This window comes from Boleophthalmus pectinirostris, unplaced genomic scaffold (genome assembly GCF_026225935.1).
Source record: "Boleophthalmus pectinirostris isolate CB_2022bp ecotype Guang Dong unplaced genomic scaffold, ASM2622593v1 HiC_scaffold_21, whole genome shotgun sequence".
Lineage (NCBI taxonomy): Eukaryota > Metazoa > Chordata > Actinopteri > Gobiiformes > Gobiidae > Boleophthalmus > Boleophthalmus pectinirostris.
The window spans coordinates 9531175-9819532 of NW_026571175.1; the positions used below are offsets into that span (position 1 = coordinate 9531175).

Consider the following 288358-nt stretch of genomic DNA (forward strand, 5'->3'; position numbering starts at 1 on the left):
ATTTGCCTCCCCGTCTGCCATCTCTGCTTTGTAATCTCTCCGAATTCTTCAAGAAAAACAAAAATAGTGCATAAATAAAGTCATTGTCCGTTGCTGTCCGCTGCGCGCTGCCTCTATCTCCGAAGCAGGCAGCTCAAACTGTTAGTGTGATGACGGAAACTATGCTAGCCATCCCGGGCCACAGCGCCGATCGTCTTTCCCTGACACGGGTCACCCCTCTGGGCTTAGGTTTCATCATACAGCTGGTAATAGAAGGTAAACAGGGCACTGGACCAGACGGTGCTAAGAGCGGTATTAGGAAGTGCAAAGATACTCCATTAAACTCCACATAAAACTTAATTATTAACACCAATTAAACAAGTGTGTATATATAGTGTGTGTGTAAGTCTATCTATAGGATGTTATTCATAGGCTTTGGGGGTTGTCTTCAGGCTCATTCATAAACGTAGCTGGTCTCATGCACGCAGAGGTTAAATGGAGGATCAGACTCTGTTAGCACTGTCACCACGGATGTTAAAATCAGCAAACAGCTCTACAGCTTTACAGTAACAGTATCTTAACAAAGACTTAATTCATGTGTACAAATAGTTTATTAAAGGGTCCATAATATGCTCTTTTCTACACCTGGAGTTGTGTTTTTTCATTCACAACAAACAAATCCTGCATATTTAGGAGTTAGGGTAGATTCCTAATCAAATTCTCGGATGACACAGTCCTGGTGTCACTATGTTCAGGATCTGAGGTAAATCATATCCCTGCGCTGAGGCAGTTTGTCCAGTGATTTGAGGACAACTACCTTGATTTGAACGTTGCTAAAACTAAGAACATGGTGATTGATTTTAGACGTGCACCTTCCCACAGTGTTAGTGTCATCCATTGTGATGATGTTGAAATTGTCGATAGTTACAAATATCTGGGGACCGTGAAGGACAATAAATTGAAATTTGACTTAAACACTGAAAGCATTGTCAAATGACTGAGGGCAGCAAAGAGTGTATCTGTTGAGAAAACTGAACTCTTTTAATGTAAACAAAACGATTCTCAACAATTTTTAATGTTCTTTTATCAAAAGTCTGCTTAATGTTCTTTTATATGCTAGTTTCAATCCTCGTCCTTGATGGATAAAAACAAACTGCAGAACCTGCTCAAAAATCACAGGGGTCAAACTGAGGGAGCTGCATTCTCTGTGGGAGGAGCGAGTGCTGAGCAAAGCCAAGTGTCCCCTGGCTCAGCCCCTCCATCCTCTGGCTCCTGACTTTATCATGATGCTTTCAGGGTGTCAGTTTTATGCTCCGGTTCTCGAATTCTTTTGTGCTGTCTGCTATTAAATTGCTTAATTCTAAGGGTAGAGTTTTCTGAATGTTTTGCACTGTAATATGTACATTGTTATTGAGTTTCATTTGTGGTCTGTAATGGACTGACACACTGTGTGTGTTTGTGAACATGTGAGAAGTGAGAACTGCTCTGAGAATGCTGCAAATGAATTACATTATTCATATTATTCATTATTGACTGAAACATGACTGAAAGCTCAAATGAATAAATTTTGCAAACAGCCTCTAACAAAGAGCAAATGGTTCATTAAGGATTTTTCAGACTTAGTAATGATATAAAGGTGCACTGTGTAACTTTTCTGTTACTGTATGGCCTGTATGCATTAATTATTCTATTTTCCATTTATTCAAAAAATAGGAGAAGCACAGTTACATAGTGCACTTTTAATTAAGGAGTTAGAGCTAGGGTATTTATTAAATATTTACTAATCCTGAATCACACTTAATAAGCCATCAGTTCATTATTCATTAAGTCTGTATTAAGATCAACTAAGAATAAATTATATTGTAATGTTTTTGACAGTTTTTTTTGTCTTTTTGCAATGTTAACATTAAGTTTGAACTACAGTATATACTGAGCCTTGTGGATGTATGTTTGTTACAGGAAGGTTTTTATTTTCTAATGTAAATGTATTGGAACTGTTTTGTATTGTGTTTTTCCAGCCTGCTAGGGGGCGCTAGTTGCGATTTTGATAATATATTTAGCCAGTAGGTGACCAGAAGAAAAACAACTAGCTTGATAATGTCAATCAATCCACATGTGTTTTATTGTTCTATTTGAAGCCATCTCCTCATTTCCAGCCCTTTGAGCGGCAATATGAGTAAGTTTATGTTAAAAATGAATGTTAACCAGTATATTTGGAGCACTTTGTTAAAGTTTGTGGCAATTTATAGACATATTTTGAGATGTAGTGGTTACTTTTCAGATAGCATTAACCATTTGGTTCTCTGGATAGTAGCTTTGATGTACAGAATTTATTTTACAGCCTTCTGAATACTTTTTTTGTATTTTGTTACAGTTTAACACTTTTTTGCATTAAATCCTGGTCAAAGACAACACCTGCCTGTTCCTTGGAGGAAGTGATGCAAGAGAGAGTTTAGCTGGCTGCAGTGTTGAGAAGGTGACTTTTAAAATGTATTCCCCTACAGATTACAGATTACAGATTACATACCCCAAAATGTAGTTTGTAATGGAATCCATTAAAGTACTTAAGGTGAGTAATGTAATCTGAATACTTTGGATTACTTGATTTGCTGTAGAGAAGCAAAGACTAGGATATCGTAACATAAGATGTTTTGTCTGCTAAAAGAAAATAAAAAGCCCAGACTTTACTTAACCAAATTAAAAATATTATTGATAGAAGAGGAGGAGACACGGTCCACACAGCATGGTTTAGCCCTGTTAAATCCTGTTTTAGTCCTGGTTTAGTCCTGGTTTAGTCCTATTTTAGTCCTGGTTTAGTCCTGTTTAGTCCTGGTTTAGTCCTATTTTAGACCTGTTTTAGACCTGGTTTAATCCTGGTTTAGTCCTGGTTTAGAGCTGGTATAGATCTAGTTTAGACCTGGTTTAGTTTCCGGCAATGAGTGGAATTACCAAAAAAGAAAAAAAGGGGGGGGGGGGGGGGGGGGTTAGTATAGCCCAAATGTGAAAACAGGAAAATACCGCCGTGTAATCCATTTATTTCAACAAAGTAACTGTAATCCAATTACCACTCACTGAAACAGTAACTGTGAATACAGTTACCCATAATTTGTACTCTGATTACATAACTCCGGTACATGTAATCTGTTATTTCCCAACACTGGCTGGCTGTGAATCTCAGTTAGGACAAGGGGTCACGTTGAGTGTAACAGTACAGTAAATATACGGAATAAAGAGTGCCAATAATCAGATTTGCCACCAGACATCTGCCTGTATTCCACCATTCACATTTCTTTATTTTAGTGACTCAGTGGAAAGAATAAAATCAAACTTGATAAAGCATTGATTTTGGTTTGACCAGGCAAAGGAAAAAGAATAGTGTTGGACCTATTTGCGTTTTTTGTTTAGGGCTAGTTATGTTTATTCCTACGTCACATTATTTAACTTTCACTTTATTATAAATATGTTAAAATTATTTGCACATCATCCCCATTTGATCTCCGCTTTCATATTGACGTTTGGCATATATACAGCCTCTGACTCTGCATGTTGTAAATAATGTGTCCGAAGTGTTATTTAATACGGAAGAGAAACCTGCAGCTCAGAATCTGATATGTGCCTCTTACGTGCTCACGGATTATGTTTCACCAGATCAAGTGGACCATTCACTCACTCACCCACACTGACTATGGGGAAATGAACACAGCTTATCTCCATAACAGGTTTTCATGTTTTGTCCAAAATTTGACTTAGTTGGTGAATATTTATCATAGTTTTGCATCAGTCCAATGGTAGTTTGCGAAGAAAAAATAAAATAAAAAGTTGAAGTGCCCATATTTTTTTTTTTGATCTATGTTATAATGTTGTTTCCTCATCTACTTACGCAGAGTTGTGTTTTGTTTTATTTCATTCAGAGAAATTCTACATATTTTGGCTGAGTTCTTTTCTAAAACATGTGATAATACAGGAGGTGCTCCACTGTGTCCCTCGAGTCCCAAGTCGCAAGTCAAAGACAGCCAATCCAAGTCGAGTCTCGAGTCACAGGCCCATAAGTTCAAGTCAAGTCCAAGTCGTCTGCTTTGAGCTTCAAGTCATTTCAAGTCTTTAAACCAAAATACCAAATATAGCTTAGATTTTTGCAATTTATATCAATTTTAAGATAAATTGTACTTAAAAAGTCATAGTATATTTATATATGAGTATTTATAGAGTATATAAGAGTTGAAGAAATGCATTTTATTCCTTTTTAAATGTCTTGACCAAACATTTCACAGTCAGAATAGAACAAATTCAGATTTAAAAAGTGCCTCTCATGTCTTCTCAAGTCTTCTCAAATTTCTAAGTCCCGAGTCACTGACCTTCAAGTCCAAGTCGAGTCCCAAGTCTTAGTCCATTTTATCAAATCAAGTCTCAAGTCCTAAAAATAGTGAACCAAGTCTGACTCGAGTCCAAGACTTGCAAGTCCCACCTCTGCCAAACGCCTTCACTAGAACTGCAGAACTGGAATTGTTAATCTCTAAATCTCTTGTCAAAGTAAAAGGAGATGTAGACAGTCTAATGATAAAACATTACTCCAACATGTGTGAATGAAACAAACCACAAATCCTGGTCTGTTTTTGAAGAGGGAACAATGTTATAACAAGAATTTTACACAATATAGGACCTTAAAACTTTGTGCTGAAGTAGAGTATTTTTTGTGTACGTGTTATTTTTTATGGATCAAATGCAGAGGACAAATATTCCTACAGGGGCAACAGTGTGTACCTTCCCTTCCCTCAGTTGCTGTGTGTTCGAGGTGGATGAGGCGGTGTTATCTGGAGGCAGCAGACGACATAAATAGAGTTGGCTCAGATCGAGGCTCGCAGCTGCTGGTTGTTCGTCATTGACAGGAAACAGGAAGTGGACTTCTGCTGCAGCCATGGCAGCCAAGTCTTTTTGCCCCAGGGCTGCTGTGCCTACATAGGTCATGTGTCAGCAGGGAACTATACTGCCCGACAAAGTCAGAACGCTGTAACATCATGTTTGGTCAAAACTAAGTTAATGTAATTTTCTTTGTATTTGAGACCTCCTTTATCATGTGAATAAATATTGTGAAAAAATATATAAAATATTAAGCACAAAATTAACCTTTGACACTTATTTGGCAGATCCTGTCCTCTGCCTTTGTATCATGAGTCAAAAATAAGGAGTCGTGCAAAGGCAAAAGGCAGTAACAGTGTACAGTGTTTTGTTTGTGTTTTAGTTGAATATATGAAGGTAATGAATAAAATTTTGTTTTAAAATCCAACCTCTCACCTCCTTTTTGTTGCAGCTTTGGCACAGGTTCTTAACACTTTAAATAAATATACTTTTGTTTTCAATTATACTTAAATTATCTTTAATGTGACAGTATTTTGTGTATTTATTCATGCTGTACACACTATACTGCAAAGTCACTTGTCGGTCCAGCTGTTTAGTTTAGTTTTGCTGCACGATCACGATCCCAATCAGCACTAAACAGGAAATCCAAAGCTCTTCTATATCATTTCAAACAAACACCATGATGACTCGAACTTGGTGAGGTGTTCTTATAATGGATGGAAGTTTGGTGAAAAACAAGCACATCATGATCATGTCAGTTTCTGCCTTTTGCTTTTGCACGACTCCTTATTTTTGACTCATGGTACAAAAGTCAAAGGTCAATTTTGAGCTCAATATTTTTCGCATACAAATATTTCTTCATTAGCAGCTAGTTGTCAAATTTTGAGAGCCTTGCATATTATACTTTAGTCTGCACAAAACAGAAACTTTGAAGTAATTTTTTTTTTCAGTTTCACACTCTGGCGAGTTAACGTCTTTTGCCTTTGTAGGGCAGTGTATGTAAGAAAGAGCAGGGGTTCATAATCTTCAGAAATCAAAAAAATATTCACATCGAAAGGCTAAAATTCAAACCTCTTTTATTTTTGTTATGAAGAGGACTTATCTGTTTTTACAAATTAAGTATTGTTCACTAAAGCAACATGATGTAAGTTTCTGGAAGTGGCATCTCACCTGTGTAGTTCCATGGAAATAGAAAGTAAAAACCATACTTTTAGAACGTTCTCCATTATGACAAAAGGAATAACATTTCCATGGAACCCAGCAGAAGAAGGTCCTACTCCAGGCCAGGTTTATGGAGATGCTAAGCCCTCTCACGGAATACATGTTTTTTCTACATTTTCAGCGCAAAAAACATCAACATACAGTGCTGGTCAACAATTCTAGAACACCCTAATTTTTCCAGTTATTTATTGCAATTCCACTCATGCAAGTCCAGTGAAGAGCTTAAAATGGTACAAAGGTAAGAACTGAACAGCCAGAGGTTAAAAAAAGATCCAAGCTCTGCCAAAACTACCTCAGGAAAAAAGAACAGGATGTGAGCTTGAAAACATGGAGTGTCCAGCACAGTCTCCAGACTGAAACTCCATTGAGCTGGTTTGGGATGAACTGGACAGAAGAGTGAAGAAATCCACAAGTGCCACACATTTATGGGAACTTCTGCAACAGACTTGGGAAGAACTTTTATAGAATATTTGATTTCTATTGTTAAAAGAAAGAGCCACGAGTGTGTTCAGCTGTTTTATCTGCCAAAGGTGGACACTTTCATGAATCAAAAAGTTTAGAATATGTTTTGGTCAACAGTAAACAGTAAGAAACTAAAACTAAACTAAAACTTTTGACCGGTAGTGTACATTCATTTTTGCTTTCTTTGACTAAAAAGTTGCACACAGTCTCTTTAAAGACCCACTATTTTTGTCCAAAAAATAAAAGCATGTTTTTATAGTCCTCGAGAAACATGCATCCTTACTGTGAGCTGGCCCTTACTTGGCCTGGAGGAGGGCCTCATGGAAATGTTGTTCCTTTGACTAGAACAATGAAGAATGTTCCAGAAGTGTGGTTTTAACTTTAACTCTTTTTCCACGGAAATGCAAATGCAAATGCAGGTGACGTGCCACCTCAAGAAAGTTACAGAGTGTTGCATTAAATTGGGCTTTAGAAAATAATAATATATTCATTTGCACTTATGCATCTCCTTTTAACTTTCTATTTACATGGAATCATGGAAGTTACATACCTCTTACAGACAGTTACGTCATGTTGCTTTAACATAGACGAATAACATATCTGCAAATCTGAACTAGATTTAAATATAGAAGGTTAAACCCCATGCACCATTTGCAGTGTAAGAGTCTCAGAGACCTGTGCTTTGTCTGCCCCTATTGTTTCACATTGTAACTAACAAAGTCTTTTGACGGTCTGGTGCCGTCTCTAAGATAGTAGTCCTGATATCAAAACATACTTGCAATGTCAGCTATGAAGAAGTGACGAAAGTTACTGAACATCACCTGTAAAACACTTCACCGAAGCTTCCTCATTTAACGATGCATGCGATATATTATATAATTGTATTGTGGAAATTTACAGGGTTAGGCTCTCAAACACGTAACAGTTTTAGTTTAGGTTTATACTGAAATCAAACAACATTAAACTTCCTATATTACGCAAAACTGACTCTTGTGAGCTTTAAAGGTGCAGTGTGCAACTTTTATGGTGGACGGTCCCCACTTATTTGCCTCCATGAAGATGTTACAGCGTTGCCCAAAATGTTCCACAGTATGGCATTACAGATATCTATCTCTTGCACTAATTCACTTAGAGGTGTTTTTATTGCTCAGAAATACTTAAAAAAGCCTGCTTGTGTACTGTGAGTGGGTTCCCTCTCAACAGATCTGACATGTAAGTTTGCCTGCTGCTGTCACATATTTGTCTTTATGGAGATCCAGAAGTTTAATGCTGTGGAGCATTTTGATGAAGACAAGCAGATGGAGAAAACTTACACAGTGTTTACCTTTAGGCCTTGTTCTAATGTTACCTCATCTAAAACATACCCAGAGTTGTGTTTTGTTTCATTCACACGTGTTTATAACCCTTTATTATCAGTCTATCTACATCTCTAAAGCTCAAAATGCTCCTTTCCACCTTGTGATGTCATGAAGCTGTAGTTTTAAAGTTTATTTTTAGCTCAGTAGAGATGGGTAATTCCAGGTCTAAAATATTCCATATGATTCTAGTGAAGGTGTTTGGAGTTTAAAAAACACTTCCTGTATTACTAAATGATTAAATATGCTGGGTTTGTGTGTTAAAATGTGCAAATGAAACACAACACAACGCCACATATCTTAACAGAATGTTGCCCTTACTGAAAAATGTAAAAGTGGGCACGGCACTCCGACTGAATATATCAGAAGTCCTTTATTGAATGAAGGGACGTCAACGCGTTTCAAACAGCAAGATGGTCCTCGTCAGGGCATAATGGTAAAACAGGACACACAGGCACTAAACTTAAATACAATTACATATCAATCACATGACCACATTACATGACTATAGGAAAAAGACACAAAAAACAAAAAAAGGTTGGCCAATCATGAGGAATATAAAGATGATGAGCAGACCCACCGAACAGCAGAAAACAGATAAACAGGACATGTTGGAGATAAGTCAGTGTGTCCATCACATATGCAATAATAAATCTTTTCACTCACTCACCTATAATGACTATGGGGAAACGAACACTGCTTATCTCCATAACAGGTTTTCATGTTTTGTGCAGTTGGTGAATATTTATCATAGTTTTACATCAGTCCAATGGTAGTTTGCAAAGAAAAGTTGGAAATAAAAAGTTAAAGTGCCCATATTATTATTTTCTGATCTATGTTATAACATTGTTTCCTCATCTACTTACCCATAGTTGTGTTTTGTTTTATTTCATTCACAGAAATTCTACATATTTTGGCTGAGTTCTTCTCTAAAACATGTAATACAGGGAGAGCTCCACTGTGTTTCTAAACTCCATATGCCAGAGGTGGGACCAAGTCATCGTTTTGCAAGTCTCAAGTAAGTCTCAAGTCTTTGACCTCAAGTGCGAGACAAGTCCCAAGTCAAATACAGGCAAGTCCAAGTCGAGTCTTGAGTCACAGGCCCATAGGTCCAAGTTAAATTCAAGTCAAATAATAAATATACAATTAGATACCACAGGTCAGAAACATCATCTACATTAAAAAAATTACCAAGCAAGTTAAGTTTCAGAGGAACATTGAATAATCCAAATCATCATTAAGGCCTGGATGTTGTGTGGTTACAATCCAGAAGGTTTCTTTTTGAGTCTATCGCCCCCTCTGATGTTTGGAGGGACTTCCTCAATTACCATGACTTTTAAAAGGTTGACTTTGCATTGAGTGGAGGATTGAAAATGTAGGACTACTAGGAAATTGGTATTTTTACCTCAAATGGTGTTTTTATGTTTACAAAAGCGATCCTTGAGTCTCTGTTTTGTCCACCGTATGTACAAGCACCAACTGATAGACCACATGTGTAGTATTACAATTTGCAAAACAAGCACATTCAGAGATAGCAACCTGGTCCCCCATGAGGCATCAGTGGGGGCAGTTCATGAAAGAGAAAGGAACTGTTATAATTAGTGATTATCTCGAAAACTATAACTACAAATGCATAGGATTATAAATAGATAATAATTTTTCTGAGATTTTGAGGCCACTCCCGTTGCTCTAGCTCGATCCTTCGTGGCGTTATGACCAAAAACGCATATTTGACCTTGGTTACCTTAACCTTCAAGTGACCTGGACCGGTTTCAACCTGTAACATCCAGTGTACCCTGGTTATGTGTGTGCCAACTTGTGTGATGATTGGGTGAATATTTTAGCCCACAGATGGTTCAGAAATTGCCGAAATAACCTATCCTTTATAATGGCGTGACCTTTCAATTGACCTGTGTGACCTCAAATGACCTCAGATCGTGACAAAACTTTTTTTTTTTTTTTTTCCGGCATTGGGGGCTTGACCCACGTACCAATTTGTTGACAATCGGTCCATAAATGGCGGAATTATTGCGTGGACAGACACACAGGTACGCACACACAGACACACAGGGTGAATACAAAACCTGGTCAACCCTTCGGGGACCAGGTAATAACGACATGTAGTTTTTTTTAACCCTAAAGAGTCTTTAAAGGATGCATGTTTATTAATATGGGCACTGTGATTACAGGCACCACACTGAAACGTACCAACCGGTTTAGGAAAGAATGTCTTTTTTATGCTGGGAGAGTTTTTCACAAGTTGATCCTTTGTGAAAAACTATCTGGTTTGTATCTCACCCATTTTTACATCTTTCAGTAAGGCCAACGTTCTGTCAACCCTCGTAGAGCACCTGTAATGCTATTTTTGACTTTTTTTTAGGACTCAGTGAAGCGCTCTACCTCGATTCTTCATCATAACACAACACCAGGTATGTTTTTGATTAGGAAACAACATTGTAACCAGTGTTGGGGAGTAACAGATTACATGTACCGGAGTTACGTAATCAGAGTACATATTATGAGTAACTGTATTCGGTTACAGTTACTGTTTTAGTGAGTGGTAATTGGATTACAGTTACTTTGCAGAAATAAATGGATTACACTGCAGTATTTTCCTGTTTTCACATTTTGGGCTATATTCCTTTCTTTTTTTTTTTTTCCCCAGTAATTCCACTCATTCCCAGAAACTAAACCAGGTCTAAACTAGATCTAAACCAGGTCTAAAACCAGGACTAAAACCAGGACTAAAACCAGGACTACAACAGGACTAAAACAGGACTAAAAGCAGGTCTAAACTAGATCTTAACCAGGTCTAAACTAGATCTAAACCAGGTCTAAACCAGTTCTAAAACCAGGACTAAAACAGGACTAAAACAGGACTAAAAGCAGGTCTAAACTAGATCTAAACCAGGTCTAAACCAGGACTAAAACCAGGACTACAACAGGACTAAAACAGGACTAAAAGCAGGTCTAAACTAGATCTAAACCAGGTCTAAACCAGGACTAAAACCAGGACTACAACAGGACTAAAACAGGACTAAAAGCAGGTCTAAACTAGATCTAAACCAGGTCTAAAACCAGAACTAAACCAGGACTAAAACAGGACTAAACCATGCTGCGCGGACCATGTCTCCTCCTCTTCTATCAATAATATTTTTAATACGGTTAAGTAAAGACCTGGGCTTTTTATTGCGTTTTAACAGACAAAACATCTTAAGTGAAGATATCCTAGTCTTTGCTTCTCTACAGCAAATCAAGTGATCCAAAGTATTCAGATTACGTTACTCACCTTAAGTAATTTAATGGATTCCGTTACAAACTACATTTTGGGGTCTGTAATCTGTAATCTGTAGGGGAATACATTTTAAAAGTCACCTTCCCAACACTGATTGTAACTGATCAGAAAATAGAGTAAAAAAAAAAAGAAAAAAAGGGCAATCTTCTTCATTTAAATTGTTAAAAAGTTATATTTTAAAATTTTCTATTTAATAATCAAAAACAAAATGATTCTCAGTAGAAAGTTTTGGACACATGTTTCATTGAAGTGGCAAAAATTCGAGATATGTTTCTGCCACTAGAGGTCACTGTGTGCTCAATGATTGAAACCAGCTACACTTCTTGTTCTTCTCGAGCCAACATAATATTGACTAAAAAAAAAAAAGACAACAAAACAGTGACGGTAAATTCCTCTCAAATCTTTGTCCGTTCAGATCAGGAAATCTCCACTTGAACCTTGTTTCTTTCGACAAAGCCACAAACACAGCTGTTGGCGCATTATTTCTTCATTGCTAATAACTGAAATTGAGGCTTCGCTGTTTACATAACTGACATTCATTGGGACTTCATACTTGGAAGAAGAGTCCCTGTAATTAAAAGAAAATCTGAATCAGGATGTTCCCCTTTAAGTTTTTATTTGTAATTTATTAACCACGTCTTCTTATCTATCAACACAACATCTGGGTGAAATATTCCTGTTTGTAAATCTATGCACAAACTACAAGGCTTAGCTGCAGCTGTAGAATAATTTTGGCTTTTTCTCAACAGTAAAAATGAGTTTTGGCCCAAAGAAAGTAAACCACTGTTGGATTTTCGGATAGTTGCAAGGATCTCCTGTGTTTGGGACACTTGAATTTGATGTTTGCTTAATACAGACAGTGACGGATCCTCAGACACAGTGATATCACAAAGTATTTTATATTTATTACACAAAATACAACATGTGTGGATGTATGGAATCTGATATTTTACACAATATATGATTTTCAGCTTCTAAACAGAAATAAAGATGTGTTTAAAGATCTTATATTACACAAAATTTACACTTTTAGTCATGTTATAATGTTGTTATTGAATCAAAAACACACCTGGAGTTGTGTTTTCATTCACACATTGCATTATTAGTTTATCTACATCTCAATGCTTTGCTCCACCTTGTGATGTCATGAAGTGGTAGTTTTCAAGTTAACAGCTACTTTTGCCATTAGTTCAGTAGAAATGGTCAATTCCAGGGCTGAAAATATTAAAATGATTCTCGGTGTATGGAGTTTAAAAAAAGCAACAGAGCAGTGTTTACCTTTTTTTTTTTTTTTTTTTTAATGTATTTTTTTTGGGGGGGGGGGGGGACCCATATTTTAAAAGTCACAATCCTTCGTGACCCAAAAAATAAATCACAAAATAAAGGTGGATTTAACCATTGTTGAACATTAATGAGGATATTTTATTGCTGACTGAACAATTTGTATTACTCAAATTTTAAACATTGAAGCAGCAATAAAAGGATCCATACACAGTGTTGGGGAGTAACAGATTACATGTACTGGAGTTACGTAATCAGAGTACAAATTATGAGTAACTGTATTCGGTTACAGTTACTGTTTCAATGAGTGGTAATTGGATTACAGTTACTTTGTTGAAATAAATGGATTACATGGCGGGATTTTCCTGTTTTCACATTTTGGGCTATATCCCTTTTTTTTTTTTTTTTTTTTTTTTTTTTTTCTTCTCGGTAATTCCACTCATTGTCGGAAACTAAAAAAAGACTAAACCAGGTCTAAACCAGGTCTAAACCAGGACTAAACCAGGACTAAACCAGGACTAATTCAGGACTAAAACAGGACTAAAACAGGACTAAACCATCTTCTATCAATAATAGTTTTAATATGGTTGAGTAAAGTCTGGGCTTTTTATTGTCTTTTACCAGACAAAACATCTTATATTATGATATCCTAGTCTTTGCTACTCTACAGCAAATCAAGTAATCCAAAGTATTCATATTACATTACTCACCTTAAGTAACTTAATGGATTCCATTACAAACTACATTTTGGGGTATGTAATCTGTAATCTGTAGGGGAATACCAACACTGTCTATAAGTTGCCTATTTGGACATTAAATGAAGTCCATTTCTTTTACTTTTCAACATTCAACTCAACCAGCAATATTGGAACAAAACACTCAATAAAATAATTACAAAAAGATTGGAAATTATACAAAACATGTCTTAACATTTCAACATGTGTCAGAACTATTTATTGTAGACCTATGTGATAGAAATTTAGATCTGTCTTTGTGTAAATGAATGTGATTTCTACCTGTCATTTACATGTGTATAGGTTCATCAGACACAACTGGCTCCTCCTTCAGGAAGCCCTTTTTTTGTCTTACCTGTCCTCAACTGTATGTGAATTTAGCACCAGCCTCTGAAACCAAAGTCACTCTGCTTTGATATGTATGTAACTTGTATTTCTGTATAAATACTCAGAGCTCAAATGCTTTGGGGCAGATACTGGGGAGATACTTGGAAGATGGGTCAAAATGTGGTAGGGACATACTGCTGGTGGAGAGAAGCGGTTGTGCTCTGGCCAGAACAGGTCTAGGCTCTGTCCATATCTGCTGTAACAAGAATAAACCTTGGCCTATATTCCAAAAACTCACCTGGGCTTCGCAAATGGATTCATTATTTATCTTCAAGCGATATATCATTTTTTCCACAACAACCTACATGCAGATCATGACAAGGCGACCCAAAAAATCCGCTTCCTGTATTACCACATGACATCACAAGTTGGAACAGAGCTTTGTTTTTGTTTTGTTTTTGCCTGAATATGCAGGCTGTGTGTGTTAAACATGTGTGAATGAAACAAAACACAACACCAGGACTGTTTGTGAGGAGGAAACAAAATTATAACACAAACCAGAAAATAGTGTAAGCATGGGCCCTTTAACGCAACAGACAAATAATAGAAAAGGACAACTTTAAATGATTTTCCATTTAGTTGGATGAAAGAGCTGATTTGTTTTTATACATGTTTATATGTGTATTTATTTATTCACTTTGACATAATTACCATATGACATACATACCATATGGCCTGTCAATCATATTTTCCTATGACCTCTTGTATAAAGCTGTGATTTTATATTTTATTACTTATCTTTTCTATTTTATTTTGACTTGTATATTTACATTTATATAATTATGTCATTTTTGACAACTGTCTCTTACTATATTTTTTGCTACTTATTTAGAATTTATTATTACCATTTATATGTTTATGCTTTGTTATTATATTGTATTGTGATGTGTGAGCTACTGCGTCCAAATAATTTCCCTTGTGGATCAGTAAAGTTTGTCTAAGTCTATATCTAATTGTTGTTATTGCATTTCTATTTTGACTTCACCATAAATTGGATCTTAAAACAATACGGCATTCACAGTGTTGGTATTGTACTGTATATGTTATGTTAGTTTAAACCCGGTGCGCCCTCTAGAGACCGTTGTTGCTCTTGCGTTATTGTAACCAGAGCTCCCACATCATGCAGGAGGGCATATGCATTGTTGTTGTGTGTATTATAATAAATGGCATTGTAAGTTTATTGCACAATGGCCTCTCCACACTTTTACGACAGTGTAATGAATGTAATGTATGTTTACGTCTGTGGACTATGGGCTGTTTAGTGTACAGCTCAAATGACTTTACTTCATTAACTCTGACCACCTTTGCAGCAATCTCTGACCACAAACGTCTCACCTAAAGTACACTTCATGAAAACTGCAACAAACTTTTAAGAAATAGAGGAGAAAAGACTCTAGGCAAAGGTTTGAATATGGACCTGTTTTACTATTATTGTTCAGATTTGTAGAGCTAGTCCAAAAGCTTGTAACTGTATCTATGTCATTTCCTTCTCTGTGTAAATATCATTGTATTTACAAGTTTAAGATTCTGCAAATTGTTCAGTGTTGATAATGTTCGCTCCATGTTTTAAGTCTGTGATGGTATGAAGTGTGTTTTTAAAATGAGATACAGCAGACCACACGATGACGGGACAAAAGTTGTAGGTTCTTTCAGGCTGCATGGTATTTTTAATATTAAAACACTAATGCAATAATACATGGCAAGGCCGGATTATTCATATGGGCAAGTGACACTGTGTCCAGGGGCTCCAGCCATTCACAACCAGTGAGGGGGGACACCACATGACACAAACTTTAAAAATATTCTTTGTAAATTAGTTTGTTACTCACTTGAAAATGTTAAATGGCCATGCACAACTCGTCATTAACACTAATTCCATAATAACACAAATTATAATGATAATACTAAACAAATCAAGATTATACGACCATTAATTCCGTCTTCCCCCAGTCTGTCAGTTGAGTCAGTCCAAAAGTTTGCACAACTGTATCATTTTTTAAAGAAAAGACATTAAAAATGGACAGGCATCAACTGAGTGGGTGTGCAAAAATATCTACATGTATTGTAAATAGCTGGATGCTGTTTGAATTGATACACATTTTAAATCAAGACATTTAACATTTTTAACTATGCCTACATGTACCGTATATATTTTTTAAACAGAAAGTTACCCTTACTGGAAAATGTAAAAAGTGGGCAAGGTACAAACCTGAGGCACTCCGACTGAATAAAATAAAAGTCCTTTATTGCATGAAGGGACGAGTTTTGACCAGCATGATGGTCTTTGTCAGGGCAAAGTGCTCATCACTTTGCTGTTTTTAACCCGCGTAGAGCATCTGCACTGCTACTTTTTACTCTTTTATGACCCAGTGAAGCGCTCTACCTCTTTATCTTCATCTGATGTACTGTATATAGTTGGATGCTGTTAAGTTATTGGGCATTTTTAACTGAGACATTTGAATACATGATGCACATTTTGAATTGAAACATCTGAATATGCCTACATGTATGTAGTTGTAAGTTATTTTTGTCTTATTTGCTGATGTAGTTAAAGTAGTAAAGTAAATTACGTGTGAGAAATATCCTTTTTTATGTGTACTACTTTTGACAGGAAAACAGGGGTTCTGATACATGGTAATGGATCGTAAATGCACTGACTCTTGTGCCCTCTGTTGGCCAGAACTAGCAACTACACATTATTGAAAGCCATATGATGAAGACACCATACAGTCCAGATGTTTTGCTTGTAAAATATGATATATCCTCCTGAGATCTGGCCCATTCATTTGTTTCCTTTATAGTGGACAATAAGTTAACCAGCTTTCAATCCAACCAGTGTTTTGAGATAGACTTTTAAGGCTGGGGGATTATAGGGTAATATCATGTCCAGGATAAAAAAAACAAAACTGCACTATGTTATAAATAATAATAATAATAATAATAATAAAAAATTATAATAATAATAAAAAATAATAATAATAATAATAATAAAAATAATAATAATAAATAAAGATAAAATAAAAAATATATCTATAAAAATAAAATAAATGAAATGAAATGAAATAAATGAAATTAAACGAAAAGAAAACACTTAATGTCCCTGGCGTCCATTACAGAAATGCAGACATGAGATGCAGACATGTTACATAATTATAAATAAATTAAAAATAAATCTAAATGCTAAGGTGTTCATTTACCACCAAACAGACAGAAAGTCACAAAAAAAAAATATTGCAATACAAGCTTTTTCTTCAAGTCCCAGGAGGATATAAATAAAGTGGTGATTTGAATGCTTTTTTTCTACACATCGTAATGTCATAGAGTAACAATATGGGCACAAGAAGTCCAATGTGAGCCAATACAAACACCCGAATGTTTAAAAAAATTGTTTATTCAAATACTGAGAATGCCATTTTTACATTCTTTTTGCTAATCTTATCCTTGGATGAGAAAAGTATGAGAATAACCCAAACAACAAGTGCGGTAAGTGCAGATGAGTGCATATTCTGGACACTGTGTGTTATGATAAGTAATTCCCATTGTGTTTCTGTGTCTCGTGAGTGAGTTGCCTTGTGTTTAGTTTCATATCTGATCTGGTCCATGTCCACAGCATTTTCTTTCTTTCTTTTTTTCGTCTTTCAGAGCATCCGTGTTCAGGAGCAAACAGGAAGATCCGTCTCAGGTCAACGCTGTGGGGAAATCTGTTTTCTAAATTTCTCAGATCAGTATTCTAAAGACTATTCACCTTAATCCAGTGCCCTCATCATTATTTGAGTTGTAATGTTTTGCATGAGGCTGATGATCTTCGAAAATAAGTTCCACTCTGACCAAGCTGTTTTGAAGTCTTCCAGAGAATTGTTGCCGTGTTGACGTGTTGCTGCACATGAACAGTGAACGTTTTACACAAATCAACCTACTTTATATCAGATTTTAGCGACAAAACCTTTCCCAGATTCTCTAAAAAGGACTGTGTGGGACATTGGACATCTGCCCCTGTGCTGGGTGTCCAAACCTGTCCACTCCTCTCTCACACTGCCCCCTTCTGGAGCAGTGGGGCAGGGCACATTCCTGTGTGCGTGGGGTCAGACGGAGCACGACCTCATGTTTAACCTCTCATTAAGGACAGGAATGAAAAACATGGGGTTGGACTGCATTTAACCAAAACTCATCAGCAATTAGATTTTTATGGATAAAGAAAATAACAGCTTTTGTCAAGTTGAATGAAAGCTTATTTTCTTGTTAAAATAAATGGTTTGGAAGCACAAGAAAAGTTGACAGTGAGCATCAAGTGGAACAAAACTAAGACTATCAGTCTAACAATGGTCGAGACTAAACTAAATCTAATGATCAACCGTGCTTACACTGCCAGTCAAAAGTTTAGACACACCCTCTCATTCAATTTTTTTTTCTTTTTTTTTCTTGGTTTACTGCGTTCTACATTTTATATACATACCAATACATATATAAATACAAACATTGTGATATTGTGTCTTCTAAAGTCTCAATAAAAAGTCTTGGGCCGTCACAATCTCAAATGTCTCTCCTTAACTTCATTGTTTTGGAGCAGCAGCAGCTAAGAAACTATATAGACCATGATCCTTTACTCTGTTTCAGTCCAATCAACACGTTGAAATAACTGTTACTAAGCAGTTTTAAGTCTTAATTATTTGAATTGTGATGAGAGAAAAGTAGCATACTCATATGTTTTTTGTTTTTTTTTTTGCCTCCATAAAACATTGCAATAAATATCGTACCGTGAGATGGATATTGTGAGAATATCGTATCGAGAGGGTTGGATATTGTTACATCCTGAGTAGTAACGGAAAAAAGTTACATATTTTTCTATCTTTATATTTTTATTCAAATCCTTAATATCCCCCCTTTGGCCTCGAGTCCTTGGCCTTCTGTCGTTGAGTTTGTTGATGATGTCTCCTGAAATGGTTTTGACTTTACAGCTGTGCCATGTCGGGGTCAAGAAATACCAAAAATGCAAACCAGGGTTCAAAGGGTGCATATTTAGATACGTTTATGTTATTATTCCATTTGTGTCATAATTTTGATGCATTCAGAGTGAATCTACTGTGTAAATAATCATGGAGAAAAAAAAAAAAATGAAAGTGTGAAATAGAAAACTGCACGTTATAGGAGGGATAGATGGATGGAAGGATGGATGGAAACATGAAAGGAGGGAAGGAAAAAAGGATGGATGGATGAAAGAAGGATGTATGTATGTATGGATGGATAGCAGGATGGGAAGATGGAAAAATAGAAGGAAAGAAGGAAGGAAGGAAGGAAGTATGGACGAAAGTGTGGAAGGAAGGATGGGAGGCTAGATGGACGGGAAGGACGGAAAGATGGAAGTAAGGATAGAAGGAAGGACAGATGGACGGAAAGCAGGAAGGAAGGATGGAAGTATGGAAGGAATGATGGATGTAAAGATGGAAGGAAGGAAAGAATGGATGGATGGAAGGATGTATGGATGATGGATAGAAGGATGGGAAGATGGAAATATGGAAGAAAAGATGGAAGGAAGTATGGACAGAAGTGAGGAAGGACGGCTGGATGGATGGGAAGGATGGAAAGATGGAAAGAAAGAAAAAAGGAAGGAAGGATGGAAAGATAGAAGGAAGGATGATGGAAAGATGGAAGTAAGGATAGAAGGAAGGGTTAGGGATGGATGATGGATGGAAGGAAAGAAGGATGGATGGATGGAAAGATGGATGGAAGGAATGGATGAATGGATATAGAGTAGTGCATCTCTCTGCTTAGCGTATCTCAAATGAAGAAACACAGTTCTCCAGTATTTATTACACATCTATCTCCCCCTCCATGACGCTATAGGATTTATATGGGCAGATTTACAGATAAACTCATAATGCTTTTCAAACATGCTTGTTTTGGACTGCGGAGCTCGTCCATCGTCACAAAGATTTGGACCAAAGCGGATCAGCCTAAACACGCATGGAAAAGATTAGAGCTTCACATAATGTTTTATTTAAACCTCCCAACACCACACTGACAACATCTTAGACAATATTTGAACAAATCTGAAAATCCGCAAATGCATGAGGTCAAATGAGAGTTATCAAAGACTATCGCTCCAGCTTTGGTATTGTTTTGTGGATTTCTAAACACTGGTGCCCTATTGGCAGACAGTACAGACACACTCCACTGCTTTTATATAAACTATATTAAAGTTTTAGTTTGCCAATAAACTGTCAGCTACAGTGTTACGGCACTTTTTCACATGCACCTTTTGCAATAACAAACAGGCACTTTCCTTAAAGAGACACTATGTAACCTCCTAGTGCATCACCTGCTTGTCTCCATGGTTCCATTATTCCTTTACTTACAAGGTTCCACAATTTGGCATTTGCTGTCTGTCTCCTTGGAAACAAACACACGGTGCTACCATGCCAACAAACAGTTCAGATCTTTGGGGAGACGATCCTGCCCACCGTAGGTACATGTTTGTCAAGATAATAAACATTTAACAGAATACACGTTTGATAGAAGACGCATCATTTAAATGTTATATTTATTTATATAAAGTATTACAATTTTCATGGCGACTATCAGGTGGCAGAAAAGTTGCACAATACATCTTTAAGAGAGAAAGAGAGAGATAGATAATTCAAGTTTTGCTGCAGTAACATTTCCTCTGTGCTTCTCAGTGGCCTTTGTGTCAGTCAAAGGTCTCAGTGCAGTTTAACAAGACGATTGGTCTGGTAGAAGGTGAACACAACAGGAATGACCTCCTTTAAAGGGCATTATGTAACTTTTCTGCTAGATGGTCCACCGAATCCTCATCTTCATGGAGATGTTAAAGCTTTGGTATTAAACTTTTCTATCTTCATGAACACAAGCGGGCGATGCCACCAGACTCAGTTACGGAATGAGTGTGTTTCAAGCAATTTTTGAACAATAAAAAGACCTGCAATGATATAAATGCAAGATACATAAGTTTAATGCCATACTGTGGAACATTCCAGGCAAATAACAGACAAGCAGGTGGTGGACCCGCCACCGGAAAAGTCTCAAAGTGCACTTTTGATCACAAGAATGTATATGAGTAGCATGTTAAGTTCTCGTAAGGTTATGGCACACTTTAATGTTCTATAATCAAGCTGTGTTTTAGTCTTTGTTTTCATGACAGCATATTTTTCTTAATTCTGTTGAAATGATTCCAAAGAGCTTTACATTGTTTCCTGCCCATTACAAAATATAATGTAATAGAAGGAATACTGGCATACACTGCTCGCTGCATCTGCATCTCATTTTATTACATGTGTGACTATCTCCATGGAAACGTGATGATTTATTATCCAATGTGATTCAAGGTGATAACTCAGGTCTAAGTCTTGGCAGTTCCTTCTTGTGTCTGGGCCAATGACAAAAGGCCAGTGGATCCTGTTGCAGATGCCGCTCCAAAATAAGCACATGTACTTGAATCTGTCAGGAGCAGACCCCCCGCTGTTATCATGTCCACTCACTGTCACACTCACTCACCCTCACACTCACACTCACCTGCTCCAGCTCACATAACAGCCTACAACAAAGTCACTTCTGCACAAGGGGACATAAGGTAAAAGGAAATCTGCACTGCAACATATATTTTTATACTTTATTTCATGGTATAGCAACCCACCTCAGGAACTTCAGTGACTTGATGTAAGATCATGTCTTCTAGACCATCCGACACAAACTTGCAATTAACAGGGATCATTTATCATAATAATATAAAGTTCCAATTTAGTATAAAAAGTAAACAGCAATTTCATACGATAACAATACACACTACCAGTCGAAAGTTTGGACACACCTTCTCAGTCAGTGTTTTAAATAAATCTACTAAATATTCTTTATATTTTATATCCAAATCAAAGTATCCTAGCCTGATTCATCAGCCGGTTTCACTTTGTAGAAACCATCTGACCTCGCAGTGTTAGAATTCATTCGCTCGACAGGTAGGCAGGTACTTTTCATTTAACCAATCGCTGCTATTTGGTCGTCACATATGTAACTAAGGGGGCTAAATGGTATATTAAGCTTTTCACAAATCCCATAGGAAGAAGGGCAATAACGTCTTTCTTTCTTGATGAAATCCACCCAACATTCTCTTTGTTCCTGCTTTACCGTATTTTCCGCACTATTAGGCGCTCTAGATTATAAGGCGCACTGTCATTAAATGGTCTATTTTTTTTACTTTTTTCACATATAAACCGCACCGGACTATAAGACGCATTAAAGGAAACACAACAGTTGGATGGGTCAGTCGGACTTTGTTTGGCGCGTTCACGGTGACTCTGGGCTTTGTTCAGTTGTGGCGTGTAAGGAGGGTGCTGTCTGGGACCGCTGGATTGTCGGCGTGTTCGCAGTGACTCAGTTGTTCAGTTGTGGCTAGAAATGGCACATTGCACTCGCTTGTGTTTGCGTGCGTTGTGGGTGGTGTGGCTTTGTAGTTTACTGAAGTCGTGCTGGGACACCCAAGTGGATTTGTGTATAGGGCGCTCTGGATTGTGGGGCACACAGGCGTTTTTTGATGGTGTCGGAGGCTTATGAGTGCGCCCTATGGTGCGTAAAATACGGTAAATCCTCGATATTGGGAATCGTTGACACTGAATATACGGATTGGCTGGTGCCTGAACTCGCACTTTTGGGTTTTTTTGCAAACCCTCTAGTGTATTCTGATTCCTGACCTAGTTGCTGGAGAGAAATGAAATTGGTGGAGGCACTAGGTGGTTCTAGTGTGGCTCAAAGTATCCACCCTTTGCTTTATTAACAGAACTGTAAACCCTTGGCCTTCTCTCAATGAGCTTCTTGATGAAGTTTCCTGAAATGTTTTTTGTAAGAGAATTTAAGTAATTTATCATCTCAGTTTAACATTGACTCACAAAGGTTATATTTACACCATGAGCTTCCCTTGACATACAATTGGCACAGCATTATCTAAATTGTGGCATATTGCGTTGCCTTTTAACTGGTGTCTTCTGGCCTTCATAGTCTCACCACACTTGCTTTATAAACCTCCTCCTTTTGAAGCATAGTGAAGGGGCTTGAACACTCAAACATCATACTATGTTCACTTTTGAAATCAAACTTTGTTGACTTTTCAAATTCCCCCGGGCCCGTATTATTAATGGTAAATAAACTTCTCCTGCTTAAGATGTCCAAATAGCCTCCTGCCTTTTACTTCCACCCTTTCTTGGACAAGCTGAAAACAGTTTTCACTTCACAGGGTCAAAAATACCAAAAGTGCAAACCAGGGCACAAAGCAAATGGTGTTTTTTTATAGTTTTGACTTATTTTGAGTTTATTTTTGTTTGCTTTATTCCGTACGTGTCATTCATAGTTTTGATGCCTTCTGTGAGAATCTACAGTGCAAGTAATCATAAAAATAAAGAAGAAATATACATGAAAACGTGTGTCCAAACATTTAACTGACCGTGTGCATTGGGGACAGCTGAAATAAATTATGTCACAATGTAATTTTCATGTATTTTGTGACACATTTTCAATCACGCTGCTGCAAACAGTTTTGAATATCTGTAGTTTTCTCAAAAAAGGTCAAGTATTACACTTTGCTTTGTTATTTGCAAGATGAACATCAACCAATGCAATCAAAGATAATATGCCTGTATAACCTCAAAAAGAAGCAAGGACACATATTTTAACAATAATATTTTAGCGATACAGGATAACACTATGATACAAACACATAATGGACTTTAACATACAGTTGTTGCAATACAAAAACATGTCATAGAAACAGTAATGAGAAAACACAAGTCTGTCCCGCAGTTCAGAAGGTACCACTCCCAATCAGGAAAACGTACAAAAAGAGTTCACTTTCTCTGTATTTATATCACAAATGTCTTTACAAGTTATGTTAGTCCATAAATAATCCGTATTGTTTACAGTTAGGTTAAAATCCTCTTCTGGTGTCCATCAAGTTATACAGAAGAGAGCGAAAACAACAGAGTCAAAGATGCAAGAGTTCGCTTGGCTTTTCAAAAATAATTCTAAACATCCGGTGCCAAACGTATGAGATGATTGGAGCTGTAAAACAAAAATGAACTGAGGAGAGGAGGAGGAGGAGGGGTTCTACGAGAAGTCTTGGGGGCGTATCATCATGGCGGTGGCTCTGAGGGAGTAACTGGGGCCTTTAAAATAGTGCCACTTGATTCCGTTCAGCTTCCCGATGTGCTGTCCGTGAGGGAAGTACACTCCGTTAAGATTGGACGGACCGCAGGCGTCGAACCACCAACCTGGAAAACAAATGGAAGTGAAAAATGAAAAGGGGAAAGTGTCTTGTTGCTAAATTGCCAATGAAATACACATAAGCTGTATAAAACCGGAAAAATAACACACTTGACAAGAAGATTTGAGTCTTAAAGGCACTATTATATTACGCAAAACTGACTCTTGCGAGCTTTAAGCCATTTCATACTGCAATCAAAAACACAAAAGGAGTTGAGTTGGAGTAATCCTTTAATAGCAGTCTGTCTATATCTCCAAACCTCAAAATGCTCTGTTCCACCTTGTGATGTCCTTTTACTTTTTATTCAGTAGAGATTGACATTTTCAGGGCTGAAATCATCCAAATGATTCAGAACTCAACACCACAAGTATGTTTATGATGAGGAAACAAGATTAGAACACGGATCAGAGAGTAGAGTACTATGGGCCCTGTTGTATTCTCACATATGACCACCAGATGCTATCTATGTTACTTCTGTTTGATAGTGCATTGTTTCCCAAAGACTGGGTGGTTCGCAAGAGATTTTTTTACATACATATATAGGCGAGTTTCAGCTGACGTCATTGTTATTAAAAGCCCGCGTTGCATGCTGGGAAATATTTTGGTCGGAGGCAAGAAACATGATAGCGTCAAACACAGTGCGTAACCTTGCGTATTTATCCCCGATAATGGTAAATTCCTGCTGCATTATCAGATGCACAAATAGAAGCACGGAAGAAGGAAAATGTCTTTTTCGTATTCTGAGTGAAAAGAACCGCTAACGGTGAATTAAACGGCTTTCAAACATGTGCAGAGCAAATGTAGAAGATCCTAGCAAACCATGGACTCCAACAAGTTCAACAACGCATCGAGACTCTTGGAGGTTTTCATCTTTTCTGCTGTGAATGGCCCAGGAGTTTCCACCAAGTCATTGTGGATATCGACAAAGTGAATATTTGTCCAGGTAGTTGGCGATTCTGACCAGAAATTTGGTTTGTCCACCTTTTGTCGGGGTTGAAAAGGGTGATTTGGCTCCATCGATGCTTATGACCAGTTTCTGGTCTAATGGTCTTGGGTCCTCTGCCGTTAGACTGGATAAATAACCGGGATCAATACCCTTTACGTGCTTTCTCGCTCCCTCCGTCATGTTGAATTAGTGTTTCTTGCCACCGACCAAAATAATTCCCAGCATGCAACGCACGCTTTTGTCAACAATGAAACTCGCCTATACAGAGTTACATTTAATGTCCACATAGGCTCTCTATGGACAGCTTTTATTGCTGGTTCAATTACCAGTAATAAAACCATTTCCCACAACACTTTAGAGTTAAGACGGCCTTGACAACAAATGGCCATGACCTTTGACTACGTCCCTTCGAACCACGTGAATCCTCGCAAAACTATGGTCCTCACATCTCTGCTCACCCCCTCTGCTCCTCGCTTTTTCGGCAGCACTGTCTTGCCTAACCAGTTTTCTGTGGGAAACACTGATTACTGTTTTTTATTGTTTAAAACTTTTAAAACTTGAGTAATACTAATTGTTCAGGGAGACACGATCACTCGGTCAACAATAAAATATCCTCATTAATGTTCAATAATGGTCACAAATTTATTTTGTGATTTACGAATAATGTGTATTGACTTGGGTTGTGAAGATTTGTGACTTTTAAAATATGGGTCCCCAGAAAAAAAGGTTTGGGAAACACTGTGATAGTGTAACAGCTTTGACGTGACAGAAGAAGAGAGCACAAGTGATCCTGAAAAAAGTAGATTTGTAGATATTTTTTAATTTTGTTCTGCCTGTGTGTCTGATCACAGTGCAAGAATAATTTTTGCGGTTCACTTTTACATACAGTACAGTTATAAAAACCCTTTATGCACTGAAGTCTCATGTATATGCTGGCCACTATGAATAACAAAACAAAAACTCATACTCATTTACAAGAATAAAACTGCAAGAAAACATTTTATAAGTGAGATGTTAAGATTTTGTTGGTTGCATTCACGCCCAAACTACTCCATCTTACATCTCGATCACACAGAGTTAAAACTAAAAATAGCTCGACTGCAGCTTATAGAACCAAATGTCCTGTAGCTGTTTGTCTGTTTCTGAGCTGTAGCAATAAACCATGTCATGTCCTGTAAGTCCTCACAGAGACGCCGTCAAATCTCACATTAGCAGATTTGTTTTAGCTCCAGTTTTCAGTCACGCCGATTGAAAGAGAATGTTTTATTTCAGTCTCTTTTCAAGTTGTATCAAAGTTTGGTGTATTTATGTTTGGGTTTGGGTGAAGGGTTGAGAGATTCCCATGTCTGATCCCCCCCCCCCCCCTCTCTTTGTTTTTTTCTTTCTTTCTTTCTCTGTGACCAATAGTTCAAGCTCATTTCTCCTCTCCCTGCCCTCTGTAACTGGACCACAACTGGACACAAGCTTGTGCGTATTGCTGCAAGTGCAAATTTTTAACACATTATCAACATTAAAGGCGAAAATACATAAAATAGACTCTTGTTACTTAAAATAGATTCTTGTTACCTCCTCAAAAACAGACCTGGAGTTGTGTTTTGTTTCATTCACATGTTTGAGGAATCCTTTACTATTAGTCGGTCTATATCTCTAAAGCTCAAAATGCTTTATTCCACCTTGTGATGTCATGAAGCAGAAATGATTCTAGTGAAGGTGTATCGAGTTTAAAAACAGCGCAGCACTTCCAGGATTAACATATGACATCACAAGTTGGAGTGTTTTCCGTTTGAGAGAAGAACTCCTAATAAATATGCAAGATTTGTGTCCAGAGTTGTTTTTTGATAAGAATACAACATTATAACATAGATCAGAAAATAGCATAATATGGGCTATTCTCCGGGAATTTCTCTGTATTGTCTATTTATTAATGTGAAGAACGTCCGTCTGTGTGTGTCCTCCTGTTTGTTTGTCCGTTCCACGCATAACTCTCGGACCACTCATCCAACTGATCTCAAATTCAGAGGGTGTCATTTTAATGGGAGGAGTGTGCGCAGTGCCAAGTTTCGTGCTGTTAGAGCAAAAAATAGCCACAAAAAGGAGTGACATATAAGCGCTTTAGGTTGCATTTTTTGTATGAAAAGTGCTCTATAAATAAAGTTTGATTGATTGATATTTTAAATTAACTTTTGGAGTGTAGCCAGTGATAACTTCAGAAATTGTCCGCGTTTGTTTATTTATTGTTTGTTTATTACGGGCTGTGCACTATACTAGCATTAACTTAAAGGTGCATTGTGTAACTTTTCTCTTGAAGGGTCTATCACCTGCTTGTTTCTATGGATATGTCATTGCTCTGCCTGAAATGTTCCACAGTATGACATTAAACAGCTCTGCCTTACATGTATTCATTTACAAGTGGTTTTATAGCTAGAAAATCAGACGTTCTGACTGTGAGTGGGTTGGCCTCTCCACGGATCTGACCTGTAACCTGGCCTGGTTTGGTCTCCGTGACAATACTCGAAAACATTCCAGACAAAGTTGTAACATCTCCTTGAAGAAAAGAATCGGTCGAACCCTCCACCAGAAAAGTCACACAAGGCATAGATCTTTGCGATTACTTAAGTCCAACCTTAGCGTTCAGACCGTTACCGCTGATATTTATACAGATGGACTCATTGAACCTCAGAGTGGAATGAGAAGACGATTCCCAGAAGCATTTTGGTATTCTGTTTGCTCATCATCAGATTACTTTGTAGATGGCTCCAAGTTAATTATTTTGTAATTGGGTTCAACACCAGTGCGACTCTCAACAATGAAATATACGCCACTAAATTTTAATCCTTACCATGTCCGTAGGTTGTCCGTCAATGCTGTAATTTCATCTGATATTTTTGGACGGACTTAAAAGAAAGATATGAAAACATGTTTCGGGACTCGCATAGATACAGGGGTGAGGGTTACAGTGACCTGCCCGCTATGCACTAGTTTGAATATGAATTATGAGCTGCATATCAGAAATGTTTCAGAGGGATTCCACAGTGGATATTATTGAGTTGGCTTTGGATCCTCACTGTCAAAATCATGAAATAGTACAGCTACTCTTCATGGGAAAATGTCATAAGCGTTACACAACTGTCCGGATACGCAAGTGAAAGCGAATGGATAAAAAGCACTTTGACATAGTTTTGAATTTGAAGTTTTTAGCTCATTAAAATTGTATTTGATGATATAAATGTCCACAGTTTAGTTGACACACTAATGTTTTCTAACACAAATCAGAATGCACATATTTGTTTTTAAAGGAGCATTTTGTAACTTTTCTGTTGGGCGTCCACCACTTGCTTGATCCATTGAGAAACATAAGTGCTATGGGACAAGCTGAGTATACAGTCGTCCTTCACTATAATGTGGTTCACCTTTCGCGGCCTTGCTGTTTCGCTGATTTTTTATTTTATTTTATTTTTTTAACAGTGTATGAAAGCGCATTGTGTTCCTCGCCCTGCATCCTGATTGGCTAAGAGACTGTAGACCATTGTCCATCAATCTCCTGTACAGTACAGAATGCGTTCAGCTTGACAAATTTACATAAATGTTTGATCTCTAGCAGTGTGATTCTGAAGTGCTGTATGTTTCTCCCCGACAAAACCCACAATGTCGACAAAATGTTCTGCACCGACAAAGGCAGAGGAAGACGCAAACCCATGAGGTTCATTTGGTCTTCCGATAATTTCTTCCTCAGAGTGGTCACGTGATGTTTCTGTGGCGTGTCCGGTCAGCTGATTTAAACAGGTTTTGGCGCTGTCTTCCTACTGCTGGAGGCAGGACGACAGCGCCATCTGCAGTCCAACTTCCTCAGGACAGAATCCCAGGTGTGTGAGAGTAACAAAGCCCCCTCGTCCCGGTTTATAGTTCCATGGACACGTCACAGAAACATCACATGACCACTCTGAGGAAGAGCGCTAGTGAGCAGTCGAAACTGTCAGGTATGAAAACAAATTCTTGGTCTGAAAAAAGAACCTAATAACATAAGACGCAAACCATCGCACAAAAAGTTGGACTTCTGGACATGATGAAGGTAGAAGTTACACGGCTGTAGGATGCCTTTACGGAATAAATTAATCTTCATTTCGTCACATAAAGAAGGAAGAAAATAACTTAAGGACGACAGCAGCAATACGTTTTAAGAAGGATGCAAAAAGGGTTGTAACTGTCCTGTCTGAGGAAAGTGTATGAAGTGTGTGGTGAGGGGTTTTACAGCCTTAAAAGAGATATAATAATTGTAAAAAAAATTAAGCTGACTACTTCACGGACTTTGCCTATTTCGGGTTATTTTGAGAACGTAACCGGCGCGATAAACGATTTATTGATTCCTTGTGAAGGAAATTCATTCTCTGCATTTGACCAGCCAAGCAGTGATGCATTTAGTCTAAATAGATCATTATTACAGAGAGAAAGAGAGCGAGAGAGAGATACTTTTTTGATCTTGAGGGAAAATCAAGTTTTGCTGCAGCAGCATTTACACTGCACTTCTCTTTGGCCTTTGTGTCCCAGTCAAATGTGCAGTTTAACAAGACGACTGGTCAGGAAGGGTCAACAGATCTGTGTCAGGACAGTTTGAGGAGAGGAAGAGAAAAAAGTGTGCCTCTGTGTCCTGCAGTATCAGAGCAGAGTCCAGGGTGAACACAAAGGGAAGGCCTCACTCTTACTCCATTCCTGTGTTTTTGTTGGTGATGAAATGATTAATTCCCTCCGAGTTCCTCTGGAATGTCTTGGAGTATTTCCTCTGAAGGTCTTCTAGCCTCTTGCACAGTTCATTCCCTCAAAGGATTTCCTCTGAAGATCTTCTGCCACATTTGCTGCCACATATGGTGTAAAAACTCTGCAGCATCTCAAATGTCCATAACTAGATCCGTAGCTATCTCCTCAGCTGGCCTTCAGCACGATCTCCATGGATACGAGAAATACAAACAGCTCATTTCAGAAATTGTGATCTAAGATTAACATGTACAGATCTGTAATTCCAAATTTGTCATAATCATGCTTCTAATTTCTTTTCTGATCTAAACAGCCCACAGCACTGTTCCTCTCTCAGGACTATGCACGACTATTAAAGCTGGTACTGAGTGTTCTGATGAGGCTGACGAGCAGCAGACACTTGGAGGCAGAGCAGCTCTCACATAAACACAGATTTATCTCCATCTGTTTTCAGGACCAAGATACTTACGCACTTGTAAAATGTAACAGTGAAACATCCAGACTACTGCAGCGTGTTTTCGTGAAACAGGACTGTCTTCCCCCTCCTCCCAGCATGGCTTTAAACAACTGATCCCCACTGTTTATCCCACAGAGCTCTACCATACATCAAAACCTATACCTGTTACTATTCCTAACACGGAACAGGCTCCCAGCACGTGATTCCGCTATACACAGCCAATAATGGACAAACGCAGCGTGTCCACTTCTTGTGCCCTTTACTGACATTTTGTACAGAGGAAAACTAAAAGCCAAAAAGATAAATAATTCATGTGCAGAAAGCAATTTAAGTTATTTGGCTAACATGCCCTGAAATAGCCTGAATAATGAATAAAAATGGACATTTATATACTAACCACTTTGTTGCCCATAGTTTTGTGTTTAAAGGTGCACTGTGTAACTTTTCTAGTGAGGGTTGGACACTTGCTTATCTCCAGAGAGTTGTTATTGCTTTGCCTGGAGTGTTCCACAGTATGGCATTTCACTGATCTACCTCAGATTTTTGTTCAATTATAGGTGTTTTAAAATGCACTGAAAAACATGCATATTTACTGTGAGTGTAGGTGCTCACCTCTCCACAGATCTGACCTGTAACTTGGCTCTAGTGGTGTCACATGTTTGTTTAACCTGCCTAAAGCTGCTATATTATGCAAACTTGACTCTTGTGAGCTTTTAGCCATGGTATAATCATGGAGAAAAATCCTGCACACTGTCTTACTTGCAAATTGTGAGATTTATTAGGACAAACTGTGCAACGTTTCGGCACTAGGCCTTTGTCAGGCAAACAGAATGAGAGCTCAGGTGGCCATCTTAAATAGGGTGTGGCAAGCACCCAAGGGTGACAGGTCAAGGTAAAGAAACAGTGTACCAAAACACCATAATTCACAAAACAAAGACAATCAACATATAGTGTAATAATAATGATACTAATATTAATAATAATGAAATATTAATCCTAGTACAAAAATCACAGAATAATAATAGAAAAATAAGAATAATATCTGGATACATATGGGTCCAGTTAAGTGGTAACAGAGGGAAACAGGGGCAGATTTTTGACATTCAAATGTCTCTTATTCAGAAACTAGAGGGACTATTGAAATAAGTAAAGTATCAGAATGTAGGAAAGAGTTACACTCCAACAGGGTCAAGTTAAACCTGTGATATTCTTTCAAGTTGTTGACAAAAAATTTAAAAACTCATGTCGGTAACAGAGGGAATGAAATATGCAGCACTTTTTGGGCAATAAATACAAACAGTGATAACTAGTGGTTCTCACTTCCATATCCTTAACAAACTGGTTTGAATATTTGCTTCATATAGTTTTCTACCATATGGTACAAGATTAGGTTGAAAAACCTCTTACTTTTTGAGTCATGAGATTTTTTATGAAGAAAGGTCATGGTAACGGAGGGAAAAGTAACAGAGGGAAAATTGTGTAAGCAAGTAGAAGGTGCAGGATTTTACATAATTTGTCGCTTTTTTCTTCCAAATACTTTAATATTACTTCAACTGAAAGGAAACTATTTCTATCAAATAAGTCAGTCCTTCCAAGCAAATTTTTGTCATTTTAAATACATTTTTTTTGGAAAAATCATGTACCTTCATCAACAGTTCAAAGATGGAATAACACAAGATATGATGAAATACATCCATTTATTTACATGATTTTCAGGTCTGTGAAATTTGGGAAATAATTTTTGTTCCATGTTTCATACATGGTCTGTTTAAAACGTATGTAACTTTAGAACCAAAAATGGTACAGAAAAAAGGTAAACAGTTTCATAAACTAGAGTACATATGTATCTGTTCAATACATTTTTATATCAGATGCATTAACTTTAATTTTTGGCCTTGCTGTTTACTTCTGCTTGACCGGGCCCATATAGACATAGTATATTTAAATATATATAAATTTAATAATATTTGCAAGTAAGACGGTGTGCGGGATTTTTCTCCATGTTCTTGGGCTGCTTCCACTCCTCCAATGCACCCATCTTAAGTAACTGATGTGCGAAGTTCTCATTCTTTTATAGCCATGTTATAATCAGAAACACCTCATAAACATACTTGGAATTATGTTTTGTTTCATTCACAAAAGTTTGAGTAATCCTTTATTTTTAGTCTTTCTACATCTCCAAAGCACAAAATTCCACCTTGTGATGTCATGAAGCGTTGGTTTTCAAGTTAACTGCCACCCTTGTTTAGTTAAGACTGGAAATTCTAGGGGTGAAATTATGAAAATGAATCTAGTGAAGGTGTATGGAGTTTAAAAACATTGATTTCTGACATGACATGATTGGTCAAAGCGTCACAACATCGAAACAAGCAGAAAAATCTAACTTTTGTTGCGTCCAGTGGAGAGAAAAGCAAACATCTTCCGTGTCCACAAATGCACAAACTTAACTTACCATACTCACATTTGATCACAAAATATACAAAATAGTGTGTCTTGACGCTAAAATGTTTGAAGTACGTCTGTCAGTGTCACCATGTTTGTTTTGGTTCGTTTGGGTATTTCGCCTTTGGCTTCCACTCAAACCTCAGTGCTGCGACTTGATTGGTCCACCCACCCAATATGGATTCTCCTGAGTTTGCGAACCCACAAACTTTGCAAAAATCCATCTTCCTGTGCAAGGTTAAGCAAAAGCATCTCCATGGAGACAAGAGGATGGTTGGGCCTGTAGTGTGTTTAACAGGAGGCTATACAAGACCTCTGTGTATAAATTGTCCCATAGCCCTTGTATATGTGGCTCTCGAGAATGCAGTCCTGCCATGCCTCTCTCATGAGCTTACAGCTTAAGGCAGAACATAAATCAGTCCTTATAGAGTGTGTTGAGCAGTTTGCTTTTGCCAGCTTTTCGTCGCAATGACCTAAGAACTAAATACAATCTCCAACACGAACGTACAGAGACGCTTGATTAATTCCAGGGACCGGTCCTCATATCCCCTTACACTGCACCAGGGCCACTCATTTTAAATGCGTGCGACATGTTGAACCGCACCCACATCTTAAGAACCTCACAATGAAGACTATAGCTGTGTTTCTAGCTCACTATATATTGTCTAATGGGACAGTGACCAAACATTACTTTATAATCTGTATGTGAGTAATACGGGCTGGGTCGGCATTCAAATCAGTGTATTTTCCTCTAAAGCCTGAATAGATGGGAAATATCAGATTTACTATATTCCCATGTCCAGTTGTAAAATAATGTGGGGATAAAAAGATATATTTAATGGATTTGACATTGCTGACAGGAGCCTGAATGGTCCCATTAAGTATAAATAGTGACTACATATTGTGGACACGGTTACTGTGGTTACATGTGTTTGTTGTTCTGCTAAAACTGGGCAAAATGCTGGATTTCATTGGTATTTAAAGGTTAGGTTGACATTTAGAGAAAGAAGACAATTGCAGATGACTCGGATCAGTTTTAGACCTGCCATTTATGCTGAGATCAGGCCAATCAGTTCATGTCACTCTCACAGACAGATGCAGGATAAGGGTGTAATGTTACACTAAAATCTAAATTCGGTTTGATTTTTCGTTTAGTATAATTTGCAAAATTTACTAAATACACTGTTCAAAAAAAAAAGTAAACAAAAAGGAACACACACAACACACGCATACAAAAAAAAGTTGGACATCTATACAAGTATGGACAGGACAATATCTTAAGCTACATTCAGACTGACTTTTTTTGTGAAATCAAATTTTTTTATGAGGTCGTTCACATTTCCAATGAAATGTGACTTGTACGTGATCTTCAGTGTGAACTTTAAATGCCCCAAAAGTGTGATGGAAGTAGTCTAAACGCTGGGTTTGTGTCCCAAAATATAGTCCAGTTCTTTGTAAAATGGGCAGGTTACACGTCCAGAGCCGCTTCCTTTGTTTTGTTCTTTAGCCTCCTCACAGACTCTTTATTTTTTGTTGACACTGGAGCCAGGACCGCCTGTTGCCGGGCTCGGCCATTTCTTTGGCAATCATTTCAAAAACTGCCCGGTTCCGATAAGACCCCTCCAATTTGGCCTGAATACAGCGATTTCCCCCCAAATATTAATTCACTTGCTAACCTCGCTTTCCCTCCATTGACTAGACTCTGAGCCTGATGTGGAGGTGGGATGCATGTGACTTGGCCGTTCAGACTGAAGTCGCATGTCAAAAGATCAGATATGTATCAGTTTTAGGAGCACATATCCAAGTGGCCTCGGCAGCATTTGAAAAAATCTGATCTTTGTCGTTCAGACCAGAGTAATGCACGGGTCTGTTTTTGGAGATCCGCACCCGTGCAGTACAGCACCGCACCCGCCCGTAAACCTGTGATTTTGTCAAAGTTAAACCCGCACCCGCCTAGACCCGTTAACATTCCACCCTTCACACACAAATTAAAAGCATTCTAACTGAATCATCATAAGCTGAAATGTTACGACTTCAAGAATTAGGCTACAATCACGAAATGAAATGATCAATACGAATTCACAGATGCGACTCGACTGTCAAAATACGTCATCACTTCACAGGCATTATTTACTGAGCAGAAGAAACATTGAGATGGCGAACGTCTTCGCCACACACGCCATGGACTGAACCAAGACTAAACCGGGACTAACCTAGGGTTGATTCCAAGACAGAACCAGGAGGACTAAACCAGGACTGACTAAGACACATGGGTACCCGACCCAGTGCAGGACTGGTTCTGTCATTAAAAGACCAGACACAGGTCGCATAGGAGTGAAAAAATCGGACACAAAAGGATGCCATGTCTTTTAAATGGGAAATGAACAATAGTTGCACTTGAGTGGCAACAATGACAGCCCATAAAAAAGCACTGGTTTTGCATGTGGAGGTCATTTCAGGTTTCTGCCTCTTGGTCTTTTTTGGCCGATTTATGAATAAAAACAAAACACATCTTCAGATAAGTGATGAGGAAACAACATTATAACATGGATCAGAAAATAGTGTAATATAGGCCCTTGAGACAGTACAGTTCTATTCTAAAACCGCAGTTAAACTTTATCTACCCTTAATATGCTCCACCAAGTAATAAGTCATAAGCCAAAATGAAGACAAATACTACATCATAACTTAACCTGAGCTACCCTTTACTTTCACTTCCTCTTTTGTGTGTCCTCTTCACATCCCATCTGTGTTCTGTTACTTCACTTTCAAAGTATATGGAGCACGACAGGAGACCGGAGACACTTATTTGGCGATTGTGGCCCTCTCTTAAATCTCCGCATAGTATTGTCCTTGCACACGCACGCTCACACAGACAGTCGGTTAGCGTGTATGCAGCATCTTACCGCCGGTTAGCATGAGCGAACACTTGCACATGCAGTTGTCGTTGTCCACGTCCTTGGTGCTGAAGTCTGCTCCGTGGATCACCAGGCTGCTCTGTCGGCCTGCGGTCCCACTGTGGCTTTTAAGGAAGAGCCTGGAACGCAAACAAAAGGAAGGAGTTTTAGCAAGGACAAGATCTTCCATTAAAGGTCCTATATTACACGACATTGACTCTTGTGAGCTTTAGGCCATGTTAAAATGTTGTTACCTCGTCAAAAACATACCTGGTGTTGTGTTTTTGTTTCACTCACACATGTTTGAATTTATTATTAGTCTGTGTATATCTCCAAATGCTCTCTTCTACCTTGTGATGTCATGTAGTGGTAATCTGAGTTAATGGCTACCTTTCAACTTTAGTTCAGTACAGATTGGCAATTCCAGGGCTGAAAACATCCAAATGATTCTAGTGATCGTGTATGGAGTTTAAAAAAAGTAGTGGAGTATGTATTACTGTATTACTGCATTTCTGTTTTAGAGCCTAAATATACTAGTCAGGCTGGTGCCATGTAGTGTCTCTACTCAGTTTCATTTCTCTCCAGCGACTAGATTTGCAAGAATCACGAAAGTTGTAGACCGCGCACCGGCTAATCATCGAAGAACTGTGAAGCCATGACGTCAAACTCAAGCACCTGTCTAGGTCAATTTTGTGGTACAGCACAACAGTAAACAAAGCGGTCGAGATGGATGTAGACGAAGACAGACATTCTGTGTTGGCAACGATTCCCGAGATTGAGGATTTAAAGCCGGAACAAAGAGAATGTTTGGTGAATTTTATCAACGGGAAAGACATTATTGTCCTTCTTCCTACAGGATTTGGTGCATTACATATGTCACAACCAAATAGCAGCGATTGGTTAAATTTTTAAAAAGTACCCGCCTACCATCGAGCGAACAAATCCTAATGCTGTGAGGTCAGACGGTTTCCACGAAGTGAAACCGGCTGCTGAATCAGGCTACAAATATACAGGGTAACTCCAGGTATTATTGATAAGGAAGCAACCTTATAAAATAGATTAGAAAATAACGTTATATGCGCCGTTTAACACCACTCAAAATTAAAAAATATGAAAGCTAACAAAGCCTTTAGTCATTTTGTTGTTTAATGGTTTGATGATGTCTTAGCTGAAATTAGAAAACATACTTAGTGTTTTACTTAGTGTTTAGGAATATATGCTTCGGAATTAGTACAAGGAACAGTGTTTTGTTCAAAGCGGTGCTGTTTTCTCCACAGTATGCCATTAAATGAGGTAACAAAACAACAAATGCCAATATAAAGGTCAGATCTGTGGAGAAGCATCCCCGCTGACAAAAAGAATGCATGATATTTTTTCAGCAATAGAAACTGAAATATGAAATTGTGTGGCCAAACCTCCTTGTCTAAGCCTGTTCTCGTCAAATCTGAGAAGCTACACAAGGCTGGGCCTGGTTAGTACTTGGAAGACACACCACTGGGGATACTGTTGTGTCCTTAGGCAAGACACTTAACCACATTGCCAAGTATGAGTGTGTTGTGCGTGTGAGTGTTGATGGTGGTCGGAGGGACAGATGGCGCAGATGGCAGCCTCAAAAAAGCACTAGAAGACTAATGCGTTAAATGTAGGATGGATAGGTTTAATGGCATTCTGGGGAACATTCCAGACAAAACAATAACATCCACGGAGACAAGCCTCAAAAAGAAAGTTACATATAACACCTTTAAAGGGCCCATATCACACTGTTTTGTGATTTATGTTATAATGTTGTTTCCTCATCAAACATACCAGGTGTCGTGTTTTGTTTCATTCACACAAATTTAGGCTGAGCTCTTCTCTCAAGTGCTCCACTGTTTTTTTTAAACTCCATACACCTTCACTAGAATCATATGAAAGAATTTCAGCCCTGGAATTGCCAGTCTATGCTGAACAAATGGTAAAAGGTAGCTGTTAACTTGAATTCTAATGCTTTATGACAATGGAGTTTTTTGAGTATTTTGAGCTTTGGAGATGTAGACAGACTAATAAACCATGTTTGAACATGTCTGAATGAAACAAAACACAACTCCAGGTCTGTTTTTGAGGAGGTAACAAAATTGTAACATAAATTAAAGCTCACAGGAGTCCATTTTTTTTCTAATTCATCAGCCGGTTTCACTTCGTGGAAACTGTCTGACCTTGCAGCATTAGGATTCATTTGCTCAACGGTAGGCAGGTAGTTTTTTCATTTAACCAACTGCTGCTGTTTGGTCATGACATATGTAATGGGTCGCTAACGGGGCTAACTGGTATATTAAGCTTTTCCTAAATCTCGTAGGAAGAAGGGCAACGTCTTTCCCCTTGATAAAATTCACCAAACATTCTGTTTGTTCTGGCTTTAAATCCTTGATCTCGGGAATCATTCACAACACAGAATATATGGCTCTTTCCTGATTGGCTGATGCCAGGACTCGCACTTCCGGGGTTCTTACAAACCACCTAGTGTATTTTGATTCCTGACCTAATTGCTGGAGAGAAATGAAATTGAGCAGAGGCACTAGGTAGCGCCAGCCTGGCTACTTTAATGTGTCCAAATTTTCTGAAACTAAACAGACTGTTTGATGTCTGGTCTTTTCATTCCATCTCTACTCTATATTAACGCAAACCTACAAAAAATCTGGGCATTTTCATTCCAAAATATAGTGTTGCCTAAAAAGAAGAGAAAGATTTATGCGTTCACACATGCAGAGCAGCCCGCCTGAGTCTGAAGGCGTCTGCTAAAACCATCTCCTCCTCTGTGTTCATTTACACCAGTGTGACCAGTGTATACAGCAGACTAAACAGAGCAGTGACCCCAGACCCCAGACCCCAGCACCACAGACCAGCCTGGTGAAGACATCAGCCACAAACACCAGACCGCGCAACCATACAGCGAGAAATATGACCATGTGGGGTGGGAGTTTCAGCTAGAATTTCTTTTGAATAATAATTTCAATGGGTTTTTTTCATATTGAAGATTCAGCCTTTTGTACACATGATACTGTTTTTGAAATACAGAACCCAACGTGAAGTTAAAAGTCTGGAAAACATTTAAACCATTAAACAAAAAGTGAACCTCTTCTGCTATAGTCTTTGTTTGCTTTTTCATTGAATTTTTTCTTTTTTTTTCTTTTAAAGCTGCACTATGTAACTTTTCTTTCAAACTGTTTGTCTCAACGATTATTGCTTTGCATAGAATGTTCCACAGTATGGCCATTATATGTAGATATATCGTGCTAGGACTCAATTGCAGGTATTGTTAGTATTGCTATGTAGCTGTGAAATCACATAAGGGGTGTCCTCGATGTATTGCTATGGTATATTCAGAAGTTACCATGGAGATAAAGCACACATTAGCAAACACTGTCAAAAAGTTTAAAGAAACTAGGGGTGTAACAATATTCAAGTCTCATGATACGATATCGTCACCGTATGAACCTCACGGTACGATATTTTTTGCGATCTCGTGGGAAAGCTCACAGTATGGTGCAGAGGCTTACAATTAGGAATGTAACAATATCCAAATCTCTCTGTACAATATTTTCACAATATACGTCTCACAGTACGATATTTATTGCGATATTTTGTGGAGGCTAACACAATTGTGAATATGCTACTTTTTGCTCTTAAAATGCCTTGACAAGTCTTAATCCAAAGAACTAAGACTTAAAAGTGTTATTTCTTCTTGTAGTCTACACTACAAAGGGTCATGGTCTATGTAGTTCCCTCTGTCATATTTTAGCTGTTGCTGCACCATAACTCTTAATTTAAGCAAAGAGACTTGTAATTCGATATATTGTGATGGTCCACGATATTATTGTGAGAACTTTGACGATACGATATCACGATATTTTGGTTATTGTTACATCCCTACTGAAAACTCAAGAAAGTGCCTGTGATCATTACAAGCGTTCATGGTCATGTTTAGGAGTCCGATTTACATTTGATTTACACAAAAAGGTGGGAGTCATTGAAAAACTGTTGGCTATTGCTATTTAGCTCGTGAATGTAATTTTAAGTTTAAGAGACTTGTTTAAGAGCACATATCATCTCAGCTGTTCTAGTTCCAACAAAATCTGCTCTTTTTGGTCAGATTGCATAAAAAAATTTAAGATTTTTTATTTTTTTTTTGTATTCTACCATGAGTCTCTATACAGAACTGATCTGCAACTTCAGATCCATAGAGAAAGACATCAAGACAGGCATGTGGTTGAACCCTTCACCTGAAAAGTTGCAGACTGCTGCTTTAAATGACAGTTTGAAATATGACTTAACTTCAATCATTTATTATAAGTTCAATCTTTTCTCACAAAGAGCCATTCCCAAATGGAGTGTGTGGGTTCAGATCTGCATTTTTCTTTTTAATGGGAATTTAAAGCCTGTACAAATGGGAGGGGTTTCGTCCCTAATGATAAAGTCTAAAATATGTTCCAGCTATTTAGCATCAGGTGTTAAGTGTTCTAATGATCTGACAGTCCCACTGTCACTGGCCCATTACACATGATGGACGGCCGTGTTTGGACAGCTGCAGACAGGACTCATTAGTGCCTCCGGGGGCCGAGAGTGGCAGTGCGTCGCTGAGGGGAAATCACTAAAGCCACTAAACCAATATGTGCAATATCCTACAGTTCTGGTGAGTCACTGAACCTGCTGCAGACCAGTGGACATGAGGCGTTTGGACAAGGGCCTCAGAGCTTAGTGCATACATGTAGGTACAGAGCAAAGCTGTCAGTAAGGCACACTCACTGTTTCCACTATCACATCACGTAGTGTGAATGGTCTCACAGCTTCCATTAAGAGAAGACAGAAGTCTGACATCACAATTCATTTAATACAAAAAAAAAAAAAACAAACATTTAAATTTAAACTAATTCACTGTGTATTCTTATTTTGTCTCTTCAGAACAACACTGAATGCGTTGTGGTTCTTAACCTTTTTTTGACTTTTGATGATCTGTTTTATGCACTTACTGCCTCATACCGTTTTTGCTGTGGTGTGACACCCACTTGAGGTGGACTCTGGAGTCTGACTCCCAAAGGAATTAATCCAGACGCCGTGGCACCTCTACTGGCACCACCGAGTTGCACGTGTGCGGTCTGAGCTACTCTCACTACTCGTAATTATACACAATATTCTTGACCACCGGACTGGACTGCACGTGTGCGGTCTGAGCTCCTCTCGATACTTGCAATTAAACAGAATACTTGTGACCACTGGACTGGAGCCACACCGTGTGCAGTCTGAGACAGGGGTAATACAATATTTTTAGATTATATTAAATCATGTTCATCCCATTTAGACTAGCATGGGGATCCAAATAAGAAAAACAATCATATGAAATATAGAGTTTACATCTGTTACACCTACCATTTGCAACACTGAGAACCACCGTTCTAGAACATAAGGTCAGGATACAACTTATAGTATTTCATTGGGATACTAGAATTGTTTCCTGATTTGTTGCAAGTCGTATCTAAAACTGCAGATGTTTTGAAAATGTTTTCCAGCTCTGAGTGACTCACAGCCAGCACTTTCACCACATTAGTCTCAGCTGATCCTAAAGAAAAAAGTGTATGGTAAAACTGACAGAGAGGAGATAGTGTTTTCTATTACAGAGCCAGGTTTCTGTCATACTCGGCCAAGATAACGGTTGGATTTGTTGAGTGATACTTTGACAGCCTCAGCTCATCAGATCATGTTCACCAGGCCAAATATTACATCAACCACATCCTCACTGTCTGTTCTTGCTTACTCACACAATACAGAAGGTGCTGTTTTGTATATTTACAAGAACACAACACACAGTTGGAAAAGACATCTTGAGCAGCAAGGAAACTTTGGCCGAGATGACGATATGAAAATTGGATGTTTTGTATAATGATAGCTTTTTGGTTGGCAGTAGTACTTGCAGGGTAAATAAGAGTACTGTAGTGGTCATTTCTTTAAATTGAACCATTTGTCAAGGTTGATTTGATTTCTGTTTGTAAAACAGCGTAATCTTGAAGTAGATCTTAAAGGGCCTATTTATGATTTGTTATAATGTTGTTTCCTCATCACAAACATAACTGGAGTTGTGTTTTGTTTCATTCACACATGTTTAACCCACAAACTCTGATTCATTACGTTATAATTTGGACATTTTAAATAGCAATATTCATTTAAAACTGATGACATTTTGCAAATAAGCAGTTATAATATGCACAAATCACTCCAAACACACATTTGGGTGAGTAAATGTCCAAATGTCCAATAAAGTTTGTCTAAGTCTAAGTGGATGGTGAGGGGAAAGAACTATAACATGATTAAAAGTTCGGAAAAAGTCAATTTTGTACAATAGCTGTACTTTAAGGTGTGAGTACTCAACCACTGTACCGCAAACAAAGATTAAGTCAATGCCAATCCACTGAAATAAATCAAGAGAAATGTTTTATAAAATAATAAAATAGTTTGATATCTTGTAAATGAGATTAATGGATTGTGTTGACATGCAGCGGCCTAAAGGGAAACTGGCAGAGCATGTTAATATCCAAATGTTCCTTGTAAAGTAAATGAGAAACACAACTGGTCAAGGCTCATTAAAAATCACACTGAGTAATAAACAGAAAATATTTCATGTAATGCCTGCGGGGAAGAGGTTTTAGTCAAATATGTGGCAAATCATTTCAGAATAGGTGATAAAATTAACACATAAAAGAGAGGATCAGCTTTTATTTTCTTGTTCACTTTTAGTTACTGAGTGGGAATGTTTTGTCGTATCACCTTCTTCGGTGTCGGGTGTATCTTAACTCTCCTCAAACGGTCTTTGTTCTAAACTCTGCTCGAACCCACTTGAGAATCATGTTTTGTTCTTGAAAACATTGTGTGCTAACCTTCAGATCACACTCAACTCTCACTAACAGTAATACAACATATGACCACTGAACCTTTGTGCTGATTTAAAACTCTGATGAATTCAATTTCCATCTTTCCCAACAGAACATTTATTTCAATTATTGTGAGAAGAAATACTTTGATTTTACAGCTATTCTCTAAAATAGTTAAACGGGGTATTTTACTACCCCAGCTCATGCCAGATTGATACACGTGTCTCTCTGAACTCACTTCTACACATTATCAATCTGGGATGGTTCTCACTTAAAGCCACTGGAAAATGTGGAATGTCATGATGACTGTTTGAATTTGATAAGTGTCAGAACAGCTGAACAAGATGGAAAAAAATAAATAAAAAAATGTTACGTCCAGTTGAGAGAGCACAGACCTCTTCCCATTCCTGAAATGCACATTGTTTACGTTCTGCATGTTTTTCACAAATAAAATAGCCGTATTGACGTCACCGTGTTTGTTTTGGTCCATTTCGCACTTCTCCTTTGGCTTCCACACAAACCTCAGTGCTGACACACGATTGGTTGCCCACCACCTCTCAGGCCCTATCACACCAGTCAGGGCCAAAATGAATTCTTGTGAGTTTGTGAGCTGACAAATATCACGAGAATCCATCCTGCTGTGCACAGTTAGTACTTTATATATGGGGTTTAACAGCGAATATGCAACATATTTAGATCAAACGTGTTACCTTATTGTTTTGAAAATGCTATATTTGCTGTTTTAACATGTTTCTTTAACTTGCCCAACTTTCGTTTTTTCGTTCTCTCTTTGCTCCTTGCTAAAAACACTCTCCCTTCAGAGCACTACCATAACACAAAGAAAGTGCATTCCGCTTATGAAACTACTGCACATCGCATCAAGTTTGTCAAGTTGCTGCGTACAGTTTTGTATCATGTTTTCATGAAGAATTGTCATGTGGGAGCGTGGGTGACGTAGGCTTGTGGACTGAGCATTGCACAAAATCGTACAGCTAACCGTGAGGAGGGTGGGAATAGGGCCCAGGAGAGATCACTAAAATAGTCAAACATGCAGGGATGACATCTAAAACCTCTTCAGGCATGTTTTTGAGGGAACATGGGCATGAGGGAACAAAGCTAAAAAGAGCAATTTATTTTATACCGTATTTTCCGGGCTATAAGTTGCACTGTCATTAAATGGTCTATTTTCAAACTTTTTCCACAAATAAACCGCACCGGACTTTAAACGAAACACAACAGTTCGATGGGTCAGTCGGACTTTGTTTGGCTCGTTTACATTGACTCTGGGCTTTGTTCAGTTGTGGCGTGTAGGGAGGGTGCTGTCTGGGACCGCTGGATTGTCGGCGTGTTCGCAGTGACTCAGTTGTTCAGTTGTGGCTCAGAGTGGCACATTACGCTCGCTTTTTCGGTTCGTTCCTCCGTTCCATTCCTTGTCCAAGTGGAGTGATGAGTGTGGCTGCGGGTGTTTTTCACTGCGTGGTCGCTGTCTGCTCAGTGCGTGTTTACGTGCGCTGCGGGTGGTGCGGCTTTGTAGTTTACTGAAGTCGTACTGGGACACCCAAGTGGATTTGTGTACAGGGCGCTCTGGATTGTGAGGCGTGCAATCGTTTTTTGATGGGGTTGGAGGCTTAAGAGTGCACATAATAGCCCGAAAAATACGGTAGTTTGCTATGGTCCAGAGTTGTTCTTCACTTAACATATGCCTACCGAGCATCCTGATAATTACGTCAATGACTTTATATAGAGTGAGCTCAATAATCACAATTATTTATTACCCAAATAATTTTGAAACTCTACCACAGCCAAGACTAATATGTAGAGACTTCACTGCCTGGCGTCACTCACCAACACTCACAAGGCGCTGCAGAACTGGTTGAGTTTTGCCCAAAGACACAATGACAAAATCCAGTTAGCCATTGTCTTCACCATCCACAACAAAACACACAGAACTTGGGAATCTTCCTCCTTTTCTCCCTCATCATTTCATCATACCATTGATGTAATTATCTTCAAATGTAACTTGATCTTTTTTTAGACATGCAAAGTGAGTGCTTAAAAGCTCGGACATTTCTCTTCCCCCGCACTGGTCCAACACTAATAATCAAATACCAATGATCCTTATTATATTGTGGCTGCTAGTGCTTTTAAGAGATGAATTTCACACTTCAAATAATGAATCAAACTTATTGGCAGGACAACTAAACCGCTAGGGTGACTGAGATAATGTTGTCTTTGTAATTTGTGCATGGTAACGCTGTGATACAGATTGGGTTTCGGTATGCGAATGCTCCAGAGGATTGTGGGAAATGAGCCGGATTGGGTCAGGTGAGGAATCAGATGTTTATGAATGAGCGGGTCCAGTACAAACCAGACTACGCGCAATAAAAACTAAATGTTATAAATATATCAGCATAAATGTGGCAAAAATGGCTTAGTTCCGAAGTTGTAGTTATTAAAGTTGCACTGTGTAACTGTAGGGAGATGATGCCTGGAATGTTCCGCAGTATGGAATCTACTGAACCAGCTCGTATTTATTCTACACAGGCCTGACCACAGACTGTATATATAAATGGACATAGCTGACCCGCTAACCGCCGCGTTTTAAGTAGGAAGTGAGCACGGGGGCGCATTTAAGGCTCCATTGACTCTGTTTCCTATTGACTTTACGTTGAGAAATTGTCGCCCTTCTCTCTGTAACTGCTGCAGCGAGCCCCGTCATTTTGGTTTTAAAATGTTTGCATTAACCCGCTCTACACGACCCTGGTGTTTTATTTCGCCATTTTGTCCGTTTATAAATTCCTATTCCTGATATGGAGATTGGCTCAGAATTCACCCCTGTAACCGCTAACCTCGTGAGTTTCATTTGACTGGAGACGAACGCTATGGGTGATGTCACACTTCCTTAATCCATTGTTTCCCAAAGACTGGGTCGCAAGGCATTTTATTTTTGGGGTTGCCTTGTCACGATCTGCATGTAGGTCTGTGTGGTGGATCCCTCTGCCACCACTCCACAGTGTTAGTATTATTTCATTTACATTACATTAAGTTAATTACAGCACATAATTTAATTCCTTTATTTAGACTTATATTCTAATTTGGGTGCACACATTTTAGTTAATATAAATCTGAATTATTTACTTACACTTGTTCTTTTTTTTTGTTTGAGTGACCAGATGGAGGACCCTTGGCAGAGACCATCCACGCCCAACAAAGGGGGGGAGCACTATTTAGTTTGTTTTGCTAAATTCGTTTGTCTAGTTTGTTTAAGGTTACTTTATTATCACTTATTAAATTCTGTATTAAACAAATTTGCCTTCTTGTTATTTTGATTAAGTTAGTGTAATGCTCCCTCTCAGGTTCAGTTTTAGTTGGTCCTTAGGTATTTAAACACCCCTGTTCTTTGACTGGTTGGGTTAGTTCTGTTTTGTTCAGTTTGATTTGAGGTTCCCCAGTTGGTTTTTGTACACGATTTACCTAATTTGAGCCTTTGTTAAATTGCATCTTTTTTTGACTTTATTAAATTTAGACTTATTTTCATACCTTGTCTTTGCCTTTCCGTTTGGTCCACTACAGCCTGCAATACAGTTCTTCAAATAGGCAACTTATGGATCCTTTTATTGCTGGTTCAGTGACTGTTTTTCATTGTTTAAAACTTGAGTAATACTAATTGTTCAGAGAGACACGATCACTCAGTCAACAATAAAATATCATCATTGATGTTCAATAATGGTCAAATCCACCTTTATTTTGTGATTTACGAATAATGTCTTGTAATAACTTGGGTCGTGAAGGTTATTGACTTTTAAAATATGGGTCCCTAGAAAAAAAGTTTGGGAAACACTGCCCTAGTCCACTTCTTTATACAGTCTGTGGGCCTGACCTACTTGCATCACCTGCTCATATCCATAGAAATAGATACATTAAAGTGCCATAATGTGGAGCATCTCAGGCAAAGCAAAAACAATTCATTCACATAATGAGTAATCCTTTATTATTAGTCTGTCTGCATCTCCAAAGCTCAAAATGCTCCATGTGAGGTCATGTAGCCGTAGTTTCAAAGTTAACAACTACATTTCACATTTAGTTCAGTAGAGATTGGCAATTCCAGGGCTTAAATTATCCAAATGATTCTAGTGAAGGTGTGTGGAGTTTAAAAAGGTGAAGCATTTTCTGTATTACCACATTCCGTCACAACATTTACGAATGAAACAAAACACAACTCCAGATATGTTTTTGATAACCATGGAGGAAGCAACATTACAACACAGATCAGAAAATAGAGTAATATGTGCACAATGTCTAAAATCCATGTTTTTGGATCAGGCATTGCAGAGTTAAAGACCTCAGTCATCTCTGATTATGAGGTGGTCAACTATTGTCCCTGGGTGGTCAGACTTCTTTGGTATAGAGTTTTATGGACATTGAAAACAGGCTCAAATCTGACACAACACCTCGGCCAATAAAAACCTCATTCTGTCAATTTAATTTTATAAACCTGCCTTCATGATAAACCAAATATTATTATTATTAAATTACCCTTAAAGACGTGAAACCTTGTCAAAGTCCAGAAGCGTTTTGTGTGTTGTTTGAGAAGTTCTTCAGCAAAATGTATCCATATCTTTTAGCCTGAAGCAATAACACAATGCTTTACAACTGTTAGCACCTCGGAAATCTTGGCAAGGTCGAGTTTGCGCTGAAGTTTCCTTAATTAAAAGCAGAGCGGCTTTGAGGAGACCGTTTCCATTGTTGCTCTGTTAACATGTTTCCCTCCGAATAGCCCAGATATGTGATAGATTACTGGAGTTCCTCTTTTATCTGACATGTCCCATTTCACAACACGCTGCGTTAGCCTGAGCAGAGGATATTGCTTTCATTCCAAAGCATTATAGGGAAAAAAAAATCGAAAAGTTTCTGTCGATTCCCCGCTAAACATTGCACATGCTTGACTATGCGTTACTGTACAGAGGTCAAGCGATGCTATCTACCTTTAAAAGCCTGAGCGTAATTGTGGTTGCGACGTTGTCAAACTATTCCCCGTCTCTGGCTCGGTGCGGTGCGGTTGTTTTGATGTGCCGTGATGCCCGTAGGTGATGCTAGCGTTAGCATTAGCCGCGCACATGCAGTTTCACACATGGCAGTGGTTAGCCTGCTGATCCATGGACTCGTTGCCTCATTGCTAAGGTTAATCACCCGGCCCATGTGTGCTTCCTACTGGGGCTCTCAGGTGTCCGTCCGCTGGGCGCTGCGCTTCTCACTATGTGCGGGTCAAATAGCGACGTTTGTAGATAGGTCAATGCATATTTATAGAGATTTAATGGTCTTATATTACACAGAATTGACTCTTCTGAGCTTGAAGTCATGTTACAATATTGTTATCTCATCAAAAACATACCTGGAGTTGTGTTTTGTTTCATTTACACGTATTTGAGTAACCCTTTATTATTAGTTAATCTACATCTACAAAGCTCAAAATGTTCTGGTCCACCTTGTGATGTCATCTAGTGGGAGTTTTCAAATGAACTGCTACCTTTTACCTTTCATTCAGTAGAGATTGGTATTTCCAGAGCTGAAAGAGTTTAAAAACACAGTGGAGTACTTCTTGTATTACCACATGACATCACAATGTGGAAGAGGGTTTGTTCTTCTAGAGCAGGGGTGTCCAAACTTTTTTCATCAAGGGTCACATATCTAAACACAAACGAAGCAGAGGGCCGATCGAGGGCCACAGACTGGTGCTCAGTACAGTGAATAATTAAAATATGTGCATGTTAAATACCTTAGAATGAGCCGTCAGGCTTTATTCAAGTTAAGATCCTTAAAACCACACACTAAATATTAAATATCAGCTTTATCAAGGTATATTTTCAAAAAACTTGCAATAAAAAGGTAATTAGCAAGGTAATTTTGGCCAATACTCCTGGAAGCCTGAGGGCCAAGAAAAATTTGTCTGAGGGCTGCATTTGGCCCACGGGCCATAGTTTGGACATGGCTGTTCTAGAGAAAAGAATGTAAATATGTGTATCTGTGTTTATCTGTGTTAACCTTCTAGGACCTGAACTCGTACGTTGCATGCTTTATTTATTTCTCTTATTTGGGCTGATTTGAACCTGATGAGTCCAAAAACTAAGAAATATGTTTATAATATTTTTTATATTTATATGTCAATATATGATATATACACATTTATTTTATGTTTTAATCATTTTGATGGAACACAGTAAAGTCACAACAAAGTGCCTGAACAAGCCAAAATGTGTTTGACATATACTGTATGTGGATGCCAGGTCCTAGGAGGCTACGCATGTATGAATGAACCAAAACACAACCCCAGGTATGTTTTAGATAAGGAAACAGCATTATACTAGATCAGAAAATAGTGTAATATAGGGCCTTTAAGTAGTATATTTTGCTTTTAAAGGTTTTGGTCAATGATACAAATTTTGGAAGGCATGAAGAAAAAGTCCTCTCCATGTTATGTGCATTGGCGAATCAAATGTTTTCTTACTACATTTGTCCTAGTTGGTATCCCTGAACAAATCTTGGCTCCGTTTGAGTAAACTGTTATGGGCATTTGATACTTTACAGTGACATCACGCGGAGGGGTGTTCTACATGTATTTCTTTGGTGGAATGTTGCCATGGTTCCACAGTACACACATTAGCAAAAACTTCCAAAAATGTTGTCTGAAAACACCAAATGGATTTAACCGACACATTTTTAGGAACCTAAAGATGTGAGAGTGTCTAACTGTAAAACTAATCTAGCTATTTGTGACTGTAATTTTATGTGTGAGAGACTTGTTTAAGAGCATAATTCAACTCATCTGTCAACCTCAGACAAAGCAGTGCTTATAGTTATAGTTAAAGCATCACACCCTCTAGGAATGTTGATGACATCTGCTACAAGGTTTCCCTAGAATAAAATGTACAACCAAACCCCCTGCCTTTCCAGAAACAATGTCTATGTAAGGTTAAGGTCGGCTTTATTGTCTCCGTAGGGAAATTTGTCCGATGCATTTTGACCCATCCTTCAACCTGTCAGGAGCAGTGGATGCAGCGCCTCTGGACCCATCTCCAGTTCTTAAATTAGGTTTGGTCCGGACTACTTTAGATGGAGGATTTTACCAATGGAACATATGTTTTGGTTCAAAGTACTTGTGTCAATGTACTGCTTAGTGGTGAGCTAAAATATCATAATATCGTATATCGTGATAGTAAATTTGGTGATACAGTATCGTTATAGTGCGTTTCTGTATCGCTATATAGAGTATTTTTTTATATATTTTACTCTTTACTTTACTTTATTTTGTGACAGAGCATCATGTGCAATATATTGATTATCGTATGTATCGTATTATTATTCTTTATATGTATAGAGTATCGAATCATAAGGGGCCCTTAGATTCCCAGCTCTGTAGCTTGGAGTAACAAGGTCATTGCTGATGTATGTGGAAAAAAATATAAATAATACATCAATAAATTCTATATAACTGCACATATAAAAATGTTACGAGCGATGCAAAAGAAAGAAAGGAATGATTTATGAGTTTCAAGAAGTCGAATCTTCAAAGAAACAATAAGACAATATTGACAAGAGCTCTGGTATCAGCGCTTGATATTCAAAACTGTCCTGGGATTTTGAAATGAGGATTTGGTGAGCCGTTTGATTTGTTGTTTTCTCAGTGTTTTGACAGACAGGTTGAGATGAACTACAGCGTGCTCAACAAGACTTATCTCCTGATCTGAGTGCAAAGTCCTACATGAGACGAAGGAGAAGGTCGTCCAGAGATCCTCCATTATCTCCTGTGATCTGAGCTGGACCAGCATCAAAACCCTGCGACTCCTCTGCACTCTTTTCCATATGGAGCAATGACTGAGGAACTTGGCGTTTCAACTGGAGCGGATATTGAATAAAGATGTAATGGTGCATGTAAAAATAAACTTCAGCATTTCCCCTTGGCCTTTTTGTTCCTCCTCCTGCGTCGTACCTGGGGTATGGTCTGAGATCACAGGCGCACAGTTAAGACAGTTTTAAATGGTCGGACATTCATTCTTCTAAACTATAGGCCCTACTGTATTTCTTGGTAAAGTTGTGTTTGTTTGACCCAGGCCAGTCTACTCCTCAGACTATTTACTCACAAATGTGAAGTATGCTTTTATGTTTGTGGCCAACTCTCTATGTTTTGTCTGTCACAAAATGTATGTCGAAAGTTGAAATTGTACAGAACCACCACAATTGATAAATGAGTGGAGACATTCTGAATTTCACACAAAAAAAGCACTTTCCAAAGAATTATTGTGCATCAGTTCACCCTTTCCTGTGGTTCTTAGTGCTCTAGAAGCACTTCAAAGAAAATAAACGTCCCGACAGACACTGACCATACAATAACTTTCTTCTTTCATCAAGGAGGACGAGCAGCTCTACACCAAGCTCCTTTCACTATAACTGAGCTTCTAACCATACATCAGAGGGAGTGCTGAATAGAGATGCACATTTCTGAGAAACTGGCAAAAAAAAAATTTAACTAATCAAACAAATACTTATGGGGCTGTAGCCTACTTGTCAGGCTGGTGCTACCTAGTGCCTCCGCTCAATTTTATTTCTCTCCAGTGACTAGGTCAAGAATCAGAATACACTAGACGGTTTGCAAGAACCCCTAAATATGTGGACCACGCACCGGCCAATCAGCAAAGAGCTGTGAAGCGCGTGTCTGGGTCCTTTTTGTGGTTCAGCACAACAGTAAACAAAGCAATCAAGATGGATGTAGATGAAGCCATACATTCTGTGTTGACAACAATTCCCAAGATCGAGGATTTAAAGCCAGAACAAAGAGAATGTTTGATGAATTTTATCAAATTGGAAAGACATTATTGCCCTTCTTCCTACAGGATTTAGCGCATTACATTACGTCATGACTAAATAGCAGCGATTGGTTAAATAAAAAAAGTACCCGACCTACCATCGAGTGAACGAATCCGAATGCTGTTTCCACGAAGTGAAACTGACTGATGAATCAGACTAGGAGCCTCATGAAAAAAATAACCAGTCCCAATTTAGCCTGGAATGGCCAGAGTTGTACAAGCTGTCTCATATTCAATATATGGACAGACCATGCCTCATTCATCAGAATTCACTAGAGCTTTGTGCTCTACTGTGCATGTGGCCTGCAGAAAGAGCCGCTAGTGTCTTGTATCATGTCAGTGTGTTGTAGATTTCAGGCTCTCCTGTAAGGAGATCAGGTATGTATGGATGTCCGACCACTGAAGTTGGGGCCATTTGTTCTTGTCTTTTACACCACACCTGCATTTATCCCATAAGGGTCATTAAGATGTATCCCATTCACCAGTGTTTAGTGAGCATCATAACTTCTTTTATCACACAATGAGAAACTGTTTTAGTGTGCTGGCAACATCACTAGCCAGTGTTGTAACATCATGTTAACTGCACAGACAGCAGCACTTTCTGGACTTAGGCTGCGCTCAGATCCATTGCGCTGATAAACAAATAATCCATCTACAGATTCAAGATTGTTTTATCCCAAAATCTATATTTTGTCTTAGCAAACAACAAAATTGATGTTTAGAGCATCAAACACTGCATAGTTTTGATATAAAATGCAGTACAAAAAGTGCAAGACCCCATAGATAACCCCAGTGTAAACATGAGCACAATAATGACGTCCAGTGCAGCACGTATGTAATAAACAGTAATGGTCTTAGCTGAAGTATAAAGGGCCTATCAGCAGCAAAGTGCATCACAGAGCAGATACAAATCAGAGAGTCATTCCGGGACCAAAGCTTGACCATAGCTGAGAGAAACAATTCTGAGCTCAAAGCAGCAGTGCAGGCGCGGACACATCTGTAGAATGTCTCTCATTTAAACAGCTTTTCTAACATACACATTTAGATTACATTTCTGCACACTCATTTAAAGTAATTATCCCAATGCAGCCATGTGATTGATATCCCTGAAACAATATTTGTAGATCACCAATTTTACTCCAGACACTGTTTGCTGAAAAGAAACAGTCAGTCTTTGCTGCTTATGTTTTGGAACAGCTTGAATCAAAACTGAGAAAAAACAATTGTGGTTTATTTCTGTCACAATTACAGAAGGATTTGGTTCAGTACGAAACATCAGGGGGACCAGTTGCAGAGCTGTTGAAAACTGTAGTAAACGCTCATTAAATCCTGTACACTGATATCTGGATTCGGTCATTTGGTAATTTTCCACTCCATGCACAGTTGAATAAGACCAAATACAACTGAAATGATACGGCATACACATGATAACAGCAATTATAGCAAATCAGCAACATGCCTCAAATAATTAGATTCTTGTAATACATGAAGTATGAAACAACACTGAATGCTCAATAAAACGAAAAGAATAAGCTAAGCAAACTCTACTGCTACTCCTGCTACTACTGCTACTACTGCTTTTTGTTGAGCTCAATTTTGAACATCATACCATGAGATTTTAATGGACGTCAATTAAATACAACATCAACCATTACTACTGCTACAAATTCTACTAGTACTACTACAACTAATACTATGTCAACAATTTCTACTATAGCAAAAACAACAACTACGTGAACTGTTGCCACTATGAATATTAGTAGTTATACTTAGTAATTATATTAATACTTACCTAATGCAATTCTAGTTCTATTACTACAACTACTCTGCAGTACTACAAGCCCAAACCATATTTTTGTTTACGTTTGATCAGTTAGAAATATTATACTTTTTAAAATAATCCTTTAGAAGTCAGTATAACTCAAAACAGTTGGGCTGGAGCAAAAAAATATATCTCAAAATATTTTGTTCTCGATATACAATATATATCTAAATATCTACAGGAAAAATAACCCCCCAAAAACTACAGCAAAAACAAATATGCCAAATTCCACAAGGTCTTTTGTTATCAAAGCGCAAAGAGTTAGGCAGTTCACGTAGAAATAAAGTGCTTCTGTATACAAAAATAATAATCTCGACATAAAAAACATCATTGGTAGAGTGGTCAGATCCACTGACCCACAGGTTGGCTGGAGTGATTCCAGCTCCCACAGATGAATGCTGTCATTGTGTCCTTAGGCAAGACACTTGGCGCACCTTGCCCCCAGTGTCTGCGTACACTGGTTTGTGAATGTGTGTGTGAATGGGTGAGTGGTTCCTTGTTGTAAAGCGCTTTGAGAGCCTTGAAGGTGGAAAAGCGTTATAGAAAAATCTAACCATTTACCAAGAAATAACACATATTGCCTTATTTTCATTCAAAAATAAAACAACTCAAGCTCATCTTTGCATCGACTCTGTTAACCATATTATAACCATAACTATGAGCTCCTTCAGCAGAGGAAGCCTGGGAGGTTCTAACAGCAGTAAGGAGCTATGAGGTATCCCACAATCCACTGCGCAGCTCAAACCAAATGTTTCCAGATACTATTGTATAAGTTCGACACTGCAGCAGATTATTCATTAAAATCTTCTGCATAAATAAACTTTACATTACTAAATTTTACAACATATACAGCATAACTACTATAGAGCCACATCAGCCCGTTTGAGATTATAATGTGTTTAATGCATCTTTGCGCACATTTGTTTTCGTTTTACAGAAACAAAACTTAAAACCACAAGGCTAATTTGTAACTCAACGCTAAAAAAAACAGCTTTCTCCTTGTGCTGAGTGAGCACAGAGAAAGCAAACAAGCAAAACAGTGAAATCAGATTTAAATATAAGTCAGAATCCATTTAGTGTCTTGAATTTATCATGATATCGCCCACCCCATTCACCGTGGTCCACTTAAGAGAGCAAATCGTATTTTAAGAAGGCAAATTAAACTATTATATTTTATCCATTTATCCATCCAACAGTACACCTTAAACTGATTTCTGTGTGCGTGTCTTGCTTCTTTTAGGTATTGAGAAACATTGCTTCATATAAAGTACAAAACATCCCATAACCTTTACTCGTGAGGGCATCCATTCACTTTTAACGTGAAGTGTTGTCACATTTATTCCCACTATCACACACGTCATTGGAAACTAAACTATTACGATCTGGAAGTGAGCTTTTCAGTGTTGTTCCAAATGCAACGTACAGGTGATGCCAAAACGTAAGAGCAGCTCGGCTAATAAATTGGACTTTTATCGCATGGCTCTACTTCAGTGTAACAGGATTTAGGTGCACATATTTTAGGTTGGAGTAACTTCTCACACTTTCTGTAGCTCATTAGAGGAGACATACGAATAGTTTTATAATAATGCTTTATAATGGCTATATTCTGCTTACTGATTTAATGTGGAACTGTTACGACCCCTGGCATTCAGTTTTCCTCGTCTTGTGGTGTTTGCGTGTGGCATGTGTGAGTTTTTTCCACGTATGTAAACCTGCCGTGGGAACCCTCACTGCTTCCAAGCGCTGCCCCTGATTGGCCGAGGCTCCCCGCTGCTGCCCTGTCCCTTTTTGGTGCGGCAACTCATCCACCTGCCGCAGCCACACCAGAATTTAAGGCCCGCTCGCCCTCCATTCTGTGCTCCTGCGGCCTCTGTGCCATTTGTCTGTGACTCATTTAGTTCTGTTAGTCACTCGTTTATCTCTCTGTCAAACCTTGTGCGTTTGAGATGCCAGTTTCGTTTAGTTCTGTTTTGTGTCTCTTGTTTTTAAGTTGTCACTCGATTCTGTTGGAGGTTTATGTGACTGGTGTTTGTTCTGGGACACTTATGTTTTGGTTGTGTGTTATGTGTTCCCTGGTTTGTCACTTGTTTTTATAAGCTTACGTCACTCGTTTTTGGAGACACAAAACTTGTTGTTAATCCTGTTATTTTGGTTTGTTAGTTTTACTTATTTTGGTTATCATTTTTGTATTTATTTTAGACTTGCACAGTTTATCAGCTCGATTTGAAATATGATTGCACAAAGCTGAATGCCAACTGTTGGGACACAGCCATACCAAGCATTATAATGTGTCTGACTGCAAAAGACAGGGCATCTGATGTAAAAACAAATATACATATATAAAGATTTTATTATCTGTTTTTAAAGCTTTGAATGGACTGGCCCCGGACCTCATCCAGATTTACAACCCCGCGCGTGCTCTAGGTTGTCTAAAACGAGACTTAAAACCGGGGGGACAGGGCCGTCTCTGTGGTCGGCCCCAAACTCTGGGACGCTCTGCCCCCCCCACAACTGAACAGCCTCCACAGTGGAGTGTTTTAAGTCTCGTCTTAAGACCCACTTTTATTCTCTGGCTTTTAATTCTGTGTGAGTTTTGTGCTCCTCTGTGTCTTTTATTTATTTCTTGTTTTTATCTATTCTATTTTTTAATGCTGCTTTTATGTATTGATTTTATTATTTCTGTTTATTGATTTAATTATTATTATTTATTGATTAATTCTATTAGTTTCTTCATGGTTGGGTTGGAACATAATTCTGCAGATTCTGTAAGTAAAAGGTTTTACCATTGCTATGTAAAGCACTGTCGTGTTTATAAAATATGCTATACAAATAAAGATGGACAGTTCTGAATTTTGGACATAGGACCTCATTTCCTCGTGAGCCAGAGTGTTGGAGACATGTGGAGACACTTTTTAAATATTCCATACAGTCTTTGTATTTGCAGAGGTTGCTGGTGCTAGGCTAGTGCATGTCAATGGCCATAGTTTTCCTGCCACTAAAAATAGTCTTACCCACTCCACAAAACACACGAAGCAAAACGTTTATTACGCCAGACTATCAACATGAATGTCTGTGTTGATAGAATAATGTTTGAAGTAAAACTAACCTTGTATCGCATGAATTGTCGCATATTAAGGACTGTTTTCTCATATATCAGTCCGCCGCTGCCAAGTTTTCTATCAGGAAGTACAACTTGCTTCTACTACTCAGACATAAATCCTTCAAACGCAAGGTCGGTTTTACTTCTAAAATTATTCTATCAACACAGACATTCACATCAACAGTCTGGCGTTATAATTGTTTTGCTTCGGGTGTTTTGTGGAGTGGGTAAGACTGTTTTTAGTGGCAGGCTAACTATGGCCATTGACATGCACTAGCCTAGCACCAGCGACCTCTGCAAATACAAGGACTGGATGGTATATTTTAAAAAGGGTCTCCACATGTCTCCAACACTCTGGCTCACTGTCCCTTTAAGCATGTGTGTGTGTTAAGCATGTGTGAATGAAACAAAAAACAACTCCAGGTATGTTTTTGATGGGAAAATAATACCATAACTAGGGTGACCAGATGGCTCCCGAAATCTAAGTGGCTGTCCCGAATCCCAAATCCAGTCCTAAATGGCCTGAAAATTACAAAAAAAAACCAAACAAAACAAAAAAACACCATCCTGAATGTTGGTCAGTCCCATCTGGTCACCCTAACCATAGCATAGATTAAAAAAAAAAAAAAAAAGCGTAATATGGGTCATGATTAGCAGTATAAAATGTAGTAATATGTATGCTTGCTGTTAATATTTACTTTGGAGAATGATGTCTTCACCAACTACTGCAAATTGTGCTACTTGTACTACTAGCTTTAAATACTATGGCTATTGACTATAATGTTGCTATTCTTTCTAATATGGCTACTTACAGTATTTGTGTTTCCAAGTACAGTTAAATGTGATCCAAAAGTTAAGAGCTTAGGTAATAAATGTGGCGTTTATCCCATTGCTATACACTTTCCTTTCGATGGATTTAAGAACACATATTTCAGGGGATAATTACACCCTTTCAGCCACTCCTGCCTCATCCAAGAGCCTTTTCACAGTATATTTGAGCTGGCATACAGACAGACATTTCTTGGCTCAATATTGTTTATAAATGTCCGGTTTTATGCATTTACTTAAAACGCACTGTACCAGATTTTTACGATCTTAAAAACGTGGAAAACAGAATTTAAAATGTTTAAGTTTGCGGTGCTTATTCCTCACCTATACCTCCTGTACCTTACACAATCTGAACATCATCATTATTCACCACCACGGAGATTTTATGAGCCCGGTTTTGCAACTTTCAGAGACCAAAGACAACTAGAATGCTAAAGACTAGAGGTGACTTGGACTTGAGTCAGAATTGAGTCACTATTTTTAGGACTTGAGACTTGACTTGATAAAATAGACTAAGACTTGGGACTCGACTTGGAGTTGAAGGTCAGTGACTTGGGACTTGACTCGGACTTGAGCCCTGTGACTTGAGAAGACTTGATGCTTCTTCTAAAAATATATATGTTTTTAGAAAATACTTTTCTCTTTACAGTTTATAAATGTGGCGCTTAATTTTACAAGAACAAACTGGAACATGTCCCTCCCATTTCTCCATTTGTTACTTTGGATTAACTGAAGTACTGTGATATGGTATTCATCAAATGTACTACAGTAATATGCAGTACAATAAAACAGAAGGAACTACATAGAACATGATCCTTCCATTTCAGCGCAGACTACATGACAAAATAACTGTTATTAAGCACTTTTAAATCTGAATTTTTTTCTGTTCTGACCATAATGATTCACATTAAGATATTGTCAAGACATTTGAAAGGAAAAATTTGCATTTCTACAACTCAATAAATAATAAATACTCATATACAAATATACCATAACTTTTTACAATTTAGTTTAAAGGGCATATAATTTGCAAAAAACAAAGCAATATTTGGCACTTTGGATTAAAGACTTGAAATGACTTGAAACTCAAAGCAGACGACTTGGACTTGACTTGGACCTATGGGTCAGTGACTCGAGACTCGGCTTGGACTTGCCTGTCTTTGACTTGGAACTTGACTCAGACTTGAGGTCAAAGATTTGAGACTTACTTGAGACTCGCAAAACAACAACTTGGTCCCACCTCTGCTAATGACACAGTCCCTGATTTTTAGACAGTCAAATATTTAGATCATCAGATGCAGACAGTACATAGCAAACTTATTTTGACCTCAAGAGCTGCACTGAGATGATGCAAATGTTGCTCAAAAAAAAAAAAAAAAACACTCACACCAGCCATAGTCTGGTGTGAGTGTCATCATTTTGGACTTGTTAATGTTTGTATTAACCCACTCTACGTGATCCTGGTGTTTTTATTTCACTATTTTGTCCGTAAATAAATTCCTAGTCCAAATATGGAATGGAAGATCACTGCTCGCCTCGTGAGCTTCATTTGACTTGAGCCGAACTCTATGGGTGATGTCCCACTCCATTAGTCTACTTCTTTATACAGTTTACACAGACCCTTTAATTTTGGCTATTAAATCTACCCAGCGTCTGGTTGCTGTAACTGAGCAATGAACGGCAGTGTCTCTAAATGTTTGTGCAGCGCTGACGTAGGCTTGTTCCAGTAAACCAGTGTGCTCCCATAAAGATGACAGAAATGAATCCAAAAACAACTACAAGATAAGAACATATCTTTTAGAATCTCATAAGTAAAATACAGCTGACTGACATTTAAAAACAATGAGGTGCCAAAGTGAAAAGGGTAGAGAGAAAGTTGTGGTAGACATAGTTTGTTTGTGAAAAGGCCATCTGGCTGCTCTGGACCTCGATCACAGACGGGCAGAGTGTGATGGTCATACCGCAAGTATTTTTCAAGAACAGATCTATTTTTGGGAGATCACATGGTCAAAACAGACAGCTATCGCAAACGACTGAGTTAAAGAGCAAACTGTACCAGGTCTGCATGCAGTTCATCTCAAAGGTTAGAAGTTATTGCTGTGTGTGGTGTGTTCAGATAATAGAGGGGATTGTTTTTTGTCTCATATTAAAGTGGTGTATGGTGTTCCCTGATTATTAAAGGTCCTATATTACACAAAATTCACACATTTTTGAGTAAGTTCTTGTAATTATTATTAGTCTGTGTACATGTCCAAAGCTCAAAATGCTCTGATCCAACCTTGTGATATCATGTAGTGATAGTTTTCGAGTTAACAGCTACCTTTTTTTTGTTCAGTAGAGATTGGCAATTCCAGGGCTGTATTATCCCTAGTGAAGGTGTATGGAGCACTTCCTGTATTACCACATGAGATCAGAAGGTGGAACTGAGTGTTTTCTGTTTGAGAGAAGAACACAGCGTAGATCAGAAAATAGTGTAATATGGGCCCTTTTTACTTTACTTTTTTTTTTCATTGATTCACGCATGTTTGAGTGCTATATTTTTTGGACTACAAGTCACAATTTTTTCCATGGTTTGGGTGGTCTCGAATTATATATTATGTATTTCACACTGACAGCCGTGACAGGGCTCTCTAGGCTTGTGTTTTAGTATCTGCTACTCCTATTACTCCTGTATCACTGTCACGTCGCACTCTACTACACAGAGTTGCTATTCTCTCTGTATCATGTCAATAAATTTAAAATTTAAACAAACTTTTAAAGACAACTGAGAAGAAAAAGAAAATCATATTTTATAGATTACAAGCTGCAAGTAGTGAAATATACAGTAATTAAGTAACAAAAAGAAGGTTTGAGGTGAGAGAGAAACTTGTGACACCGGAACTGTGCATCATGAAAACTTTCCTGGAAGTCATTGGATGGATCGACAAAGCCTGGACTTCAGTGACAACCGAAACCATCCTGTTGGGATTCAGAAAGGTCGGAATAATTCTAACTGGAACTGATGCTGAGTCTGAGGACAGCTACACAGAAGAGGAAGTGGCATTCCTTTTACCTCTGAAGGTCGTGGAGTTGCTCAGAAGTGACACCGAGGATGAAGAATTCAATGGATTTAGTGATTTGGAGTGAGATGGAGAGTTTGGTAATATGTAACATTAACAGCGTGTTGTTCTCTCATCTATTGTTATTACTGTAACTTCTTATTACTATAACTTTAAAGATAAAATGTCGGTTCCTGGTCTCTGATTTTATAAAACGAATTTCCCCCCAAAAGTGCAACTTATAGTCCAGTGTGACTTATATATGCTTTGTTCTTCTTCATTACACATTTTTTGGCTGGTGCGACTCTGGAGCAATTTATAGTCCAAAAAAATATGGTAATCCAGTATTGTCCTGCATTTTGAGGTCTCAGCTCAAGGAAAGTCCATTTTCACCTACCCCCTATCTCCACCCACCGCTCTGTACTTATTTGCGGTTATTCAAAAAGTCACACTCGGGCTTGTATATGCAGGATTGAAAAATGTGAAAACCGTCAATGGAAGATCTATTGCTTTCTCCATTCTTTACTTTCACACTATTGGCATGAAACTTGAAAGTGTCTCTGGACAATCTGCCAAACAATAAAACTATTTGATCCTCTTGATTTCTCTTTCCCACAGACCACTGCAAAGTCCTAATCCAAGAGACTGTATGCCTGTCAAACCACTGCATCAAAAACACAGCAAAGATATCAAATACGAGCAAATGTGGAAGTCATTTGAAAGTGGGTTCCTCACTTTTTGGATATGCCGGCACCCACAATCTAATAAAATCCTACTGTCTCTATAAAAATCTACTGCTTAGTCACAATTTGAAATGTAGATTTTGATTGACTGTTTTCATATAAATGCTGAAGGGTTTGTCCTTGCCTTTTTCATGTCATAAAGTAAAATTTCTTTTGCCTCAGTTCAAATATTCTAAAAGGTGCAGTAAGGTCAAAATGAGGTTGCTGTGTGTTGTCTGTTTCTAATCGTAAAGTGTAGTTATCTTCCACGAACCAGGAAGTAATGTTGGTGCAGGTTAAGTGCATAGATGTAGCATTATCGTGAGGGTCTCTGAAAGCTGAAATACACTTATAAACTCATCTTGATGAATAATAATAAAGGAAAGTGAGGAGTAACTTTGGAGAGCAAAAAAATATTTAAAGGGCCCAAATTATGTATTTTCTGATTTATGTGACAATGTTTTCTCATCACAAACACACCTGGAGTTGTGTTTTGTTTCATACACGTTTAATACATAAACCCTGCATATTTAAAAGGGACAGTCTGGAATTTTGAACATAGGACCTTATTTCCTAGTGAGCCAGAGTGTTAGAGATGTGTGGAGACACTTTTTAAAAAAATATTCCCTCTAGTCCTTGTATTTGCAGAGGTCGCTGGTGCTAGGCTAGTGCATGTCAATGGCCATAGTTATCCTGCCACTAAAAACAGTCTTACCCACTCCACAAAGCTCCAGAAGCAAAACAATTATTTCGCCAGGCTGTCGGTGTAAATGTCTGTGTTGATAGAATAATGTTTGAAATAAAACTAACCTTGCATCGCTTGAATTGTCTCATGTTCAGGGACTATTTTCTCGCTGCTGCTGCTGCTCAGACAGAAATCCGTCAAATGCAAGATTGGTTTTCTAAAATGATTCTATTGACACAGACATTCACATCGACAGTCTGGCGTAATAATAGATTTTCTTTGGGTGTTTTGTGGAGTGGGTGAGACTGTTTTTAGTGGCAGGCTAACTATGGCCATTGACATGCACTAGCTTAGCAACAGCGACCTGTACAAATACAAAGACTGGATGGAATATTTTAAAAAGCATCTCCACATGTCTCCAACACTCTGGCTCACTAGGAAATGAAGTCCTATACCCAAAATTCCGGACTGACCCTTTAAGTTGAGTTCTTCTCTCAAACAGAAAACACTCTGTTTCACCTTGTGATGTCATGTGATAATGCAGAAAGTGCTCTACTGTGTTTTTAAACCCCATACACCTTCACTAGAATCATTTGGATATTTGCAGCCCACTGAGCGAAAGGTAAAAGGTAGTTATTGACTTGAAAACTACCACTTCATGACATCACAAGGTGGAGCAGACTATTTTGAGCTTTGGAGATGTAGACAGACTAATAATAAAGGGTTACTCAAATGTGTGAATGAAACAAAACACAACTCCAGACATGTTTTTCATGAGGTAACAACATTCTAACATAACTTAGAGCTCACAAGAGTCCATTTAATGTAATATAAGACATTTTAATATGAACTAGTTCTGTTTTCCACATTGCTAGAATAGTAAAAATCAGGTTCAAGCACCTTTTAAAAACCTGACTTTCACCTCTAAAACCAGTCGTTGCTGAACTCTGAGGAATTCGCGGTAGTTTGGCGTCCAAGCATCTGCCACAGCGTGAAGCATGTTATCATTAACCTCCTGAAAAGAAAACTAGACCTTCAACCCCTGAAAACGCACAAGGACAAAATGCCAGTCAAGACACAAGAGACCTAGAGACACGGGAGACCGCATGGGTTCGGAAAGAATCTCAAACAGGGACAAAAAAAATCCCGGTGCAAAGTTACATAAGAGAATCCAGATAATGAAAGTGTCTGCGAAGCTGTAATGAGTAGGTTTACGTTGTTTTCTTTTCTTAAACCACTAAGCACCTTCTGAAGAGACAGGCACTCAGTCTGACCACAGCCAATGGTGAAATGTGAAACTCAATAGAGACAGTGGTAAACAAAATGAAACCAACTGGAGTGTGAATGAAACCGTAATAAAGCATTAACTAGAGAAGCACAGACCTCTACCAAGGCCAAGACCTGCTGTATTTTCCAGTGCAAAGATACACTGCTTTGTCCTTAGCCAATATTACTCTTTTGTTTTAGAATAATGAGTTCTTCTCTCAAATGGCAAAGAAAACTCTGTTCCACCTCGTGATGTCACATGGTAAAAAATGAAGTTCTCCACAATGTTTCTAACTCCATACACCTTCACTAGAATCATGTGGATAATTTCAACCCTGGAACTGTCAATCTCTGCTAAAGAAATGGTAGCTACTAACTTTATGGTGCGTTCGATTGTCCATCTGACTCAGAAGTCCAAGGACGTTGCCAAGCGACACGCACAACTCGGATCGACTCAGAGGAGACTGAGGATTCCGAGATAGAATCCAAGATGACTGCACCCAGTGTCACTTTTAAGTATGAACTGTTTTCATTGTGTTTGGATGCTTTGGTGGTTTAAATCACAATATGAGTCACTCGTATTACTGCAATACCTTACCGTGTCCATACCACTGACTATGGGGATGGTGGTCAGTGTTGTGGTGCGGCCAATACTGAACAAAGACTTGTTTTAAACGGGTGTTGCTAAATGTCCCTAGGGTTGCTAACAGAAGATAAAGTACAACAGTAACTGCTTTCCAATTGGAGTTCCACGTTTTTTCTCCAAGTCGGACATGTGAAACAAAATAAAATGCTTGAAGTGTGGACGTGACGCCATATCTGAAATCCGAGTGGGAGATGGATGGATAATCAAACGCACCATGAAATTACCACTTGATGAGGTGGAAAAGAGCATTTTTATCTTTGGAGATATAGACAGACTAATAATAAAGAGTTACTCAAACATGTGGATGAAACAAAACACAAATCTAGGTATGTTTTCGAGGAGGTAACAACTTTCTAAGGCTTAAAGTTCACAATAGTCAATTTTGTATAATATAGGACCTTTAACTTCTCTAATCTACATTATTCCAACCTTTCACAACACTTTTATGAACCAATCCATTACTGACATTTTCATCACTGACTAAGCTGGAACCTGAACTGGTGAAATGATTTTTATTGTGAAACCAGTCCCTGAAATAAATCTCTCATCTCTCATCTTTCATTTTTTCTTGAGTTTTCTTAAAACATTTGGGGCAATGTTTACTAATGTGTGCACTGTATCACCATGGTAACTTCTGAACTTTCCACCATAAAGATACATGTACAACACCTCCAATGTGATGCCAATACAGAGTGTCAATACTGTAGGCATAAAGTTTTGGTGTATTGACTTACAACTGCATAAAGGTACATTTGATCTTAGCCTTATTTAAACACATTAGTTGATCGATGTGCCTTTTAAAATATCACTTTAAAACACCAAAAATACTGCAAATGGACTGCCAACAGAGAATTTCTCTAGTCACACAAATACTCTGTAATTGAGTTGATGAAGTTAGATTATTGCACTCTCGAGTTCCACACTTTAACATGTGAGGTTTAAGACTATGTGGTGATTACCGGCTTTACTCAGTTCTATATACGTCCAAACTGAAGTGTTTGTGAATAAAACCAGTGGCCGCGTGCATTTGCCTTAATTACCTGTAATTCTGCTTCTCACTGCCGATCTGGAAGCGGTCGTAGAGGGAGAAAGCCTGATGCCCATCCCAGTCTGTGAGCTCCACTCTCAGGGCGTACTGTCTCTGTGCTGTCAGCTGGTACACAACCTCATTCCCCAACCAGTGCTCCCCTGACACACTCCCAAAGCCCTGGAAGAGGAGGGAGAAAACAGTGATAAAATTATACAAGTGTAGTTTGTCAGTCAACAACTCTGAAAGATTATTAGGGAGTAGATAGAAATATTGGCCCTCATTTACAGACATTGATGTGAAAACGGAGTATATTTGAGAGTATATATTTACAAAAGGCAGAGGGCAAACACACAAGCATTTAGTGACAAATGTGGCGGGAGAAAACCAGCGTCATTTGAATGAAACGCCTCAAAATATTCATGTTTCAAGTGGCCTCACCCTTGGCATTTACGGCATAAAGGTGCGGAATACGGTAAATGCTGCGTTTATCTGGTGAGGAAATAGCAAAGAATTTCATAAAAAACAAGAAATATGTTTTGGCTCGTTGTAAAATGCAGAAAATGTGTGATATTGCATAAAACATGATATTGCAACAAAGATGAGTTTGAGTGGGAAGTGGCGTTAGGTACTTCGGCCTGAGCAATGCTTTCCCCGGGAAGAGCCATGTGCGCGGAGGACGAGCAGCTCAGAACAATATAGACCGCTTCCGTGCTTCGCTGCCATCTCTGCTCCACCTCGGAACCAACCGCACCCAAGGCACGGAACACAGGGCAGCTAACCCGCCCGGACCCAGTCATTTTGTAATGGTATCACTACCCCGCAGGAAACTATAGCACGAGAAGGATGCCGACACGCTGCTTTCCCGGACTGGATCTGCGCTGGGTGTTTGGACTTACGAGGGAGGGACAGAACCGCTCTACTACGCACTGGTCTCACTCTCCCCCATCCGGAACCAGCAGGACGGAGGACAGAGCCGTGCGAACCGAAGTCTCGCTTTCGCCAGAATCCGAGCACGGAGATGTCACTGTAGGACTGAACTCCCAGGCCCGTGCAGAAGGGACAGACAGTGCACCATGGTGTGTGTCTTTAGCGCTGTTGACTGATGCTGTTACCTGAACTCAGTGCTTCTGCTCCAGGCTAAAGTGCAGCGAGTTGTGTCCAAAATTCTGCTGCTGCTGTTTTCTATTTAAAGCAATGAGGTTATGGTGATAAGTTAGGATGTGTTTTAAAAGCGTAGCCTAAACAAGATAGCTAAAAGTCTTTGCCAAACTTAAACAGAATTTTGACTCAGCTGATTGTAAAAAATAAAATAAAAAATTAAGGGGCAATACTTTTCATGCAGTTAAAAGTTGTTTTTCTGAGTATTTTGGCGTTTGTTTAAAATGGGTGTGGTATGCCCCTCAGACCTGTCGGACGATATGTGCGCACGGTGTGCTTACGTCAGTTTGATGAATCCTGTAGAGCACCTTCTTTTGCCATACAACACATATATGTACTGATTTTGGGAACCGCTGTTTTTTATTTTTTTTTATCTATTAATGTTGTCATCCATAAGCATAACATGTTGGACATTTTACCATCTCAAAGTTATAATTGTGGTTGATCATTTTGTCAAAAGTATACAGTAAATTTGATTGAATGAACACTGATTGGGAGGTAACAGTGTTTACCAGTGTGATTCCAGCTCCCATAGATGTATACTGTTGTTGTGTCCTTGGGCCTGAACTTACTGGAACTGGAAAAAGTGCTACATGCATTTTAATTGCTGAAAATACCTTGGACTTGCATTAGTGTGTGCACATAGGTGTGTCCCCAAACTGTCAATGTGGCTAAACTGGGAACTAAACCAAGACTAGAACAGGACTATAACAGGACCAAACCAGGACAAGTGCGACTGCATCCTTACTGTGTGCTTCCCTCTCATGTCCACATCTGACATGTCACTTTGCCTGGTGGAGTCCCTCTTTGTCCCCGTGGACAAAGTTGTATACTGTATTGGTGGTTTCCAGATACTACAATCTGATGGTGTCATCCTCCCAGATGGAGACAAGAGTCAGTGTTTCTCTTACATTGTACTTTGCCAAGAAATATCCAAAAAGTGAATTCACAAACACTGAACCAGATCATTTCTATAAGTGACTAGACCCTAAAACTCATTGTATTACAACACAAATGTGCATCTCAACAATATTCCTTTAGCTGCTCCCCAGTTGCATGAAATATTACTGACCAACAGAATGTTGTCATGTGATCTGAAACCCAGTAATAACATACTGTGTAATATTCCATGCCAAGTAATAAGATCCTCAAGGAGACGAGTAGGTGCCAGACCGTCCAGCAGACAAGTTAGTACATCATGACTTGAGCCAAACACTAAAGTGCCACAGAAGAAGCTAACGTCTGAACCTTCGTACTTAAACCTCCTATCAGACTGTACAACATGGACAGAAGTCATTAGAGAAGAGGAATGGCCCCGACGAGCAGAGGGGCCCATGACCCCGACTCCGTCCTCCTCCTCAGCAGGACATGCCTCAGACTGGAGGAATGCCCCACATTTACTTTACCATTTCTCATCACCATGAACGCTCAAGACAAACATAACGCCTCTCTTTATCTCCTCCTTCTTCTCTTTCTCTCACTCTCTCTGTCTCTCTCCTTCTCTCTCTGTTTTCCGTTTTCTCTCTCGCTTCTTTCATTTTCTCTCTCCCCCTCCTCTTCTCTTGTCTTATCTCTCTCTCTCACTCTCTCTTTCTCATTCTATCTCTCTTACTCTCTCCCCCTCCTCTCATTCTCTCTCTCTTTCTCTTTCCGCTGTCTTTGTCACTCATCTGTCAGTCATGTCTCTCTCCTCCTCGGTCTACCCAATCTCTCTGTCTCTATCATTTTCAATTTTGTCTGGTGTTTTCAATAATACAACCCCTTTTCAATCATCTCTTCTCTCCTCTTTTCTCTCCCTCTCCTTCTACCTCTTCATTCTTCCTCCTCTGTTTTACTTGGATACCCTCTTTCTCTCCATCTGTCTGGTTTGCTTCCCTCTCCACTTCTGTATATGTCTATCTCTCCCCCTTCTCTTTCCCATCCCTTTCCTTTTCCATTTCTGTATCTCTCCTACTCCCTCTCCATCTCCCTCATTCCTTTCTCTCCCTCCTTTTTGTTTGTCCCCCCTTTTCTCTCTTCCGGGGGCCTTTTTTAAACCTTTATTTCTCTCTATTCTACTCACTCTGATTCTGTCCCTCCTCTCCTTTCTCTCTCCTTCTCTACTTCTTTCTCTGTAGCCATCCTTCTTACTTCTCTCCCTATTCTAACTCTGATTCATCCCTTCTTCTCTCTTTCCTCTTTCTACCTGTAATGTTATCTTTCTCTCTGATTCTGTCCTTCTCTCTCGTTCCCTTTCTGTCTCCTCTCTCTGTAATGCCATCCCTGTATTCCCTGTCTCTTGTTTTCTCTCTTCTACCTTTCCTTTTCTCCCCTCCTCCTCCTCCTCCTCTTTCTTTCTCTACTGTCAGAAGTACTTTGTGTGTGACAGGAGCAGTGGTGATCAGATGTGAGCTGCAGCAGTGGTCTGAGGGAGTGTCCTGTTTTGGTCCTGTAAGTTCTAATGACTTTAACATGTGGGACCAGGTGCTATGATTTCAGGTGGTACCAATTTACACGTTAGACAGAAGAAAGAAGACAAAATATAATGTCACAAAACAACAAGATTTTTGAGATTTTAGTGGAATACAGTATTTTTCGGACTATAAGTTGCTCCAGAGTATAGACGTATATATATACATATAGAAACACGGTAGCGTCAAACACAGTGCGTAACCTCGCGTATTTATCCCCGATAATGGGAAATTCCTGCTGCATTATCGGATGCACAAATAGAAGCACGGAAGAAGGAAAATGTCTTTTTCGTATTCTGAGTGAAAAGAACCGCTAACGGCGAATTAAACGGCTTTCAAACATTCGCAGAGCAAACGTAGAAGATCCTAACAAACCGTGGACTCCAACAAGTTCAACAAAGCATCGAGACTCTTGGAGGTTTTCATCTTTTCTGCTGTGAATGGCCCAGGAGTTTCCACCAAGTCATTGTGGATATCGCTGAAGTGAATATTTCGCCAGGTAGTTGGCGATTCTGACCAGAAATTTGGTTTGGTCCACCTTTTGTCGGGGTTGAAAAGGGTGATTTGGCTCCATCGATGCTTATGACCAATTTCTGGTCAAATGGTCTTGGGTCCTCTGCCGTTAGAGTGGATAAATAACTGGGATCAATACCCTTTACGTGTTTTCTCGCTTCATCCGTCATGTTGAATTAGTGTTTATTGCTGCCGACCAAAATAATTCCCAGCATGCAACACGCGCTTTTGTCAACAATGAAACTCGCCTATAAGTCATACCAGTCAAAAAATGTGTAATGAAGAAGAAAAAAACATATATAAGTCGCTGTGGACTATAAGTCACACTTTTTAGAGGAAATATATTTTATAAAATCAGAGACCAGGAACCAACATTTCATCTTGAAAGGCAAGTTCTAGTAACAACAATAGAACAGAGAACAACAGACTGTGAACGTCACATATGAACAGAGCATAAACAACAGAACAGAACAAGTTTACCAAGCTCTCTATCTCACTCCAAATCACTAAATCTATTAAATTCTTCATCCTCTGTGTCACTTCTGAGCAACTCTGCGACCTTCCAGAGGTAAAGGGAGCGCCGCTTCCTCTTCTGCGTAGCTGTTGTCAGACTCAGCACCAGTTCCAGTTAGAATTATTCCGGCCTTTCTGAATCCCGACAGGATGGTTGCGGTTGTCACTGAAGTCCAGGCTTTGTCGATCCATCCAGTGACTTCCAGAAAAGTTCCAGTTACGGTGAAGCTGTGTTCTCCATCACCACTTTCCACCAGTCCCTCACAAGTTTCTCGCTCACTCAAAACTTTCTTGTCTGCTGCTTGATTACAGGTTCCGGCTAAATACTGTATTTCAGTACTTGCAGCAGGACAGTGCCTTTTTCTGCAGGAGACATGCGTAGTAGCGCGTGAAGTGACAGTGGTGCAGGAGTAGTAGGAGCAGCAGATACTGGCACACAAGCCTAGAGCGCCCTTTCGCGACTGTTAGTGTGAAAATTTTAATATATAAGTTGCAACGGAGTATAAGTCACAGGACCATCCAAACCATGAAAAAAGTGTGACATATAGTCCGAAAAATATGGTATGTGATTTGAATGTTGTGCTATAAAAATATATGATCATAAATGATGGTGCTCAGAGTAGAGATGCAGCTCCTCCACATTGCCCAAAGACATAAAAATAGAACTCTTGAACCACAGATGCTTTTACCTGACCTGTCAGTCATTTCTACATTGTGTTTGAATCCATAAGTGTCTGGAACTGGGCAATAGAGTGTGAAATTTGTAGCACGTGTCTCTGAAATGTGAAAGATGTCTCCTCTCAAAAATTCTCATAACATTCAAAACAAAATATATGACTTCTTTTACATGAGACAATAGTGTGTAATAGTTTGGAGCTTCAACTGTTGATTCATACCCTCCAGAATCTAGGAGACAGAACACGGCTCCACATCCACTCATCTTTGTAAAGTTTTGTCAGAGTTTTGGCTGGACAGGTAACAGATACATGGCATGTGCAGGAGAAAATAAAAATGCAGTGTGAAACATTTCTAAAAAGCAGCATTATGTAACGTTTCTGGAGTGAGCTTGTCTCCATGGAGATGATATTATTGTTTTGTAGAGGAATTTCCCACAGTGCTGCATTACATTTGTCTCTTAAATTGATCCAGTGAAGGGTGTTTTTGTTGCTCAAGCATTTCTTGAAATATGTGTATTTTTCATGTGTACCGAGTCTCCTACTGAGGCAACAGTAGCTCAGTTGATAGAGTGTTAGAGGCAGAGTGCTTTCCACATAAACATCATTACTTGAGCGGTCAGATCCACTGACCCACTGATTGCCGGTGTGAGTCCAACTCCCACAGATGACTGCTGTGGTTGTGTCCTTAGGCAAGACACTTAACCCACTTCGCTCTCAGTGTGTGTGTTCACTGGTGAATGTGTGAGTGTGAGTGTGTGCGAATAAGTGAGTGGTTCTTGATGTAAAGAGCTTTTAGTGCCTTGAAAGTGGAAAAACGTGTGACCATTTACCATTTTTACCATTCCTCTCCACAGATCTGACCTGTAACTGTGCCAATTGGCATCACCAACTATGACCAGCTTATCTTCACTGAAATAAACAAGTTTAACACTATACTGTAAAAACAGACCAGGTAAATGAAAAACATCTCTGTGGAGACAAGCATGTGGGGATGTAACGGTACATGTATTCGCGCTGAACCGTTTTGGTACGGGACGTTCGGTTTGCTACAGGGTTGTGCACAAGTGAGTTCACAGAATTTGTGTGTGTTTACATTCAGCCACTACATGTGCAGCTACACAGAAGGCTCGGCTCTTTAATATTCATGAGGGAACTTGTCTGTAATTGGTGTGGCAGTGTTTCCCGCAGCGCTTTATAGTTAGGTTAGTTAGTATAGTATCGTATAGTAGTTATTAGTTAGTTAGTATAGTTACTTTACTTTACCCATGACCTCTGTCCTTAGTGAAAGTCTACTCAACTGCTGGGAACGTTGTAACTGGCAGCACTTACTGCAGACAATGTGGACAAATTTTTTTTTTTTGGGGGGGGGGGCCAAAAATATGAAGATTGAGTAAAACCTCGTGCAGGAACTGTTTATTGTTTACAAGGGATTTATTTTTATAATATTTAATACATTTGTTGCTTGTTTGGGAATAAATATAGATTTTTTGAGAATATTAACTTATTAGTTTTACCAAGCAGCACTATTTTCCTGTTTGTTTAATATTAAAACAAATTGTTGGTTTAATAAACACACAAATAAACAACAAGCAAATGATTTTAAATTTGTTCCCATACTGTATTGACCCTAACTGTGACCTCAAAACTGAGGTACATACCGAACTGTGATTTTTGTACCGTCACACCCCTACAAGCATGTCATGTAACCCTCCACCAGGAAAGTTCCATAGCCTGCCTTTAACTAACTCTGAACTTCTGCTCTAACTCTGAACTTCTACCCTGACTCTGAACTTCTGCCTCTTCTTGTATCTATACCAACATCAATCTCCGCACATACAGATCTGACAATATCTACTATCACTCTATACACGACGTTACAACACATGAAATCATCTGCGCTTCTATAATTGAGCTGATGAGACGTAGCTACCTCCAGCTGCGATTGGGAATTTTATCTTTGGCTCGGAAAAACTATCCTGAACTTAAATCTCGTTGACAGTTTCCCTTTGTCCATCTCTTCTCCGCTCCACACTCTAAACCTGGACCTCATCACGGCCCGTCAGTTTGTTGGCCCGATCTTGCATATTATATTTCACCTTCGCCAGTTCAAATGATACGAAGTTATTGAAAATGCGGGGTGTACGTTACTCTGGGACTGTCAGCATAAGAGCGCAGCTATATCGTTCATTCAATTCACAAGTGGGAGGAAAGTATGAGGTGTGAATAGACGTTGCGTGGTCTCTGGTGATGACAAACCATACTGTAATGACATTATAGAAGATTGATTAGCGTCAGCGGACTGCTCACCGCTATTCTCCATTGTCCCATCGCAGGTCAGTTCACGCTATTGTTTCACATAAAATGATTAAAATCCATCTTGTTTCATTTATTATGCGATGACTAGCCAGTACAGAGCCTCAAAGTGAAAACTAATTGTAAAAATATTTCAGTGGACAGGGAGTAATAAGATGCTTGATGGACAACGTAAATGGGAAAGTTCAAAGATGAAAGTTTGTTAATGGGCCCACATGCGCCGTAATCTACATAATGAGCGCAGAGTGTTTCCTTTGCATGTGTTATAGGCCTCTCCTCATATGCCCTTTTGTGCCTCTGGGCTGTTACGTAACTCACTGTAACACTACGGTACATCTGTAGTACAAGTGCATGCACGTGTTGCTTTTAAAGACCAGAACAAAAAAAGACTCAGACTCAGAACAGTGCTTCTCCAGACTTTCGCACCAACTACCACCTATGAAAATACTATTAATTACGACTACTTGCGAGTACGACCAGGACCAAAACACGGCTCCTACAGCTGGGACAGTAGTTCTAACCAAAGACTAAGTTAAAGAAATGTGAAAATATGTATACAATTGACGACTAAACTAGAGAGGAATCAGAATGTAGTAAAACTGTATATTTTACTACAGTTTCTGAAACTTAGGCTATGTTCAAACTGCAGCCTGACCCATTTCTGATTTTTTCGCCCCTATGCGACTGTATCTGATCTTTTAATGAGTCTGAACACCACAGATCCATTTTTTTTTTTTTACAAATGTGACTCAGGCCACTTGGATATGTGCTCTTAAACCGATACATATCCGATCTTTTGACATGCGACTTCAGTCTGAACGCCCAGGTCACATTCATCCAACCTACACTCATGTCAGGCTCGGAGCTGAATCAATGGAGGGAAAGAGAGGTTAGTAAGTTAATTAATATTTGGGGGGATCGCTGTATTCAGGTCAAATTGGAGGGGTCTTACTGGAACTGGGCGTTTTTTTGAAATGATTGCCAAAGAAATGGCCGAATGTGGTTTCAGGCAGTCCTGGCTCCAATCTCCATGAAAAATAAAGAGCCTGGGAGCCAAATACAAGGAAGCTAAAGTCTCAAACAAATGAAGCGACCTTGGCTGTGTAACCTGTCCATTTTACGAAGAGCTGGACGGTATTTTTGGAGACAAGCCCAGAGTTTAGACTACTTCCATAAACGGTGAACAGGTGAACACGCTCGCTGTGTGTGATGTCGTCGTGTCCTCCAATGTGCATGCAGGACTCTTCGGAGGCATTCAAAGTTTACACTGGAGATCACACACAAGTCGCATTTAATTGGAAATGTGAACGACCTCGCAAAAAAATCTAATTTCACAAAAAAAATCCAAATTCAGCATTAAACCCTGCAGTCTGAACATAGCCTTAGAGGACACAACTATAACTGTAAGATACTCAAAGCAGGTAGAAGTAGGCAATACAACAATAATATACTGCAGTTGAAATATTCTGCAACTACAATTACTCTTCCAAACCATTTTTAGAACTTTCTGGAGGAGGGTACGGCACCTGCTTGTTTCCATGGAGGTTTTATTGCTTAAATTGAATGCAGAAATTCATTTTTTCTTGCACTGGTTGTATTTTGTGTTTTTGTTTTTTTATGTCTGAAAAACTCGATTGATAGACATGCCTTTTCCCAGATCTGCCTTGTCACTTAACCTGGTGGCATCCTCTACTCTTTCCCATAATTTGAATGCAATATTTTGGAACATTCTAGGAAAATAAAATCTCTCCATCAGAAAAAAATAAAACACATACTGCATTTTTAACAGGCTAGGTAACAACACTGAAATCCCGGAGTAATCAAAGGAGTTGATGAGTCATAAAAAGAGGAAAACACTGGTGTCTTTTGCAGAGTAAATATTCCTCTGTGGAGATAAGACAAAACCACGCAGACAGATACAAATGACTAAGATAAAGACATTGTGCTGTGAAGTATTTCAAAGTCAACAGATGAGTAAGAATGTGCCCCGTCTGCCCACACACAGAAGAGGTGAGTAATAGAGGACTTTGCACTCACAGAGAGCTCAATCAGCACTCCACAAACACCGACTTTAGTACACAAATGTGAGCTTTTGAGCATTTCACATCTGATCACGCTATATGGTGCCTGCAGTGTTTTTCAAAATTCTGTATGGGCCAAGATTACAGGTTTGAAACTGCTGCATGGCAAACTCGAAAACATATTCACTCGAAAACATATTTTACACATGTACGCCTGCATTTTCTGCACCCGGGAAAGTAAAACGCTAACCACTCTGCTACAGTGACACAAAATATGATATAAAAATGCTCTGTTCAACCTTGTGATGTCACGTAGTAAGTAGGGCTGCTAGATTATGGACAAAATCATTGTCACGATTATTTTGGTCAATATTGAAGTCAGGATTATTCAAAAACATTTTTATTTATTTTTTACTTGCACGATGCATTTAAACAGCATTTCTCTCTCAAAAAAACACTTTGTTATTGATAATTTATGCAAAACTTTCAAATTGAAAATAAGTGTAGCCTACAAATATGTACCTTACAGCAGTTTTGTGATGAATAAAAATGAATAAAATATACTTTGAACATGAAATAAGACATAGAAAAACATAAATGTGTCCAAAATAAACTAGATTTCCAGCTGTTCTACAATAAAATAGATATACTTTTTATATAAAAAAAAAAAATCCCAAAATAAACTTCAAGCTTTTTTAATCATTTCAAATCGATTATGAGTTTGGAGATTGTTTGACACACAAATGAAAATCACAATCAAAATTCTATAAATTGCACAGCCTTATCATGTAGTCATATTTTTCAAGTTAAAATCTACCTTTCCACTATTCCAGGACTGAAATGATCAAAATGATTCTACTGAAAGTGTATGGAGTTTAAAAGGCCCATCTCATGCAAAATAACTCTTTTCACATTGTATCTTATGCACAGGCTTTAGTTTGTTGTCATGTGGGAGGGTGGCAGAAATACACTGCAATTTGTTAAAAAAAAAAACGCCAAATCTATCTAAAAACCACTTCGGCTACAAATACAAGGCCCACACATCATTCTTAGAAGGTAGAAAGCTCTGAAAAGTTGATTTTGCATGAGATGGGCCCTTTAAAAACACAGTGGAGTGCCTTCTGAGTAGAGAGTGTTTTCTGTTTTCTGTGTTTCCTGAGTGTTTTCTGAGAGAAGAACCCAGCCAAAATATGCAGGGTATGCGTGTTCCTTCATACCAGTTTAGTCTTGAGACAGTTCGACCAGATTACTATGTACGAAATATTGCATTCTAACATTTTCAATCATATGCTCAATATTTCCTCTCACTTTTTGACGAATGGCTCATATGAGAAGATCAGAAAAGCCAAATAAACAGAGAACTTCCAGAGGATCAGCTGCGTGCCTCCTGTGCACCAAGCGCTAGTGAAATGTTATACCACACTGACATTCAGAGCAAACACCGAGAAGAAACTGCCAGGAATAATAAATGCAATTTGGTGTTAAAACGGAGACCCCCAACGCAAATATGCATAGGCTACTCTGTGATGACAAGCCGACGATATTCAGGGCAACACCTGGTCAGCGCCGGGCGAGGGACTACACAAATGTTTGGTGGTTTCTGTAATAATTTCCTGTTGGAGAGAGGGAGGAATAACAGTGGAAGAGGAGTAGAGCATTGTGGGTAATCCGGGAGAGATCGGGGAGCGGTTTGGGAATGGGGGACTCTAGGTGAAGACATTCAGACTTGGATCTATAGCTGCAGTTTTCATCATGTTCACCGAAGCCAGGAAAACATGTTATTTGTCACAGTCTCTTGGGGTGAGTGTGCTTCAGTGCAGGATTATAAATGTAAAACGAATAGGTTAAATTAAAGGTATTTCACAACATTATGAAGATCGATATTTTGCTGTGACATCAGTCTGGGGGTGTTCTACATGTATTTCTATGATGGAATGTTTCTGCAGTTACCGCAGTGACACAAGGTACACATTAGCAAACACAAGGAAAAAGTCTGAAAACTCAAGATAAAAGCCTAAATGGATTTAAACAGCACATTTTCAGGAGCCTGTGATCAAAACGGGCGTTCACAGTTCAGTTTAGGTGTTTTATTTTCGACAAAAAAGTTGAGCATGAGAAACTGACTCGTGACTCTAATGATATTTGCGAAGGAATTGTTCAAAAGTACAGATCAGCTCACCTGCTAAAGTTCCAGCTAAGTCAGTTCTTTCCATGGAGCTTATTATTTATACTTTCAAAAATCTGGGATTTTGTCATGATTTTTACCAAATTTTACATCATAAACTTTTTCTCAGCTCAAAATCCTTAAAAACGCTTTATAATCGTTATCTCCGGATACGCACTGCTCTGCTCTAGCTCTTATCGCTTTAATTTGTCAACGCAATCACATGATACATGAGACTGCGCTCCATGAATGCCTTTGCCTGCATTCATGTGTGCCTGTGGGAGAAAAGAGCACTTCTGCGCAAGCTCAGTCGGCCCACAGCCACCGGAAGTACCTAGTCGGGCTAAAGGCGAATCTGGAATCATGCGCCATTGAACTTGGCCCATTAACTTCAATGGGCGGCCATTCTGAAACCCCAGGTTTTGGTTCTTTCCATAGACCGTATATATGAGTGGACATAGCTAACGCGCTTGCTGCTGCGTGCCAAATAGGAAGTTCACGAGGAGGAGGCTCTTCCAGCTCCTTCTGACCCTTGCTCCAGTTGACTTTCGTTGGGATCTTGTCGTCCCTCTCTCTGTAACTGCTGCGATGAGCCTCGTCATTTTGGTCTTAAAATGTTCGTATTAACCCGCAACACATGATCCTAAATTATTTTTTTCGCTATTTTCTCCAGAGTCGCTCCTGTAACCGTTAGCATCACGAGCCTCATTTGAGTGGCGCTGAATGCTACGGGTGACGTCACACTTTGTCCATTTCTTTTATACAGTCTATGTTTTTTTTCTGGTCAGACTGTGTTAGAACAAAGCTAACAGAGTAACATAGCTTCAGACAGAACAGTGCCTACAGTTTGCATCTTAGCCCCTGGAAATATTGATGAACTCAGCTGCAAAGTACCGATAGTTGACAACTGAGGTGGAGCGCAGGTCTGAATTATGTGGCAAAAAAACAAAAAACAAAACAAAAAAAAAAAAAAACGCCTGAAATACTCCATTGTTTTGAACAGTGGTTTGGTCAGTGCCTCTAACTTCTTTGTGGTACCTGCTCACTTTGTAGATATAAAATATATTGTGGATAAGAACTGTACCATTTTGTACTCCTTCCATGTCTTCTGAAAGTCCACGCTGCCGTTCTCTCTGCGTTGAATGACCGTCCAGCCTCCTCCAGCTGATTCCATGTTACAGTAGACCTGAAGAGGAAAAAAAAGATAGGTCAAATGATTAGGGATGTAACGATATCCAAGTCTCACGGTACGATATTATCACGATATGCATCTCACTGTATGATATTTATTGTGATATTTTGAAGAGGCTGATATACTTGTAGATGGGACAAGTTCTTGCTTTTAAAATACCTTGAGAAGATTTTGGTGTGAATTTGTTCCGTCATAATCCAAAGAATTCAAGTCAAAAACATATTTCTTCAAGTTGTCTGCACTGAAATGAATCATGGGATATGTAGTTTCCAATGTTCATCAGCTGTTGCTACTACAAAACCATGAATTTAAGCAAAGGAACTTGTAATTTGATATATTGTGACACCCACGATATTATTGTGAGACTTTTGACGATACGATATCACGATATTTGGGGTTTTTGTTACATCCCTACAAATGACTAAATATGTTTGCTGTGTTTTTGTCTGTTAGGGTCATTGTTTTATAAGTTTCTTCATTTAAAACGGTCTCAAAATGGACAGTTACAATGCAGCACCTTTGTAATTCTATAGAAATGGTGACATTGTTTCTCCATTGATCCAAAGGTTGGGGGTTCGAATCTTGTTCTCAACATAAATATCATTGGCAGAGCGGTCAGACTGACAGGTTTTCGGTGCAATTTCAGCTCCCACAGAGGAATGATGTCATTGTGTCCTCGGTCAAGACTTACCCCACCATGACCCCATTGTCTGCATATAAATCTGTATGAGTTTGAAAAAGCATTATATAAAAATGTGACCTTTTACCAAAAGTTCCACTGATAATATTTTGCCAGTAAAATGTGTCAAAAATATGTAATATTGCATGATTTGTGTCTATTATTGTGCAACCTTTCCTGGACTTTCACTTTCTTCAGCATTAGCAAACAGTGAGGGGTCATTAGGACAATTATTTTCTTTTGGCTGTTCCTTTATGTTTTTTTTCCAGAATGAATCATCTGAAAGAATGTGGTGAGTCAATGTCCTCCTCAAACTTGATCAGTGTCTGCTCCGTCTGCTCCCGTTGGCCATATTGGAACCCCATCAAACACAGCAAACACAATGCGGACATCAATCTTTCTGTGGTGTTATTTTTCAAATACATTCCTTGGTGTATTACTAATGACTATGTATTATTATGCTATTATGTCATGATATGGCTAAAAACAATAGCTGCTAGCATTGAATTTGATCAGCTGTATAGTGCATAGAGCATGAAGCCAGTTGGAGCCCTAAAAGTATTACACTGAGACTTATGAAGGTTTGTCAAGTTTAAAAACACATTGAAGCATTTTTAAATGACCACTTAATGATTTCATACCGCAAGCCTAATTAGATAAGAAGGACACAACTCAATTATTTTAATCAGGAATCAAACAAAACATAACTAAGGCTACGTTCAGACTGCAGGGCTTAATGCTCAATTCGGATTTTTTTGTGAAATCCGATGTTTTTGCGAGGTCGTTCACATTTCCAATTAAATGCGACTTGTATGTGACTCCAGTGTGAACATTGAATGGCCCAAAAGTGTCCCACATGTGCACTGGAGGACATGACGTCAGCTGCGTGCTCTGTGTTTACGGAAGTTGTCCAAACATGGACAACTGGTGATTTTAAAGTTCCTCTCGTACCGGAGCCAGAACATGAACAACTTACTTGTTTTAAAGAGGAAATTGAGAAGGAGAAGGACGAGGTTTTTGGTCGTGGTGTTTTGTGGGGCAGCGGCAACGACGTCCGTTGAAAAGAACGTGTGGATGTGGAGACGTAGCCAAGAGTGGTGAGTGGCGATGTGCTTCACTTCAGTGACACGGAGTTCATTAACAATTTTCACCTACTTCAGCGCAGAATAGTGACGTTTGTGGCTTGTTGATAATGTGTAGGTCGGATGAATGCACTTTGGCCGTTCACACTGAAGTCACATGTCAAAAGATCAGATATGTATCGGTTTCAGGACCACATATCCAAGTGGCCTGGGTCACATTTGAAAAAATCGGATCTGTGTCGTTCAGACTGTCATTAAAAGATCAGATACACGTCACATAGGGGCCAAAAAATCGGATTTGGGTCACTTCAGGCTGCAGTCTGAACGTAGCCTATGTTGGAGTGCTTGTTTTCTAATCCGAATTTAAGTGGTTTGAATCCTACTTTTGACATAAAACGCTGTTCGATAGAACGCTCACTGGACCACAGGTTGATAGTTCAATTCCAGCTCCCACAGATGATTGCTGTTGTTCTTGGGCAAGACACTTGTGAAGACACTCTGAATGTTTGTGAATGGGTAAGTGATTCATTGATGTAAACGTGCACTGAGTTTCTTGAAAATGGAAGCGCTTTATATTAAATGAATTGTATAACTTTTCTGGTGGAGGGTCCAACAAAGGCTTTTCTTCATGGAGATGTTATTGCTTTGTGTGGAATGTTTCACAGTATGACTTTAAACCTTCCAACCCTCATGGAGACCAAACCAGACTAAGTTACAACTCACAGACAGAATGCTTGTTTTTCAGGCAGAGCAGTGACATGTCCAAAGGAACAAGCAAGTGATGAACCCCCCACCCAAAAAGTTACAAATTGTACGTTTATTTCAAAGGCAAACCATAGAACCAGGTAGAACCACAAACAGCAAGAACATATTCTAATACTAAATATGTGAACAGATGATACTGGTACATCAAAGTACATCAGCAGTACCATATCTCCTGCCTCTTTGTGTAAGCCGATCACTTATATGTCCATTTGTAGACGTTGTTTCCCAGAGCAGAGGCGCAGGGTCTCTCACCTCAGACACAGCTGCACACAAGGCCTTCTGTTTGTGATTAGAGCCGTGCCCCTCACTCTCACACTCACTCTGAACCGGTCATTATGAAGACACAGAGATCTCCAGCTGCTGCAGAGCAAAGGAACCACTCATGTTTTGACACGCTAGAACGAACTAATGTATAAAGTGGCACTAATGTGAAAATACTACAGCTGAAGTTCAAAGTCTCAAAATAATCAGGGACTTCAGCCTCCACTTCATTAAAGATGCACTGTGTAACTTTTCTAAAGGAGGGTACACCAACTATTTTTATATAGATGACGTGTCAAGATGTTCCACAATATGACATTTAAATTATTTGTCTTGAATTATTGAATTACAGATGTTTTATTGCTAACAAGATGCGTTCTTTCTGTGGGCGGATTTGCCTTGCCACAGATCTGACTTGAAAATTATTCTTTGTTTAATTGTGTGTGTTTCAGGGTTCCCACTCTTTCACTGACAAAATTTCAAAACATTTCCATGACTTTTTCATGACCAAAAGTGAATTTTCCATGACTTTACGGCACCTGCATGTGTAGAATTGATCAGACTTTTAGAGCTAAATATGAAATGTTAACCCTTTCCACTCACCTTATGGTTTGGTATTCAAGTTTTTTAACATTCAAAATACTGTCAGTGCATTTATTGTCCTTTCTTTTAAAAAAAAAGGCGCATATGTTTGGAAATAATCATAACAGCCTAATGAGAACTTAACAAAACGCTGTAGTTGCATGAAAGAGATACCAAAATGCCATGACTTTTCCAAAAATGTAATTGAATTTACAGAATTCCATGACTTTTCCAGGCCTGGAAAATTACATTTTCAATTTCTATGACTGTTCCAGGATTTCCATGACCGTGAGAACCCAGGTATTTGTCAAATTTTGTCATCTCAGTAAACATATACTATAAGTAATTCTTTCACGATTGTGAAGGTCATAGTTTCTCTACCAATTAGAACGATCTGGATTTGTTTGTAAATTATAAATGGTAAATGGTCACATTTTTATATAGCACATTTTTATATTTCCACCTCAAAGCGTTTTACATCAAGGGACCACTCACTCATCCACACACACATCCATACACCAGTGTACACAGACACTGAGGGTGAGATAGGTTAAGTGTCTTCCCCAATGACACAACAATAGCTTTCATCTGAGGGAGCTGGAATCACACCACCAACCTGTGCATCAGTGAGTCTGACCACTCAACCAGTAATGTTTATGACGAGAGCGGGATTTGAACCACCAACCTTGGGATCTTTGGATAAACACTAACTGAACTACTGAGCACTAACATACAGCAAATGTTATAATACAGTTTTGATCCAATCCAATTCAATACAACTTTATTTGTATAGCACGTTTTACCAACACAAAGTTCACACACACAAAAGACCACACAATTCTCATACTGGGTTAAAATCCAGTGAGTAAAAGTATGTCTTTAAACGAGACTTAAAAGGATCAACTGAAGGGTCTTAACGTGAGGGGGGAGAGTGTTCCAAAGTCTGGGGCTGACCGCAGATTAAGGTATAAATTTCCATGTATTATTTTAAAACTAAAGTAAGGGTAGGATAGTCCAAGACACAATAGATACAGTAGATTAGTTGAAATGGTGTAGCTGGTGCATGCCTCTCACCTTCTTGGTTTCCTGAGGCGTGGGCTGGATGGTGTAGACTCCATTTTTGCGCACTCCGTTCTGGTACAGATCTGCACAGTCCCGAAACTTCTTCTCCTCTTCTACTGTTTTTGTGCTGTTTGGTACAACTGAGGGGAAAACACATGACAGACAACACATGTGGTTATAAAAGACATAATATAACGGTAATTGGATCTCATTAATTATGTAACATCTTAGAAATGTGGGGCTTTCATGTTGTTGAGCTTGAGATTGACCTAAATCTGTTATATTACTTGATATAAACCAAGTCAAAACAAGACAATGGCTCATTTCCTTTGGAAACAATAACGTCTAATCCAAACCAGAGCTAACCAAAGTTTAAAACTGTTCTTCACCAAAACAAGACCATAAACTTCCACAGAGAGAGAAAAAAAAGTAGTAAACTCAATAAGAAGAAGATGCTTGAATTAAAATTTGTGATTTCTGAGTGAATTATGATTTGAGCAGATGTTGACAATAGAATCAGGTGCAATGTGTATGCTTTTCTATCTTTTTATTCTGTCTATTTTAAAGGTCCTGTAAGACACAAAATTCAGTCTTGTGAGCTTCACGACTTGTTATAATGTTGTTACCTCATCAAAAACACACCTGAAGCTAGAGTTGTGTTTGAGTAACCCTTTATTTTTAGTTTATTAGTCTCTCTGCAAAGCTCAAAATGATCTGTTCAACAATGTGACGTTAAAAATAACAGCTACCTTTTACCTTTTGTTCAGCAGAGATTGACAGTTCCAGGGGTGAAATCATTCAAATGATTCTAGTGAAGGTGTATGGAGTTTCAAAACACAGTGGAGCACTTCCTGTATTACCACATGACATCACACGGTGGATGGTGTGTTTTCTGTTTGATAGAAGAACTCACACCTCCGGGTATGTTTGTGATGAGGAAACAACATTATAGCATAGATCAGAAAATAGTATGTGTCCTTTCAGTGGAATAATAGAATAGATAAGTCAAAATGTACTAGTTAAATAAACTTCAAGCCATTGTCGCATATTTACGATGTTATTTTTGCAGTTAGTTATCATAGTTTGAGGGCCACTACACTTGAAAATGACTGGTACTTGAGTCTGGAGTTGAGAAGACTCAGATGAGATGCAGTGGCAGTGGCCGATCGGAGCAGCCAGATCAAATAAAGAGAAGCAGATTTCGTCAAAGCAGCTGTGGATGATTATGACGCAGTATTTTGAAACGGATAAAGAACTGAGGACAAAGCATTACCAGCTCCAAATGTGGGGGTCCTCTTATAACAAGTATTTTATATTTAGACTTAGACTCCGACTTTGACCAACTTTATTGATCCACAAGGGAAATTATTTGGACGCAGTAGGTCAAACGTCACAATTTAATATAAAAGGAATTAGCAAAAAAAAATCATTGTAATTTAAAAAAAATGATTATTATTATTTTGCAGCGCAGACATAAAACATAGACTAAAGCCCCATGGATCATGAACAAAAGGGTTTGAGCTGAAGTAAAAAGTACTTATAATGCCTGACTAGAGGGGTGTAACAGTACACAAAAATCAGGGTTTGGTACATATGTCAGGTTTGAGATCACAGTTCAGTTAATTTTCAGTACAGTATGGGAATAAAATGCAAAACCATTTGCTTGTTGTTTATTTCTGTGTTTATTAAAACAACAATTAGTTTTAACATTTTACAAACAGAAAAATAAAATAAATACAAAGTGCTGCTTGATAATACTATTAATTTAAATTAAATATTCTCAAATAAGCAACAAATGTATGAAACATTATAAAAAAAAAAAAATATTCCTGGTAAAGTTCCTTGTAGTTCTGTGAGGATTCACATGGTTTGGAGGGATGTGGTCAAGGCGGGGGGCACTTGTTACAGTGGCCGCCCTAACTATAAAGCGCTGCGGGAAACACTGCCATCCCAGTTACGGACGAGATATCTCATGAATATTAAAGAGCCGAGCCTTCCGTGTAGCTGCACATGTAGTGGCAGAATGTAAACACACACAAAATGCGCAAACTCACCTGTGCACAGCCCTGCACCGAACTGAACGTCCCGTACCAAAATGGTTCAGCACAAATACATGTACCATTCCACCCCTAATAATTCAATAACCAATTCCACCCCTAATAATACCACCCCTAATAACCCAATTCCAACCTTATTAAACAATGACAGAATTCAAATAAAGAAAGCAATGTGTGAACAGCAATGACTTACTGTATATAAATTAAAATTAACAAAATTTAATGCATAATTCATTCGTTCCAGAGCTCTATATCTTTCAAAACATAATGCTTTATACTTTTTTTTTTTTTTAATCAACACTCAGGTCGTTCCATATTCTAACCCCTCTAACAGAAATACAATCACTTTTTTTTCTGAGTTCTTATCTTCACTTTTTTAAAGATGCTAGTTTGTTTTTGTTTTGTTTATGGTCATGGGCACAGAAGTTTATAATTTATGAACGTACAAAATAATTCTAAATAAGTAGCAAAATAGCAAGAGACTGGTGTCAAATAAGTAGGGATGTAACGATATCCAAATCTCTCGGTGTGATATTATCACGATATGCAGCTCACGGTACGATATTTATTGCGATATTTTGGAGAGACTAATATAATTGTAGATAAGACACTTTTTTGCTTTTAAAATACCTTGACAAAATTTTGGTGTGAATTATTTCCATCATAATCCCAAGAATTCAAGTCAAAAACATACTTTTTCATGTTGTCTGCACTGAAATGAATCATGGGACACGTAGTTCCCTATGTTTATACGCTGTTGCTACTATAAAACAATGCATTTAAGCAAAGGAACTTGGGATTTGATATACTGTGACAGCCCACGATATTATTGTGGGACTTTTGACGATACGATATCACGATATTTTGGTTATTGTTACATCCCTATAAAACAAGGCATAATTATATAAATGTACAGAAAATATACAAGTAAAAATAAAATGTAGAAATATAGTAAACATCGCAAAGATGAACTGATGACTGACAGGACAGAGGGTTATCTTTTACAAAAGAATGAGTACTGTTGTTGGGAGTATCATCTGTCACATAAAGGTGAGTTGTTGTATAGTTGTAGGGAGTATTACTTGTCACATAAAGGTGAGTTGTTGTACAGCTGTATGAAGTATGGTATGAATGGAGTCCTGTATCTCTCACTGTTTGAGCGGAGCTGTAGGAGCCTGAGAATGAGCTCCTCTGTCCCTCTATCTATTTATCACTATTGTTCTTGTTTTATTGACATAAAGTCCTTCCGATGTGTGCTTTTTTTCTGTATTTGACCCTGCACATAGCTTCCTCCATGTGGGTTTTATCTCTCCTCAGACCATTTGCTTTCATTGTTGAACACAGCGGACTTCAGAGGGGCTAGCGGAAGCCGGTGGATTATTTGGGTGCATTGACTGACCATTTTGACAAAGTATAATGTGTCCGTGACAAGCAGCTCCTGCCGGGACAGGTTGACGGAGAGGGCCCTCGCGCTCCAAAGTCTAAGACAACAAAGACTAAAGCTGTCGGGAGGTCATTTTACCCAGTTTTCTGACAGCGGGAGGCGTTCGGGGGGTCAGGGGGATTCAGAGAGGGAGGGGGGCTGTGTGGTTTGAGTCTGAAAAGAAGCCAGCTGTTCAAGGGCTGGAAATGCACACAAGAAGGCAATATTCTTCTTAACTGTGAATAATTGATTTGAGTTTGCAGCTGATGATGTCAACATTCTGTGAGGGTGTGAAGCTAACTGTAAGCACTGCTCTGTTTTAAGCTCAGTTAGACTTCTAGTCTTTTTTTGTTTTGTTTTTAACACAATCTAAACAGATGAGTTGACTTTGTTTGAACTACAACAGATGAGATGATTTGTGCTGTTAAATAAATCTCTCACACAGTAAATAACAATCAGTTTTTCAGTTAGTCACTCTCACCTTTTTGTTGAAAATCAAACTCCTGAACAGGACCATGAGTGCTCTTATTGATCACAGGCTCCTGAAAAAGTGTTGTCTAAATCCATTTTGTATTTTTTCTTGCACTTTAAGATGATCCTTAAATGTTTTTGACAGTTTGGTAATGTGTGCATTGTGTCACCATGGTAACAATGATGAACATTCTGCCATTCACATACATGTAAAACACCCCTAGTGTGATATCACTGCAAAGTATCACTATATTCATTACAATAAGTAGTATTTACATTTGCAGGGCATCAATGTATTTCTTACCAGTTCGCATGTTTAGTTCAGTATACATGCAGCAAACTTATAATCTACGTGACTATGTAGATATAGTGGAAAAGTTATGATCTATTCTATAAAATTCCACAGAAATTTGTTCTGTGTCACTGTCCGATGTCATTCCTCTGCATTTGACCAATACAACTGCAGTGACATCAGCTCACCTGTTGTAGTTCCAGCTAACTCAGATTGTGGGAGCCTAAACCCAGTTTCATCATTTTTACCTGGTCTCCGAAGGGTTGACCAGGTTTTGTATTCACCTTGTGTGTCTGTGTGTGTGTGTGTGTGTCTGTCCACCCGGGATAATTCCGCCATTTATGGACCAATTGTCACCAAATCGTAACCGATGCCTCAAAAAAAAAGTTTGGTGACAATTCGAGGTCATTTGAGGTCACGCGGGTCAATTGAAAGGTCACACCATTATAAAGGATCAGCAATTTCGGCAATTTCTGAACTATCTTTGGCCTAAAATATTCACCCAATCATCACATAAGTTGGCACACACGTAACTGGGGTATAGGGTGGGCTCCTCATAAGATGCTTCTGTGGTGATGAACTGACCCCACCGATGTCTCATGGGGGACCAGGTTGCTATCTCTGGTTGCACTTGTTTTCATTACTGAGATAATTATTCTTATTTTGTTTGATTTAATATTTACTTAAAATGCATGATTTTTGGTCATTTTAATTCTTTAAGGTTGATTATTTCCTTAAAAATAACTTGATCTATTTACATTTTCTTTCAGTTTATTATTGCTAATATTAATTATGAGTGTACTTAAGTAATGTTTATTTTTTGTATTATTTTGTGGTCTATGGCACCGGGCGCTGTTGGGGGTAAGTCAGCGTGGATGCACGACACTGCTGACGGGGATGCCATACAGAGTCATGTCAAAAAACCCAAACTATCCCTTTAAGGCGAGTGCAGGTGCACCATGGGAGTGGAGTGGAGCCTAACATTTCTCTGACCTCCTATCACCTATATGTTAAATTTCCCCTTTTTGTATGTTTTGTATGTCCCAATTATGTGAACACTCAAGTAAGGAGTGTTTAACTGCACTTGGGTCACTCTCCGTGGATTCGTGCATTTTAAAAGATGGAACAAATGTTTGGACCTTGCGCAGATCTTTATGGCCAGATTGTTTTACTGCAAAGCTCAGAATAAAGTCTAATTTGATTGACAGATCCTCAGACAGAGCAGTGCGTACAGTTAGCGTCACACCACCAGGGAATGTTGATGAAACCAGCAGGCTGAAGTACCAATACTGCAGTCTGTCAGAAGCAACGGGCTCTTTTCTAGATCTTGAGGTATTTTTTTCAGGACCATCAAAACAGAGGATTAGCCTATATACACACATGTTTTAGTATATATATATATATATATATATATTTTTTTTTATGTTCTATGTGTAGTAACGTTTAAATTTGACTCAAGGAGACGTATACGTTGACTTTAACAGGAGGTGTCCTATGCATTCATCCTGTGTACAATTATTTCCCAATCAGATCTCGGCTGTGGACGAGGAGCGGCCCTCTCGAACAGCGTGCTACCCAGCTCTCCAAATATTATTTATGTCCCAATATTTATTTACAGAAACATGTTTAGTGGTTCAGTGGGGACTCGTGGGCTGTGGGGGGTTCATGTGAAAAGATCAGCAGGTCTATGGCTGCTTGCATAAATCTGAAGCCCTTTGCCAAATGAGCCAAAATATTACGAACAAATCAGCGTGATGAATGAGCTGTAGTGGACATCAGTGCTCCCATGTGTGTGCAATTAGTCTCTTAATACCACTCGGACTTAAAGGGAATGTAACCATATTTTACTCTAGTGTATTGCTATAATATGAAGTATGCACAATGCTATGAGATAATACCAAAGGATTCTCACAGTGGGCGCCAGTGCTGAATGTATTTAGGACTGAACTCATCTGTCAACGCTAAGGACATGAGTTCCTTTAAACTGCACATCTTTGGTCCAAATGGGAACAGAAAACAGCGTAGTACTGACTGAATAAACTCTGGAGGAATTAAGCTGTAGTCAGAATGTCTCAGCAAAAATGTACTCTAAAAGGAAGCAATGTTTATAGTATCTGTACTTCAAACACATGCAATCATAATAATAATAATAAAGCATTTGTCTAGGGATTAATTGTGCTGTTGTAGCCACTACTGCGCTGGGGCAGAGTCACTGAAGCGAGGCTGCCGATTTGCGCCATCTGCCCCTCTGACCGCCCACACTAGGGTGACCAGATTTTCAAGATAAAAAACTAGGACATCCCCGGTTTGGGTTGGTTGGTAATAATAAAATTATGAAACGAGTGCGTAATTAAGGAAAATTGTTCTGCACTCGGCACTAATGTGAGTCAGTGTAGTCAGATTTTCTTTGTGGTTTGGTCATTTTTAAGCCGCTTTTCTGTATTTTACCTAAACAAATGACAGTTTATACCTCTTTACTGTTGGCAGGGATCAGATTGGTCAAAAATAGGGACATCTGAGACATTTCTTGTATAAAACTGAGACAAATCACTGGTTTTGGGGTAAATCTGCTGGGACAGGGGATACAGGGCTCAAAACTGGGGCTGTCCCGGGTAAATAAAGACGTCTGGTGGTCACCCTAACCCACACTTACGCACACACTCTATTCACACTAGGTAAAATAAAGTGTTTCCAATGTTGCCCCACTCTGGCACATGGCTTAAAGATACGGTTTAAAATTAAAGATGGATTGTGCAACTGCTGTATGTCTCCATGGAGATGTGATAGCTTTGCCTGGAATATTTATATGGAATATTTAGCTATAAAAAATGCAAGTGTTTGAATCCTTTGGCACAAATAAAGTCATCTTGAAGGCTGACTAAGGTAAGATGTATAACTGTAATGCCATACTGTGGAATATGCCAGGATAAACAATAACATTTCCAAAGAGGCAAGCATGTCACCGCAGTATACAACAGAGGTGGGACCAAGTCTTTTGTTAAGTAAGTCTCAAGTGTTTGACCTCAAGTCCAAGTCAAGTCCCAAGTCAAATACAGCCAAGTCCAAGTCCAAGTCTTGAGTCACTGGCCCTTAAGTCCAAGTCAAGTCCAAGTCGTCTGCTTTGAGCTTCAAGGCATTTCAAGTCTTTAAACCAAAGTACCAAATACAGCTGAGATTTTTGCAGTTTATCTTAAAAGTCATATAAATGGCAAAAATCTAAGTTATATTTGTTACGTTTTGCAAGTCTCAACTAAGTCTCAAGTCTTTGACCTCAAGTCCAAGCCAAGTCCAAGTCTCGAGTCACTGGCCCATAAGTCCAAGTCAAGTCCAAGTCGTCTGCTTTGAGCTTTGTCATTTCAGGTTTTGCAATTTATATGCATTTTAAGATAAATTGTACTTACAAAAATCATAGTATATTTATATTTGAGTATTTATAGAGTATAGAAGAGTTGTAGAAATTTATTTAGTTAATCTTTCTTTTTTAAATGTCTTGACAAGATCTTAGTGTGAATAATTATGGTCAGAACGAATTCAGATTTAAAAGTGCTCAAGTCTCAAGTCTTCTCAAGTCTGAGCCAAGCCCCAAGTCACTGACCTTCAAGTCCAAGTCGAGTCCCAAGTCTTAGTCCATTTTATCAAGTCAAATCTTAAAAATAGTAACTCAATCCTGACTCGAGTCCAAGTCACGACTTGCAAGTCCCACCTCTGGTATACAAACAGCATATGTAAATCCATTTCAGAATCATGCACGAAATGTCTGTCACATTCATTTGGATAGTGTTCTGGCTTAAAATACTTTGTACGAGATGAATATGTAAAACACTACAAAGACTTGCTGTGAGGATGTGTCAGAGGAAAAGCCAAAAGAACAAAGAGACAAGTGGGATGAGGGAGTGAGGTTAAGTCAACACTACGAATTCACTTCATGATGCCTCAAATATGAATACAAACAGTCAGTTTATGTTGTTCTGTTCTTATGAAGCCAAAACTCACATGATCTGAAACAAGCTTGTCGAAACAGATCAAATACTGTTTTCTCTTGATGCAAGTCGAAGATGACAACCAGACTGCACATAGGAGGCGATGCCAGTCTTCTGGTCCTTATTACAACTTATAAAATATGTTCTGAAGTTCTTTATTTGCCAACCTTGTTTTTTATGTGTTTTTTTTTCAGTGGTTTTGTTTTATTTTTGGTTTTAAAGTGCACTATAATTTTTCAGCTTGTCTGCATGGAGAATATTCCAAAATACGGCATTGAATTTCTATATCTTCCAGTTATTCCAATTAAGGCCTGACCGATATATTGGTTGGCCGATATTATCAGCCGATATGGACACTTGGAAACATATCTAATATATAAATCCTGTCGATGTGGGCCGATATTTCACGTGGGCATGTTATACCTCGTTATAAAGCTTAGACTCGCTACATTTTGTTCATTTAATCCAATTTACAGACAGATAAATGTCCTAATATGTGGCTCCGCAGCAGTATTTATCTGCAGAGTAATTTATCTGTGTCTGTGGCCCAGAGTCACGTCACCTGCCGCCATAAATCCATGTGCAACACTGAGATTATATTCTTTTTACGGGCAAACGATTGGAATCTGGATTAAAGGACATTTATTAGAGCAGACTTGTGATCTGAGATGAGCCTGTGTGAGTAGTGAGTGTTGGAAAAATGTCTGTTTTGAAGCTCGTTTTGGTTATTTCTCATTGGTTAGTTGCTGTAGCTCCCACACAGACAGACTGTTTTCTCTTCTATTGGCCTAGTGTAAAGTGAATATATTGGCTGTATATATGTTACTGGAGCTGCATTGATATGTAAATGAGCTGTGAGTAGAGCTGTAAATGAATGACATTTAAGCGGTAGTTTACTTTTTTTTACTAGCTGCTAGAATGTGATGCAAAAATGCCATTAGGCCGACCTACTGTCTGTAAATATGATGTAAAGAGTCAAAATAACAATAAATGTTGCCTAAATAAACCCAATTTAAAATCCACTAGAGCCAATCCTAAGCTTTTTAAACTATTCAAAATTTACAGTGAATTTTACATCACTAAATATATCAGCAATTATACAGGCTATCGGCAGCTCCAACTCCCATTTTATCAGCATCATATCGGCCGCAACAAAATCCATATCGGTCGGGCCCTAATTCAAATACACTTGTTTTTATTGCTCCAAAATACCTCGTAATACATATATTCTTACAGTGCACAGGCTCTCCTCTCCACAGATCTGACCTGGTTACATTACCTGCTTGTGTCCACGGGGATATACAAGCAAAAAGGTTCAAAGTCTCCATAGAAACAAGCACGCCGAAAAAAATTACAGAATCGTAGTGATGTGACTCTTTACTTATTTAACACTACGTCTGCTTATAATTCTGTAAATTACTCCAGATGCCCTTCCTTGGATTTTTTTGGTTCAGAGTTTACAGCAAATTACATGCCAGTTAAGTGGTAGCACGAACAAAGTCAACATTTACGCTTACTGTTTTTACGCCATCAAAACCAATTGGTAGGGAATTACAACAATTATATCTTCAACCTCAATTTGAACAGTGGGTTTTCTGTGTTCTTGGCCATTACTAAAGCCCGCGGTTCAACAAAATCTGAGTAAGTTGTAAAAATTTTGATGGATGCCTGTGCGTTTGAGGTAATGGTTCTCTGTAAAACATCATATTTAGCAAACCTGAGCTCTATTAGTCTAATAGCAGTGTGTGGCTAGTTACCTCCTAATGAGCTTTGTGTAATGACCACAGCCAGAACAGCACAAGAGCTGCATCTCCACTTCAAAAGACCCCTGCCCGGGCCCCACTTAACTCTGCAGGACTGGAGAAACTTACAGTACAGTAGAGCTTTTGATTGTATAAAACTTTTATTGATATTTTGCAGCGACGCCAAGCTGGAGTGTTCTATATGTATCTTTGTTGTGAAATGTTCAGCAGCAGTGTTGGGAGTAACGCATTATAAAAGTAACAAATTACTGTAATGCATTGCTTTTTGCAGTAATGCAGTAATGTAAGGTATTACAGGGAAAAAAGTGGTAATATTTTACTTGGTACAAATGACAGTAGCGTGTGATACAATTTTTTTTTTTAACCTAGATTGAAGTGGTGTTTTTTTGTGTGTTTTTCTTCATACAAATTCACTAAAATCACCGTGATATCAGCAGCGGTGAAACGTCAGAGATGCGCCCGCGTAGACTGTGATCGTGAGAGAAAGGAACGACACCCAATCGTGCTCGAGGGTTCTCTCAGGGGTGGTCCTAGATTCCAAGTTCTAGTCCAAGATTAGTCCTGGTTTGGTCCTGGTTTAGTCTTGGTTCAGACCTGGTTTAGACCTGGTTTAGTCCTGGTTCAGTCCTGGGTCAGCTTTGGTTAAGTCCTGGTTTAGTCCTGCTTTAGACCTGGTTTACTTCTGGTTTAGTCCTGGTTCAGTCCTAGTTCAGTCCTGGTTTAGTCCTGGTTCAGTTCTGGTTCAGTCCTGGTTCAGTTCTGGTTCAGTCCTGGTTTAGCCCTGGTTTAGTCCTAGTTCAGTTCTGGTTTAGACCTAGTTCAGTCCTGGTTCAGCTCTGATTTAGTCCTAGTTTAATCGTGGTTTAGTCCTGGTTTAGACCTGGTTCAATCCTAGTTCAATCCTGGTTCAGCTATGGTTTAGTCCTAGTTTAGTCCTGGTTTAGTCCTAGTTTAGTCCTGGTTTAGTCCTAGTTTAGTCCTGGTTCAGTCCTGGTTCAGTCCACAGTTCAGTCCATATAAGGCGCAAAAGTTCAGCATCTTCACAGTTATGTTGGTGAGAGTAACTTAAAAGTAATGCAATATTCATGTAATGTCTTACATTTTAAATGCAGTAATATTGTAATGTAATGAATTACTTTGAAATGACATTATAAGTAATAAACGCATTACAGTTTTAAAGTAACTTGCCCAACAGTGTTCATCAATTACCATGGACATACAATGCACACATTAGCAAATACCATCAAAAACGTTTTCAAACAAGTCTGAAAACTCACAAAATGGATTTAAACACACATTTTCAGGAGCCTGTGATCAAAACAAGCGTCCACATTGTTGTAATTTCTAGCTCAATCAACTCTTTATGGTCAGATTGTGTGAAAATAAAACTCAGATTCAAGTCTAACAAAGCTTCAGACAGAGCAGTCCCTACAGTTAGCGTCGGTGTATCAGTATCAGTGCTGTGTTATAAGGCTCCCGTGTGTTTTGTCATTTGACTGAAATTTGACTCCGCTTTGCTAAAAGTTCCATTAGGAATCGTAAAGTTGCGATATAGCATTTTTGTGTTATGAGTATTGTGGGAAAGAACATCACAATTTTGTTTATTCAAAATGATTGGCTCCGATCAAACCACAGAAATACTTAATCAATCAATATCACTTTAGTTGTCCCAGAGGGGGAATTTAAGCACACAGAGCTGTAAAATAAAGCAATAAAAGAAAACCTCAAACAAAAGTCTCAGTGAAGTTTAACAGATAGGGTCATTAGATCCAACGTCAGGGCAGTTCGAGGAGAGTAACAGCCCTCTGGACAAAAAGTGACGTGTTCCTTTTTTACTTGAATAGATTTGTTAATGTTTTTTTTTTGCTTTCTGATTTATGAAATTATTCTGACTATGTTGTGACTAGGGATGCAGCAATATATGATGTAATATTGTATCATTCATATCGTTCGTTCGATACACGTGTCAGTATGCACGTGTCCCTCCATGTGCGCTGTGTTGGATCACAGCGCCGTCCTCAGATGCAACAAGAAAACAGCTCCATATGGACTTACAGCTGAACTATTCTAACAGAGATGGATTTGATCTTTTAGTCATTTTTATTTCACGTCGATAAACTTTTAATATCTTTACAATTGCTTCTGGCTTTATATCGACTTTAATGCGCTCGTATACACACCAGCAACGTGACTCGCCACTCTGTCTCATAAGTCTTACTCAGAAATCGGTTGAGACATTTCTGTGTAATATAACATAGTTGTAGTGTCCAGAAAGAGGATGGGAGAGCGCAGTGTGTCACAGACTCTAGGGGGCGGTGTGGGAGGAGCTACTGTCGCTGCTGGAGGAGGACAGTGTAGCACCAAACATAGGCGTGTACACCCAGTGAGACTCGGGAGGAAAATAAACCATCAAATCATCATCAAAGAACGAAAAGTCTGATAGTGTAACTCCCGTACCACTCTACATTAAGAGTAGGACTGGTATATTATAAAACATAAAATAGCTTGAGAAAGATCTGCTCTTATTTTCACTGAATACTAGTGATGGGCAAATGAGTTGGAGCTCCGGAGCACGTCTCGTTCTTTCTGAAACAAACTGCTCTGAAGCCGCTCACGTGACCAAAGTGTCGAAGTGTCGGTCCCTCCCCCTACTGCGTCGCTCTGCGTGTCAATCGCTTCAGTGTATCGAAGCTCTGTGATTGGTTCAGAGTGCTTCAGAGTGTTCAGCGCACTTCCGTGGTTTGACAAGCGCTAAACTGCTACAGTTTAAAAGATGCACCAATATTTCTTAAACATGTTGGGTAGTGAGGAGTATTGTGTGACGTTAGTGGTGATTTTGGCGACTTTTGGCATTTGTTTCATTTTCGAGGGATCACTTTATCTAATTCCACATAACAAGCTAACCTCTTTTCTTATTTACAGCATGCTATTTATGTTGCTCTTTACATATTATTTTAAATCATCATTATTATTATTGTTGTTGTTAGGTACAGTGTAGGGGTGTGCAAAAATATCAGAATATCGATATATCGTATCGTTTAATGTGATGATACAGTATCGATATCGTGGCCTATTGTATCGATATATCAGCAAGAGTATTTTTATGTGTGTTTTACTAAATTATTTTGTTACAGCGCTACAGTTTTGTGGCTTGTGGAGTGAAAGGAAACTCATTTATGCGACACATTTGACATTTTCACAGTTTTGATGATTAAAATGTTTGTGTTTCATATGAACTTTGCACAAGAAGTGGTTTAACAAAGACTTTTAGTATCACAGCCATGATTTAGACTTTATTTTTTATTGAACCATATCGAATCGATTTGAAATATATCATATCAAATCGATAGTGCACTGTATCGAAATATGTATCGTATCATGGCCTGTGTATCGAGGTATGTATCGTATCGGCAACTTCTTAATGATACCCAGCTCGAGCACAGTGTATGCTCTGGACACAAGTATTGTCTTACACTAACAATACTTCATCGATGCTGAGACACCTGCGTGCCAACGGTTAAATTTGTCCACTAGAGGTCAGTGTTTCTCCGAGGCCTCAGACACGTCGAACCACTTGAGACGATATTGCTACTGAGGTGTCAATGCTTCACGAGGCTCCATTCGCCCATCACTACTGAATACAAATGTTGTAAATCATTGAACCAAATGAACTAGAACATTTCACATATAAACTACAGCATCATCGTGTTTTTATATTATACTCATTAGCAGAAACAATGACATAAGACTTTTTTCCATCCAAAACGTACTGGAATCAAATCGATATCATGACCCTTGTATCGAGATATGTATCGAATCATGGGAAAACCATATCGTTGCATCCCTAGTTGTGACCTGACTGAATAACCTAGTTGAAAGCTTATCAGTGTCTTGATTCAAAACTGAACAAGGATAAATATCCGCTCTCTCCTAATGTGTATTGTGGAAGGAAGCCAGAGCACCTGCAGGACATGACCGGACTGACAGGTGAATTCATCCATTTCAAATAAATATCACTGTTTGGCTTAGGTTTTAGTCTAGTTTTAGTCTTTTTCCAACTTAGGCAGACAGTCCCATCCTTTTAGATAAAAAATGAAAACAAATCTTATCTATTCTGGATTTTTTGTGGACAGTAAATTGTACGCTTAATTGCCCGTCGATGAATAGAGATTAAAAGCTCTCGGTGATCACTGAAGGCTTCTCTCCGAGGCAAAGTCAAGGATGATTTGAGTTCACTCCAGAGGAAATGCATCGTCTCACTTTTCAAAACAGTCTCAGGGCAGCAGACGCCACTGGATGCCGTGAAACGCTAAACCGGCTTTTGGCCCGAAAACGCTGAGCTGCACAAACAAACACGAGGTTTCCGAAGCGCGGGGGTATCGCTCGGCTCCAGCCTCACTGTTTGGAGGGTCCTGATGAAAAGTTTAAGACTGCGAAGGAAGTTTGAGGTAATACTGTCCACTCCTACACCTCCACCGGACAGGGGGTCTCTCAGGGACCATCGGGGTTTGACTGATTTCAGCTGGAGAGCGAAAAAGAGGAAGAGAGGGGGGTGGGTAGAGTGGGTGAGAGAGCGAGAAGAGGGGAGAAAGCATAAGAGAGACGATAGATGGATAGATGTGAAGGAAAAAGAGGCTTAGAGGGGAGAGAGGGAAAGTGAAAGGAGAATGTGAGCAGAAAGAGGGGGAGAATTAACAGTAAAGAGAGATTAAATGAGAGATGACGGACAAACTGAGAGAAAGAGAAAGTGTGCAGAGAAAGGAGGGAGGGTAGGAGGAAAGGAAAGTTAAAGAAGAGGGAGAAAGACAAAGAGAAGGGGGCGAAGACAGAGGAGAAAGTGAGCAGAGAGAGGAGGGAGAGTAGGAGGAAGAGGGAAAGACGGAGGAAAAAGTGAGCAGAGAGAGGGGGGGGTCAGAAGAATGGAGAGAGAGAGGGGAGAGAAGTTACAGGAATAGAAAGGGGAGAGAAGCGTTGAGAGAGAGTAAAAGAAAAGGGAGAAGAGGGGCAGAGGAGAAGGGGAGAGAGGAGGATGAGAAGGGATGTAGAGAGGAAGAGGAGAGGATGAGGCGAAGGAGATAAGGAAAGAGCGGCAGTGTAGAGGGGAGAAGAGGATGAGGAGACGGGGAGAGACGAGGAGGAGAGGGGGAGGAGAGGTGGATACTTTGACCCTGACTCCTGTTGCTTCCTTCAACACTTCTGCCCCCAAACGGAAAAGACCAACCACAGAGCGCAGGCAGCAACGACTATTAACGTCTCATAACATTAACACACACGTTTGCAACAGGAAATACAAACTGGGTCAAATGTGTCACCTGCAAGATACTTTAGGGTTCCTTTAACAAAATAGGACAAATGGACTTTTTCTATTAAATCTTTCTAACACACACTGACCACACTTAAACTAATCCAACATCAGTAATGGAAGAAGTACATGATTTTGGGCCCGGTCAAGCAGAAGTAAACAGCAAGGCCAAAAATTCAAGTTAATGCATCTGATATAAAAATGTATTGAACAGATACATATGTACTCTAGTTTATGAAACTGTTGACCTTTTTTCTGTACCATTTTTGGTTCTAAAGTTACATACATTTTAAACAGACCATGTATGAAACATGGAACAAAAAATTATTTCCCAAATTTCAAAGACCTGCAAATCATGTGTAAATAAATGGATGTATTTCATCATATCTTGTGTTATTCCATCTTTGAACTGGTGATGAAGGTACATGATTTTTCCAAAAAAATGTATTTAAAATGATAAAAATTTGCTTGGAAGAACTGACATATTTTATAGAAATATTTACCTTTCATTTTGAAGTAATATTAAAGTATTTGGAAGAAAAAAGTTGACAAATTATGTAAAATCATGCACCTTCTACTTGTTTGTACAATTTTCCCTCCGTTACTTTTCCCTCCGTTACCATGACCTTTCTTAATAAAAAATCTCATTACTCAAAAAGTAAGAGATTTTTCAACCTAATCTTGTACCATATGGTAGAAAAATATATGAAGCAAATATTCAAACCAGTTTGTTAAGGATATGTAAGTGAGAACCAAGAGTTATCACTGTTTGGTATTTATTGCCCAAAAAGTGCTGCATATTTCACTCCCTCCATTACTGACATGAGTTTTTAAATTTTTTTTGTCAACAACTTGAAAGAATATCGCAAGTTTAACTTGACCCTGTTGGAGTGTAACTCTTTCCTACATTCTGATACTTTACTTATTTCAATAGTCCCTCTAGTTTCTGAATAAGAGCTACATTTGAATGTAAAAGATCTGCCCCTGTTTCCCTCCATTACCGCTTAACCTGACCCTTTTGTTATTTAAGTACATTTATAGTTACTGGGAAGAAAAAAGGAGGAAAGGAGGAAAAATACTGAAGCACTGAACAGGATTCCCACGTTCATGGAAATCTTTGAAAAGTCATGGAAATTGTAAATGTCATTTTCAAGGTCTAGAAAAGTCATGGAATTTTAGTATCACTTTCACGCAACTACAGCGTTCTGTTAAGTTATTTCCAATCATATGCACCTTTTTGTTTAAAAGAACAACAATAAGATGCACTGACAGTATTTTGAATGTAAAAAACTATAACACCAAACCATAAGGTGAGTGGAAAGTAGGGCTGTAACAATAAACGAAATATCGTGATATCGTAGCTTCAAAAGTCTCACAATAATATCGTGGGGTGTCACAATATATAGAATTACAAGTTCCTTTGCTTAAATGCATGGTTTTATAGTAGCAAAAGTTGATGAACATTAGAAACTACAAATCCTATGATTCATTTCAGTGAAAAGATATGTTTTTGACTTGAATTCTTGGGATTACGACAGAAAAAAGTTGGAAAAAAGACAGGAAAAAAAGTCACACCTAAATCTTGTCAAGTTATTTTAAAAGCAGAAACGTGTCCTATCAGCAATTATATTAGCCTCTCCAAACTATTGCAATAAATATCGTACCATGAGATGCATATTGTGGTAAGATCGTACTGAGAGATTTAGATATCGTTGCATCTTAAATGTGTGGTTTTATAGTAGCAATGGTTTATGAACATCGGAAACTACATATCCCATGATTCATTTCAGTTGTAGAGATATGTTTTTTTACTTGAATTCTTGGGATTATGATGCAAAAAAGTCAAACCAAAATCTTGTCAAGGTATTTTAAAAGCAGAAATGTGTCCTGTCTACAATTATATTAGCCTCTCCAAAATATCGCAATAAATATCGCAACACGTTCCAATGTTCCTACGTGCAGAGATTTCTTCAGATTCTTGGAATCTTTTGATGATATTATGGACTGTAGATGATGAAATCCCTAAATTCCTTGCAATTGTACATTGAGACATGTTGTTCTTAAACTGCTGGACTATTTGTTCAGACAGTTGTTCACAAAGTGGTGAACCTCGCCCCGTCCTTGCTGGTGAATGACTGAGCTCTTCGGGGAAACTCCTTTTATACCCAATCATGACACTCACCTGTTTCCAATGACCCTGTTCACCTGTGGAATGTTCCAAACAGGTGGATTTTAAGCATTCCTCAACTTTCCCATTCTCTTGTTGCTCCTGTCCCAGCTTTATTGGAACGTGCTGCAGGCATCAAATTGAAAATGAGTGAATATTTGCATAAAAACAATAAGTTTATCAGTTTGAACATTAAATATCATGTCTTTATAGTTTATTCAGTTCAATATAGGTTGAAAAGGATTTGCAAATCATGGTGTCCTGTATTTTTTTTTAAGTTTTACAGAACGTCCCAACTTCACTGGAATTGGGGTTGTAGTTTTTATAGCTATTTTTATTTTTATTTGTTTATTTTTGCTTGCTCAAATTATGGATGTGTTAAAAATACACCCTTAGACAATAATAAAAATACTTAAAATTTTCCTTCTTGTTAAAAAAAATGTAGCGGGGTAGGAAGTATAGATACTTGCTCTCAGATGTAGTGAAGTAAAAGTAAAAAGTATCCAACTGATTTCTAGGTTAAAGGAAATTAAACGGACTACAGGACACCCTTGACGACAACCACACTTGGCTGACAGTTTAAAGATACACTATGTAACTTTTTTTGTGGTCTATGGTCTATGGTATTTTTAGCACTCGTGTATTTAAAAGAAGTAGAAAGTGATAGAAAAGAAAAATTGTGAAAGGGACCGTTAATAGCCTCACTTGTACATCACTACATGTTTAAAAAGCAGCTACCATTACAAAGCAGTGAATCCTCATGGCGCTCATATCTCAAATAGGCTCTAATCCTCTGCTAAACCACACACATATTGATTTACTCTTGTACATTTTCACTTCACGGCTTACTTTTCGAGCTGATGATGGGAAATATTTCTGAAACACTTAAGCAGGAAAACCACAAATGCAAATGAAGCTGCTGCAAATTGATCCCAGGACACTGAACATTCAAGGGAAGTCTCGGGAGAGGGGCAGGATTTAGGGCGAAGTGGACGCTGTGTTTTAACAACTGTGAAAGAGCTAATGAGTTCAGGCCATTCCGCCCGAGCTACGATCCAACATGGCCGCCGGGTCAAACTGCTACGGGCTGAAAGGGAAATCCCAGGTCTCGTATAAACAGAAGGGAGTGTCTCTGAGAACGAGAGTCCGGACAATTATTTCACCATATTCCCATGTAATATTGTGTCTGTGTGGTTGTGCTGGCAACAAGAAGGAGGCCCCATGCTGATTTAAAGGAATGGACCGACTGGAATATTTGGACCAGAGACAGAAGGACCAAATCAAATCAGTGATATAACAGGACGTGGTAAGATGGCTCATACCAGACCAGAACTGAAATTAAGCCAAAGATGTTCATTTTGTCTTCGTATGTACTTTAAGTTCTTGGGTTCTTTTTAAAGACAATAAAGTAAAGTGAATTTACCTTGTTGACATGTTTCGGCTGAGCTGCAATCATCTTCAGAATTGTCACTAGTGTTGGTGGTGACGTGTCGTATATCAGCTGTCGTTACTTCCTGAAGACGTGGTCAGCCTGATTCACGTGGCAGAGGAGGAACGCTCCATCATCACTGTTAATAGGAGGCACGGCCAGCATTAACCCTGATGATGGAGTGTACCTCCTTTCACACACCTGAGACACCCTCCTCCAGAGAACACGGGCGAAGGGAGGCGTGGTCAGTCTGAGCGACCTGCCAGGTCAATCAGGTCTGACCACGCCTACAGGAAGTAACAACAGCTGATATACGACCCGTCACCACCAACACCGGTGACAGTTCTGAAGGTGCTTGCAGCTGCAGCCGAAACATGTCAATAAGGTAAATACACTTTACTTTAATGGCCTTTCTGTGTGGAGTTTGCATGTTTCTCCCCGTGTCTGGATGGGTTTCCTCCGGGTGCTCCGGTTTCCCCCATCAACCCAAAACATGCTCCAGGTCCAGAACAGTTGATAGTCAAGGTCAATTAAATACAATCAATTCAATCATTGTGTGTGCTTAGGCAAGACACTTCACCCACATTGCCTAGTGTGTGTGTGTGAGTGATGGCGGTGGTCGGGGGGACAGATGGGGCTGATTGGCATGGCAGCTGCGCCTCTGTCAGTGTGCCCCAGGGCAGCTGTGGCTACAATAGTAGCTTACCATCAACAGGTATAGAGTGAATGAATAATGCTGAACAATGCTCTGTAAAGCTTCTTTGTGACAAAAAATGTCTGTGAAAAGCGCTATATAAATAAAGACAGACTTACTATTTTCTGATCTGTTATAGTGTTGTTTCTTCATCACAAACATACCTGGAGTTATGTTTTGTTTCATTCATTCATTCATTTAATGCACAAAGATCAGCGCTGAAATTGACAGTCTCTGAACAAAAGGTAAAAGGTAGCTGTTAACCTGAAAACTACCACTAGCACTGATGCCTCACAGCAAGAAGGTTCTGCGTTCGATCCCCGGGTCGCCTGGGCCTTTCTGTGTGGAGTTTGCATGTTTCTCCCTGTGTGTGCATGGGTTTCCTCCAGGCGCTCCGGTTTCGCCCATCAACCCAAAACATGCTACAGGTCTCCAGGAAGAAGAGTTGATAGTCAAGGTCAGTTAAATACAATCAATCATTGAATCTGCCCAGGGACTACAGGTGGAAATGAACACTGATGCTACAACCTGGTACAATGCATCTCTCCTGTTAAGGTTAATGTAAAAAATGTGCATTGTCCCTGTCTCATTAAAATAAATAAATAAACATGACATCACAAGTCAGAACAAAGCATTTTGAGCTTTGGAGATGCATACAGCTTAATAATAAAGGATTACTGAAACATGTAACTGCAACAAAACACAACTCCAGGTATGTTTTTGATGAGGTAACACTATTATATCATGACCTAAAGTTTGCATAATACAGGACCTTTAAAGCAAAGCCTCAACAACTATCAGCTACTAAATCCAACCTTTGTTAAATTCAGTTCAGAGAAAAGCAGACATGTTTCCCATTAACAAATGCACAAAGCATTTCCCTCTGCATGCTTTTCAAAAACAAAATAGTCTGTATTTTCGCTAAAATAGGCCAAAATACATCCATGTTTGTTTTGGTTCGTTTGGGTGCTCAGAACGCCCAAACCACAACGCTGACCTGTGATTGGTCCGAACCAATGGTGGCCCGGACAAATTGCAACAGCAGGAGCCTGGCCAGATGGATTCTTGTAAGTTTGTGAACTCACAATTGCCATGGGAATTCTTACTAAACAAATGTAGGTCTAGTTTAAGACAGATTCAGTCATGGTCTAGCCCTGTGGTACTTGGAATAGAAAAATTTGATGAAATGGGAGTTGATGTGAGAAGTTTGAAAATAACTGTACTAGAGTTTGTTGTTCTGTCACCTGGGACAGCAGTAGTAACACTGGGTAGTATCTTTAATATGAGTTCAGTAGGACACAATTGGAAACACATTTTGTTTTGACGGTGATCTCACACTGGCCTTTTCCTCTCTCAGTATGGGGCAGGTTTACACAGCCAGTGTCATCATCATTTTGAAGGATCAGTGTATGCCAGTGACGTGAGGAAATACGTCTGGAGGTTTAGTTTTACTGGCAATAAAATTCTCAACATTTACTATAGAAGTGTGGATTAACATTTTGGACAAGGCCATGACAAATAAGCAGACCTGTTGAAAATGCATAATCTATTGGGACAAATGAACTAGATGAATAGATATAATATTTTCCTGTTTTTCCATTGTCTATTTTTATAGCACACCAATCTATAAATCTTTACTTGTTTATGACATCAACCACACTAAGAATAATACAAGACCATAGATTTATTAAAATATGTTGATCTATTGTTAGCTCAGATGAATCAGCCAATTTGATGGATTAAAATTAGCCATTCTTTGTTTATATGTGCCCAAATATGGTTAGAAAGAAGATTTATGTTTACATACTAGACCCAAATGCGTTATCAGAACCCCTAACCAAATTATTGCCTGAGGAAAGACCTTATCTAAACTAAATCTGGATTTTCATAGACCTCCAGATATGTCTTGGCAGAAAGTCTGTTGCTCTTGACAACAACAACAAGCAGTGTGTCTTGTATCTGGTCATCAGCTAGAAGAAATGAGTCTGTTGCTGCAATTTTACTTACAAAATGTGACAAAAAATATTCAGAACCAGGCGGATATTTGCATGGTTTGAGGTCACACCATCTGTTCTCTGCAACACTATTCCTTCCCGTCTAGGAGAGGTAAGTGGGTATCCTTTGCAATTGGAGACCAGAGACTGTGCGTGCATATAAATGGGCATACATAACCTGGTACACACTGCTATTGAAAAACCATCACCCCTGTATCTGTAACTGCTGCTGTTAGACTCAATATTTTGGTCTTAAACTTTCATATTAACCTGTTCTACATGATCATGGTGTTTTTATTATAATATTTTGTCTATAAATGAAGATATTAGGGGTGTAATGGTACACAAAAATCACGGTTCGGTAAGTACCTTGGTTTATTTGTGTTTATTTAACCAACTATTTGTTTTAACATTATACAAATGGGAAAATAAAATAAATGCAAAGTGCTGTTTGGTAATAATAATAAGTTAAATAAAATATTCTCAAATAAATGTGTATGAAATTTATTAAATATTATTAAAAAAAAATATTCCTTGTAAACGGTAAACACAATTTTCAAAAAGGAACATCCAGCACTAACAGTTCCAGGATGAAAATATGAAGTCTTCATATTTTTGGCGAGAAAAAAACAACTTGTCCACATTGTCTGCAGTAAGTGCAGATCTGCTGGCAGGGAGGAGCGGAGATCCCATACAAAACCCAAGAAGGCGAGACTGTAACTTTTTTGAGGATTCATGTGGTTTGGAGGGACATAGTCAAGGCAATTGTTGTCAAGGCGGTCACCCTAACTATAAAGAGCTGTGGGAAACACTGCCACTCCAAACATGGATGAGTTTGGTTGTGAATATTAAAGAGCTGAGCCTTCTGTGTAGCTGCACATGTAGTGGTAGTGTTCACTTGTGCACAGCCCTGCACCGAACCTAACGTCCTCTACCAAAATGGTTTGGCATGAATACATATATTGTTACACCCCTACAAGATATGAGCATTAATAACAGGTAGATGAGGTGCCTGATTTCCTGGAGTGTTAGCAACAGCCTTGATTGACAGCATTGTTAAGTGCCCACAAGAGACGTTTCCTTATTGTTACTCGTTTATCCCAAATATGGAACTCGACTCCAAATTCACCCCTGTAGCTACTAACCTCATTGAACTTTATTTGACTGAAGCCGAGTCACCTTCTTTATAGTCTATCATATAGTCTATCATAGGGACTAACCAGATCTGAACCAGAAAATGATCTTTTTCTGGTTTCTGTATGTCCACCCTACCTTGCATGTTTCTCATCTTTTTAAGATGATTCATCGGCATCTCTCACTATACATAAATGATTGATTGATTGATTGCATTTATATAGCGCCTTTCAAGATACCCAAAGCGCTTTACAGTTCATTATTGAGTCACTTCACACTCAGCGGTGATAAGCTACTATTGTAGCCACAGCTGCCCTGGGGCAGACTGACGGAAGCGAGGCTGCCAATCTGCGCCATCAGCCCCTCCGACCACCACCATCACTCACGCTCACTCATAATTAGATATAGTGCAACTCTTAACACTCCTTATCATACCCAGTGTTCAGTTAATGTGCATTGTCACTTTCCAAATGGCATTAAAAATACATCCAACACCAGAACCAGGATGCTTGAACCAGGATGCTCACAACATGCATGAGTTATAGACGTACCTCCGTCCTTGGAGCAGAGGTTGATGAGATTGTGCACCGTGTCCATCATCTCCTGCTGTTGCCTCTGGAGGGCGCTGCTGTTCCCAGTGGCTTTGCTCAGCTGTGTCTCTAGCTCCCGGATGACCCCGCTCTGCCTCCCCACCAGGGTCTGCAGACTTCCCTTCTCCTGCTTCAGTGTGTCCAGCTCCTCTCTGTGTCTCTCCTCCATCTCCTGCATCTTCTGCTCCAACAGACTGGAATTCAGGAAAAACACGAAAGGTCAAGGAGAGTTTGTGATTGAAGATGGGAAAGCCCTGAATTATGGCTTGAGTCTTCGCAAATCCTCTGGCACGAGTGTGCTTTTCATCGTCTGAGCGTTTAATAAAGTTTGATATCAGTGATTTACTGATTAAATAACTGGATTTCCATATTTTCGCAGCCAATATACAGTTTGCATTAACATTCCTCGGAGTGGGCATGCTGTGATCGATTTTTGCATACAATTCCAATCAAAATGATGAAGTATGTTCCATTTGTTTTACTTGACTGAGGTTTCCAATCGTATAACCTGGGACATACCACAAACTTTACAGTACCAAGAAATATCTGGTGTTCAATTCAGTTAATGCAATACATGAATGTCTGTTCCTTTACAGTAACACATTTACTTAAGAAACTTTTGGATTAAACTGTATTTGTAACCTTTTAACTTTAAAGGTCCAATGTAGTTGTAGTTTTCAAGGTAACACCTACCTTTAAGCTTTTGGGAATGATCCAAATTATTCTAGTGAAGGTGTGTGAAGTTTAAAACCAAAATGGAGCACTTCTGCCTGAATTACCACATGACAAAACAAGTGTTTTCTGTTTAAGAGAAGAACTCAGCTTAAATATGCAGAATTTGTGTGTTAAATGCGTGTAAATGTAACAAAACACAACTTCAGATATGTTTTTGATGAGGAAACCACATTATAACAGATCAGAAAATGGCTTAATATGGACCATTTAAAGCTGTAAACATGGAAAAGTGTTTGTACACGTCGCTATGTAACATTTTGGGTTGGAGTATTGATGTGACGTTCATGAATAAGCCGCCTCTTTTGAACAGTTCTTTGATTTGAATGTTGAAACCAGACTTCATTTTTTAAAAGAAACTGAATCTTTTTCTTTCTAATTTGTATGCATTTACACAAATTAATGCTGAACCAACACAAGACTCGGTACAGAAGCAGAGCAGGCAACATACAGAAGCAGAGCAGGCAACATGACAGACAAAAAAAACCTATTTGACAACATCTGGTTTTTAAAATGATTACTATCGTAGTGCAACATTTTATTCAGGTCATGCATAATTTCAAAAGGTAAACACACTTCCACTTTACTCCAGTCTTAGCCAAATAAATCTTAGCCTTGGTCATTTCTCTCTGTGATAAGTTTTGTCTTAAAATGAGTTCTCACATTTGCTTCTGTGACGACTCCAGATTCAGATGCCATAAAGGAGCGGAAAGTGGGTTGGATGTATGAGGGTCGTCCAGTCTGGTTTGATTTGACACTTGCTGGAAAGCGATGCAAGTGGCAGAAAAATGAATGCATGTGAATACAGGTTGCCTACCGTTTGATAATCAAGTACCCCAGCTAAAATAACAGCAATTTGGCGAAGTATTTTCCCTAATGCAGTTGACTTGTTAATTGTATGCTAAAATTCCTGTATAGGCTCTGTTCACGTTACGTCACGAACCAGGAAGACGTTTGGAAAGTGCGATTACAACTTCCGGTGGGCTCTAGTCATGGTAGTAAGTCTGACAAAATCTAGGCATAATTAGAAAATGGCCCAGTTTTCTTCATCTACATGTCATTGTAGCATTCCATTATGTTTGACTAATCAACAATTCCAACCATACCTCAGTTTTCATCATTTCCCCACTGACTCACAACTTCGAGCGCAGTGGGTACATGCAGTTAGAAGAGACGAGGGCGCCAAATTCAACATGATTCCAAACAGCACATACGTATACAGTCTTCATTTTACCTCTAATCACAGTTCTCGACTGCACTGGAAGTTGTAATCGCATCTTTCCAGACGTCGTCCGGGTTTGTGACGTAAGCGTGAATAGAGCCAATTGATGAAGAAATTAGCAGCATAACTAAATCTGTCTTTACAATAAAGGCAGCCTCATACCTGAATTTTACAACCATTTGTCTTAAAGATGGTGGAAGCTCAAATCATTAAAGAGATTTTACTTGTATGGGACATTAACTGATTAATTTTTTTAAATTTAATTTTTTTTTTAAAGTTTCACTTTTGTTTTTATGCTGTGGATCTTCCTCTTTTTGCTCCCTGCATTAACTCACTCCCCCTTCAGAGCACTATCACAACACAATCAATGTGCAGATCACTAAGGAAGCCACATCGTGTCAGGTTTGTCAAGTTGCCGTGTACAGTTTTGTATCATGTTTTTGCCTATTTAAGGAGAATTGTCGTGTGGGAGCATGGGTCACGTAGGCTTGTGGGTGGAGCATTGCACAGAATTTTACAGCTAATGGTAAGAAGTAGGGATGTAACAGTAACCCAAATATCGTAGATAGATACTGTATCATCAAAGTTCTCACAATAATATCGTGGACCACCACAAAATATCAAATTACAAGTCTCTTTGCTTAAATTAAGAGTTATGGTGAAGCAATAGCTAAAAAAAAAAGACAAAGGGAACTACATAGACCATGATCCTTTGTGCCGTTTCAATGTAGACTACATGAAAAAATAACTAAAACTTAAAAGTGCTTACAACGTTTTAAAAAGTTTTAGTTCTTTGGATTAAGATTTATCAAGGCATTTTAAGAGGAAAAAGTATCATAATAGCAGTTTTGTTTACCTCCACAAAATAGTTCAATAAATGTCATACTGGGAGATGTATATCGTGAAAATATCATATTGAGAGATTTGAATATTGTCCTAATCTTGAGCCTCCCCACCATATCGTGAGCTTTCCCACAATATCACAATAAATATCGTACCGTGACTTTCATACTGTGACTATATCATACTGTGAGACTTGGACATTGTTACACCCCTAGTAAGGAGGATTTAAAGAGGGCGCGAGAGAGATCGCTAAAATACTCCAGCATGCATGGTTGACATCTAAAACCTCTTCAGGCGTGTGTTTTGATGAGAGAACATTTCAGCACGGTTGAAAGCTCAGTACCCCCTCTTTAAGATATTACATCGCCCTCCTAAACCCTCTTCCTGTAAAAGTTGAGAATGAACTAATGATTTAATGTTTTGGGATACCACAAATCAAACTCGATAACTTTGAGAAAACGTTGAGAAAGCTATAATCCATGGCCATCACCACTTTGTTAGACTTCCCTGCTTTGCTTTCAACTAACTGTAATGGGTCTCTATGGATACGGGCCACAGACCAAACCCATTTAAAACACTACCTCATCTGTGGCCCTCCCAACAGACCTATCACTGCCTTGAATAAGACGTGGAAACTCAAAAACGTAACCAAAATCTGCTCTTTAATTTATTCATTTTGCAACATGGAAAATCCAGGGTCATGTATCTAAATTGACAGACCGAGATAATCCAAGCTTCTGTAATGGATATGGTGGGCTCTGCGGTTCTTGGTAGCAAAGGTTTTGATTTTGTTTACACCACAATGTCTGTTGTAGTTTCATTGCACTATCGTTTAATTATGTGGCTGGTTCCTTAAAGTGGTGCTTCGAAACAGATCATATTTTTCAAAAAGCTCAAACTCTCCTATCAAATTTTTAGGCATTTTTACAGTTTTAAATTGACCCAACGTAAGGATCAATACAAAAGCAGATGAGACTTGTATTATTATCATTATTGTTAAAAGATGCAATGTGTAACCTGCGTAACGTTCTCGTGGATGTTAGTATGCCACTTGCTTGTCTCCATGGAGTTATAATGACATAATACTTAGCCTAGAATGTTCCGCAGTTTAGAATTATCTGCATGGAAACATCACCAGGCTTAAATACAGGTCAATTCTGTGGAGAGGCAACCCTGCTTACACCAACAATGCAGTTTTTTTTAGCATAAAAAACACATGTAATTGAAAAACTGTGTGATAATACTATAGTAATAATGTGGAACATTCCAGGCAAAGCGATAACATACCCACTACCAGAAAAGTTACACAATGGACCTTTAATATTGTAACACAATGCTTAACTTAGTGCATAATTTCCATGGATAATCATTTCACTGTGATTAGTTTGCAGACAAAATGAGTTACCACATCTGTCATTTAAATAAATACAGTATAAAAAGAGACAGTTTTTTGAACGACTCTTTGACATGAACAAATCCAGAAGATTTGGATCCCCTAAGACCTGAAATTCCCATCACTACTATATTTTACCAGTACCGTTTCACAGTGATTGAGGGATTTGAAGGCGTGTTGCGTTTACCTGTTCTTGTCGTGGAGTTTGCTGATCTCGTTGGTCTGGAGCATCAGCTGCTTCTCCAGTTTGTTGGTGGACAGAGAGTTTTCCAGAAGTTGGATTTCAAGCCTCGAAGTCTGATTAAGGACCTGGGAAATGCAGAGTGGAAAAGGATTAATTGTACAAGAAAGGGACAATTGTGAGTTGATGCATCCCTTAGTTACTTTTTTTCTCTGCTTGAACATTAAAAGCTTTACAAATGGCAAAAGGCATTGCAGTATGTCACAAATCTGCTTCATGGATGGATTACAAGTTGCAATTAAAATTGAGCCCTACCAATTTCTCACTAACACTACTGCAACGCTACAGTGCATATTTCTATTACAACGATTTGTAAAGGGAAATTTGTCTCCTGCATTTGATCCATCCTTTAATGCTGCTGGGGCATCTCTTCAGAAGCTGTTGGTGTGCACTCCCACACCCAGGAACCCTGCTCTGTGATCTTGTTGCTAGGCTTGGTCAGTGTTACCTTCGCTGGTGGATTTGACCTATACTGCATGTTTTGGGTTAATGGGGGAAACCTGTGTCCCTAGAAGAAACCCACCCAGACACAGGGAGAACATGCAAACTCCACACAGAAAGGCCTGGGCGATCCAGGGATCAAATCCAGAACCTTCTTGCTGTGAAGTGGGAGTACTAGCCACCACAGAGGTTGTATATAAGGTCCTATATTACACTAAATTGACTCCTGCGAGCTTATTAAAAACATACCCACTGATTTTCATTCACACATTCTATGTAATGCTTTATTATTTGTCTGTTATTATTATTAAGTTCTCCAAAGCTCAGAATATTTTGTTCCACCCTGTGATGTCATGAACAGTTACCTTTAGTTTGTTAGAAATGAGCAATTCCAGGGCTTAAATTAGCAAAATGATTGCAGTGAAGGTATATGGAGTTACAAAACACAGTGGGGCACTTATATTGGTATATGACATCACAAGGTGGAACAGAGTGCCCTCTATTTGAGAGAAGAATATAGGATAAATATGCAGGGTTTGTGAATACATGTAATTTCATCAAATGTTTCACCAACACAGGATGATATCTTTCAGGGATTCAGAATTTCTGACTTTAGCAGAACCCGAAACAAGTAACTTGAAGCTAGTAGTTTGCTGTTTCATTAGCTGACAAAACCCTAGCCTGCCTCAGAAACACATGTTTACAACCGTCTTTATTATATTTGACCAAACCAGACGGACTTTATGGAGGCAGTAAAAGCAGAAAACGCCGTGTCAAAGGACATTTGACCTGGGTTCACCTCTCACAAAGGACCCTAACGACTCCCATTATGCCCAGTATTTTCGATCATTACTGTTTGCTATGGCCCTGTACCTGTGTCTCTACGTCGGTGAGTTTGCGCGTCTGTTCAGCCGTTTGGGACAGGAGATTGGTGCCCATTTCCAACATGGCCGCTGTGTGGTTGTGCACGGCGCTCTGCTGCAGCTGAACCATCTCTGTCTTCATGCTCTCCTTGATGTAATTTTCAATCTGGAAAAAAATACAGAAAATATGAATTGTAGATAGAAAGATATACATTGAAGACAAGTATAGAGCAGAGGTAGGACAGTGACAGATTTACCCATGTAAAGCTACAAAACAAGAGCTTTTTAAGAACTCTATATTGGACTTGAGGACAACAAAGAAGCAGAAATGAAAAATATTATAAACTACAATGAGCAGGCTGTGGTTAGCACTCCTGCCTCACAGCAAAAAGGTCTCATATTTGATTCCTGCACTGTGATGGTTGAGTGAGCTTCCCGTATTAATGGATTTCAGCTTCCTGTTATATGAAAAATTTGGATGACTTTTCTCCAGGGTTTTGAATAGTTGATTTCCGTGGCAACCGTGATCATTTTTCATCATTCTGCACCTACAGATTGGTGGCTTCCTGTATTGAGAATGTTATTAGAATGATTTACAGAAAGATGGAAAAAATTGAAACTGAAATCTCTGGTGTCACTTGATAAGTTTTAGAAAATGATGATTGAGACTTGTGCTTGTTTTTCTTGAGAAATGCAAATGGTTTCATAATGTGATATTATTAGTAATAATTGTGTTGGCTTCTACCATGGCCAGGTCTCTGTTGAAATAGAAGAAGAGGTTTTGAAGCTTTGGGACCTCCTGGTTAAATAAAGGCAAATTATAAACAAATAAAAATTCTCACAGTTAATGGAGAGAGACAGTGTTGCATGTTGATGAAATATCTAAAAAAAAAAGATCCAAAAAATGTTAACTTGATCATTTCGATTAGTGACAAGGCCTTGGACAAGACTCTATTCAAACGGTCATATTAACAATAGACATAACCTGCCCACGTCTTTAAATAGACCTACTTTATGTGTAAAGAATGTTGTGGTGACATCTGAAACCCAGCAATACCAAAACATGAGCAATTGATCCCCACCGAGGCCTGAATTCCCATGAAAAGGACATTCTTTTATAAGGTCGAATAAACAAGTTTGTGAGAGCATTCTGAGATTTATTTTAAATGTTTCAATCTTTGCACTTTTCCCTGGGCCAGTTACGCCTTTTTGATTCATCTGAAAATACAGCATTGTCTAAATTAGCATTGCCCCTGAAACTATTTAATTTGATTTATCTTTCGAAATCCACAAACCTGTTTCTTATTGCCGTACATAATAAATTTACTCTCCACTGGTTTGTCCAGATGTAGGTGGTTAGTTTGTAATGGAGGACACAGAGATGGACCGATTTAGTACTAACTTAACTTATCGTGAAACATTTTGGGCTCTTATCTTTTAAAGCAGACCTATTATGCAAAACCGTCTTTTCAGAGCTTTTAAACACACCATTTACTCACCCAAAGCTGTATTTGGAGTGATTTGTTTAACTGATCTGCCAGAACCACAAGTTTTGAAAATTTTAAGTAGAGTGGATCTGGGTTCTGTACCCTGATTTCAGAGGGTGTTATTACTACTAATCAGAAAGGCTCATAGTTCATTTGCATTAAAAACAAACATGTATGCTTCCACACTAAAATGGAGAAAAGTTTACATAAAGGACTGAGAAACGGTGCAAATTTTTACTGAACCATCAATCGAACTTATCTCAGGTTTATTACTTATCTCAGGTAAAAGAAGTTATATATATACATTGTTCTGAATGTTATGAGAATTTTGAAGAGAAACATGTGATACAGATTAGCAATTGTGATGGAATTGTCTGAACTTTGGACAGAGGTTTTTCACGCACTATGGTCTTGTTCCAGTCCCTTCTGGATTCGATCTGAATGTAGGGAGTTTCTGGTCAAGCAAATGATTTGTGTATGTTTGAGCAATCTTTAATGGCTTATTTTCAAGGCGCTATTTGCTGATAACCCTCGTTTTCACCACCATCACTGTACACCTACTGCTCTCTACTAACGTCATTCTCCAATGTTATTTTCTGGATTGGGCTATCCATCGGCGATGCCAACTTCATCGCTCTTTATTGTGATGGTGTTTACAGCAATGTCAGCTCCCATTGGGCAGTTTTCTAACGCACACTTGTTTCTTTTATGAAGTCATTTAGATGAATATTGAGATATAAATGTCTAACCTATAACATAATGGTCCACAGGTGTCATAGATTATAACCATATAGAAGACAAAAGCAGTGGCGGAGTTAACAATTTGATGGCCCTAGGTGAGCTTGATTTTGTCTTATTGTTAGTTAGTTTTTTTGTATTTTTTTTATATTTATTGTCTGTTTTTCACCATTGTTCTTGAGACACGCACATCTCTATTTGAATTAGGGTGGATTGGAAACTCTTTCATCATGGGCCACATATCTAAACACAGACGAAGCAGAGGGCCAATCGAGGGCCGTAGACCGGTGCTCAACAGTGAATCGTTGAATCATACAGTGAATCATTGTGCCATCAGACTTTATTCATGCAAAAGATCCTGAAAACCACACACTACATATTAAATATTAACTTTATCAAGGTACATTTTCAAAAACTTGCAGTAAAAAGTTCATTTTTAATTCATGCAAGGTCATTTGGGCAAATTCACTAGGAAGCCTGAGGGCCAAGAAAAAATTGTCTGAGGGCCGCATTTGGCTCATGGGCCACAGTTTGGACATGCCTGGATTATGCTATGATTAAGTTCAAATCAAGCTGACGAGTCCATTCTAATGTGAAAGGGGGGATGCTTTTACAGTTAAAATAGATTTTTTAAAGTAAACTATTCTCATTTAATGTCATATTGAGAGAAAATCAAATTGCTCTGAGGCCTCGGCTACTAGTGGCACTGAGGGCAATTGTTTGGGGGCCCCTCCAGGTTCGGGGGCCCTAAACGGCCGCATACTTTTGCCTAATGGTAGCGCCGCCTTTGGACACAGACCTTTGACCTAACAAATAACAAGACTGATCTTTCTCACTTCAATCTGGACCATCTGTGTAATCAGTGCATTATGACCACTACCCTCTATTGTGTCTATGTTAGATTACAATGTTTTGCACTATTTTCTCAACTTGGATATCCAACTCTTCAAAAACATACTTTGTTAATATCATGTTTTGATAAATAAACTCAGCTCGATTTTGTTTTAAGTGGTGATTTGTCCCATGGGAGGCCGGTGGTCTTGGACACACAGCGAGATGATTCAATTATAAGGGTATGGAGGGGGAGTGGAGTGAAGTGGAGGGGGTTAAGGACTTTCTGGAGCACTTTCACTCCGTAAGATGTTTTACTTTGGCTCATCAGTGAGTCGTGACCGCCATGTTTGAGGAATGCAGCAGCCAAACCAAATCAACTTCAAGTCTCTCATGTGTTCATTCTACTTCACCATATTGACAATATAATGAAAATGAGGGAAAATAATTAGATATTTATACTCAAACTAATTGAATAGTGTACTGCATGGAATCATTTAGTAAAACCTTATATATATATAAAGACTACATCCATTTTGTGTCAATGTTTCTGTATCCCCACAACATACATATTAAGAAGTTTATATGTAGGATGCTATATAACCAATAATGTACTGTTTTAGTTTCAGTGTTTACTTTTATTTACTGTTTTTCCAAGCTACTTTTTGACAGACATCCACTCAAATTAATGTAACACCTTCTAAGAGAACCCAAAGTGATTCATCTGCCAATCTGTGCCATCTGCCCCTCCAACCACCATCAACACACACACACCGCATTCATACTCATATTCATACTTTAGAATTAGATTCCGACCTCTATTTGTTTCATGTCTTGACAGTTTGGGCTTCACTCTACTGCCTTCCTCAGATGTGTCTCATGATGTTGCTGTGATGTGTCTGATCTGGTTACAACAGATTTTGCAATGCAAGTGGGGAAACCATTCATAGATTGGGACAATGCTAAGGTCATAGGCAGACAGTACCAAGTAACATCGTTGGATTGAGGAGGCCATCGAGATCTGGAACCTGCTCACCAGACTATAAACTGGGACGAGGGGGTGTACCAGTCTTCTCGTACCTGAGCATAGACTGTGCAAAAAAGTGAACTAAGTGAGTGTGACGTCACCCACAGTGTTCAGCTCCACTCAAATGAAGCTCCCGATGCCACTGTTACTGGAGCGAATTTGAAGCCAGGCTCCATATTTGGAATGATGATTGAGGTTGTTAAATGTGCCCGCTCTTCTCACCGGAAAGCAGGAAGGGGGCTTACTTAGAAACGAAACACACTGTCGTCAATCAAACCTGTCGGGAGTGACCTCAGGGAATGAAGGCATCGGATCAGTCCGTTATTTATGTTCATATCTTGATTTAGGGACAAAATAGCGAAATGAAAAATTCAGGATCATGTAGAGCGGCTTGATATGAACATTTTTAGGCTAAAATGACGAGGGTCACTGCAGCAGTTACAGAGAGACGGGCAACAAGATCCCAAAGTAAGTCAATTGGAGCCAGGATCAGAAGGAGCCGGAAGAGTCACCTCGCGAACTTCCTATTTGCGCGTTAGCTATGTCCATTTATATTTAACATACGGTCTATGCACCAAAGTCATAGTTCTATAGAGAAGTCGTACTGCATATTGCCGGCACTGTCATCCAACTACTTCAAGTAAAAAGACAGCCGCAAAATCTGTTTAAATCATCTGAGCAGACACATCATAGCAACATCATGTGACACTTCTGAGGACGGAGCGGAGCGCAGCCAAAACTGTCAAGGTCTGAAACACATAGAGGTCCGCACATAAGAACCTAAACTATAATCAAAACAGAACACCTAATCAGCGTAATCAGATTAATATGGAAGAAGTGTGTTGCCCAAGGACACAACAGCTGTTTCCACTAGAGTCACCGCTGCCCTACTGATATTCTCCGCTAAGTGCTAATCATACACTGTAAAACAAAAGTGATTTAAAGGATCGACGGTGTTCCTCTTCACTGGACACAGCTCAGTCATGACCGTTAATGTAGCGTCTGCCAGGTCAGATCAGATCAACGTTTCTCAGTTCTGACCTTTTCTTGGCTGAAACGCTTAGGCTAAATGTCCAGTTGTTTCTGGTTCACTCTCAGATAAAATGTGTTCCAATAACTGCTGAAGATTGATGAGCGAAGTGCCATTTTCCAGACAAACTCTACTAGTTCCACGTGAGAAATTGTGCGGAAAATTATACTTACTATAATGATTGATTGCTTTTCTCAGTAATGAATTCTTGTTTTTTTGGAAGCGGTTAGTGGATTTTTGAATTCTCTGATCTGTGGATAACAAATGCTGTTTTTACATCCTTGTTGGTCATGGTTCAAGTGTTAAAACCTCAAGAATTACGCCCACAATATACATTATGTTTGACGTACAGCTTCATTTATGCTCCGTACGTGACCCTTCTCCCAGTAACACAAGGGTGAATCTAATTTTCATTTTTCTTTCTAATTCATGATATATGGATAATGGCTAATGAGGTTCGTAGGAGTAAGCAGACTCGCAGTAGCTGTACGATTATTGGCAGTAGCTCGATCTTGGCCCTCCAACCACCACGAACGCTCACACGCACACCCCACGTTCATGCTAGGTAATGTGGGTTAAGTGTCTTGCCTAAGGACACCATGGCAGTTTCTGAGCTATATGGCCGATACTGATACTCTGCAGTGGTATCTTGGTGGAGGTGTTTTACATGTACCAGTTATTTGAAAGGCATTTGTTTTAAAAGCAAAAATCAGCTCTTCTGTTATAGTTGTAGTTCCAGCTATGTATGTTTTTTATGGTCAGATTGCGAAAGAAAGCACTGATTAAGGTCTAAGCAACCTTGTGATGTCATGCGGTAATACCATAGACGGTATATAAAAGGCTACGTTCACACCCCAGCCTCAAATGAGCCAAATCCAATTTTTTTGCCAGTATGTGACCTGTATCAGATCTTTTATCAGTCTGAACCACACAGATCCAATTTTTTTCAAATGCGGCCCAGGCCACTTAGATATGTGCTCCTAAAACCGATACATATCTGATCTTTTGACATGCGACTTCAGTCTGAACGGTCAGGTCACATTCATCCCACCTACATGTCAGGCTCGGAGTCTAGTCAAATGAGGGAAAGTGAGGTTAGCGAATGAATTAATATTTGGGGGGTTCTTATTGGCAGTTTTTGAAATGATATCCAAAGAAATGACCAAGTGTGGCTACAGGCGGTCTTGGCTCCAGTGTCAACAATAAATAAAGATTGATTGATTGATTGATAGCATTTATATAGCACCTTTCAAGATAGCCAAAGCGCTTTACAGTTCATTATTCAGTCACTCCACACTCAGTGGTGGTAAGATACTACTGTAGCCACTGGTGCCCTGGGGCAGCAAGTGAGGCTGCCAATCTGCGCCATCGGCCCCTCCAACCACCACCATCACTCACACACACACCACTTTCATACTAGGTAATGTGGGTGAAGTGCCTTGCCTAAGGACACAACGAAAGTTTTTTGCCACTGGCACCCCACTGCAAGAGAGCCTGCAAGCCAAATACAAGGAGGCTACAGTCTCAAACAAACGAAGCGGCCGTGGACGTGTAATCTGTCCATTTTATGAAGAACTTCGGGAGACAAGCTCAACGTTTAGGCTACTTCCATAAACACTGAGCACGCTCGCTGAGTGTGACGTTGTCATGCCCTCCAATTCACATGTAGGACACCTTTGGGGCATTTAGAGTTCACTCTGGAGATCACATACAAGTCACATTTAATTGAAAATATGAACAACCTCGCATAAAAAATCAGATTTCACAAAAAATCGGAACTGTGCATTAAGCCTAAATGGACATAGCTAACTCACCTGCTTACAAATAAGTAGTGAGCATGGTCATGCTTCCAAGTCCTTCTGACCCTGGCTCCCATTGACTTACGTTAGAATACTGTCACCCTTCTCTATGTACCTGCTGCAGTGAGGCTTGTCATTTTGGTCTTAAATGTTTGTATAACCCCCTCTACATAATCCCCCTGTTTTTATTTCACTGTTTTGACTGTTAATAAAGCCCTATTCCTAATATAGGGCTGAATGCTGTGGGTGATGTCACACTCCCTTAGTCCACTTCTTTATAAATACTGTGGGTAATACAAAAAGTGCTCCACTGTGTTTTTCACTAGAATTTCTATAAATTGAGCCTTGGAATTGCCAATCTCTACTGAACTAGGTAAGGTAAAAGGTAGTTGTTAAATTGAAAACTACAGCTTCATGACATCACAAGGTGGAACAGAGCATTTTGAGCACTGGATATGAACACAGACTAATATTAAAGAGTTACTCATGTGTGAATGAAACAAAATACAACATGCCTTAAAGCTCACAAGAGTCAATTTTGCGTAATTAAGGTAAATTTAATACGAAGTTACTTTAGAACTAGGGCGACTTAAGAGAACCAGCTTGGACCCTCCATCCCTCTTCAGGTCACGTTTGTGGGAAAGTGGCTGAGTCAGGCCCATATCTGGTGCGTCGTAAACGGAAAGTACCAAAGAGAACCAAGATTACACAAACAAAACGCCCGATCCGTCAAATCAGCACCAGGGACGCTTAAAAATGGCCCTCTGTGGGTGTTGTGGCTTATTTGAGCAGTTCATAACCTGCACTTAAAACACATTCCTGTCAATGTCCACCAATAGCCACAAGTAACAGCCAATGCCCTGTCATAGCGTGAGGTCAAATGCAGATTATGTCCACGGATGAATAGCATTATAAGATTACAATTGTTTTAATGATGGACATGTAAAGATTGTGGTGTGCGAATACAGGTTTCCCAGGGTTTCATATTCTGAGTGAGTTAATGTTTATAATTATAATAAATGAAAGGCATGTATTTTAAGTTCAAGCTGTGAGTGTGAAAATAAGGAGTTGGCGATCAGGTCTTGTTTAAAATGGTGTCAATTTAAATGACTCTATCCCACTTTCATTGGGCACTCAAAGCATTTTACGCACCGAGTCATGCACACCAGTGGTCGGAGGTCAGAAGATGGGGTGTCTTGCAAGGACTCAACAATATTGGAGGAAGCTCTGATTGAACCATAACTTAAATACGCACATAACTTGGTTGAATCATCTCCTAGGCTAGCTTAGTATCTCCCCATAAATATAACAAACTAAACAACGAACTATATTTGAACAAAGTTCCACAGGCTAATACCCTGTTTGCACCAGCCTCAATAAACAGGTATGGCAAGAGTGCTTAGTTTTCCAAATACAGCAGTTACTCTAAATTGATTAATTGAGCTTCGCTGTGCCGTTGCGGTCACCACCTTTGAAGCTGCACGCGTGAGACCACAGGTTTGTGCGATTTATTAAGGGAAAAGACTTGCGGTGGGCTCCAGCCTCCAGCAAAAATACTCCCAACGGAATTAATCCAAAACACCGCAGCGCCTCCACGGGCACGACTGCACTGCTTGGCGTGCGGTCTGAGTTCTTCTCATTACTTCGACCTATTTAGAATACTCAAGGCCACCAGACCGGAGCTACACTGTGTGCAGTCTGAGCCGGGGCCGACACGTGTCACTGGTATTTTTGATGATCCGAATTCTTTTGTTCATGTAAACACACATATCTGATGATTCTTGTTTTCAGATTTTTACTATCTGTGTAAATGTAAGTTGTAAGTGAAATTGTAAATGTAAACTTGCTGTCCGTACGCTGCTTCTTTCTTGGAATTCTGTCGTTGTTTAATAAGTTTAGGCATTACAAGTACTTTGGCTCCTTTCGCTCATGATCCATGAGGTTGTAGTCTATGTTTTGTTTTGTTTTGTTTTGTAGTGCTGCAAAATGACCTAATAAACTACTCCTACTACTACCCAGGGTGGTAAACTGAAAATATATAGTCAACTGACGATCATAAAAGCACAAATGTTTCCCAAAGCCTTATATTTTACAGTGAACTAAATGATTTTACGACATGCTGTAACAATATCGTTACAAATGCGTCTTTAAACAGCCCCTCAGTGCAAATCTACACTCACTTTAGTGTCTGGGAGCGTCTGCGAGCACGGACCTGTCATTGCAGATGTTTTATGGGCTACAATCAGGCACTAATCTGGGCTCGTCTGCTGAGCTCTGCTGTCCGGGACATCAGTGACAGGCTGCAGATCTCACAGACCTCACAGACCTCGCAGACCTCACAGTGGAGCATTTTGAGACCAGGGGATTGGCTTTATCAGGACAGTGTTTGGATTACTGAGTGAATGTACTGGAAAACCAAAAGGACCCGATCCATCAGTGAGGCGAGAGATCCCTACACACATGCTGCCGTTTATCATGGTGGTGCTGGTAAATGGGGACAGCATGAGAGGCTGGTTCTTGAGGTCAAACTTCAACCTTTTTCAACTAATTTTATTTATTTATTTATTTGTTTGTTTAAATCAGAACAGCTGTCTTCTTTTAAGTACTTTTATTACAAGATTTTAGCTCTGTTTTGTCCTGGTCTCTATCTGATTTAGGTCAGGAGTGAATTGTTGTTATGCCTTGTTCATTTTTTTAACACAGCCTTTAATCTTTGCTGTGATTGTGCACACACTATTATGCAAAATCAACTTTTTGGATCTTTCTACCATGTTATAATGTTGCCTGAAGAGGTTTTAGATGTCATCCATGCATGTTTGAGTAATTTTACAATCTCTCTCCAAGTCCTATTCAATTTCTCCGTACTGTTAGAGGTATGATTTGTCCCATGTTGAGCCAAGCCCACAAGCCACGTCATTCATGCTCCCACACAACACACAAACAAAAACTTGACACAGAACTGTACACAACTAGCCAGGCTGACGCTACCTAGTGCCTCTGCTCAATTTCATTTCTCTACAGCGACTAGATGAGGAATCAGAACACACTAGACAGTTTGCAAGAACCCCAGAAGTTGTAGACCGTGCAAGAGCTGTAAAGCCATGACGTCAAACTCAAACGCCTGTCTGGGTCTCTTTTGTGGTACAGCACAACAGCAAACAAAGCGGTCGAGATGGATGTAGACGAAGCCATACGTTCTGTGTTGGCAATGATTCCCGAGATCGAGGATTTAAAGCCAGAACAAAGAGAATGTTTGGTGAATTTTATCAAGGGGAAAGACCTTATTTCCCTTCTACCTACGGGATTTGGTGCATCACATACGTCAAGACCAAATAGCAGCAGTTGGTTAAATGAAAAAAAGCACCTGCCTACCATCGAGCGAATGAATTCTAATGCTGCGAGGTCGGACGGTTTCCACGAAGTGAAACCGGCTGATGAATCTGGCTAGTACACAACCGCTTCACAGGCCTGATTTGCTGATTGTGTTGTGATAGGACTCTGAAGTGGGACGGACTTAACGCAGACAGCAAAGGGGAGGTGGGACTTGTAGTGTCAAAAAATGTAAGTGAAACTTGTTATTAAATAGTTTTTGGTAAATTATTAATACCCAATATAAATAAAATACCTCTTTTATCTTTTCTGTCTGCAGTGTATGAATGAATACATGTTAGACCACAAATGAAGTTCCTAACAGGGAAAATTAAGTTAAGTATTTGATTAAGTTTAACACAATTTTAAAGCAATAATGTGCTACAGAGATTGCGCAATACAGCACAATAACAAAAAGTAATACAATTTTGTAATGTATTTCAAGTCCAAATTTATATTTCCAAAAAGGTTCTGAGGTTACTGATTGGAGTTAATGGCTGGCTCAACTGCTACTGGAAGCTGAGAACTCCATCCATCAGTGGGAACTTCCAACACATTTTCTGCACATTATCATGGAAGAACTGCTAAACTAAGGCTAAGACTTTAGCATGAGAGGCTAATCCCTCAAAGTGGTCCTCCCTGCTATCATTGTTACCCATTAGTGCACATGTTTACTGCTCCTCCTGACAGTTCCCATACAGGGGAACTCTGGTACTAAAAAAGGGGTCTTGATCTTTGTCTAAACAACCTCCTGGACACAGAAAGGAGAGTGTAAAAAGCAATAGGCCTGGACTGTTTAAAACACTTGTCTTATCTCTGGTTATGAGCGTGGTTATGTAGGCTTCTGTGCTGCATCCTTTGAGATACAAGTGGATTGGTTTGCTTAGCTGGGAATATACCTCAGTGTGTCATTAAACTATGAATGCATGAATTCACTTTTTAACTATAGTCATTTCAAACACAAATCAAAGAAAGAAAAAAATAAATCTTTCTGAACAGTTGAAAACAGTGCAACAAAGGAAGTGATGCTAAAAGCCAAAGTTACAGGTCAAGTCTCTGGAGAAGTGACCCCGCATTAAAAAGCCAGATAAATATAACCCCTTCAGTTTTCCTTATATTTTAATCACTGACCACTAAATGCAAAAATGGACGAATCACATTCTGAGGTTGAAAGCTGTCAATGGAGAATTAAAATTTGAAATTAAAATTATGGGAAAGATGAACATGTAAAAATGTGGTATTCTACTGAAGTTTTCTTACACTCAATGTTTGTCCAGAGAGTACAGTGATTGAAATGTACTGAATTGTCTTTTCGTATGGTCCAATGAGGTTAATCTGGTTTTTCAATAATTTATGTTATTAGGTTCTTTTTTCAGACCAAGAGAAAAAACAAACCAAAAAAGGGACAGAGAAAAACAAACACCGTCTCTGGATTAAAGAGGTAATCAAAATACAGAAACACGCCCACAGGACTATAAACTGAGACGAGGGGGCTTTTTTACTCTCACACACCTGGGATACTGTCCTGAGGAAGTTGGACTGCAGATGGCGCTGTTGTCCTGCCTCCTCCGATAGGAAGACAAAAACGCCAAAACCTGTATAAATCAGCTGACCGGACACGTCACAGCAACATCACATGGCCACTGTAAAACTGTCCAAACTGTCAGGTATGAAAACAAACTCTTGGTCTTTTCATATAATCTTTACAGGATCATCACAGTGCAGTAATCTCCCCCACACAATGAAGTTCTTTTGTATTTCACATACTCATTTTAAAACAAAAACAAAACAAAAAGCCCTGTCATGTTTCTGAAATACGTCCATTGCCATTACCATGTGTGTTTGGTTTGTTTAGGCGCTTTGCCTTGGTTTCTTGTGTTTGGTCAAATCTCAGTCCACTGGGGCCCTGTGGCAACAAAACTTGGCTTCTCTTGAGTTTGTGAACTCAGAAATATTGCAGGAATTCTTGCAGTGTAATAACAAAGTGGTCCCCCCAGTCGACTCTGAAGACATCATTGTTGTCATTTGAAAGGATTAACATATTTAGGGAGTCCTTAAAAAAATATTTTGTCCACATCCACATTTGTGTATCAGCTGTTCAAATATCTGTTTCTACAACATCCACAGAGTGAACACAACCTTTTCAGGCGAGGAAATCATGCGTTATCAGTATAAAGACCACATCCCATTGTTAAAGTACATTTGCTCAGTCATCCATCTTGTGGTTAAGGTCTAAATGTTACAAGCCTGGACAGTATAAAACACCTCTGTCTCTCCAGTCCTTATCTGTTGCTGTGCTGGTGGAGCAGGGGCTTCTGGGATACGTCCTTTACGCTCGCAGTGGGCCCATTTTGAAACACTCTAATGGACAAGAGTCTCTGGCCGCTGCGCACACATCAGCACCTCTGTATCTGACACCAGCTTTGGGACTGGTGCCAATCCAGACACTTTACACATGCACTATCAGCCAACACAGAGAGGCCAACCTGACACCACACAGTATGACCCTGGTCTTTAAACGCTGTGCAGGGACCTACGCGGATTTATCTTCACTTTCAAATTCATGAAACCATGATTTAACAAGATGGTATGATGTTAAATAGATACTCTGAATGTCAAAAGCAGCTGTACCTTAAAAACTTGAAGAACAGAACTCAAACGATTGGCTGTGGTCCAAAGTTAATCCACACTTTCACACATTCAGAGCATCTAAATTAGTCACTGCAATAAGTTTATAAGCCTTTTTCGCAACTTTGTGAGACCAGTATGGACTTGTCACGACAGTAAAGCTAAACGCGTACTTCCTGATTATCAAACAATTCAAATGGCATTACAGCATTTATAGCATTTTTCCACCTTCAAGGCACTCAAATCACTTCACAACAAGGAACCACTCACCCATTCACACAGACATTCGCACATCAGTGTACAAAGACACTGCGGTGAGGGGGGTTAAGTGTCTTGCCCAAGGACACAAAGACAGCATTCATCTGTGGGAGCTGTAATGACACCACAAGTGGGTCTGACCGCTTTACCAATGATGTTTATGTTGAGAGCTGGGTTTGAACCGCCAGCCTTTGGATTAGCGGACAAACACTCTACCGACTGAGCAACAGCCATCCCTAAATGTTTTATTATAATTATATACAGACATACACTGCTTATACAATATATATGTACTGTGTTTTGATAAGTGCTGTCAAAAATATCGCATTATTAATTAGTTAACCCATAACCATTTTAACAGCGTTCAATTTTTTATCGCAAGATTAATGCTCTTTGTGACCTAGTGAACTAGTTTTTTCATAAGCTGTTACTACTAGTAACGTTAGAAAAACTACAGGATCTCGCTGTGAACTGGAAGCAAAACAGTTTGTACAAAAGTGAGAAGCCCTGTCAGGTGTGCTGATGTTACTCATATGAGGAAAACATGAAATAAAGTCCACTCCAAAACCAACGGTGAATCCACGCTTACCTTCGATAAGGACTGTGACAAGGTTTTGCAGCCTCTCTCCTCCGGTTGTCATCACTGCTCTGTGTTGTTGTTATATCCATAAACTCATGGAGGAGTGCGTATCACAGGTAGGACTCATATCGGTCTCACTGTTTAAAACATATTTCATGTTGTTGGACTCCTCTTAAAGCTTTAGCTCTGCTGCGCGATGTAAACAAACAGCACTGTGTGATGACGTCATCGCTCTTAGTACAGCAGGCGTTGGGGCAGAAAACACAGTCGCGCTAACTGGAGATGACTGGACATCCCTCCATAATGAGAAGACAGACAGATGACAGCACATTATTTCACCCCACAGTGGGAACGTCGGTCGCATGTTTTGATTGTTCTGAAGACAGAAGAGAGGCACTACTGTAGAGCACTTCATGTGGAACATCGAAAGTAGTCTCGCTGACAACTGTCACAAAGCAAGCCTATCCACTTTTCTGTGTTGATAAGAGTATTAAAATGATGATTAAAGGAACAAAAATGTGCGATTAATTTGCGATTAATTGTGAGTTAACAATGACATTCATAAGATTAATCATGTGTAAATATTTTAATCGATTGACAGCACTAGTTTTGATCAAATATATGGAAAAAAATAAAAAATACTGACTCATATTAGGAGCATGGTATCTACAGAAGTAACTATTCTTGTATTGACCATTCATATAGAGAGCTAGTATGGATTTAAGAAATATCAGATGACAAAAATCAAGCTAATCATTTGCATTCTACCAAGCCAACTGCTGCTTTTCTCTGTAAACAAGGACTTCAGGGTTTGTTCAGAATAATAGGTATTGTTACAACAGAAGCCGTTTGCCAAACAATATGAGCTTTTTAAAAATATTTCAAAACCTGTCAGAGATTCTAAATATTACTGATGAACAACCTAACTGTCAATGTAAGTATGAAAAACTGAATATGGAAAACCACTTTACCCAACATAATATGCCCTCATCCTGGTTGGTTTTCCATCGCGAGGCTTCACTTTCCCATGTTAAAAACACACAATAGTAACATATTGTTCAGTTTCTTTCATGCTGTGCCCTGTTGACAAAGTCCTGCGGTTGAAAAGGCTTTGTACCGTGGAAAATAGCGCTACGTTTTGAACTTTTGGGATACATTTTGGACTATTTAGGCGCCTTGATTTATCTGCAGAATTAAACAGAAGAACTGTGGCTTGGGGCTCTGGCCGAGTACACAACACGTAGTCTGTTCTTGGAAACAAACCCAGGAGTAACACAAAAGCAGTTAGACGAGTAACGAGTAAAGAGACTTAGTGAAGTTGGCATTCACTGGCTGGTCTTCAGGATGGCATTAAAGCAGCTCAAAGTGAAAGCAGACCACCCACTATTATCCCCTCCCCCTTTTAAACCCAATACTAATCTCCAATATCACCAATTGATCAATCTCAAAGCTGCTTGTTGTTGCTGTTGTTTCCAATAAAGTCCCTAAGAAGACATGTGTTTATCTTTTCCTGATGATGTCCGCTGGGAGTACGACGTGCCAAGCCTCTGACTGAGTGACTGTGTGTGCATGGTGGGGCAGGGTCAGAGGTCAGCACGGGGTTTAGATGGAGCTGTTTCTCAACTCGAGCTGACAGGGTTAAACACGAGGGGCTGGGGGCTTCCTTAAAGCAGAAGGAAGTAAAAACAAAATGGTAGCATTAAGTTAGTTGTTTCGGTTTGACCTTCTCGTGTGTTGTCAGGGGAAACAATCTATGAGATATACTGCGTCGTGTCTGAAGTACTTAAGTCTTATGGCCTCTTTGTTCCATTCAAGCTTTTCCATGTGATATTTGACTTTTAGTGTGCCATTTTTACAATTTACTTGTGGAAAATATATGATGACATGCAAGTAGATCTCTGAATTCAACTGATTTTGTATTGCCTGGACAGAAGAACTCTTTGTTTGCACGTTGGACACAACCCCCTGAATGACCTGTAGGACCGAAAATATAACACCTAGGATACCCATAGAGCCCTGATGTTGTGGGCTCATTAAAGATCCAGTTTGTAACTTTTCTGCTGGAGGCCTTCCTCCAGATCCTGGACTGGAGGGTCTGCACCTGCTTCTCTCAGTATTAGTGACTTCTCTGGAATGTTACACATTATGGCATTAAAATGCCTTGGGAATGAGCCTGCATTCAATTATCTTTCCCAATCGGTTTTCCGAGGAAGTTGCCGAACGACACGCATGACATGCCCCTGGGACGGTGCGATTTGGCCCTTGGTGGAGGATAAAGCAAGGATTCCGAGTCAGAATCCACTGTGACATGTAAATAACTGTTTTCATTGTATCTGGACACTTTGGTGCTTTAAATGACAATTTTGTGTTGTTGTGGTGAGACCAATATTGAACAAATACTTGATTTAATGAGCGTTAATGTCCCTAAGGTTGCTAAGGGGACATGTGAAACATAATAATGCGCTTCAAGCTCGGACGTGACGTCAAATCCGAGGTCCAAGTGGGAGTCAGATGATAATCGAACGCAGGGTGACTCTTACTAACAGTGAGCTACCCTCTCCACAAATGTTACTTTGCCTGGTGACATTCTGTCCATGTCTTAACAGAGACAGATAAATATAATCCAATATTGTGAAACTTTCCAGGCAAAGCAATAACATCTCCATGGAGACCACCAAATGGCATACCCCCACCAGATAAGTTGCATATAGTGTACCTTAACAAAACAAAAAGGGAGGAACATGGTCAGGCCTTCATATTAGATGGATATTATCAAGCTATAAGATTTACTGTACTGTGTCAGTGTGCCCTTTGCTAAAGCACACAGTATACAACAAAGCCTCTATCCCACTGCAGAGGCCTGCCCTGTCCAAATATTTGAGCAAGCTAAAACGTAATCAAATTGATTTTTTTTTTTTTAATATTCACAATCCTCATTAACACATAGTTTTAAATCAGATAAGTGCAGCAGATCAGACTGTTTGGAGGCGGTCTCCATGGCACAAGAAACTCACTCCCCTAATGATTTACTATAAGGTGTATAACTTGGTGTCACACTTGAATTTGTTGATGTCTTGGGTATCTGGGTGGTCTAGTGTGATTTTGGACAGTGTATTTACAGATAGCTCAAAAATAACATGATTGTGATTTATAACAGTCTAAATAAATGAAAAAAGCTTGAATATTTTAAGCCAAAAGAAAACCACTGCTTCTGTGTGCTAAACTGCGTTACTAAAACAAAAGGAATATGTTTTTATAGTACTCAAATACGTGTGCCAGTGCCTTCATTTATCAGGGCTGGTGTCTTTTATAATCCAAATGTACAGCTCTTAATGTTTTCCTCCATGTCAGATCTGTGTTTATTCTCCATCCTAACATCCCATTACCCGAGTTACAATCGCCACAGAAATCTTCCTCCATAAAAACACACCTCCCTCTACACTTTCTCCTCTCGTCTCCTGTATCTCTCTATCTTCCCCTCCTTTTTTAATTTTCCCCAAAACTTCTGCTTAGTTTTGCCTCTATGACCACAGACAGGCAGACAGTATCAAGAAAACAGCAGATTAAGTTACTCATGACTCACGTTGAACTTAAACTAATGGCAGGCACCCCAGAGACGGCGTATATATCACCTCTTAGGCTTTCAGCTCGCACAGTAGTGATGTGGTCCTTAAGAGAAGTGAAAACAACAGTGATGGAAGAAGTACTCAATTTTTAAAAAGTAAAAGTTATTTGACACAGATTTTGAGAAATGTTAAATGGAGTGGTAGAGAGAGAGAGGCTTTTGGTCAACAGTAGTAAATCAAATTCATTTCACAATTCTTCGCTCAAAGCTGGGACTTGCTAGCCTGATTCATCAGCCAGTTTCACTTCGTAGAAATCATCGGACCTGGAAACCAATCGCTGCTATTTGGTCGTGATGTATGTAATGCACCGCTAACGGGGCTAACTGGTTTATTAAGCTTTTCCCAAATCCCATAGGAAGAACGGCAATAACGTCTTTCCCCTTGATTCACCAAATTCACCAAACATTCTCTTTGTTCCTGCTTTAAATCCTCGATCTTGTGAATCCTTGCCTATACAGAATATATGGCTCTTCGCTGATTGGCTGGTGCCTAAACTCGCACTTCGGGGTTATTGCAAACCGTCTAGTGTATTCTGATTCCTGACCTAGTCGCTGGAGAGAAATGAAATTGAGCGAAGGTACTAGGTGGCGCCAGCCTGGCTAGGGACTTGAACTCATAAACATGAATCTAAAATAACTTCTTATTTGGATATGAAAGTACAGGTACCTGCTCTTAAGAGTGCAGTCAAGTTTTCATCTGCTTGTCTCCATGGAGATATTGTTGCTTTGTCTGGAATGTCCCGGTATAGGCATTAAAGGACCCATCTCACGCAAAATCAACTTTTCAGAACTTTCTACCTTCTAACAAGTTGCAGCGTATTTCTGCCACCCTCCCACGTGACAACAAACTAAGTGTACACAATATAATACATTTATCTACTAGCGTTTATTAATACTCTACCAATCACTAATGTTCAGCTGATGCCGACATGATGCTTGTGCTTCGTGCACCTCAAAGTCCTCGTCTGATTCAGGGTCCAACACATGTGGCTGAACGCGCTGTATCACCATGATGAATAAAAGTTTATTCCTACCACTATCAGGTTGCACACCTGTCTCCCCCTCCCTCCCTGAGATGGGCGGAGGAAGGGCGGCTCACTCAGAGCCTATGTCATGTTTGGAGGGCAGAGCCTGTGCTTTCTCAGGATGGGTGGGGGGAAGAGCAATAGCCGGTCTTTCATAGTTCCTGGTCCGTAACTTCCTCCAAGAAATCAGTAAGATTTCATAACTATTGTGTACTGGATGTTCCAAAACCCAAACTGTGCTTGTATATGTGCAGAAGATACAATGTGAAAAGAGTTATTTTGCATGAGATGGGCCCTTTAAAATATCCATCTTGCATTTACTCAATAACATAGATAGAGTTTTTATTTACTTAAAATCTTGCATTCTTACATTCTTACTGTATAAGATTTTACATGTAACTTGGCCCTACAGTGTCAACTGCTGTCTCTGTAGAGATGTGTAATGCAATACTGTGGATCATTCCAGGCACCATGTCCATCTAGAGAAGCAGGTGACGGAATCTTCACCAGAAAGGTTACACAATGCACCTTTAAATATAGAAGTAAACATGTAAAAGTAAAAAGTATTCATGGAAAACAACATATTTTCTGTTTTAGTGCAAGTTTGGTATATTGTAAACAAAGAGCTGTTTGAAAAAATAGCTACTATAGCTACGATCATGAGCTCTGGGTCATGATTGGGTCATGACTAAAAGAACAAGATAATACATGAGGTCCACTTTACAGTCTGTTGAGATTACTGTGAAGGGTGGCTGGGTGCATCCTTACAGATCAGTCATAGAAGAGGAGTTTAGAGTAGAGTTGCAAACTAGGGAGGTTCAGACATCACCCCGGATGCCTCCTAGACGTCTTTCTGGAGAGGTGTTCTGAACATGTTCCAACTATTCCAGTTCATACCCCACAGAAGTAAAATACCCATTAGATCACCATGTTGCCTTTTATTGTTTTGAAAATGGTATATTCACCAAAAACAGCAGATTTACATGTTATATAAGTTTTGCTTTCGTTTTCAATGCTCAGAGTCTCCCCTCCCTTTGCTCTTCCCCACTAAGTTCCTCCCCCTTCAGAGCGCTACCACAACACAATCAGCGTACCTCCCGCTAATGGAAGTACTGCACATCGCATCAGGTTGGTCAAGTTGCTGTGTACAGTTTTGTATCATGTTTTTGTATATTTATGGAGAATGGATGATGTATGCTTGTGGGATGAACATTGGGCGAAATCTTAACCGTAAGGAGGGATCGAATAGGGCCCGGGAGAAATCGCTAAAATACTCAAACATGCATGGATGACATCTAAAACCAGGAATGTTTTTGATGAGGGAACAAGATTGTAACATGGTAGAAAGCACAGAAAAATAAATTTTGCATAATACCTTCTCTTTAATGATGCTTAAGCTCTAAATATACGTTTTTCTGCATCAATTTCAATCAGGTTGCTAACCAGTCTATCCCGTATTCGCCGATATGCGATTGGGTTGTTGTGAGCCTGTTTCAAAACCAATATAATATATTGCTACTAAAATGATTCGAAACAGATGTGGCGGTCGGCCTGAGCAATTTGTCAAAGAGTTTTTATTTGGTTATTTACAGCATGTTGTGGTAACTGGAGGCTCAGATAGGGGCTGAAGGAAAAGCCAAACAACAGAGATATTTTGTGTTTTCGGGCTTGTTTCTGGGGGGACACTGGTCTTTCATGTTGCTGAGTTTATCTCTGGGGCTCAAAAGAACAGAAAGTACATAAACAGTGGAGAATAAACTAGTCACATTTTATTTTGCAATACAAGAATTGGTACAGTTAGCAAAGCAAACTTGTACTGATGCAAATGCACATGTAAACACACTTTGAATTTGAATCACTGCTTATTTGGCTTTTCATATGATTCAGAATTGAGCTGTCAAAACACCATTGCCTTGTGAGTCATGGAGTACCAGTCTGCAACTTGTTAGTACTTTTTAATCGATCATTTTGGACTGGAATATATTAGTTTTGCATAAATGTGTTGAACAGTCTGGACAATATACAAGTGTCAAAACCTTTTTCAAATTACGCCCCTGTTTAAACACTTCTACACACATCAAGACACATTAAAGATCTTATATTACGCAAAATTGATTTTTGTGAGATTCACATAAGCCAGGTTAGGATGTTGTCTCTCCAAAATATTCCTGGAGTTGTGTTTTGTTCCCTTCACACACGTCTGAGTAACTCTTTATTATTAGTCTGTCTTCATCTCCAAAGCTCAAAATACTAAAAATATATTCCACTTTGTGATGTCATGAAGCCTTTTAGCATTTGTACAGAAGAGATGGGCAATTCCAAGGCTGACATCATCCAAATGATTATAGTGACGGTGTATAGGGCTCAAGAAGTTGCCGATACGATACATATCTAGATACTGTGCAGTTTCAGTTCGATGCGATATATTTCAAATCGATTTGATATGGTTCATTAAAAAATAATGGCTTAATTATGGCTGTGATATTTGTTAAACCATTTCTTGTGCAAAGTTAATATGAAAAACACCCATTTTAATCCTCAAAACAGTGAAAATGTCTAATGTGTTGTATAAATGAGTTTCCTTCCTCTGAACAAGCAACAAAACTGCAGCGCTGTAACAAAATAATTTCATAAAATATACCAAAAAATACTCAGCCTACAATATGGATACTGTATCATCACATTAAACAGTACGACATATCGATATTTCAATATTTTTGCACACCCCTAATGGTGTAGGAAGAAGAACAGGTCAGAAAATATAAGATATTTAAGTCAGACATCTTTATTGTAGTTCAAATATAGTGCTAGCGTGAGGTCCACTAACCCCAGTACCTTGCAAAATGCCTTCTCCAATGTCCTAACCCTTCGTTGACCACTGGAAGGGAACAGTTCAAATCTGGAATACCTTGAACACACAAATGAGATCTATAATCTTTTATCATGTTGTTCTGTTCTGTATCAGATGTTTGCCAATATTTGCTTGTAAAAATCATTTAAAAAATGTTTTGAAATATTTCCAAGATTACAGCAGTGTTAATGGTTTTGATATATGGGTTATTAAAAATGCTGGGGGCCTGATTATTGGTAATAAAAAACACGTGTGCAGCGGAAGTATACACATTAAGAGATTGGGAATAAGGGATAATCTCATAAACATAGATCTTACTCAAAGAAGAATTGGAATTTCACTAAGAGTAATTAATCACTATAGTGGGGTTCAGAAGTACAAATATTGTCACAGCCTCCAAACAAGTTTATGATTTGGTTCGTGGTTCCATTTGTCCCTCTTGCTTGGGGCCTCTCAGTCTCTTATGCACTGGGGTCTTGTCCATGACTTGGGTTAATTGCTTGGTTCATTGCACATGTAACAGTCTGTGTGGTATATAATCCTTTAGATATGCATTGTGTCAAGGCTAATCCTTCACTGGTCCTGGCCAAGATCCTGCCTCATATCTGGAGAATGTCCCGTGTCCCTGCATACCCTAGTACTGACAGTGAAGGATGGGTCAAATGCAGAGAAATAAACTTGTTCAACTGTGCCAAACTCAGAGCCAACAGTAGTTAGTGCCAAGTCATGGTGAATAGGAGACTTCATGAAGCAATGAATCTCTTAAATAGAGTGGCAGACTCTAGCCTCACAGCAAGAAGGCCTTACTGTGTGGAGTTTGCATGTTTCGTCTTGTGTCCGAGTGAGTGTCCTCCAGACACACTTGTTTCCCCCATCAACCCAAAACATCCACAGAATCCTAAATCCTGAAGGTAGTCCTAACCAAGTGTAGATCAAGATCTGAAGATGGTCAGCAGGCCTGGCAGTCCAGCACCCACTGCTCCAGGTCACCCCAGCAGGATTAAAGGCTTAACTGCTCAGCCAGAAACACACACTTTGACAAATCTTTACAAAGACGAGTGGATCTGGAGCAGTATCCTGTCTCTCCGATTTCAGATCACACGATTGACAGGTGGTTTAACCAATCAGAGAGATCCATGGTCTGTTCACATAAAAAAAAAGCATGGCTGCTGACACGTAAACACAGAGTCAACAATCGAAGCACCAAACTATATTTTGTTCTCCAAGAGAGGTGATGTCTTCCACATTTGAGCGACATGTAATACAAATTAGCAGATGTGGTTGGAACGTCTCAAGTTTTGGACGGAGTATTTTCACGCTCTGTGGTCCAGTTCCAGACACTTCTGGATTCAAACACAATGTAGGGACTGGCTGGTCAGGCAAATTAAAAGTTGGGTCAAATGCACAGGAAATATTTCACGAGACAACAAATTGTACAGTAAAGTCCATAGCTCAAATACTAGAACTGCAAAGTGTCCAAATGAAGCTTTATAAGAGGATACTTTTTCCAACATATTTTATATTAAACAGTTCTGCTTTCTTTAAAGAAACCATATAAACGCACCAGAGGTTCCTCAGCATAAACTATTCCATTGAGAATTCTTCGATGCCAAAGGATGGACTCTTTTTTCTAAATAAGTGTGTGCTGACTCGTGTGAGATTCTGACACATCGGTCCGGCTTCAGGCTGAGTTATGGGCCTTCTCATCAGTGCTTGGCCTTGTTTCTGTTAACTTTCCTGTCTTGCATCACAATGTCAAAACCCCACCAGGCCAACAAGCTTTGCTAAATCCACACTATCTATCAAACTGGAGAGAGATTCACTTACCGCAGCTGCTAAAGAACTAACGCTAGCACCAAATCAGGGCCAAAAATAAGGAGAGCTAATCCACTGGACAACCTGGACAAAGCTGCAATAAATTTCAGTCACTGACCCTGAATTAACCCAGGAAATAGGCTTAGTATATGTGTAATATCAAGTACAGATTTAACCTTTTAAGCGAACATCCATTCTCCAGATGTTAGAGTAGTTGTTATCCAAAACAGGAAGTGCAGAGTCACAAAAATGTCACTAAACTTTCTCTTACAAGATCTCTGATTGGCTCGTGTGACCAGAGAAGACAAACTATAGACTCTGATTGGTCAAGTGGTTTTGGACATAAAACAGTGTTGGAGAAAGAAGAATATTCTGGAATTGTTTATTTCTTTATGGAATCATGGGGCAGTGCTGGATGACAGTGAAAACAGGAATACAATATGAGGTGGTCAAAGCAATCCACATCTATAATTATGTTTATATCAATCAATCAACTCCTCTATTTATTCCAAAGGGGAAAGTTCGTTTGTAGCTACCATTGATAAAAATCACATACACACAGTCAACATCAGTCAACATAATATTGATAGGCTATAGAAAGGAAAATAAACTCAGTCTTTACCAGTGTTGAGCATGTTACTTTGAAAAAGTGATCAGTTATAGTTACAAGTTACTTCTCCCAAAAAGTAACTGACTTAGTAACTGAGTAACTCCACTATAAAAGTAACTAGTTACCAGGGAAAGTAACTATTGTGTTACTTGTACGTTTGTTTTTTTAGGTCCGCACACTGATGACGTCATCATACTGCGCTGTGTGTTTCCTGTTTGTTTCTCTCCTAGAGCTAACGCTTTAGCGGAGAAAATAAGTCCAGCGGCATGAAATATGAATTAAATAGTGAAGCAGACATGAGTCCTGCTGCGATCCACGCTCCTCCGTGAGTTTATGGACATAAAAACAGCGTGGAGCAGTGAGGACAGGAGGAGGAGTGAGGACAGCCAGAGACGAGGCAGCAAAACTTCTGTTACCATCCACAGTCCTTATTGAAGGTAACTGCATATTCACTGTGCGTTTTAGAGTGGACTTTATTCACTGTTTTATTGTATGAGTGAAAGCCAAGTCAGATGACAGCTTCAGTGAGTAGCTTCAGTAACAGCATTATAATGATAGAAAAAGTAATTAGTTACATTACCTGTTACTAAAAAAGTAACAGCATTTATTTGCCATTATTTTCATCACTAACGTAAATTAAAAATACTCAACAGAAGTAATCTAAGAGCAATTGTATAGAAGCATTTCATCAGAATCTAAGAAATATCTACTATTTTGTTGACTATAGGAGTAAAACCATGAAACCACATAAAAATGCTATTCAAGTATTCAAATAAAGCAGTATCACTTTAAATTCCATATGCACCATTGCTGCTGCACACTCGAGTTTATAAAGATACTACAGAACGCACAGGCCATAGTGTTCCGTTGGCTCTGGTCCCAGGCTGAAGTGAAGGGGCTGTATGAAGTCTATAGGCTGTCATTGTGTTTGCCTGTGTGTACTTTTGTGTGTTAGCATTTGTGTGTTTCTGCTTTTGTGTGGTAACGTTTGTGTTTGAGTGCACTGTTTGAATGAGGTGTCGCCCAGTCCCCCCACTCAGCAAATAAACCCAGGACGGACCCTCTGAACTGGACACAACCTCACACACACACGAACACACACACACAAACACAAACACACACAGATAGCCAGCCTCTTCAGAGCTCCAGGCAGTCTACCACCAACATGTACGCACGCTATTCACGTACTGATACACCAGAGGCAGATCTTTCACAACTGCATATCATTTATTACAGTTGTGTTGGACTTGTGTTGGATTCTACAAAAAACTTCAACATATTTAAAAGCAGAATCGTATCCAGTGTTACATTTGATTGGAAATTTTAGTTTTGTTTTAGACTTTTTCTTTTTGGCTTAAATACTGAACGATAATATTTCCTTTTAGTCAAGATTTGTGTAAATGCTTTCTTGTTTCAGTCTATTTGTTGATGAAAATGCCATGCTAATTTACTTGAGTAATAGTTTTATTTTTTTAAGGATTTCTTTCACTGCAGTTGGGCCCCATCGTTAGTGGAGTTGTGAATCACGTCAAAGAGGATAGGGTGTCAAGACTTTACAAACAAGGAGAACATTTCATTAAGACAAATCTCGTATATTTTAAGCTAATACATTCCTTTATTTATTTTGAATGGAGATGTTAAGAAAACCAGCTGCAAACAGGCAGGCTAGGAAATAATAAACTTATATAGTAATTCTTTTGGACAATCAAACATGGTTTCGATTACAAACGAAAAAAGTAAAAGAGAACAATGGTTTAAAGGTCCTGTATTAGACTGTTTTCTCATCTGCTGTAATGTATCCTCATCAGAAACATATCCAGAGTTGTTTGGCTGAGGCTGAGTTCCTCTCTCAAACTGTTCCACCTTGTGATGTCATGTCAGGAAGTGCTCCACTGTGTTTTCAAACTTTATACACACACATACACATACACCTTCACTAGAATCATTTGGATCTCTCAAAAAAAAAGGGAAAAAGTAGCTGTTAACTTGAAAACTACTACTGCTTCATGACATCACAAGGTGGAACAGAGCATTTTGAGCTTGGGAGTTGTAGATGGGCTAATAATAAAGCATTACTCAAACATGTGTGAATGAAACAAAACACAACTCCAGGTCGGTTTTTGCATACAAAGCATTATAACATAACTTAGAGCTCACAAGAATCCATTTTGTGTAATATAGGACTTTTAACAGTGGTAGCAGGTAGTGCAGGAGTGACTACATTTGACCCTCTGGCTTAAAAGAAATGTCTTTTTTATCTGATTCAAGGAAACACTAAAAGGAAACAGAAGCGACCATAAGTTATCCTAGTATCTGTGCTCCTCTGTACAAAACACTAAATCTTCCTGCTATCTCTGTATCGGCCTTGTCTTGTGCTTTACATTCTGTCTGAATACATTTCTCAACACAACAAAGGAAAACTCGACAAATATCTTGGAGTTGTAAAGATGTTTTTCAGTTCATCCAAGTGGCTTCTTCAGCTCTGGCCAAGTGCTGTTGGGATACTGCCTTATATCTAACTATCCCAACGTGTTTTTCGGATTATAAGTTGCACTTTTTATTTCATGGTTTGGGTGGTCCTGCAACTTATACTCCGGTGCCACTTATATATTTAAATGTTCACACGTGAGACAGACGTGAGAGGGCGCGCTAGGCTTGTGTGCCAGTATCTGCTACTCCTATAACACTGTCACTTCGCTCTACTGTGCATGTCTCCTGCAAAAAAGAGCCACTGTCCTGCTGCAAGTAGTGAAATATTCAGCCGAAAACAGTAATCGAGAAGCAGAAAGAAAGTTTGGAGTGAGCGAGAAACTTGTGAGTGAGTAGTGAAAGGCAGGGATGAAGAACACAGCTTCATGGTAACTGGGAGGGTGCGCCATGCAACTTTCCTGGAAGTCAACCATCCTGTCGGTATTCAGAAAGGCCGGAATAATTCTATCTGGAACTGACGCTAAAGTTGTTCAGAAGTGACACCGAGGATGAAAAATTCAATAGATTTAGTGATTTGGAGTGAGATGGAGAGTTTGGTAAACTTGTTCTGTTGTTTATACTGTAATTATCTGAAGAACTGTTCATATGTGACGTTAACAGCTTGTTGTTCTCTGTTCTATTGTTATTACCTATAACTTGCCTTTCAAGATGTAATGTCGGTTGCTGGTCTCTTATTTTATAAAATCAATTTCCCCCAAAAAGTGCGACTTATAGTCCAGTGTGACTTATATGTTTTTTTCTTCTTGAGTACGCATTTTTTGGCTGGTGTGACTTATACTACGGAGCGACTTGTAGTAAGAAAAATACTGAATGCGGATGACCATAGACTGTATATATAAATGGAGGTAACCTGATAGCCGCCATGTTCCATATAGAAAGTGACAATGGTGGCGCTTCTGGTTCCATTGACTTTACTTTGCAAAATTGCTCTCTTTCTTTGTAACTGCTGCAGTGAGCTTCGTCATTTTGGTCTTTAAATGTTCGTACTGACCCACTTTACATGATCCTTTTTATTTGGCTATTTTGACTTTTAATAAATTCCTATTCCTAATATGAAACTTGTCTCCACATTTCGTCCTATAACTGCCAGCCTCGGTGAGCTTCATTTGACTGGAGCCGATCACTGTGGGTGACGTCACAGATTACACAGATATCTTTCTCAACATGGGTCTTTTCCTTTCTGTGTTTTTAAATTTCACAGCACAATTTGATCCACAAACTACTAAAACATGATCTGAGCCGCCGGAAGCCCCCCTGCACTGATGACAGACAAAGACATCCTCTCACAAAGAACATGCGTCTATGGGGAAAAGCGAAAGAGGCGGTATGTGCGGAGGAGAGAAGAGACTTTTCCTTCACTTCGCAAACCTCAAGGTATCGAGTTCAGGAGGAATAATAATACAAACTCACTTGAGAGGGTGTGAAAAGTGGTGCATAAGGAGAACATACAGCATAATGTAAAGAAGAGGGGCACATTTCCACAAGCTCAGAAAATATGGGACAAAATGAGCCGTGAATAACCCAGATTCAGCGGTGGAAAGTAAAAATGCAATACTTCAGGTCAAATTTTACTTCTACTTCATAACATTTAAGAGCATGCATTTGGACTTTCTACTCCACTACATTTAATATTGGACTGAAAAGTAAAAAGTACTTTTCCTTATGGTTTGAGACCTGCTGAAACGACTAAAACTTTATTTATTTTTTTATTTAAATTTGAATTCACATCCCAACTTTGAGCAAACCAAATCCACAAAAGTAACTAGAACAATTAAGAAATCAGTTGAATCAGCTAAATTTGACTAAATTCTTTTTCAAAATCACTACATTTCATCCTTTAAACTGTTCTAAAAATCCCTGCAAAATAACTCTACTTTTTACTCTTAGGTAGGTAGATTTTTTCATGTTTTACTTTTACTTGAGTAACTTTTAACCTTTGTATCTGTACTTTAACTTAAGTACTTCTTATAGTAGTTCATCAAATATATAGAACCAACTAGTACATTCCAAAAGTATGAACTATGGGGACTGTTCAGTACACAGTAGATGTAAAGACGATTTTTTATGTCATCCATACATGTTTCAGTAATTTAGCAATCTCTCTTGGGCCCCATTCGAACCCTCCTTACGGTTAAGCTGTAAAATTCTGCGCAATGTTCAGCCCACAAGCCTACATCATCCACGCTCCCATGACAATTCTCCATAAATATACAAACACATGACACGAAACTGTACACAGCAGCTCGACGGACGTGATGCGATGCGCAGTAGTAGTTTCAGCTGCAGGGTTGCTGTGATAGCGCTCTGAAGGGGGAGCGACTTAGCAGAGAGACTAAAAGTAGAGGAAGTTGTTAGAAGTTTATACCCCATAGAAGTAAAATAGCAACACCAGGACAGGGAATGATTATAATTTCAAAAGAGAAGAGCTCATCGAAGAATGACCTCACTACCTTAAAGTAGATCAGATGAAACTGTTGCATAATATTGATTACGTTGGCGTGACCTACAATTTGAGTCCAGCTACTGCAGAATCCATTTATAACTCTTGTGTTTTCCAATATGCCTTTGTTTTTCCAATGCTTTTTCCAGCCCCTCCACCTTTATCAGTTCTTGATTTAGAGCCGCCATCTTAAATGAACCTGGGGGCAATAAGAAAACAAAGAGAGCAGATACGGCTGACTAATATTATAATCTTTTTTTTGTTTTTATCGCAACCCAAATTCAACATTGATAACATAAGGGTTTTGGGACCATATTTCAAACAGGCCTGATTTGGTAGACTGCGATAACACCACAATATTTGCTCTGAGATTGACTCTAGCGCAGATAAACTTTCACTCTCTGACTATTATTTGGGCCCTAATCAGTGAGCCTATGCAGTCGTACAGATACGGGCGCAAAACAAAGACCTTTCGGCTGTTCAGCAAAGTGTACATTAAGGTTGTCAAAAGTTGTCAAAATCTGATTCTTATCAACACTAAAACTAGTATAGAAACTAGATACTCATTTGTACAAGTACTGAAAAAAAGTAAATAAAAAATGACATAACTGAATACAATTTGACGTTATCAGAACTCGTATTAAGACCACATGGAAAAATAAGCAAATATTATTATTTTGTGTTGACCAGACCTGCAAACTCCTCAGAGAAAAAAGGGTGCCAGTGTCCAGGGGGGATTTTTTTTTATTAATTTGGAATAAAAAATTATTTTGCTTTAAAAAATGCCATGTAAACACTCAATTCCGAATGATTATTCAGAATTAAACTTACCGGAATTAAACTTAAATCCAAATTAAGTGGGTGGTTTATTCCCATTTTAAAGCCAATTAAATTTATTCTGCGATCATGTAAACGTTTATTCTTCTTAAAAAAGAATTCCGGTCTTTCAGCACATGCGCGTTGGGTCAACCTTTTGACGAGATGACGCTCAAAATGGTGAAGAAAGTTTGGATCATGTTTGTGTTGGGGTTAAAACTCTCCGGTTCTATGCGATTCACATGCATGACCCAATGGACCAAGAAAAAGGCGATTGTAGCCGAAAAGCGACAAGGTTGCACGTCTGGTTGAGTTTACTTAGATATCAAAATTTGTACCATTCCTACTCTATTGCTTTTATTATCATAGCAATAATAAAGTACACTACAAAAGCAACACCTACGTCATGATACTTTGCAGCTGATGTCATCAATATTTCCTGGGGGTGTGATGCTAACCGAAAGCCCTGCGGTGTTAGAAATTCTGTTACTCAAGTTAGACTGTAATCTGAGCTTTATTTTAACAATCTGGACGAAGAAAGAGCTGACTTCACTGGAACTAGTTTTGTAGTTAGTAACTTTCACCTTTTTGTTAAAACTCAAACTCTTAAACAGGAACATGAACACTTGTAATGATCACAGGCTCCTGTTCCATTTTGTATTTTTTCTTGAGTATCTTAAACTTCCTTAAAACATGTTTGGTCGTTATTGTTTACGTGTGCATTGTGTCACCATGGCAACTGATAAACATTCTGCCAATAGAGATACACATAAAACATCCCCATCGTGATGTCACTGCAAAGTTTCAATATGAACAACATAATATCAGACTTACATCTTATTGCTTATTAAAAATGTTGTGTTTTGAGACTTTAATTTGGTGATTTTGGAGACCACATTATTGCTTTCTGATCTCATACCCATTAAAATGAAGTGCTCTGTTACTCAATACCAGTGTTCAATGCCATTGCAATGACACAACTCCAGTGAATGACGTATACAACTATTTGACCAGAAAACAAAAGTTATACAGGATAAATAAAAAAATGTGCCTGCAGTGCAGTCCAGTACAGTGCTTTTAACAACCCACTGCATCGTTACAAAAGGTATGCCACGATGCAAACTCATTTGAACACATAAATGATTAATATTATCTTATTTTAAAACCAATTTCTCTCTAACACCAAGACCAACAGCCAACGCAGCCCTGGGGAAGACAGATAGAAGACAGATAGAAACAGGACTGCTGATATGCAACCACTACCACCAATCCCTCACGCATAATACAAAGGCAAGGTGGGCCAAATGCTCTGGTCTTAGCTGGGATCGAATTGTTGGTAAGCAAGACTTGGACTAAATGGTCATGGTAAATAGTCACATTTTTATATAGCACTTTTCACAGACACTAGGGCAGAGGTGTTAAACATAGAGACCGGGGGCCGGATCGGGCCTCCAAGACCTTTAATCTGGCCCTCGACTGATTTTCAACTAAAATATTTAAATTATATTTTCTATTAAAATATTGGTAATTTTTGTGCAGCTTAGCATAGCAGCATCTCCAGTGTCTCTGTACGTGGCCCCTCCCACCAGAGCAGCACAAATGAAGACTTGTCTCTTTCCAAACGCTCTTAAAAGACGATCGTTTTGACTGTTGACCGTGACACCCTCATCAGAAAAAATGTCAAAAATGAGAAAAGTGGAGCCGAGTGCAGGATTTTCCAAGAAAAATTGACTTATTCCTATTTGCATACAAGTTCATGTTAAAACAATGTGTTGAAATTGCATTTTTCTTAAAAGTTTCAGGTTGTTCATAATATTATAATATTGTGTAAAAGAAAGAGTTCATCAATTAAAAAAGATTTCTGTAATAGATTTGTGTTTCTCTGCACAAATATTTGAACTTATTGTTATTTTTGGGATATATATGCCATGAGTTTTCTGATCCGGCCCCTTTGGGATCAAAGTAAGTTGAATACGACTGCCGGACCAAAATGAGTTTGACACCCCTACACTAGGGGCTAAGTGGGTCTTGCCCAAGGACACAATGACAGCATTCATTTGTGAGAGCTGGAATCACACCGCCAACCTGTGGGTCAGTAGATTTGACCAGTGATGTTGTCAACCAGTGATTTTGATGTTGAGAGCGGGATTTGACTGCTCCAACTTTCGGCTCAGTGGGCTAACGCTCTTCCAACGGAGCTACAGTCGCCTCGTAGGACTACTGATCTTCGTTTTTTTTCCCTCCAAAACGATTCAATCCTCACTGTACTACAAGACTTCACCGATCCTTCATTTTTTTTTTACTTCTTACCATTCTGACTGCTCCAGGTTTTCAAGTTCATACTCACTCCCTCTGATTGTTCGTGCAGCCGACCCGATGAAGAAAAATTAGCCCCATTTAAGGCGGACTCAGGGGTGTTTGGAAACACAAACCTATAACAGGAAACGCTGTATTTCACTGGAGCATCAAGGAGTGCCAAGCTACAAAGCAACAACACGCTTTTGAGAAGGAGAGCCATAAATTCAGCTTGGAGCAGGCCAAAAGTGAGTCTAATTAAAACACAAGTGCTTACAGTGCGCACAAGAGGACAATTCACCAACATGAGTGATGGACGGGGTCATGGCCGCTGTTGTATTTTATGTACTATGTTGACTGAAGGCAAATACAAAATGCCTTAAGAGTCTAGACTGAGAATCGAAGTGAAATAAATGAAAGGGTCCATATTACGCCATTTCCTGGTCGATGTTATAATGTAGTTTCCTCGTCATAATCATACCTGGAGTTATGTTTTGTTTCATTCACACATGTTTAACACAAAAACTGCACATTTAAGCTGAGTTCTTCTCTCAGATTCTCTCTCAAAACTACATACATCTTCACTAGAATCATATGGACAATTTCAGCCCTGGAATTTACATTCTACTGAACTAAAAATGCTATTAACTACCACTACATGACATCACAAGGTGGAAGAGACAATTTTGAGCATTGCAGATGTAGACAGACTCGAATGTGCAAAAGAAACAAAACAGAATTGGGTCCGGTCAAGCAGTAACGGAGGGAAACGGGCAGATTTTTTACATTCAAATAGTTCTTATTCAGAAACTAGAGGGACTATTGAAATAAGTAAAGTATCAGAATGTAGGAAAGAGTTACACTCCAACAGGGTAAAGTTAAACCTGTGATATTCTTTCAAGTTGATGACAAAAAATTTAAAAACTCATGTCGGTAACGGAGGGAATGAAATATGCAGCACTTTTTGGGCAATAAATCCAAACAGTGATAACTCTTGGTTCTCACTTACATATCCTTAACAAACTGGTTTGAATATTTGCTTCATATAGTTTTCTACCATATGGTACAAGATTAGGTTGAAAAACCTCTTACTTTTTGAGTAATGAGATTTTTTATTAAGAAAGGTCATGGTAACGGAGGGAAAAGTAACGGAGGGAAAATTGTGCAAACAAGTAGAAGGTGCAGGATTTTACATAATTTGTCAGCTTTTTTCTTCTGAATACTTTAATATTACTTCAAAATGAAAGGTAATTATTTCTATAAAATAAGTCAGTCCTTCCAAGCAAAATCATGTACCTTCATCAACAGTTCAAAGATTGACTAACACAAGATATGATGAAATACAACAGTTTATTTGCATGATTTGCAGGTCTCTGAAATCTGGGAAATAATTTTTGTTCCATGTTTCATACATGGTCTGTTTAAAACGTATGTAACTTTAGAACCAAAATGGTACAGAAAAAAGGTCAACAGTTTCAGTACATATGTATCTGTTGAATACATTTTTATATCAGATGCATTAACTTGAATTTTTGGCCTTGCTGTTTACTTCTGCTTGACTGGACCCAAATGTTTTTAATGCAGTAACAATATTGTAACGTGACTTAAAGCTCACAAGAGACATTTTTTGTGTAATATAGGATCTTTAAATAAAGGATGAGATTAGGTGATTTGAAGATGACATTATCCCTATATGTGATCTCATATTCAGTATTAGTGGTCCTTACTATTGCAATGACAAAATTCCACAGAATAGGGACAATGTTACCAGAAAAGTTATGGAGGTTAAACATCTGCTATACAATACAGTGAGGTGCTTAAAGGGTCCATATTACACTATTTTCTGATTTGTTATCATGTTGTTTCCTCATCATAAACATATCTGGAGCTGTGTTTTATTTAATTCACACACAACACACAGACCCCACATACAGTACTTAAAACACACTCTGCTTCATGTTGTGATGTCATGTCGCAACACAGGAAGTTCTCCACTGTGTTTTTAAACTCCAGACCACCTTCACTAGAATCATTTGGATGAGTTCAGCCTAATAAACCAGGATTACTCGCACATGTGTGAATGAAACAGAGCACAACTCCAGGTATGTTTTTGATGAGGTAACACCATTCTTACTTGACTTAAAGCTCACAAGAGTCAATTTTGTGTAAGATAGGACCTTTAAACCAACCAATTCTATTGCATAAATCAAAATACATGGTCTAAGCAACGTTATTATTTAGAGAATGGTTTCCAAATCAAAAACAGAACACCTGATTGGTCCAGTGTGCTGCTGGTAATTCCCTTATGAGTTGGCTGGACATTGCTGAAAACAGAATTGGGTAATATTTAGAAAACCATACTGGATAACCTTAGTAATCTCCTTAATATGAACTCAGATAGTTACCGGCTTCACTCCTCTTCCCAGTTACTCTTCACAGTTCCTCGGTGCCTCACTGAGCTGGAAAAATCTGCCTTTTCCGATGCAGGTCTTGGAGTCATTTACAGAAAGAGCTTAAAGTGGAATCTATGGTGTCACTTGAAAAGTTCAGGAAAACTGTAAAGAGTGTGGTGACCGAGACCTGTGTATGTTTTTCTTGAGAGATGCAAATGGTTTTATAAGGTGATATTTTGAGATTTGACTGTTTTCTATTGATTGTGTTGGCTGCTACCTTAGCCAGGACTTTATTGAAAACGAATTCTGTATCTCAATGGGACCTCCTGGTTAAATAAAGGTAAAATAAACATAAAAGTATGTCCAAAAAGGTCCACAGCTTTAAAATGTACTATATTAATTAGTTCTGATGTTTGCGTAATGATCAGTGTTGGGGAGTAACGGATTACATGTACCGGCGTTACGTAATCAGAGTACAAATTATGAGTAACTGTATTCAGTTACAGTTACTGTTTCAATGAGTGGTAATTGGATTACAGTTACTTTGTTGAAATAAATGGATTACATGGCGGTGTTTTCCTGTTTTCCTGTTTTCACATTTTGGGCTATATCCCCCTAGATCTAAACCAGGTCTAAACCAGGTCTAAACCAAGTCTAAACCAGGTCTAAACCAAGTCTAAACCAGGACTAAACCAGGTCTAAACCAAGTCTAAACCAGGTCTAAACCAAGTCTAAACCAGGACTAAAACCAGGTCTAAACTCGATCTAAACTAGATTTAAACCAGGACTAAACCAGGTCTAAACCAGGACTAAACCAGGACTAAAACAGGACTAAAACAGGATTTAACAGGACTAAATCATGCTGCGCGGACGTGTCTCCTCGTCTTCTATCAATAATATTTTTAATATCATTAAGTAAAGGCTGAGCTTTTTATTTTCTTTTAGCAGACAAAACATCTTATGTTACGATATATATAAGTCTTTGCTTCTCCACAGCAAATCAAGTAATCCAAAGTATTCAGATTACGTTACTCACCTTAAGTAAATTAATGGATTACGTTACAAACTACATTTTGGTGTGTGTAATCTGTAATCTGTAGGGGAATACATTTTAAAAGTCACCTTCCCAACACTGGTAATGATATATAGACTTGATCTGATAAAAATTTCATAAAGTTTTAACCAGAAAAAAAAAAAAAAATTCTCAGATGACAACTTTTTGAAAACTGAGATTAAACAGGAAATGCCCACATTTTATAACGCAGTATTTTTGCATTTTTTTCTAATATTTCTTTCTATTCCATTTCTATTGACATTTATACTGATTTAAGGGGTTCTGCGAAACAGTATTTTATTATTATTATTATTTTTATTATTTATTTATTTATTTATTTATTTTTTTTTAATTCTCATACTACAGTACAGTTCTTCAGTCATATCCATGTTTTCGTTTTTACAAATTTGGGGTCAGGACGGAAACTCTTTTTATTCCTCTGAGCTCCAGCTTTTCTGCATCATCCCTGTGTTAGCTTTGGCCCACATTATCAGTCCAAATAAACCTTCATATGGAGGAAGTCGCCACTAAAATAGATAGGTTTGAGCTCGGATCTTTCAGCCCCCTGTGTGGGCCTTTCTGATAGCATTAAGAAGGACATATATCAGGCTGTGTATAAGCAGTCCTATTATGGAAGAGAAAACAAGCTGCTGTCCCTGGGTCTTTTTCAAACCATTGTAATATTTATTTAAGAAAGTTAATCTGTTTTCAAGTGGTCTCGGTGCTTTTTAGTACTAATCATATCCGCTCTTAGGTCTGGTTTATTACTAACTATGCAGGCACAGATTCATATATCAGCTTTAAAAATGTTTTGAAATGTTAGCAATTTTGAGATTACAAAAGGGGAATTCTGATTTCATACCTACTAGTCATACACATTATTTCAGTGAATCAGACGACCAACCAACTAGTCATTGGGGTTAAAGTGAAATCTGGTTGAACATGTCATTTCACTATCATGCTTTAAAGTGATTTCACTCATTTAAAAAAAAATACTGGACAAGTTTATAATTTTGACTTGGACATGAATAGCAGGTATGGCATAAGTAGAGTCAGGGGCGTCAAACCAAGGGAGTACTGTTTATCTTTTTATCCATTTTTAATTTTAATCTTTAAGTCTATGATGATTATTTATGTTTTGATTTGTTTTTATTGTGATTTTGTTAATGTAAGCACTTTGAATTACTTTGTGTACAAATTGTGCTATGCAAATAAACTTGCCTTGCCTTGTCTAGGGTAGAAAGAGCCCTCACCAACTCAGTAATGTGCATTTTTCATAAAGAGAACAAATAGTGTGGTCTGCCCAAGATGGTTTGTATCCCGGGCCACACCGAGCCAGGCTGGTGCCACCTAGTGCCTCCACTTAGTTTCATTTGTCTCCAGCGACTAGTTCAGGATCAGAATACACTAGACGGTTTGCAAGAACTTCCTAAGATGTAGAACGTGCACCAGCCAATCAGTGAAGAACTGTGAAAACCATGACGTCAAACTCAAGTGCCTGTCTGGGTCCCTTTTGTGGTACAGCACAACAGTATAAAGCGGTCGAGATGGATGTAGATGAAAACAGACATTCTGTGTTGGCGATAATTCCCAAGATCGAGGATTTAAAGCCGGAACAAAGAGAATGTTTGGTGAATTTTATCAAGGAAAAAGACGTTATTGCCCTTCTTCCTACGGGATTTGCCGCATTACATACGTCACGACCAAACAGCAGCGAATGGTTAAATAAAAAAAAGTACCCGCCTACCGTCAAGTGAACGAATCCTAACGCTGCGAGGTCAGATGGTTTCTACGAAGTAAAACCAGCTGATGAATCAGGCTAAGCCACATCACTGCGTAGAGTTAATTCCATTTCTGTTAACTAACAACTACAATGTTATAATAATGTTATAAACTTAACAATAGGCACAGAAATTCCCTGTGTGATGCTAACTGTAGGCACTGCGTTGGCTGAGGCGTTGTTAGACTTTAATCTGAGCTTTTTTTTAACACAATGTGACCAGAAAGAGCTGACTAAGCTGGAACAACAACCGGTGAGATGATTTGTGCTATTAAACAAGAATTTCAGAAATAACACTGCAGTCACAAGCTTGCCAAGTGTTTTTTTTTTCAGTTACACTCACTTGGAAATCACCTTAACAGGACCATGCATCCTCATAAGGAAAATGTGTCGTTGAAATCCTTTATCCTTTTTCTTACGTTTCCAGACTATTTACAGTGTTTGCTTTGGTAGTTCCTGAACATTCCACCATAGACACCTTCAACATGATGTCACTGCAAAGTATCAATAGTTATTTTTATTTATTTTTTTTACTTAAATGTGGTTTAAACTGCTTTAAATCTTTTTGTGTGTCAAATGATCTCATTGCATTTTTAATGGAATTTCAGTGATTATGACAGGTAGAGGTTTCCTGTATTTAATACTTTTGTCCCTTTTTTTCCCTACAAATTGAGACTTAAAAGTGCATTGTACAACTTTTCTGGTGAAGGGTCCAGCATCTTGTCTTCATGGAGATGCTATTGCTTTGTTTAGAACACAGGTGTCAAACATAAGGCCCGGGGGCCGGATCCGGCTCTCCAAGACCTTTAATGTGGCCCTCAGCTGATTTTTTTCAAAAATATTTTAATCATATTTTCTATTAAAATCTTGTTAATTTTCTGCGGTGCTGAGCATAGCAGGGTCTCCAGCGTCTCTGTACGTGGCCCCTCCCACCAGAGCAGCACAAATGAAGACTTGTCTCTTTCCAAACGCTCTTAAAGGACGATCGTTTTGACTGTTGACCGTGACACCCTCATCAGAAAAATGTCAAAAATGAGAAAAGTGGAGCCGAGTGCAGGATTTTAAAAGAAAAATTGACTTATTCCTATTTGCATACAAGTTCATGTTAAAACATTGTGTAGAAATTGCATTTATCTTAAAGTTTCAGGTTTGTACATAATATTATATTATTTTGTAAAAGAAACAGTTCATCAGTTAAAAAAGATTTCTATAATAGATTTGCGTTTCTCTGCACAAATATTTGAACTTATTGCTGTTTTTTAAGTATATATGACATGAGTTTTCTGATCCGGCCCCTTTGGGATCAAAGTAGGTTGGATTCGGCCCCTGGACCAAAATGAGTTTGACACCCCTGGTTTAGAACATTCCATGGTCGATATTAAACCTATGTAGCTCAAGGGAGACAACTTTAGGCTACATTACAGGTCAGATCTGTGGAGATGGAACCCTTTGAGCCCCAGGAAGAATAGTCTTTATATCTGTAAAGACTAATGGGGATCAAATAAATAAATACATAAATAAATAAATAAATACATACATACATTTTCCCAGAGAGAATTATTGTATTTTTGAGCAATAGAAACACCTGCAAACTCTAGATAGATGGGTCTTTCATGTCACACCATGGAACATTCCAGGCAATAACATCTCCATGGAGAAAAGCAGATGGACTCTCCACCAGAAAAATTGTGCAATGCACCTTTAACTGATGTAAACCTATGATAAATACTTATATGTACTGTATCCCACCAAATCGAATAATAATTAGAAAAACATGAAAACCTTATGACACAAATTTAGGATAAAGTACAGTACTTTACAAAACTCTGGACCTCATCGTGGGTATATTTAGCAAAGTTTAGACGTGGTTTACACCTGTTCTGTGAGATTTCGCAGCTTGGTTTGGCTCTGGTTGTCCTAGTGGGGAAACCTCCAGTGTCTGTAGAGTGCAGGGGGGATACATTACTCCCATTCTCAGGAGAACAAATCTCTCTTGGCTCTATCTGCAGCTCAAAGACAAATGTTCACTGTCCCTGGAATATTAGTCACACTGACCAGATTCCCACCATATTGTGTAAAGTCGGAAGTTGTCCAGATGCTAGTAGACTCTTGGGGACATTTGTAAGCGCTATATTTGCTTTGATTAGAACCATTACAGTCGCAGATACTTAAAAACATCTGTTAGGGGAGAAATGACAAGTTAAGCAGTGTTGTGGTGTGGGTGGGGGACTGGGAGTGCTGGTGTTCCATTATCAAAGTGGTTGTGCTTATTTTATTCAAGTAGCCTACGTTTTCTTGATGACCTTTTTAGGACAATTGCTTTCAGACGCCATCATTTTACTTCGATTTGAGTAATACAAATAAAGTACAGTACCAAAAGTTTGTAGACACACTTCAGTGTTTCCCGCACGAAATTGGTTAGTCACGGTAGTGATTCCATGCTGACGAAAGAGAGAACCGGGAGATTCTGTGCTCGATTGCACATCTTTACACTGTAGACTCCAATTGTACACATATGGAATGTAGACAAAAATAAAATAAAAAAAATAAAATAGCTGCCTTTCACCTTCAGGTTTAACTCTGGTTTGCACGTTTGGCATTTCTTGACCCTGACAAGGCACATCTGTGTAGTGGAAACCATTTCAAAAGACTTCATCAAGAAGCTTACTGAGAGAAGGGATTTGCAGAGCTATCAACAAAGCAAAGGGTGGATACTTTTGAATAGAATATCATAAATAAATGAATATATGAAAAATAAATGAATATACCTTTTTTTTTTTTTTTTTTTTATTAGTTGTCCTATTTACCCTTATTCTTTACTATGTTATCCCATATATCTTGCATCAGAAGGTGCATCAGGAAAAAAAAAAAAAAAACTTTCAATGAGAGGGCAAAGTTTTGACTGGTATTGTATTTATAACAGTAAAAGTCTAAAACTTGTGTATGCGTTATTTGTCTTTTTAATCTTAATTTTAAATTTTTTGCGAAACTCAGAAAAATATTACTGACTTTTCCCATTTTTTTTCCCATAAATCCTTGGAACATTTTAGAACAATTTGTGCATAATTTGATATTTTGTCCTTGGTTTACATTAACTTCAAAATAGAGGTCCAATGTTATTTTTAAAATGACTTTCAGATCAATTGGGAACTGAATTAAAACTCTAGAGAGTTATGACTCGGGCTACAAATATGGAATACACTCACAAACACCACAAAAACAAGAAATTCCAAAAATCCCAAAGACAATCCTACCACATGTGTCGAGTGGTGTTTGAAAGCTGTCTGCGTGTTATTTATAACGTGTAAATAGGCTTGTTTCCTGCCTGCGGTTGGGGCTTGCGGACGGCTGCTCTGGAGTAATCCTTGGACAAACATGGGTCACCTTTGACTGGTCAGGAATGTTATCAGGATCATATACTCCGGACCTGGACACTGAGGGGAGAGGGGAGACACAGCTGTTTACTGCATCATTACCCCCACCACCTACCCACCATCACCCTCCGTCTGCAGCCCCGAGACGGTCCGAGCACCTAAGGGCATGACGCGAGCGCAAGGGTTTTCTGGGATAGCTAGGTGAACATTTTCCACACCAGAAAAAATATTGTGCAACATCTGTAAAGGCTAGACTGCGGTTTGGACGGTCACAGAAGCCAGCACCAAACCAGCTCTAAATCAAGACTTAAAGGTCCCATAGTGCACTGTTTTCTGATCTATGTTATAATGTTGTCTCTTCATCATCAACAGAACAGAGATTTTTCAGCTTTGGGGATGTAGACAGACTAATAATAAAGGGTTATTCAAACAAACGAATGAAACAAAACACAACTCCAGGTCTGTTTTTGATGAGGTGACAGCTTTGTGACATGGCTTAAAGCTCACAAGTAGGGATGGACATGATTAATCGATTAATCGATAATTGATCATTAAGAATTTCATCGATTACGTTAATTTTAATCGACAAACCGAATGTAGGTTGCTGTGTGTAGCGTGACCAAACAGGGTCTGTACATGTGTCTCTCTGCACTCAGAAGGAGCGAGCAAACACAAACATTCGGTCAGTCTGCAGCGTACCGAAGCACAAATGTGTATTTAACGATGATTTGTACAAGAAATTCCACGCTTTCTGTTGCGTTTGGGACAAGTGTGAGTCCATGTGCACAGTGAACAAAGCAGCACATATGTTTCGGTGTCCAGTGGGAAAAAGTTTTACCAGGTGAGAGTCGCGCAATGTCGATGACGAGTCCCCACCTCCCTCCCCCCGTACAGTGTCCTGGTTTTGACAAACACAAATATGGTCACACTAACCTGTATTCCACTGAGTCATGTCTTTTAATCCGACAGAAATTGACCGCATCAGCGACACAAGAGCTGTAGTTTTATCTTCGCTGAGTTTATGCAAATTAGCGATGCGGTTTTAAGTTTCGTTTCTGTGAGAGTTGCGCAAAACTGAATTAAACACATTATAATGTCAAACGGATTGATGTGGCTCTAGAGTCGTTACGGTTTATATGTCGTAAAGTTGAATTTATTTATGCAGATTAGTAGTGCAGATAGTAATAATAATGATGATCATTTTAATATAAAAACGTTAATGATTAATTCGATAATCGATCGTTAATTCTTCCAACGATCGATTAAGAAAATTTCTATTTGAATGCCCATCCCTACTCACAAGAGTCAATTTTCTGTAATATACTGTAGGAACTTTAAAGTAAATGCATGATGTAGTTTTTTTTTTTTTTTCCCAGTAGTTTCACCACCTGCTTGGAGATGTTAGTTCTTTGCTTGAAATGTTCCACAATATGGCATTAAACTTATCCATGTCATATTTGTTCAGTCGCATTTGTATTTATTGCTAAAAACAAAGTGCCTTGAAAAACCTGCGTTCTTACTGTCCACAGATCTGGTGGAAGCTTGTCTCTGTGGAAAGTTACTGCATGTGTTTAATGGTATATACTGGCAATAACATCTATTTCCATGGCGACAAGCAGGTGATGCATCTAAAGTTACAGGCCAAATCTGTGGAGAGGTGGCCCCACTCACAGTACTAAATTACTGTGAGTAAAAACCAGGGTAAAAACCTGTCAGTAAGAAAACACAAAATTGGAACATTCAAAGCAACAACACCAGAAAACTAACATCTTTAAAGGTGCATTGTGTACATTTTCAGGTGGAGGGTTTGTCAAATGCTTTTCTTTTCTCCATGGAGATGTTATTGTTTTGTCTGTGTTTGTATGGTATTAAACCTTGCTATCTTCATGGAGATGCATCCCCACTCGCTGTCCGAATGTCTGTTTTTGTCGCTATTTTTGAACAATAAAACCACCTGCAACTGAAAAAATGTAAGGTAGAACTGTTTAATTTCATACTGTGGAGTATTCTAAGCAGAGCAATAACATGTCCATAGAAACAAAAAGTCGACGGACATCAAGTCAGAAAAGTTACACATAGGAGTGTAATTGTATATGTGTTGTGCTGTTCGGTACAGGACGTTCGGTTCGGGGCAGGACTGTGCACGAGTGACTTCACGCAATTTGTGTGTGTGTTTACATTCCGCTACTACACAGAAGGCTCGGCCCTTTAATATTCACGAGGGAACTCGTCCATGATTGGGATGGCAGTGTTTCCCGCAGTCCCGCTCCTGACCTACCATACCTGCCACGTCTGTCCTTAGCGAGAGGTTATTTTCAACCGCTGGGGACATTGTAACTGCAGCAGATCTGCACTTACTGCAGACAATGTGAAAGTTGTTTTTTCTGGCCAAAAATATGAAGATTGAGTAAAACTTGCTGGAACCGTTAGTGCTGAGCTTTACTTTTTGAAAAGTTTTGTTTACTGTTTACAAGGAATTTATTTTTCATAATGTTCCATACATTTGTTGCTTATTTGAGATTTTTTTTTTCTTTTTTTACTTCAGCACAGCACTTTGCATTTATTTTATTTTCACATTTGTATAATGTTGAAACAAACTGTTGGTTTGGTTGGTGGACAAATAAACAACAAACAAATGGTTTTGCATTTTGTTCCCATACTGTACCGAAAATGAATCAAACCATGACCTCAAAACCGACGTACATACCAAACCTTGATTTTTGTGTACCGTTACACCCCAGTTACACAATGCACAATTAAGCTTCAATTAAGACATTAATGGAAGCAACAAAACAATTTGTGGTCTATGCTGCAGCTGTAGAAACAACACTTATCTATCAGACAAATGGAATATCACAGAGTTCACTTTGCTCTGCGTCTCTTTCATCAACCCAACCTGAACCAACACCAACCCCACTACCACAGCCCATAGACCGCTGACGTGATGAAGATCGATGGACTGCTGCAGACGCTTACTGCCCCCACTGATGAAAAATGCTAACTGCGTCCTGATGTGGCCCCCCATGCAGAGTAATTACCCCACATTACCAGCGCGCTTAAGCTCTCCCTCTTCAAACGCCACGGCTAATTTTGATGCTATGCTAATCGTGCGTATTTTGAGGCCATTTAGAACAAGCGATTTCTCATTCTACAACAACACCGCTTTGACAACCCCAGATTTTTCATTATCGCCTATTCGAATTGCTCTGACAAATCGGCGGTCTTGCAAAATACCGCAAATGTCAGAGAAAGAAGTATGGTGGTAGGTTTTGGTGGTAGTGTTGGCAGACGTTTTCACTCAATTTGAGCATGTAGGTGACTCCAGAGGTGTCATTATTCAAGAGAAATAGTCGATGAGATGTTTTCTTAGCATCGCTGGTACTATCGCGGAGGTTGAGGTCCGCTGAGCAAAGATAAAGGCGTGTTATTGCAGCCTGCACCTCTCTTGACTCGTAGATCACTTCGGGGAGCTGTACAGAAAAACACGTGGCCGCGAGCTGCTGATGGAGATGGTAAAAATGGTGTGGAAATGTTTCTATAAAAAAGGGGTTGGAGCAGAGGGGGTCGGGCAGAGAAAGCAAAGAATTCAAGTTTTGTGGACGTGTGGGTAAACCCTTTAAAATTCGATGTCATCAGAATGTACAAAAGTCTGGAATGGAGGTAGATGGAGGTAAAATGAAGCAAACGTCATCAATTTTCAATGATTTAAAAGATTAAACTGATCTGACATTACGACAAAAAACCTATGCACATTATGAATTTCCAACATACACATGTTAGTTAACGAATTTTATGATGAAATGTGTAATATATCTGGTAAAAACAAAAAATTCTTAAATGACCAAACACCACAAAACTTAATTTAAATGTTTTTAAACTCAGCTCTGATGTCACATGTATTTGAGTGTTTTTGATTTGTCAAATTTCTCTTGACTTTTTCAAATTTTGTGATATTCTAAGGTTACTCACAGTTTTCCAATAAAATTACAGTATGTTTACTTGTGCCTTGAGTTGCCTCCGTTCCAGAATTTTGAATGTTTGGGTCTGTTCTTTTGCTTGAATGTTTCAGTTTTCTAAGTAACAAGTAACTTTAATCGTTTATGGGTTTGGGATTCGTCTTTGCGAACAGAAACAAGCCTTAATACTGGATATTGTCAGGCTATAGTCAGGCTCTTATCTGATCTCGGGAGCTATAGCAGGGTTATAGCTGGGCGTCAGTGGCTCTCGTCCAAACTGTTGTTGTGTCCAGTGGTGTAGTGGGGAAAATAAAAAAAAATAAACTTGCTTTTCAGTATAAACATAAAGGCGCCAGGTCTTTTTTTACTCAAAATGATGCGGAATCATGTTATTACATTAATGCCATTCATAATCACGGACAGAACGTAAATCACAGGCTACAACACATGAACCAAGAATGAAACAGGACTAAAACAGGACTAAAACAGGACTAAACAGGACTAGAACAGGACTAAAACAGGACTAGAACAGAACTAAAACAGGACAGAACCAGGACCGAATCAGCACTAAACCAGGACTAAAAAACAGGACTGAACCAGGACTAAAACAGGACTAAACAGGACTGAAAAAACAGCACTGAACAAGGACTAAAACAGGACTAAACCAGGACTAAAAAACAGGACTAAAACAGAACTAAACTAGGACTAAAACAAGACTAAACAAGGACTGAACAAGGACTAAACCAGGACTAAAAACAGGACTGAACCAGGACTAAAACAGGACTAACAGACTAAACAGACTAAAAGGACAAAAGAACAGACTAAACAGGACTAAACAACTAACAGGACTAAAACAGGACTAAATCAGGACTAAAACAGGACTAAAACAGGACTAAACCAGGACTGAACAATAACTAAACCAGGACTAAACCAGGTCTGAACAAGGACTAAACCAGGACTGAACCAGGACTAAAACAGGACTAAAACAGGACTAATCCTGGAATTAAGAGCGAGAGAGAGGGGACCCCGAGCCCATGGAGCAGGGTGTCCGCAAAGTGGGGTGCGGAGCTCTGCACCCGTCCTTTCGCCCACAGTTGGCCGACAGTCTACGCAGGTGCTCCTCTGGGCCCGTTCCAACACTAAGTCCTGGTTCAATCCTGGTTCAGTTCTGGTTCAGTTCTGGTTTAGACCTGGTTTAGACCTGGTTTAGACCTGGTTCATTCCTGGTTTAGTCCCGGTTTAGTCCTTGCTTAGTCCTGGTTCAGTCCTGTTTTAGTCCTGTTTTAGTCCTGGTTCAGTCCTGGTTCAGTCCTGGTTCAGTCCTGGTTCAGTCCTGGTCCCTCATGTCTCATGTGGCTTTTGGACAGTAGTGAAGATATCATGAGCCTATGCAGGTTGTTTTCACCATTGCCAATAGCTCCAGTTTGACATTTTAAGTTTTAGCTCTTTTATATTTGTTATTTTTTTAAATATCTCACGTTGGGAGAAGTGGATAGAGGCGTATCCCCGCGAACCACGCCCACTCCACCCCTGCTTGTGTCCTTAGGCAAAACACTTCACCCATGAGTGACCGGTGGTGGTTGGAGGGGGCGATGGCGCAGACCTTCAGCCTCACTTCCGTCCATCTACCCCAAGGGAGCTGTTATTGCTCAATAAGGGCACTTTAAGCATCTGGAAAAGCACTACATACGACTGTTACATTATAGATTATATTTCTGCGTGAGCCCAATCCATATCTCAGCGAACACTGCAATGAGTAATTCAGTCAAATGAGTCTAATTAAATCAAAAATAAATAAAAAGTGAAACTATCAATATTATGACAGAATGACAGGCGCATTATCCATCATAAAGATAGGCCCGTTTGGGTTAGGCTGGCTATAAAATGCTCGAAATGAAATGTTCCAGATCCAGGCCTAAACAAACAAAGGTCCGGAAAGGCATCTGGCATAAAACCTCAGCTGTAGCAATCTCCGTAAGAATAGAAAAGCTGAAAGATCGTTACACTTGACTAGGAATAGCCTGGGCTGTAAAAAGAAGTGTAATGATTTATTTGTAATATAACACATGTATTTATTCAAACGCCGTGAATTTATTTCTTCAGAAACTTTGACTTTTGCATCAGTAACTAGCAACAAATGAAAACACTTTCTGAAAGCCATTATAATGTGCTTTGCTTAATGACTGTATAAAGACCTTTCAAACTCTAAGATAAACCTTTACAAACCTATGAACACTATTAGATTCCATTGCTTCTAAACGGCTCGTGTTTTGATTGCTCTAATCTCATATATCGCCACTTATTTCTGTATTTTGACTTGGCTGTGGTGCTGAGTGGGCGTTTTTGCTTGTATTTCTTATCACCGCTTTTTAATGGGTGAATCTAGAGCTATTGATACTTCGCAGCTGATGTCATCGACTTTCTGTGGGGGCGTGACGCTAATTGTAAGCACTGCTCTGTCTGAGGCTCGTTAGACTTTAATCTGAGCTTTATCTGAACACATTCTGACCAGAAAGAAGTGTTTATTATTATGATTTTTTTTTTTAGTTTTTCAGTTAGTCACTCTCACATTTTTTGTTGAAAATCAAAATAAACGTGTCTGCTCGTATTGATAACAGATTTGTGAAAATATGTTGGTTAAAGGTGCATTGTGTAACTTTTCCGCTGGAAGGCTCATCAAATGCTATGCTGTTATTGCTTTGTTTGGAATGTTTCACAGTACGGCTGAACAATTTTAAGAAAACATTTTATTGTGATTTTTCTGGCACATATTATTGATCATACCAGAGTCCTGTACCGATGCTGTGCGCACATTTGTTTACGTTTTACAAAAATGAAACTGAAAACCACATGGCTAATTTGAAGGAACTATAAAGCTGAGAGCTGAGTGTTCTTTTGTTGAGGATTAAGTGAGGCCTAAACCACCACTAAAATAGGACTAAACAGGGACTAAATCGGGACTAAACTACAACTACAACTACTAACTATAACATGGTTTGAGTACTGCACAAGAAGAACTAAACTACAACAACAACAAATTTTATTTATAATGCACTTTTCATACAAAAATGCAACACAAAGCGCAAAACCAGGTCTTATAAGGCAAATCAGACTCAAACAAAAACTAAAGTCTGTTCTGTGTTTCTATTGCGTTGAAGGTGGTTTTGGCGCTCCCAAAATCGTGTTGTCTGAGACTGTTATTTTTGGTCCAAAATGATAAATTGTTCAGCCCTATTTCACAGTACGGTATTAAATCTTTCTGTCTTCATGAAGACCAAACCAGACCCAAGTTACAGGTCAGCTTCTGTCTGATTAAAGGACACAACTCAGTGGAATATATGTGTTCTTTCTGTGACAGAGGATGTGCTGATGATGCTGAGTCTTTTCTGTGCTTCTGTTGTGTTGGAGATGGTTCATGTTAAACTTTACACGAACACTAGGTTTAAATCCTCGCCTCCTAGCGCTGTGATGTTGAATTACTTCACACCGCACCGACCTCGACGCAGATCCATAAATAAAAAACGACTGCGACAAGGCGATGGCAGCAGTGTGCGTTGAGTCGACTCAGAACTAAACTTTGTCCTTAAAAACACAGTTTTGACGCTGCTAAAATCGTGTTGTTTGAGATGGCAATTTTCGGTCCAAACTGATAGATTGTTCAGCCCTATTTCACAGTATGGTATTAAACCTTTCTATATTTGGAGACCAAACCAGACCCAAGTTACAGGTCAGATCTATGGAGAGGCAACCCCACTCACAGTCAAACCGCCTTGCTTTTCTATCTGTCTTTCCATCTGTGATTTAGTAAATGTAAGGCAGAGCTGTTTAATGCCATACTGTGGAACATTTCAGGCAGAGCAATGACAAACAAGTGACGGACCCTCCACCGTAAAAGTTACACGGCACACCATTAAAACCCTTTTGAACTTTTTCCTTGAGTTTTCAGACGCTCTTAAAACTTATTTGACAATGTTTGCTATTGTGTTCGTTGCGTCTCCATGGTAACCGACGAACATCCCGCCAATATAAATACACGTAGAACACCCCCAGAGTGCAAAGAATCAATACGCATCCAGAACATCGTAAATCTGACAGGTACCACATGCTACTGTAAATTCCTCGAGCTCGCTGAGATTAGATACGAAGAGGAGATAAGACGATATTACGCAGATCCCGGTTTTCCTCGGTCGTAATTTCGAATGAATAGTTGTGCGTGGATACAACTGAAATATGTTGTCAAAGGGCTGGAATAACAGGGCACGGTGGCAGGTTAGTGTGACGAACAAGCTATAAATTAACCCCACATGTCTGTAAATAGAATTAATCTTCATCCGCCGTTGCAATTCGTCTCAAACTTCAACTCTTATCTGGACAGACTCTTGCCTCATGTTACCCTGAGTTTTTAGTTCAAGATAAACGCATAATCCAGCCAATTAATAACAGATTAAACTACGCAAATCTCGTTTAAGACCGCCAACGTCTCAACCAAATATAGAAGTTTGTTTATTTTACTCAAGTATTATTTTCTGAGAGTACGCAGTGCTTGCTTTGGAGACCCAGTTTCGTAAAGCCTAAAAAAGCATGAGTTCTGCCAAGTTCTGACAATTTGGATGGTAGCTGGGTAGATGTAGTATGTTCGGGCGTATTGGATTTGTCAGAATGGTCTTTGTGGTTGAGAGGGATCCGGGGGTTAAAGCTGAAACTTTTATCATTGTATGTAATCTTAAAATCACTGTCAGAGAAAATATAATACCTGTTTTCATCTGTTGCAGAATTCTTTAGATATTGTATTAACAAACTCGCCGAGGCTAAAAGAAGGCCGATCAGGCTCAAAGAAAAACAATACCTGGACTGGAGCTGGACTACCAATGGAGTAATCTGAAATCCAGGACTAAATCAGGTCTAAACCAGGCCTCAACCTGCACTAAACAAGGAATCGGGACTATGACTAAACAAAGGACAAATTCAGAAGTAATCCAGGAGTAAATCCAGAACTAAACAATGACTAAACAAGGACTAAACCAGGACTAAACTGGGACTAAACTATAACTATGATCTGACATGATTTCTGTACTACACCAGGAGAACTAAACTAGGTCTTAACTAGGGCAAATCAGAGCTAAACCAAAACTAAAACAGGGCTAAACCAGTACTGAACCAGAACTATATCAGTCCAAGACCACCAGGATTAAATCAGGCCTAAACAAGTACTAAAATAGGACTAATCAGGGACTAAATCGGGACTAAACTACAGCTACGATTACTACAACATGATTTGAGTACGACACAAGAAGAACTGAAACAGGTCTTATAGGGCAAGTCAGACTCAAACCAAAACTAAACCTGGACTAAACCAGTACTGAACCAGAACTATAACAGTCCAAGACCACCAGGATTAAACCAAGTCTAAACCAGCACAATAAATGGACCAAAACAGGGACTAAACTGGGACTACACAAGGTCTAACCCAGGACTAAAACAGGACTAAACTAGGACTAAACCAGGACTAAAGTAAAACTACAACACGATTTGAGTACTACACCAGAAGAACTAAACCAGGTCTAACCCAGAACTAAAACAGGACTAAACAAGGACTAAACTAGGACTAAACCAGGATTTAACTAAAACTACAACACAAGTACTACACCAGAAGAACTAAACCAGGGCAAGTCAGACTCAAACCAAAACTAAACATGGACTAATCCAGTACTGACCCAGTTCTAAACCAGGACTATACCAGGTCTCAACCAGGGCTAAGACAAGTAACCCAGGACTAAGCAGGTGTAAAGTTGGAGGATTACCACCTCTAAATCAGGTCTAAACCAAGACTTAACCAGGATTAAACTATTAAACAAAGTCTCCTGCACCCGAGCTAAACCACTATAACTGAATTATAATGTTAAGTGTTGCTTCAAAGCCAGCCACTTCTGTTTGAGAGAAATGCAAACACCAGAAGTTATTTCAGTCCAGTGGATTCTGGAGTTCAAGTCTCACAGCTTCAAAAATAAAGCTTTTTTTTTTTTTTTTTCTCCTCTTCTCAGGCCCTCTCCCGGGACTTTCTCTGACTTCCTGCCATTAAAGAGACAGCCCACTGGAGAAGTGACATACAGCTACCACCTCTGCTCTGCACCGCATTTAAAACAGCTCAAGGCAAAACGTGAGCCAGCAGCAGGACTCACTGATAGACCTGTAGCATGACGATCGTGAGGCTTAAAGGTCCTGTGTTACTCAAAACTGACTCCATGTTAGATTCCGGAGATGTTAACCTCATCAAAAACATATCCGGGGTTGTGTTTTGTTTCATTCACACATGTTTGAGTAACCCTTTATTGTTAGTCTGTCTACTTCTTAAAACTCAAAATGATCTGTTCCACCTTGTGAGTCAGTTCCAGGGCTGAAATCATCCAAATGTTATGGAGTTTAAAAACACAGTGGAGCACTTATTGCATTACCGCATGACATCACAAGGCTCAAGGGTTAAAAATTGGACACAGAATTAGGACTAAACTTGGACTAAACCCTGAACTAAGCCTGGACTAGACCGTGACTAAATCAGGATAAAACTAAGGCAAGTTCAGACAGACGTGACTGACAAAAATTAAGAGTACCACTACCTGAAAGTAATATTACTCAAGTAGAAGTACAAAGTGGGGGTACAAGAAATTACTGGAGTAAAAGTAATTGTAAAATCTGGTGTTTGTAAAGGACAAAAAATATGTTAATTCAATTCAATTCAATTCAATCTTTATTAAGAACACATGATATCTGGTTCATAGTATAAAAAAATAAATAAATAAATAAAAAAATAAAATAAACTAAAATTAAATCATATTTGAAGGAGTGAGAAATAACTTTGTATTGCAAGATAAAGCTGTGGTACTTGTACATACTCATAGTGCGGGAAGGAACCAAAACATTTACTCAAGTAGTACTGTTACATTGTAACTTATATTACTCAAATAGCACTGTTACACTGTAAAATCAATTACTCAAGTAATACTGTTACATTACAAAATATATTACTCAAGTAGTACTGCTACTCTGTAAAATGTATTACTCAAGTAGTACTGTTACACTCTAAAATCAGTTACTCAAGTAGTACTGTTACACTGTAAAATGTATTACTCAAGTAGTACTGCAACACTGTAAAATCAATTACTCAAGTAGTACTGTTACACTGTAAAATATATTACTCAAGTAGTACTGTTACACTGTAAAATGTTTTACTCAAGTAGTGCACTGTAAAATCTCAAATAGCAGTAACTAAGCATGCTGTCAGGAAATTGCTCCTATAGGCACAGTTTTATTAGAAAGTTCTAACCATACTTGAAAGAGAATGTAACTGAGTACTGTGGGTGTTTGGAAAAGCCCTTATAAATAAAATGTATATTATTATTACCACGAGCACCTCTGGGCAAGTGTTAACACATACAAGAGCAACGCTATCTCTTCAGGGAGGCTACGGAGTCTCATAGCACAAAATGTTCAGTGAGGTAAAAGTGTGGGGTTACATAACAACAATGAAGAATTATTATAAACATTTTCATATTTTTGGCTCCTGATTCAAAAGAAAAACATTTAAGGTACAGTGCAATCCAAGACCTCTTTCACCAAATTGTCAGCTTCGAGTCTTGTCAAATAACCACAATGTATTAGCAGTAATACAATACGGTTTTGAAATTGCATTTTAACTTGGAACACCTGCTTGACTTGTGTTGAGGACTAAACCAGGACTGAATTGGCACTGGACCAGGACTAAACCAGGACTAAACCAGGACTACACCAGGATTATACCAGGATTTCATATGGACTAATCCAGGGGTTAACATGGAGTGAACCAGGACTAAAGTAGGACTAAACTGGGACTGGACCAGGACTAAATCAGGACTAAACCAGGATTAAACCAGGATTCAACATGGACTTAACTAGGACTTAACATGGATTGAACCAGGATTAATGCAGGACTAAACTGGGACTGAATCAGGACTAAGATGGCACTGAACCAGGACTAAATCAGGACTAAACCAGGACTAAACTGGCACAGGACCAGGACTAAACCAGGGCTAAACCAGGACTAAACCAGGATTACACCAGGATAAAATCAGGACTAAACCAGGACTAGACTGTAATGTACTTGAGAACACCTGCTTGACTTGTTTTGAGGACTAAACTGGGACTAAACCAGGACTGAACTGGCACTGGACCAGGATTAAACCAGAACTAAACTAAGATTATACCAGCATTTCACATGGACTAAAAGTAATGTCATCACAGAGACAAGCAGGTGGTAGACCCTCCCCGTGAAAGTTACACAGTGCACCTTTAACATGGACTGAACCAGGACTGAACCGGGACTAAATTAGGACTAAACCAGGACTAAACCAGGACTTAATATTACTAAACCAGAACTAAACAAGGCCTAAACAGGGATCTATAAGTAAACCAGGACTAAACCAATACTAATCTACTATACCAGGATTAAACCTGACTAAACACAACCCCGAACTTGGACTAAACCAGGATTTAAACATGACTAAACCAGGACTGAATCAGGACTAAACCAGGACCAAACCAGGACTGAAACCAGGACTGAACCAGGACTACATTAGGACTGAACCAAGACTACATCAGGACTAAACCAAGACTACATCAGGACTACAGCAGGACTACACCAGGATTACGCCAGGACTAAACAAGGACTAAACCACGACTACAGCAGGACTGAACCAGGACTAAACCAGGATTAAACCAGGACTGAACAAGGACTACACCAGGACTAAACCAAGACTACATCAGGACTAAACAAGGACTAAACCAGGACTACACCAGGACTAAACCAGGACTACAGCAGGACTGAACCAGGACTAAACCAGGATTAAACCAGGACTGAACAAGGACTACACCAGGACTAAACCAAGACTACATCAGGACTGAACCAGGACTAAACCAGGACTAAACCAGGACTGAACCAGGACTAAACCAGGACTAAACCAGGACTAAACCAGGTCTACACCAGGACTAAACCAGGATTAAACCAGGACTAAACCAGGACTAAACCAGGACTAAACCAAGACTGAACCAGAACTAAACCAGGACTAAACCAGGACTAAACCAGGACTACACCAGGACTAAACCAGGACTACACCAGGACTGAACCAGGAAAAAAACAGGACAAAACCAGGATTAAATGTTGCTATAGTTAAAAAAACAAAACAAAAAAAAAACCCAAAAAAACAATTGCCGACTTCCAAGCTTGAAAAAGAGTATGGGGGGGGAGGGCATCTGGCGCAAAACCAAATTAAAACACACAACTTCCAAATAGCGAGTATAGATCAGTATCGGTGTCAACCCGAGAAGGAAAAGCCCATGACTCAAATTAAACTGGTTCCAAAAATGCAAATTGTGGGTCAAAACAAGCGAAAGTTGAGAGCCTCTTTCAGACCAAGCTGGTGTAGTTTAGTTGAGTAACAAACAAATTGAATCAGAGAAGCCCAAACACCCACGCACACACAAACATCTCAATAAATACTCAAGACCACTTCAAACACGCAGCACAGATTTCAGGCGAAGACTTTTTCAGCAAACCGCATAATGGCAATTACCGTCCCAGGCAAAAGTTCTTAAAGATTTTTATGAGAGGCTGAGAAAGGTGTATCAGTTTGAAAAAATGCAGTGAATGAAGAAACGTCTAAATGAGAAGCAGCCAGATGAAGTGATGTCGAGACACTGGCCCTATCCCGCAATCGAAACCTGAACAAATATTAAGTCAAAAAAGTTCATTCTTAAAGAGCTCATACACTATTTTCCGATCTATGTTATAATGTTGTTTCCGTACATCTTCACCACAATCCCTGGAATTTCCAATCTCCACTCAGCAAAAGGTTAAAAGTAGCTGTTAACGTGAAAACTACCACTGCATGACATCACAAGTTGGAACACATTTTGAGTTTTGGACATGCAGACAGACTAATAATATGAATTCAAACAAAACACAACTCCAGGTATGTTTTTGAGCAGGTAACATTATAATTGTGTAATATAAGACCTTTAATATGTACATTCAATATATTTGTTCATTCACAGAATCTTTGAATCTATAAAATTAAATATTGGTGCCACAATGGCGAAATTACAGTGTTGCAACGTTCGAAAACAGTAGGAGAATAGATAGAATCATCGGAATCAAGATAGCTATAGATCAATTTTCATCCACGTCAAATTGTTCAGTTTTATCCACGTGCAAGTATTGAATTTATCAGAATCTTTATGATAAAAAAATAAATAAAAATAAGAATAAAATAATAATAATTGCTATTAATTATTTAAGAATTAAGAAGAGCGAAGTTCAATTGTCTTTCCTTACCTTTTGGAGCCACTGGGTATAGTTTGCCATGATATGCTCGAGTTGTTGGATCTTCTGATTTGGAAACTCCGGTTCTGGAGGAGCGTCTCTCTGGAGTGAGTTCGTATTGTACTGCGGACTACTACTACTACTACTGCTGCTACTACTACTACTACTACCGCTACTAGACCTCATATCCCGGCACGATCCTTCAGTCTCCGGTAAAATGAACGTGTAGGTGCACTGTCCGTGTTGAATCTTGTGGAAGCGTCTATTGCTGTAATTGCTTCCGCTATTACTACTACTACTACTACTACTACTACTACTACTGCCACCTGTGCTACTGACTGCGCCGTCCGCCCCTCTCCGCTGGTCCCCTCCTATGCAGCCTGCAACCACCAAGACAGCTGCAAGTGACACCAAGTTACAACTTAATTTGTACCACAACATTATCGCAAAAATTGAGGAGTTTCAGCGCAATTCAAAGTCTTTTAGAAGTTTTGTTTTGTTGAAAATAGTTTGCCAAAATCAGGGAACTGCAAAAAAGTCCATTGGTTTCAACATCCTTACAAGCAAATTCCAGTGTCCAAATCTTGCAGCCATTTGTAACCACTTCACATTTGGCTCTTGCAAAGAAATAAACTTCCAGATGTCTTTAAAATTTGAAAGCAGCTGTTGAAGTTTCTGCACCGAAATAATTAAAATCCAGCTTCAGTTCTCATCTTTAGTTTCGCAGTCCTTCGCTTCGGCTGCTGCCTGTTGCGCGTGTTGTAACGTCAGACCTCCCCTGGTCTCTGTGCATTTCTTCTCGTCCTCCTCCGCTTTGAGTTAACGACCGGAGAGAGTGAGAAAGAGAGAGTGAGAGAGGAAGGGGAGAGATAGAGCGTCCAGAAGCAGCGGTACACTGAAAGCCTGCCCCTCACCGAGCCGAGGAATGTGTGTGTTTGAATGTGTGTGCGTAGTTAGAGGGGTTTAGCCAGAACAGACCCCGGTGCTGCGGAGTCCGAGGATCCTCTTTCAAAACCCCATGTGCGCGACCTGCTGTTGGCCTGTCACCGGACTCAACAAAAGTGTCGGAGTAATTTATGTGGGACTTGGACATCTCGCTCGGTTAAAACGCAATGGCAGGTGCAGATGTGCCGTTTTGGAGATGTGGATTGTGGCTTTGTATGAGGATAATGTGTAAGATTTTGTTCAGAGAATAAACCAGGACTTAACCGAGACTTAATCAGAACGAGACTGGGACTAGACCAGGACTAAAACAGGACTAAACCCTGACTGATCCAAAACTGGAGACCAGGATTTAACCAGGACTATAGACCAAGATTAATCCAAAACTAGACAGGACTGAAACAGGATTAGACTGGGACTAGACCGGGACTAAAACAGGACAAAACCCTGATTGATCCAGAACTATAGACCAAGAGTTAACAAGAATTATAGACCAAGACTAAACCAGAACTAGAGAGGACTAAACCAGGATTAGACTGGGACTAGACCAGGACAAAAGCCTGACTGATCCAGAACTGGAGACCAGGACTATAGACCAAGATTATAGACCAAGACTAATCTAGAACTAGGCAGGACTAGACCAGGAGTAAACCAGAACTAGACTGGATGATATACCAGGATGATATAGGACTCCGCCAGGTCTTAACCAGAACTACAGACCAGAACTAAACCAGGACTAAACCAGGACTAAGCCAAGAAAAAAAAAAACAGGAATAAACCAGAACTAGACTGGGAGTAGACCAGGACTAAAACAGGGCTAAACCCTGCTTGATCCAGGACTATAGCCCAGCAATAAACCAAGACTAATCCAGGACTAAACCAGGACTGATATGGGCCTACGTATAGACCAGGTCTTAACCAGGACTATAGACCAGGACTAAACCAAGACTAAACCAGGATTACACCAGAAGTAGACTGGGACTTGACTAGGACTAAAACAGGACTAAAACAGGACTAAACCAAGACTGATATAGGACTATAAACCAGGTCTTAACCAGGAATATAGACAAGGACTAAACCAGACTAAACCAAGATTAATCCAAGTCTAGACCAGGATTACACCAGAACTAGACTGGGACGAGACCAGGACTAAACCCTGACTGATCCAGGACAATAGACCATGGTTTAACCAGGACTATAGGCCAAGACTAAAGCAGTACTTAAACCAGGACTATACCAGAACTAGACTGGGCCTAGACCAGGATTAAACCAGGACTATACCAGAACTAGACTGGGCCTAGACCAGGATTAAACCAGGACTAAACCAGGACACATACAACTTCCAGCTGCATTCTTCTTTATAGATTTATAGGTGCTAAAAGTTTCAACTTCTTGCAATTGGGAAAAATGGACTGATTTAAGTGGTAGTCGTCACCATGAGCCATTCACTTGTCCTGTGCAATAAGTAACAACATTTGCTTGTGTTTAGTAGACCTAAATTGATCAACTTATTTAAACTAATTTCCAGATTTTGGCAGTTTGAGCGTTTCCACACGTCCTCCGTATTGACTTAATTAAAAACATGAAAACACATGCACAACTTTGTCAAATGAGGAAGCAAATCAGCAGAAAATGACCCTAATTACAAAAAGCAATTATGGCTACAAATATTGTTCATGATCAATATAAAATCTTTTTAATTAGATACAGGACATGCACGCCATTTGGTTTCTCGCCAATTCCTGCTTGTGTTTGTGAGAAAAATGTGTCAAAAGAAGCCCGCTGTGTTCCGTCCGCATCCGAGTGTTTTATTGGTAATCAGGAAGTGCCAGGTTAGCATGCTAGTTGTTGTTGCTTCTGAAAAGTTCTGAAAAGTGCTTATAAAGTCATTGTGGTGAATACTTAGGATGCCCGAATGAATAAGGCATATAAGGTGAATAAAGTTTAAAGGTGCACTGTGTAACTTTTCTCATAGAGGGTCCGCCACTTGCTTGTCACCATGGAGATATTACTGTTTTGCCTCGATTATTCCACAGTATGGGAATAAATTTGGTTATCACAATGGAGACAAGTCAGATTTATGGAGAAGCAAGCCTGCACATGTTAAGAATTTGTGTTTTTTTTAGCTATAATTGAATAAATACAAGGCAAAAAGTAAAAATCAGGTACAGCACTTCATTAAAATGTTTCTGCTCGTGGTAGTGGATGTTCTTGGTCATGAAGTCATACTAAAATATTTCTCTTCAAACGCGTTTCCCAAATGATTCACTTCCACTCCTGCGCGGACCTGCACAGTATTCTCCCGAACGATGTTTTCAATTAGCCCCAAACTAACATAAACTACATGCTACTTTGTGTCTCATTCCCACTCTATCTATCTCCATTAAGATCTCCTCCGCTCTCCCCGCTCCACGCACACTTTATGTTGTTATGTTCTCAACAAAACACGAGAGTCCTCCAAAAGTGAGATGAGAAGACTGGAATGCTCCTCCGCCTGAAGACGGCACTGTGCTGAAAGCCCAGGGGTCAAAAGTCAAGTCCTTGGTATGGACAGTGTCTTCTATGAGTCGGAACCGGCTCGATACAGCTGTCTGGACACTGGCAGAGACACAGAAGTTTGCTTTCTCACAGATAATGTATAAATTTGTGTGACAGTGCATGTCCGTGTTTGCGTTTGTGAAATCCGCGTTAATGTGAGACAGCAAGTGGTTGACAAGTGTTATTCTATAGCTCTTGGTCAATGGTGAGACATGTGCGTTTTTCCACGGCCCTACATCAGAAAAGGTTGGGGATAGAACATTTTTTTTATTTTATTATCTAAAATGTAAAGAAGAAGGAGGATAGTGTATATAATGGAGAAAGTCATCCAAAAGCAAGATGACAATGTTTTTGAGTTCATGGGCCATATAGTCAACCACATTACCTAGAGACTGTAGGTATGCTAGTACACTGTGTCCCAAAGACTGGGTCGCGACCCTCAGGTGAGTCACAAGAAATGTTTTTGGGTCGCCATGATCTGCATGTAGGTCTGCAATATACAGGGCTACATTTAATGTCCAAAACAGGCCACTTATGAATCCTTTTGTTGCTGCTTCAATGAATGATTACTGTTTTTCATTGTTTAAAACTTGAGTAATACTAACTGTTCAGAGAGACACGATCACTCTGTCAACAATAAAATATCCTCATTAATGTTCAATAATGTTCCAAATTTCTAAAAAAAAAAAAAAAAAAAAAGAAGAAAGAAAAAAAGTTCAAATCCAACTTTATTTTGTGATTTACGTATAATGTCTATTGACTTGGATCATGAAGGTTTGTGACTTTTAAAATATGGCTCCCCAAAAAAAAAAAAAAGTTTGGGAAACACTGTGCCAGTATGAGTACTGTCTTTTTTGTTGCTAACATAAGAGGCACGGTGTCGGCGGCAAGGTTTGAGGGCCGTGCTCCCCCGAGCGGCCACTGGTGCCCCACCCCCCAGCACAGGCCATTATTATGACTATTTAAAAATGATTTTGATTGGCGCATTTCACTTTGGGCTGAGGGCACAAACTTTAGCGCCCAGACCAATGACATCACAGTCTCTGTTTATTTAGTGTAATCTGATTGGACAACTGTTCTGTCACTCACGTCACGTCAACCTGCTGCGTCAACTAGTAGCAGCTTCACGATTAGCGGCAGTTGCTACTTCAGCCTAAAGCTCCACACAGGAACTCGTGGGGACAGAGTCAAAGACACTGACAGACCCGCCGCCGGGACCGAGACAGTTGCCACCAGGCCGGAGCTCTCGCTGCCGCCGCCGGGGCCAGGCAGAGGATAAAGTCTATCCGCCTTTGCCCGCTCGTTTCTGGGTGTAAAAGTTTGACCTGGGCGTAGCGCAGAGGCATAAATCTACCTGGTGAAAGTTTTAGTTTTACAACCAGCTCGTGCACTCAGCTCCCGGACCTCGCGTCACGGACCTGACTGGACCGGGATTTGGACCAGTTTCATCTCTTCATATTGGACAATACACTTTTGGAGACAGAACCAGTGGGACAGTGGATAGAGGAAACACTCTGCTTCAGTCTCTGGAGAAGGTAAGAGGCTGGTTTTCATTAATTTGCGGCAAATCTGAAGATGGAGCGTCACAGAGAAATAGTGTTTATAGTTAAATAGTGCGTAAATGAGCTGGTGGGTGCGGTGGTTGTTCTGTCGTGTGCTGTAGGAGCGGCGCTGATGTCGTGTGTTCATGTTGTGACCAGAGCCTCTTATCTTCTTGTAGTTTTGCTGACGCTGTTGGGCCTGGGTGTGAGCGGCGTGTTACGTTGTGTTGTTGCGTAAAGTTTGTGCTTGGCTGTTCATTGTGCTCTGATATAGTTCAGCCACTAGTAACCAAAATATTCACAATATATATTTATAATTTTGGCCTTGGTGCCCTTGACAAAAATTTTACCACATTTTTTAAAATTTTACTTCTTTTAAAAAAAAAATATATATCTCACATCAGGAGAAGTGTGTGGACGGCGTGCCCTCACGTACCACGCCCACTACAGTCCTGGTGCTGCCCGACAAGTGGCTCTTTCTTGCTTCTTTCAGTGATTTTGTTCGGGGGTGTTTTTGACGAAGCTGTTGTTTAATGTTTACAACCAGTGGCAGGCCTTATTTATTTTTTATTTTTTTTAAATATAAATTTCAACCTTTTATTATTGTCTTGTGTGCGTATCGTCTACCACACAGCCTCAACAACTATTGCAGCTAATAGTAATAATATTAACAATAATGAAAATAATAATAATAACACATAATTAGCCTAATACCGTTAAAGAAAAACGTGTTTGATAGAATTTCTGCTTTGTATAACTTCACCCCATTAAAATATTCCTCAAATGGCAGTGCCCCCCCTGCTGGTGACCCACGCCCCCCCAGTAGATGTGCTCTGACGCCGACTCTGAAGAGGCATTTTAACATATGATATTGGTCTTTCAATTCTACCAAAATAATAATAATAATAATAAAATAAATACATTTATTTGACCATAAGGGTTTATACACTGGAGACTGGAGTAAATAATTTAAAGCAGGGATTCATCTCGCTACGGTGAGATCAGATACAAATAATTCTGAACAAAAAGACTGTATTTTAGACCTAGTGCAGCTGTTCAAAATATAGAAACCGATTAAATGATTATAGTAACAGATCATGATTTCTTTATTTGTCATTAATCTGTCAAGTCTGAAATGCCACATAAGGCCATAGGGATGTAACTAATCTTAACAGTATGATAACTAATTATGATATGCTACTTTTTCCTTTAGAATATCTTAATAAGACTTCAGTCTGTCATAGGGGTGGGCGATATATCGATATTTTAAATATATCAAGATGTTTTTAAAACTCGATATGGATTTTGACATATTGTATATATCGATATAAAGCTTATATTATTATTTTTTCACCGCTTCGCGTGTTTGCCGTCTCTGTGCTGCTCTCGCTTGTCCCCGCTCGCCCGCTTGCTCCCGCCTTCTTGTTTTTGTTACCCCTCCCCTCGTGTTGTTTCATTCAACATGGCGAAACCCACAAGCAACCAGGTGCATACAGAACTCGTCTCAAAAAAAAAGGACAGCTGGCTCCATTATATGGAGATACTTTGGTTTTAAGGCGTCGGACGAACAGCAGACAGACGTCTACTGCCGTGAATGCCAAAAGTTAGTGCCGACCAAAGGTTCTAGCACCACGAACCTTTTCCACCACTTGCAGACAAGGCACAAGCTCGCATACGAGGAGTGCACCAGACTCAAGTCCCCGACCTCTAAACCCGCTAGCTCCAGCAACACGCTACAGACTGCAAACACTACACAGACTACACAGACAACACTCCACCAAACATTATCGCGGAGTGCGGATTATGAACGCAAGAGCGCAAGGTGGTGTAGCATTACAGAATCCGTTGCACTTCATATAGCGGTGGACATGGCACTGATTTCCATCGTAGAACAACGTGGTTTTGTACGGATGTTAAAAACACTCGATCCAAGATACACTTTACCTACCACTTTACGGCATTACTGTGCGAGACAAGAACTCCCGCGATTATACACTAAGGAGAGAGAACGACTTGCAGCTCAGTTGGAGAAGGTTACTTGCTATGCCCTGACTACAGACATGTGGAGCAGCAGGACCTGTGAGCCTTACATGTGCGTCACTATACATTACATTTTGGACTGGAAAATTAAAAGCGCATGCCTTCAAACCACTTATTTCCCTCAAGATCACACGGGTGAAAATATCACAGAGGCCCTCAGAGATGTAACAAAAACCTGGATGTTAAATCCAAATGGACCCGTGGCCATTACCACTGACAATGGAGCGAACATCGTCAGCGCAGTCCAAAACAACAAGTGGCAGAGGATGCAGTGTTTTGGTCACAGACTACATTTGGCAATTGGTGAGTATTGGGGGGGGGGGGGGTGGGACTGCCAAGGTGTGAAATGTTTGGTTGGGTGGAAGGGGTTGTGACATTGTTTTTATTGATTTATTATTGATATTAAGTAGTTGTAATAAAATCAAATAATCTGGACTTTACTATAATTTAAAAATAAACTATACATTGTATACTTACACAGTCACAAAATAAAATTAAGAGTTCATTCATTAATATCTTCTAGCTGGTAAACTACATTTTAAAACAATTTACTTCATTTCTGTTTTTACTGTGTTACAGGTCATGGAATGCAAGACCCTCGTATAACGCGGGCCATTTCTCTGTGTAAGAAAATTGTGAGCGCATTCTCCTACAGCTGGAAAAAGCGGAGGGAGCTGGCCGAAGTGCAGGCACAGATGAATTTACCACCTCATCAGCTCATTACAGAATCAACCACGCGGTGGGGATCACGTCTACAAATGATAGAACGCATCCTTGAGCAAGAAAGGGCTCTTGCCAAAGTGCTGTCTGCTGACAAGAAAACAAGACCTCTGGTTCTTACCTGGCAAGACATAGATGTGCTAGAGGCCATCCAAAGAGCACTGAAGCCCCTGCAGGACTTCACTGACGCTTTGTCAGGCGAGGAGTATGTGACACTCTCATATGTAAGACCTGTGCTCCATCTCTTTAACAGCAGGCTTCTTTCTCCTGAGGAAGGTGACACTGAACTAACAAAGTCCATCAAAGACACCATCCTGACTTACTTAAATGATAAGTATTCAGAGCCCTCTACCAGTGACTTGTTGGACATTGCTTCCTTTATAGACCCACGGTTTCGGGGGAAATATGTCAACAATGGGAAACTGGTTGCATTGAAAGAGAGGGTCATCTGTGAAGCAGAGTGACTGCTAGGTGATCAGGGGAGCTCTGCAGGTGTTGACAAAGCTGGGCCTCAGTCCACACAAGAGAGTGACATAGCAGGTCCTGTGCTCCACCCTGCTAAAAAGAAAAAAACTCTAGCCAGCTTCTTTGCCCAAGATGCAACCACTTACTCTTCATTCACACCTCGCGAGTCCATTGAGAATGAGTTGTCGAGCTATTTACAGTCTGTATGTTTGGAGAGTGAGGCAAATCCACTACAATGGTGGCAGGATCATGAGATTGCCTATCCAGCACTGTGCACCCTAGCAAAGAAGTACCTCTGTGTGCCTGCCACTAGCAGTCCTTCTGAAAGGATATTCAGTTGCAGTGGAAATATAGTTACTTGTCAAAGGGCTGCACTTAAGCCTGACACAGTAGACAGATTGGTATTCCTTGCACAAAATATTACAATGTAAAAGACAGTCTTATTTTTTTGGCTTTTTGTTGATGACTACAACAGAGTTAATGCAAAGATGAGCTTGAGTTCAGTTTAGTTGTTTTATTTTTGAATGAAAAAAGTTATTTATTTTACAGTTAAACTGTTATTATCAGGTATTTTTTTGTAATCTGAAAAGGACTTTGTTCTGAACTGCCTACCTTGAGTTGAGTTGTTTATGAATTGTTTATTTTTTTATGAAAATAATATGTATTATTTCTTTCTTTAACAGTTTTACAGTTATTTTGTATACAGGGAAGAGCAGAAGCACTTTTTTCTTCCATTAACTGCCTACCTCTTTGCATTTTAATTTGAATAAAAAAATGAATCTTGTGGAATTTGGCAGATTTGTTTTTGCAGTAGTTTTTGGGGGGTTATTTTTCCTGTACAGATATTGAGATATATATCGTATATCGAGATATTTTTTCCATATCGCCCAGCCCTAGTCTGTCATACATACTCTGTCATAATCCAGAGTTACAATTTAAGAAAAGCAAAAGCAAAAAAAATAAATAAATATAAACTGGACAAAAGTTTTTAGTATAAATAGATTTCATGGCTCATCCAAACGGCTTCTTCTGTTCTGATTGTTGCTGGAACATGGCCACAGTTTCTGTTTCTTAGCTGCGTCTGTTGAACTGGTAAATGTGAACTGTGCCTGAGTCATATTCTGCATAAGGGGAGTTAAAGAGGCAATATTTGTTAGGAAAGATAATCCATCCTTGAACAGGAAGGGGGGCTTAGACATCATTTATCTCCTATTTATAACTCCATCCTCAGACCTAAATCAAAACATGGAAAACAGTAGTGATAGCCAGTACGCTCAGAGGTGAGGACACCCACTATGGGTCTGATGGTCTATGTACTTACCTCTGTTTATTTAAGCTGCTGCAACAATATACTTCACAACATTTCTGTTCTTGTTACATCACTACTGCTAACAGAATTACACATAATGAACCACATGAAGCAAAAGATCGACATATATACTTGTAGACAGGAAGTGCATTCTAAAATTATATAGGTAACATTCAGTGCTATGTAAATGCTTTTAAGTGAATCTGACACAAAGCCCAAATCCACTGCGGTAAAGTAATTCATGCACGTCATAAAATTGTCCAGACGCTGCTGAGGTCTTATTTTGGTTCGCCCATTTTGCATTTTACATGTTTTGGCTCCAAATATGGCCACAGTGAACCATGTGTGTGGGTCTGCTCATTCTGCCATCTCTCGTGTAATAAATGTCCACCAATCCCCACATGAGCTGCTCCACTCTGAGCTCGGTGATAGCAGGCCACTAACAGAGGAGAAAATAGTGCAAAACTCTATGTATAGGACAACCGAGATAACAACTGCAATAACAACTCTGAATCTAATCTTGTCAGTGTAAATGCCTGAAATCCCACAAAAACAAGTTGCGTGTAAAAGTATTTGAGATAAACAATGTTATATGCTCACCATTTGAAATCTTGAGCTACAATAAAATTTATTAGCGTGAGTGGACGCTCGTTTAGTTTTAAAACGCAATCAGTGAAACATTACTAAACTTCCACTACTATGCAATAAAACACGGATGTAGTGATTATGGTGTCAAATAAAAGTCTGCAGCGGTGAGCGACTCAGACTAACTCTACACGTGTGCTTTGATGAGAAAGTACGGGCCAAGTTTCTAACCGGTTTAAAAGAGTTTGAGCTAAATTAAATAAGCTTTAAAGATAACATGACTATATCTTACCATGGTTTACCGTATTTTCCGGGCTATTAGACGCGCTCTTAAGCCTCCAACCCCATCAAAAAACTACTGCGCGCTCCGCAATCCAGAACGCCCCATACACCAATCCACTCGGGTGTCCCAGCACGACTTCAGTAAACTACAAAGCCGCACCACCCTCAGCGCACGTAAACACGCACGGAGCAGACAGCGACCGCACAGCGACAAACACCCGCAGCCACACTCATCACTCCACGTGGACGAGGAACGGAACGAAGGAATGAACTGAAAAAGTGAGTCCAATGTGCCACTTCTAGACACAACTGAACAACTGAGTCACTGCGAACACGCCGACAATCCAGCGGTCCCAGACAGCACCCTCCCTACACGCCACAACTGAAAAAAGCCCAGAGTCACCGTGAACGCGCCAAACAAAGTGCGACTGACCCATCTAACTGTTGTGTTTCATTTAAAGTCTGGTGAGGTTTATTTGTGAAAAAAGTTTAAAAATAGATCATTTAATGACAGTGCGTTTTATAATCCAGAGTGCCTAATAGTGCGGAAAATACGGTACTTAGTTATTACTTTTTCTTAAATACAAAAACCAAAAAGAATTTGAATTGATCATTGAGACTAGGTTGTAGACATGTTCTCAAGGCCCACCAAATACCAAATAATGATAATAGAAAACTAAGGGAAATATTTCAGTCCATCAAACTGTATGACAACAAAGTGGTTGGCTGCTTTTTCGCTTTTTGAAACCTTTTGTTTTTTGAACTCAATTTGTAACATCATATCCTGGGATTTTAACCAACTAAGAAGTGCAGCATGTGCAGTTCAAAGGACACAAGTAAGGAACAGTTGGATTGTGTGAAATGAGCTGTTTGTTTTTCCCATATCCATGGACACTGTGCAAGATGCTAGCTACGGAGCTAGCTATGAATATTTGAGATGCTACAGGGTTTGTATATAGTATGTGGCACCAGAACCAGGGAGGGATTCTGCACACATATGTGGCAGTGAATGTGGCAGAAGACCATCCAAAGGAATTACTTTGAGGGAGTGAACCAACTGATTCATCAGAGTGGAGTAAGAGTTCCCCCTGGACACTGCTGTGATGCTGCAGGACACAGAGGGACACTTTTGTCTCTTCCTCTCCTCAAAGTGTCCTCACACAGATCTGCTGACCCCACCTGACCAGTCCTCCTTTGACTGAGACACAAAGACCAAAGAGAAGTGCAGTGTAAATGTTGCTGCAGCAAAACTTGAATTTCTCTTGGGGTCAATAAAGCATTTCTGTCTCTCTCTTTTTGATTTGTATCCTATTACCTTCTCTATCTGAGTACTGTCACTGCTTGTTTGAATCTCTGTGCAGTAACAATGGCCAAGAACTATGGGAATGATGGGAAAAAGATGTTTTTTACAGTTTGTGGCAGATATGATTCCCACAGTTGGATGTTTTGCTTAGCAACTTTAGTAACAGTTTTTTCCCCTTTTAACAAACATTATTTAACTATCACGGCATTTTTTTCTGCCTAACTACTTGCCCAAGATAAAGATAACTTAATACTATTTCTCTGACAGTTATATTTAGTTTTTATAAAACGTTGCTAATATGTTTCTAATCTTATTTCATGCACATCTATCAATACTTTACAAATGATGTCGTCAACATTCCCTGAAGGTGAGATGCTAACTGTTGACTCTTTTCGGTCTGACATTTTGTTAGACTTTAATCTGATCTAACTTTAGACTTTAATCTGACCTTTATTTTAACACAATTGGATTTAGTTGGAACTCTAGCAGGTCTACTATTGAACAATTCTCTCTCGAGTAACATTATCGTCACAAGCTAGTTAGCATTAGCCAACAGTTTTTTCAGTTGTCACTCTCCCCCTTTCTGTTTAAAATCACATGTCTCAATCCATTTTGTATTTTTTCTTGAGATTTCCAATGATTTTAAAACTTATTTGGTTTTGTTTACTAATGTGTACAGTGTGTCTCCATGGTAACTGCTGAAAATTCTGCCAATATACATACATGTAGACCCCCCCAGCGTGATGTCAGTGCAAAGTATCAACTATGTTGCACCATATCACAGATGCAACAAGAAAGAGGACAGCTGTTCAGTCACAGTGGCAGTAAAGTTTTATTTGTTCCTTAGAATCTAAAAATGCTGGTGTTGTAAGAATAAATATAAACACTTTAAGTCCTTTTATTAGATTTTCATATATCTATATAATATATATATTAGGGTGATCATATTTCCATTTGTGAAAACCCGGACACCTTACCGGGGGTAGGGGGTGGGGTCTCGACATTGAGCTACTCTCACCTCGCAACTTGTGCACATGGCCTCCCACTTGTCCCGACCGGGATGGAAAACAGAGAATTTCTTGTGCAAGTCATTGTTAAATGCACATTTGTGCTTCAGCATGTTGCAGGCTGACCGTCTGTTCGTGTCTGCTCGCTCCTTCTGAGTGCACAGAGAGCTACAAGAGCCGCTCAGTTTAATGGCTCCAATGAACGGTACTGAAAACCTGAACATGTACGTCACTTAAAAAAAAAAAAAAAAAAAAAAAAACAGACTCCCAGGACAGGACGCAAAAAATGGACATATCTGGGGAAAAATGGACGTTTGGTCACCCTAATATATATGTCTCACATCAGCATGTCAATTATACATATAGGCTCCCTCTTTAATCCGCGCTGATCGGAAAGGCAAGACGAAACAAGAAGCAAAAACAAACCTAGAGCAGAGTAGCCCTACTGCGATATGTGGGCTGAAGTTTACCTAAAAAAAGTGCACAAATCATCTGTATTTGTCACAATGGGCATTTGGTTTGGTGAATGTGCAGAGGCTGGTAAATAGGCTACCACCGCAAAACCAGTAAGAGAAAGTGACTCCAGTTGCAACTCCTACTTGAAAAAACAGGTTAGAAAATCCTACCCACTTTCTGCACTTTGAAGCAGTTTTCTGTAAAGTGCCAGTGGAAGTTGGCTTAAATAAAGGTCCAAAAAAGGGTGCAGAGTGTTTAAGTGCAGTACAGTTTGCTTAAGCCTAAATGAACATTAATCAAATCAAGTGGAGATAGATTCATAAAAACATTTACAGTTATTTTGACACAATATAAAATACAGATAAATATAGAAAATGACAAAGATGGTCTTGATTTGATGTTGATGGCCCGTGGTCTTTTCTTGGTCTCGACCTTTAAAATCTTGGTCTTGTTTCAGTCTTGACCCTCAGAGGTCTTGGTCTAGTCTTGGTCTCGGGACCCTGTGGTCTCGGACTGGTCTTGGTCTCGAATAGCGCGGTCTTGACTACAACACTGGTCTATTGTCTATAGTGTGAATGAATGAAATGTAAAAAGTGTGACCAGCCTCTCAAACTGCAAAACAAATGTACCCATGGATACAAATACTTAACTTAAATACAAATACGCAACTTAACCCTACCCTAACTTCATAGGAATGTCTATCAAGATTCAAAGATGGATAGATAGATAGATGCTTTATTGATCTCGGAGGAAATTCAAGTTTGGCAGCAGCAACATAGAAAATAATCTTATGAAAACAGATTAAAAAACTGATTACATGAAAAAACAATGTTAAACCATAATAACATAATTGCCTAAGCTTTTAGTGTCATTGTTCCTTATCTTTGAATCTACAATAATCAGTGTACGGCCTTTACAATTCTAACCCAGCCCCCTTCTGCCATGACAGTCTGGAGAGGTCATGTCATGTGGACAGCCTTAGGCACTTTCTCTGTGTGAGAATCGGACTCATGTTTGACGTGGGACCACTCTGGGAGCACATTTTGTATAAGTCTACATCACTCCCCCTGACAACGCCTGACGCACGTACAGTCAAATGAAATGAACATGAGAACTTTAAGGATTTAAGATTATTGTTTTAGCGCGTTTTCTTGACATGAGTCATCAGGAAGTTGCCTTAAAGTAGTAGCTCTTATCTCTGAAATGATGTCAAGGGCAGGGGCTAACAATACGTCTGCTTAGCTTTAGCTGTAGCCCTACATGACTTGTCTTGATTTACGGACCACTTAATGCTAGCTGCGATAAAACAGACGACAGTACAAAAAGGACAATTAATAAGGGCTAGTCTTACTGTTAGCGCACAGAACACGCTGTAGAAGTACAAGGAGTATCTGAGGCCATGTAGACTGTGTAATAATTTGTAATCATATGGTTTTCCGTATACAGAGCTCTGGGGAATTGGACAAATGATGGTTTTCAAAACATCTTAGTGACATCATTTTACAACAAGGCCGTGGGGATCAGCTCAAAGTGGGAGATATGTATTGTGCGGACATGATTGTAAAATATAGGGGTCTTGGTTCTTAATAGGTTAACATAATATCTGTAGTTTAGTCTGCATGTCCTCCCTGTTACAATAGGGTGCATGTGAGGTGAATTTGTGATTACAAATAGTCCATAGTACTTGAATATGAATAGTTGTCTCCCTATGCTTATATAACTTGTGGCCCCGGGGCTCAGACTGGGCCCTCTAAGTGATTTAATCCGACCTGCAGCCTACCTTCCAAATATTTAAATATTTTTGCTTATTTACTGATTTATTTAATCCTGCTTTGGACCTGGTTTTACTGTGTAGTTTAGACTTTATTTAATTTTGTTTTAGACAGGCATTAATCACAGCTTATTTTAGGGTTAGAGAGAGAGAGCACAAGATGGATAAATAGCTTGCTATCTATCTATCTAGCTAGCTAGCTAGCTAGATAGATAGATAGGAAGATACTTTATTGATCCCAAGGAAAATTCAAGTTAGGAACTTTTTCATTGTGCTTCTCAGTGGCCTTTGTGTCTCAGTTAAAAGTCTCAGTGCAATTTAACAGGAGGACTGGTCAGGGAGGGTCAGCAGATCTGTGTCAGGGCAGTTTGAGGAGAGGAAGAAACAAAAAAAGATGCCCCCCTCTGTGTTCTGCTGCCTCCAGGGAGGCACATGGTGTAAAAATTTAAATGCTGGCTCCTTAAGTGCTGGTTTTGACCTAGTTAGTACCATTAATTTTGTTCAGATTTATCCAGGGTAGCGGGGGCAGCAGTCTCAGCAGGGACACCCAAACTTCCCTCACCCCCCGACAGCTCCTCTGGGGTGACCCCAAGGTGTTCCCAGCCCAGCTAAGAGACATAGTCTTGCCAGTGTCTACTGGGTCTTCACCTGGGCATCCTCCTGGAGTAGTGCATTGGCCCTACTCTGAGCTGCTGCTCCTCCATATCAAGAGTAAATGGCACAAGTTTAATTCTGGTTTAGTGGCTTTTTGTGTTCTAGTTTTCACCAAAAAAAAAAAGAAAAAATCTAATCAAATCCAATACAGGAGTTGTTATATTATTATTGAAACACATATACTGTGGAGGATATGTTTGACCCCAAATTGAGTAAAAAAATTGGTGTTGTGGCCCTCAGAAAATCTGTCCCTCAAGAACTTGAATAGCCCCGCTCTGCCTGTGGACTTGGAGATTTTCCCATTGCAATTAACTAATCAAAACTGTATAAAAACACAATAGTTAAACCCATATTTACAGCCATACAGTTGCACAACATTTCAGGCATTCCCACATTTAAATACACATGGACAATACAATATTTACCAGATGTTCCATTAGTTTCTAATTTTTAAGTGTTGAGATGTATCCAACACTATTTAAAAAGAAAATGTCAGTAATCAAGTTTTCTTATAAACTGAATCAAGAAATCAGAGTTTCCGTAATCAGTCCCACTTTGTGTCATCTGTCTATCATTGTTAGCCAACTATCTTTGTCTCTTAAAGATACATTATGTGTGTTTTTGCCAAATAATTAGACTCACATAAAAGCATGTTTTTCATTATAGATTTCTTATGCCCTAGAAAAACATACATTCTGACTGTGAGCAGGCTTACATCTCCACAAACCTGACTCTTATTTGGCCTAAAGGAGGGCCTCTTCCTAGCCAGGCTGGCACCATCTAGTGTCTCCGCTCAATTGCATTTCTCTCCAGTAACTAGGTCCGGAAATGGAATACACTAGATGGTTTGCAAGAACCCCAGAAGTAGACCGCACACCAGCCAATAAGCGAAGATCTGTGAAGCCATGACTGGGTCCCTTTTTTTGAACAGCACAACAGTAAACAAAGCAGTCGAGATGGATGTAGATAAAGCGATACATTTTGTGTTGGCAACGATTCCGGAGATCAGGGATTTAAAGCCGGAACAAAGAGAATGTTTGGCAAATTTTATCAAGAGGAAAGACGTTATTGCCCTTCTTCTACGGGATTTGGGCAAAGCTCAATATACCATTTAGCCCTGTTAGGGGCGTCTTACATACGTCACGACCCAATAGCAGCGATTTGGTTAAATAAAAAATGTACCTACCTACCGTCGAGCGAACTAATCCTAATGCTGGGAGTTCAGACTGTTTCCACAAAGTGAAACTGGCTGATGTTATTCCTTTAGCTATAATGTTCCACAGTATGGCATGAAACTCATCTATTTCCATGGAGAATGTTCCAAAGTTACATGCTATCACTGTAAAGGTCCTATATTACACAACATTAAGATATGTTATATTGTTATCATTTATCAAAAACATACCTGGAGTTGTCTTTGTTTCATTCACACAAGTTTGAGTAATCTTGGTTTGTTAATCTGTTTACATCTCCAACACTTAAAATACTCTGTTCCACTTTGTGATGTAGGTTTGGTAGTTTTCAAGTTAGCAGCTTATTGTAATGAAGGTTTATGAAGTTCAAAAACAAAGTGGAGCACTGGAGTATTAGACATAACATAACATCACAAGGTGGAAGAGAGTGTTAAACATGTGAATGAAACAAAACACATCTCCAGATATGTTTTTGATGAGGAAACAACAGTATAGCAAATCAGAAAATAGTATAGTATGACCCCTTTAAGCTATTATGTACTAACTAAACCCGAACTACTCAAACCAGAAAATAAAACGAGAACTCACTTACCTTTCACAGTCAACATATAAATTACCGCTCGTGAGAAGGCAGATGGTTTGCTTTGCCAATCCCGAAGCTAAAAGGAAAAAAAAAGAAGATTTTCTCCAGGAGTGCTAATTCATCACTGTCTGTGCCGTCCAAGAGTCTATTATTCTCTCCCCACTGATAAAAACACTATAGCTAACTCTCCATTTGATCCAGGGCACAGTTTGTATTCCCAGCTGCTTTTGTTGGTCAACCTTAAAAGCTGTTTGACTCTGAAACAGCCCCTCATTCAGCTGTAGTTGAAAAGATTTTGGCCGCTTCGTGTTTTTCCTGTTCCCCTGATGTTGGAATTGATTAAACGCTTACACAATCCTCTTGGACTTTAGTCGGCATCTCCAATTGAGTTTGCGAGCTGTGGCGTTCGTCATGGCAACGGTGATTAAAAAACCCTTAGTGACAAGTGCCAGCATCTTCTCGAGCTATTTGCGAGACTTAATGTGGCTGCACCCTTTTTTTTTTTTTTTTTTCTCTCTGTGAATTGCCCAAATTGGTCTCCTGCACAGATATATAGTGAAAGTTCTCTTCAGGTCAACATGAGACTGCTGTGAGTTTTATTGTCCAAGAATCAGGAAGTGAGTCATTAGCATGCTAGTTGTTGTTAGGCTTACTGTGACGACAACCTCTTTTCTAGCCTCTGAAAGTCTCTGAAAATTGCTTATAAACTCATTGCGGTGAATAATTAGGATCAAACAAGAGTCGATCTGCAATTTGGCATCTTGAAAGCTTACGGCTACATTCAGTCTGCAGCCTGAAGTGACCCAAATCGGATTTTTTTCACCCCTGTATGACCAGTGTCTGATCTTTTAATGACAGTCTGAACGACACACATCCGATTTTTTTTCAAATGCGACCCAAACCACTTGGATATGTGCTCTTAAAACCGATACATACGATGTTTTAACATACAACTTCAGTGTGAACGGCCAGGTCGTATTCATCCCACCTACACGTCACAAATGTACACAAACGTTCTTCTATTCATACGAAAATTGTGTATGAACTCCATGTCAGTGAAGCAGCGATGCACATCACAGTCCCACCACTCTTGGCTGCGACTCCTCACCAACTTGTACGTTTCTACGGATGCTACTGCCACTGCCCCACAAAATGCCATGATCAAAAACCTCATCCTTTTTCTTCTCAATTTCCTTCTTAAAACAAATAAGCTGTACATGTTCTGGCTCCGGTACGACAGAAACTTTAAAATCTCCAGGTGCTCAATGCTAGTGTCAGTGTTTAGGCTACTTCCCTGCAGTGTGAATGTAGCCTTAGTGATTAAAGATTGCTCAAACATGCACAAATCACGCCAAATACAACTTTGAACTCAAAAGCTCAAATCACGGAATCATTTTTGCATCATAGGTCTGCTTTAAAACTTAATTAAACTTCAGTAAAAGCAGTTGATCGACCAAGCTTAGTTACAACTCAGATCTGTGGAGAAGAGACCCATGCTCACAGAAACAATGCATGTTTTCACGTCATTTTTTCAGCACCTAACTAACATCTGTAAATGATTAAAAAATGTATAGAACGGTTTAATACCATACAGTGTAGCAGTATGTGTTCCAGGCAAAGTAACCTCCATGGAGACCAACAGATGACAGATGAAAAGTTACATAGTAAACCTTTAAAGTAGGTGATGAGTCACTTTGAACCACTGAAAACCATTGAAATTGAAATAGTTTTTCACTTGTTAAGACAGTAAAAATCAGATACTTTGCCTTTAAATCACAGTCAGTCCATTCTCTCTTAGTGTGCGGGCCAAAACTTGTCATATCCGTTGCTGCTGTTGAACGAATCCGAAAGCTATTGGGAAAACCCTAATCTAAGCTTCAATGGGCCGATTACCATTTCACTGACGGACGACTTCAATTCTCACACCGGTGTAGAGGTGAGAGTGGAAGATTTAGACAGATTATTTGGGGGCCAGGTTTTTAAAGGACCAGGTGCAGTGGGCCGTAATCTGGGAGGCCACTTCACAGACCCTGCATTAGAATAATAGGATTAAGATTTTTAAGAGAGTTTACAGAAGGATTTAAAGTGAAAATACTTTGTGTGTAGTCACAACACACTTCCTCAGTATGGGTTAAGATGACAGGCTGACAGGTGAATGTGGAGTTTAATCGGCTCTGGTGCCGGCTGGGGTATTACACGCGATATGTAGCCAGTAATGATTTATTTCAGTGTAATGTCTTTGTCATAACTGCAGATAACTGTCACCACATGGGACCTGCACTTACAGTTAGATCTTTTCTTCAAGGATGAGTTGGCAAATCTTTATACCAGATGCCCTACCCAAACAAGCCATGCTACTCTGTGCTTAGAACACTACACCATTATGTTTCTACAAATGAAAGTCAGTTGTGAATGCAGAAAATAAACTGTACAATATCATTTTTGTTGTTTGCGTATGTTTTCATAAGTGGCACGTCATTTTTATTTTTTTTTAAAGGGCTCATTACGCTATTTTCTGATCTGTGTTATAATCTTCATCACAAACATAGTCTTTTGTTTCATTCACACGTTTAACACACAAACCCTGCATATTTACGCTGAGAGAGTGAAAATATTGATCCACCTTGTGATGTCACGTGGCAATACAGGAAGTTCGCAAGAATCGTTTGGATCATTTCACCCATGGAACTGACAGTCTCTACTGAACTTAGAGTAAAGGGTAGCTGTTAACTTGAAAACTACCGCTTCATGACATCACAAGGTGGAGCAGCGCAGCTTGAGCTTTGGAGGTGTAGACAGACCAGAATTACTACTACAAGATTATATAACAATAATAAATGAGAATGTAAAAAAACTACTACTCAGTATGTTTTTAAGAGATAACAACATTACAACATGGCTAAAAGCTCACAAGAGTCCACTTTGTGTAATATAGGGCCTTTACATGTATTCAGTGTGCCGATATTGAAAAAACATTGTAATATGGCTTTCACCATTTGCTGTTTTTAAATTAAGAAGTGCTTTATTTGATGACAAACATGTTACGATACAAGATTGGACAACACAACTTCACAACATAACTCATGGCTAATTGTAGTTCTAGGTTGTGGCCTCCTAAACCTGCATGTCTTTAAATGTTCAGAGACGTTAACATGTGAGAAAGTTTCTTTTACAAAATGCAGTGATGAAAAGTATCACAAAGTTTACAAGATGTCACATTGTTCTCTTTTGCAAATACAGGTTTGAGTGACCACTAAGTACCCCCCTCTGCTTGGGCATTGCTCAGCGGTTACAATAGAACTCTATGGAGGACCTGGCCATGGGGGACGAGCTGTTCTGCCTGACTTCTCCTGAGCTGAGTCAACACTAAACAATAGTGGTCTCCTCCACAAACACACGGACCCCCAACACGGCAAAGTAAACCAAGAAGGCAAACGCACAGAGACTCCACTGACATAATGCGGACAGTTTCACAGAATGGCACCCACAGTGACACATACACAGGGCCATAGTGTATACATACTTCAAAGTTTAATATGTAGTGTCTGGAGAAATGTCACAACTTTGTGATTGGGCAATGCTTTGAGCTTTCACCTTAAAGAACACATACGCATTCTTGTGGCTTTAAGTCCATTCTTTTGGTCACCTTGGGATCAGTATTTCACATTTTCTAACTTTGGATGTCTTTATTTGGAAAACACACTTTATAAAGTACACTTCAATTCCCAATAAGGCCTTTAGATGTCTGAGCTCCCTCTGCTGTCAGCAAAGGTTATGAAAAATGAGAAAATAAACAATGAAGCCCGTAGGCCAAGTGAATGTTATGCTAATAGAGCCATGCATTTGTTGTGAATACAATTTGACCACAGAATGAATGTTTCTCAATTCCCAGCATCCTTTCTCCAAAGACCACTCTGTAGCTCTCCCCAAGAGTCAACTCCTCCAGAGCAGAGCCAAGAGTCCTGTTCACAGCTCCTGTGCATGTGCATGAGGACCAGGCTCTGGAGGGAGCAGCTGCACCGTGTCACGTGACCGGATCAAACATGATAAAACTCTGAGTTTTAAACATCAAGGCTTCTACAAATGAAAAGTATTCGTAAGTGTCTTTACGTGTCAGCATGCATTAACACATGTGAATCATAAAGGCTGAGTTAACCATTTGTGATCCAGTGATTTAGGCTGATCATTAAATAAATAAATGCACAGCTTAAAACATTGTCAGATGATCATGTGAAACCATTCCCTTCTCCAGTCCATCTTAAAAGGATTTTGCTCAATGTGCTGCATTTGTCCTGAGTAGAATTTATTTGATCTGATAAATGAAAGTGTTGTGTGAAGCAATGTGCCTTTAGCAAAAATATTTACATCTTATTTATTGTAGTAGTACTAGTAGTAGTAGTAGTAATACATCTTTATTCATAAAGCACTTTTAAAAACAAGTTTTACAAAGTGCTGTACAAGCAGCACAGAACACTAAAAATAGCATTACGAAAGCATACACATTCAGACAATGAAGCAATCAATTCAATTATACTAAATAAGTTAATCAAATACAATAAAAATAAATAAGAAAATGACTTTATTTTATTAAAATGCATTTTATTGCTTAAATCAAGTTAGCAAAAAATGAAGTTGTAGTGCATTGTGGACAATTTCAAGTGCTCCAAGGTGGCCAAGGATCCATGAGTGTATCCTGTATAAAAGAGCCAAACAGAGGACTAGAGTGCAGAGGGCGTGAGGTCTGATGACGTGGATCTCTCCAAAGGATTCAGAGACCAAGGATCCTGACAACTGGGAAACACCCAATGAGGAGAGTGATGGTTTAGGCACTTGGAGAAGTCTGGAGTTTTATCTGTGATGCAACAATCCAGGCCAAACAATTGAACATTTTTGCGTTCTTAGAAAAGATGATTTTGGATTAATGGATTAATGAAACAAGTGTAAATTAAGCAAAATAACACTCCAGGTATTTTTTGGTTAATTGCCTATTTTACTTCATTGCCTTACCTGAAATGCACCACAGTAATGCATTTTATTGCTCAAAAATGCATGGAAAAAGCAACAGAAGACTGTCATTAACACAGCTCAACATAAACCACATGGTAAGCTAATGATCTTTCCCCCACATTTCCGTACTGTTTGATACTCTAGCTGGCATTAACACAGTATCATTATGTGGTCATATGACATTCCTATAAGCTAAATAAGCCCTTTTGATTGGACAGTAAGTTGTATGTACTGTATTGGGTGTCCGTGTAACCAGTATCACACTTAGCTTTAACGGATGTTTTGAGGCAAATCCAAATGCCTTTCTTTTCACACCAGTCCAGGCATCTCATTACAATGACACAAAGGTTGGCAGGACATTAACACTGACCCTTTGTAATCTGAATGCTAAGGACACACATTAAGGCCAAGTACACGACCGGGTCACAGCTGAGCCCACCCAGATCTGTTTTCCATCACTATTCATCAGTTTGAACTTGTTGATCTGTATATTAATGGGTCAATTATTCTTTTGGTCTATAATGCAGAATATCACTTGTTATGCTTTGCTTTTGAGAAAATCTGACACAGTATTGGAGGATTAACCAATATATACCAACAAGGCAGGTGCACAAAATGTTTTTATGCTTGTTGCTGGAGGGGTACAACATAGTGTAAAAGTAGTGAGACGTTTTGTGTCGAAATTGCATGTTCTCCTTGTGCACTAAGAAGCCAAATGCTCCAGCTTTGTTCTCTCTCTTTATTCAATACAGGCAGCTGATTTCCCCACCAACATCTTCTATTGTTTAGCCTCTGCAAGACTCTGAGTGAGCTAAATTTAACCAATCACAATGAAGGGTGAACTTCCAGAAGATGCAGATAGACCCTATAGAAAAATCTATGTGTACATGGATTGTGATCAAATCGACAAAGTGGTCTGATTATTTTCTGATTGGTAAAATGAAGTACATCCAAACTTTAATCTCATTGTTGTGTTTTTAATAAATACAACCTTCTCTGACCCACATCTCTCCACTGAGGCTACCTGTCAGAAGCAGTACAGCAGGCTTTCAGACCTCGGTCGGGAGCACAGAACTTGAAGATTAGCCTATTGCGCAAGAATTGTGTTGCAAGGCTCCTGTTACAAACGCTGCATGGCCTCTTTCCTTTTTGTCGGCACTGATATCAAACAAAGCAACATGATCTTACTGCCCTGAAAGACTGCGGTTCTCCTTTAATTAGCTACAACTAATTTAGCCTGGACACATTTGGACATCGCCCTTTTAGAGCTGCAGATGGAGGTCATTTTGGCTTCACTTTCCGATGCCTTGGATCAGGCCAGTCACGGCAAGTCTGTGTTTTGTGTTTTCTTTTTACTTCATTGCCTTGTCTGGTCTGTTCCACAGTACTGCATTAAACTTAACTATCCTGCAGTTATTTCATTTGGGCATTTTTATTGCTCAGGAATGCTGGAAAAAACTAATAGAAGTGTGTAGCTAAACAGCAATCTTTCCCCCACATTGCAGTGCTGTTTCATATTGTAGAAGACATTAAAGCAGACCTATTATGCAAATCAGCTTTTTAGAGCTTTTAACCATCTTACAGTTGTTTCCACTCACCATTTACTCACCTAAAGTTGTACTTAGACTGACTCACACGCTCGAGCAATCTCTAATTGTTTATTTTCAAGGCGCTATATTGCCCATCAATCTGCCCTCTACTCTTACTTACTTTGATCTCCAATTTTATTTTATCTGTACTCTGTGTTGTGATGACATTTGCGGTGATGTCAGCTCCCACTGGGCACCCCATTTTTCTAAACGTGGAAGTCACCCTGACACAACTCAAGCGCAATATGTCTTCTTAACCACAATATATGTATGACAACAACAATAAAATATATATGACAAATATATGACAGACTATGACATTTCTGACTGAAGAGCAAGTACAGTTCTACCTCTATCTGCTGTTGTAGATGAGAGCAGTTGCGGTAAACCTCGTATATTTCATTGTTCTTCTCTGCTCTCTGGCACTGTGCTCTTGGGTAATGCACCTCCAGGTTGTGTGCCATTTGTCATGTGCTGTTATGGGTCACTAATGGGGTTATGGGGCCCTGACCTGGGACCAGTGTGACATCATCTTGTGGTTATGCTCCTGACATAAAGAGGAGGAAGTGGAAGCAGCAGTAAATAAAATGGCATCTGAGTCAATAAGGTTATGGGATCTTAAAACCACGTTGTTGACAATGTACATACTGTTAGAGGTCAGGGTCTGCAAGTGTCTGCTGTTTGAAAAACTGACGAGCTTAAAGGTAAATCAGATAATCAGAGTGGATCCTTCTTCATTGCTTTTAGTACTGACCATGGGACCATAAATATGAGAGCAGAACAATGTGTGTGCTAAGTGGATAGTACTGTTGCCTCACAGCAAGGTCATGGGTCTCAGCGAGAGAAAGATACTAAATTGATCCAGAGGGAAATTCAAGTTTTACTGCAGCAACGTTTACACTGCACTTCTCAGTGATCTTTGTGTCTCAATCAAAGTCTCAGTGCAGTTTAAGAGGAGGACTGGTGAGGTAAGGTCAGCAGATCTGTGGTCTGTCAGGGCAGTTTGAGGAGAGGATGAGCCAAAAGTGTCCCTCTACTGTATCCTGCAGCAGCACAGCAGTGTCCATTCTTACTCCACTCTGGTGTTTCAGTTGGTGATGAAATGTTTTTTCTCTCAAAGTGTTTCCTATAGAAACATATTGGTCTTCTGCCACCTTTACTGCCACATATGGTGTAAAAAGCCTGTAGCCTCTCAAATGTCCGTAACTATCTCCTTAAGACAATGCAGTCGTGAAATCCACTTTTTTATCATCTTCTGGCTTGCAGTTAGTTCAGAACCCTGCTCCACGGCTGTCTATTTATCTAATCCAGGGGTTTTCAAATTGGGTGATTGTGAGCCTCCCCTTAGAGTAGGTAAAAACAGCTGAGCCCCCCCTCCCCAAAATCCCATGTGCCTGCCCTACCCCACACAGGTCTTTGAAGTAAATTTTGTGTTCCTGGCAATGGTGAGTTTCAATAACTACTGTGTATATGTATGTATGTATGTATATGTATATATGATATGATATATATATATATATATATATAGATAGATAGATAGATAGACTAAAGGGACAGGACACAAGGACTGAAGCAGGACTAAAGCAGGACTAATCTTGAATTTGAGAGAGAGAGGGAGGGAGAACCCAGAGCCCGCGGAGCAGTGTGTCCACAAAGCAGGATCAGGCGACGGCTGCGCTTAGCCCCATGAGGCATGGAGCTCTGCGCCGGCCTTTTCGCACCTCCCGGCCTGTCCTGACACTTATGGTTTAGTTCTGGTTTAGTCCTGTTCTAGTCCTGTTTTAGTCCTAGTTCAGTCCTGGTTTAGTCCTCCTGGTTTAGTCTGTGTGTGTCTCTTCCCCAGTGACTCTTTGGTGTCCTCCTGCCTCCCCTGAGGGATTTTATCAATCCTATCCGTAACCATGAACCCACAGCACATGATCTGGAAATGGGTCCTCAGGCACTGTTTATTGCCCCATGCAGGATTGAAGGATGGGTCAAATGCACACCTAAAATATAGTATTGGTGGTTTTCATATTGTCGTATGTGATGATGTCAGTCTCTCAGATGAGGGGCAAGATTACATTGTACTTTACCATGAAATATTCAAAAATTCACAAATGCTGAACCTAATAATTTCTAATAGTGACTAGACCCATAAACTACGTGTAGTACAACAACAATATTAATTTTAGCCCCTATCTGTATTAAATACGACTGGCCTATAGAATGTGGTGATGTCATCTGAAACCTAACAGTGCACACCTTACTTTAGTGTAGGGTATTAAGGCCTTAAAATATACAGACCCTTTAGAATATTATGACATCACATCAGATGGACATTATCTGTTTGTAATGGTAATGGAATGCCCAAAATACCTTACACATTTTAAACAGGAATCCAGATAGAATTGATGTTGTTATTATATTGTTCATGATAAATTGTTCTCTATAGTAGAAACAAGATGATTTTACTGCAGACGCTCACTTCAGACCTACTCCCAGAGATGAGGTCTTCCACGTTTAACAAATGCACATTCACAAATCAGATAACTCTCAAAGTATGACCTATGCGTGAATTTTCGACCCACAATCCACCTCTTCTCTTCTCATTTTAGCTGCATATGACGAATGGTAAAACTGCCAGGAGGTCCATCCACTTTTTTGCTACAGTAATCCTTTAATGGAGCTGAGGTGAGTTTGGTGAGAGCTGAAGAATGCAGAGAAAGCTACGCAAGATAGATTGGAGCGATATTACTCACGATGTAGCATTTATCTTCAGACCTGCCTTATCTCAGAGTGACAGAGAGATAAAAACACAAGAAAATAGTGTGAAAATGTAGATGGATCACAGGCTACAAGATATGAAATGATAACAAGGTGAGACAAGTGAAAATGGATGTACAATAACATCTGATATTAAATGATCTAAAGAAGACACCAGCTGGTCTTTAAACTTCTTTTTCGTCTTGAATCATCCACATACTTACACCAGCTTGTGATAAAAAGCCTGTATAATGCTTTTTTCTGGTTTATGATGTTGTTTCCTCATCGCAAACATACCTGGAGTTGTGTTTTGTTTCATTTGCACATGTTTAACGCACAAAACCCTGCATATTTAGGCTGAGTTCTTCTCTCAAACTGAAAACACTCTGTTCCACCTTCTGAGGTCATGTGGTAATACAGGAAGTGCTCCACTGTTTTTTAAACTCCATGCACCTTCACTAGAATCTTTTGGATGATTTCAGCCCTGGAAATGGAATCTCTACTGAATCTCTACTTATCTTGAAAACTACCACTTCGTGACATCACAAGGTGGAACAGAACATTCTGGGCTTTGGAGATGCAGACAAACGACCGTAATTACCAGAGTATTTGATCGCACCTGAATATAAGCCATATCACCTAAAATGTAACTAAATTTTAAAATTGTACATATATAGGCCGCACCTGAATATAAGCCGCAGATGTCCACGTCTTCAAGAATGTTTTCAAGTTCAGGACATCTGCTTTTATCGTCTCTGAAAGCTTTTGTCATCTTTTTGGTTTGAGTCAGTTCATCACACTGCCGTCGCCAACGTGTCACCACTGATGCCAAGCTTAAGTGCAGCTGCTCTATTTCCTTCTTCCACGGCCAGATTATTTGCCTTTAACTAAAAAGCTGCATCATCTGTATTTCTTTGTGTATTTTCCATGAAGAGGGTGTGTGCAAGAAGCGCAAAATAACTGTTCAAAATACAATCAAACTAGCATCGTCCTCAGCGCATCAACCCCGTCTCTCCCTGTGCTCTGCTGTCCATGTCTTCTGGAGATAGAGCTGCTGTCCTGTCTGTGTCATGTCAGTGTCTCGTAAGATTTCAGCAGATTCCAGGCTCTCCCGGGAGCGGGGCTAGTTCTATCAATCAGGTATGAGTGGATGTCTGACTACTGACATTTGAGACGTTTCTTCTCGTCATTTATACGCTCACCTGCATTTAACGCATATGGGTCATTAAGACATATCCTACTCACTAATGATAATTTAGCATCATAACTTATTTTATCACAAACTGTTGAGTGTGCAGACAACATCACTAGCTAATGTTTTAACTTCATGTTAACCCTAGATCATATAGATCCGTGTCTTAGATCCACGAGTTAACCGCACCTGCACTCAGACTGCGCACGCATCCACTGTGTTGCCAGACCGTATATATGAATGGATTATGTGTCGACCAAATAATCTGTCCCGATATTAGTTGCATTGTTGTATAAGACGCAGGGTTCAAAGTGTGAGGAAAAATGTAGTGGCTTATAGTCCAGAAATTATGGTAATAATAAAGGGTTTCTCAAACGTGAATGAAACAAAAGAGAACTCTAGGTATGTTTTAATGAGTTAGCAACATTATAACATGGCTTACAGTTTAGAAGAGTCAATTTTGGGCACAGTCTCTTGCTCAAAGACACAACAACAGCATGCATTGGCCTTTATGGGGTTCAAACCACTGACATTTGGGTTATTGGACAGACACTTGAACCATCAAACCAGTGGTTGCTGTTACATGCACATTCTTAACCTGATTATTATCTGATTTCTTCGACTTAATATAATATTAAAATGGATCATTGTTTAAAATCATCTAATTTCTTTCTGAGCATGGTCCCTCTATTTACTCACATTAGAGTTTATGGTTTTCTATGTCATTTAAATGAGCTTAAATATCCATCAATCAGATAATAATCAGATTTTGGTTTGCATGTGAACGTAGCCACTGTCACTCCAAATTAAATCTCTGTGTGCAGGCTGGTGTCTCCAACTAATAATGGAGATTTATTATTGTTATTATTGTTTAATGTTCACCAACACTTAAGAAGCTCTGATTACCTGTAAGTTTATAGTTTGGGAAGTCATTCTCTTGACAAATTAGACTGTTCAAAGGCGGTATGGTGCATTAACTGCTAACACATAACACATTTAGATCACCATATTATCTTTTATTGTTTTGAAAATGCCATATTTGCCAGAAACTTACTAGCATTTTTATGTGTTTCACTTTCACGATGCAAAAATCACATATTATGCTAAATCTGCTTTGAGTTTTTTAGTTATTTTATAGTTCTCTTGTTAAAAACATAACTGGAGTTGTGTTTTTGCTTCAGTCATTCGTTTCAATAATCCATGAATCTAAACTCGTCTTCTCTGAACACTCAAAAATGCTTAATTCGCATTCCCGAATTCCCAAGTAGTTGCATAGTTGCATAGTTGCGTTGCATACATAAAACTCCTGAATTATGTAGTTAAATTATTACCAGACACATTCTGCAGTCAAACCATGTCCACAACAAACACATGGCTCTGTTGGCATTGCATTCACAGGGAAAAGGACTTCATTTGTTTACTTTCTAAATATTAATTCCCATTGCAGACAGCAGATGGATCTCCAGAACCTAAACGCCTCATTGGAAAGAAGTTTTATGAAGTATATTTTGTGAAATACTAATCCCAAAGTGACCAAAAGCATGTTTAATAGGGAATTAAAGCCACAAGAATGCATAATGCGCTTTTTAAAAAGTTTTGTGTCTGCGCAGCCATATCCTCAGTGACTTTTCATCAATTCAGCATTTTATTATTTTTATATCAAATAACCATATGCATATTTTCAAATGTTCAACTCTTGCCATGCTTCTGTGCTTGAATCTCTTCCAGACAGAAACCTGTTCCCACACAAATACAATAGAGAAGAAAAGATGACCGGACACGACAAACTCTTGGCAAACCTTAGTGTATTAAGATGCTTTTTTCATTCTTTTTCCCCACTTGGATTCAGCAGTTATTTCACATTATTTGATTTGATTATTTTTCTTCTTCGCACACAGCCTTTGGCCACATTCTGGACGTTTCTATTGTAACACAGAGGCTGTTAAATGTTTGGCAGCTTTGATGTTAAAATGCCATTACTTTGAACATGAAGTAAATGAGAACTTGACTTAATAAGAAATTCAGAACCTGCACATTTGAGTTCACTTGAGTTCTTCTATGCACATTTTTCTATTCTATTCTTTCTGAACATTTGTGACTATCCATTGATGCTGGTAGATTCCTGCTAACTAAGGCCAGGAACTTTAGAACTACTGTGCCAAAAAAAGTGACAGAAGAATGGAAAGGATGTCTGGTCATCATTAAATATTATAACCGAAGTAACACATTTTTGCAAAGCTGGTTTAAAGCCTGGTGTCCACTGCACGTCTGACTGCCGAAGAATGTCTGGGCGAATATCAAGCTCCAGCTATGTGCGGTAACGTCTCAGTAATTGTACAGGTTAACTGAGGGTGACCAACCATTACATAAAGTCCGAAATCGTTCTGTAGTTGGAAATCAATGAAATTCGCCAGTCTGAAGGAACGATACAATAGTCTGAATGAATACAAAGCTCCTCTGGCCGCGGCTGTGCTCTGCTGCGCTTGGGAGGACCTACGGACGGTGCATGAATGAACATCTCGGTGCGAAGTCTTTAATTTGTGTTCTGTGTTTTTGTACTGGCGCTACATGCTACTGGTGTTTTCACATTTGTAAAAGTTTGAAACTGAAAGAGAAATGGGGATAGAGGGCCCTATTCATGGCGGAGTTCTTCTAAGGAGCGTTTGTGTTCACTGTTGATCACAGATTGATCGTAGATGTGGTCAGAGGAGGGCTCACTCTGCTAGCCTGACTCATCAGACGTTTTCACTTCGTGGAAACCGTCTGACCTCGCAGCATTAGAATTCATTTTTCGTGATGGTAGGTGGGTACTTTTTTGTTATTTAACCAATTACCAATCAAGATATTTGGTAATGACATGGGGCTAACTGGTATATATATTTTCCCATATCCTGTAGGAAGAAGAAGAGGAAGAAATAAAGAGAAGAAATAAAATTCACCAAACAATCTCTTTGTTTCAGCTTTAAATCCTCGATCTCAGGAATCGTTGCCAACACAGAATGTATGACTCTTCGCTGATTGGCTGGTGCCCGGTCTCACACTTCCGGGGTTCTGGCAGACGTCTATAGTGTATTCCAATTCCTGACCTAGTCGCTGAAGAGAAATGAAATTGAGTGGAGGCACTAGGTGGCGCCAGCCTGGCTATCACTCTGCAACCAAAAGTCCAAAACCTTAGACAGGCTTGATATCAATCGCAGCTCATCTTTGGTTGTGCAACGGTTCTGAATTTAATCAGAATTTAATATTAAATGACCTACGACCCATGGTTTTCAAGATTTTCCTTGCTGCCAAAATCGTGCAGTGGACACCTGGCTTTAGGCAGTGCATGACAAAGATTTAGCCTGTGAAGCGTGGGCTGCAGAGTATGTGATATGAAGGTATAAATACATGGGTTTGTTGATAGCACCTTTTACATTGCTTGATGATAAGTGATAACAAAAATGTGTGAATCCACGTGAAAGAGCTGACCAAAAAGTGTATCTCACAGATTGATATATTTTTCTAGTTATTCCTTGTTTTAGTGGGCGAGTATCTGTGGTAAATATTTATGATAGTTTTTAGGGATGTAACAATATCCAAATCTCTTTGTACGATATTATCACGATGTGCATCTCACGATATTTATTGAGAAATTTTCGAGAGGCTGATATAATTGATAGGTCAGCTTTTTGCTTTTAAAATACCCTGACCAGATTTTGGTGTGAATACATATTTCTTTATGTTGTCTGCACTGAAATGAATCATCAGAAGTGTAGTTCTCTATGTTTTATAAGCTGTTGCTACTATAAAACCATGCATTTAAGCAAAGGAACTTGTGATTCGATTATTGTGAGACTTTTGACGATGCGAGATCAGGATATTTCGGTTATTGTTACATCCCTAATAGTTTTACATAAGTCCAGTGGCAGTTTGTGATAAAAAGTTGTAAAATACACAAAGTAGCAGTGAGTTAAACAGTATCCCTCTACTATGTCATCAACTAACATCACTTATATCCAAACTGCAAGGAAAAATACACACAAAGAAGACAGTTTTAACATTTATTTGAAGGTACATATCTAGCATTTATTTATTACGGGTGTTTCTGTTGCTCAAAAATTTAATAATTAATCTAAGAATCCTTCTGTGAACAGGGGCGACTCTCCACAGATCTGAATTGTAATGTAGTTTAGTGCTAAAACATTTCCATGGAGGCAAGCAGGTGGCAGACTCTCCACTAGAAAAGTTACGCAGTGCACCTTTTAACAAAAAAAAACTGCTGTCATTTGTCAAATCATAACTATTGTGTAATTTAGACAAGTTTTGGGCCTTGTGGTTGCTAGGTAACATACCCATATATTATTATTTCTACTGTCCGTAAATTATAACCTTCATTAAAATTACAAAACTAGAAAAAACGAGGTAAGAGTTTTTGTTAAATCTTAACTCAAATTATGTTAACTTTGTTTTAGAAGTTTAGAAATGACTAGTCTAACCTGTCATATGCGCTGCTTCACACTAGGGATGTAACAATATCTAAATCTCTCATTGTGGTATTTTCACAATATGCATCTCATCGTACAATATTTATTTTGATATTTTGTGGAGGCTAACAAAACTGTGAATATGCTACTTTTTCCTCTTAAAATGCCTTGACAAGACTTAATCCAAAGAACTAAGATTTTAAATTGTTATTTTTAAAAGTTATTTCGCTATTAAACGATAAAGTATAATTCGATATTATGAGAACTTTGACAATACGGTATCACGAAATTTCGGTTATTGTTACATCCCTACTTCACACAGTATGAGTAATTAAGATTTTTTTTGTTTTCATTTCTGTTTTATCTGTGCTAACAAAATATCAAAACCACGATGACCTCACCTCGTATGATGAAGCTGTGGTGTATCAACATTAGGACCAGTACAACTGAAAAGTAGTTGACAAATGCCAAACCTGATCATTGTGTAATGCCATTTGAAACCCGGCAATTAAAAACTGCTTTTGGCTCAACAGAAAAGGAAATCATATTCGGACATCTAATCACACTGCCGTGAGCTTAAGCAAGAGTTGAGAAAGCAAGTCATATTTTTTTATTTCAAAATAATGTTTTTTTTTTTTTAATTTTCATTATTATTATTATTATTATTATTTATTTTATTGAGTAAAAAAAGAGTGATTGCTGGTTGGTAGGTCTATGCTGTCAGATGTTTTGATCTTGAGCATTACTTTGAAACATGTATTGCATAAGTGCGGTGATTGGAAGAATTCTTTGAAAATGTATTTTGTTACAGAATAGTCCCGTATTTTTCGGACTATAAGTCGCAATTTTTTTCATGGTTTGGGTGGTCCTGCGACTTACACTTTGGTGCTTACAGTGACTTTGTCACTATACAGTGACTTTGTCGATTCGACAAAGCCTGGACTTCAGTGACAACCGAAACCATCCTGTCAGGATTCAGAAAGGCTGGAATAATTCTAACTGGAACTGATGCTGAGTCTGATGACAGCTACACAGAAGAGGAAGTGGCGCTTCATTTACCTCTGGTGGTCACAGGGTTGCCATGGATCTATAATAATTTATTATAGTTCTATGGGAGTTGCTCAGAAGTGACACCGAGGATGAAGAATTCAATGGATTTAGTGATTTGGAGGGAGATGGAGAGTTTGGTAAACTTGTTCTGTTCTGTTGTTTATGCTATAGTTTATCTGAAGAACTGTTCATCTTTGACGTTAACAGTCTGTCGTTCTCTGTTCTATTGTTGTTACTTTAACTTGCCTTTCAGGATGAAATGTCGGTTCCTGGTCTCTGATTTTATAAAATAAATTTACCCCCAAAAGTGCGACTTATAGTCCTGGTGTGACTTATATATGTTTTTTCTTCTTCATTACGCATTTTTTAGCTGGTGCAACTTATACTCCGGAGCGACTTGCAGTTAAAAAAATACTGTACTTTTTTTTGTGATACGTGGTCCAATCAGAGTACTGTCTGAATACTTAGAATACTTTTACACGAATTACATTTAAATCATCCTGTAAAAAACGGGACATAGTATGAAAAACAACTTTGTATTTGTTTCAACAGATACAAAGTAAAAGTATTTCCTCATCACAGACTACGCAGACATTTCCTATCACTAACTGGAAAAGAAAAAATCACACATGCACTCACATTTTTTTTTTTTAAATTCAAATAATAATGTAATGTATTTCTTTGATTTTAGAAAAGAACACCACCAAATTAAAGAGTAACTGTACTCTGAATACAGGTAGTCAAAACTAGCCTCCAGAATACATATTCTCGGTACATGTATTCAGTTACTTCCCAACTCTGCTTAAAAGTAGAGGAGAATTTTCACGGTTTTCATTATAATCTCAAAATGGGGTTGTGGATGGTGGCGTCAGCGCTTGGCCACCCCAAACACAATGAAGTCAGACTGAGTGGCAGCTTGGACCTCAAATCCCTCATAGAAACTGCACTATTAGCTCCCCATTAAAAGTGAACGGGATCGGAGCGTGGCTAACGTGCTATGGCAGCGTTCACAGTCCATACCTGGCTGTGTGGGCGGGAGGGCTGCTCACATCTGTCAAATACACTGACCAGAACCTCCATGTAAACCTGCTCTATAAAGGCAGGGCAAGGCTTACAATGGGCGGATTTCCATAACATTATTTTATGCATATTTGGAAGCATTGCGTCAGGAGTCAGGAATAACGGTGACCTTTTACTACAGCGTTTTGTACCTCTCTGGGAACTCAAAGCACTTAACATTAGTGGGTCATCTGTTCACTTACAAATGGAGACAGTAGAAGAAAGGCAGGTTAATTGCCTTGCCCAAGGACACAACTAAAGTGTGCATTTCTGTGACAGGAATAGAACCATGGAATCTTTGTTCTGTAATGATGTTTGCAGGTATAAAAAATGTTATTTGATGAGCTGCATAAAGTATATTTTACGATTTCACAATAACTAAAGGAACACCATGTAACATTTTCAGAGAGCCCACCTCCTATTTGTCTCCATGGAGATTATTTATGTTTATTAAGGATGTCACAATCGTGTTAGAGAAGCCAGATGCACTGTTTGGGTGTTTTGGAACAAGTTCTAATTTTCAACACCTGTCGATAAAAAAAAAAGAAAAAGTGAAGAACTTACATATGTTCCATACAGATAAAATATATACAATACATTTTCAATGGATGCATTTTTGATTGGAAACATAGAGTAATTTTAATTTACTTACTAAATTTGTTGTTGTTGTTCCAGTTCCAGTTGTTGTTGTTGTTGTTTTTGTTCCAGTTTTAAATCATCTGGTAAACTGTTGCACAGTCTGGCCCCTTTAGCAGAGAAAGAGACAGACTGACCAAGAGTCGTCCTGTACATAGGAACAATGCAATTACCAATAGTAGCACCTCTTGTGTTTGCTCTGTGTGTACATTTTATGGTCCTGGTAAATTCTCAATACAGTGGTTTATCACAGTTAAGACACTTAAAAAAAGAATTTAAGATTATTAAAATTGGTAATTTTTTTAAAGTTAAAAAGGTTATGTTTCTTTAAAATTATGTTGCTGCCACTGCTTTGCTTGGAATGTTACATAGGATTAGCCTGATTCATCAGCTGGTTTCACTTAGTAGAAACCGTCTGACCTTGCAGTGTTAGAATTTGTTCGCTTGGCGGTAGGCGGGTACTTTTTTATTTTACCAATTGCTGTTGTTTGGTCGTGATGTATGTAATACACTGCTAACGGGTTAACTGGTATATTAAGCTTTTCCCAAACCCCGTAGGAAGAAGGGCAATAACGTGATAAATTTCACCAAAAATTCTCTTTGTGCCAGCTATAAATTCTCTATCTCAGGAATCGTTGCCAACACAGAATGTATGGCTCTTCTCTGATTGGCTGATACCCGGACTCGCATTTCCGGGGTTCTTGCAGACATCTAGTGTATTCCAATTCCTGACCTAGCCGCTGGAGAGAAATGAAATTGAGCGGAGGCACTAGATGATGCCAGCCTGGCTAACATAGGATAGCATTAAAATCTATTTCCATGGAAACAAGCATTACACATCTGTGGAAAGGCAACCCCACTCACGGTAGAAATGCATGTTTTTCAAGGTATTTTTGGAGTAAAACACCTGTAATTGACCAAATGCAAGAATGAAAAGTGTAGTGGCATATTGTGGAACATTCTAGGTTAACTAGTGATATCTCCATGGAGACAAGCTGGTATCGGATCCCCACCAAAAAAGTTACATAGTGCATCTTTAATATACCATCTGGATGATCAGCCTTCACCAATCAACAGTTCAACCTCTTTTCATCACCTGAACACCTTATTTCTTGAACCACTTTGAGGAATCAGTCAAACTTGTTACACGTTTAAACCTCCACTTCTTATTTGGATGGACGCTTGTTTCTTCTTGGAGGTAAATTCTTGAGCTAATGATCAGAAAAAGAAACATCCAATTACACTGTCAAAATTGATGGATTGACTTTTTAAACAGGAGTAATTTTCATAGCTCGCTCTTATCACCGAAGTAATTAGTGCTTAAAAGTGGACTGAGTGCATCTTAGAAAGGTCAGTCAGTTTAGATAGAGACAAGAGGCCAGCTGTGGTTAACATCATGTCTCTGTGTGGCTCTACGCACCGAGCCTCGTCTGCTGCTCAGATGAATCAAAACTCCTCGGATCGTATGTTTCTATGAAGCTGTCACACTCCAAAGTCACTCTTACCAGTACAAATAAATGAAGCATGATTGGGCAGAGGTGGCAGCACATGGTAGACATGACCTTTGAACCCTGCGGAGAGTTCTTCTTCTCTGTTTGTTGCTCTTGTAGTTCTCGCAGCTGACAGGAGAGGGGCCTGGAGGACCACTGGAACTGATCCTCATTCTTGCTGGTAAAGGATTTGCAGTTTCATTTTCATTTAAATTCGTGTCTCTTGAAGTTGGACATATATTTAGTCTTTCTATAAATATTATATCCATGTATTTTCTTACACTTTGTTCAGCACTCGCATTTCTTCACACTTCCTCTAACTGTTTCAGGGGGATCCCAAGGAGCATCCCAGAGACACAGTCCAGCTCCAAGTTCCTCCCGTGTGACCAAACGCCTCATTCTGTGTCTAAGGCAGCCACCCTGCAGAGAAAGCTCATTTCAACCACGTGTCCTTTCGTTCATTACCCAAAGCTCATGAGAGAAGTAACAAAGATCTAAACCGGACTAAAGCTGGACTGAACCAGGGACCAGTTGGAACATAGACTGACCTGTAAATCAAGAGCTTTGGCTTTCGACTGCTTCACCACAAGCACAAACGGTCCAAAACTGATCTGCCTGTCAATTTCACTCTCCGATCTTCACTCACTTGTGAACAAGACCCCAAGATACTGCTGTGATCGATAATATATTTTACCTAACACCTTGTTATATTGCACTTTCTATGCCAGAAAATCTCTCAGGACTTTGATAAAATTGTTTTCTTGAGTCAGTCATGTAGTCAATAAATTAGGTTTAAAAACTACAATAAAACTTTGCTGGTGATTGGTGAGACAAACCACAGACTGAATTCCCCAGCTTTGGGCATGCGAAACTTCTTACGTTTACTGTAGACGCAACAGCGCTCCACAGTATTTGGATCTCGTTGATATCTTTGGACCATTAGAAGTAACAAGACCTACCTAAACCTTAAAGCTATTAGCAGCCTAAAGAGCTTTTAAAATACACTTTACTGAAATAGTGAGTGACACCGTGTACCTTCGGGAGATCTGATCCAATAACTCCGGGAGAAGCGGTGCCCAGTCTGGACTCAACACGCTGTGATTTAAAAGCAGCAAATCCATAAGAAACACTTCATAAAATTGACATAAGTAAGATGCATGGCCCAAAAAGCTTTAATTTCACAAGCTCAAAAATCCACCGCTTGAAATGTTAAGTTGCTTTGTGAGAATTTGGCCGTTTTTAGTTGCTGTTGTGCAAGAAAGTCCAACCCTACATGACTCTGACCTAGCTTGTTTTCTAAAGGACTTTTGGATCACGTTTGGGGTTTAGATATGGATCTTCCAGTAAATGTCTTAAATATATCTTGTGAATAAGTGTCATTATTTCTTGGTTGTAATGTTTTATGCCTTCACGCATGACTTCACATGGCTGCTATAACCTCTATGTGATTGCTGGATTAGTCCCACACTCTTTCACTCAAATGTCAAAACCGTTACAGGGAATAATTGTCATGTTTTGGTTGTTGTTAGACACAGCATTAAATTGGACTTTAATAGAGGTTTTTGCTGCCATTTTGAAATCTTTATTGTACGATCTTTTTAATTGGCAATTTTAGACATTTGTGCATTTTAAGGGTTGCTCAATTATGAAATAAAGAATACAAATGAAGTCATGTATGCTAATTGTAATGATTATTTGAAGCAAGATTTTTAGAAAAAGAAAATATAGGCATGTTTTGTGGAGTATAATGAGCACCAATTTAACTAGTCTAATTGATGTTTAATCACAATTTAAATGTACTAGTAATTAATTGCAGAGCCCTATTTTAAAGCAGACCAATTATGCAAAATTTACTTTTTAGAACTTTTAACCATATTGTAGTTGTGTGTACAATTCCCTCAATCGTCCAGGCAGAATCCATGGCAAAAGAAGAAATTAAATTTATCAACTGGACAAATTTTATTTGGTCGAATACATTTCACAGCTTATCCAAACTGTTTCTTCAGTTCTCCAGAAGCTTGGATCAGCTGCGAAACGTATTCAACCAAACAAACTTTTGTCCAGTTGACAAATTGAATTTCCTCTTTTGCCTTGTTGTAGTTGTTTCCATTAGCCTATTTATTCACCTGAAGTTGTATTTGGAGTGATTTGTGCATATTAGAGCAATCTTTAATTAACTGTTTATTTTCAAGACTCCATTTTGCTGGTCAACTCGTCATTTCGTCACCGGTTCAAACACCCCCAGCTCTGTATTTACTTCGTTCTCTAATTTTATTTTCTTAATTGGTGATACATGTTAGCCAGTCTGGTGCCACCTAGTGCCTTTGCTCAGTTTAATTTCTCTCCAGCGACTAGGTCGGGAATCAAAATAAACTAGACGGTTCGCAAAAACCCCGGAAGTGCGAGTTCTGGCACCAGCCAATCAGAGTGATATATTCAGTGTTGTCAATGATTCCCAAGATCGAGGATTTAAAGTCGGAACAAAGAGAATGTTTGGTGAATTTTATCAAGGGGAAAGACGTTATTGCCCTTCTTCCTACGGGATTTGGGAAAAGCTTAATAGATCAGTTAGCCCCGTTAGCAGCGCATTATATATGTCATGACCAAATAGCAGCGATTGGTTAAATGACAAAAAGTACCTGCCTACTGTCGAGCAAATGAATTCCAACGCTGTGAGGTCAGACGGTTTCTATGTAGTGGGTCAATCAGACTAGATACATGTAGCTATTTAGGTACAAATGGAAGAAAAAACAAAAAAACTAAACAGAACTCGCTAGTGTGAAGCCATTCATCAAAGGTGCGAACAGCTGCAGGGCTCTGTGTTGTGATGATGTTTACGGCAATGTCAGGTCCCATTGGGCACCACAGTTTTGTAACACGGAAGTCAGTGGACTTGTTTATTCTTTTATGTCGTTTTAGATGAAAACAGCAATTTAAAATGTTCAATTATACCATAATGATTGACAGGAGTCATAGATTACAACTATATAGTAGATATAAGGAGAATAAGGACTTCATATGATGCTTTGTGTCAAGTCAAAACAGATCCAAATCATTTCTGAACAGAACCCAGATCACAGCTTGAATTGATAAGATTTTGGACAAAGACTCGTTGTCATATACAGTTGAATGCAATTGAAATGACATACTACACATCTGGCTGCCATAGGTAAAATAGATTATGGGAAATATAACATGAAACTGTACAGTTGCAGAGTGGTTAGCCTTCCCCTTTTCTGCACATTTAGACCCAAGGCTAACACAATATGCACAATTTGGATGAAGTGTATAAACTTGTTGCCTCTGTAATCCATTTGTAGCTATGACTTACTAAAATAACACAATTAAATACAGTGTAATAATCCTGTCCATGGCAAGCCTCACACTTTCTGTGATTACATATGTTTGTTCCATTGACATTGGCAGGTCATTTGTTTTGGAGATTCATTGATCCAGCGATGTCACAACACAGGATTGAGACACTTAGCAGGTGCTTGGCTGAAGTTTAATCTGAAAATACAAATTTAACAAGGATTGCTCTCAGATGTGCAAAAGACAAGATGCTCCCAGTGAACATTTTAGGAGGTCAGTCCTGGGCAAATTAAATACTACCCAACATGCAACAGTTCACTCAAAACAAAGCTTAATACATACAATTAAAGACAGAAAGGAAATCACACGCAGAGCTGCACCTTTTTATTTGCAAGTAGAAATTATATATATTATTTAAAATTGACTGATAATGACTAATAACACTTTTTAGATATGGTACTTTTTATATGTTACCACATAATCTTACAGTAGTTAGACCCAGACAATTTTAAAACTGTTCTGGAAATGTCCAATTTTGTACCTTTAATCTAATTTCTCCGGCACTCAAATTACTATCTAGTTTTGATACTTGATATTTTACCATTCAATAGTTTCTGGGTATTGAGTAATAATAAAGTGCATCAATCATTTAAATGTGATGCATTATTCTGGTAAGAGCGTGTCCAGCAGTGCTTCCTGTGTGCTCGGTTCTGATTGGAGCAGACAGCGTGTGACTGACACCCTCCGGTCATACAGTATGTCGTCAGCCTCCCCTGTCACCTCAAAGACACGTTCAGACATGTGCAGACTTTAAACTGCTCCTGTGATCAGAGTCCTGCAGCACAGCTCGGAGTCTTTGAAAAGGTGACAATACGACCCACAGACCCATAAAACTCACTCAGATCTCACTGTAACAGTTCTGACTGAATGAAATCCCAACCATATTTCACTGTTGCCATGTTGCTTTTCATACTCCATAACTCTAGTTCTGCTCTCACTTTTTGTTATACCAGATACAGGCTGGTCCGTTATTCACAATGTTATTCAGAAAATAGTAAAATAGTATTTTTGCGGGCCAGATGGGTTTCTGTGAGTTTGTGAACTCACAAATATTGCCACAAATTCAGCCTGCAGGGCAGTTTAACAGCACATCTGTTGGGATACCAGTTTTGATCTGGGGTACCAAAGAGAATTAACCTTGATTGGGTTGAATATAACCTGACTCACACCAGATTGTGCCAGTGTGAATCACTCTGAACTGAGCTCTGGAATGACTCTTGCTGAGAGCGGTCGGGAAAAGGCAGAATGTCATGACTAACATTTGAATCTGATTGGTCTAAAGGTCACAACAGTGGAACAAGATGAAAAATTCAACTTTTGTTATATCCAATTTAGGGTTAAGAGGGAAGTGCCAGATATTCCACCTAACTTCTGAAGAACATGCAACTACTCGGGCTTTCTTGTTTTGAGGTGCTAAGCTAAACCTATATGATTATGCTGACGGTGTTTGCTTTCTGATCTTGTTCTAAGGTGACAGAAATATCCCTTGACTGTAAAATAACTTACTGCATTATGTCAGCTGCGGTGTGACTCTTGATGCTGTTTCCTGGTGTGTTTAAAGTGTGTGGGAAATCTGTCCGCTCATATCAGTTAATATGGAGAAGGTCTGAATAAACTCGGGTGCTATCAGTGTAGAGGTGTGAGAACTGTGGCCTTTGTAATAGAGCACACTGACACCTGCTATTTTTACCTCCCAGTGACAGGTGCGACAGGGACAAGAAGCACTCTGGAACCCTCAAACAGAACATAGCGCGACTCTGCTGGCTCCTGTCCAACTGAACCACGGGTTGCCAGTGTTTTAGCCTGCAGATAGTGGACACATACAAGTTTATCTCATTGTCAGTACAGGGAGCTCACGTACTGGACAGAGGCTGCACTAGCACTGACTCTCTGTGGGTCATGAATCACTGTCTGTTAGGTAATGACCATTCAGATCAGAGAGAAGCATTTTAGGTTAAACCAACTGGTTTTCTGTGTTACAAACTTACACTGACTCACACGAACAGCTACGTGAGCGATGTGAGTGATGTGCGCAACCAGCTCGTCTTCATTTCCTGTGCAGACCAGAGCACAGATGACACAGAGAAGAGCAGCTCACTCCTAATGACCTGTGGTTGACTTCACATAGAGATCTGGAGACAACACGGGAGTGAAGTAAGCGCATGCAGGACAGAGCTTTGTGTCTCGATGTGAATGCCGTGTGAGACTCATGTGAGGATCATTTTGCTTCCTCTGTCTTTGAGAGCCAAAGCGCCAAATTAAAACATAAACAACTTGCCATCATGTGTAATATTTTTGCAATTAAGAATAAATTAACATTACACTTGTTATGTCATTTGAACGTTTCTGGGGTACCAGAAGCTCAAACAATGATAACACTCATTGGTCACTGAAGGACAAGCAGATTCACCAGCTTGATTATAGAAGATTCAAAGTTTACTTTAGGAAGTGCTGAGTTTTGATTCCATGGCAGTTTTATCAACATGTTAAATTAAACCAGAAAACCAAACTAAACTCTTGACTAATTCTAGCTGACTTCTGACTTGTTTAACAGCACAAATCACATCATCTTGTAGTTATGCAGCTATGTCAGTTCTTTCTGGTCAGACTGTGTTGAAATAAAGGTCCGGTTAAAGCCTATTTACTGCTGCAACAGGACTTCAGACAGAGCAGTGTCCACAGTTGGCATCACACCACCAGGAAATCTTGATGACATCAGCTGCAAAGTATTAATTCTCATGGCATGTGCGATGTTTCACCTCACATCCATCTTAGACTCAGGCTTGTGGAAAGGAATAACTTGTTTTAAGTTCCTATATTAGACTAAATTGATTCTTGAGATTTAAGTATCAAAAGCAAACCTGAAGTTGTATTTTGTTTCACTCACAAATGTTTGAGTAATCTGTCTATCTCCAAAGCTCAAAATGCTCTATTCCACCACGTGATGTCACGAATCTTTAGTTTTTTAACAGCTTTAACAGCTACCTGTTGCTTTTTGTCCGGTAGAGATTGCCAATTCCAGGTCTGAAATTATCCAAATGATTCTAGTGAAGATGTATGGACTTAAACAACACAATGGAGCACTTCCTGTATTACGACGTGATATCACAAGGTAGAACAGAGTGTTTTCTGTTTGAGAGAAGAACTCCTAAGAAGCCTAAATGTGCAAAAAATCAAGCAAAACATTATAAAATAGACCAGAAAATAGCCTAATATCGGTCATTTAATGCAACACTGAAAGAAGTAAATCATTGCTTATGTGTTCATCCGTTAAAATTTATTTTCTACAATAATCTTACTTTAAAACCGCATCGTCGATTTTCTTGTCTTAAGAACGCACAGGTTTGACAAATCCTTTCTCCAGTTTAATATGTGCTATCTGTAATCATAAAACTGTCCTTTACATCATGGCCAATTTGTAAGACGTACCACTAGCCCTTGTGCACAGTGCTACCTCAGCCACACTCCTCCTGTTAACGTGTATATTTGATTTGGCTTTGGGACGTGCAAAGCTGTCATCTTAACATCTCATAATATGCCCCAAATATCTGAACTCACGCAGCGCCCTCCGTCTCGGTCCGTGTGATCGATGTGAAGTGGTCTAACTCAGGAGGTTGTCACTGTAATTATAGGGCAGTCCCGCCAACGTGGAGAGTGTCTGCGCATGTAAGCGTTTGCAAATTCAATTAATCTGAAAACCCAAACGCTCCCAAGTGGGTCCTAATAAATCTGACCTCAGTCCGGTGTTTTGTTTTTTTTTTTGTTTCTTTTTTTGGTCCAGCGCTGGTTCATTTCACTTCAGTGTTATGCTTTATTCCCTCTCCTCCAGCTCCACGTAGTACCTGAGTTTTGTCATGCCAAGAGCTGCCAACAGTTTTCCGAAATCTCTCCGTCTTGACTGTCCCGTCGGTGGAGGGAGAGATGGCGTTGAGGCGGGTAGGTGGGGGTCCCGTGGTTGAATGGGGTCTTTGTGCGACCCTGTCCGAGCGGCTGCAGTCTGTGCAGTGTCACTCTGGGTCTTATCAGGACTCAGATGACTTACAGGCTGAGCACAGTGTGAGGTTAAATGTTACCGAGATATCGAGGGAATCCCTTTGAAGAGCATTGACTTTAATAGGCAGTGTAGGATTGTCAGAATGGGACCTTAAACTCACTCTGGCAGAAGATGAACAGAATATTGAACACTTTTAATTCAAAACAACTAAATCTGGGGTCTTCAATCTTTTTCCACAAAGAACAAAAATGTCAGAGCTACTCATTTAAACTGTTGCAAGAAAGTTAGTGTACCGTATTTTTCGGACTATAAGTTGCACTTTTTTCCATGGTTTGGGTGGTCCTGCGACTTATAGTCTGGTGTGACTTATATATAAAAATTTTCACAAAATTTGTGTCAGTATCTACTATTACTCCTGTACCACTGTCATTTCACACTCTCCTGCGGCGCATGTCTTCTGTAGAAAAAGCCCGGGAGTGAGTGTGAAACCTGTGAGGGACTGGCAAAAGACGGGGAAGAACACAGCTTCACGGGAACCGGGCGGGTGCACCATGTAACTTTCCTGGAAGTCACTGGATGATTCAACAAAGCCTGAACTTCACTGATGACTGAAACCATCCTGTTAGGATTCAGAAAGGCCAGAAAAATCCTAACTGGAACTGATGCTGAGTCTGACGACAGCGACGCAGAAGAGGAAGCGTCGGGAAGCGGTTTATCTCCAGAGGTCGCACAGAAGTGACACGGAGGATGAGGAATTCAATGGATTTAGTGATTTGGAGTGAGATCGTGAGTTTGGTAAATTTATGTTACGTTGTTTATGCTATAATTATCTGAATAACTGTTCATTTGTTTCATTAACATATTAATGCCTATTCAGCCTGTTGTTCTCTGTTCTATTGTTATTACTGTAACTTGCTTTTCATGATGAAATGTCGGTTCCTGGTCTCTGATTTTATAAAATTAATTTCTCCAAAAAGTGCAACTAGAACGACTCAAACCATTGAGAACATAAACCAGTATCCATTTATTAGTGCACAAAGTTTGGCATCAAAATTACACATTTGCAATAGAAATTAATCAAGGCATAATTCATAAATCCCATGGCGAGTTACTAGGAAGGGAAGGAAGAACTACTGGTAACTTCTGAGCTACAGATTGAAGACCCCTGAACTAGAAAATACAAATATATGACTGATCGATTTACTTATTATGTTATGTTTTGTTATGTTAAAGACGCACTATTTAAGTTTTCTGATGGGAGCTTGCCACCTGTTCCATGGCATTACAATTATCTACGCAGCATTTATTCAGTTCTGCTTTTTTATGGCCCAACCATACCTCCAACATTGCAACATGCATTCAGCTGCCTGGAGGCGTCCGTGGTTTAATACTGTGTAAGATTCCAGGCAAAGTAATAACAACTTTGTGGATATAAGCACATGATATCCTTCACCAGAAAAGTTACCGTGTGCATTTTTAAGGTGTACTTGATCGATGTAGTGAAATTCATCCTCAGGTCATGGTCAGCAGTACATATTAAGCAATTTTATATTCAATGAAGATATTTTTTGCAAATAATATTTCTTTGACTAATGATAAGCATAATTTAGGATTCAAATTGTAGATGCTAATATTTGCCTAGTCTATGTATAAAATGTGAATCTAAGATAAACACTATGTATTGTACAAGAAAGTACACACACTAGATTACCATATTTTTCAGACTATAAGTCGCTCCGGAGTATAAGTCGCATTCGCCAAAAATTGCATAATGAAGAAGAAAAAAACATATTTAAGTCGCACCGGACTATAAGTTGCACTTTTTGGGGGAAATTTATTTTATAAAATTAGAGACCAGGAACTGACATTTCATTTTGAAAGGTTGAAAGTTCTAGTAATAACAATAGAACAGAGAACAACAGACTGTTAACGTCACATATGAACAGTTCTTCAGATAAACTATAACATAAACAACAGAACAGAATAAGTTTACCAAACTCTCCATCTCACTCCAAATCACTAAATCTATTGCATTCTTCATCCTCGGTGTCACTTCTGAGCAACTCTGCAACTCCAGAAGTAAATGGGCCGCCGTTTCCTCTTCTGCGTAGCTGTCGTCAGACTCAGCATCAGTTCCAGTTAGAGTGTGAAGAATCCCTCAGTCGTCCTGGTAGAATCCAACAAAAGTTGGACAAACGTTAGTTTGGTTGAAGACGTTTCGCAGCTCATCCAAGCTGCTTCTTCAGTTCCGGCACTCTGTTTACGTCATGGATCTGAAGAAGCAGCTTGGATGAGCTGCGAAACATCTTTAACCAAACTAACTTTTGTCTAGTTAACAAACTGAATTTTCTCCTTGCCACAGTTCCAGTTAGAATTATTCCGGCCTTTCTGAATCCCAACAGGATGGTTTCGGTTGTCATTGAAGTCCAGGCTTTGTTGATCCATCCAGTGACTTCCAGGAAAGTTGCATGGCGCACTCGCTGTGTTTTCCATCCCCGCTTTCCGCCAGTCCCTCACAAGTTTCTCACTCACTCCAAACTTTCTTTCTACTGCTCGATTAGCATTTTCAGCTACATATTTCACTATTTGCAGCAGGACAGCGGCTCTTTCTGCAGAAGACATATCCAGTATATCGCAAGTGACAGTGGTACAGGATTAATAGGAGTAGCAGATACTGACACACGAGCCTAGAGCGCCCTCTCACGGCTGTCAGTGTGAACATTTTAATACATAAGTCGCAGGAAAACCCAAACCATGAAAAAAAGCGCGACTTGTAGTCCGAAAAATATGGTTCTTATTTAAATGAAAGCATATATTAACTTGGCTGTCAAATATTGTAAAAGACAATATCTGAATTCTTCCACCCACATATCAAATTCCAAAGATTTCCAACATCAGATTAAACACACGCTCTACCTACAAGTTACAAAAGTGACGCTTCCATATGAATGATTTCAAAGGATAATTGAATTGATTGCTGGGACATTGTTGAAAGTTTATGAGACAGAATTTCAACTCTATCCCGCTATAAAACCCTCTTTGGTGGCTGTGTAGTAACGGAAACTCTGGCCATTCGCTCATATTTAACACCCTCTCCTGACAAATGCTCAGAGAGAAAGGTGAGAGTCGGTGCTTCGTGCTCATTCAATCAGCGGGTCCATACCTGTCATCGCCGTGGAAACATATGCCTATAAAATACGGCACCCAACAGCCCCAGTGAACCACATCCTCCCCGCTCAGCACGTCTTGAATGTATGTTAAATATACAGCACTGATAAATGCATTAGGGGGAGCCAGAGTTCGATTACATTCTTTTTCCAGACCGAATATTCATCACCCCATTTGCCGTTTCAGAAGCTGGCACCATTCAAACATCTATTTAAATTTATAGATTTTTGAACAGCATACTTTGTGCATTGTTGAAACTGGAAGTGGTGAGGGGAAAGAGCGGCTCGGTGGTTGCAGCGTTTCACCATAAATCCAAAAGGTTAGTGGTTCAGTCCTGAGCTGTAACCAGTGTTGGGAAGTAACTGAATACGTTTACCAAAAATACACATTCTGAATAGTAATTTTGAGTAACTATATTATGTTTACACTTTTTTTTATTTTTGGGGGCATTCAGAATACATTTACTTTCCAAAATCAAAAGAAATACATAGCAGTACTTCGTCATGCAAGTTTGGCTTTGAACTGTATTAGTTTGAAAAATTAAAAAATAAAACACAGCTCTTGCAGTGCGTAAAATGGTGATTTGCCATCTCTAATTAGACATAACTCGATACATAACAAAGTGTAAAAGTATTCCATGTATTCAGAATACAGTGCTTAGATTAGCCCATGAATATATGACTAAATACATATTTAAAGTATTCTTCCTATCACTTACTATACCATAACATATCTACCATATTTTCCGCACCATTAGGTGCTTTGGATTATAAGGCGCACTGTCATTGAATGATCTATTTTCAAACTTTTTTCACAAATAAACTGCACCGCATTTTAAAAGAAACACAATAGTTAGATGGGTCAGTCGTACTTTGTTTGGCGTGTTCACGGTGACTCTGGGCTTTGTTCAGTTGTGGCGTGTAGGGAGGGTGCTGTCTGGGACCACTGGATTGTTGGCGTGTTCGCAGTGACTCAAGTTGTTCAGTTGTGTCTAGAAGTGGCACATTGCACTCGCTTTTTCGGTTCGTTCTTCCGTTCCGTTCCTTGTCCGTGCGGAGCGATGAGTGTGGCTGTGTTTGTTTTTTGCTGTGTGGTCGCTGTCTGTTCGTGTGTGTTTGCGTGCGCTGCGGGTGGTGCAGCTTTGTAGTTTACTGAAGTCGTGCTGGGACACCCGAGTGGATTCATGTGTAGGGCGCTCTGGATTGTGGGGCATGCAGTCATTTTTTGATGGGATTGGAGGCTTAAGAGTGCGTCCAATAGCCCGGAAAATATGGTACTGTATTTATAAAGCCCTTTAAAAACTTTACAGCTGGCCAAAGTGCTATACACAAACACAGAATAGACGAGGACAATTGCACAGTACAAACACATACAACAACTAAAAACACATAGAAAATCAATAAGATACTCAACAACAAGAAATGTACATGTCACTAACCGATACATAATGGTATTCACGGTGTGTCTTTGGACAATACATTTTATCCACCAATACTGTGTTTGAATTTTGCAGGTGAATGATTGGTAGTGTTTGGAAGGAGGCACAGACTGGTAGCCAAAGTTCAGTCAATTAAAATGAATTTATTTTGTCTGGTTTAGTCATGGTCTTGTTCATGACTAAAGTTCTTAGTATTTAGTATTTTCCCAGTTGACTACCAGTTCTGATGGGCAGTATTTACCACAGTGTACGGACCAAAACATTTAAATCATGAGACCCGTGTTCCATACAGGGACAAAAACCAGGTCAATAATGACATAAATCCTTCACTATTAGCAACAGCGTGATTTAAAGCTAAGATAGAAGTTAAATTAGTTTAAGATATTGGTGAGTTGTAACTATAGTTAAGGTTAGGTATCATGGGTAAAGTTATAATGCAAAATGGACTTTCCAGAGTTTTTTACTTTTTTTAAGCTATTCACTCACCCCAAGTTGTATTTGGAGTGATTCATGTGTGTTTGAGTAATCTTGAATCACTTATTTTCAAGATGATCAACTCCTGTTTTCACTGGTATTTGCCCACTGCTCTGTACATACTTCATTCTCCAGTTTCAGTTTCATAATCGGTGATATATGTAAGATCAGTGGAGGTAGCAATTAAGGGGCCCTAGACGAACTTGAGTTTGGGGTCCTGACTATATTCACCATGTTTTTGTTTTGTTTTTTAAATATATTTATTGTCTGTTTTCCTCCATTGTTCTTGAGACATGCACATCTCTATTTAATTATGATGGATTGGAAACTTGTCTTATTAGTTAAGTAGCCTACTAGCCAGAACTGAAAGTAGTTTTATTTTTTTTGCTAGTATAGTTACATTTTTGTTTACATCCATTACATATGATTATGATTATGTGTATGATTATTGATTAGAAGTAAACTACTCTTATTTAATGTCATATTGAGAGAAAATCTAATTGCTCTGAGGCCTCAGACATTAGTGGCACTGAGGACAATTGGTTAGGGGCCCCTCCAGGTTTGGGGGCACTAGACAGTCACCTACTTTCGCCTAATGGCCTCTGTGTACGATGTGGCAGTGTTGCAAAGTAATTTTGGTACAATCTGCAGCTATCCATTGACAATGCCGACAACTTCACAGATCTTTGTTGTGATGACTTTTACAGTGATGTCTGCTCCCACTGGGCACTGCAGTTTTCTAACACAGAAATCAGCTGACTTGCTTCTTCTATTAAGTCATTTTAGATGAATATTTGAAATCCAATCCAAGTTTTATAAACATGACTTCCAAAGGGCTGCACATATGTAAAACATTTAACCAAAAAAAAAAAAAAAGAGGCAGAATTATGCTCCAGACAAATGGAACTAATAAAAACAATAGCTAAAAATAATAAAATCAAAAGTGCACATTGCATAATAATCCACGGGTGTCATAGATTATAACTATAGCACGCACAAGCACAATATGTCTTCCATAAGGTTAATGTTTTCATTCTCTATAGTTGACCCTTTTTTCAACCAGTCGTGCTGGTGCAGCCTGTCAGGAGCAGTGAGCTACTGCCACATACACACCGCTCAGGGACCCATCTCCAGATCTTGAGCTCAGCTTGGTCTGGACCACCTAGATGGAGGGTTGCCTATGTTGTGGATTTATCAGTATCCAGGAAATGAATTTAAGTCAAGAGCATGAAACCAACATTTGTATGTGTGTGTGTGTGTGTGTGTGTGTGTGTGCGTGCGTGTGTGTGCAAGTGTGAAAGTAAGTTTAGAGCAAAGTGAATCCATACTCCTCTATAAAATAAGGGCTTGTCCTCTTCTCATCAAAAAAAAAACCTGAGATTCAAACAGTGATGTCATGCACCGTGCTGCCAAGACAGTATGTTGAACAGGTGTGGCTGGGGAAACATGGAGTGTGGACTGAAAAAAAAAACATCTTCTGAAAAACATGACATGCCACGCAGACATCCAATCCATCAGTATCAGACTCGTGACACAAGCGGGTCACAGAAGTCATCCAGGGGTCATGCAGAGGTCACGGGGTTGCTGCCGTGAGTGAAAGGCTGTAGGAAACAGACCAGACAGCTGAAACGATAAAGAAGCTGCTACAAGCCTGAACTGAACCGCTTCACCTCCTTGTTTAAAGGAAAACACTGTAACAAGAAGCAAAATAATACTATAATGAGTCGTGTTGATCATATTTTAGCTTCTTTTTTTCTCCATCTGATTTAAGCAGTGTATTTTAAAAGGCCCATATTACGCTATTTTCTTATCTGGGGTGTCCAAACTTTTTTCATCAAGGGTCACATATCTAAACACAGACGAAGCACAGGGTTGATTGAAGGCGCAGACTGGTGCCCAGTACAGTGAATAATTGAGATATGTGCATGTTTAACACGTTAGAATGAGTCATCAGTCTTTATTTGTGTTAAGATTCTTAAAACTACACACTAAATTTTAAATATTCGCTTTATCAAGGTAGATCGCCAACATACCTAGAGTTGTGTTTTGTTTCATTCTCACTCGTTTAACTCACAAACTCTGCCTATTTAGGCTGGGTTCTTTTCTCAAACATGAACCAACTTGTGATGTCATGTGGTAATACAGAAAGTGCTCCACTGTGTTTTTAAACTCTGTACATCTTCACTAGAATCATCATCAGGATCATTTCAGACCTGAAATTTCTAATCTCTGAATTTGCTCTTAATTTGCTGCACAAAAAATAAAAGGTAGCTGTTAACTTTAAAACTACATGACATCACAAGGTGGAACAGAGCATTTTGAACTTTGTGGATGACAGAATAATAATGCAGGGTTACTCAAACATGTGTGAATGAAACAAAACACAACTCTAGATATGTTTTTGATGCGGTAACAACACTTTAACATGTCTTAAAGCTCACAAGAGTCAATGGAGTAACATAGACATTTACATTTAGGTTTACTTTGTGAGTATAAGCAAAAATATTGAATTGCTCACTTGTTTTTGCTTCTAAAATTGTTACATGATAATATTGTGACCTGTTAAATTGCTATTATTGGTCTTGACCTCTCTCTTGCTACCCATGTCTTTATTGTCATCTCAAATGTACAGTTTTATTACTGTATAAACTACGATCTGAGATGTGCAAAACATGTGAAATCTCTCAGTGTTTTATGATTGCTCAGTAAAACCAAACAGCGTCCCTCTATTCCCGTACAGTGTGATTAGTCCTGTGCCCCAAATCTCGGTGAACGTCTGAAGAGTCATTATTCAACTCCAGTTTATCTTATCTAAAGTCAACAGAGCCCCAGTGCTGTGTGGTCAGATCAAAGACAAGAGGGACCCAGGCTCGCTCCACTTCTGCCCCGAGACGATGAGCCATGAAGACGTCTGATAACTGCCCCAGATGCTCCTAGGGTGAGAGAGCGGTCCCAGGAATGAGAGAGTTGCCCCAAAACAGAGAGACCTGCCCCAAGAGTGAGAGAGCTGCTCCAGGGGTTAAAGAGCTGCCACAGGGGTAAAAGAGCTGCTCCTGGAGTGAGAAATCTGCTTCAGGAGTGAAACAGCTGTCCCAGGAGTAAAAGAGCTTCTCCAAGGAATAAAAGAGCTGCACCAGGAGTGAAAGAGCTGCCCCAGGAGTGAAAGAGCTATCCCAGGATTTAGAGAGCTGCACCAGGAGTGAAAGAATTGTCCCAGGGGTGAAAGAGCTGCTCCAGGGTGAAAGAGCTGCTCCAGGAGTGAAAGAGCTGCTCCAGGAGTGAAAGAGCTGCTCCAGGAGTGAAAGAGCTGCTCCAGGAGTGAGAGAGCTGCTCCAGGGGTAAAAGAATTGTCCCAGGAGTGAAAGAGCTGCCCCAGGAGTGAGAAAGACGTCCCAGGAGTGAAAGAGTTGCTCCAGGAGTGAAAGAGCTGCTCCAGGAGTGAAAGAGCTGCTCCAGGGGTAAAAGAGTTGTCCCAGGAGTGAAAGAGCTGCTCCAGGAGTGAAAAGAGCTGCCCAGGAGTGAAAGAGCTGCTCCAGGAGTGAAAGAGCTGCTCCAGGAGTGAAAGAGCTGCTCCAGGAGTGAAAGAGCTGCTCCAGGAGTGAAAGAGCTGCTCCAGAGGTGAGAGAGCTGCTCCAGGGTTAAAAGAGTTGCCCCAGGAGTGAAAGAGCTGCCCCAGGAGTGAAAGAGCTGCTCCAGAGGTGAGAGAGCTGCTCCAGGGTTAAAAGAGTTGCCCCAGGAGTGAAAGAGCTGCCCCAGGAGTGAAAGAGCTGCTCCAGGGGTAAAAGAGCTGCTCCAGGAGTGAAAGAGCTGCTCCAGGAGTGAGACAGAGTTGCCCCAGGAGTGGGAGAGACGTTCCAGGAGTAAAAGAGCTGCCCCAGGAGTGAGAAAGATGTCCCAGGAGTGAAAGAGTTGCCCCAGGAGTGAAAGAGCTGCCCCAGGAGTGAAAGAGTTGCTCCTGGAGTGAAAGAGCTGCTCCAGGAGTGAAAGAGCTGCTCCAGGAGTGAAAGAGTTGCTCCAGGAGTGAAAGAGCTGCTCCAGGAGTGAAAGAGTTGCTCCAGGAGTGAAAGAGCTGCTCCAGGAGTGAAAGAACTGCCACAGGAGTGAAAGAGCTGCCCCAGGAGTGAAAGAGCTGCTCCAGGAGTGAAAGAGTTGCTCCAGGAGTGAAAGAGCTGCTCCAGGAGTGAAAGAGCTGCTCCAGGAGTGAAAGAACTGCCACAGGAGTGAACGAGCTGCCCCATGGTTGAGAGAGACACTCCGGATGGTTTATCAGTTTATCTGCCCAAACAAATATGACGACAGGTTGGGTTCAAATCTCAAACTGGAGCAGGAACACAGAATTGTATGTTGTAATTTACTGTTTAACTGTCAAATCACACATTTTAAACCTGGTTTATGGTTAATATCTCAGTAATTACTGGGCCTATACACATGAAACAAAAACTCACGCAACATTTTCAGCACAGATTATTATTATAATTTTTTTATTGATTTATTTTATTCACAATAGCTGCACAAAGTAGTCATCCCCCTAAAAGTGTTTGTTACCAGCTGAAAAAACACTTGAAGCAATAAGATTAATTTGGCAAATTAGTGGAGATTATAAAAAATATAATGGATTATAAATTCTTCCCATCCTTCATCAGTGAAAGGTGGGTGAAATGTGGAGATGTTTATTTATGTATTTATTTATTTTTACCACTGGGACATTAAAAAGTACCTTACCCTATTGTTAGTATACTTTTTAAGACAGATCACATGAAAAGACACTACATTTTGGTCTTCAAGTTTGCAGTGTTTTGTCAGTGACTGTGTTGTTGATTGGTGCTTTGATTATATCATTTGAATTACTTTTAGTTAACAAAATATGCCAATAAAAACAGATAATGTTCTTTTTTAGTAGTGCATTTAAGGATAACAGTGTATGTCGAAAACAGATTTTAAAACCGCAGGGTCTTTTCCTGTATGTTTTTTGCATTGTACTTAAAGACTCATATATTTTACTCTATTCAGTCCAGGTCACGTTTACCTTCCTCTACTTGGCAACGTAAAAGGGCAAAAAGTTCAAGTGTAACATTAGTGCCACCTGCTGTTCAGATGGAGGAAATACAGAGAAAACATTTAAAACTGTGCAAGATTTAAATAGAAGTGAGACATGAAAACTTGAAAATAGTGTGAATAGAAAAAGAAAGTAAAACACTGTAAATTATCTTTGTATATTTGCATACACGATCTTTAATATGGTAACTGTGCATTTTATTAATATTATTTATTAATATTACTTGTTTAGAGGGCAGGTATGTATTGATGTATTTGTAGTTTCTTTAACAGAGCTGAGAACTGCTCAACACAACTTTGTCCATGTTCACTTTTATCGAGCAGTACGTTTTATGACCACTAGATGTCACCAGAGTATTTAACATGAATAATGTAAACGCTTTCCATCAAGTACAACAGCAAATGTCAGTCTATAAACTACACATCGCACAGACAAGATAAACGCACTGCAACACTTGACTGAAGTTATTGAGGCAACCCACTGACAGTAAGAAAAGTTACATCTTTAAAGAGCTCTTCTAAACTGAGTAACAAATTGAGCTCCTACATGTAGACTACTTTTACTACTGGTAACTTAATGTAACATATAAGACTATACAGCTACAATATCATTTTCCCTCTGCGTTTGACCCATCCTTCAATGGTACTGGGGCAACTTGTCAAGGTGGTAAGTATTTTCTGGAACTTAGAGCTAGTGTGACCACCTAAGATAAGATCATTCTTTATTGTCTTGGGACAGGGGGTCACATGCTTTATCGAAAAACAGACACACCACAAGCGCCACATAAATAAACACCTTAGAACTAAATAAATGAGACCAAGTATGACCACGAGTGATGCACCAGCAAGACCTTTAAATCATTCTTTACATCCAAACCCTTTGTATTCTTGCATTCTATTAATAATTGCACATTCCCTAAGCCTAGGTGCAGTTTTGATTGCACATTCCCTAAGCCTTTTACTTTTTATTTTATTTTATTTTTTATTATTATTATTATTATTATTTTTATTTTTTTTATTTATTTATTATATTTTATTTTATTATTTACACCTGTCCCTGTTTTGCCGTATAGGCTCCCGTCTCTCAACCCACTTGTTTAGGAAATGTCCCACCTTTTACTGTTGACAAATGAAATATATAAAAAGTGAGATTTATGCTTAGAAAATGTCTCATCTCATCACCAACAGAAACAACAGAGTGGAGAGCGGTTTATAAGAGACTTTCTGTTGTGTGTTCACCTGGAGGCTACTGTGATGCTGCAAAACACATAGGGCACAGAGGAGGGGCACTTTTGTCCTGGGGGATGTTACTCTCCTCAATCTGTCCTGACACTGGATCTGATGAACATATCTGTTGAGCTCCACTGAGACTTTGAACGCCTCGTAGGTGGAAAAGCGCTGTATAAAACTGACTTTTTACCATTTACGTTTGTTTGAGCTCTTTATGAAATGTCTCTTGGAAAAATACAGTGATTTTGATTGATTCGCTGATGGACATTGGTGGTTTTCAGATTTTAAAATGTAATGATGCCATACGTCCAGATGGGGGAGAACAAGAGACAGTTTCACCCATCGATTACATTGTACTTGTTTAAGAAATATCCAAAAGGTAAATTCAGAATGTGGAACAAGATAATTTCTGTTTGTAACTCGACCCAGGAGCTCGCTGTATTACAACAAAACCCTGCTTTATATAAGTGCCCCCAGCTGTATTAAACATTACTGGCCGACAGAATGTGATGTAATCTTGAAACCCAACAGTGGATGCCGAATGAACTGGGTGAAAAGTGAGATTTACACAGAGAGCATGATCATTTTTGAGGGTGTACTAGTTTTTTCATTTCTTTGTGCATTTGAGAGATAAAAACTAAAAATCTAGTTTTATTTCAGCGTTGATTTTTAAGTGCATATAACAGGTTACACTTTTCATTTCACTAAAACCTAGTTGACATAATTACAATTCTCACATTTTATTTTTTTTCGTGAAGTTCATAATTCCACTTCCTGGTGCAGCAGATATGACATACATATAGGTAATTTCATTAAGCATATTTTTCTTACAAGGACCAAAACTGAACAAAATTACAGAACAGCTGTGATTGGACTAATAAAAATAAATGCCAACACCTCTGTTTTGTTAAAAGTTTGTACATTATGAATGAAATGTTCTGTGTTAATGACATAAGTAGAAGTAACACAGCACTACTTTCTGTATCTTTGCACTTTTCTTCTCAACTTCTCAAACTCTGTCCTTTCATATCCCTTCCCATTGAACAACTTGTCACTCTTTTTTCCACAATTTGAGGAGGTCACTCTACTTGGATCACTAGATGAAAAATCGGAAAAACACAAAACAAATAAAAAACTGCCAACTCCTCTTGACGGCCGCGCCACCTCTGCTCCAAACTCCAATGCCCTATATTCAGTTTAGATTGGGTTCTGTGATGCAGGGCCAGTGACACCCAGGCCACATCTGACAGTGCAAATATTTGAGCAGACTTTAGCTGTTCCCAGAGGCGCGGTGAGGTACATCTGAGGCAGGTTCAGTGTGTCTGGGCTCTCTGTACTCTCCCTGTGTGTCTGTGGTGGATCAGAGACAGACAACTGGGAGAGAGACTGGGCCAAACCATTACAGGAGTGGGCTGCTTAATAATTGTGTGACTGGTGTGCAAAATAGTCTCAATTTAGAATGCAGATTTTATGGAGTAAGAAAGCTTTCAGAAATATTCGTGCATGTAGAATAGAAATCCGTGCGTATTTGGGAAATCCGTGCATATGTAGTTGCGCATAAAATAAATATTTGTAAACTCTCAAATAAGTCCAGTTGTACATAAAATATATTGTGTGTATTTTATCCATCAGAATACGAATTGAAAAGTTACGACGTCAAGAATTACAATTACGAAATGAAAATTTACGAATACGCTTTCATCAGTACGAATACGAATTCACAGACGGGACTTTACTGTCAAAATATGTCATCACTTCACAGACATTATTTATCGAGCAGAAGAAACATCGATCAAGATCAAGACTGCGCATGCTCAAGTTTGTAGCAGAGGGTAAAAACGGAGTAATGGCACAACAAGGAGCTACAACAGTGACCAACAAGTGGGTTCATTAAAATTTATTGTAAAAATGTCTTGTCTTGCCACATTGAATTCAGGAACTGAATGCTGCTGTGTAATATTGTGTAGAAATACCTCCTCTGAACGGGAAATTGCACGATATCTTAGCCAACTGGATACCATGTTTCTACTAACGTCAACCGTTACGTTATCCCTGGGTTAATTAGCAAATATCAGCGCTCTCTGCATGTTTAGATTAAAACATTCATGGCTACAGTCACAGCGAGCAGTCAGTCAGTCTTAACCTTCATCTCAGCTGCAATTCTGGCATGAAATGTGACCAAAAGTTCCTCGGGAAGCTGAAATGCCCCAATTTACACCAAACACTACCAAACTGTCGGACGGACTTCCCAAATATGCACGGATTTCTACTCTATGTGCACGAATATTTCTGAAAGCTTTCTTACTCCACAGATTTTTAGATATTTTCTGGCACATTTTGATTTATAGCTCTAATACAGTTGTGTTTTGAGGAAGCAGATTTCATGGCATTACAGGTAAACAGAAAAAAGTACTCAATAGTTCGCACTTTAAAGATTAAGATGCGGTGATTGATTTTGAAACCCCAAAAGGTATTAAGTAGGTAGGTATTTACAGAGCTTATATGACGCTATTTTCTAATCTGTGTTATAATGTTGTTTCCTTATCAAATACAGACCTGGAGTTGTGTTTTGTTTCATTCACACATGTTTAACACACAAACCCTGCATATTTAATCAGTATTCTTCTCTCAAAGTGAAAGTGTCATCTGGTAATCTGGTAAGAACTCCACTTGTTAAACTGCATACACCTTTACTAGAATCATTTGGATAATTTCAGCCCCGGAACGTTCCAATCTCAGCTGAACTAAAGGCAAAAAGGAAGCTTTTAACTTGAAAACTACCTCTGCATGACATCACAAGGTGGAAGAACATTTTGAGCTTTGGAGGTGTAGACAGACTAATAACAAAATTGACTTACTTACAAGAAGATTAAACAGATTTCTGTATTCTATTTGTTTTAAATGTACTAAATGTTAAATATTAAAAGTATGCAGTAATTATACCAGAAAAGGTTTAAGACTGACTTCAATCTAGGTAAGGTATTCATTATTGTCTCTGTAATTACTTTGACCCATCCTTCAGTGCTGTTTGTCAGGAGCAGGGGAACCCATCTACAGATATTTAGCAAGGTTTAGTCTAAACTTGGGTTCTTTTTAAAAACAATAAAAAAGGATACATGTCAGAAAACAAGGCACGGACATCATCAACCTTGGTGATGGAGCATTTCTCCTATCTCACTCCTGGGATCCCTTCCTCCAGAGACCACCGGGCGACAGGAGATGTGGTCAGTCTGAGCAACCTGCCAGGTCTATCAGGCTGACCACTTCTACAGGAAGTAACAACAGTTGTTAAATGACATGTCACCACCAACACCGGTGATAGTCCGGAACAGGGCTGGGTATCATCAAGAAGTTGCCGATACATAGGACACGATACAGTGAGCTTTCATTTTGATATGATTCGATAGAATATATTTCAAATTGATTCAATACTGTTCATCAATACATTAAAAAATATTCACTAAATCATGGCTGTGAGTCTTAGTTAAACCACTTCTTGTGCAAAGTGAATATGAAACACACTCATTTTAATCCTCAAAACTGTGAAAATGTCAAATGTGTTGCATAAATGAGTTTCCTTCCACTAAACCACGGGTGTCAAACATAAGGCCCGGGGGCCAGATCCGGCCCTCCAAGACCTTTAATCTGGCCCTCGGTTGATTTTCTACAAAAATACTTAAATTCAACTTTCTATTAAAATATTGGTAATTTTCTGCGCCGTTTAGCATAACAGTGTCTCCAGCACTTCTGTGCGTGGATGCTCCCAGTCACAAATGAAGACTTGCCTCTTTCCAAACGCGTTTAAAGGACGATCGTTTTGACTGTTGACCGTGACACCCTCATCAGCAAAATGTCAAAAATGAGAAAAATGGACTCCGAGTGCAGGATTTTTCAAGAAAAATTTGCTTATTCTTATTTGCATACAAGTTAATGTTAAAACATTGTGTTGAAATTGCATTTTTCTTAAAGTTTCAGGTTGTTCATAATATAATATTTTGTAAAAGAAAGAAATTAAAAAAAGATTTCTGTAATAGATTTGCGTTTCTCTGCACAAATATTTAAACCTATTGCTATTTTTGAGGGATATATGACATGAGTTTTCTGATCCGGCCCCTTTGGGACCAAAGTAGGTTGGATATGGCCCTCGGACCAAAATAGTGCACGGGTGTCAAACTCAAACAAACAACAGAACTGTAGTGCTGTAACAAAATAATTTAGTAAAATATACCAAAAATACTCTTGGCGATATATCGATACAGCAGCTCATGATATTTATACTCTATCATTAAACATTAAACAATGCAATATATCGATATTTCAATGTTTTTGCACATCTTTAGTTGTGAATATGGCTTGTGGTTAGCACCCGAAACATGTAAACCAGGTAAATACACTTCCTACTGTCCTGTCTTATATAAGGAACCCAAGTTGCTACTCTGCCACCATGTCGACCATAACATTAATTATTAATTATGTGGACTGGGCACATCCTTTAAATGAAAAAGAATTCACTGTACAAATCTTCTATAGAGTCATTTAGTATACACACAGTTTTGTATGGCATATACTATCTGTAGTGTAGTGAGTGAAAGTTGAAAGTTGCTCCGATATTTGTCCAAGCTTGTATTTGTGGTGGCCTTTGTTTCCAAGTGAAAACCTCTTATTCAAACTGAGCTGTAAGTCCAAGGCCTTTGAAATGGCAATGGTCCAACTTACACATGTTCTGACAACTAAATGATCCCTGCACATCTGACAAGCCCCACTGTACAACATGTGGAGTTTAGGATTACCTTTCCATGCATGAACTCTGCACAAACAATACAGACACATTTTGGAACGCCGCCATTACCCAAACATTTCCTCTTTTCCGATTTCTTTCCTTTGCATCAGTCATTTTGTCAGGAGTACTTTTGAACATGTCAGGTCCTATTTCAGGAGGAGGAGGAGGAGGTTCACTTTTGGCTCCATGGTTACCACACAATTTAACTTGTCTATCTCCAATTCAGTGTTCAAATGTAAATGTCTGATATTAACATTTGAGGTTTGATTCGGGGGAAAAAGCTTCATATGAAGAAGAATAGGACATTTTATTAATAGGATTTAAACATTTAACCAGTTACACAATCCAAGAAAAGTGGTGTGGTCTAATCAACTTGAGTCAAAGAATTATCAAGCGTGTTTATGGTTTTCTTAAAGGTGCACTATGTTGGACAATACAGCATTAAACCTATCTATCTCTATACAGGCAAGCACCACACCATCATGTTTTTGACAGGGGATTTTTTTTTAGCAATAAAACACCTGGAAAATAAATAAATAGTCAAGTTTATGTACAAAAAGCAATAAGAAAGAGAGATACACTGTCGAGTTTGTGTCTCAGTCAAAGGCTTCAGGCCCCATCCACACTAAGTACGTATTTGAGTTGTTTTTGTTGCAGATGCAGTGTTCGTCTACACTAATCCGATGGAAAACGGCTCCAGAGACTGAACGATCTGGTGCCACCAGCTCCCTCAATTTCATCTGAGTATGGATCTGATCCGGCACTGTGTGGACGCCTGAAAACGTTGATACGCTGATGTAGGAGCTCTAGTTCTCTAGTTGGACCACGTCACTGATTTGTGCCTTACTGATTTACTGGGTTCGTGACATCGATCGTGTGACGCTATTGTGGAAAACAGTTTAAACAAACCATAGACAAACAGGAAACAGCGTAGCTAGAAATACTTGAGTGTACACGGTCCACGGAAAGACTTCCTCGGCTCAAAATCAGCTGCTGCAACTTCAGACATGGTTAGCAGAACACCCCACACATGTTCCACTGGTATGTCCTGTAGTCTGACAGAAGCTGTTTTTTGAGTGCTTAGTTTATTCAAATGAGCCATGTGGTTTTAAGTTTAGTTTCTGTAAAACGTAAACAAATATGCGCAAAGCTGTGTGGATAGGGAAGGCTTATGGACACAGAAACGACATGTCTGGATGCAAATAGTTTCCGATACGGTGATGCGGTGATTTGTTTCAGTGTAAATGTAACCTCAGTGCAGTTTCACAGGAGGACTGGTCGGGTGGGGTCAGCAGATCTGTGTCAAGGCAGTTTGAGGAGAAGTGCCCCTCAAAATGTACCCGCCGGAAAGTCTTGGAGTATTTCCTCTCTAAGATCTTCTGCCACATTTGCTGCCACATAAAGTGTAAAAGCTTGTAGCATCACAAATGTCCATAGCTGCCTCTTTAGCATCACAAATGTGCATGTCTCTTGCACAGTCTCCATGGATACGGGAAAAACAAACATTTCATTTCACACAATACAACAGTCCCCTGTGTTTCTCACTCAAAGTATTTCCTCTAAATGTCTTCTGCCACATTTGCAGCCACATATGGTGTAAAAAGCCTGTAGCATCTCAAATTACCATAGCTAGCTCTGTAGTTAGCTCCTGAGCTAGCCTCTCGCAGGGTCTCCATGGATATGAGAAAAAAACAAACAGCTCATTTCACAATATCCAGCAGTGCTTTACTGATGTCTGTTGAACTGCACATGCTTCACTTCTTGGTGAAAATCCCATGATATGCGAGCCTTATCCACAATCACAAACATTTCGATACCTCTTGATCCTGAATTTTGCCTGCTTGGAAATTTTGAGAAAACTGAACCATTAAATAAACACCAAATAAACTTTTTGGAAATATCATTGGCAGTGGTAAGAAAATACAGTGCAGTAACATGGAAGTCTGATTCTCCCCTACCCATAAGATGTTACTCAGAAATGAAGAGCTGTGTGCCTTTGGAAACGATCATAGCAGGCATGTCCAAACTACGGCCCGTGGGCCAAATGCGGCCCTCGGACAAATTTTTCTTGGCCCTCAGGCTTCCAGGTGTCTTGGCCCAAATTACTTTCACTGCAAGTTTTTTTGAAAATCTACCTTGATAAAGCTCATATTGAATATTTAGAGTGTGGTTTTAAGGATCTTTGCATGAATAAAGACTGATAGCTCATTCTAATGTGATAAACATGCACGTATTTCAAATACTCACTGTACTGAGCGCCAGTCTACAGCCCTCGATCGGCCCTCTGCTTGGTCTGTGTTTAGATATGTGGCCCTTGATGAAAAAAGTTTGGACGTCCCTGACTTACAGCCTCAGAAGGGCTTAGAACACCTTTGTTAGAATATGGCAGCCTTACCTGGATTATGTGAATGTCACCCCAGCTGAACTTTGTATATCTGTTTGAACTATTAAACTACAAAAGGCTTGTGTGAAGCATCTTCCCTTTTTTGGGGGGGTGGGAGGTATTGTATGATTCAGACTAAAAAGCAAAAATAAAACATTGCAAAAAAAAATCCCATAATATGATGTTAAAAACTGATCTTAAATGTCTTCTAGAAAAATATGGAATACTTGAACTGGTTCAGTCCAGTCTTGTGTGTTGTAGAATGATGTCAGAATATTCCATAGGGGGAAAAAGACAAAAAAAGCAAAAAGTTGTTAATAAAATGTGATTATGGAACCCACCCCACTGGCCTCTGCACCTTTTTTCTCAAACCCACGTCTCATTTCCCATTTGCATGAGATAAATTAGCAGAATATCCAATGAATTAAAAGATTAGAAGCACCGACACCCTGTAAACGTATAGCTGCTCAGGGATTTGACAGTCATTTCCATATAAATAAGTACAGGAGGAATACATGCATGAAGTCTCAAAGCTCTGAGAATACACGCATTATCAGTTTCAATGGCGCAAAGTCAGACAGATTAAACAGCACAGAAAACAGAAACTCAAAGTCAAAATATCATTTAAAAACAGAACTAATGTAAACAAAACAATGGTCCCTTGTTATATTTCAACAGTTTTTGCTCTTAATATTTTGTGCTGATGTGCATTAAAATAGTGAGGGGTGGACAATATGCGAAAAGGTTTATATCACTGGGTGGTATTGATACTTTGCTACTCAAGGGCTCTGATGCCAACTTAGAGCACTGCTGTGTTTGATGCTCTGTCACTGAAGTCCCTTAAGATTTTAATCTGACCTTTATTTTAACACAATCTGACCATAAAGAACTGATTTCGTTCGAACTACAACAGGTCTCTCACATATAAAATTACAGTCAGAAGCTACAGTAGTTATCAACACTTTGTCAACTCAGACTGCAGGACTTAATGCTCAATATTTTGTGAAATCCGATTTTTTTGCGAAGACTTTCACATTTCCATTCAAATGCGACTTGTATGTGATCTCCGGTGTGAACTTTAAACACCCCAAAAGTGTCCCGCATGTGCACTGGAGGACACGACAATGTCACACGCAGCGGAAATATTGTAAACATGGACGCTAGTATTGCACACCTTGCGATTTTGAAGTTGCTGTCCGAACAGAACCAGAACATGTACAGCTTATTTGTTTTAAGGAGGAGATTGAGAAGGAGAAGGTTTTTGGCCATGACGTTTTGTGGGGCAGTGGCAGCAACGTCTGTAGAAAGGAACGTGTGGGTGCGGAGTCGCAGCCAAGAGCGGTGGGATTGCAATGTGTTTCACTGTTTCACTGACACAGAGTTCACACACAATTTTCGGAAAACGGTGGCCTATTTCAGTGAGCAAATGAATTGGCATTGGGCTGTGTTGGCTCGCAATAGGTGACTGTTACTGTGTTGTTATGACGTGCAAGTGGGATGAAAGCGACTTGACCATTCAGACTGAAGTCGCATGTCAAAAGATCGGATATGCATTTGTTTTAGGAGCACATATCCAAGTGGCCTCGGTTGCCTTTGAAAAAATTGGATCTGTGTCGTCCAGACTGTGATTAAAAGATCAGATACAGGGTGAAAAAATCTGATTTGGATCACTTCAGGTTGCAGTCTGAACGCAGCCTTAGTCACTCTCACCTTTTTTCAAACTCCTAAACTCCAGGATCATGAACTCGTACTGATCACAGGCTCTTGAAAATGAGTTGTTTAAATCCATTTTGTATTTCTTGACTTTTCAGAGTATCTTTTTTTACACTTAGAACATCTCCAGCATGATGTCACTGCATAGTACCAATATAACTCTGTGGGAAATTCACTTTTTGAACGATATAAATGTCTAAAATGGAAAACCACCAAGTTAAACATATTATTTGTTTGGGATTGGCACCAGAAATTTGCCATATTAATCTTAAAGTCATCTCAACTGACAACGATCACGTCTTTAGAGTTGATGAATGGCACCACTATCTGAGGCTATTATGAAGGAAAAAAAAGCCCCAAAACACTTTTATTTACTCACTGACAGATAAGTATTTTTATAAAATCCCTCAGTTGACCTTTGCTAAGACTTTGAATATTGTGCCAGTTTTTGATTCATGTGGATAGGCCCACTAAAAAACCTGAGCTATTCACCATAAACCAAGTCAACAAATCTGCAAGCTGACAGATAAAGGTCCTATATTACACAAAATTGACTCTTTAGAGCTTTAAGTCATGCTAGAATGTTGTTACCTCCTCAAAAACATACCTGGAGTTGTTCTGCTTCATTCACACATTTCAGTAACCATTTATCAATAGTCTGTCTACATCTCCAAAGCTCAAAATGCTCTATTACACCTCGTGATGTCATGAAGAGTAGTTTTTAAGTTAACAGCAAGGTAGACAGAGAATGGCATCTGGTATATCACTGCTTCTTTAAAAAGTGCCGATCTTATTCAATTACGAGCTAATTAAATGTCATAATTGATAAACCCTTCCTTAGATGTCTCATTTTATTTTCAACACGAATTCACAAAACATGCTTCTGAGTTGTCATGTCAACTTTACACTTAATACATAATTAATCCCATTTTTAATTATCTTTCGTCTTAACTTTCTCCATCTGAAGTTGAAGACAGGAGGCTAATTACGTCTGACTCTGTGCCGCTTGTAAGAAAACTAATTATCGGGTCTTGGTGATAAAGCAGAGTGACATGTCGTTTACTTGTTTCGCCTAAAATACAAGAGCTGTGCTGATTAGCTGTTCTGAGGAGATCCTAACACGTACCGTCACTTCAAGTTTCTGATAGAGGGTCCGTCAGATGTTCTTCTCCATGGAGTTGTAAGTGCTCTGTCTGGAATGTTTCATAGTATGGCATTAAACCTTTCTATCTTTATGGAGACCAAACCAGACCAAGTTACAGGTCAAATCTGTGTAGAGGCGACCCCGCTCACAGTTAGAATGTCTGTTTTTTTGAGCTAAAAAACTATACAATTTAATAAATATAAGGTAGAGATATTTAATGTCATACTGTGGAACATTACAAGCAGAGCAATGACTTATCCATAGAAATAAGCAGGTGATGGACCTTCCACAAGAAAAGTTACACAATGCATGTTTAACAAAGCATGTTCATGTGGACTCTTCAGAGCTCATGGATGGTCACATGATATAGTGATCTAACATGTATTGGTGGTTTTCAGATTCATATTTCCCGGAGACTATTACCATAATTTCCAGACTATAAGCCACTACTGTTTTCTCACACTTTCTAACCCTGCATCTTATACAAGGATGCGGCTAATATATGGATGGATTATGTGTTTGGCACATTGTCCATTCATATATACGGCCTACAGTTTGGCAACACAGTCGATGTGCGCAGCTTGAGTGCAGAAAGAGGGTCAGTCCAATCGTCCCCCATGTTCCCTCATTTCTAAGATTTTTCTTATTTCTAACATTTTTCTTATTTCCAAGATTTTTCTGACAATTAAACTCTAAGTCAAGTATTTTTTTGGATTATTATTTTTATACCACATTTTAAGGGATGATACAGAGTCATTTCAACTTAGGGTCCTTTGCACCATGACCTCTTACATTACATAGTCAACTGCTGCTACACAGTAGGTTGGGTATAATTGACGACCAAATTTGGAGAAATGGGGATAAAATCTGATGCAAATTGATGATAATGTGGGATAATGTGAAAATGTGGGAACATGGGGCCTACTTTTGGAAAGGGAAAAAAATAAAAAAAATGAAAACAACTTAAAAATGAGGGAACAAGGCTGAGGGAACATAGGCACACTGCTGCAGAAAGCACCGCTGAATGTGCGGTTAACATGAAGTTAGACCCAAAACACGCTACAGGTCTCCGTGAAGAACAGTTGATAGCCAAGGTCAGTTAAAATACAAACAATCAATGAACCTGCCCAGGGACTACAGGTGGAAATTAGCACTGATGCTACAACCTGGTACAATGCCTCTCTCCTGTTAAGGTTAATGTAAAAATCGTGTGCTGTTCCTGTCTCAAATAAATAAATAAAGTAAGTAAGTTGCAACGTTAGCTAGTGTACTGAAACTGTTTATCGCTGTGTGATAAAATAAGATGCTGAATTAACATTTGTAAGTGGGATATGTCTTACTCTTATGTATTAAATGCAGGTGAGTGTGTAAATGACGAGAAGAAACGTCTCAAACTTCAGTAGCCGGACATCCACTCATACCTGATCGATACAACTAGCCCCACCCCCAGGAGAGCAGGACAGGACAGTAGACATGCGCAGTAGAGCGTGGGGAGAGACGGGGGTGATGCACTGAGGCAGATGCTAGTTTGATTCACATGGACAGTCTGGAGTAATAATAGATTTACTTCGGGCGTTTTGTGGAGTGGGTAAGACTGTTTTTAGTGGCAGGCTAACTATGGCCATTGACATGCACTAGCCTAGCACCAGTGACCTCTGCAAATACAATGACTGGATGGAATATTTTAGAAAGTGTTACCACACGTCTCCAACACTCTGGCTCACTAGAAAATTAGGTCCTATGTCCAAAATTTCAAACTGTTCCTTTAAGTGGTTACAACAAAAACACTGTTACAAATCCATTAACAGTCAGTTCAAATGATTTAACACATCATATACTTACTGTTGGGGTTTTTGTAATTTGTCAGGGTCATGCTAACCTTTCAGCAGAACAGAATTAGAATAACTGACATTTAGTAAGATGGACTGTTGGGTTTTACAATGCAGAAAACACTCTCTACAAACAATCTCTACTGAACTCAAGGTAAAGTGTAGCTGTTAACTTGAAAACTACCACTTCATGACATCACAAGGTGTAGACAGACTAATAATAAAGCGTAACTCAAGCATGTGAATCAAACAAAACACAACTCCAGGTTTGTTTTTGATGAGGTAACAACATTGTGACATGGCTTAAAGTTCACAAGAGTCAGTTTTAAGTAATCTTTCTTTTTTTTGGTTGCTTTGTTTACTAATGTGCGTTAACTAATTGTGTCTCCATGGTAACTGCTGAACACCCCACCATAGAGATACATGAAGTGTAGTGGCACTGCAAAGTATCAATAGCGATCATAACTTTAGGGCAGCTCATTTTTTTGCACCCAATCCAGATTTCAAGGACACATTTGAGTCCTCTTTGTTGTACTAAATGAGCTGACATGAATGAAGCAGCTCCTCTCGCCGCATACATTTAACATAATCCAAATTGCTTGCGTTTATAATAACTTCCCATGGATTTAAATTCCCTGTCATCCGAGTCTATAACTTGTGTGACACTCCGCTGGGGCTGCCTGGATTAATAAAGGCCACATTAAAGAGCCATATCAGAGCATTTGGGCTGAAATATAAGGCAATTTTCCAAAGACATATTACAGTCGATGGAGCACTTGACCTAGCGACGCCGGCCCTCTCATCTCGGCCTATTCATCTGCAGTTTAACAGTCACATCGCACTTCTAACTTTAACGCATTGTCATCTATAGCGCTATTTCACAACCTATCTTTCTCATTACTCATTTTTATGCTATCAAAGCCACACGTGCTCCCAGCTACATGCAGAAACAGCGAGGCGGTCTCATGTCACTAAATGTGTAATTACCGGAGAGTCCATTTGCATTTTTAATTATGTGGATCCTAATGGGATTCTGGGCTCAGATATGGGTGAGTTTTAATGGCGCAGAGGCAGGACTATGATGGTTAATTAAAGATACACTCTGATTGCTTTCAGGAATCTAATGAGACGTCTGAGAGGATGGATGGGTCCAATGCACCTGTGTTAAATCGAATAAAGGTTTAATGGGCAAGAAAGACAAAGTTTTGTTTCTCCAAGATATAGATTCTATAAGTCTAATAAAGTGTAGAATCATTTTATGGGGACTGAAAATAAATAAGAGCAATGGGGAGACTCAGAAACCAAAGTGAAATTTAAAACAAGTTAATGTGTTGTATTTGGTGAACCCACATTTTCAAAAGTTTGTTGGTTTGATTCCCAGGGTGGTTGACTAAGGTTACGTTTACACTGAAACTAATCACAGTATCGGAAAAACGATTTGTGTCCAGACACGTCGTTTCTCTGTGCACTCCTTCCCTATCCACACAGCTTTGTGCATATTTGTTTACATTTTACGGAAACAAAACTTAAAACTGCATGGCTAACTTGCATATACTAAGCGCTCAAAAAACAGCTCGCTCCTTGTGCCCTGGCGCAGACTAAAGGACACAATTCAGTGGAATATGAGTGTTCTTTCTGTGACAGAGGGGTGTTCTGCTAATCTGCTGCTGTGTTTGTACTGTGCAAGTAGTTCTAGCTTCGCTTTTTCCTGTTTGTCTATGGTTTGTTTAAACTGTTTTCCACAATAGCGTCACATGACCAATGACATGGTTCAATAATGACGGCAACTAGAGCTCCTACATCAGCATATCACCATTTTCAGGTGTCCACACAGTGCCGGATCAGATCGGAATTCGTGGGAGCTGGCGGCACCAGATCATTCTGCCTCTGGAGCCGTTTTCCATCGGATTAGTGTGGACGAACACTGCATCGGCAATGAAAACCACTCGAATACATACTAGTGTGGATGGGGCCAAAGAAGTGCAGAATGTGCAGTTCAAAGGACCCAAGTAAGAAATTGAAATACCCTGCATGTCCTACAATAAAACACACATTGGGGAAACAGGGAGGGCTTTCAGTACATGAAAAAAGGAACATAAAACAGAATGTGAGAAGGAAACAGCAAAGGCGTGCACACGAGCTACAAAACACAAAGCAGGAACAAATCAAATCAGCCTCTGACAACTGTAAAAGAGAGAACCACATTATGGACTTGGAGGGAGCAAACATCGTCTCTGGATTAAAAAGGCAATCAAAATATGGAAGCGTGCCCACGGGACTATAAACCGGGACGAGGGGGCTTTTTTACTCTCACAGACCTGGGATACTGTCCTGAGGATGTTGGACTGCAGATGGCGCTGTCGTCCTGCTTCCACCGGTAGGTTGACAGCGCCAAAACCTGTATAAATCAGCTGACTGGACACATCACAGCAACATCACGTGACCACTCTGAGGAAGAGCGCTAGTGAGCAGTCGAAACTGTCAGTTATGAAAACAAACTCTTGGTCTGAATAAAGAACCTAATAACATACAAGTAAGAGATTGTTGGATTGTTTGAAATGAACTGTTTATGAGGATCTGAGGAGCTAGATTTTACAGAGAAAATACTGTGAAACCTTCCAGCGGAAACACCAGCGCAGATTAAGAGTTTGAAGTATTCCACCCTCTCTGTCTTTTGGCCGTTCAAATAAAGGTGCATTTACACTTGTCCTTATCTGGTCCTGTTGAGCCACTTTTAGTCCTGGTGTGGGCTTGGTTGGTCTTGTTCTAGTCCTTGTTTACAGCTGCTTAAGTCCACTTTTACTTAAGAGTTTAGTCCCAGTTTTGATGTGATGAAGTGTGAACAAACCCTTCAACTCTACAAATTAAACTTCCATTTAGTACTAAAAGCAGAATTGTATTTTGTTCCGCAACTTGTAAACAACTTAATCTATTCATCAGTAATTTGTAGTCAAAAACAAATTAGTCTTACACAAGTTATCCACAAGATCCTGTCAAGATATGCAGTTCTGAATAAACAACTTATTTTGTAAAAGTCCTGTTGAGTGATTTTGAAGCGGTCATAAGGTCTCGCACTTTTTTTTTTTATTATGCAAAATTTACTCTTGTGAGCTTTAAGCCTATACATATTTAGAACTCAATCTAAATATACGTGAATGAAACAAAACACAACTCCAGCTTTAATGTATATTTATTGTAGATGAAAGATGTTGTGTCCATCATTTGGTATTTCAAAATGATAAACTCTTGCCACTAGGATAGTCACGAAAACTAAACCAAAGAGTAACTCCTTATTTGTCCATTGCTTCCTTTCCCTCCCTGAAATACCACTGTTTGTCCTTATAGAGCTAAACTTTGAAAACTTTGGTAGAACGTCACAGGGCTGAGTTGGAATCACTGTCCACATAGCTCCAACACCCTCCTCCGCTTTCTGAAAACTCCTCTGTCATCCTTCCACATTTCCACACAGTTCGGAGCGGCTGTATCTGTTTCTCAGCCTCCTCCTTGAGTTTTCTTATTATGTGAAATCTAGTAAACTTGGCTGTACCACCACTGCAAGTACTACAAGTTCTGTTACTAGTTTTAATTGCCTAATACTACTACCAGCTACCAGGACTACTACTTCTAATAACATTTATAGGCAGTGTTGGGAAGGTTACTTTTAAAGTGTATTCCCCTACAGATTACAGATTACATACCCCAAAATGTAGTTTGTAACGTAATCCATTAAATTACTTAAAGTGAGTAATGTAATCTGAATACTTTGGATTACTTGATATTGTCATGCTTTTTTAAAACTACATGAATGTACCAACCACATCCTGAAAATTCATGTTTGTTCTCTACAAATTGTTGAGCCCAAATCTCCATGAACAGACTTTTGTTTTACTGTAGAGAAGCAAAGACGAGGATCTGAACATAAGATGTTTTGTTTGCTTAAAGAGAATAAAAAGCCCAGACTTTACTTAACCAAATTAAAAATATTATTGATAGAGAAATGATTTGTATAAGAGATCACCTTAAATTATGTCCACCTACTGTTAGTGTCATATTGTTTATTTAGAAAGAAAATCACTTTAAGTAAAGGCGCCAGCCCAAGTCAAAATCAGTAATATCAAATGTTTTTTTACTCAAAATGATGCAGAATCAGATTATTATCAACGCCGATTATTAATGACCTCATCCATTGTGTGACTGAAGCCACCAACATTACCAAGATGTTTACGTCGCTCTTATTGCCGAGTTCTGTTTGGGTTTCCAGAAATGAGTGGAATTACTGAAAAAAAAAAAAAAAAGGGATATAGCCTAAAATGTGAAAACAGGAAAATCCCGCCATGTAATACCATTTATTTACAACCAAGTAACTGTAAACTCCAATTACTCTATACTACTCACTGATAAACTCAGTAACTGTAACTGCAATAGCAGTTACTCAGCTAATTTGTGGCACTCTGATATAGTTCGTAACTCTCAGTACTTTGTGTTAATCATGTCTGTTTTTGGCCTGACTACATGGGTGCTGGCTACTGTAAGTGCGATTACTGTAAATATTGTTGTAAATACTTTTTTTGTTGGACTCTACCACCTCATTTTTCACTGTAATATTCCACTCTGCGCATTGAGCTGTGGTGTGAATAAAAACACACTTGAGTAAAGGTTTTTTTTTTTTTTTTTGACTGAGCCATAATTTCTTTACATTTATTTCGGACGAACCCTTGATAAAGTAAGAGTGTTAAAAGAACAACTGTCTGGACAACTCATGAAATATATGACAAAATACAGTAAAGTAAGTAAGTATTAAGTATATAAGTAAGCAACAGTAATGTTACTCTGTTAAATATTTTACCCGAGTGGCAAGTTGTGTAGTAGAATACTCAAGTACATCTGCTGAACTTTGAAAATTGTACTTCTCAGAGTTTTCAGATACCATGTTACCTCTTATTATTATTTTGACAGTGCAATAGTACTTTTTAAAATTTTGGTTATGTCTGTAAATGGTAAAAGTTTAGGATGGCCAATACTGAGTGATTGGAGCCCAGGGAAGTAGAAATACAATGCTTCTGAACTCTTAATATTTGAAGTGTCTACTGGAAAAATGCATTCAAATATTACTTCCAGAACCGAAGCAGACTTCAAAGTGGGCGGTGCTGTTGAGCTCCATTCGTTTTATAGATGAGAACATGAGACAACTAGAGCAGTTTGTGGAGTGAGGTTGTGCAACAAAATATTAAGTTAACGGTACCATCATTTTTGTCCAGACCAGTTTCATTATTTAGTTTTTTTCTAATGATTCTGTTGAACCACAGGTGAAAAGTTTGATGTCTGATTTTTGTTCAGTTTCAAGTTATTTCAGTGATGGTTGTTGATTTTTCTTTTATGGCCAGAGGAGTACCAACAATTTTGTTCACATCTGTATATGTATATGAAATGTGAATTGTATTAAATTGAGGGGAAACATAATTGAATTAGTTATTACAGGATATTACTCTAAATATATAGGAAAAGAAAGAAAAAAAACACAAAAAAACAAAGATTCGTCCAATCATAACTGCATCACATAATATTAAGATTTTTAGAAAAGAAAAAGGAAAAATAAGTGTTTTAAATCAAATGTCTCCAAAATTTTCAAACTGGTGTAAAGTTTCAAATGGACTGACTTTCAAACGGTTTGATTTAAAGGATTAAGGTCGATTAATCAATAATTGATCATTAAGAATAGCATAGAGAGACCAAACGGGTCCGTACATGTGTCTCTCTGCACTCAGAAGGAGCGAGCAAACACAAACAGTCGGTCAGTCTGCAACGTACCGAAGCACAAATGCGTATTTAACGATGACTTGTACAAGAAATTCCACACTTTCCGTTCCGGTCGGGACAAGTGTGAGTCCATGTGCACAGTGAACAAAGCAGCACATATGTTTCGGTGTCCAGTGGGAAAAAGCTCACCAGGACACCGAAAACATGAAAAAGCTTTGCCAGGTGAGAGTAGCGCAATGTAGATGACGAGTCCCCACCTTCCACCCCCCGTACGGTGTCCTGGTTTTGACAGATGCAAATATGGTCACACTAACCTGTATTCCACTGAGTCGTGCCGCATCAGCGCACAAGAGCTGTTTTTTTTTCCTGCTTCGCTTAGTTTATGCAAATTAGCCATGCGCTTTTAAGTTTCGTTTCTGTGAGAGCTGCGCAAATCTGCATTAAACACATTATAATGTCAAACGGGCTGATGTGGCTGTAGAGTCGTTACAGTTTACATGTCGTAAAGTTGAATTTATTTATGCAGATTAGCAGTGCAGATAGTAATAATAATGATGATAATGTTAATATAAAAAGCTTTAATGATTAATCGATCGTTAATACATTTCATCGAATGCCCATCCCTAGTCTTGCGTTAACTGTTCACTAGTTATTCGTGTATCGACTGGGTAAATATGGTGTGAACATTTCCTGTTAACTAACCTACCAGAATGATCTACTATCACGCGACACCAACACTTTCACTTCACTAATATACTGAATTATACTATTTGTACTGAATTCTTCCTCGAGGATGTGTAGTTGAATCACAGATTTATTTTGGAGCGCCTGGTACTCGGCCAATGCTAAAGCAACAACAGCTTTCCAGTTGGCGTCCACATTTTTCTCTGAGTCGGACAAACGCAACATAATAAAAAGTGGACATGACGTCATATCCGAGATCCGAGTGGGAGACGGATGGATAAATGAACGAAACATGACTAAAGCTATTGGTAAATGGAGCCGGACTCTTGGCAATAACACGTCACTGTTGAAGTTACTCGTCTCATTCAAGTCGACCTGAGTCTGAGTGACAAGTAATGTGCTTTTTTCACCCTGAAAGTGACTGTTACTTGACCACAATCATTAAGATCCACAAATTCGTAGCTGTGAGTAAATTAAACCAGCTGAATGTAAGTTAACCCTAGTGTTAGATTTTACAGTGAAGTTAGCCACCAGATTGTATTAAAATGTGCATTTCTGTGAAAGGTCACCACTTTATTTTGTACATTAAATTTCTTCATGTTTAACTATGTGATAATGTCAGGTCTGGCACTCCCAAGTAGAATGAAAATGAGAAAATATCTTGTAATGTATATGATATCTGTCTGTTCAGTGTTGGAAGAAGTACTCAATTTTGTTATTTAAGTAAAAGCACAGATGCAGGGGCAAAAAATACTCAAGGAAAGTATCACATGAAAAATCTACTGAAGTCAAAGTATTAAAGTTTAAAAATGTAAAAGTATTTTGCGCAGATTTTGACCTCTAATGAAGCTTCAAATGTAACAATTTTAATAAACATTCCTGCTGAATTTTGTTCAACAAAAACAACTGAATCAATTATTTTTAGGTTTTTTTTTTTTCTGTTTGTCTTTATTTGCATATTTTAGTTTGCTCGAACAATGAACATGTTAAAAGTAAATCCTCAGCCTTTGGTCTCAAACAATAATACTGTTCAAAAATGTAGTGGAGTAGAAAGTACAGATACCTGCTCACAAATGTAGTAAAGTAAAACTGAAAATTATCAATTTTAAAATGTACTTAGGTAAAGTACAGATACCTAAAATGTATGCTTAAAGATGTACTATGTGACTTTTTGGTTGGGGGTCTGCCAGCTTGTTGTTTCTATAGATATGTCATGGTTCTGTCTGGAATGTTCCACAGTATGACATTAAACAGCTCTACCTTACATTTATGCAATTTCAAGCCGTTTTATGGCTCAAAAATGCCGAGAAAACAGGAATTCTGACTGTGAATGGGATCAGCCTCTCCACAGTTCTGACCTGTAACTTGGTCTGATTTGGTCTCTGTGAAGACAGAAATGTTTAATACCATAGAAAAGCAAGTTGTGGACTTCCCCCTGAAAAATAACACAAGGCACGTTTAAGATGTTGGTGTAATCCCTCAGTCGTCCTGGTGAGATCCACGGCAAAGGAGAAATTCAATTCTGTCAACTGGACAAAAGTTTTTGATCAAATACTTTTCGCAGCTCATCCAAGTTGCTTCTTCAGTTCTAGTCAGACGCTGGTGGACACTTCCTTATATCTGCCTGAAGGGAGGAACTAACTACAATGAAACTACTCTGAAACAATCGCCCTGCTTGTTTACTGTACTGTGGGGTCTGAGTCATATTAGCGTAATCATGTCCATCAGGAGCTTTCAGGCAGATATAAGGCAGTGTCCACCAGAAAATGTATCAGAACTGATCCAAGAAGCAGCTTGGATGAGCAGTGAAACATATTTGTTGAAAAAAAAACTTTTGCCCAGTTGACAGAATTGACTCTTTGTGAAGGCACTTTTAAGTACAGTACTACTTTTACTTAGATGTGTTCCACCACTGGTTGTCCTGTACTCTTCAGTTTGTAATATTTAGACTTTACCAGTACTACACAACTTATGCTACTGTATACTTCTGTTTTTTTCAGTTTTCCACCCAGCTCCAGATAACAGTGCAGACATCGGCACGTGTGGTCTTGGCAGTGTTCCATCTTCTCTTATTATCTGAAGAGTGCTGTAATTTGTTTGGATAGGCCTGGTCACAAAAGCAGAGTGACCTTAGCGCAGTCCTGATACAGACACTGTGTTAAAGAGGTCAGGGCGCTCTGACAAACAAAGAACACCATTGTCACCACTGTTATTATCAACACGAAAAGCTTTCACGTGCAGATCCACAATGGTGTAAGAGAAACACACAGAAGACTGCAATTTAAGGGAAGACAGTACAGACAAAACTCACTCTTCAATTTAGTTTTTTTGTTTTTTGTTCAGTTAGGATATCAGCAGTGTTGGGAAGGTGACTTTTAAAATGTATTCCCTTACAAATGACAGATTACACACCCCAAAATGTAGTTTGTAACGTAATCCATTAATTTATTTAAGGTGAGTAACGTAATCTGAATACTTTGGATTACTTGATTTGCTGTAGAGAAGCAAAGACGAGGAAATCGTAACATAAGATGTTTTGTCTGCTAAAAGAAAATAAAAAGCCCAGGTCTTTACTTAACCAAATTAAAAATATTATTGATAAAAGAGGAGGAGACACAGTCCAAGTAGCATGATTTAGTTCTGTTAAATCCTGGTTTAGTCCTGATTTAGTCCTGGTTTAGACCTAGTTTAGGTTTGGTTTTAGTCCCGGTTTAGACCTGGTTTTAGTCCTGCTTTAGTCCTGGTTTAGTTCTGGTTTGGACCTGGTTTTAGTCCTGCCTTAGTCCTGGTTTAGACCTAGTTTAGACCTGGTTTTAGACCTGGTTTAGACCAGGTTTAGAACTGGTTTGGACCTGGGTTTAGACCTGGTTTGGACCTGGTTTTAAACTTGGTTTTAGTCCTGGTTTAGTCTTGTTTAGTCCTGTCTTAGTCCTGGTTTAGACCTAGTTTAGACCTGGTTTAGACCAGGTTTAGTCCTGGTTTAGACCTGGTTTAGTGTCTGGCAATGAGTGGAATTACCAAACAAAACAAAAAAAAACAAAAAAAAAAGGGATTTAGCCCAAAATGTGAAAACAGGAAAATACCTCCGTGTAATCCATTTATTTCAACAAAGTAACTGTAATCCAATTACCACTCAGTAACTCAAACAGTAACTGTGTACATGTAATCTGTTACTCCCCAACACTGGATATCAGGATATAAGCTTTCATATGGAAACAACAACACTGTCAAATCTGACCCTTAAGATCCTTTATTGTTTTATTTAATCAGTCTCCATCCGTTGATTTATGTGGGACCTTGTAACTTCTAAGGTGTTTTCTCCAAATGCATTTTCTCGGGACATAAGGATCTCGCCCCTTAAAGTAGCACCTACACCAAACATTACAGTCTTATACTTAACAAGATTTTGATGAAAAGAAGGATTTTATTACTTTTTACATGCATTATTTAAATCCATGCCTGATTTATTAAGTTAAAATCCCAAAAAATTCTTGTGAAATTTGAATTTTTAGGCAAAATTCTCTTTTTGTAACATGATAACAAAATGGGGCATGGAATTTAAACCCAGCGCACAATTTTGCCCATTTGTACACATAAAATCAAAATGCGTATTTATATGACAACATAACACCTCCAGAACTCTACATTATACATAATAAGTGTTATTTTCTTATATTTTTGTAAAGAAGTGTTTTGTTATTTACCTGCAGTGTCTCACCTTATTAAAGCTGCTGCAAAATAAAAGTTACAAAGCAGAATGGAGAAAACCTGGGACAATGGAATAACACGGATATTGATTTTGGTGTGACAATAATTTACTGATAAGACTGAAAAAAAAAATAAAATAATGCACTAAATAAATCAATAAGGTTAAGGTAGACCGTGTTGTCATGGGAGTTTGACACAAGGAGAACAAGCAAAGTCCACAATTTAGGTAGCTCTTCTACTTTAAACTTGTCCTCTTTGCCTATAGATGTTTCCTTTGATTCTTAAATATGTGACAGAAAACCACCAAACCTGTGATCAGCTTGTAAAGAAAATACTTTTATGCAGAGCTATTTTTCACAGCCAATTTTTATTTAGTTTTAGTTTTTTGGATTAAATTGTGTTTACTTTTAGTCATCAAAAAAGTGAATTTAGCCAACCAGAATTTTCTATTTAATTCATAGCCACATGTTCACAGACTTTTTTCTTGAGTGTTGAGCTGCTGTACACATTTTTGGACAGCTTTTGCGTTGAGTTAAAAGTGGATGTGTGCTATTAAAGCCTGTCCTTGATGAGAACTGGTGGTGCTCATTCACTTTAAATCTTTCAAAGTCCTGTTTTACACAGAACAGACTCTTGTGAGCTTTAAGCCATGTTAGAATGTTATGACCTACATTTCTAAAGCTCAAAATGCTCCGTACCATGTTGTGTCATGAAGCGGTTAACAGCTATCTTTTACTTTTAGGTCAATAGAGACTGGCAATTCCAGGGCTGAAATCACTCACATGTTTCTAATGAAGGTGTACGGAGGTTAAAAACATAATGGAGCCTTTCCTGTATCACTAGATGACATCACAAGAGGGTAAAGAGTGTTGTCTGTTTGAGGGAATAACTCAGCCTTAATATGGAGAGTCTGTGTAAAAAAAACACAACCCCAGGTATGTTTTTGAGGAAACATACTGCATTATAACATTATAACATAGATCAGGCAATAGTGCAATATGGGCCATGTAAGAGCAATCTACCCAATTTGTTCTGATGTATTTAAACAAAATTGTTCTTGTCCCAGCAGACAGATATTGTATAAGCAGCTCCTGAGGTCAAAATATCTCTGCGTCTGTATCTCTAGCTAGGGTGTACACAAAATCACAGTTCGGTATGTACCTCGGTTTTGAGGTCACAGTTCGGTTCATTTTTGGGAAAAAACATTTTCTTGTTGTTTATATGTGTGTTTATTAAACCAGCAGTTTGTTTTAACATTATACAAACGTGAAAATAAAATAAATGCAAAGTGCTACTTGGTAATACTTATAAGTTGAATAAAATATTCTTAAATAAGGAACAAATGTATGAAATATTATAAAAAATAAATTCCTTGTAAACAGTAAACAGTAAACAAAACTTTTCACTAACAGTTCCAGGATGAAATTTTACTCAATCTTCATACTTTTGGCCAGAAAAAACAATTGTCCAAAAAAGTGCAGATCTGCTTGCAGTTTTATGCGGAGGTTCTGTGAGGACCGCAGCACAATGACCGTAGTTTATGCGAGGATTCACGTGGTTTGGAGGGACGTAGTCAACGCGGGGGGCAATTGTTGTCAAGACGGCCACCCTAACTATAAAGCGCTGTGGAAAACACTGCCACCCCAATCACGGATAACTTCCCTCATGAATATTAAAGAGCTGAGCCTTCTGTGTAGCTGCACATGTAGTGGCTGAATGTAAACACACACAAATTGCGTAAATTCATTCATGCACAGCCCTGCACCGAACCAAACGTCCTGTACCAAAACTGTTTGGCACGAATACATGTACCATTACACCCCTATCTCTACCTGTGATTTGTCTAATTAGAAAGTGTTTTACTGTTCGGTAATCAGGAACTTTGTGTTAGCATGCTAGTTTTACAGTCACAACAAATCTCTTAAAATGAACAATATTTTTCATGTTTTTAAGACAGTAAATATCAAGTACAACACCATTACCCGTGCTGTATAGATTAGATTTTAGAGCCCATGTTACCGTATTTTCGCACATACCCTGCATATTTAGGTTGAGCTCTTCTCTCACACAAAACACACTGTTGCACCTTGTGATGTCATGTTTTTAAACTCTATGCACCTTCGCTAGACTCATTTGAATAACTTCAGCTCTGGAATTGCCAATCTCTGCTGAACAAAACACAACTCCCGGTATGTTTTTGAGTAGGTAACAAAGTTCAAACACAACTAAAAGCTCACAAGAGACAATTTTGTAATGTAGGACCTTTAAATATGAGAACAGATGGAATGAAACAGCCACCGCTCTAAATGCAATCTGACATTTACTGTAAAAGTGTATCCCTGGACAGTTTTCTGAAGGTGGGTTTCAAACTAAATACATTTTTTCTCATCTGATTTCTGACAGTCAAACATTTTCAAACCAAAAATATCAGTTTGTTAAAGACGGGTGAGTGGAGTCATGCCTCTGAAGGATCTGACAGTTCACGTAGGTGGTGGGTCTGAATGAGAGGAGCTTTTGAGTTCTCTGGGTAATAACATTGGCTACTGTCCATGTTTGAGTGATGGACGATTTATAACAAGACTGGCCAAGATTGCATCATGAGAAAATGGCAAGCAGCAATGTAGGTTTAAGGAGCTATATTTGAAGATACGTGCATTAAATCTAATATAGTTAAAATTTAGTTTTTTTTTTTTTTTTTTTTTAGGTGGAATAAAAAGAACAAAACAGTAGCCTACTTGGTTGGTAGAGTGTTTTTCCGCTGATCCGAAGGCTGGCGGTGCGATTCCAGCTCCCACAAATGAGTGCCGTTGTTGTGTCCTTGGGCAAGACACTTAACCCGCCTTGATCCCGGTGTCTGTGTACACTGGTTTATGAGTGTGTGTGCGCGAGTGGGTGAGTGGTTGCTTGATGTAAAGCGCTTTGAGTGACTCGAAAGTGTAAAAGCGCTACATAAAATCCAGTATACTCTCAGTCCTGAGTCACTCCCCCTTCAGAGCGCTATCACAACAACAGTTTTGTATCATGTTTTTGTATATTTATGGAGAATTGTCCTGTGGGAGCATGGGTGACGGAGGGCTGTGGACTGAACATTACACGGAATCTTCCAGCTAACCATAACCAGGAGAATATAAATTATACATGGATGGATGCCATTTAAAACCTTATTATTATAGAATGCTCAAAAAATCGGTTTTGCATAATACCCTCTCTTTAATGTATGTGTAAGTAAGTCATTCATTTTAATGTAATTATTTATATGATTTCTTTTGGAATATAATTTTGAATCTGTAAGGCTGTTCATAAAATCCGTGATAGAAATAAAAATGCCTTGCTTTACCTCACATAATTACATTTTGCCAAGTTGGTTTTACAATTTTACTTTTGCCATTTTGTATTGAAAAGTTTGTGGACTGTAATATTTAAAGCAGACCTATTCTGCAAAATCACCTATTCAGAGCTTTTAACGATGTTAAACTCATTTCCCATTAACATTTACTCATTCAAAGTTTTATTTGGAGTGAACCGTGCATATGCATCACCACCACAGGTGTATGGCCACTGCACTGTACTTTGTTCTCCAAATTCATTTTCTTAATCTGTGATAGATGTAGAATTGTTAGTCTTCTTTCTTAGTCCTCTTTCTTAAGTACTGGTGGATGAATAGTATGATTTAAAATGTAAAAATGATAACATGAAGATCCATGGGTGTCATATACTAGTATTATAACTACTAATACAAAGCAAACACAAGCACAGTATCATCTTTAATTAAAGTTCTGGTGCCTACTTAAGATATGTAGTTATTAAAATGTTCTGCTGAATTGAACTCATGATGAAACTGGAGGATTCATATTTTTATATTGATCCATGACCTGGCCTTTGCATCAGACTGAGCTTTGTTCAGACCTGGATGTCGCCATGGAAACCAGAGAAAATCACTGCATTTACCTCATTCATCTCCACATAGACAGGAAATGACAAAGAATGAGAGAGCTCAGCTCTAGTGTCTTCTGATTGGGAACAGTAAGTTAGTTTAGATCAGATTTGATCTCTGTTCTTGGAATAGCGTACGTGATCAAATACTGCAATACTGATCTGGAAAAGTGCATACTGAACTCAGTCAAGAGACAGGAGGGATTTTAGTTGAGTTTATCCTCACAGCAGATGTAAACCCTGAACTTTGACCCCTATAGGCTGCATAGACGAGACCACTCTTGAAGGTACTGGGGGTTTTATTTAGAAGTCTGATCACACATTAGAGGATAGAGGTTATTTAGGAGTCACAAACACTGGTGATATCAGCTTATATTCAGTTACTGTTACCTGGACAATCCAAATAAAACGGGGGTATAACTGATAATACAAAATACTACATACATACATATATACATATACACGCACGCACGCACGCACACACACACACACACACACACACACACATATTTATAAAATCTTCATTTTTGAAGGATGAGGATGAACTGGTTGTCAGTGGGTTTTGGCAGTGCGCTCCTTCACCATGTCTGTCTCTCTCATCATTCCCTCATTCCCTGTCAAACTGCACATGTCTGCACAGATTTTATCATTTCCTCTAGGCTACATGCGAAGACTTCCATTACAGCTTTACTATTACTCACAGCGGAACTTAAGCTCCACACATACTACCGCGCATCGGGAAGGGGTCAGGCAACTTAATTCTCCGGGTGCATTAACCAGGCTCAGGAGTCCGTACTCCGCAGCCAGTCTCCTCTCTCCCTGCGCAGCAACCAGGAGCAGAGGGGGGGCGAACAGGAGATCAGATCAGCTCCTCAGATCAGAATGATCGCAAAAGTTCCATGTCCCAAATCAGACTCTTGTCCGTGTGTGCTATGGCTCCTCTCTCGTTTAACCCGACCATTAATAAGAGTCACACTTTCTGTGATGTTGTTGCATAATTGATCTGGCCTTCCCACAGTCACTGCGAGCGCGCACAAAGTGAAGCTTTGACCTCAGGACTGAATTAGCTTTGGTTAGACAGGCTTATTTCTGTCATGGAATGAGTTGAGGGTTAAACTGGAGATGGAGCTAGTTTCAGCTCACAATAGGATTTTAGGATAAACCTGGACTTGTTAAGTGACTTTGATGAAAAAAAACAAAAAACATATACATACATATATATATATATATATATATATATATATAATATATATGAAATTTAACATAAAACACAAATGTATGCCATACATATAGTAGGGGGTCCTTGCTTCAGCTCTTCATCAGTTTTGGGGTCTCTGGCCTGAAAAATGTCCCCTGATTTAGATTATAGGTGTGACCATTTTTGGTATAATTTATATGTAAAAAAAAAAAAAGTTCATGATTGACAAATGTAAACCTGTCTTTATATAAATATTCAGTTTTCTAGTACAATTTTTTTCTACATTAAAAGTATTCAGCTTGAACACCCCTGCAGGTGTAGTACTTTGAGTGCACTTTGGGTCAGATACATAAATACATAATAGTTTTGAGAGCTTTTGCCATGCCCCTTTATCTGCAGAACATGTCTTTCATTGACCAAGACTTTCTTGCGTTGCCTAAAGGCCTACTGCCTACACTTTACAATAAATAAATCAGATTTTGATGATACTCAATGTATTATTTAACCTTCAGACACTTAGCTGATCAGTGCCGTGCTGCAATATTAGAAGGCTGAATATACTAGTGTATATAAAACCACACTTACACTACACAACATTTGGGAAGATTATGAGACTATAGTCAATATCCACATTTTGCATATCACAGTAGGCATATATTTTGTGATTTCTTATCAAATACTGTTAATTTTAAAATGCAGTTAATGCACAAATCTAGCGTTATGAAGTACTTTGTTTTATGTACAGTCATAGTCATAAAGTACAAATAGGTCTAATCCCCTAAGTATTGCGCATTATGACCCAATATTCTCAAAGCCTTAAGGGAGCAGGCTGGTAACAATGTCAAGCTTTCCAATGAATTTGAAATGAGAAAGCCGTCACCATTGCCTCATATCTCACTGTATAGATATTCTGAAATTTATATTACAAGCAGCCATTCAGAGCCTGAGTCCAATCAATATAAACTAACTCTGCTTCTGAAAGGCTTATTTCCACGGAGAATACAGCTGTTGTGAATGGGGAGGTTGACAGTGTTAACCGCTGACTCTGGGCCACTGAGCAGGCACAGTTACAAGTGAAAATGTGGTGTCACTGGAAACACAGCGCCCAAAATATGAACAGGAATAAAAAGAGGAGCGAGCAGATTTTGTAGTTTAGTTGCAAATAAATGACAGAGATGGTCAAATGATAAGAATGAAGATTTTGCAGGTTGTATTCTAGGTCCAAGTGGTAGATTTAGTGGTAGATCTCTAATAAAAGACACATTGAGCTTGTGTGTGCTACAGAGTTATGTACGGAAGCCGAGAGGGGTCACAACAAACGCAAACGCCGCAACAAATACAAATGCGACAACACAACAAAAAGCCACAACACACCAAAAAAAGCCATAACGGAAATGACCTCGGGACTCTATTTTAATGCAAACGCAACAAATACAAATGCCACAACACAAATGCAAATGCTGCAACACATTAAAAAGCCACAACACATTAAAAAGCCAGAACACATCAAAAAGCCACAACGGAAGTGATCGCGGGACTCGGAACGGAGAAGTTGGAAACGTAAGTAAAAGTAATTGATTGTTTTATCATTATTCGTTTCACGTTGTAGTTCTTCTTCTTCACTTGCCGCTTGATCGGTCCGTCAGAAAATAGAGCCCGCGGTCGCTTCCCTTGTGGCTTTTTGATGTTTTGTGGCTTTTTGATGTTTTGTGGCTTTTTAATGTGTTGCGGCGTTTTAATGTGTTACGGCATTTGCGTTTGTGTTGTGGCATTTGTATTTGTTGCGGCGTTTGCATTAAAATAGAGTCCCGCGGTTATTTCCGTTGTGGCTTTTTTTGGTTTGTTGTGGCTTTTTGTTGTGTTGTCGCATTTGTATTTGTTGCGGCGTTTGCGTTTACTGTGACCCCTCTCGGCTTCCGTAGTTATGATCTATGATATCTGTGGATCATTTTGTTATCATTTGCTTCACAATAGTTACTATATTTATAAGGTGCACTGTATTATAAGGCGAAATATAAATAATGTTTAAATTTCTCGTTTATTTTCATACATAAGGCACACTGGATTATAAGGCGCATTAAGCGAAACAAATGGACGACACTTGAGACTGATCCTTAAGTCCAGGCGTCCACAATCCATCGGCAGATCATGGCGTAACTTGATGAATGTGTATTATGAAAGTGAATGTGGATAATTTAAGTTTGTTTTTTTATTTCCTATGAAAATATACATTGAGCAATAATGTGTTTAATGCTGCTTTACCACATTTGTTTATGTTGTACAGAAACGAAACTTAAAACTACATGGCTCATTTGCATCAACCATAAGCACTAAAAAAACAGCTTGCTCCTTGTGCTGCTTATGTGGTTCAGCTTCTGTTGGACTAAAGGACACGACTCAGTTTAATATGTGTGTTCTTTCTGTGACAAGGCAACGGTGACAATGTGCTTTGACTTGACACAGAACTATCCTCCCGTGAGACTCCTGACTACAGCAGCTGTAACGCTCTGACAATCCATCAGCTGGTGTGGCTTCAGTTACCAAAGTTGTACTGAAACATTTTGACAGATTTTTGAGCACTGAAATCGGTTTGAGGTCAGTAAGCACAACCAGAATTAATACATAAGCTGCATCAGATTATAAGGGACACTGAAAATTAAAGGATTTTAATAGTACGAAAAATAAGTTATGTGAAAATAAAAAACAAACAAACAAACAAAAAAACTGTGAGCTGACTTCTGCATTAGAAAACAGCCATCCCCTCGCCCTCTGACCTCATACTCTTACTTCTAATTTCTTGTAGTTGACACCACTTGTTCACCACTCTCAGATAGTATTCCAGATTCATTGTTAAGTTCAAGATTCAGTAAGGTTGGACTGAACTGAGCGTTGATTGCTTTTATTCAGTGCTTGTTGCCATGGATCCACATAGTTTGCTGCTCCTGTGTACCTCCCGTCATGCCGGCTAACACTGTCGCTGGCTTGCCTTGCCTTTCTTGTGTACTGGTTTGTTTTCCAGAGACTTTAACTCGGACTGGATTTGCAAACAAACTGTCTTCGGAACCAAGAGTCATTCAGTGAACTGTGAAGCAAATTGTCTTAACTAACTCAACATCGCTGTCAAACTGAACTAATTTATGGAAAATGTATAAATAAACTGTACACTGAACCATGCCTCCATTCATCAACAATTGAACCTATGTGCCTTTTATATTAGCTGGTCCTGGGCCAACTCCCAGATGGCGTTGTTGGTTCAGCCAGTAGCTGCTACTTGAAATCAAGGTAGAAGTCCTCAGAATGCTACATATGGATAGCTACAGATCATGCTAACAAGCCGTGGATTTTTATTTTTTATTTTTTTCATTTGTATCAAAATTACTTCCTATGTGTATCGCAGATTAAGTAAATAAAATTCGAGAACAAACTAAGTACAGAGCATGTATGGCGTCTTGAAAATAAGTGATTAAAGATAGTTTAAACATGCACAAATCAGTCCAAATACACCTTCAGGTAAATGAGAAGGAGGAACAACTATGACACGGTTAAACGCTCTGAAAAGTTGATTTTGCATAATAAGTCTGCTTTAAGACTAATTAAGGTGTAATTGTTATCAAGTGGTACTTTGCAAACACGGAAAGTCTTTTTCAAAGGTAAAACCTTATTTAGCCTATGTCTCGAGTGTTTAAGGTGGTGCTGCTGGTCATTTCAAAACATTCATGATTATTATTTGTTTACATGCATGCCTGATTATAGCCCTGGGCTCTACTTTCTTTCTGTTGTTCCAAATTCACTCTCACAAAAACACACTTGTTCAAGCTCCACTGGTTACAAGGCAGGTAAAGTGTCTTGCTCAAAAACACAAGGGCAGAATTTACTAGTCTGAGTGGGACAATAGCTAAGTCACTACAATCAACTTCTGTTTTGTTTAGATTAAAAGTGCTCATTAGGTTATCAGAATTTCTTTGTTAAAGGTGCACTGCTCAACTTTTCCAGTGGACAAGGCACCGCTTGATTGTCAAGGAGAGTGATGTGTACTTTGCCAGAAATGTCCCACAGTATGTCATTAAACTGACCTTGCATGTTACGGTATTTTTCGGACTCTTAAGTCGCACTTTTTCCATGGTTTGGGTGGTCCTGCGACTTATACTCCAGTGCAACTTAAATATTAAAATTTTCACACTGACAGTTGCAAGAGGGCACTCTAGGCTTGTGTACTCCTGTATCACTGTCACTTCGTATTCTACTGTGCATGTCGGCTGCAGAAGAAAAAGAAAGAGCCACTGTCCTGTCTGGTGTCATGTCAGTCGATCGCAACATTACTTCTGTATAACTGACTATTTAAAATTTAAACACACATGAAGACAACTGAAACCATCCTGTCGGGATTCAGAAAGGCCGGAATAATTCTAACTTGAACTGAGGCTGAGTCTGACAACAGCTACACAGAAGAGGAAGCGGCGCTCTGTTTACCTCTGGAGGTCACAGAGTTGCTCAAAAGTGACACCGAGGATGAGGAATTCAATGGATTTAGTATGGAGTGAGATGGAGAGTTTGGTAAATTGTTATGTTATGTCCTTTATGCTGTAGTTATCTGAATAACTGTTCATATTTTAGGTTAACAGCCTGTTGTTCTCTGTTCTATTAATATTACTATAACTGTGCCTTTAATGATGAAAAGTCAGTTCCTGGTCTCTGATATTATAAAATAAATTTCCCCCAAAAAGTGTGAATTATAGTCCGTTGCAACTTACTGTATATATGTTTTTTCATCTTCATTACGCATTTTTTGGCAGGTGCGACTTACTTACTTTGGGTAGAGTCGCCTTTCCTCAGATCCAACCTGTAACTTGGCCTAATGGTGATACCTTATCAAAGATTGGCTCTGTGGAGATGTACCAATCAGACAGCAAAACCCCAACCAGAAAAGTTCCATAGTGCGGCTTTAAAACAAAACTCTAAACATCTAACATACACCTTTGTTTATGTGCACCCATTACACCGTCCCATTTACTCAGTCACTACACATAAGTTGCCAGTTCCGCTGTCATCACTCTTCACCACAATTTTTACCTTTACGTCATTTCCCACAATCCTTTGCTTGGGTTACAGTGAGCGGTCATGGTGCCCACCCGGTGAGCATTTCAGGTCAGCAAAAGTGAAGGAACATCAACACGTAGCAGACACCTGTATCAACAAACTCCCATAGAAGGTTTAAGAGCACCTGCGATCCTGGATTGGATTGCATTATTTTAGATCCTGCCAACAGACTCAGCTTTCATTCCTCATCAGAATATATTAGTCTGCTCCAAGGTTGGCTGTGAACTACTACTACTACTCATCCAATATTCCAAGTACACTGTAAAAATGGATTATTCAAGTGAGAAACAGACTTGAGAATGAACTGCTAGCCCCATCCACTTAGTTAAGTCTCGCACTCTGATTGAATCAAGACTGAGAAATGACTGTCTGGGTTATAGTCATAGGCAGTTGTTTCCACTTGGATTTCATGCAATAATGTTTCTGACCAAATAAATAAATAAATAAATAAATGTAGTGTCCTTGGATGGTTGCTTCATAATGGTTTTTATCCAGCAATAATACCTTACCACACTATACCAACTTTATTTAAAAAGCACTTTAAAAACTTTACTGCTAGTCAAAGAGTCATACACAAACATTGAACAGACAAAGACAATCACAATCAAACTCACAGTGCAACTATTAAAGGTCCTATATTATGCAAAATTGATTCATGTGAGCTTTAATCCATGTTAGAATGTTGTTACTTCAAAAACAGACCTGGAGTTGTGTTTTGTTTCACTCACACGTTTGACTAATCCTGCATTATTAGTCCGTCTACATCTCCAAAGTTCAAACGGCTACCTTTTAACTTTAGTTCAATAGAGATTGGCAGTTTCGGGGTTGAAATCATCAAAATGATTCTAGTGAAGGTGTACGGAGTTTAAAAACACATTGGAGCACTTTCTGTATTACCACATGACATCACAAGGTTGAACTGACTGTTTTGTTTGAAAGAAGAGCCTAAATGTGCAGAGTTTGTGTGTTAAACATGTGTAAATGAAACAAAACAACTCAGGGTATGTTTTTGATGAGGAAACATTATAACATAAATCAGAAAACAGTGTAATATGGGACTTTAAAAACATAGAAAACAATAAGACTCAAGATACTCACATTACTTAAAGGTTGTATGGAGGAATTTTTTTTTTTTTGTTTCAAATTGTCAATTAAAGTTTAAAATACCTTTACAGAGATGCAGCAGCTTTGTAATTATGATGACCAAAAAAAAAAAAGAATGAAAATCTATCAACTGTGGACGTAGTGACGCCAGATAAAGATCAGCCAGTAGAAAACGAGGCTGCCTCATTTTCTATTGGCTGTTAGGTTGTCAGTCATACTCCCTACGTTTCTAGTGTAACTGACTCGCGGCGGGTGGGGATTATGTGGTTTATGCAGCGGTTCTTAGAGGTTTTTTCAAACTGTAGTTTCCTCGCAGTTCACACAAAGTTTGTTGCGATGTCGGACGAGAATCCACGACCAGTGAAAGTCCGTTTTTGAGGTCGCTGAAAGAAGAAGAGAAGGGGAAAAGGAGCGAAACCAAACTGAGGTGATTCTTGGAGATCTCTTCCAGCGATTGCATGACTGAAACAGACGAAGGGTCTAAAAACTGAAGACATGTCGGTTGCTAAATTATTTCTAGACAGGTCACTTCAACAGGAATTCTGAATATGCACTGGATGTAAACAAGCGTGATTTCTAGAGTAAAGGAGGCGGGAGGAGGTGTTTCTACTGAGGGAGCTGTGGAGGAGGAAGGTGGTGTCACGCATGCACAATATTTGAAAAAAGACTGTCGCTGTATTTATCTTCCCTTAAAAAAATCCTCTAAACAATCTTTAACCACAAAAAAATCTACATCTCATCTGTTAAAAGCCAGTGAAAAAAGGTACGTTTTTAGGAGTGATTTAAAAACAGGTAGAGACTCAGGCCCCCGTTTATACATACGAGGGTATTTCTAAAAATTAGAGTGGACATTCTGGAAAACTGCGGTTTGGCGTTTGCATGTAAAGTGAGAAAACTGTGACCAATGTTTCCCTTTTGCTCTGATGATGATGGAGGATTCAGAGCAGCAGTCGCATTTCTTCTGGTGCAAACACTTTTCATGTGTTTGCATTTGCACACACAGCTGATGCATCATATCTATGACCAGAGACCAGTGAGGCTCAGAGGGCAGCAATTTTGCCATTTCCTTAACAGATCTGTGGAGAGGCGAGTCCGCTCAGTAATGCATGTTTTTCAAGGAATTTTTGAGTAATACTTACAACTGTAATGAAATAAATGTTACAGGTTTGAATCTAATCCAGGTGCCGCTCAGAGGCTTGGTGTAGTTATGACAGTGCTCGATGGTGTATTTATGAGGGTTGATGTAAATGAAAACTTTTTTGAATACGATGTGTGCACAATGCTATTTTGGAAAATAGAGGGAGAGAAATTTTTCTCAACATAGTCGGCTATGTGTAAATGTTGCCTCAGCCTGTCTAATCTCCAATGGCAACAGATTCCACAGTCATGAGACCTTTGGTATGAGAAAGTGCCAGTGATCTGCTGACCGTGAGAGCGGACGTGAGGGTGGATTAGGTCAGAGAGATCTTAGAAAATGTATGAGCAATATCACTCAGTCTAATTTATTTATAAGTAACTGCTCATCCTTGGAGTAAAAGGATTTTTCTGTTCTATAGAAGAAATAAAAAGTCAGGCACACAACTGAAATAAATTTAATTAAATTTTTAAAAAGCTAGAAAAAAGATTTTAAAATATCAAAAATACACTGGAACAAGTCAAAAATTCTAGATTAACAAACACAAAAAATGTAAAGACTCCAAAAATTAAAAATGATTATTCTGAATTGAAGTTATATTTTGACAGTGTAGATCTAACATGAATGTAATGGCTGCTACATATTATCATAAACCACGTTTTGGACAAGTTAAATGTAGCATACCACAAAAGTACACACCCGATGGGCTCAATTTATAAACGAAACATAACTGGGCCAAATAAAAGAAAAATGTTTGGGTTTTCAGGTCATAATGTGCAGAGAAAATAAACCAGCTGCCAATGGACATACACTAATATTAACATAGAGGAGAAGTTTCACCTAAAGCTGAGCAGATGCATGTGTTCTTCTAACAGGCGGGAGCTCCTGCTGATTCAGAATGTTGACAATAAAAGAGATGCCTGCCTTCAATTAAGTCTTGTGTTCACATATTTAGATGACCGTGTTACCTTTTAGTGTTTTGAAAATGCTGCATTCGCCAAAAACAATGTGTTGAAATGTTAAATTAGTTTCACTTTAGTTGACTTAAACTACTGCACATAGCATCAGGTTTGTGAAGTTGTAGTGTATTGTTTTGTGTACTTGTGGAAAACAGCACGGACGACGTTGGCTTATGATCTTGGTGGATGACATCTAAAAACTCTTCAGGCATATTTTCTGATGATGGAACAACATTGTGAGATGGTAGAAAGCTTAGAAAATTTAAAATTGATTTTGCATAATATCTCATCTTTAAAAGCACTGTACCTGATATTTATGTCTTAAAAACCTGAAAAATAAAAACAACAAACAAACAAATTAAATTTATGTGAGTAGCAGTGGTCTAACAAATCAAAAAACAAAAATGAAACTAAGGCTACGTTTACATGATGACTGAACAGAAGATGGTGGCGTCGCGTCTTCACTTTTTATTCAGTGTTTAAACATGCGTTTTTGAGAGGAAAATCTGCGTGCATGTGGTGACGCAAAAGTGTGTGGAATTCGATTGGGTATGCATGCCATCCAACTTGTTTGTTTCTGTGTACTGTATGTATGTGACGTAGACACATACGCGACCTGAGCAGATCTGACCAGAGTTTTGCGACTTGGGCAGTGTAGACAGAAACGCTACGGTGAACTGGAGGATGGTTTCAGATTTTTGCATTTTTACGCCCCAAAAACGCCGTCACCATCTAAACAAAAACCACTCCCGTTAAAATATTTTGTCGTTTTTACCCGTGTTCTCATGTAAACAAGCCCTAATTAAACCTTTTACTACAAAGTTTTTGGCAAATATAGCATTTTCAAAACAATAAAAGGTTACCTAAATATGTCTAAATATATTATATGTTAGCAGTTAATACCCCATTGAAGTGTAATACTATGTCTTTGATAAATTAGAAGTGTAAAAGTTTAGAAAAATGTATGTGCGAAAGGGCGATAGTCATTCAGAGGGAGGAGTTGTTCCTTTTAGCCCTAAGAGCTCTTATAGCGCTATTGACACTTTACAGTGGCATCACAATGGGGGTGTTCTACATGTATCTACGGCGGACTGTTCTGCAGTTACCATGGTGACACAATGCACACATTAGTAAACACAGCCAAAACAGTTAAAGAAGAAAACAAGAAAAAATACAAAATGGATTTAAACAACACATTTTCAGAAGCCTGTGATCAAGCTGGACGCTCATGGTCACGTTTAGGTGTTTGTTTTTTAATAAAGGTGACAGTGACAAACTGAAAAACTGCTGGCTAATGTAATGTATGTGTGAGAGACTTGTTTAGCAGTACAAAACATCTCATCTGTTGTAGTTCCAACTAAACCAGCTCTTTCTGGTCAAATTGTGTTGAAATGCAACTTTAAAACATTAAAGTCGAACATGCTTCAGACAGAGCAGTGCTTACAGTTAACACAGAGTTCCTACAGGTTTCTTCACGTTAAATTCAAGTATTTTTAAAACCTTTTGAACACAATTTATATAAAAACTTAATATTTATTCCACTGCCTATTTCATAGACCGACCAGCAAAGAAAAACACAATTCTTGAATTTGGGTTCATTTATTTCTCAAGCAAAGGAATATGACGAATAGAAAGACTCTTCCCCAAGACCCCAGCATGAAATGGGTCGCTTGGTAACATAAAACCAACATTTAAAAAGTCATATTTTGTTTTCTGCTTTGTGTTCTTCCATTGAGCTTGTTGCTTTTGCTGTAGCGTGTGATCTTCAGTGACGTGTTCGGAGGATTTTGACCCCGGGTTGCGCTTTATTTAGGCAACGTTATTTAACCAAATAATGGTGGTTGACAAATTAAACTTTTGAGAAGAAATGCGATACGGAGAAGGTTCGTGCTGCGCAAATTTTAAGACCTAGATATGAAAATTCAAGAGTTTTTCAAGTCTTGTTAAGGTCGTATTGCCAAATTCATAAATTCAATGCTTTTAAGACTTTTTTAAGACACGGCGAGAACCCTGTAGCATCACATCCCCCGGGAATGTTAATGACATCAGCTGCCAGTATTTGTGCTCCATATTACTGCCAAGATACTAACCGATATTTCCGATGATTTTCGGGTCACATTGAATTACGAATGAGACAGTTACTTCAGTCCTTATGCTCATTATCCTTTGTGGCTCCATTTTGGTTATAGAGCCAAATATGTAAAAGTCAAATAGTAAAACATTTGGAGAGGGGGACTTTCCCAAACAAACCCCGTTTCCATGTTATCCCAGTATTTTTATCCTCTCATCTGTAAAACCATGATGAACTCTGCATATGTAGTTTCAATGCAAATGCTCCTAAACTCTTTGTGACAAGATAAACGGGCTCGTTCGGCTCCTGGCAGAGCTCTGGGAAACAACATGTCAGCTCGAATGAACATTATCTGATTCAAAATAAAACAAACTATTCCTCTACTTATTGTAAAGTTTTGGAGCAGCGGAAGAATATGGCTTACATGTAATGACAAAGAGGATGGAAAGTTCTATAATGGCTCTTTTCCAATATGCGGTTATCTTGGAAAATAAACTTGGAAAATTGCGTTAATACGAGCACACAATGATAGTCTTTACAACAATAAATGATTAAGAAAATGTGTGTATGTGGTCCGTGTCTCTGTTTCCTCTTTTGCCCACTGGACGGCCTTGGTGCTCGTACTGTAAGTGCTAGTAATTGTTCATCTGGCTGCAGTTAAAGTGGTTTGTACTTGGCACTGGTCAACTGTATAGAGCTGAAGACATTTCACATTCCTCTAGCAGAAGTACTGGTTTAGTTCACGGAAACTATGTAAGACAAAGGACTTATTATAATAAAGGTATGCAGTACAGAGTGTAGTAATGACATAAGTAACTACTACTACTACTGCGACTACTAGCTTACCACTACTAGACTAATAGGGTGGAGCGGTTACATGTTCAGTTCAAAGGACACTAGTAAGGGACTGTCTGGACCAGGAGGACTGAACCAGGACTAAACCAGGACTACATCAGGACCAAACAAGAACTAATCTTGGACTTAGACTTGGAATCTAGGCCCGCCCCTGAGAGAACCCCAAGCCCACGGAGCAGGGTGTTTGCAAAGCGCGATCGGGCGTCAGCTGCGATTAAGCCTGTGGAGTGCAGAGCTCTGCACCGGTCCGTTCTCCCGCTGTCACCCAACGGTCTACACAGGCGCACCTCTGGCCCTGTCCCGACACTCGACACAATACAATGCAATACAGTCCTCCCTAGCTATCTTCAACATCAATACTTTTTGAGCCTGTTTATGTGAGCATCAAAATTATCCCTAGACTTCCAAGCGCTCTATGAACTGAGCTGCTGTCACTCAGTTGGTAAGTATCTTAATGGTTGGCGGTTCGAATCCCGCTCTCGACATAAAACATAATAGGTTGAGCGGTCAGATCCAGTGACCTGGAGGTTGGCGACAGATGAATGCTGTCGTTACACTTCTCACTTAACCCACCTCGCCCCCAGTATCTACGTACACTAGAGTATGAATGTGTGTGAATGGCTGAGTGGCTCCTTGATGTAAAGCACTTTGAGTACCTTGAAGGTGGAAAAGCGCTGTATAAAAATATGACCATTTACCATTATTTACATGAATTTATTTTGGTCCATCTCCCTTGTGAGAGCTCAAAATACCCATGTTGTAATGCCATCAGGTGGTGGTGACAATCATGTTTATGGAACCTTTAAGTTTCATCCTCAGTGCTCATATCTGTCCAATTTTATATATTATATTTTATAATTGAATGCTTTAGTTTATAAACCATTTCATATATTTATTATTTAATTCACTTATTGCAATCCGTTTTAGTCCTGGTTCAGCCCGTATGTGGCACAAAAGTCCGGCATTGCCGTTTAAGTCACAGAAACAACAAACAGTTTTTTGTTTTGTTTTTTTTCCCTGTCATTCATTTAAACACAAAATGAAAACTGAAAAAATTAATCATCCATTCTTTCATTTTGGTTTCGGAGACAAATAATGAAGAAAACTGTTGTTTTTTCATTTTCTTATTTTTGGTTTTATATTGAAAAACATATGAACGAATGATACACGGATTTACTACATTTAAAAGTTATAGTTTGATGCTTTCTCTTTCACAGATTGTTCCCAAGCCTGTGTGGTACAAAACACCGGATGTTGTTAAATTCATTGAAAATGCCGGCTGGCTGTTGACTGAGATGTTGGGGAGATTAGAGGAAGTGGAAGAGGCAGGGAGTCAAGGGCTGATGGATCAAAATGCACCCAGGGATGATGCATGACACTGGGGCAGAGGCACAGCGATTCCGGCCTGCCTGCTGGAGCCCTCCCTCCCACACGCACAACAAATACACAATCTTCATGACGCAAGAAGCAACCGTATCCCTCCATTGTTTCAGAACACACTCTGGAATGACAGTTGCTTTCTCTGCAGGTGGAAGCACAGAAATTATGTTATTTCCAGGGCCAAGATTGGTTCGAAAAGTGGTGCTAGCTTTAAAGGAGTTAGGCGAGATTCATGGATTTCTAACATACTTCGTTCAGACATTTTTACTGCAGTTGGTAATAGGAATTGCACACTATTACACAAAGCAAAATGGGAAAATAAAAAGGATCAATCATACATAGTGCAAATGGAGTCTTCCCACTGTAATGTAAGTGTTAGTGTGGGAGTGGGGTTTTTCATGTCATTTTTCAAGCCTTTCAAGGAACCTATTGTTTCAGAAATTACATTGTTGGTCAGGAAATAATCTACCAAACCATGATGTTAACTGTTAAAGGCACCGCTACCTGCTTGTCTCCATGGAGATGATATAGCTTTCCCTAGAATGTTCTGCGGTATGACTTTAAACATTTCCATCTAGCATTTATTTATTACGGGTGTTTCTATTGCTCAAAAATACCATTATTCCTTCTGTGAATAGCGGCGATTCTCCACAGATCTGAACTGTAATGAATGAAAGGTCGTACTGTAACCTGTTATCAAGTTGAATATTATATTTTTTCTTAAGATCAAGCTGATTCATCTCATTCGTAAACACAGTATATGTGTTGTATTTGTTCTTGAGCATAAAATTGCATATTTACATTCATAATAATCAGCCATGATTAAAGGTCATATATTACACAAAATTTACTTGTGAGATTTGAGCCATGCCCAGAGTTGTGTTTGGTTTCATTCAAGCATGTTTGAGTATTTTTATTTATTTTTTATTTTTTTAATGCATGTATTTTGGGCAAGTAGAGATTTACAACAAAAAAAAACACAAAACAATTTGCCCAAAAAGGAGTGGGAAGAAGAAATCCCACCCCCACTCTTCTAATTTAACACAATGAGTTTTCTTTTGCACTTTTTCATACATTTTGCATTAAACTATATGAACTATTTACAAGTGTGGATAATGAGTAATTGTCATAACTTGGTAGTATAACATAAGCATACCAACAATGGTGAGGTTAAGGATACAGACAATGGCAACAGACAACAGATACAAGTAATGTAATAGACGGCACAAACCAGCAATGGTAAGAAAACAACAAACATAAAGCAGCGCTACAGACACAGTATTGTTCTAATATTATGACCCACTCTCTATATGTTGTGACCAGACCATATGTTTATATAACATCTTGAATTTATGGATATTTTGGCATGGCTTGAAATGTGTATCCAGACTCTTCCAGAGTTTTACACCACATAGAGACACACAGAATCTTTTACAGGTAGTTCGAACATTAGGCTATTTGAAATTTCCATACCGTCTAACATTATAAGTTCTCTTCTATTAACACTTTACTGACCCTTTATTGTTAGTCTGTCTACATCTCAAAATGCGCTGTTCTGCTTTGTGATGTCATGAAGTGGTACTTTTCAAGTTAATACATTGTACTTTTTGTTCAGTTAAGTAGGCAGTTCCATGGCTGATATAATCTAAATGATTCTAGTGAAGGTGCCTGGATTTTAAAAACACAGTGGAGCATTTGCTGTAATACCACATGACATCACAAGGTGGAACGGAGGGTAGGGCAGGGGTCTCCAACCTATTTCCTCTGGTGAGCTACCTTTATAAAACAAAAATGCCAGAGATCTACTCGTTTTAGTGGTTGCAAGAAAGTGAGAAAGTAGACTGCCTACCCTGCCTAAAGAGATGCCTAAATATAAACCATTATCCATTTATTAGTGCACAAGTTAGACATGAAAATGACACATTCACAGTGGTAATTAATCAGATTTTAGCTATTAATTGCAATAGGTATAATGGAGAAATCCTCTGGCGAGTTACTTGGAATGGGGTGGAGAGCTACTGGTAACTCCTGAGCTACAGGTTGGAGATCCCTGGTGTAGGGCTTGTGTGTTAAACGTATGAATGAAACAAAACACAACTCCAGGTATGTTTGTGATGAGGAAACAACATTATAACATAGATCAGAAATCAGCATAATATGGGCACTTTAAATAACTACACATAAATGACACAATGGTTTAGGGTTCCAAATTCAAAGGTCTCAAAACTGCACCTTGTGGAACACCAGTGATCTTATGGTGCTCCACAAGGATGGGCTAACAGGAATAGAGGTTGTTGTATTTTTTATGTTTTTTTTTTTAACCTCGATGTCTTCTTAATGCAGCTGTTTTCAACTGATAACAGAATTCCACAGACAAACAAGATGACCCTGACATGATTCACACAAAAACAGCCTCCTCCAACTTGTGCCTTTTATTTAAATAACAAAACTCCCTCATTCCAATCGAACCCACACATCATGTTTTATATATTTGAACACTTTCCCCTCTGTACGCCGTAAAAATGTACCTTTGTTTGTATCAACTATAAGGCGCACTATAACTTTTCTAATGGGAAATCTGTAACACACTTGTCTCTATGGAGATGTTATTGCTTGGCTTTGAATGTCCCACACTATGGCATTACATTTAGCTTGGATTTACTCTATTACTGGTGTTACTGCTTAAAAATACATTGGGTTCTTTCGGTGGTGGAGTTAGCAATTTGGGGGCCCTTAGTGATCTTGAGTTTGGGGCCCTCACTATAATGCACAGTTTTGTTTTGTTTTTTTATTGTTCTTGAGACATCTCACATCTCTATTTGAATTAGGGTGGACTGGAAACTTGTCTTATTAGTTCAGTTGCCTACTAGAAAACCTAGAGCTAAAAGTAGTTTTATTTTTTTGCTGGTACAATTACATTTTTGTTTACATCCATTACATATGATTATGATTATGCAATGATTATGTTCAAATCAGGGTTAAGCTGTCTAGTCCATTCTAACGTGAAAGGGCAGATTTTTTGACAGTTAAAATAGATTTGACAGTCAGATACTATTTTGAGGGTGTTTTCTTATTTAAAAGTAAACTACTCTCATTTCATGCCATACTGAGACAAAATCAAACTGCTGTGAGGCTTTGGCCATTAGAGGCACTGAGGGCAATTGGTTGGGGGCCCCTCCAGGTTCAGGGGCCCTAGGCATCCATCTACAGTTGCCTAATGGTAGCACCGCCTCTGGGTTCTTTAAAGGTTGTATGGAGGATTTTTTTTTGTTTCAAATTGTCAATGATAGCATTATAGAGGTGCAGTAGCCTTGTAATTATGATGACCAAAAAAAAGAGAATAAAAATTCATCAACTCTGGACGTGGTGGGGCTAAACATTTGCCAATAGATAACGACACTGCCTCGTTATCTGTGAGCTGACAGGCTGTCAGCTCAAACTCCCTACGTTTCTAGTGTAACTGACTTGCCTGTGCGCTGCCGGTACGTGGTTTACGTACGACTGTCACGCAGTCCACAGACGCAAGACGCACAGACGCTGTTTACTCCACCAACGCAACAGTTCTTAGCGGCTTTTTTTGACCTATATCTTCCTCGCAGTTAGCACAAAGTTTGTTGCAATGGCGACAAGAATCCAGGAGCAGTTAGCCGCAAAAGAAAGTCCGTTTTTGAGGTCGCTGAAAGAAGAAGACAAGGGGAAAAGCAGCGAAGCCAAACTAAGGTGATTCTTGAAGATTCATTCCAGCAATGGCGCGACTGAAGCAGACGCAGGGTCTAAAGACTGACGCACTGGTCGCCAAATTACTCCTGAACAGGTCACTTCTGCTTATTATGAAAACGTACTTTATTTCCAAGAGCTAGACAAACGTTTTTCAGGACACGAAAGCGATATCCTATGTCTGAAAACGTAATTTTCAAGGCAAAGAAAGAGTCCGCTTGCTGCTGCGTGTTGTAGCTAGTTCATTCGCACTGAATCTCCGCGCAACTCTTCTCTGCACCCCTTTCCTGCTCCTGTCCCCGCTGCCCGTTCCGCTCTTCCCCCTGCTCCTCACTTCTCCGGGCACGGAATCTCCGCGCACCGCTCCCTCCCTCTCCTCTCCCCTCTCCTCTGCTCCTCCCTGCTCCCGCTCTTCTCCCTGCTCCTCACACTTCTCGTTCGCGCACGAAATGTCCGCACACCCGCTCCCCCCGCTCCTCACTTCTCCGCCTTGTCTAACCAACACTGTAGTTAGTTGTTTACAAGTCATGTGCAGCTCACCGGCTGTAAACAAACAAACCTGTTTCTGGCGTAAAGAGGAGGCGGGAGGAGGCGTTTCTACGTAGGAGCTGTAGGGGAGGGGGGGTGGTTTCACGCATGCGCAACATTTGAAAAAGGACAAACAGTCGCTGGATTTCTCGTTCCTTGGAAAATCCTCTATACAACCTTTAAAGGTCCTCATCTGACTCTCATAAGTGTTAAGATTGAGGGGTGTAATGATATCCAAGTCTCATGATACGATATTGTCACGGTATGAACCTCACAGTACGATATTTACTGCGATATTGTGGGAAAGCTCACAATATGGTGGGGAGGCTCACGATTAGGAATGGAACAAGATCCAAATCTCTCGGCACGATATTTTCACAATATACATCTCACTGTATATTTATTGTGATGTTTTGTGGAGGCTAACAAAACTGTTAATATGCAACTTTTTCCTCTTAAAATGCCTTGACAAGACATAAACTGTTATTTCTTCATGTAGTCTACACTGAAATGGAGCAAAGGATCATGGTTTATGTAGTTCCCTCTGTCTTTTTAATTTAGCTATTGCTGCACCAAAATTCTTAATTTAAGCAAAGAGATCATTTGATATATTGTGATGGTCCACGATATTATTGTGAGAACTTTGAAGATACGATATCACGATATTTCAGTTATTGTTACATCCCTGGTTAAGACATGTTAGAATATTGTTACCTCATCAAAAACATACTTGGAGTTGTGTTTTGTTTCATTCACAGATGTTTGAGTAACCCTTTATTATTACTCGGTTTACATCTCCAAAGATCAAAATGCTCTGTTCCGCCTTGTGATGTCATGAAGTGGTAATTTTCAAGTTAATATCTACCTTTTACATTTATTTCAGTAGAGATTGGCAATTCCAGGATTGAAATCATCCAAATGATTCCAGTGAAAGTGCATGGACATCATAATATAACATAGGGCATAACATAGGATTTGTGAACCTTTGAAACTGTTTGCTTTATGACTTCTAGATAAACATAAGTAGTGTTTTATTATGATGTTTTTGCAGGGGTTCGAAGGGATGTGAGGTGGGAGTCAGCATTTAAAAGTCTCTGCATTCTGAAATTGTGATGGACAGTTACTAAACACAATGGAAATATGACTGACGTGACCATTTTACAGTTCAATTTAAACCTTGGAAACCATTCTATCTGTACCTAGTATGACATAATGCTCCATACCTACAGCACACTCCATCTGGTACAGTGTTTTTACAGTGACTTCAGCTACAGCAATGGCATAATCATAACCGTGAACTCAGCACGAATAAGAGTAATTACAGTAATCAGGCGTCTCTGTGGGCAGCCTAATATTGTTGAGGACCTCAGGCACATGCCGAGCTAACATCTATGCTATTTACTTTAGCTTGTATAGCTTCAACAACCTCAAGAGAGTGAAAAATACCAGTAATCAGTACTCCGCTCCATGAGGCAGGTTTGAAATATAATTATAAAAGCATTACAAAGTGCTGAGACAGGCAAGAACTAGCTAAGCAATGGGGGAACAGATCATCGTCTGTGTAGTCGTTTAACCAGGCGTAGAAAAGGTACTGATAATTGGTACTCAACTAAATACACTTAAAAGAATCTGTAACTTTCTGACAAAATTCCATGGAAATTAAAAGTAAAAAAAAAAACAAAAAACTATACATTCTCCATGAAGACTGGTACATTTTATGCATTTTATACTGTGAAAGATTATAGTCAAATGAACAATATTTCCATGGAAATAAGCCCTCCTCCAGGCCAAATAAGAGTCAGGTTTGAGGAAATGCAAGCCTACTCACAGTAACGACACATATGTTTTTTCAGTGCAATAAACAAAGCCTCAAAAAAGTAAAGTAAAAGTTAAAGCCACACATGAAAAATGCTACTGTATTTTTCAGACTATAAGTGGTACTTTTTTCATGGTTTGGGTGGTCCTGCGACTTATACTCCGTTACGACTTATATATTCAAATTTTCACACTGATAGCCGTGAGAGTGCGCTCTAGGCTTGTGTGCCAGTATCTACTACTACTGTACCACTGTCACTTTGCCCTCTACTGCACATGTCTCCTGTAGAAAAAACAGCTGTCCTGCTGCAAATAGTGACATATTCAGTCGAAAACGATAATCAAGCAGCAGAAAGTTTGGAGTGAGGGTGAAACTTGTGAGGGACTGGCAGAAAATGGGGATAGAGAACACAGCTTCACTGCAACCGGGAGGGTGCTCCATGCAATTTTCCTGGAAGTCAAAAACATGGACTTCAATGACAACTGAAACCATCCTGTCAGGATTTAAAATGGGCATAATAATTCTAACTGGAACTGATACTGAGTCTGATGACAGCTACACAGAAGAGGAAGCAACACTCATTTTACCTCTGGAGATCGCAGAGTTGCTCAGAAGTGACACTGAGGATGAAGAATTCAATGGGTTTAGTGATTTGGAGTGAGATGGAGAGTTTGGTAAACTTGTTATGTTATGTGTTCGACTTATATGTTTTTTTCTTCTTCATTATGCATTTTTTGGCTGGTGCGACTTAGGCTATACTTCGGAGTGATGTATAGTCTGAAAAATACAGTACTCAAAACACTAGTTATAGTTGCCTTAACAAAATTTGAGCAGTCTCTCAAGGAAGTCAAAGCAGAGTGTAAAACTGAACTGGATTTAGTCATTTGTAACTTTGATTGGGTGCTGAACAGGACTTGGTAGCTTCTAAGATTTGAGATGTAACAAATTTTTGTATTTATGCTATTATATCCAGTCAGATGTACATGTTTAACAAGTTACTCCAAGTACAATACAATACAAAAAAAAAAAAATAACCAAAGTAGTATTTGTAATTGGTTACTTTCCACTCCTGCTTTTAACAGATCTGCAAATCCAAGCAGCTACAGCCTTTCGTGGTCACGTTTCCATCTGGTGTTTTTGTGTCTGTGTGACTGAGGAGGAGGGGAGGAGGAGAAGAGGAGAGGAGGGGAGTGGGTGAAAACCAGGCCGGCGCTGGTACAAGCGAAGGAAGGAATGAGAGAAAGTATGGTCAGACCACAAATGATGACTGGAGTGTTATTACAGAGTCAGTGCCACGTCCTACACAATGGGCAGCTCTATATAAAGTACAGGCCTACGGGAACAGCAGGGTCAGGGAGGGGAGGCGGGGGAGAGAGGAGACCAAACACGAGAAAAGGTTAAGGCGAGGATGAAATGGTCACGACTATCACCGTCTATTAAGTCTGAGTTGTGTAGTCGAAGTTTTAGTCAAAGTTAGATGAGGTTAAAACTAAAGCCCAGTTTCCGTCAGCTGTTGCTTGGGTCCAGAGTACACACTTCTCCAGTATGTTACAGAGATGGTCACTGAGTTTAGTCTGGTCACTGAGTTTAGATGGGGTCAAATGTTGGGTGAACAACGAGCTCCATTTGTTTCACATGCATCACTGAAAAAAAAGAAAAACAAAAAAACATGTTTGGTTCTGGCTTGAGGTGCGGCGAAGGGCATGGGGACCAGACTGATGTGAAATTTCTCTGTTAAAAAAAAAAGACTAAACTGAACAGGTAATGTCAGCCCTACTCTCAATAGATACTTTGTGATATTCAAACTAAAATACACCAATACAAATATTTGCCCATAATATTACTATTTCATCCATCAGTGAGGGAAGAATGGAGCCTGAGATTGACAAGCGCATCTTTTGTGGTGAAAAAGGAGCTGAGTCGAAAGGCAAAGCTCTCAATTGACCTATTAATGTTTTTACTCTCACCTAGGTTCACGCTTTTATCTAAAGTGTTTGTCTCTTTAGATAAGACAAACTCTTTATCTTGTCCTTTTAGTATAATGACCAAAAGGACAAGATCATAGATATAACCAGATGAAAAGGTTTTCCTCCGCAGGGCTGCCGGGGGCTCTCTTAGAAATAGAGTGAGGAGCTCAGACAGACAGGAGGAGCTCGGAGTAGAGCTGTTGCTCCTCCATGTCGAATGTCGAGAGGAGCAGCTGAGGCTCGGGAATCTGCTCCAGAAGCCTCCTAGACTCCTCCCTGGAGAGGTGTTCCGGGCACGTCCCACAGAGATGACGCCCCAGGGAAGACTCAGGAGGGACTGTGGGTGTTTTCCAACTGCCAGGATCCTGGGCTTCTGAACCACTTTGGAGAGATCCACATTATCAGAGCTCTGCCAAGTGGTGTTCCAGTGCTTGACTCCTCCATTTGGCTCATTTACCAAGGATGCACCTGTGGATCCTTGGCCGCCTTGGAGCGCTTGAAATTGCCCACAATGCACTTCAACCTCATTTTTTGGAAACTTTATTAAAGCAGTAAAATGCATTTTATTAAAATAAACAGCATTACACATGAAAAAAATAAACACATATTTTGCTATGTTAGCCGCATGGCTTTAGATAACACTGTTATCAGATTGATCAGGACAGTTGCAGCACTGAGCAAAGAAGGGACTGGAGATGTTTTCGGCTGCGTATTTATTTATTTATTTAATGTCATCAGCTTAAAGGACTGGATAACATATGATTCACTTCATTACACATGTTTTAATGCATCTTGACACAAAAAACACCTCTGAACACTTTACATTTGTAGAAGCATTGATGTTTATTAGAACTCGATGTTTATCACATTTGATCTGGTCACGTGACATGGTGCAGTCACTCTAGGAGGTGCAGGACACTTGGATCTGCTTTAGAGGAGCCGACTTTGGAGGAGAGCTACAAAGTGGTCTTTGGAAGAAGGATCCTGGGAATTATATATGGTGAAAAACACCCTATGTCTTTTGGCTGGCCTGGGAACTCCTTGGGGTCCCCCTGGAAGAGCTTGAGGAAGTGTCTGGAGAGAGGGAGGTCTGTGAGTCATCCCTTAGGCTGCTGCCCCCACAATCTATCCCCAGATAAGAGGAAGAAAATGGATGGATGGAATATTAGGAGTAAGTCTACACGATGGCCAAATATATCAAGAATAGGACTAGACAATTGCTTAACAACAAACTGGAAAAATCCAAAGATGGAAGTGGAATTTGCAAACTATCCATTCATCCTTTCATCAGTTCATTTTTTTTACTGGGACAGGCACATTTTTAGTAGAGTCAGCCAGAGTTCTACGGCCAATCTGGTACAAAACAGATTACAGGTCAGTGATTGGTCAGCAGATTGTCCTGAACAACTGGCAAATAAAGAATAGTATTGCTTTAGTGTGTTTAGCCTGTTTCTTTTAGGCCACACAATATAATGGCCCCATTCCAGTCAGTCTTAAAATGTACAGTTCGATTGGCACCATTTGCTAAAGCTGCTATTCTTAATTACCCAGAATAACTTGCCAAATGACACCATTACGCTCCTGTGAAATTACCATTAGTATTCTTACAACGGCAGTACAAGGAACATACACACTGCAAAGCCTATTCCACTCATTTTTAGTCTTTTTTTAGATACATTTCATGATGGATAATGCACATTAAAGGGCCCATATAATACTATTTTCTGTTATAAAAAATATGCAGTTGTCCCTCGCTATATCATGGTTCTACTTTTGCAGTCTCGCTGTGTCACGAATATTTTTTTTGTGCAATTATGCATGCCTTTTTTTTTCAGCACATGAATGCGCATTGTGTTTCTCCCCGTGTCCTGATTGGATAAGGGACTGTAGAACATTGTCAATCAATTTCCTCTGTGCCGTGTCTCCTGTACAGTACAGAATGCATTCAGATGCCAAATTTACATAAATATTCGATCTCTAGTAGTGTGATTCTGAAGTGCTGTATGTTTGCGAGTTTTCTCCCCGACAAAACCCACAATGTCGACGAAAAGTTCTGCACCCACAAAGGCTCCTGCGGTCTCACCCAAAAGGCAGAGGAAGATGCTAATCATCCCACAAAAAGTTGGACTTCTGGGTGTCCCTAAAGCGCGATCCGGCGACGGCTGCTCTTACCTCCGTGAGGTGCAGAGCTGAGCCGGTCCTTTCTCCTGCAGTCACCTCCAAGCCCGTCCCGACAGTGAGTCCTGTTTCAGTTCTGGTTTAGTCCTGGGTTAGTTCTGGTTTAGTCTTGGTTCAGTCCGTGGCGTATGCAGCACAAAAGTTTGACATAATCTCAGGTTAACGGGCGGATGTGGTGCTGTACTGCGCGGGTGCGGGTCTCCAAAATGGACCCATGCAGGACTTTGCGCTGTAGGGCTCCAATAAATTAATCTTTGGTTCATACATAAAGAAGGAAAATAACAAAAGGACGATAGCAGCAATAAGTTTTAAGAAGGATGCAAAAAGGGTTGCACATGTCCTGTCTGAGAAAAGTGTATAAAGTGTGTGGTGAGGGGTTTTACAGCCTTAAAACAGATATAATAATTGTAAAAATAAAGCTGACTACTTCGCGGATTTCACCTATCACGGGTTATTCTTAGAATGTTACCCCCACGATGAAAACAAACCCGGAGTTGTGTTTTGTTTCATTCAACAACTCCAGGTATGTTTTTTAATGAGGTAACAAGATTCTAACATGGCTCAAATCTAACAAGACTTGCGCAATATAGGACCTTTATGAACATTTATGAACCTCTCTTTAATAATTATACAGTGTTTATGTGTGGCTACCTGTAGACTGGAGTGCACTCTTGTTTTAATGAAATGAAAGGCAATTAAATAAACATTATCTCATTACCATGGGGCGAGACAGTGGGTGGGGATGGTTGTGCTCAATTAAAAATCTGATCCTTTAAGTACAAGTTGTGTGGGCAGTGTGTTAATGAGTTTCCATAAATCAGGCAACGTCTAGTCATTCTAACACGATTTAGGAGTCTCTTCTCCAAATTTTCTCAAGGATATTTTGTACTACCCGCCATAGAAGATTTTGATGGTAAAAATACACATCCCAATAGCCCAATAGCTTTCATGAATGACAGGCGAAGGTTAGGTAAAGGTTGCGCAAGTAGTAACTATGGTAAAAGTAAGGATCAGTGTCCAGGAAATGAATTAAAGTCAGTGTGAAGTTTCAATTAAATGCTGAATTATCCTATGTTATTAGGTTCTTTTTTTAGACCAAGAGTTTGTTTTCATACATGACTAGCGGTCTTCCTCAGAGTGGTCACGTGATGTTGCTGTGACGTGTCCGGTCAGCTGATTTCTACAGGTTTTGGCGCTGTCTTCTTACTGATGGAGGTAGGACGACAGCGCCATCTGCAGTCCGACTTCCTCAGTACAGTATCCCAAGTGTGTGAGAGTAAAAAAGCCCCCTCATCCCAGTTTATAGTCCCATGGGCACGTTTCCGTATTTTGATTATCTTTTTAAGAACAGAATAGTGAGAAGGAAAGAGCGAAGGCGAAACACGAGCAACAAAACACAAAGCAGAATAAGACCAACTCGAATCGTCCCTTTCTGACCACTGTAAAAGAACTGGGACAGAGCAAACATCATCAGGACAGAGGAAAACAAACTTCGTCACTGGATTAAAGCTGACCGGACACGTCACAGCAACATCACGTGACCACTTGAGGAAGAGCGCTAGTGAGCAGTCCAAACTGTCAGGTATGAAAACAAACTCTTGGTCTGATAAAAGAACCTAATACCTCATTGGGCTGAATGATCCTGCTGCCAACTACGAACAATTTAGAATAATAAGAGTGAAAAACATAGCATATACTATAGCACAACACAATATACATTAGAAAATATAAAATACAATATCATACAATATAGTACAATATAGGACTGGGCAATGAAAGGAATCATACAACTGAGGATTCTTATGAAACATGTTCACTCCTGATTTACGTAGTTGCAGAACTGGGTTATTGTGCAATTAAACAACTGGTATTGTAAGAAATTTCAATCTAATTTAAAATCTAATTAAATCTTTATACAAATGCTATCGAAGGCAGTTGCAATTTCTTTAAAAATAGGATATGATCATAATGAATACGTAGTTTGAAAGATGAACAGTCCCCACTCTGACTTCAATTAAAATAGTAATCACCCAGTGAGTGCAAAAAAAATTGAGATTTTATTTTTTGGCTATATCTCCCAGGCTTTTTACAACGAAATGAAATGAAAAGAAATGAAATGAAATGAAGACTTAATATGGAGACATTCAGAGGTAGCCAGAACCAAGAGATGATTATGAGTGTAAGATGTTCCATCTCAATCATGACTCAATTATAAAAAGGGCAACTTAAACCCAGCCAACGCAGTCCCATCTGTCCTAAGCAGCATATTAAACCATGAGCCTGTTCATCTGTAACATCATCCACAGTCATACGCCCCCTCACACAGTCACAGTCCACACAACCACACAATAATGCCCAGCTATAGCCCGCTGTGTGGGCCGCAAGCGGGATTAAAGGGTCCTGATCTGTAGGGTCCTGTCACAAAAATTTTACACAGGTCTGTGAAGAGTGAGACTAATGTATACAAAGCCACAGAAGGTGTAGATGGGACTATGCCATCAAATGGACCGCTGCTATTAAGATGACTGTACGCTTCATGCCAAATATAGATCAATGTCATTTTGAATCAACAAGTGAAAACGTTTGATCCCAATTTTGAACATTGCATTTAAACATTAAATTAAAAGTGGGTAATTACAATTATTTAAGTATATTTATTTCACTAACTTGTTCCCAGTTATTGGAGTAGTTTTCAGACACCATGCCTTTACTTAAAGCCACGTAATGTAACTTTTTAGGCAAAATAAATAAGAATAAGGGCATGGTTTATTCATTTTGGCTCTGTTTATTGCACTGAAAACATCCATTCTTTACTTATATATCCACATATCTGACCTGGCCTGCTTGTTTCCATAAAAATGATGTTCCTCTGCCTATAATATTCCACAGAATTGCATAAAACATATCTTTCTGAAGAATTTTCTCAAGTGTGGATTTAACTTTCTGTTTCCATGGAATCATTTTGGCGACGTGCAAGAAGTGGTATATTATTTGTTTAAATAATATTAGGTATTTAAGTTACCACCCCACATTGAGACTTTTAATAACAAGTTTTTTGTTTAGCTAATCCACCTGTACCAATACCTAAAAAAGCAAAAGGAATTTTTAGATCATTTAAAAAATTTAATACAGTTTAAAAGTTCCCAGACTTCACCTGTTCCTATGGCCAGTTCATGGGACAGCGCAGGGACAATAGAAGACTGTACTACTGTACTGGGATGTCCCTGACAGGACCAGGACCAGGGTTCATGCCAGACTGTGGTTTGGACAGAGCAGGAAAAGGAGGTCTGGACACTGTCTATTTAGCCTTTCCATAGAAATAAACTTGAGCTGGTAATGTTGACTTTATTCATTCAGAGAGAGTGACAGTTACATAGAACAGACGAGTTATTAGTTAGAGACAGGTGCTGTTGGCAGGTGCTGTTGGCGGGTGCTGTTGGCTTACATGCTTTTCGGTCATGGTGTGAGAGGGCTGAACTCCTGGACTATGACTTAAATAAGTTCATTTTAGAGACAGTTCTGTATTACAAGTTAGGAAAACGTTTTATAGTTAAAGACCAGTTATAACACCAAGGCAAAGTTATGAGTCAGGTCTGTGGTGATGCAAGCTCACTCACATTAAGGACATGTTATTAAAGGTATGTTTGAGGAATAAATTGTGACAGTTTTAGATGAATATTGCGATTTAAAATGAGTAAATGATGAGCATAATGATGCATGCGTGTCATAGGTGTTTTCTCACTGACAGCATTTGCTGCGTACCAAACGTTCTATGCAAACCAAAAACTCTTAGACTACGTGCACACTGAAACGAATCCACGTATTACTGTATCACCGTGTCGTCTGTGTCCAGACACGTTGTTTCTGTGTCCGGGAGCCTTCCCTATCCACACAACTTTCAGCATATTTGTTTGCGTTTTACAGAAACAAAACCTAAAACGGCATGGCTAATTTGCATAAACTAAGCGCTCAAAAAATTGCTCGCTACTGTGCGCTGATGCGGTTTAGCTTCTGTCTGACTAAAGAACATGACTCAGTGGAATGTGAGTGTTCTTTCTGTGACAGAGGGGTGTTCTGCTAATGGTGAGTCTGTTCTGTGTTTCTGTCGTGTTGGAGATGGTTCATGTTAAACTTTTCAGTGATTATATATCTGCAGGTCTTACACATAGACCGCATAGACCATATATATGAATGGACATATATCCTATAGCCTCTTAGCGTTTTGGCGGTGAACTACTTCGTAGCACGTAGACCTACATCACCGTATCAGCGTCGTCAGGCGTCCACACAGTGCAGGATCAGATTCCTACTCAGATGAATTCATGGGAGCTGGCGACACCAGATCGTTCCATTTCTGGAGCCGTTTTCAATCGGGTTAGTGTGGACGAACACTGCATCCACAACGAAAACGATTCAAATACCTACTAGTGTGGATGGGGCCTTAGTTTGGTTCGCTTTCGTTGGTTTGAAAGCATCAATCGCACTCAGATCCACACACTTTTCCTTTGATGTGAAGTCAGGCGGACTGAAACCACCTCTTTTTGAGGTCTCGGTCCGCTTGACTCTGCACCAAATGCCAAACTCTGGTGAGGTCCTTTTGGTGAGAATGCAAACTTCGGTCCAAACCATAGACGGTAGGTCCAAACGAACTTTTTGAAATGCATCATGGGAGAGCAGTCTCGGTGTTTCAGATGAGAGGTTGTGCTGTTAGACTTTCTTTTACAAACTTGTTTAGTTTTTACAACCTCTTTACTGTAACTATAAAGTGTACTCTGTCATTATGGTAAGCTGTTGTCAAGGCAACAGAGATACTACTTGAGTATTACTTTTGGCCTATAACAGTTCATAAAGTTGAATCCTCTGCTGCTGTAGGTCTGTGTTAGCTTGTCTAAGGCAGAATTATTCCAAATGATCTATGACCTCCTGTGGGTCATATTTCTCTACATTATTCTCATTAGTGCACTTCAAAGTCTATAAAAGGTTTGTGCATTGTTTCCTAACTCAAACTCAGCTCATTTGATTTAGCTTTAGCCAATCCAAACTACGCAAGTCAGTTTTTATCACTACATTTAACAACATCGGACAATTTGCTCTGACATAAGAAAGAGAAAACCCCAAATTACACTGAAGTCTGGAGGATTGGGTTCGTCTGTGGCTTGGTTTGCCCTCAAAAGCATTTTCCACAGCTAAAGATGAAGCGATAGGAGGGTCCGCTAAACCCAAGTGGCTTTGGAAAACTTTGAAATGATTCACGGTCTGATATGATAATGTTCTTATTCTTGTTTGCCAGATTTATGCATCCCTAGAGTTTTTTAAATTCTAAGATCACAATGATGACAACAGAAGCAATTTTTGACTACTGAATATGTTAACATTGAAGCATGCATGGCACACTAAGAAGTTAAAATGGTAAAATGGACGACATGGAACATTTCAGGCTGGGGGATTGTCACCAGCTTGTCGCCATGTTTGGGTACCTTCATAAAAATGTTATTGCTTTGCCTATGATGTTCCACTGTACGGCATTAAGCCTTGTTTGCCATCTGCAATGAAAGCTTTGTGAGGAAAATTGATACTAGTTTGCAGCTGAAGCTCTGTTACTCAAATTAGACTTTATTTTCAACATTGTTTTAACACAATCTGACCATGAAGAACTGACAGGACCATGTGTCAGTTCATGTGAGGTTCAGCTGGGCGCTCTCGTTCATTTGGATACACATTTGTTTAAAATTATAACTGAATATTGTAGAGTAGCCCACTGGTCTGTGCACCATTTGTTCTTTTGAATTTCAAATGAATGAAAAACAATAAAATAGATAAACAGTTTACAGTTCATTATTCTGTTTTAGTGTCAAACAAAAAACAGATTTCAACCTCCATTTCCAATATTTCATAAAAAATTTATTTCAAATAACACCAATCAAAAAACAGTCTCGGTGCCCATTTCAGTTTTGATATTTTATTCTCTCTGGTTTATGTGCAGGGGAAGTTCTGCTGAGAGTTTATCGCCTCGCTGCTGCCTGTTTCTCATCATGGAGTGATGCCATCAAAGCCTTTACATCTCCACGGGGACAAGCAAGTAACAGACATTTTCTGGTGGAGGGCAGCAGAAAACGTACATAGTGCACCTTTAAGTGCATCAATGTAGTACAATGCTATACTTTGCTAAGATGGAGATAATAACAATTTCAATCCTATCCCCTGTAATGCTGCTTTTATGTCCTTTGACAAGACATGTCGCCCGCCTTGTCCTGGTTCACGTCTCACTGTTTAAGATCACGTTGATTCAGTTGTGTGGTTGGACTGCAGTTAGACTTTCAATTACAAATTTAGCTTTTACAACCCCTTTACTGTAACTGTAAACTGTACTCTGCCATTATGGTAAGATGTCGTCAAGGCAAAAAGCAATGTGCAGTGGAAGTTATGCTGAGAGTTTATCGCCTCGCTGCTACCTGTTTCTTGTCTTGGAGTTCAACAATGAATTTATAAGACGCGAAAGTAAACACGTCGCTATAAAAGAAGAGGACTGTTTGTCTTTAAAACTGCAATAATTTTTCAGGTCAGTCCTTCTAGCAGCAGAACTTCTGGGGCAAATAAACCAGAGAGAATAAAATATCAAAATTGAAATAGGCATGATGGCTGTTTTCTGACTGGTGTTATTTGAAATAAACTTTAAATTGAATATTAGAAAAAGAGACATAAATCTTGTTGTTTGTTGTTTGAGACTAAAAAGGAATAATGAAATAACAAACTGTTTTCCCATTTTATTGTTTTTCATTCTTCAATAAAATTCAAAAGAACAAATGGTATAAGGACCCCTACGCTGTTTAAAATTTAAATTAACATAGTTCAATACTTGAAACGTTTCTTAATAACGTCGACCATTAATTTACATTTTAAAAAAGAAAAAAGAACCGTTCAGGAACCAGTATCAAACAGTAGGTATCGTTAAAGTGGTTTTGAAAAAAATCTAACGGTACCCAGCCCCAGCTCTGTGGTGTTTTTATTTCACTATTTTGTCCCTAAATTAAGATATGAACATTTATAGCAGACTAATCCGGTGCCTGCTTTCCCTGAGGTCACTCCCGCTGGCGTTAGTTACGGGTTGATTGACAGCCAAATCTTCGGTGCAGCCAGGAAGAGCTCTTTGTTTTCTCACTCAGATTTCCAAATATGATCCCTGGTTGCGGATTGCTGTAACTGCCGGCCTCGATGAACTTCATTTGGATGGGTGATCTCTTTATACAGTCACTGGTTTAACTTGTTGTACCTCTGCAGTGTAAGAAGTGTGTACTCTATATAAGAAAGTAAGACGCTCGCGATCAAAGTTCAGTTATGATTTTAGTCGCATTTTAGTTTTAAATAAGCAATATCTGAAACTACTTAAAAGACCCCAGTCACACATCAGACGCTCTACACTATTTGTTATCTGTCAAAAATCCATGAATAAAGTATAAAATAAAGTCAGTGAATAGGAGTTAGATGGAACCACTCAGAAGATGAATGGTTTTGGAGAGCTGTAATTGTCGTCTTTTGTTGCTATAGCCCCGTGGTTTATTCTGGTGACATTTATTTACATATAAAGTGCCTACTTGTATTGAAGCTGTCATTTTCAAAGTACAAAATTCAGCTGGAGGTCATTCATTGTTTGTTTTTCCATTATTATTAATAGTCTCTGATGCCAAATACCCACTTAGCTGAGATCTATAGTGAGATAAAAAGTACTGTACTTTGGCATTATATATGTCACTGCACTTTATTTGGCTGGTGTACACATATTTCTCTGCAGTTCAAACATTTGTTGAATTTAGAGCCCATTTAATTCACAGTTCTGGCTTTGGGTTTGTCTTTGTTTAGAACTGGTATAGTAATTGTAGTCTTGTTTTAGAGCTAGTCTAAACCGAGAATATACATGGTTTTGATACAGGTGGTACTCAGAAGTATACAGATATGTACTTAAGTGGTACTTGGTCTGAAAAGCTACTGTACTTTTTGCTCACTTCAAAGTAAATTTGATCAAATGTGCATCAGTAGTCTGGTAGTTATATTGTCATAAAATAGCATAATACATTAAGTATGATTTAGGCTTAGTCACTTTTAACCTAACCTTTACCAGAGTCCTGCACGGGTCCATTTTTGGAGACCTGCACCCACCCGCGCAGTTCAGCAGCAGGCCCGCTCGTTAACCCGTGGTTACATGAAAGTTAAATCCACACCCTCCTGGACCTGTTAACATTCCACCCATTACCCGCCCATGCCCGTGATAAATTGGGGTCAGCCCATTAGCCCAGGACTAAACCAGGACTTGAACCTACACTGTGTTAATAATGGATTATAAATATATATGTGCCGCAACCACAGAGGCAATTGCCAGGACTGGACCAGGACTGGACCAGGACTGCATCAGGACTGAACCAGGTCTAAACCAGGTCAAAACCAGGGCTAAACCAGTGTCATTAGCAGAGATATATATATATGCCGAAACCGCCAAGCCAATCGCCAAAACTACCCCAGGAATGAACCAGGACTTACCCAGGACTAAATCAGTTCCATAAGCATAAATATATACACGCCGAAACCGCCAAGTCGATCGCCAGGACTACACCAGGAATAAACCAGGACTTAACCAGGACTTACCCAGGACTAAACCAGGACTTAAACCAGGACTAACCCAGGACTAAACCAGGACTTACCCAGGACTTACCCAGGACTAAACCAGGTCTAAACCAGGACTAAACCAGGAGCGCAGCCACCAAGCCTTTCACCTCCCTTTCACCCTTTCATCCTCGCGCCCTTTCTTTTCACCCTCTACACTGCAGACTTCAGACACAACACGGACAGCTGCGTCCTGCAGAAGTTCTCTGATGACTCTGCCATCATTGGCTTCATCAAGGATGATAATGATGTGGAGTACAGAGGACTAATACAGGACTTTGTGGACTGGTGTCAGCAGTACCACCTCATCATCAATGCAGGGAAGACCAAGGAGATGGTGGTGGACTTCCGCAGACACCACTCTACTGCCCCCTCAGTGAACATCCAGGGAAGGGACATTGAGAGAGTGGACTCATATAAGTACCTGGGTGTTCATCTGAACAATAAACTGGACTGGACTCACAACACAGATGCACTGTACAGGAAGGGCCAGAGCAGGCTCTATCTCCTGAGGAGACTCAGGTCTTTTGGAGTGGGGGGGCCACTCCTGAAGACCTTTTATGACTCTGTGGTGGCATCAGCCATCCTGTACGGTGTGGTCTGCTGGAGCAGCAGCATCACAGAGAGGGAGAGGAAGAAGCTGGACAAGGTCATCAAGAAGTCCAGCTCTGTCCTGGGCTGTCCTCTGGACTCAGTGCAGGAGGTGGGGGACAGGAGGGTCCTGACTAAGGTCACCTCTATGCTGGGCCATGAGTCTCACCCCCTGCAGGACGCTCTGTCTGCTCTGGAGAGCAGCTTCAGTGACAGACTGATTCACCCTCGCTGTGTGAAGGAGAGGTTTCGCAGGTCTTTCCTTCCTGCTGCTGTCAGACTTTACAACAAACACTGTTAACACTGAACATGTGCCAGTCAATTATATCCATGTGAAATTATTTTAAGTCTATTTTTAAATTATTTTTAAGCTATTATTTATTATCTGTGTTATCTTTTCCTGCTGTTCTGAAATTGCGCGTTGCAACACTGGAATTTCCCCACTGTGGGACTAATAAAGGCATATCTTATCTTATCTTATATCTTATCCACTGATGGGTGTCAGGGAATTTACCCTAAGACATCAAATTACATTAAATAAAGACACACCAGAAAGAGACGGTTAAAATGTATACTTGCGCAAGGAGAGTCGTGCCCACTGTCTGTCAGCTCCCTGACCGACTCTGCTCAACAACTCTCCAAGTCACACTTTTATTGAAAATCATGTCACAGATAAGCATACTTGATGACATACATTTCACATGTTATCTTATAACTAACAATCGTCAACTGAACCACCCTCCCATTTCACATTTGATTACATATCCCAAAGATAGACAATTTAGTAGTTCCCCAAGGCCTTCAGTTTTAACATAAGATGGGACAAACCCAGAATTGTTGGCGCCCATAGTAGATTAGCTTAATCTGTCAGTTGACATGTCATTCATATCTGCTGCTGGTATCATGTCCTGTACTTCCTGAACCAAAACAGACCCAAAGCAATGTTGATTACACCATGATTAATATTTAAATGATTCACCCTTTAAATGATTAATACTTTAGTGAAAGAATACATATATAAATGAGTAACACTTTAATGAGACTTTAATCAAAGAAATACATTTATATCATAGAATTCTCTAACAATGGGTTTTTTGTAATAAATACACTAAAGTCACTCTTTCAGCCTGGTCTGCCATCGTTCCAGGAAAAGACCGAGAAATGGCACTTGTTACTGACCTTTAGCCCTTAAAGTAGACCTATTATGTAAAAATTGACTTGTCAGAGCTTTTTAACCATATTATAGTATAGTACAAATGAAAAAAAAAAATTAAATTGACTGCTCACTAGCCTGATCTGCAGTTATCCATTGGAGGTGCTGACATCTACACAGCTCTTTGTTGTGATGACGGTTACAGGGATGTCAGCTCCCATTGAGCACCACAGTTTTCTAACGTAGATTTCAGCAGACTTGTTTCTTTTATTACATTGTCTTAAACGAATATTGCGATTTAAAATATCTGAATGATAACATAATGATCCACGGTTGTCATAGATTAGAAACAGCAGACGTAAGCACAACATGTCTTCTGTAATAATGATAAAGCCTAAATAATTCTACTAAACTATTTGTTAATTGTTGTTCATACTTTATTAACAGTAATTAACAAGTAGTTATTCCATTTCAATATGTTTTTCAGTTTACTTACCCCTTCCTGCAGTGCACTTACCACCCAGCAGGGGCCACTGTGAACATGCCCCTTCGACAACAGTCCATCTGTCAACCAACATAACTATAGAAGTGTAGGCCTGATTTTCTAACAGTATAGCTGACTTTATCTTTAAACACTTTTGCTTCGAGAGTGGGCGTATTTGTGTTACATAAAGGAAGCTCATTAAGAAAATGTCAAAAGTTGTTGCTTTGGTTTAACGGTAATTTTAATTTTAAAACGTTCTGAGTAAACCCACTTGTTTTTATGTATGATTTTCTAAAGAATTCTCAACATTTGAAAAACTGAAGTGCTGCTAGAAGTACTACAATGGCATTCAACAAAATAACTGTTATTAAAATACATCTTTTATATCCTTGTTTTTCTGCACATACGATCATAGAGTGGAGTGAAGATAAGAAGTTCAAGGCATTTTACTACAAATTTTCTTACTTACTTACTTACAAATTTCTATCGGCATTAGATTAATTTTGCTTTTTCTCACCATAGTATTTCCTGGTATTGGATCGAAACAGAATCACTGGCAAAATAACACAATCCATACTAATAACAGAAATCATCATCATCATCATCATCATCATCTTTATCATCTTTATTTTAGACTCATGGCCCATTTTTAAAACAGACAACAAATTAAACAATAACAACTTTACATCCTTTGTACAAGAACCAAATTTACACATAAGAGTAAAATCCCATTTACACTGAAATTAATCCGCGTATCACCATATTGGAAACGATCTCCGTCTACACACGTCATTTCTGTGTTCGCAATCCTTCCTTAACCACACAGCTTTGAGCTTATGTGTTTATGTTTACGTTTTACAGAAACAAAACTTAAAACCGCATGGCCAATTTGCATAAACTGAGTGCTCAAAACAGCTCCCTATTGTGCGCTGTTGCGGTTCAGCTTTTGTCGGACTAATGGTCACGACTCAGTGGAATATGTGTGTTCTTTCTGTGACAGAGGGGTGTTCTGCTAATGGTGAGTCTGTTCTGTGCTTCTATCACGTTGGAGAAGGTTCATGTTAAACTTTTCAGAGATTATATGTCTGCAGGATGTACGCATAGACCATATATATGAATATATGCTAGGCTCTTAGCGTTTTGGCAGTGAATTAGTGACTTCGCAGTGCATGGACCTACATCAACGTATCAGTGTTTTCAGGCGTCCACACAGTGCTGGATCAGATCCGTACTCAGATGAATTTGTGGGAGCTGGCGGCACCAGATTGTTCCATCTCTGGAGCCATTTTCAGTCGGATTAGTGTGGACGAACACTGCATCCACAACGAAAACTTGAGTATGTATTAGTGTAAACGTGGCCTATGTAATGTACTTATTGATCAAAAAATGTCCCAAAGAGAGCTTAACCCTATATTATGCTATTTTCCGATCTATGTTAGAATTCTTCTCTATCAAAAACATATCTGGAGTTGTGTTTTGTTTCATTCACATGTGGCAATACAGGAAGTGCTCCACTGTGTTTTTTAAACTCCATACACAATCACTAGAATCATTTGGATAATTTCAACCTAGGAATTGCCAATCTCTACTGAACCTAAATTAAAAAGTAGCTGTGTAAATTCTTGCTGACATCATAATATAACATAATTATAACATAACAGAGCATTTTGAGCTTTGGAGATGTAAACCGACTAATAAAGGGTTACACAAAAACGTGTGAATGAAGCTCTCAAGAGTCAATTTTGTGTAATATAGGACCTTTAAAAACATTGCAGCTCACATCCTCCCCCTTCTTGTCGCAGTTGTAACAGTATTGCGGATGAGAGAGGCTATAGCTGTATACGCAGTCATTTTCACAGCCGCATTGGAGCTATACACTGCAGATGCTTCATGCTATCACATCTGAACACAGCTAATGTCCCATAACACAGGCAGGTGTGAGGGAGGCTGCAGAGACACGGGAGTTTAATGGATCAGAAACTGCAACAAGAAAATCGCTCTGGTCCGAGTACTGCACTGCCATTCACAAAAGTGCAAAATACTCGCAAAACTGACCATCATTTGTCAAGGGGTAATTTCAGCGTTTCACAGTGTTGGACCTGGTTTTTGGCATGTTTTGTTAAAAGACGGGGTATTATACAAAGTCTTTTTTTTTTTTTTTTTTTTGGAGCTTTCTACCATCTTATAACCTCGTTCCCTCAACAAAATCATGTCTGAAGAGGTTTTAGATGTCATCCATGCATGTTTTGAGTAATTTAGTGATCTCTCCCGGGCTCTATTTGAACCCTTCTTATGGTTAGCTGTACAATTTTGTCCAATGCTCAGCCCATAACTCCAAGTCCATCCAGGCTCCCACAGGATAAATCTCCATAAATGCATGATGCAAAACTGTACAGAACAACGTGACAAACCTGATGTGATGTGCAGTAGTTTAAAGGGACAGTCTGGAATTTTGGACATAGGACCTCATTTCCTCGTGAGCCAGAGTGTTGGAGACGTGTGGAGACACTTTTTTAAAAATATTCCATCCTGTTCTTGTATTTGCAGAAGTCGCTGGTGCTAGGCTAGTGCATGTCAATGGCCATAGTTAGCCTGCCATTAAAAACAGTCTTACCCACTCCACAAAACACCCGAAACAAATCTATTATAACACCAGACTGTCGATGTAAATGTTCGAATAATGTTTGAAATAAAACTAACCTTGCATCGCATGAATTGTTGCATGTTGAAGGGCTATTTTCTCAGCAGAAGCAGAATTTCACTTTGCCAGTAAGGTAGGTGCTAGGTGATATCAGTCCGCCGCTGCCGAGCTTTCTATCAAGAAGTACAACTCAGTGCTTTTGCTCAGAAATCCTTCAAATGCAAGGTTGGTTTGACACAGACATTTACATCGACAGTCTGGCATAATAATAGATTGTCTTCGGGTGCTTTATGGACTGTGTAAGACTATTTTTAGTGGCAGGCTAACTATGGCCATTGACATGCACTAGCCTAGCACCAGCAACCTCTGCAAATACAAGGAATATTTTAAAGTGTCTCCACATGTCTCCATATCTCTGGCTAAGTAGGAAATGAGGTCCTTTGTCCAAAATTGTGGACTGTCCCTTTAATAAGCAGAAATGCACACCAATTGTAATGTAATTGCGCTCTGAAGGGTGAATGACTCAGTGTGGAGAGTAAAGGGAAAGGAGACTCAGAGCATCAAATTAATACGTTGTTTCCAGCAAAAGTGATCTAAATATGTCATGTGTTAGCAATTAATACAGCATCGAAGTAAAAGACCCTGCCTTGAAGTGATTTTTAAGTCTTGGTTTCAGAGAAATGAGGCAATCATTGAACCAAAACACAGGATGGGTAATGACCAATTCTTCTCTTTTTTAACCAGATGCCCTCCGTGACACACTACACACTGATTGACCATAGTTTTAACGTTTGCTCAACACATTTTTGAGCCTTGAGCCACATTTTGAAATCTATCTTAATCTATTCTGTGAAAATTAAATATTTATGTTTCAATCACTATTACTGTATTTTTCAGACTATAAGGCGCCCCGGATTATAAGGCACAATATCAATAATGCTGAATTCTCTCATCTATTTTCATACATGAGAAGCACTGGATTATAAGGCCATTAAGCAAAACAAACGGACGACACTTGAGACTGATCCCTTAGCCCAGGCATCCACGATCCATTGGCAGATCGTGGCTGTAACTCGCCCGATGTTGTGCCTCCCTGTCTTGGTGAATGTGCATTATGAATGTGAATGCAGGAGGACAATTAAAATTTTTTGTTTTGTTTTGGGTTTTTTTATTTCCTAGTGGACGACTAAATATACATTGAGTAATAATGCATTTAATGCAGCTTTGTGCACATTTGTTTGAGTTTTACAGAAACAAAACTTAAAGCTCGTGGTTAAACTAGAAGCACTGAAAAAACAGCTCTCTCCTTGTGCGCTGATGCAGTTCAGCTTCTGTTGGACTAATAGACATGACTCAATGGAATATTTGTGTTCTTTGTGTGATGAAGGCGACATGGTGACGGCAGCAGTGTGCGTTGAGTTGACGCAGAACTATACTTCGAGCTTTAGGCCGTGAGGCTCCTGACTACAGTAGCCTTAATGCTCTGACAATCCATCAAGCGGTGAGGTTACCAAAGTTGTACTAAAACATTCTGACAGATTTTTGAGCGCCGTGTACCACCTAAAATCGCTTTGAGGTCAGTAAACACAACCACAATTAGTAAGGCTCACCGGATTATAAGGCGCACTGTCGATTTTTGAGAAAATTAAAGGATTTTAAGTGCGCCTTATAGTCCAAAAATATGGTATTTTATATTGTTCCTCTCACTAGTCTCCATGGCTTGCTGGAGATGGGGCCATTACAGTTTAAAGGGTCTATATTATGCTATTTTATGATCTCAGTTATAATGTCCATAGCTGTAGTTGTGTTTTATTTCATTCACACGTTTAACTCCCAAACCCTGCATAGTTAGGCTGAGTTCTTCTCTCAAACAGAAAACACTCCTTGTGATGTCATGTGAGGCAGAACAGAGCATTTTGAGCTTTGCAGATGTAGACAGACTAATGATAAAGGATTACTCAAACATGTGTGAATGAAACAAAACACAACTCCATGTTTTTGATGAGGTAACAACATTATAACACGGCTTAAAGCTCACGAGTCTATTTTGCGTAATGTAAGACCTTTAAACCTGCATTTTCTCCCCATAACAAGCCAAAGAAAGTGTTTACTGGGTGTTTACTGCCCAATGGAAAAACCTCACATCTTGTATCTCACTGTTTACAAGAGCACTCCAAAGCTATTGTCTGTGCGGTAATTTATTTAGGCTTGAAAGTCCAAGTTAGTTACACAGCGAAGCAGAGGACACATGACAGTCTGTTTATAATGGAAATAGTGGCGAACGTGGTCAAATGTGTAAAAGCTATTTGAATACACAGGCACTCCCTTAAAAACAATTGACATCAGTGTTTATAATTCTCAAAGGGACGTTAATGGAGAAACTGAGCGGTGTATATATAAATAAAAGTTAGTAAGTATTTTGGACGTGGCATTGGATGTGCAGTCAATATAAATTATGATGCTGGGCTAAGGCGGCACTATGTAACTTTTCTGGTGCAGGGTATGGCGTCCTGCAGGTTTCTATGAAGATGGTATTACTGAAATGTCATACAGTGTGGTATTACGCTTTTGTATTTCCATGTAGACAACAAAGATACAAGTTAAAGATTCTATATTACGCAAAAAATGACTCTTGTGAGCTTTAAGCCATGTTATAATCTTGTTACCTCATCAAAAACAAATCTGGAGTTGGTGTATTAGTGTGTATTAGTCTGTCTATATCTCCAAAGCTCAAAATGCTCTGTTCCACCTTGTGATGCCATGAAGTGGTAGTTTTCATGTTCATAGCTCCTTTTACCTTTTGTAGAGATTGGGAATTCCAGGGCTGAACTTATCCGAATGATTCTAGCGAAGGTGTATGGAGTTTAAAAATAAACTGAAGCACTTCCTGTATTACCGCATGATAGGGCTGAACAATCTATCATTTTGGGCCAAAAATCTCGATTTCAGACAACACGATTTTGGAAGCGTCAAAGCCACGTTTTGTTTAGTTTTTTGCAGTGCTACTAAAGCCCAATTTATGGATTTATAGAATTGTATCGAGGTCTATTTGCCGCGAAGTAATTTACCGCCGCAAAGTGAGGAGGCTAGGATTTAAAACTGGTGTTTATGTAAAGTTTAACATGAACTATCTCCAATGTGACAGAAGCACAGAACAGACTCACCATCATCAGCACATCCTCTGTCACAGGGAGAACAGTCATATTCTACTGAGTCGTGTCCTTTAGTCTGACAGAAGCTGAACCAAATCAGTGCACAAGGAAAGAACTGTTTTGTTCAGAGCTTATAATTTATGCAAATGAGCCATGTGGTTTTAAGTTTAATTTCTTTAAAATGTAATCAAATCTGCACAAAGCTGCATTAAATCCATTATTACTTAATGTAGACTGAAAGAAAGGATAGCAGAGTACAGGAAATGTATTTAGAGCGGTAGCAAAGTTGGGCTTTATGGTCCAGCGTCAAATCATCAGTGCAGGACTCAGGTATGATGTAAGTTTCTGTGATGTTTGCAAATATTCATGTGCACTGAAACTTGATTTGAAAAAAATTGTGGATGCAATCGAAATTGCAATATCTGTCAGAAAAATCACAATTCATTTTTTTCTTAAAATCGTTCAGCCCTTCCACATGACATCATAAGGTGGAACAGAGTGTTTTCTGTTTGAGAGAAGAGTGAAGCTTAAATATGCAGGAAACAAAACACAACTCCAGGTATGATTTCGATGAGGAAACGATAATATGGGCCCTTTAAAAGTCAGGTCTGTGTAGGCGACCCCGCTCATGTATTTTATGTTTAGCGTTTTTACAGATGCTCAAAGACGCAGCTATTAATTTAGCTCTGACACAAACTCTTATGTAAACACAACTGCCCGGAGAAATTAATCTACAAGCTCCCTGTTGAGTATAAAATGTCAGGATTTTAAAGCAGACCTATTATGCAAAATCTACTTTTCAGAGCTTTTAACCATGTTATAGTTGTTTCCACTCATCATTTACTCACCTGAAGTTGTGTTTGGAGTGATTTGTGTACTTACTTAGTTCTCCAATGAAATGTTCATAAACTGGCGATTTGTGTAGGATTTTGCAGTGTTGCATTTTGATACAAATGATAAAAAAATCTACTTACTGCTCTTTGTTGTGATGGTGTTTACAGTCACACAGTTTTCTAACATGGAATTCAGCAGATTTGTTTCTTTATTAAGTTGTTTTGGGTGAATATTGTGATATAAATTGATCCATCAG

General features: G+C 39.1%; 2 protein-coding genes and 1 long non-coding RNA gene across 3 annotated transcripts in view; 1 reads left to right on the forward strand and 2 right to left on the reverse strand.

Annotated features, from left to right (window-relative positions):
* The window catches only part of abrab (actin binding Rho activating protein b), a 37807-nt gene extending 37786 nt beyond the window's left edge, over positions 1-21 (reverse strand). The window contains exon 1 of the mRNA XM_055157609.1: positions 1-21. This exon is cut by the window's left edge and continues 252 nt beyond it. Within this exon, the coding sequence (XP_055013584.1) occupies positions 1-21 (21 nt within the window).
* Positions 22-2077: 2056 nt separating this feature from the next.
* LOC129410160 (uncharacterized) lies at positions 2078-5116 on the forward strand. Its single transcript, XR_008632748.1, has 3 exons — positions 2078-2155; positions 2354-2455; positions 4756-5116. It is a non-coding gene; the product is annotated as an uncharacterized LOC129410160 (long non-coding RNA).
* Positions 5117-23496: 18380 nt separating this feature from the next.
* angpt1 (angiopoietin 1) lies at positions 23497-165746 on the reverse strand. The gene is made up of 9 exons (XM_020939302.2): positions 165318-165746; positions 110694-110849; positions 109326-109447; positions 104910-105142; positions 81665-81792; positions 77114-77215; positions 64231-64397; positions 35333-35463; positions 23497-23839 (listed from the first exon to the last, which is right to left on the reverse strand). The coding sequence occupies exons 1-9, from the start codon at positions 165744-165746 to the stop codon at positions 23676-23678; spliced, it is 1632 nt and encodes a 543-aa protein (XP_020794961.1). The 3' UTR covers positions 23497-23675.
* Positions 165747-288358: the final 122612 nt, after the last annotated feature.

Excerpts from the sequence above, each read along its gene's own strand:
- angpt1 (XM_020939302.2), bottom strand. The coding sequence starts at position 165,746 with ATGTTGTGGTACAAATTAAGTTGTAACTTGGTGTCACTTGCAGCTGTC. Across the intron at positions 64,398-77,113 it reads CATGGAAGGAGTACAAAATG|GGCTTTGGGAGTGTGTCAGG; the intron begins GTACAGTTCTTA and ends CTCCTCTTCCAG. Across the intron at positions 35,464-64,230 it reads AGTGAGAAGCAGAATTACAG|GCTCTTCCTTAAAAGCCACA; the intron begins GTAATTAAGGCA and ends TTTGCGTTCCAG.